Here is a 287388-nt window from a genome sequence, read left to right on the forward strand (position 1 = left end):
CTAAGCCGCCGAGAAACACCTCCCGTCCCCACGGCTCTCTTGCGCTGTAATAAAGGGTAAAGGCAAATGCTGACCTGCTGCCCCGAGGGGGGCAGCGTGAGGCAGCTCAGCTCCCGTGGGCCTAACTCCCGGGTGTCTGTGTGGGACCCTTCTCCTCATGCTGTTTCTCGAGGGTTCAAGAGGCCCATCTGGATTTAAAAGCCCCGTTTAAAAGCTTGAAACCAAGAGTCAGGTTTATTTAGGCTCTGGTGTTTCAGAGCTTTTAGGATGCATGCTTCCAAGCTCCTCTTTGTATCACAGTCCATTTGCGTGGAGTGTGAATCCAAGGTCCGACGCTTCGGGTAGAAGACGGCTATTATGTGAACAGCTGGCAGCTGCGCTGGTGCCTATCGACCCCCTAGCAGATTGCTAGTCAGAGGTTGCATCAAAGGGCTTCTCAGCCTGCAGCTTAACATAGCCCTAATGGCAAGATAAAACAGGATCTCGCAAAATAAATCATCGTCTGGAGGATTTGCGGGGCTGTTTCAATGAGTTCCATGTTCTGTCTAGTTTTCGTGGACAAACACAAAAGAACAAATGTCATAGGACAAACCCAATGAAACCACAGTGACTTGTGATGTGTACATACTGGAGACAAAAGTCTGTGGTGGCGACTCAAGCAGATTAGCATTCAGTTTGATCTAGTGAGGTTCCGCAGTTCCAACAAACAGAAAATGTTTATTAAATGTCGCGGTCTGGAAAAATAAGCCGCCTTCTCTACAAAACAGTCAGCAGTGTTGCTATGCCAATCTCTATTTCTAGGCACAGTTCCTGTCTGCTATGCCAGTGATGACGGCCAACAATTTCTTCAAGTTTATTTTGATGACAATCGCTCTTAGGTTGCCAGAAACATGCACAACTTTTACTCGGGACATTCCTGACACAGGCCAGCGCTCTTGTATATCACATCAGATACATCTGAGCACCCTTAAACACAGCATCCCTGCAAGGTGAATGAACTGGCACGCCGACTGATTTTTTTTTTGGTGACTGAAGCCAGTATTTCAAGGGATGAAAGAAGTTTTAGGCTCTGAAGTAAGCGTTGTGGATCTGCTCCAGTTTGAACAATGACTACTGTTAACGGGGTTGACTTCCAACTGACTCCTTGCAGTGGCATCATCTAGGTGATGTTTACAGGATGAGGCTCTGAGCTCCCGTCTCCGTTATCTAAATGCTCTTGGCAGTCGCTGCTTTTTTTCCCCCCCCCAGCATTCTGAAGTGTATCTTGCCATCACAGAGATGGAGTATGGATGTTCTTCCTCCTCCGACTGCTCTATTAAGCCACATAGTGGAACATACGTTTCAGTTTACCTAAACGGCAAAAAAAGTTCATTTTGTAAACACATAGCATGACACTTCTAAAAATGCTAATTCAGACATCTACCTGAACACATACGTTCCTTTCCCCTTACTAATTTAAACCTAATAGAACACTCTGCAAAATTATCATTCCTATATCACGTAATTTGAGGGGGGCGGAATCTGTTACAAGAGCATGGCTCAACAGCGCTTTCTCTTCAGCCTTGCAGCAGAAGGGCTCATTTTCTACATTGGGAGAGAAGGATCCCTGCCCCATCTTTGTTCCTCTGTAATTAACTGATCTGTGGCAAAGAGCTGAGCAGGACTGAGAAAAAGAAAACCCAAACCCCAAGGATCCTTACTGTAAGTGATGCACTATCAGCTTTGGGATTATAAACAGGGAAAATTAGTCTGCTCCCTGTGCTGTCTGGACCTGGCAGAACAATCAAGTGTGGTGGGCAAAGAAGTCGTCCATGGTAAGGTCTAGAAATCAGAAAATCTGGAGTTTTTTTTCCCTTATGCAAGGAATAATTTTCTTTCCATGTGGCATTTATTTGTGATTAAGGGAAGCGTGTATGTGGGGGGAGAAATGAGAAGGGTTTCCAGTATTAGGAGAAAACACAATTTATCTATTCCGTAACATGCTGTGCTTTACAGAATAACCATTCCTTCCTGACATTCTTTGGGAACCTAAAGATGCAGTGAGTGAAAATTATAAATTCCTTTGCTACAGATGCTTGTAGCACTCATTATTTAGAAACAGTGACAATAGCCTTTGAGAGGGGAATTCTTGAGTTACACTGAACCGGAAGGCTGGTGTGAAATCAACAAAAAATTGAATTAAAACTGGAGGAAAAGCCATCTGAAATCTTTTGGGATCCTCATAAAAGCGAAGATTTATACTGAAGCCTTAACCTCTGCAAGACAAATTTTAAACTAAATAAAAATATGTGTTGTGATGTGAGACTTTCCAATGCCGTCAAATTAAATAGGTGTTATTTTAACTAGCCTTGCTAAACTATCTTCCAATATGGCTTGGCAAAACTTGTCCTGTCACGTCTGCACAGCAATTCACCGGGAATAGTTATGGATGGCTAATAGCTGTGTATTGACTAGCAGGTGATGATATCGGAGACGTTAACTGGGCCTTGTGGCATGTGGATTTCCAAACTGAAATAGGATTACAAACCTTCACGATTAAGCGACACGTGGTAATTAACACTCTAGACACAAGCAGTCTGCCCACTCGGCAATTGGACACCCAGGTAAGAACAACAGGGGTCACTTAGAACAATAGTTTTCTTTGAACCACTTAACCAAAGAGCTCCACAGGCTTTACAGCCACTAATTAATCTAAGTGCCCCACTGCTATCCCATTATACTGGTATGGAGGACAGCGGCACCGGGACAGCAGCAGGGCTACAAACTGGAAGGCAGAAGTCACACAGTTGTGACTACTTCTCTTCCCGTAAGACCAAACTACTGCTATATGATGATTAGGGACTTAGCACCTAATTCCGGGGGAAAAAAATGTGTCTAGTTTAGCCAACATCCTTGTTTTCTGCAGTGATGGAAAAGACAACAGCTCATGCGTGAATTAGCATTTTCTTCAAACATAATTCAAGCTCATTTGAGAATATGGGTGAAGTATCAAACACCAAGGAGCCTGCATCAAATGACATTAGCCCTGGAATCCTTTCCCCCCTTGAGAGCTGCTTACTCTTTCAGAACTCCTTAAGAGGCATCATAGGAAGAAAAAAAAAATATCTCTGTTTTAATTAAATGGGATGATTTGACAGTCGAGTGTTTTCTGTTTAACTGAGGGGAGTAAAAGTAGCGTTAAAGTAAAAACGTAGAGGTAGCATTATTAAGCAAACAAAATAACCTCAGTGTGTACATTTTCTTTTTATACAGAAATAGACGTATTAGAAAACATATACAGGCTACATACATACGTATATGTACACACATATATATAGGTATCTGAGATATTTTGCAGATTCTGTTGCTTTTAGAAGCAGTGGGACCGGTGCCTGGTGATCAAAGCTATCAAAACTGAAGCCTTTGCACAGGCTTCCCCTCACCAGGCCCTTTGTGCGGGAACAAGTCTAGGAGATGAAATGATTTGTAAATCTGCCAGAAACTTGTTCCCCTGACAGAAGCCCCTAAGGGAGACTGGCATTTGATCCTCCAGTAGCCATAGGAGTAAGTGTCCCCGCTGGTACAGCTCCTGTCTCCAGCACAGAGGAGTGTAATTTCACACTTTTCACCTTGTGCTCATGGAAGTTGGTCAACTTCAGAATTCATAAATAAATGAATTTATTCAGATTTATCACGTGCCTCCTAAAAGACGGAGCAAGCAAGGCTTGCTGATCAAGGATTAACGTAAATATGAGGTTGGTGTTGGGGAGAAGGGTCACTGGCAACACGAACAAATCTAGAGACAAGCAATGACAGTGCATGACTGTCTGCCTCAGCGACCACACCCCGAGTTCAAAATAGCTGTTGAAATTAGGACGGGAGGGTGCAGAAAAAAGAAACCCATCTTGTTTGCTCAGGAGAAGGGAGCTATACTTAGCAGAAAATATTTTGAGCCAACAAGACCCAAACACAAATCAATGGAAACTTAATAAGTTTAGGACAGACTGTAAGCTGTTAGAGATTGTGATTTTTGTCTTGCTGCTGCAACTTATAGCAAACCAGTGCAGAAACAGCATCCAACAGTGTTAGTGGCTAGGTGAGAGGACTTTCCATTACAAGAGGAAGCTCACCACAAAGGGAAACGCCAGTTAGCCTACACAAGAAAATTTATAACAGCACAGCTGTCGTGTTTAGGGGTATTGCTTTGTTTCGCAAAGGCAAAGTTTACATGTTTTTTTGATGGGCATCCAGAAACGCTTTTCAGACGCATCCAGAGAGCGAGCCCGGAAGCGCCGTTTGTTCGTTGGGATCTTTATTAAGCTGCGAGGCCTGCCACACACGGCTGACTGCAGGGCACCTTCAGCCAAGCAGCTGGCATTTTTGGGACAGGCCAGATGCAAAGAACCCCGGTTGTATAGAGAGCTGGTTATATATACCCTAGAACTCCACTGTGTATTTAGAGGAAGCATCTATCATTCTTGTACATATTATAGATATTTAGGTACACATAAAATTATGTATGCATTTAAGCTGGTATAAAGCTGCCGTGCACTGATACCACATACTTTGTTTACTGGAAAAAAAAGCTACCATATTTATACCATTATGTCGGTGTAAGTACCCCTGTACCAGCACAGCTGCATCGAAGTCCTGGGACAAGAGGAAGTGCATCTGTGTAACTTCAATCGCAAAACTTCCTAGTATAAAGAAGGCCAAACTACAGCTAACCACCAAGGGAGCAGCATCAAACTCCTACAGGAGATGAGACGTTGATGCGAAGCGTTGAAGGGGACTACTTCAGACCTCCATTTTCACTGCCTCGATTAACATTTGGCCTGTTTTCATCCAATTTATGCTGTTTTAATGCAGTGTTCTCCTCTCCACCCATTTGATCTGGTTTCATCAGAGGTACTTTTGACGCTAAACTGTCTCAGGAGGCATTTCTGAATCCCCTCTGACAACAGAGAAACCTAACTTCTGACTCCCAAGATGAGGTTACTAGAAGAGAGAGATCAAAAAGTCTACTGGAAAACAAATCTCTCCTAGAAAATGTTCTTATTCCCTGTACAGTAGCTGGCATAAAACTTGCAAAACACAGCTAAAAATTGAATTGCTTGTAGTGCTAAAATCTTGATTCATGAAGGAAATTCCAAGTCTTCATTAAGACTTTTCACTGATGCAAAAGGATTTTGTTCCAGGAATAACACCGTGGATAGGCCCCTGCCTATTATTTGATGGCTCTGAGCAAGCCCATGTAACGGTATGCTGGTAACCACAGAAATCCATGATCCCCGATACTGACAGGGCGGGAGGAAATGGCCGGAGAGCGAACAGCATTCTTCGGCGAGCCTGATTCTCTGCCTGGGTTTTCATGAAGACCTCTCTCTACACAGAGCTGAAAAGATCTAGAGCGGTGTTAAGGAGCTAACTGCCAAGCTTGCAAGCACAGTGCCCAATGCAACCTACTTTTGTAACATCATCACACTGCACTTTGGAGGCCTCGAAAATAGCTCCAGCATGAGAAGAGGAAGGGGGAACTAGAACCCAACACCCATGCAAACCCGCACGTAAAGAGGGAAGGGGAAGGCACTCGTGGATGACTTCACCAGCACCACGTCAAGAATATTTGCAGTTTTGTTGCTCACGGCTTGTTGTTGCCCCGCCTTGTTCAAATTCCACTCTCCGTGTGCTGAGAAAAAGGAAAGAACCAGGAAAGACTATAAATCTGTGACACATTTCATAACTTACCCAGTGAATACAATTATTATTCATGACTTCTGCACTGGGTGGGTTTAGGCGCCTTTTGTATTAGTCCCCTTGCAGGTCCTTTGTGAGCCGGCTCAGTCTCACCAATTTCCATTACAGCTACTGTCAGAAATCTACATTGCATCTTCAAGTCTATTAAAATATCGCTTCCTGTCTGTTTTAGTTAATAATACCAGATGCATGTATCAATTTTCTGCAGGAAGACATTGCAGGCAGTATTTGTAATGGCAGCTGAAGATGCAGACCCAATTCTGATCCCACTGACATTGTTGTGCAGCGAGGGTAATCTTTTAGAAGCCAATAGAATTACACCAAATACCTGAGCAACGTGCTTCAGTGCTTTTATGGCAATCATTTGCCTTCAGTGCAAGTTAAATTGTCTGAAAGGAAGCTGTATGTTTCAATAACCTTGTGCTTGTCTAAGCATGACCACGTAACTAGCAGTTTGCTTAAAGGTCTCTTTTAATAACGATTTGTTACTGGAAGGTGCGTTTCATTCACTGTGTGTTTTTGTCACTTATTTCAAGTGGGTTCTTTTATTTAATTGACAAGATAATTCTAGGCAATGTTGTACTTAATGCTTTTTAAAGTATTTTTTTAGAAAGGTAGTTGTGCATAATTTCAGAAAGCATTTTCAAAATCATAGGGATTCTGCATAAATGGAATTTAAATTAGTCATTAGAAGTTAAACCAAGAAAAACAGAGCAGTCACCTTTCTGACTGTAGAACCAGGCAGCTGTTGAGTAAAAAGATTTGCCAGGAGGCATTCAGCTGCGAGGACTGGGAATGGATATTTTAAATTTATTTTCAGATTTAACATGGTGCAAGTCCATTTTATATAATTTGGATTAAACACTAAGAGGCCGAAAGACCCTTTGCACAAAGCATCCACGAAACAATAGGAAGATACTTCCATCTTGATTTCTGTTTTTCATTCATGCAATGCAGGTATCATGAGAGAAAATAGGTAAAATAGCAAAGTATCGATGTTCTGTACCACAGAGCTCATATATGGCTATCGGGAGATGACATGATGGGTCACACATCGCAACTTACGCCTCATCGGCTCTTAGCAGACACCCTGCCTCAGTAGCAGTCAGTGACAAATTTCTGGCCGCCAGTCAGATATCCCCCCTCATTTCTCATCGTGCCGCTCTCTGCTGTGTTACCAAAGACATTCTCAATTCCTTACACACTCGCTTTTCAGATTATCCAGTCCAAGTTCTTGAACACAACAGGCCATTACATTTCAGTAAGCACACCTTCCAATGACCCAGGCTTAATTTGAAAGCCTCAAGAAATGAAAAATCCCTTAATTATCTAATGTGCTGTGAACAAAATACATCTCATTGTCCTTTCCCAGGGTTTCTTAACCTTTTTAAGTTTACGTTCTTGTATGTCATTTGCTAAAATTGAGTTCTTCAGGGCAACGTCTTTTATACTTTGCATAGGGATAACCATTAACCGTAAATAAGAAATCATGTCAACCTGTATATTCTTCCCTTTATCAGACTATACAAACACAGACTGTCACAAATTATCACAGATGAAAGGTTTTTTGCAACTGTAAGTGTAAAAAATTTCACCCCTCAAGTCTAGTGGATTGGTTATTCTTACTCAAATAACTAGCAGTTGGAGTTCTAGAAGTCTCGCCGAGCCTGCCGATCTTACTCTATTTCCTGTGCCAGAAATGGAATACTCAATTTTTTTTCCTTTCTTTCCAAACGATAACTACCTTTAGTCATTTCATGTCCGTTGGTGCATAATGTCCTTCTCATATTTCCCAATAATAATGTATACTTTGTTTCCCAAGATTAATTGCTCTGCGCTAGTGTGAACAGAGATGTACAAATTTCCGTGCACAGTACCACAGATGTTTTCCAAGTAGCAGCTGCAGGAACATTTCCAGCATAGTTCTATCTTAAGCTACCATATCCAGGCACATTTCACTAACATACTCTTGATACTTGCCAGAAGAAATAATTCAGATGTACTTTCTCAAATGTACAGTCAGTAGGTAGCTCTGCCTGTCTGGAAATATCTGGGTTTAACTCAAGAGTTCAAACTGCCTAACCTTGTCTTTAGGATCACGTATCACACGGTTCCCTAAATACTTACAGAGCATGCAGAAAATCCTCCAACACCTTGCCTAATCTGTGTCTGCTCTCCTCCTGCTGCCACTGCAGTCCATGGCAAAGCTCCCATCTCCTTCAGTGGAAGAAAAGCCAGGCCCTAGCAGCAAGGATTCCGGAGCGAGGACAGGAAACGGAGACTGCTGTATCCAGTTGAGCTGCCAGGTGATTTTTAGCAAACGGGAGTGCATGTCACTTTTGTAAAATCTGCAACCTTTCTTTTATCCAAAAGAGCGTCGGCGAACGTGATCCTGACCCACACGGAAAAGTGCAAGTCACTATGTTACTGGGCAGCAAATTATCCATTTAAAAAGGCATACAAGTGTCACAGAAATACTATATATTTTGCAAGATTATAAACTCCTACAATGCTGATACGAACTCTCCGGGACATAAAATATCCAGATACAGATGATGATGTCTACGTTGAAGTATAACCATCTACGTTGAAGTATAACCACAGTCAGGTAATTAACGTGAACTGCCTTTAAGCAGTCACATGGAGAAAAGAAAGGAATTTTTATGTTCTGGAAGGGAAAAATGTAAAAAAACCTGTATTAAATGAGCCACAGAGAATGAATTTTTAAGGTACTGTTACTCGCATTTTCTCCCTTCCTGAAGACCATGGTAAAGTTGCTTTAGCTGAAGGCTTGTTTGGAGTAGGTATGCTCAAGAGTACACAGCTGTCGTTGCCTTGATTTACCTTGAAGTCCGTTCCCATGCATCTTTGTTACATGCAATGTGGAAAACTATTCAACCTCATTTAACTTTGAAATTAGCCCTGCTCTGAGCAGTTTGGCCTAGAAAACCTCCAGAGGTCCCTTCCAACCTCAGTCATTCTTCGATTTTATGACTATTTATTGCAGTTAACACCTTTGCGTTTATAATGCCCATTTACTTATTGATCTTGGATTGTGAAAGTAGGTCATTTTCTGCTTCTCCTGTACTGCCGTATTACCACTCTGTTTTGCTTCTAGCACTATTAAGAAAGGCCATAAGAAATTATACTGTAGTTTAGAAAGCGATTCAAGAAAACACATCTCTTCAAACCAGCTTATACAAGAATTAAACTTAATGGCAGATGATGACTATTTGAAAAGAGTTTTTCAAAAATTGGGCACCGTTTTATCCTTTAGAAGGGCAGGTCAAAAAGGTTTGGATACGGACAGTAAAACTAAGAAGGACTTTTTTCCCTATAGTAATTTGGATTCAGGCACGTAGATCATATATATGAAACAAAATTAAGGAGAAATGTGCATGAAATACTACTGTCAGCTAGCTGTTCCACTGTATCATTCACGCTGCCAATACTAAAAGGGTAAAATTGGAAATGCGGTAGAGGAGGAGATACGGTCCTATCTGCTGTTGGCATTCTTGCATGTTGCAACATGCGTTTCTCACTAGTCATCTATTTTCTAGGAAGAACGCTTGATTTACAGGTGCGATCCCTAGAGTGAGGGACAGTCTGAAGGTTTGACTATTACCAAGTTAAATGGAATAGATTAGAGCATTTTCCAAATAGTAAAGCAAACCGCAGAAAATCTCTCTTCTGGTTGAGAAAATTACATTATGGGGCCGTTTATTTAGTAAAAATCAGGTAAAAAGGTTAATTTAGTGCCTGCAGTTCTCCTCTCCAAATTAATTACTGAATGTGAAAGAGTGATTAATGTAAATCACTAAATGTAAGCCTGTATTTCACTGTTCTGGAGGAAAGCAGAAGTGTGTCTTGGTGTTTCAAGAAGCTCTGTGGTAGGAACAGATAGTAAGGGAATCTTCTTCAGCTCAAATGGCAGGGTTTGTTTTCCTAGTAAATAATTTATATTCCTGTTCTTAGGAAGAAGTTGTGAGAGACTGTAGGAAAGCCGCGTAATAACAGCTATGAAGTCCTAAGAGGCCGTGGAGATGGTACACTCGATCTGGCACCCCTGTGATTCAGCTTACGATGATTTCCAATGTCAAGAGTCTTTCAACACACGATTCTGCGGGCTTACAATCAAAACCAAGTGGCTACATAGCTGAGAGACTGCCTCTCCCTGCATGACGGGTGATAGCTTCTGATAAGGGAGAGCAGTAAAACTGACAATTGATTTAAAAGAGACAGAACGGGTTGCACAATTGCACAATTTGTTGATTCTGCATGCTACACGCAGCCATGGCTGCTCTTTCTGTTATCTTTATTAAAAGAATGGATTTAGGTATCTGAGAGGCTTAGTGTGCAAGCTATTTTATTTGTTAAACTTTTTTTTTCTAAAAAATGGACAGCGAATTTATGTTGCTTTTTTTCTCATCTGTTTTGGAAAAAGTAAAACAACGTAGAGTACTTTGGAAAGGGGGCTTGCTTGCTGCTAGTCTCTCTTACTGGCCAGATGCTTCTTCCTGTTCCATGCCAGGACAACAATTTAGCTTCAGTTTCATGCATGGAACAGCTGAATTCTGCTTGTGAAACTGAAGCCAGGGTTTGTCTGTCCAGCTGCAGTGGAAATCTGCATTTTAAGCTGAAAGAAATGAAGGAGCCTGCATCTAGTTTCTTTTTTTTCCTTTGCCACATACTTCAGGAATACTAGATTATTTTTTTTTCAAAGGGCAATTCATTATTGCCTGCAAAAACAAGCACAGCTAATGTACTTGTAAGGTAGAACAGTCTTATAATTTGTATGTACTGACTTCCACACTACTTACTTGGAAAATTAGCATTCCATTGATTGATTCATTGCACAGAAAGGGGGAGATTTGCAAAAATAACCAGCGATTTGGGATAGTTCAGTTTTCACAGAGGTCAAAGACAGTTCAGTGCTCAAATCCATTTCATTCCTCTTTGAGAGTTCCTATGCGCTGATGATTTTTATTTGATGAGCACTTACTCCCAGGAAGCTGAACAAAGTCTTGTCAGGTAATTTCACCATAAACTATTCTTTAGGATTCTCCTCGTATCCTTCTGTTGCTTTTCCCAATGTTCCACAAGGTTGTTTTGCAAACTGTGCCTCTAGGCAAAGAAAACGGAGTGTAACTTTCTTTACAGCTTTGGAAAAATCGCTTCCTGAGAGTCTGTTTCATTCCAGCTTTTGAAAAAAAGAGTTCCCTCCAAGAAGAGAAGTCTTTCTGAGCCCCGAGTAAGCCTCAGTATGATATTTCTTCAGCGCTGTGAGCATACATCTCCCTACTGATTGCTTTGATCAGCACTCAAAGATGCCTCTGTGAGGGTTTCCTCTACCAATGGCCCAAGCTCAGCCTGCCTACGGGCAGGCAGCGGAGATGCTCCAGGCCCTTCCTCTTTCGTGATGAGCGTGACTTCTGACGAGAGCTCTGCTGCTCACCACATTTTATGTCCGAGATCGTTTTGGAAAAGAACAAGAGGACTTTTTCATTAATTTTTTTTTTTTAAGGTTTTGTGTATTTTGTTCTTTAAACCAACATCAATATTGCCTTCTCTGGGCTGATCAAAACTTGCTTGCTATTTTAAAGATATCAGGTTAGCAATAAATATAGGTAAGTTATATAATGGTTGGAGCCAAAGCACAAACACAGGAATAACTAGACTTATTCTGCCACGCTACACTGAACTCAACCAGCTAAATCCAAACAGCAACTATTATTAAAAGTTTGCATGTCTCTAGCCCCTCAGGATATTCAAATGCTTTACAAAGTATTTTAATTTAGCCTCACAACCAGCCTGACATGAGGGTAAATTTATCCTTGTTCTGAAGTTGCTGACTGTATACATATTTGAACTCATCAAGCTTGCTTGCCCGTGCTGGACTTTGTGTGCACGTAAGTTGGGTGGATATGAAAATTAGTATTAACCTTTGCATTTGTGGGTTTAACTGACTGGTCAAAAGTCATGCAGTGAATAGCGCTTGGGTCTCCAAAGCAGAACACAGAGTCAAACCACAAGACCATCTGTTTCTCCCTCTGAAGGGTGTTTAAGCAGCGTAGATAGAAATGTCTGCCGCAAAGCTACACGTCCTTCCCTTTTCCACATACTGGGATTTGGCTGTGAATCCTGTAGCGACTCTTCTTTCCCTCCACTCAGCAGCAGAAAAATTAGGCATTGCGTAAGCTGAAAGGCAGGTACTACAAGTGCCTTATATGTGGGATTTTCTTGTTTCCACTAACGTGGATCTCTCACTGGTCTAATATTTACTGGTTTGTCGCCTCCCTAGAGGCCAGTCTGCGTTAAGGCAGCGGCCACCTGTGTAGTTACACTTGCATGCCGTCACACTGTCTTGGGAGCCAGGCTGGGACACAATCCATTTTGCTATGACCAGAGCGACCCGTATTGCTGTAAGCCCCCCGCACGCCTGGGCAGCGTACCTGCTGCCTGGGACAACGCAGTTGCCCTGTCAAGTCTCTTGAAAATGGACGCGCTTCATTTTCCCCCACAGGGATGAATGGGCCTTCTCCCTGCTACCGAAGCGTACTTCTTCCTTGGCTGACATGGCACTTGGAGTCTTTATACTGTTCCAAGGCATCAGATTTTTGCACAGTGCGTCAAGTCCCTGCATGCGGAACACCTGCTTGTAATGGTATAATGGCCTTCCTCCAGGTGCGCTTCATTACATTCACCAGGTAAATTTTTTCCTAGGTTTAATATTGCCTCTTTCGCTTTTTCCCCGGGCCACAGGCCCAAACACAGAGTTCTTGCTGGTTGTGTCCATCTCTTTCTCAGCAGTCTCTCTAAATCCCTTGGCCTTGGCAGCCACTTGCTTATGGCAGCCTGCCCACCATAAGCCTCAGCTGCTCTGGGCACATGCTGCGTCTTTCTTCTCAGAGCGTGTACAACTGTGCTGCTATTTTGACCCCTGGGTGGTTGTGCCCAGACCTAGACCACCTCCTGCAGAGGCTGGAAGTGGTCCTGGGAGACCTTGCCTTCAACTGACCACCCTGCTAGGACGACCTGCTCTGAGGTCCCTCCTGCGCCAGGTGACTCACTCCTCAGGCTCCAGGATTTCCTTCAGAAGGAGTATCCATCCAGTAGCTGACTAGTTTATTGCGCTACTTTCAACTTAGTTGGGTGCCGCCTCAACTGTCCCTTCCTACTGTTACTGAGGACAAAGGACTGTAATCAGAGGTATCCAGCTGAGGGCATATTCAGCACAAGACGAATAAAAGGAACTCTGTTGCGCTATGTTAGCACTAGAGGTTCCTGCCAAACCATCAATTCCACAGTCTGCTGGTCTGAGGATATGCTGCACCGCCTCGGGCTCCCAGCACTGACATGCAAAGTGTTCTGGGAAGGGCCCTGATGGAAATTCCTTGAGCAAACAGTCAGAATATGCAAGAACTGCTGTAACTGCGAGAGTGGAACAATCTCGGGACAGTGTCAGTCAGACCTCCAGCAAGAATTTCCCAGCTAGGAGCTCCATTATCTTCACTTGGTCACTGCCACAAACTACCAACTGATTTTGGAAAACCGTAACAGCTTTACAGACTTCTTAAACACTGATCCTTAAACAATGAGACCCAGAAGAATTAGAATGAAATTGGGAAAGCTAGATAAAATTCCAGTGGGACTTGCCTTTCTCCGCACCTTCTTAGTTCTAAAAGGCATATCCTATTTCAAGATAAAAAGTAAGAAAAACGGAAGGAAGCAGCACACAGCAAGCTTGGATTCGAAGAGCAGTTCACCCTATGCATAGAGGAGTTTGGTTGCTGCAGCAAAAATAGCCTTTCATTTCAGTCTTGTAAGCGTGGCCCGAGAGTTACTAGAGAAAGGGTTAAAAGAGCTTATGACAGATGAATTTTTAGCAAACTAATTCAGAGTTAATTTGTCAGGAAATAAATAGAAAAAAATTCTATGCTCTCTCTATGCTTGATTTATGTCACTGTGCTTATTATCTTTAGAGGAAATCCTCCTTTGTGTGCTATCTGAACAGCTAATAACTACAGATACTGGAACGAGTTTAAAGAAAATGAGTTGTCTTTGCTCTGAACTTCTTGCTTTTATCTGTTAATTTCAACCTCTAGTGGTATAGCAAGGTTTTGCCACTCATCTTCACCGTGCCAGGATTTCCATGCAAAGTATTTATTCTGTTCCCAGTCTCTACTGTACAGTATTATAACACACCCCCAACCCCTTCCGAAAACAAAAAAAGAAGAAAAAAAAAAAGACTTAAGTCACAAAAAATTTGAACGCTCACAAGTTTAGTCGTCTAGTTCTTAAGTGGAGCAGACAAAAGGAATAAATGGAGCTGTGAGAAAACATCTCAGCTTCCCTGGCGATTCAGGCGTCTCTCTCTTCTGCTACGTCAGTGGGACTGCCAGACAGAGCCTGCCCTCTGGAAACGAGAAGAAAAAGGACAGTGAATCCCTCCTGCAGGCTTTTGTGCTGGGGAAAGGCCTCAGTAAGTGAATAAAGCAAGTAAAGGGTAAATTCCTGTTTACATCTTGCACGGCAGTAAATGAGGCAACTCCGGCGGTGACAGGGAGCTCTGTCCCAGCAAACAGGGGCCGGGAGACACGGTACGGGCAGCGAGAGCTTGGCGCTTTTGCTGAGCGTCCGCACAAGGCGGTGTTTGTAAATAAACGCCTTTGCTTATTGTTTCGCGAGTGTTTTAAATAAAACTTTAGAGCTTTAACCTGCCTGCTGCCGCGGTGTCACAGAGGGGGGCGAACTTAAACCTCCTTTGATGTTGGGGCTGCTGGAAGGCGCAGACAGACGCCGTGGGCGCCCACACCCCCGCTCGCAGGGGAAAGGTGTGCGGAGGGCGGCGGTGACAGCTGACCGCCCCCGCGGCCCTGTCCGGCGGGCCCTTCCCCGCTGCCTCGTCCGCGCGGGGGCCGCCTCCACTGCCGGCGGGGGGCCGATTCACCCTCCGCGGCCACCGGCCGGGCAGGGGCCCACGGCTCCGTCACGCCCAAAGTCGGGGGACGGCGGGGGGAGGGGGGGAGCCGTCCACCGGAGCCCCCTCAGCACCGGCACGGAGCCGACGCCAGCCCGTCCCCACAGCCGCGCAGGCGCCGTGGAAGGACGTCGGGGAAGCCGATTATACTCGCGCTACCTCCGCGCGATCCTTCCGCCGGGCGGCCCGAGGAAAGAGAGTCCCCCCTCACAGCCGCCCGCCGGCGGACCCCGCGCCGCCTCCCGCACCGGGGCCCTCGCCGCCGCCGCGGCGTGGGCGGCGAGCGGCGAAGCGTGTGCCCGCGGGCGGCGGAGGGCGGTGTGTGTGTGGGGGGGGTCGAACAGAGAGGCGGCGCCGCGGCAGCGAGCCCCGCCGCCTCCAACGGCCGCCGGCGCCCCCCGCGCGGCGTTGTCCCCCCCCCCGGTGGTGCTGAACGCCAACTGCCGCCGCGCGCGCCGCGCCGCGCCGCCCCGCCCCGCCCGCGCGGGAGGCGGGGACGGGCTGAGGGAGGCCGCCCGGCCGGCCCTTCTTTCCCTCCCCTGCTCCCCCCGGGAAGCGGCTGGCTGCGGGCTGCCTCTCGCTCCCCCCCTCCCCCTTTAATTTTTATTTTATTTTATTTTAATCCCCCCCCCGCGCGGCGGCGGCGGCGGCCCGCCTTCCCCCCCCCCCCCCCCCCCGCCCCCGTCGCCGCGGCCCCGCGCCGGCCCCGCCATGGCGACATGAGCCCGCCGGCCGCCGCCGCCGCCGCCGCCCCGGACATGGGGCCCGCACGGTGCTGAAGCGCCGCGGAGGAGCCCAGCCGCCGTCGCCCCGCCATGGGGTGCTGATGGCCGGGCCCCGCCGGGCACCCCGCCGCCGCGCAGGGGAGGTAAGCCGTGGGGCGGGAACGGGGGGGTGAGGGCGGGGGTCCCCGCCGCGGGATCGGGTGTGCCAGGCACCGGGGGGTGTGTGGGGAGGTGTGGGCGTGTGTGTGCGGTGCGCTCCCGTGCAGTGCAGCGCGCGAGTGTGAAGTCCGTGTGTGCGCAGCGCACCGTTGCCTGTACGGCGCGCGCACAGCATCAGCGTGTAACGCATGTGCGGGCGCGCGTGCATTGCGCGAGTGCGTGCAGAGTGCGTGTGCATTGCACGAGTGTGTGCGAAGCGCGCGCGCCCGCGCGCAGCGCATCCTGCGGGCGGTGCATTGTGTGCGTGCGTGTGTGTGTGTGTGTGTGTGTGTGTGTCTCTGCGTGCCCAGCGCGCCGGGCGTGCAAAGCGTTGTGTGTGCAACGCTCCCGGGCGACGCGCAGCGCTTCTCTGTGTGTGTGTGTGTGTGTGTGCGTGCAACGCCTGTGCGCGGGCGTTGCGCGTGGGTGTGCAATGCACGCCGTGCCCTCCTCTACCCCCCTGTCCCGTCCTGTCCCCCGCTCCCCGGCCAGGGGCCGGCGGGGGCAAAGCGGCGCATCTGTGCCCCAGGTGGGACTTCTTGTCACAGCGCCGGGCCCGCCGGCTCTTCGTGGCGCCCGTGATTTGTTTTTGTTCTCTTGTCTTCGTGTACTTCCTTTGCAGAGATGGGCTCCGCTCTCCTTCTTTGCCCCCCCATCTGCGACGGAAGAAGTTTCCTTGTGAGAAGCGTGGCGTTGCGTTCTATAAACCTATCTCCGAAGGGGTGGACTAAAGGAGTGGGCTTACCGGCGGTTATTTCACACCGGTGGTAGAAAGCAGACTTGCAAAAAAATCCTCCTGAGAACTTGTCTGCTGAACACAGAAAAACCTGTTCCCTTGTCCTCCCCTTTTGACCCTGTGAAGGAGGGAAAAAGGAACAATCCCGCATTTTCCCGCTCTTAAAAGTAAGGGTGTTAGAAGGCAGGCTGTTTCGAGCCTGATTTTTAAAAAGTGCTTTTCAGCGTCAGCCTTTGTGCGCTCCCAAAACATCCTTTCCGTGGTGTGCTGCGACAGCCTGTACATGGCACAGCCCCTTTAAAAGACAGAAGGGTGAGATTTTTTTTTATTAACTAAATATTTAAATTGAGCTAAATGCCTGTGGTTGCGAAGCTCCCCTTTCTGGAGCGTATCTCGCCTTTTCCCTGCAGGGATGGCAGATGCGGCTGTGCCCCGCGCCTCCCCTGGGGCTACCCCCCGGGCTGGGGCTGACTGCTGCCTCTGCCCCGATTTAAAGCTGGGGGATGCGTGTGTGTATGGAGCCCAGGTTTTGCAAGGTGAGGCTGGGTAGGAGTTTGTCTCTCAGAAAGCAAATCACAGCATCTTTTCCTTGTCTTGAGGGTTTGATTTTAGATCCCTGCAAAATGATTTGGTTTTGTTTTTAAAGTAGTTTGGCTGGCTCGTAAAGCTGGGGGACGGCTCGCTCTCATCTGTGCCTGCACAGACCTTGGCATGGGATGCGGGAAGCTGATCTTTTGGCTTCTCCCCAGCAGGAGCTGAACTTTCACATGGTGTGTGTGTATATATATATATACACTTCTAATTATCCTCCACCCCTGTTTAGAGCTTGTGTATTCTTTGATATGGCAGAACTGATCTTAGACGCTCCTTTTACTGTGTTCGTTCTGTAATCTTACTGAGTCCTGTGCTTTGTTTGCTTCGGGTCCTTATTTAAAAATACTCTGAGATTGCTTCTGTCGTTGCATGATAAGAGCCTTGCTCTGTCAGGACCCTCTCCACAAAAGGTCCTGCTCGGTGGACGCCTGCTGGGGCCGGGCTTTCCCACTGTTTCATGTTTGGGGTGTCACGAGGCTGCAGCCGGTGTTAATGAGAGCCGGTGGTGAGCAGAGCAGCGCTCCTCCGGGGTGTTTCTGCTCCGGTCTTGCCGTCGGCAGCCGTTCCTGGATGCAGCTGAAGGCGTTGACATGCCTCAGCGCAGCCTGAGGTTTGCTGGGTGCGGGCCACTCGGAGAGAGCAGCCTCGGCCCCACAGGGCGAAGAGACCCCATCGTCGGCCCTGCCACGTGCCCTGGGGCCAGCTGTGTGGGTCTTATGCACAACCAGGTGGTAAAGGGGAGTTTGGGTTGATTCAGGTATAGTTTTAGGGAAACAGTCGTAGCTCAGTGGTCCATATCGCTACATCCTAGAGGCCTTGGGATGAGTTTGTCTGAGGGAATGGACAAGTCAGGTGTTGGGACCTATGTTTTTCAGGGCAGTGCAGTATCCAGAGCTGTCTGTCTGCTATCTAATATATATTAACACTTTGATGCAATCAACATTTACTTTCTAAAAGGTGTTTTTTTTGCTATTTTCAGATGATTGGTCATAGTAATATTTACAGACATTTATCAATTTAATTAGACTTCAGTCCAAGTGTGAGGCTGTTCAATGCCACTACCTTTGCTTGTGTCATTGCCCTGGGATAAACTTTTCAAGTCAGCAGGTGGACCCAAGTGTTTAGCTTTTTATAGCTTTGAGCATCTCCCCTGTAATGACAATCATCTTTTACATTTTCCCTTCTCAACTTTTCTGTGCTCATCTGCTTCTTAGCGTACCTCACGCAGGCAACAGAAATGAGAACGTGAGCGGTGTTCGTGTGGTGGAGCGTGCCTTCCCCCAGGTCTGCGTGAAAGATGCCTTCCTCTGCACACCCGCAGCAATGCGCTGGTTAAAGCGGTGATTAATCTTGACCTCACACTGAACTGGCTTTTTGGGAGCACGTATATTCACGGGTTTAATCTTTGTGTTTTTACGTGGCACTTGTTAGGAAATAAGATTTGGTGCAGCTATCATGCTGATGCAAATTACCCATCTAAACTGTGTGATAGAACAGATAGATACACAATCTGCAGTTTATTTCACGCTGCTCCGTAGCCTGCCAGAGACAGATTTTAAAAAGGCTGCGCAAGACCAGCGGCTTGAGGAAAACTAGACATTGTATTTTGACTGCCAAATGATAACCCTTAGGCCTCTGTTGCCTAAGCAGGGAGCAAAACGTGAGTGAAGGAGAAGACGTATCTCCAGATACACACACAACACAGTTGTGGGATCTGAAGGTCCTCCCCTGCAGGATGTAAAATGGGTGTCTACAGCTAAGCTGCCCAGGAACAAATTGTGGCTGTTTTCCTTTGCTCCCATGACTTTGTGGGGCTAAAGAAGGTACAAACCCAGGTACTTGTCACCAGGACACTCCGGTGAAGCAGCAGGAAATCCAGGCTGGCCATCGAGGAGGTGGATTTCAAGGGGGATTGTGGTTCACTGAGAACAGAGAGCAGTTTCTCTGAGAATTCAGCACAAGAATAGCTATTTTCAAATGCCAGAAAAGCAAGGTGAAGTCATTCAGATGGAAGGAAAATCTCGGGTGTCTCCCATCTCAGTATGAAGCAGATGTGGTCTGAAATTTTCCCTTCCTGTGTGTTTGCTAGCTGCAAATACTAACAACAGTGATTTATTAACCATAATGGGTATTTGCACTTGCTATGCAATAAACTCATCTAAAAGCTCACTCATGAATAACATGTTACTGCAGATACTCCATTTTGCTCATCAGCCCAGACATCAAACATTTTCTTTACCGGGATGATGGGAGGTGCTGGATAAACCCATTTGCCAGAGGCTTTTGCGCCTTTTTGGTGGTATTTTGCTGTATACAGTGAAATCCTGTTTCCTGGCTGGGGTAGCTTTTGACTGCAGTGGTCTGCTAGGCAAGAACTTGGCTCCGAAAAAACTTCAACCTTCACCTTCCTAACAATTTTGACTGTAAATCTTGGGGTTTAACCGCTCCTAACTGCTGCCATGCAGCTGAACAGCCTGCTTCCTTTAAGGATGCAACTGCTGTAATAATAACACGACCATCAAATGCAGCTTAGTCTCCATTTAGGAAAGCACTGCAAATGTGCCTGTACTTGCATCGATATGAGCAAAGGGGGACTTTGCACAACATGCTTTGTGGAAGCAGCAGCAGGAGAACTCTGCCATTACATACTGCCTCACACATAGCGTTTTCTCTTTACCAGTATCCCCACCTCTCAAAGTTTCCTTCCCTGGATTTATTTTATTTTAGGCTGAGGACTGTTGTTTTTAGGTTGTCCAGAACTGGGGATATCAAGGCTGTTACATTTGTACTGGTTGGGCAGGAGAGATGAGTATGTAGGGAAGAGCCAGGACTGTGCCTGTGCCACCCTATTTTTGCGGACAATTGGAGTTCGGTCCCTTTCCGTATTGTCTCAACAAGAGGCTAATTAGTCAGCAAGCTCGAGCTCCTGGAGGATAATTAAGCTTTATAACTGTGGGTTCTCTTTGGTTGATGAGAAAGAGGAGACAGTACCCTCAGAGCCTAAGAATGCTGTTCTGCAGCTACTGTGCTGTACCTCATAGTTGATCTATTGTTTCAACAGCAGATAATTCCTCATTTCCTCATAATTATCTCTTTTTAGTGCCTCACACTGTATCCTTATATTAGCCATAATCACTGATAATTTACCCGGAAGCCAATCAGAATCTGCAAAGCGAAATATTGGCCTCGGTGAGCATTTATGCTTTCAGATAAAACTCTCTTTTGTTGTTGTCAAGAGGAATCAAGCCATTGTAGTTACACGTTTTTTGGATGTGGGTGTTGAACTGGGTATAAACTTGTTTGGTTTTGTTGCAGTTCATTTATGTTAATGACTGACTACTGCCGAAAGACAAAAAGAACTACTGCTGAAGCCTGTTTCTGTGTTTTTGCCCATAGAGGCATTGTATTTATTTGGTTTCAGGGGATTATATTACTCAAAAGGTGGTGCGTGATGCTTTAGATTCTGAATGCCTGTTGGCCCTTGCCTGTAGAGAGTTAGCTTTTATGAGCTTGAAAGCCTCTGGCCCTATTTTATCAAATTGCTGCTCACTCTCATACTTTGTGAGCTTGATTTTCCTCAGAGTGATTTCCTTCAAGTTACTGTTGATTTATACCAAGTTATCTTGGTGGCGGGAGAAGTGAATCATGCTCTGCATGTGTTGCTTTTAGGAGACTAGCAGTGAGACATTACATAATGCCAGGTTTGGTTTGCCTTTTTTTTTTTAAAAGCCTTTCTGCTCTCCTTTCAGCATTTGCTGCCTGAAGAACTGATGAGCTGCTCTGGGCATACAGCTGAGCCCTCACAGCTGTGCTGCTTTGAGCCTAAAGCCCTTAAGATCACAGACTGGTTGGGGCTGGAAGGGACCTCTGAAGGTCATCTTGTCCAGCCCCCACTGCTCAAGCAGGGCCACCTAAAACCAGTTGCCCTGTACCATGTCCAGATGCCTTTTCAGTATCTCCAAGGATGGAGACTCCACAGCCTCTCTGGGCAACCTCTGCCAATGCTCTGCCATCACAGTAAAGAAGTGTTCCTGGTGTTCAGAGGGAACCTCCTGTGTTTCATTTTGTGCCCCTTGCCTCTGGGCACCTGTCACTGGGTGCCACTGAAAAGAGCCTGGCTCCATCTTCTTTGCACCCTCCCTTCCAGTATTTATATCTATTATTAAGATTCCCTCACCCCCCAGACCTTCTCTTTCCAGGCTGAACGGTCCCAGCTCTCTCAGCCTTTCCTCATAGGAGAGATGCTCCGGTCCCTTCATCATATTAGTCATTCTTTACTGGACTCTCTCCAGTATGTCCATGTCTCTCTTGTTCTGGGGAGCCCTGAACTGGACACAGCACTGAGGTGTGGTCTCACCAGTGCTGAGTAGAGGGGAAGGATCACCTCCCGCAATCTGCTGGCAACACCTCTCCTAATGCAGCCCAGGATACCATTGGTTTTCTGTGCTGCAAGGGCACATGGCTGGCTCATGGTCGACTTGGTGTCCACTGGGACCCCCAGGGCCTTTTCAGCAAAGCTGCTTTCCAGCCAGACACACACACACACCCCCCAGCACAGGACTTAGCACTTACCCTTCATGAGGTTCCTGTCAGCCTGTTTCTCCAGCATGTCAAGGTTCTTCTGGATGGCAGCACAACCCTCTGGTCTATCAGCCACTCCTCCTCATTTGGTGTCACCTGCAAACTTGCTGAGAGTATTTTCTGGCCCATCATCCAGATCATTAATGAATATGTTAAACAGGACTGGACCCAGTATGGACCCCTGGGGTACATCACTAGTCACCACCTCCAACTAGACGTTGTGCCACTGATCACCACCCTCTGGACACAGTCATCCAGCCAGTTTTCAATCCACCTCACTGTCTGCTCATGCAGCCCCTGCAAGAGATTTGCCTGGGGATGGATGAAGAGCCCTAATAGTGTGCCCAGATTTTCCCTGGCCTTCCTTTTGTTACCTATGCGCTTACTCAAGCCCCTCTTGTCTTTGACATCCCTTGCCAGATACAATTCCAGCTGAGCTTTGGCTTTCCTGACCTCATCCCTAGCTGCTCATTGTTTCTGTATTCCTCCCAGGTTACCCATCTTTGCTTCCACCCTCTATAATGCTTACTTTTTGTGTTTGAACTTTGCCAAGAGCTCCTTATTATCCACACAGGCCTCCTGGCATTTTTGCCTGCCTTGGTATTTGCTGGGATGAAACTCTTGAGCTTTGAAGAAGTGATCCTTGAATACTAACGAGCCTTTTTTAGCCCCTCTTCCCTTCAGGGCCTCGCCCCGTGGAACGCTTCCAAGTAGATCTTTGAAGAGTCCAAAATCTGCTCACCTGCAGTCCATGGCTGTGAGCTTGCTTCTTACTTCCTCCTTGCCCTTAGGATCCTCAACTCCTGTCCCATGGTCACTGCAGCCAAGGCAGCCTTTGACCTTCACATCCCAACAAGCCCCTCCTTGTAGGAGACTGTGAGGTCCAGCTGAACACCTCTCTTTGGCTTCTCTACTACTTGGGTCAGGAAGGTGTCAAAGCACTCCACGAACATCCTGGATTGCTTATGCTCTGCTGTGTTGTCCCTCCTGCATATGTCAGGGTGGTTGGAGTCCCCCCATGAGGACCAGGGTCTGCAAACACGAGCCTGCTTCCAGCTGTCTGTAGAAGGCCTCATCCACTTGTTTTTCCACCCGCTACAGCGTCACCCTTACCTGTTTTCTCTAATCCTCACCCATAAACTCTCAGTTGGTCCTCATCCATCCCCAGGCAAATCTCCATGAATTCCAGCTGTTCTCTCACATCAAGGGAAACTCCACCATCCTCCTCTTTCCAGCATGTCTTTCTTATAGAGCCTGTATCCCGCCACTGCAACGCTCCCAAGTGTTGCAAGTCGTGGGAGCCATCCCACCATATCTCTGTGATCCCAACAAGACTGTAGCCTTTCGACTGCACACAGGTCTCTCACCATGTTTATTCCCCACACTATGTTCATTGCTTACAGGCACTTCATAGAAGCACCGCAACATTCTTATTTCCCAGAAAGGGTTTGGGGGGGTTTCTCCATAATGGTACCTCATAGGCGTGTCCTTGCTTACATGCAAATACTGGAAGTGACCCCGCTTAAGCCTCATTTTTTGTTGATTTTGTGATCCTTTCCTGTCATATCACCCCCAGGCCCTTTGCTCATCAACCCTACCTGTCACTCTCACAGGGCTCCTGGTAACTCTGTCCCTGCCCTATCATACCTAGTTCGAAGCCCTCTTTATAAGGTCAGCCATCCTACTGGCAGAGATACACCAAGCCCAGCTTGGTGAGGTGGATCCCATCCCTCCCAAGCAGATGCTGCTCTACAAGCAGGATCCTGTACTTGGACCCAAACCCCTGTCGCCGACACCAGTTCTGCAGCCAACTATTGATCTACACTGAGGAGAACATCACCAGGGCCCCCAAGCCTTTGACTGCCACCCCCAGATCTCCGTATTCACTTGACACTCTCCATGTTGCCCCTGATGGTATCGCTGATGGCCACGTGGAAGAACAGCAGGGGCAGCAGTCAGAAGGTTGAACAAGCCCAGGCAATCCCTCCACAACATCCCAGATCTGGGCCCCCAGCAGGCAGCAAGCCTCTCTAGATGGTAAGTCAGGTTGGCAGGTGGGTGCCTCTGTCCCCTGCAGAAAGGAATCACTCATTACAATCACTCACACCTTCTTCTTAGAGGTCTTGCATGATTTAGGGTCAGGTGCCAGTATCTTTTGCTTAAACGAACATCTGGCTCCTCTTTAACAAGTGTGGTGAACCTGTTTTGTAGTTATAAGCCCTGAGGTGGGGCAGGAGCTTTCCTTCTAGTGCCAGAAGTCACCCGCTTCCATCCTTCCCCTTCTCCAGAGGTTTCACTTACCTTGATGGGGTGGATGGACACTGCCTGCCTCTCTATTGCTGATGGGGGCTAAGGCTCTTCAAGCTGCTGAGTCCCAGAAAAGATCCTGTCTGTCTCCCATGAAACTTCTCTGATACTGCACAGCCTGCTTGCTTCCTCCTATAACTCCTTCACTTGGCACCACAGCTCCTCCAAGACAACACACCTCCTGCAAGACAGAGAGCCATCTCTCCCAGCCTCAGAGAGAGGCCCTAGGCACTCCCTGCAGCCTGGGGCTTGGAGGGCTGTGCCCATCATCCAAAGCTCTGCCTGCATCAAAACCTCTACCCTAGCAGGGGCAGCTGCTCCGACATCTGCTGGGGGAATTGCCTCATGGTGTGCCGCCACCGTATCTGAGACTGTTTACATTGGAACAGGTCAAGCTGAGTTCCCCTTCACAGCAGCCTTTTACATAAACTTCTCCATTTGTTGATGGTGCCTTGGGCCTGGCTCTTATATAGACCTCGCCCAAGGACTGGCTAAAAGGGTGCTTGACCTTCCCTAATTAGGGGGCAGCTGCACCCTGGGTCAAGGGCAGCTGATCATGCTCGTTAGAAGCTGCTAGAGCTTCCTCAGGCCCATGGCCTTGTGGCTCCCTTTACCTTGTCCGTACCTAGCAACAGCAGCACCCTCAAGTTTCTCAGAGGGTTCCCAGGTGTTGCCCAATGATCCTGGACCTTGTCCCCAGAAGATTCAGAAGGTCCCAAAGCAGAACCCAGAGGCTGCTGCGCAAACCTTGGTTGGTTGCCTCTGGGAGCTCTGCTCGTTCCTTTGCTGACAGGCGTACAGACAATTTGGTACAGGGCTCAGCCGTTGCTTTCTTGGATTTACTCGTCACTTAGGTTGGAAACAGCATAAAAATAATGGGCGTCATTTCAGCAAACACTCGTTTGTAGTTGCTTTATACCTGTCTTGTGCTTCAATTTTGAACACGGTACAAGATGGTAGCACCATCTTGTCGGCATATGACTGCAAATTGTCCCATACGAGGGCTGTCCGCCCTTGATGTGATACCCCAGTGCACACAATAAAAGCTCACATTCCTGACCTGGCAGCACGGCTGTTTCTGAGCACTGAGATCTGCGTGCCGAACAATAGCAGGGCCCATTCCTACCGAAATGTTAGCCCGAGTCCCTTGGCTGATTTTAATAAACGTTGTGAGGAGTTTACATCTTCAAGAGGCATCTTGCATGCATGTCAGCAGCCAGATGATGAGCCCCCAGTGTTGAAAGAGTATAAAATGTAAGCATTTCTTTTGCAAGTGTTCATAAAATGGCATAGAGGGGTTTTGCTTTGCAAGGGTTTTGTTTTTGCTTAATTTAATCCATGCAAGCAAACAGCCTCCATCAGTTAATAACTTTTCCTTTGATTTTTAGGTTCAAATAAACCAAAATCTCAAAGCAGAACTCATTAAACTATATTGAGTTTCATCTCCTCTTTGCATCAAACGCATACGTTATGCAGCTGGAGCTGGTCTCCTAGGGCTGGATTTTGAGTTTACCTTTTATCCACAGTTTACTTGGTATGTTGCCACACACTGCCTCAAAAGGGAAGGGAGCGGTGATTGAAACAGCTTCTTTGCATCACTCGTGAGCTGTGGCACAGAAAATCTAAGCCGTTGCTGACCAAAGGCCTTTCTGGGCAAATACTGCTGGACGGACTCATCTTGGCAGTTGCCGAGACAAAAAGGAAATGCAGACCTCCTCCGGCATTTCCAAGCGGAGCCATTAGAAAAGGGGGTAGGGCAGGCATGGGTCTGGAAGCGTGTCTGTCTCGCCAGGAGGGAGGAATGGTGACATTGCCTGAAAGTTCAGTCAGGAGTTCATTTTCTACCTTGTTTTTTAAAAGTTCCCTACTTTGGAAAATATCATTTAAGCTTCCCTTAAATAGCAAAACCCTGGTGTCAGTCATGAGGCTTGGGGAATGAAGTACAGCAGAGATTTCTTAGAACTAGACTGGTTTATGGTCCCCGGGTGTAGGAGAGAAAAGGCTGGGCAGCAGGCATAGGTTTTACAAAGCGGTGGCTGCTGTAAAAAAAAAGGAAGAACATCTCAGGCTTGTAGCTGCAGAAACCCCCAAGTGACAGCCATCAGACAGCAGCTTTATACCACCGCCGTCACCAGTGGCTCTGTGGCACCCTCCCTCCTATTTAAAAGCGCCCTCATCCAGGCATTGTTTTTTGCCCTGAATTATTCCCCCTGTTTTCTTGATGATTTTTTTGCTACCCTTAGGGAATACTGTGAAGAACCGAAGATGTTTGTGTTTTCTACCACATTGCTCTATGAATCTAAAAGTGTTTATGGTGCTGTGACAAATTCCATCTGAGCTTTCCTTTTTGAACAGAAAAGAAACAGAAGATGGTGGTGAGAAGAGTGCACTGCTGTGGTCATGATGCAGCCCTCTCCAGAGGGCTCCTGCTCCTCCTCTGTAGCTGCTAAATAGGCCCTGGGATTTCTCTGTTTCAAAACAGACTTTAAAACGCCTCCCTTCCCTCCCATCAAAACACTGCTCTGCATTCTCTTTTTGCAGTTGCAGACCTGTGTTTTTAACTGACAGGTTTCTTTAAAATGTTTGGGAAAATTCTTTGGTTTGGAAAACCGGCACTAAAATGAGGTCAACTTTATTTGCACTCCCAGGAAAAATCTGGTTGGAGGAAAAGAAGTGGCGAGTGTGTGATGTACATGAGCCTGCCTGAACGATGCTGCCAGAATATCTCACAGACTTGCTTTTGTAGCAGGTTGTGGGAGTTAGCTCTGGGTGAGTCATACAGACAAATGGCAAGGGCTCTCTTCATTTCCCAGCCTGAATAAAATTACCTCTTTCCGAATTTAGGTCTGTTGGCTGGCTTATACGCCACTCAAATACGCTGCTTGTTCAGGGTGCAATATCGTATGCGTACCTGTGGTATATTTGTGTTTGATACTAACGCATTTCTTATGGGGGAACGCATTCCTTATGGGGGAACGCATTCTTCTTTTAATGCGTATTAGGATTCATTCCACAGAAGTCGTCAGTTCGTTGCTTCAAATACACTCGCTTATTTAGATGTTGAAATTTGAAACTATATTCCCAAACATCTTTTTCCCAGTCCTTAAGTTGAAAAAGAGCATATATTGTCTCACAACTCTGTCAAGCTATTTCCACTAACCAGGCTGTAACACGATTTACTTTCTACAAATCAAAACAGTGGATCGTAACCCACGCCGGTCCTCTGCTTATCACTATCACATCAGATTGTGCTTCGGCAAGTTGAAAAGACAGAAAGCTAGGCATTGATTTCCAGTAGTGAGGCATGCGTGGGAAATTTTACTCTCTAAACCACAGAAACGCTGTCCTCTTAGAACTGTTACGTGGCACAGAAATGATGTAAAATTCTGAAGGAAGTTTACGCCTGCTGCTTTTTTCTTCTCGGATGTAAGCAACGCTGTAGGCATTTACCTCTGTCTGGCGTAAGTTTCCAGACTGCTTTACTGACATGGGGTGAGGAAAGAGTTAAGCCAAGAGAAAGCCCCAGATACTAAAATTAACATCCATCCCACCCCCCCGCCCACAGCTTTGAAATTTCTAATCACAACTTGCAGTTAGACAATTTCTTCTAGCAGTGCAAACTACGTTTTGATCATTTGAAATCACAGATGGCTGGCTGGAGCTCGGAGGAATTCAGTCTCCTTCCTCTCTTCCTTCTGCTTCGCCTTCCTCCCCCGCCCAGAAAAGTCTGTTTTCAGGTCATCTGTAAGATTCTATTATTGCTTGCTAAAGCTGAAGCAGATTTGGCTGCCGGTCGCTGAAAATACTTACAAGGTCTGCAGAAATGCATGTGGTGGTTAAGCTCTGTTGGAGTTACCCCTCTTGTCCGGAATACCCCCCTGGGTTTATGCGCAAAATAAAGATAGCGGGTTTTAGGCTGTCTCTAGTCCTAGAAATCTTGTTAATTGTTTACGAAATTATCTATATTTAAAAAAAAAAACCAACAAAACCCCAAAAAACTCAACCCACAACCAAAACAAAAGAGGTTTTTATTACTGCCCTGAATGATTTCAGTGATCCTATTTACAGTGCAGTTGTATTGGCACAGCTGAATTGCAACTGGAGGCAGGGGAAAATCGGGAACTGTGTTATGAGCTTGTTCTGCCAGTGGATAATACGTTCCTGTATCTTTTGTCTGCAGGAGGCACTTCTTACTGTCAGTGTAAGTGATTACAAAACCTAAAAAAAAAAAAAAAAAATCAACTATTTTGCATCCTACACAAATGCACCCCCCAACCAAAAAGTGTTTCTGGCTCGGTAGCTGTCTGCCCCAATTACTGCAAACACGAAACTGCTTTTGAAAACCATAGCCTGCAGCACTTAACAGCGTAAAACTTCTCTAGGGAAACTGAAAGTACCTCTTTAAGTAAAGTTAGCTAAAAACTTGGATCAAAAAGAGAGATCTTTATGAGATGGGTTACATTTGATGGACCAAGTTGGGGTATTTTTAGTGGATAAACAGGTGATTTTTAATGCCTCTCAGAAGTGAAAACCTCACACCGAAGTTTTGACTCTCTAATTTCAGAGCAAGATTCAACCTGCAGCTTGTGACCTTGCTCACAGGAGACGTCAAAACAAAGGCAATGCGTTGACTTGGCTCACTTCTCCTTTACTAACTTTCCAACTGTTCTTTAAGAAGTTTCAGTGTAGCCAGTTGGCCTTCCAGTGAAGTTTAAGAAACTTTAAGAACTGTTTGAACAGTGGTTTAAAAACTCCCAAAGTGACCACAGGGGAAGAAAAAAACCCACCACCACCCTGGAGCTAAAGTTTAATTTTAAATCAGGGAAACAGAAGCAGAAAGCTAGGGTGAGTTAGTTTATGGTGACTGCCACAGCTTCGGCAGTTCCTCCAGCCGTGGTTCTCTTGGGCTCAGTCGCAGAAAAACGCGTACAAGTTTTTGGCTGGAGCAAGTCTTTGCTGTCGGGGCAGGCTCAGCCCTCCTGTTGGTACTGCTGTTCTCTGCGGAGATGCCTGAGTATCTTTACTGTATTGACAAGTATCTTTACTGCTGATGGGAGCCTTGACATTGCTTTTCTGCCATGCTCAGGTTTTATCGCCTTGATCTGAGCAGAGAGAAGGGAGTCCGGTCCCTCCGCGATCTTCACCCGACTTCCATGCGCTGGATTTCGGGAAACTGTGCCGGCCGTCCCGTTTCTCATCCTCTCGGAGCAGTGCTCGCTCTGCAGTGGCTCCCTTGTGTTTTGTGAAGCACCGCATACATGTAGAGCATGCTGGCATTTTTTTAAGATGGCGTGCATTTATCTGATGAAGAGCTATGTAAATTTAGATGCAAACTCGTTTCAGCCCTCAGGGTGCTTGGCGAGTTGCCTGGTGTGCTCTCGGTGCTGGAAAAGTCTGCGCACCACTGTTGCTCCAAGGGAAACTTTCAAGCGCGTCATTCCTCTTCTTTTTTTCCTTATAAAGGTTATTGTGCCTCAGCCCTCACTGAATTACCTCCCTAGTTCAGAAAGGAAAGGTTATTTTTCCCCTCTCTTTTCCCCTTGGCAACTCAAGAAGAGTTGCCATCACTGCTCGATAAAATGTCCCTTGCAGGGCCATTGGTATTTAAGGGTGCTCCTGGGATGCCCCTGAGCTCTCTGCCTGGGCCACTGACCGCGGAGGCAGGACAGGGACAGCCTAAAAAGGGATCGGAGTAACTAAAAGATCTTTCCTGGGCCCAGAGGCCTGTGAAACCCATTTGTGTTGTAAATATGGTGGGAATGTTTGTCAGTCACAACAGAAAAAAAAGGTGCCTGAGGATGCTCACTTTGGCCTGAAATTTTTCATGTGTTTTCTCCAGTGATTTGAGGGATGGCTAATTACTCTCTCTTTCCTGCAAAACCAAGAAAGGACCATCCATATTTCATATTAGGAGACATGGTCGGCATAAATATAGCTACTGCTTTTTTTCTGACACGCGTGCAGTGAGGAGCTCGCTGTCTCCCAGCTCTCGGTGCTGGTCCCCGGCTTTGGCCTCGCCGCTGGGTCGGCCCAGCTTTGGGTCTGGTCCTAACCTCGCCGTTTTTTTCTGTGCATGTATTTCACCTTGTGCAACACCGAGCGCACGCCTTTAATCGCCGTCTTCTCCAGGTGTGGTCTGAGGCTGTAGCTGATACCCCGTTGGATGTTACCCGGTTAGCATTACCTGGTACGTAGCAACTGACGGATCTGCAGGCTCAGTTAAATAAATTAAAAAAAAAAGTCATCCATCTTTTGCTCTGCACAGGCCTGGAGAAACCCCTTTTCTGGGGCTCTTGAGTTGCGAGGTGGGAAGGCTACAGGATGCGGGGGTCCCCCAGGCTCAACCCCCGTCTGCTGGATGCTCCCCACGCACGCCGGAGGGGACAAAATATTTCACCTGCGCCTGCAATTTGAACTGCTTTTTTCCATCAGTGCGGGGGTGCGGCCCTCATCACTGCTGTCCTCGTTTCCCAGGGCTTTACACCTCCTTTGGAAGCGCTGATGGCTCTGGAAATGGTGGGTGTTCCGGCCTTTGGGAACCAGCCCAGCCCACACGGAAACCTGTAGTGTATGATGGCAGGATAATGAGATGCTAATGAAGGCCCCGGGGGAATGAGCTGGAGGGGGGGAGGCTGTGAACGTGCATCCCTGTTTCCCCTTCAGCTTCACCGGCAGCCCCATTTACAGTGGTATGAGTGTCGCCAGGGTTATCCCGAGGTTTAAAAAAAGACATGCAAAAATGAGTAAATGCGCATAAATAAGCTGCGGTTCAAGCCACGGTTCTGTTTAGAGGAACGTAGTGTCACCTCCCAGGCAGAGTCTTCCTCTTGTCAAGTGGGGAACTTTTAATAGGGATTTTTCAGTCCACAGTGATACTGGATTAGCCATTTGGGGGCTGATGGGGAGTGATTTTGAGACGCGGTGCAGGGCATTTTGAGCCCTTTCAGGAATCATGGATCTGAGGTGTTCCCTGCAGCCAGAAAATCTGTGTATGGCCCAAATCGCCTTCGGTCATTACACCGACAGGCTGGAAACCTTGTGCAGGGGTATGCCAAGCCAGTACAGCCTCTCCTTTGTTCATGGAGAAGCATTTGTTTTATAAAAATCTAATATAAAAGGGGTTTCTGTTCAGGACTGAGAGGCTTGACGTTTATTTGCCACTTAAAACCTGCTTGGCTGTAAGTGGGACTTGAGTGCGATTTTATGCCTCGTGCAGGTTCTGTGTGAATCGTGCCCATTAAAAACTCCTGTAAATTGATAAAGAAAAATATTTGTTCTACAGTTTCCCTCAACTCTGTGAAAGCACTCTGAATCTTCGTTTGTTCAGAGCTGCTGTTGTTATTATTTATAATAAACTGATTGTTTTCACCATGAATTTTGTTTATTTTCTCTGATTCAACATGTTGCCTTATTTCCTGTAAATACAGCATAAACTGTTGTATTAACAAGCTAGTCTTTATAAAATAGCCTGGTTAGTGTTTGGCCGATATCCACCTGTTGCAGATTTCACAAGAGCTCACAGAAGGAGTTGAAACTTTAAATAACTTTCCCATGGATTTACCCTTCAGGGCTGCATTGTTTTGCCTAAGTGATTTAATACTGTCAAGAAATTTGCAGCCAGAGTAGCGGTAGGCAGTATTAGAACAATTTGAATAACCTTTTCAATCAGACCATCTTCTCCATTTGAAAGCAGGTGGTGGAATCTGTTGTCTTTAAAAAAAAAAAAAAAATCCTGCCTCTGCTTTGTTTTCCATCTCAAATTTACAAGTTTCTTGACACATTGTTACTGCCGAGTGAGGCTGTACTAGGGCCAGGAGAACCCCCTTTTTTCTGTTTCGTGTATAGCAAGGTGTTCTGTTTAGATTGCATGCTTTTTTATCATGGCTTCTGCCAGTGGAAGCAGGTGTTTCTGAATACTGTAGGCCGTGCAGAAATTTTGTCCGTCACTTACCCGGCTTCTAGTCATTTCATGCTCTGCAAATGCTGTCACTGGGTTTGCTGCTTTTTTCCTCCTTTAAGACCCATTTCCTATCTAAAATTAGAGATGTGCCCTAAAGTTTTGTGAATCTAACGTATTTTCAGAGTGATTAGATGCGAGAGGAACCTTCCTGAACCCCCTGGTACATTTACATTGCACATGAAACAGGTCAAGCTTCTTTGAGAAGCTACAAGCCATACTGTGCAGAGGGAAAACATTGATCTTTTTGTCGGGCTTCAGCTTGTAAATCATCTAAATTTTCAAACAAGCGTTCCTCTGTTTTGCACAAAACTTCCTGTTGCTGCTGAGAGTACTGGGGTAAGGCTGGCACCAACCAGGATCCACGGCTGGGATTTTTGAAAGACGTTTGAATGTCAGTCTTAACTTCACAGGTAGACTGGTTTTAACTTCAGCGAGATTTGGGCCAGGGCAACCAACTTACTGAAATCCCCTTTATATTTGCCATACAGCTCCTCCCTCTTCTCAAGTATTTTTTGTAAAAAACACCCCTACTTTTTAGTGCTGCTGAAGCGGGAGAGGTCTTGCCTGATTGCCTACGTAACAGAGAAGCAGAAAACCTTGAAGCGGCAGGCCTTTCCAGCCCACTTAGGTGTTGGAGACCTGTGTACAATTTTGGCCCAGCTTCATCTGAATCTGAGCCGACTGGTTTGGGTTTCCTTGGGTAGGTGTGCCAAGTACCCGATCCCTGTCTGTGTTACAGATGAGCCTGTGCCATTTCTTGCAGCTTTCGTCACCTTTGTGCTTTCTTTTGCTCAGTTTACCGGACAGGCATGGCTCAGTATTTCACCAGGCTGTCTTTGGTTTTGCAGGTAGCTGTATCCAGCTGGGTGGCAGGTGGATCCAAGGGTTACCATGAAGTTTTCAGGACCCCTGGAGAGCCAGAGGTTGTCTCTCCTTCTGGAGACGGCAATCTCTAGGGAAGCTCAAATGTGGAAAGCACATGTGCCGAAAATTCAGCCCAATCAGGTAACGTCTCTTCTTCACATCATTCATCTTGGTAAAGGCATGAGTCTATCCTCTGGTGTATTTTTATGTGAACAGCTGCAGGTATCGCATGAGAAGTTACCTTCTGCCTGAGACCTGGGAAATTAGCCTGTGAAGTAAGCGATTACTTTTTTATTTGAGGGACGTACCTGCAATCAGGGGTACAGAACACACTGTACAGCATACAATGTTGGATCTCTGCTGTTGCTTGTGAAAGCACGTACATATATTGTCTTAATTAAATTCATTTTACAAATTGTGTGGTTAATTAACGTGCATTTCTAGTGGGCACCAACTCTGCAACAGTTCTTAAAAGCAGCTTCATTTTCTTGGGCTAAGTTCACTGATAACAGCGTTGAAATGCTGGTTGCTGTCCACGTGAAGTGACGTCTTCTCACATGAACCGTTACCGCTAGCTTAGCTGGGGCCTCCCCCTGAAACAGCGTATTCACAGCGAAAGCCTGACTCTGCCGCATTTTCCCATTCTGGGCCAGATTCTTCCCTAGTGTAAATCAGCCTAGTTCTGCAGGGTAGGCTGTAGCTGTATCAGCTGAAGCCAGATGAGGGTCTGACTTGGTAAGGCACTGTCTACTTCAGGAAGGACCCCGCTGACTGTAATATTAATATTAATGGAGCAGGGTGCAATCTCGTGTTGAGGGAAGCAGAGCCAGGCGCTGGCCTGTTCCAGTGAGGAACGTTCTCATAGGACTGGAGGAAAATTCAGGGTGGAAGGGACTGCAGGGGGTCCGTAGTCCAACCTCCTGCTCAAGTTTTGCAGCAGGGCCAGCTGGGAGGTTGGACCAGGTCGCACACGGCCTTACCCAGCCTGAAGTGCGTTTGTGCTCCTTGCGGAGGAGGCGTCTGTCTAGCATGCGCACTGAAAAACGCCTGTGAACTCCACAAAGTTTTGTTTAAAACAAAATGTGAAACGTGAGGACGGTTGTCACAGAGTTTCTGGTACTTTGTCGCTGGGCAGCAATATTATTTTGGGGCAGAAATAACCACACTAATGGGCTCAGACCCAGTCTTGCTGTTCTTGATTCATACAAAATGTTGATGCAAATATGTCAGCTGTTGTCAAAGCTAATCAGTGTGGTGTTTGTTTTTTCTGTCTGGCGAACAAGAAACTGCTGTTGTTGTGTAGGAACAAATATGTTTTTAAGGGGCTCGGTATTAGTTTTGTTAATCCACATTTAAATTTCCAAATCAGTGAGCTGGTTGTCAGAGGTGTTGAGCGTATTGTAGCTGTGGCTGTCTTCGGGCACGTACAATTTAAGACCCTGGTTTATGGTAAACCAGCCTGTTATTCCATGCTGGCAGTATTCCTGGGGTTAGTGATTATAATGTAGGGAGATAAGATTACAGTAGAACAAGATAGGTTAGGGACTCGGAGAGTGTAACCAAACCAGATTCTTGTGTGAAGATTTCACAGGGACAAAGCGTTTGCATTTTTGCCTTGGTGAAGTTGATTCTGGTGGCTCAGAAACCCCCACCTGCATTAGACAGTCTTCCTAGCAATCCCTCCCTTGCAGGATTGCATTGTCGCCCTTTGGAGATGAGGTTCCCCACCTGTGCCACGTTCGAGTTGTCGCTGCAGCAGAAGGACTAACCTCAGCCCTGTCTATGGTGAAGAGCAGTTGTCCTGCTGCCGGGGACCTTGAGGGGGTCTTAACGTCACTGCGGTTGAGGTTTGCAGCACCTCGCAAAGTGGTGTCCTCAGCGGTAAATACTCTTAAGTTAACGGGACTTTGGGCCCTCTGCCGAATATGAGACCGGGGAGGCAGCTCTGTTGCCTGCTGCGAGAAGTCAGAGTAGGATCAAATATAGTATGGATATTCCAGATAGTACGGAAACAGCCTGATGGCTAAAGCCAGGGTAAAGTTTGTGCTCGACAGCAGAGTCTCAGGTCTGGCCTGGACAAATACCAGGTTTGTCCTTTTAGTGTGCAATTGTGTCATGATGATGAAAGGTCTCTTGCCCCGCTCCTCCCCAGCTCTTCGACAGTATCACTGAGGTCCGTGCTTGGGAGTGTTTCCTGGCCCGCTGTGCTTGTCACCCTAGGGTTTCTACTCCTGGAATTTCCACCCCTGAAACCGTGTTGTCTTAACGTAACCTTTTCTTGATGTTTTCCTACATGTCAGTTCAGACGTTGACTTTATCAGCTAGAATGCCATAGTGTTAAATGTTTTCTAGCAGTAAATAATCATTAAATTGGACTGAAATCTCTGTGTGCGTATGTGTAAAATGTACCAAAGTCAGATTTAAAAGAGAACATAAACGCAGCTGTCTGCTCTGGGGAAATCCTGACTTGCAATGCCACGGAGCAGCTGAAACCCCTGTACCTGTAGTCAGGTATTTCTCTCTGTTCCTACAGTTGGTGACACCCGACTTTTCAAACTGTCACGTGTTCCTCCACTTCTGCAGCGTTCATTTTGGTGATGTTGCAGTCACGGACGTTCAGCGTGAATTACCCTGTTTTCTGTAATATCTGGAAGAAGGTCATATTCCTTAACATCTACTGCCTTCTTTTGAAAACAGCTGCAGTAGCCTAAAACCTCACTTGTATGAAACTGTTGTTTATTTCCCATGACAGTCAGGAAATCTGCATCCTTCTGTGTATCAGATCTGGCAACCTGAAGCGTGCGTAACTTTCCATTCCTTGCTACAAAGGTAGACTGACTACAGAAGGGGTTTTAATGAAGTCATCTGGTTTGCAAATGAGAAAATGTGAGTACGTTTACAAAAAAATATAATGATCAGATTGGAGGTACACCGTAACTATTTTTCAGGAGTAAACTTTCAGTTTTGACTCTTTAGGAGACATTTTTGGTTCTAATGTTTAAAACCAGAACAAATTCAGTTCCTAAGTATGTGTCAGAGTTGAGATCTTTGAAAGGAAGAAAGAAACTCATAGTTACAGAAACAGGAAGACTTTACATTTTTAGTACAGGATGCAGAATCTGTTGGGGACTTCAGTCCTGACAATGTATGTGATTCTTCTGTTTCATTTTTACTTTTTGTCTGAAATTCCCATTTCCTACTGGCACGTATATTTCTTTTAGTTTCCTTCCTTTAAATGCAGGCCACCAGCTCCGGGTATTTGCAATATAGCAAAGCCAGGTGTCACAGAGGCTTTTCAGCCTGAAAAAATAGGTGGGCTGAGTCTGGAACCCTCCTAGTGCTTCTGAATGTATTGGGTTTTTTCCTCTCTTGGGTTATACAATATGCAGGTGACATTCAGAAGTTTTCATGTGATTAAGGCTTGAGAAATCAAGCAGTAAAGACCGGTCAAAGGTTGATTTTTGCATGTTACCAAGTAACTTTGCAGCAGAGAGGTGTGTGAGCCAAGATTTTATTTTATTTTTTTTTAATAGAAACACAGTGTCACTTCTGTCATTTCTCCTTTCTTGCCTGTTCTAGCTCTTTCTTTCTTTCTGTCTTCTTTTTTGCTCTCTGTACCTCTTGAGGAATCAGGAGACCTCAGTTTATTTCCAGTTTTTCCACTGTCTCAGCACATGACCTTGGGTCGGTCTTTTAACCTTCTGGTGCCTGTTTTATCCTGTGGGCAAATCGGAGACTGACTTACCATTTTTGTAAAGCATTGTGAGGTTCGTGCATCCAGCTCTTCTGCTTTGCCGAGCAGGAATCTCTCTCCCCAGTGTTGGAGCACGTTACCGTGCAGATGGCAGAGGCTGTGCTTGCTTGAGCTCTCTGCTGTGCCACTAAACCGCAGGCAAACCCTGCAAAACGCCACTTCTGAAAGGTATCGGGAGAGCACTTCCAATTCCCAACTGGTGCAAGTGAGAAGCAACCCAGTGGGCGTCAGCTGGGGGTTGCTCTGGCATAAAACAAGCGCTCCTGAGACCCAAGAAAAGACCGATTTGGCTGCGATGTTTACAGCTGCCCTTTTCAGAAGCCTCCCAGTGCTGATAAAGGTCACCTGCTTGCTCGCCGAGGAGCCCGCAGCGGGACTAGGCAGAAAAAAATAGGGGAAAGAGCAAAACATCTCTGTTTGGGACAGCAGACACTAAAGAAAAAAAATTATCAGTAAGGTGTTTTTCCTAGATTAGGCAGCAATAAAATTGAGTCATGTTTGAGTTCACAGATAATTTTTTTTTTAGACTGCATTTCCCAAAAGTCTCAAGGTATTCTTAGAGATGATTTGTACTGTGCTCGCACTCTGGAGCCTGAGTCACAGCCTCTGGCCCTCCTGTCTCATGCAGCGAGTGTGCAGTGGGCCCCGTGGCAGGGTTGCCGGGTCAGGGATGGCAACAAGGCGATTCGGCTGTCGGTAAATGGGAAGCAGAACAACAGCTCTGAGTGCCTCTCACCATCGCCAGGGCCTCACAGGCAGCTTTCTGACAGAATGCCTAAGAAATGGGGCTTGGGGCACCGATTTGGGGATCGGACAAATAAGATATTAACCATCACAGATGCTGGAGGCCTCGGGTCTGTGTGTTTTGTGTGGGGCGCTGTATTCCCTCCCTTGGGCAGAACTACTGATCTCTGCGGTTGCTCACGTTGGAGTGGTAAGATGACAGACAGAGTGAGTGCAGCGCTGCCATTTCATTATTTGGTATAGTCACCTGCGGTCCCGGCATGTTGACCGGCCTCGTGTCGTGTTATGTAAAATACCTGTCAGGACTCCTTCACAGAAGCTTCCTGCTCGCTGACAGCATTTAAAGGCATGTTCATCGATAGAGTGACAGACAGGCTATTTCTTGATAAGCAATGAAGCTAATGATGGCAGGAAGCAGGTGTGATGTAGCCCTGCTTTACGCAAGGAAGAGAGAGAAGTTGACATCCCTCCGCTTCCCCATTTGTGTCCCAAACACATTCTGTTAGCTCCGTAGTTTTGCAAGGTGGCTTATTTGTGTTCGTGCTGAAACAAAACCGATGGGTTTATGCACGCTGTTGTGCTCCGCAAAGGTGGGAATTAGCATCACGTCTTCAGCTTGGAAAAGAAGATACAGGTCTGTCACCCACACATGGGTTTGGAATAGCTTTGATAGGTTTGCACATCTGACGGGCCTGTTGCGCTCCTCGGGTGTCACATTTTGCGCTGATAGCGGCAGGGCTGGTTGTGTGCAGCGTTCTGTCCGTTGCTCCCACCAGCCTCCCGATGGATGGAGGTGTTTGTGTGCTCCGCAGGTGGAAGACGGGAAAAGAGCTGCGGAAACCTCTTCTGTTATTTTATGGAGGGGCCAAGCAGGACTAAGCAGGATGGAGAGGGAGGAAAGGAGTACTGTTAAAGAGCAGTGGTTGATCTTGCGCTCTGCAGGAGCGTTCAGCCTGTCACATTACACGTCACTGTCGGTCCCAAGGACAGGGTAGATGAAGAGATAGCTGTGAGCAGACGGCTGTAACTGGGCAGGGCAGTTTGTAGAAGTTACTCTAAGGCAGTGCGGCAGCAGCACCGTGTCTCTCCGCTCTCAGTAAAACTCTGTCAGGCACTTTTGCAAGAGTCCTGCCTGTGCTCCATGGGCTGTTTCCTGCATAGCCAAAGAGTTCTGAAATCCCTCACGCTTCATGCAGCTGCCTGCTGGCTTCCTGCTGCGGGCGAGCCAAGCGGCGCCTCCTGCAAATATCTGCAGGGCGCCAGTCCAGGGAAAAGCACTCCGGCACCTGCACGGGCTCGGTCTGCGGTGGCTGGTGTGTGTGTGTATGTGGGTGGCGTGGTGCCCCCGCAGCAGCTGGGGGTCCTGGGCACCCGCAGTCGCACACAGTGAGTAGGGCTGCGGCTCAGTCAGGCGCCTGATCCTGGTCGTGACTGAGCTGGGAGTGCGGTCACTTTTTTGACGGCGGGAGTCATGCGCACGTCTGCTAACCTTTGGCGCTGGGATGGGCAACCAGATCTGTAGGTCAGGCCTCGCTCTGCTCTGGCCTCCTCTCCAAACAAAGAAGATGGGGGGGAAGCACCAGCCAGAGGAGACGGATTGTCCTTCAGTCCCGAGGGTGGTTGTTCGGTCTGTCTCGGAGCAACCTGCTGCTGCTGTGTGAAAACCGAGTCTGCCGTTGCTGGGCTTGGGTTACTTTTCCCTACTGAAATCCGTCACACTAGGCTATCGTGCTCTTCCACCCTGGGAGTTAAATTCTGCAGCGGTGGATTTGTGGCGACAAAACGAAGAGCTGGCCACACACAGACGGGGTGAGTGGCAGAAGGCGACGTCTATGGCGGAAGTACCTCCACACCAAAGAGGAACTTTTGCTTTCCAGCCCAAAGGGACTTTTTTACTTGCAGCCACAGTAGTGTCTCGTTTTCGCTTTTAATTTTACATAACTAAGGAACAGTGACCTCGCTGCTTAATTAACTTTACAGTGCTGCATTTCTTATTTGTGTTACTGGGATGACATGGGTACACCTTCGAGGGAGAGGGATAAAGGCCGATACACTTGCGTGGGAAGCTCCTTGCCCTGCTTGGAAGTAGCAGCAGGGTTTGTGGGTGTGGTGGGACCAGTTCTTACTCCTTCTGCCCGCCTCTTAAAATGGTCCATAACGAACTTTCCTAGCGCTGATGGGAAAAGGTTTAAATTCACCTGGTCTTTCTGTGTGAGGGGATTCTCCCCCCACCCTTGTGCTCCTTTATTTGCAGTTAGAGACTGGAGCAAATTTTTTGTAGGGTTGACGTTATTGGAGAAAAGAGCTGAAGATTCACCTCCTTTCCTTTGCTTCCCCAGATAGTTCTTAAGAAGCCAGATTTTATTTTGAAGCCTTACTTCTGCTGTGCATATACTTAGATGCGAGTTCACTTTGCAGTTGTTTCTTCATATTAAAGGAACATGGCGCTCTGTGTGGGGGCTGGTTTTTGTTTGTGTTAATGTTGTATCTTTGCATAGACACACTGTTGCTTTTCAGTGGTTTAGATTCAACACCGTTTCTTTTTCACACGGAAAGGACAGCTGTTACCAGGGACTGAGGGTACAGTTGCTATTCTTTATGTTACGGCCTTGCCATTTAAAGCTAACTCCTCAGTCTGAAATTTTGCCTTTCGGCCTCACGCTGCCCATGAAGGGCAAGAAGATACGAGGACAGATCTTGGGAGGACTGGAGACTGAGAGGCAGCATGGAAAGACGATCTTACCCTTCCCACCCATGGTGTTTTTAGGAGAAGACCTAACCTTTTGCTTTGGCAGGTACAGGGAAAACAGCGCTGAACCAGGACAGACACCGCCAGGAGCTGTTGAAGCTGATGCCCACTTCTGCCAGGATCTAGCAGGAATGGGATGTGCCAGGAACAGAAGGGGATGGGAAAAATGCCCCCGTGCTGCTGAGGCATTGCCCTGCCGCCCCAGAAAGGAGCGCAACAGATGCCATTGTCGCCCCCTCCTCTAGAGCAGATATTGTATCGCAGGAGGGAACGCGGGGGAGACAGCGGCTACCGCCCCGTTGACACTGCACTGATGATCCAGCTCTCCCCTTGCCAGCCAAGGGCCCAAGCCTGTTTCTGTTGGCTTCATCGGTAAAGCCGCTGCGGCAGGACCAGGGCAGTGATTTGAGAGTCAGAGGCAGGTTTTTGAAGTCGAGTTTATTTTGTTTGATGGGGTGGTTTCAGGTTGGCTTTTAGCGGGCGAGTTTACCTGATGGATTCACCCAGATACTGCATTTCCAAAATAATCCTTTAAGCTGCTTGAAACCTTTTAAGTCCACAATATTGTCCAAACCTGGCCGTGGCTATAAGCCCTTCTGTGTGGCTTTGCCTCCTTCCATTTAAAAATAGGTGTAATGAATAAAGCAATAAGGAACTTCCTCTTAACTATCACTCCTCCCTTTTCTGCCTGTTTTAGGTTCAGCTGTGCAGGCCTCGCTTTGCTACGGGAGAAGTATGCTCTGTAAGGACAGCCAGTAAATAACATGGTGTTGCCCATTTTTCTCCCCAGATACATTCTAGGTCCCTATCCTGCTGTCCAAAAGATGTTTTTAGCAGAGCATTTAATAAACTCCTTACTGCTGTGTGGTGTATTCATTATACTCCCAGTGCATGTCGGACTAGCATTTCTGGAACGAGTGCGAAGTGTTGCAGAGAGCCGGTGTCCTGCCCCTGGTGGGGCTCGGATTTCACCCTTAAATTGCAATAACAATTTTAGAAAGAGTCATTATTTCTTGGAGTTGAGAAAACTAATTTTCTCTTCTCTCCTGAAAAATGGTAGGTGCTTTTTAAAAAGCCATGCTATAGTCAGGTAGCATCCAGAGGTCCCAGCTGAGGCCAGAGACCCATCTGGATCAGACACACAGTCCTGCTGACGCCATCGCACCGTCGGGGCTTCAGGAGAGAAAACAAGGCAGGACTTTGTTCTGCTCAGGGAAGCACCTGGTATGGCACTGAAGGCACAGTTTTGCAGGCAGAGGTAGTATTGCTTTATTGGCCTAGCTAGTACAGCTGGAAGAAACAGCTTTGGATTGCACAATCCTGCGTCTTTAGGCTAGATCCCTGCTACAGTAGCACTGTTACTGTTGTACTTTTTCTAAGGGAATTGGGTGGCTGCGTTTTGGCCAGACGTGTGTCCGTGAGCAGCAGTAACCGGCTGCGCACCCACTATCCGACAGCGCAGAATTCAGCCCTGGGGGCTCGAGCCCTGCCACCTTCCCTGCCCCTTCTGTCCCACTCGGTGGCAGCGGTGGAGCTCAGCACCAGTAAGGACGTTAAGCACAGAGTAAAGATGTCATACTGCAAGTAACAATGAAAGGTGCGTAGCTGGTGTCCTCGCGGAGGCCCTCGTGTAATTACAGTTCTGCCTACAACGCTCTGCTTTCACACACGTTCTTGACTCCAAGGCAGGAGAGTCAGTACACCTGTAACAAAGCGCGTTACTGTTGCTGTAAGGCACGCGGTAGGTACTTTGGTGATAGATGTAGCCTGAAGTATTTATTTTGCATCAACACTGGGGGTTTTTGTTTTCTAAAATTCTGCTACTTCCCCCCCCCATGGTGTTGCTGGGAGGACAGCTACAACCCAGCACAGCAGTGACGTTTGTTTGCGCAAGCCTTTCACTTTCTTTTTCACAGTAACTGGCCAGCCAGCAGATCATGGGGTTTCTCTCTCTTAAACCATCGCAGCAGTAGCCAAAAGAGCACAAGGAGCCTGAGTATAGCAGAAGTTGTTTGGTTTCACATCTGAACACATCCTTGCTAATCACCCCAAATAATCCCTGTTGAAGTGAGACCCGACATGTACTTCATTGAATTGAAAGGCTCTGGAAAAGCTGAAAAATATTTCTGAAGAAAGTCAGAGAGAAAGCGTTTATGTCAATGACCGATCTGTACGTGTGGCTGAAATTCAGCTGTTGTCCAAACACATCAATGGTGATGACTTGAGCCAAAAAGTTAAAAAAAAACCCAACCAAACCCAAACTGTTTTAGGTGAAATTGTAACTGCTTCACCCCCGTTCACAGTTAACAGTACTGCTAAAAGTCTTTTGTAAGCTATTCAGAATTTTCTTTTTTTAACATATACTGAGCTAAAAATATCCCCATAATTTGAAGGAAAAATAAACCTTTCCTCTCAAAACACCAACTCAGTCCCTCCCCTCTCCTGTTTGTCTGGAGCTGTGCCCCAGCCAGGCTGCCATAGCACGTCTGGTTTTGTTCAAGCTGGGCATTTCTGTGTAGGTACATGGTTCGAAGAAGGTCAAAAAAAAAAAAAAAAAAAAACCCTCTTAAGAGCTAAGCCAGAGAACACCCTGTCAGTACTTGAGAAAGTACAAGACATCCTTCCTCTTTTCCCCAACGTACAGTGAGTGATGTTTGAGGTGGCTGTAAGGAAAGTTGTTTCTTGAGATGGGGTAAGTAACTGCAAGAACAAAGTGGTGATTGAGGCTGGCTGGAGGGCCTCCCCCTTTCCAAAGGAGGCTTTGTTTCCGTGCTGACTATCTCCTGCGGAGGTAAAATGTTTGGTCTTTTCTGACTTGCTCAGCCTGTGTATAAGAACAGTTTGTTTTTCTCTCCAACAGGATGTAGCCATTTCTCCAAAGCAGAGGGATGAGGTCATTCAGTGGCTGGCCAAGCTCAAATACCAGTTCCACCTTTATCCAGAAACGCTCGCCCTGGCCATCAGCCTTTTGGACAGGTTTTTAGCTGCAGTAAAGGTAAATATTCACACATACATAAACTGAAATAGATTTATACCACCCACTCCACTATTTTTGTGTACAGTCCTAGTGGTGGGGCTGTACGGAAGCGCTTACTTCCCCCTCTGCTCTCACACATGTATAGGATGGTACCTGCACTACTCCAGGAGCTTAATTTCGGGTTGTGGACCTGGCAGCACACACTGCCGCCAGGAACTTTTGGAGGTAGATTCTTTCCGTAGTCGTTTTTCGCCCAGTGAAAGTAACCATGGCTTTAACGAGAACACACAGTTCTCGGGAAACTGACCCAGTCCTTATACCTGCCAAGAATATTTTCCCTCTCTCCTCTGTTCTGCCCATTTCCTTCAGGTAATGCAGCTCATTAGTTTAAATGTATATTAACCTAAGAGAAAAGAAGCACCTTCCTCTTCAATTACGCACTCGCTCTTAACCTGGTTTGAATATTGGATTTGCCTCGGCACAGTACCTGTTCCTTTAAGTAACCAGAAAAAGAGGCTGCATAGACCTTATGCTTTATATCTAAAGAGAACAGTCTCTACCTTAACCTAAACGAAATGCCTACTAGCCCGCAGTTAGAAATCGAGGCCCAGTGCCCTCTGACAGAAAAGTCAGGAAAAGCCCCTGCTCACCTTTTAATTTCTTTGGTGTTTTAACTGCATTTAATCTCATTTCTACCACCTAGAATTGCTGGGAGCACCTGCTAGCAGTGAACTAGCTGGAGGAAACAAATAAATGTTTGAGGACAAGTTTGGGCCTGACAAGCGTGCTAATGAAACAAAAAAGGTGGGGGAAGAAGATACAGCCAGAAGGGATTGCTTTCTGGGGGAGTAGTTCACTACTAACCTGCTGTATAGCCAGTCTGACAGACTAAGAGCTTAAGACTGATGTCAGGTCAGACAGACGTGAAGGAGAAAGGTAAGCAAGCATGGGTGCAGGCCATCAGAATGACAGGCTGTCCACTCCTGCTGTGCTGAACAGAACGGAGAATATATATATATATGCCCGTTTGGTTTTAAGGCTGTTATGCCCTAGAAACTGCTTAAAAAAGACAAGTTAAAAATCAGCATTTGGGCTACCTGCAACTGGGATCCACTGCTCTTCTGTCTCTGCAAGTCTGCCACGGAAGCATGTTAGATGTGCTGTGCTTGGGCCATGTTTTGGCCCCGCGCAAGTGACTGAACAAACTGTGGGTCAACCCGAAATCCCTGGCCTTGAGTTGTGAAGTCAGGCTGTGGGTAGCCTTATCTCTTGCCATATTTGCTCAGTTACATTCCGTGCTCAGCAAATCCCCAGTCTCATCTGCCTGTGTGTCTAATCTCATCACCAACACTGTTAGGTAAGCAATATAGCTTCGGAGATCTAAGCAGAATAATGTATTCTCAGCCTGTGCACTTACATTTCAATGTGACTTAGTTTGGTAGAATGCAAGTGACATCATCCATTAACCTACCCTTCGAGTATTAATAAATATTGATATTTTAATTACAAGCCATGGAAGTTCTTATTTTTAAGGAGAGCTCAAAGTAGCTGATTTCCTGAAACACGGAGATGGGAAATAGGTTTAACTCCCTCGACAGCTAATGCCCTCGAGTACGGTTTTTCTTTCAGTAATTTGCAGCAGCCAAGGAGTCTGCAAAGAAAGTACGAGAATATGACTAAGGAGTCCACTGCGTGCTTCAGGCAGCGAGCGGCAATGTGGAAAGGTGTTTTGTCTGGGTTCAAACAGCTCAGGGCTTCGTGCTCCCTCCCCCAGTTTTCCGCTCCCATAAAGCCGTCATTCCTTTGACGCAGCTTAACTCCTGTTTTTTTTACCAGGCGCTACTGTGTGGGACTTGATTATTAAGACAACTAGTCCCTTCCTTTCACCGTGAACACGCTTTGAAATTGCTCGGACTGGCTGCCCCTAAGGCTGTTACCCAGTCATGCTTTGGAGGCCCAGCCAGCAGCTTCTGGTGTAACTCACTACACAGCACTCGTTAACCCTCAGCGGAGCCGTGTTTACAGCCAATCTCAGCGGCACTTGCCCACGTATGAGGAGCAGGCAAGACAGGTAGAAGCTCCCGTAGGAGACCAGGATGGGCGACTGGGTTTTAACATGCTTTGGCAAAAGACACAGTTGTTCCTTCCAGGTCAGTCTCTAGAGGGGATGCACTTGGGGAAAAAAAGGAGACAAAATTATTGTTAAAAATAATGGGGAGAAAATAGGGGAGAAAAAGTTTCCCTGATGGTAGGAACCTGCTCTAGAGACCCGCTTTTCCCTGAATACGACACAGAAGGTGTCCTTCTTTGCTGTACGTTATTTTGTGCTGACTGGACAGTTTTCTTTGAACCTGCCTGCATGGTCAAGAACAAGTTCCAGTCTTGCCCTAAGGGAGTTTATTCTCTTTGCTTTCAGTGACACCTGAATGCGCAAGCAGACGTGTGCACGCACACCCCCGCCCCCAAGCGTGGATTTTCTACACATATTTAAGTTGAAGTTTAAATGGCCAAACTAGAACGCCAAAGCTCTAGGCATAGTATAGCCCTTTGTAAGTAACTGAGGCTGAACGTTGGTGAAGCTCTTCAATTTGGACACGATCCTGTGTTCTTCTCTTGCTGCTTTCTGGAAGCAGTGTTCTGGATTTCCTGACAGCTCACTGCATGAGCGTAACGTGCAGCATCTCACCCTTCAGCCACCCCATAGCTCTGTTGCATCTGCTAAAATTTACCTAGCAAGAATAAAATCATGGCAACAGTTCCGGCTGTAAGTAGCCTTTCGCATTCAGTGCAGGATTTTCACTTACCTTTGCTTTCAGCATCTCCTAACGTGGACAGGAGAGGACCAGTTGCCAGCAGGCTATTGGAGGGCTGGGGGCATGGCTCTGCAGCTGTCTATTCACTCGGCTGCGACAAGGTTTAGAAACAGTGCCTCTGCACTTCCGAACCCCCAGCCACTAAGGAGCAGGTGGACACATCCTGTGGTTTTTACGCTCATGCTGGAAGTGCAGTCCTTTGTCAGACGGTCAGATGGACAAAGATCGCTGCTAAGCAAAAACTCCAGCAGATGCGCCGTATTTGGAGCGTGTGCTTAGTCTGGGTCCACCACAGGGACTATCTGAATATTTACAGCCCATGCATCCTGCTTCTCCCCTCACCCCCCCACCTGAGGCCCATAAAAGGAGTTTTTGATACACATGAAAAAAAAAAAATCACCCTTTCCCCTCCAAATTTCACTTACCTTGCCTAAACAACTCACTGTAGAAGGGACCAGCTCTCCCTCGATGATCCCTGGGCCACAGTTCTGAGAACCGCAGTGCAAGATTACGTGAGTGGTGATTTTTATGGGTGTTTTACACTTCCCTAGGCAAGGACAGCATTTTTAGATTCTCTTCTTTTCCTTCCTATTCTGTGTCTGGCCCCCAGCAGCACTAACAGCAGAGCTCTGCTGAAGCAGGTGGAGTGGCAATGTTTTTTTGCCAGGTGACAATCTGGCCCTTCTGATTTTCTCCTTCTTGTTTCTACTGCACTGCCTAAAAACAAGCTCTTTCCACTCCAGCGCCGCACATCAGTGGGTGCCAATTACGATCATGGGGCTGGCAGATTGCTGTTCTGCCTTATGTCATGGACTACGGATTTTTGCTTGGCACGGCTTGCCACCGCCGTGGCGTAGCTGGAGGTCAGCCTGCTGATCCAGAACGCGTCGCACAGGCAGCTGAGACCCTGGGGCTTAGGATGTCCAGCCAGAAAGGATTAGGCATCGTTTTTGCATCACATTCACACAGAGACTTCTCTGCTCTTCTGTACCATAGGCCCGTCCAAAGTACTTGAACTGTATTGCAATCAGCTGCTTCTTCCTTGCTGCAAAGACCATTGAGGAAGATGAGGTAATTTTTTGTTCTTACTACCTTAGCATTGTCTGAATAGATACTCTTCCAGTCCTGCCTTTCCTTGCACATGGCGGCTAACGCTTGCCAGGACAGGAATGAAGCGTTTTGTGTAATTTCTATAGTGATTGGTTCTCTCGTGTCTTTTTTGCGTTGGCTTTTGCAGAGGATTCCAGTACTGAAGGTGTTGGCTCGGGATAGCTTTTGTGGTTGTTCTCCAGCTGAAATTCGCAGAATGGAGAAGATTATCCTGGATAAACTGAACTGGGATCTTCACATGGCAACGCCACTGGATTTCCTTCATATTGTAAGTAAGGGGCTATTTACATTCTTTCCAGTGTCTGTCGGTGTAAATAAGGTACCTAGACAAAAACTCTACCTGTAGGGGAGTGAAGACCTCAGGATGTGTTCGCAACTCCTCCATACAAGTAGTTGCTGAAAGAAAAAGCCTTGCCAGAGAATTTCAGAGCAGACTTGTGACACTTTGGGTGCCATTTCCAAAACGTGGGCCTGCCATCTGACCTGTTTTGAGGCATGTTAAACCACACGCTAACACTCACAGCTCCCAAAAACCTGCCCCTTAAGTCTTAATTTCTAGTGGTTTTGCTCAAAGCTGAATGCCAGGCAGCATGAAAACAGTAAGTACAACCATGGAGAAAGCACCTCTGCTGGGCAATGGGTGTGCTCTGTGCCGGCTACAGAGAGGCATGGCCAGAGAACCAGACTCGTGGATGAGTTAAGACAAAGGGAAGGAAAGCGTTCTGAGGTTCTCTGTTGGATTTCATCCTCTCTGCTTGCTCGAGGAGGTTTTGTCTAGGACACCTGAACTGCCAAACCTGTGTTGTTGAGAGAGAAGGGTGGAAGGGGATAGCCTTTTGCAGAGCCCTGAGAAGCCTGGTCCCCAGGCAGATGACGTGTATGATGGCAGGTCCCACCAGAAAGGCTGCACCAAGCTGTTGATGGGTTCAACGCATTGTTTTTTTTCCATGGTGTGGAAATTGCCTTGAAGGTTAAGCTGGAGGATCCTTGTGCGTCAAAGACATGTCGCATGCCATTCTTGAGGTCTGACCTGGCTTTGCCTGTGGGGGTTGCCTTGTCGGTGACACCAGCTGCCTCATGTGCTTGTTTCCCCCCCCAGTTCCACGCAGTTGCGGTGTCCAGCAGGCCTCAGCTACTGACCATCCTGCCCAAGCTGAGTCCCTCTCAGCACGTGGCGGCGCTCACCAAGCAGCTGCTGCACTGCATGGCCTGTTACCAGCTGCTGCAGTTCAAGGGCTCCATGCTGGCGCTGGCCATTGTCAGCCTGGAGCTGGAGAAGCTGCTCCCCGACTGGCTGGCTCTCATCATCGAGCTGCTCCAGAAGGCACAGGTGAGGGAGTGCTGGCACCGCGCCTTGCGGCAGGGAGGGACCAGGGGCCACAGAAGGCTGCATCTTGCTCAGTACTCCAGTGATCCAAGTCAACCGGGGCTTTCAGCTCCCTAGCTGCCGATCTCTGCCTGCAGTTACGCTTTTGCGAGGACGGTCGTGCTTCAGCCTGAAGGGACAGTTCTGCAGAGTCTTGATCTTGACTGCATGCAGCAGGTGACAAAGCACCTGATGTATACGGGCTCTCTCTGCACCAGGGAGAAAAATAACACACTGGGGAGAAAACTCTAGTTTGCCACTCCGCCATTCACTGTAAGCATACGGGCTGGTCTGACAAGTACCGGAAAGACAAACACTCGAGCTGCTAAAAACATGCAGTGAAACCTTTTAATATCTGACAGGTTTCCCCCCCCGCTATTCCCATGAGGTGTAAGAAGGAGCAGGGGTCCGTATCTTACAAGGTCGTCATGTTGGGGGTCTTTCCGATCCTTTATCACTTATTTTCTCCTGCATCCAGCATGTCATTAAGAAGTGAGGTGCGCGGGTGGCCGGTGTGTTCAGAGCCCTAGCCCTGCCCTGGCTGACAGCCTCTCCTCTCCACGGCAGTGATCCCGCGAATGCCGGTATCTTTGCTTGTCTTCCCACTCCAGATGGATAGCTCACAACTGATCCACTGCCGGGAGCTTGTGGCACATCACCTTTCCACTCTGCAGTCTTCTCTGCTGCCCAATTCTGTATATGTCTACAGTCCCCTCCAGCATACCCTGGTGACCTGTAACAGAGGAGTGTTCAAATGCCAGCCCTCCTCTGTCCCAGGGCCAGGTTTCTCCAAGGACAACGGCAGGCCAGAAGTGCCAGTCACAGGTACAGCCGCGCTCTACCAGCGTCTGCCAGCTCCCAGCGGTTGCAAGCAAGCCTCTGCCAAGCGTAAAGTGGAAGAGATGGAAGTGGATGACTTCTACGACGGTATCAAGCGTCTCTACAACGAAGACATCGCTCCAGAGGTAGTGGCTCTTGAAAACGTGGGCTCTGTTTGTGGCGCTGATGTCTCGAGGCAGGAGGGCAACGTTTCCCCTTGTCCACCTTTACAGCCCGTGTCTGTTATGTAGCTGTGAGTGCACACCACCTGCTCCACCATAGCTACTCTAGAAACCACGCAGAACCTGGCATCCTGCGTTCTCAGTGGGGGGGAGAAGGGGCCATACCTTGTCAGGCTGAACTGAAGGGAGCCAAAAAACAGAAAAAAAAAAATCCCAACCCTTCTTTCAATTTTTTTCTCGTGCGGCTAATTATAGTTCCACTATTTAAGCACTTAAAAACACAAAAAAGTATAAAAAATCTAAAAAAAGACCCAAAAACCAAACAAAAAAAGTAGCAAAAAATTGTTTCTTCCTAGTGTTGTCAGTTCCACTGTTTTTCTGCTCCTGTGTATTGTAACCCATTCTCCACGTCCAAGAGCTCACATCAGTCGTGCAGAGTTGTTCCAGGTTTGCCAGCCAACTAACACCTCTCTGATCCGATTTCCATCTGCTCCTCGCTCTCTTTCTGCTTGCTCCTCTTTTAATTCTCAGCAAGTCTTGTGCATGATGTTCTGTACTACCTGACCTTCACGACAACTTTCTTTTTCCTTTCTAAACAAAAAGACCTTTTTTGTTTTGTTAGCACTTTGGTGTTTAAATGTGATAATATTTAAAAACTGGATTTAAATAAAAGGTTAGTCAGGAAAAAACCAAAAACAACTCTGGCAAGCTGCTCCACACTTAAGTATAACCACAGGAGTGTGAAGGTACTCTAGAAGAACACTAGGGCGGCCAGCCGCTGTGCTCTGTACCTTACTTACACGGAGACTTCTCCAAGTTAAACAGTTTGTGTTTTCCAACCCCGAAAGCAGTTCATGGATTTTGTATCACTTGAACAAAAACGGTTTTTCTTTTTTTTGTTTGCACCAAGAAACGTTGCACTCAGTGTGGATTTTCACCAACGCTTGACTCTCTACGTCAAGCGTAAACCTTAAATTCTGCAGTCTGTGTTTTTCCCAGATGTTTATAAGCATAGCATGTGACCAGCACACGCTCGGTGAGGTGCTGGGGCAGCTACATACGCCTGAGGTTTGAAAGGCGTGTAATTATCAGCCACAAAACCAAAACAAAAGACCCTAACCCTAAAGTTTTGTGTTCATGTAACTTCTAACCAAGAGTAAAACCTTTAAAAACTTGTCTCTTAAATGTTATACCTCTGTTTCTCAGAATGACCTGTCCCAATTGTAAGCTCTCTCCACAGCCCTGAGAAAGGTATCGTATTTGGAGCCATTGTACTGATGAAAGCCTTCTGGTAGCAATAAAGAAAGTTGTCCTGGATTCCGAGTCTTGTTTTGTGCTTTTCACCTGAGTTCAGGATCGGTTTTACCCGGAGGCTGCAAGGGAGCTGCTCTGTGCCAGACCTGTGAGAAAATGGCTTTAAGGGTGGCTGGGCAGCCGGGGTGCCAGGGGAGCTGCGCAACAAACTCATTGCCTCTACAGCGGTTCCAGCTTTAGCCCCAGCTCTGGTGCTCCTCACTCCCTCCTCAGTCACCAGGCTGGTCCCCTTCGAGGCTGAGTACGGGCCACTCGGTGCACGGCCAAGACACCGCTCCACCTCACCTGTCTTGTAACCGTCTCCTTTTTGATATTCTGAACGCCCCATTGAAGAGTCAAGTTTCCCACACCCAGGCTGGCTGTCGATTCCTGCTTGCCTGACATCCCTTCCACTGAAAATCACATTTGATAATAAAAAGGTTAGCACAGACTTCATTTCCGCTCTTTCCTCTAAGCTCATAGATTACACTATAGATTCTGCTCTGTAATCTCACCTTTTTCCCGGCTGGCTTTGATCTTGTGGACTTCAGGAGGAGCCGGCCCCTCCTGCCTCCTGTCCTCTGAGGTGCCATCCTTTTTGTTGTGCACAGTCCACTGCGACAAACTTTTCTTGGGTTTCTGCTCTCTTCCTACCAGTGTCCTGGAAACCGCCTCCCGAGGCCACATTTCTCAAAGGGGTGTGCGCCTTCCTTCCCTTCCTGTCATCCTTACGGTATTACTAGTCCCTGTCTTTACTCTCTTCCCACTGCTTAGTTTTCTCCAGCCAGGAGAAGTCTCAGGGCTTCACCTAGCACACCCCTAGCAAAATACCCCGTCGCTGCAGGATTTCCATGATACTGGTGCTCACTACTTCAAACCCACTTCAAGGCACACATCTTTTTCAGTTAAATTACACAGCATAACAGCTCTAAATAAAAATAACTGCCCCGATTTCCAACACCAGATATAACAACATTAGCACGGGAAAGACTAGAGCCAGGTAATTTTCACACCCCTTGACAGCCAAGCCAGGCACCCGCGGTTTCTGCACAGAAGGGAGTCTTTGTGTGCACTTGTGCTCGCTGCATGTGAGCAGCAGTTAGAATCGTCCAGCTTGTCCTGAAGGGAGCAGCTGCTAAGAGCTCCGGCTGTGTATGCAGTCGGAGAGAGGTGAGCCAGGGCACTCGTAACCCTTCTGACGATACTGGCCTGCACGGTACAAAACCGTGGGGAGAATTCTGTGGTGGGACTACAGCTTATTTTAGTTGGCATCCAGCGGTATGAGACACGCTTCAGGGAAGAAGAGAAGATGGGGACCGAAGTGCCACGGCATTGTCATCCCACAGCAATAAATCTAAGCCTCACCGTCCACTGGCTTCTCCCCCTCCACACGCTCCTTCCCTCCCAGTTTAAAGGGCACATTCCCCCCTACCCCATTCGGCAGCATCGGCACACAGGCACTCGTGACGATTACAGCCCCAACCCGTTTGCAGACGCGCACAAGGAGAGGAGTTAGCACAGGGCTGGGAAAAGGAAGGTGTTTGCTTGTGCCAGCTGGCAGGGGCCTGGCTGGAACAGAAGGGAGGGAAGCTTGGCGTAAGGAGAGATTTAGGTGCTGCTGGAGCAGGTCTCCTCTAACATATGTGCTACAGGCGTGGTTGCGAGTCACTTTGTGAGAAGGTAGGAGCTTTCCTTCTCACCGTTTTCCCCTCCCGAAAAGCAACAGGACAAGAGCAGGTCCTGTGCTGCCCCCACACCAGGCACATCCCCAGCTCGCGCCAGCCCTGCCAGAAGAGCTCTGCGGTGACTGAGCTAACTGCTGAGCTTGCCTCGGCCCCAGGCGCACCAGAGGAGAGGAGCTTCTTTTTTTGTTGCTTTGGGGAAAAGCAACAGCTTTGCTCTCTGCAGCAAAGGGGTAGGGGGGTAGCTCTCTAGCAAGAAGCAGCATATGAGTCACAAAATTAATTTTACAGTATCATCAACTGCCTTCAGAACTGTGCTCAATAAACACAGCGCTGCTTCTGGCTCTCCCTGTATTAAGCGCAACACTGGGAAGGGTCACTGCCCAGAAACATTCCCAGCCTTCCTGTGCTGCACAAATCTGGCCAAGCCACAGCCCTGACTCAGCACACACCTGCGAGGCAAATACCGAAAGAGGCAGGACTCAAAACCTCCCTGGCTGCCAAGGGAGCTTTCGTGCTCCTGAGTCCCAAACACACAGGCGCTACCCCAGCCCCAGTTTGAGCAGATTGCCTTTTTATTTTGTTGGCACTATGCACAAATCCACACCGGTTGTCTTTTGCCCGGATACCAGCAACTCCTCCAACAAAAAACAAGGTTCAGACAGACAAAACCAGGCCCCCATTTGGGACACCTACCTCTGCAGGGTCCTGCTGACAGGCTGCTGCCCGGCTGTCCTCACACAGGCCCTAGGACACTTGTGGGCCAGCTCTCTGGCTGTGTTGCCCAGCAGCATCCTGTTGCCTTTTGCTCTTCCCGATGCAACAGGAAAAACCCAGTCTCTGCAACTGCAAACGCGCCCCTTGAACTTGTCTCTTTTCTTCCTCTCTACCTCTGCTGTGAACACACTAGTTTTCAACACACCCTTTCAACCCACCGCCACGTATGGAAGGCATCCACAAAGGAAATGCCCAGTTGTGCCTGTGGTATCTTGACACACCCGAGAGCCTGGTTGCACCATCGAGGTGTACGGATGCAGCAGGGTACAGAGGATTAACTTGCAAACCACCCATGCCCCAAGCGCAGGTGCCCAGCTCTGCTGCGAGCCGTGGGCAACATAACCAGACTTAGTGCACCAGCTTACCCCTCCCGCCCTGGTGTCAACTTGGCCGTGGGAGAGTTGTGCTTTGGGGACTGGCCAGCCTGGGTCTCGGAGGCCAGGGCTGGCACGCAGGCCTCCACAGGGGGCCGCAGCAACGTCACGAGGTGCTCTTCAGCTTTGCAGCTCTCCTCCTGCTGCTGGTGCTGCGGCCACCTGTGTCCCAGGCCAGCTGGGGCCAGTAAGGAGCCCAGGGAACACAGATCTGCATTGCTGGCTGCACTGGTGTACAGATTTATGGTGTTTTGTGGCTAAAAAGGTGATGCTCAAAGACAGACTTGCCTTTGAAAATGAGGCCCATCCCAGCAAGATCAGCTCCCCCGTGTAGCAAGGTCCAGCTGATTTGGAAATAACCTGCATTGCCAGAGCGAAAAAACATTTCTCACTTCCCACATTTCCTCCCCACAAAAACAACCCAGGCGATGACACAGTCCAAACGTGGCCCCTACCCATAGCATTGCCTTGCTACTATGGTAGCGGGCTGACTTGTACGCTGTTCCCACCATCAGAACACCGGGCTGTCCTGGAGCGCTGCCAGGGCTCCCTGCTACCCACAGGAGAATGACTCCTCACGTTCACGTGGCTTTCCCACAAGCTTCATAGCACCCTGATACTTCAATGCCACGGATGTGCCAAAGATGCTGAGCCCAGGGTCGGCCCGCTCCAGCGGGGGCCCAGAGCAGTGAAGGTAGGAGTCCAGCAGAGTACACGGGTCAGGTGAATGGCTGGCCGGAAGGGAAACCAGTTTCAAATTGCAGGCTCAGTTCCCTGCCGCCTCATCTCCCTCGCGAGCGCTGGGATAAAACCATTGCATTCATACAACTATGCATGTTATTACTCAAGCACAGTCCCCCCCCAAAACCCAGGGAGCACCCGAGTGCACGGCAGCCGTGTTTTAGCAGAGCACTGCTACTTGTTTCAAATGCCTTCTAGCAATAATCCCAGCTCACCTTTACACGCTGCGCAGCCGTTACTCTCTGCAGCACCCCATCTTCCCTTAATGTCCCAGAAGGGTTTGCTTTAAAGACATGATAGCAGTAACCCCTCTGCAATTTCCTCCACAACACTGCCTGAGAGATGCTGGTACACCTCCTTCACTCTACTTGGCCTGGGGGACCATTCGTGAAGTATTTATCTCTTACACAAGACCTGCAGGTACTGAACACGGGGGAGATGCTCATGCCTCAAGTAGGTGGTAGGTCAACACCTCTGGCTGACACGCTGCGACCCAGCCCCAGCCCACAGCGGCCGACAGCAGCACGGCACTGCACCCCCCCAGCTTGTGCCACGGGGCACGTCCAACCTGGAAGCTGTTCCTAGCTCTGGGTTTTGGGAGTTTCTTAAAGTTCATTTTTACCCTCCAGCAGCGACAGGAGGGTTAAGCCCACAAGCACTATTTTAAACTTGGGCACCCGCTCACTTTTGTGGATGAAGCGGTTTTCCCAGCTCTGCTGGGGACATTTGGTGACACTGAATACAAATAACCTCTCTGGGCTGTCTAACAACAGGTTTCACACTGCTGTCCCCTCCCCATGCTGACACCTCTTCCCGTAACAGCCGCACACGATGGAGGAAGCGAGCCAAAGGGCCCGTCGCCATCCCTTCCCCCCAGCACCGAGGTGTGAGAAAGCCTCAGCAACACGCCCTCAGCTCCCGTCCCCTTGTCCAACAGGCGTCTCGCTACAACCACCACTTGCAGTGCCCGTACGTGCTTTCTGCTCTCTGATCCCCTCCCTCTGCCCCAGTATCCACCACGAGGAGATTATGGGAGTCAGATGCTTCATTCTGTTCCCCCCCCCCTTAAAATTCCTTATGGCTCTGTTCCCCATGAATTTACCTTTAAAAAAAAAAACAAACAACAAACCCCAAAACCTTCTGCTGATACCATCTGCCTCAACAACCTGGGGCAAGAAATTCCAGAAGTTTACTACCTGCTCTGTAAGGAAGTTACTCCATGTTTTGAGCTGATTTCCTTCTAGCCGAGTGCCCCTCTGGTTCCAGTCGTGCCCATTAGGTAACTAGCAGGTCGGCATCCACTGCCATCACAATTTAGCAGACTTTGTAACACAGAATCACAAATAAATTTAGGCTGGAAGGGACCTCTAGAGGACACCTGCTGCAACCTCCAGCTCACAGCGGGGCTGATCCTCCCTCTCATCTCAGCCTTTTCTTCTCCAAACTGAGGCCTCCAAGCCTTTGCGGTCTCACCTGGCAGGCTGCTGCTCCATGCCATTTATCATTAGTGCCCTTCTCTAACTCCACTATGTCCTTCTGGAGACATGAAGTCCAGAGCTGCATGGAGGACTCAAGGCACCAGCACAGCAAAACTCTAGAGCTGCAAAATAAAGGCAGTTCATTTAAGTGTTGGCATTTAGCTTCTCCTTATATCAAGCTTTAAATAAATTTCTGTTTAGAGTTTAGAAGTCAACCAACAAAAGGTTTTTGCCCCTCTTCAAACCTTCCTGACGCAGCAGCACTACTGGTGGGTCATCTAGCCTCAAGTCCCTCCAGCTGACGAAGAACAACCTCCTCCGGTACAGCCCAGCACTTGCCAAGGCCAGAAAGAAATGCCCTAAAAGCAGAGGTCTCAAGAGCTCCTTGAAAAGCCCAGGGCTGACCCAGCAGATGGGGGTCCATCGGGATACTTCTTCAGTGTTGCCAACCTGCAGATTTGGTCATGACTTCCTACTGCCAGACACAAGATTTCAGAGAGTCACAGGGCACAGCTACACGGGTAAGGTGATGGGGTTAGTAGCACTCGATAGCCTCTCTTCAGGTACAGGATAAAAAAACCCAAACAACCCATCACCACCTAGTTTCTTTCCTTCTTACTTGCAGTAAAATGATGCCCAGCCACCCATGACTGAGCCGGGGTCCTAAACCACTGTCATCAGCACAACATGGGTGACCTGACACGAGGTAGAGCTCAGCAGAATAGCTCTGTGCCCATGCATGATAGTGAAGTAAATAATAACAAGTGACCGACTCTTTCAAGAGAGAGGCTATGGCACAGTGATGGGATTTTACAGCCTAAACTCCCACTACCACCAGATAAACTCATACTGCAATTTTTAAATCAAAAAAAAAAAAGTCTAGGGAACGAGAGAAGCATAAGGAGAGGATTCCCACCCCGAAACAGGGGCACTGGGGAAGGTCTCACCGCACAGGATGCTGCGGGAGCCGTCCGGCAGGTGGGCTGGCCTCTGAGCGAGTAACCAGTAGGGTATTTTGGCAAGCTGGAGGCTACCACAAAGACGATTGCACAGATGAGCCACAGCAAGGCCCCCGGGGCCCAAGGCGGTGGTCCCTGATGCTGCAGACTGGCCTAGGCACCAACACCGAAAAAAAGACACAGCACTCGCAAATGGGGCATTTTAATGGACAAGTCATTTTCTCAGTAAACAGCGACGGCCTTCACGTGCGGAGAACCCCGGGCCGGAGATCACACTTGCCCTGCACGAGGCACAGGGGTGGCTCAAGGACCAGCATGCCCCAATCCCGTAGCAGCCCTTGGCTGCAAAGTTAATGACTGATTCCAGAAAATACGTGGCTCAACCCATCGCTTTTTGCTAGGTATGGGTGGCCCGGTGCACATCGAGCACCGCTGCCTAAGCCCTATCAGAACAAAAAGGATTCCCTCCTGCAAGTGGTGCAACCTCTTCCCAGTTAGCAAAGCATCCACAGCGTTTTGCAGAATAAGAGAAGAATTAACACAGGCGGGGTTTAATCCAGCAATACCCCCTCAAGGCCTCAACCCATGAGGCATTAGCTACTCTGTTTTGTCCTCAGAAGGCTGAACGTGAAAAGTTTTCTAGATCTGGCTATCTCACGGTAAGCACTGGTGGCTGGAGAGCAGACCCTCAGCAGGTATCTCCTGAGCCCACCGGAGCCTAGAGAGCAGACTCCATTTTTGGTATTAATGCAAATTCTGTCCTAAGCTACATTTGTGCAAATACCCATATCCCTTCGGTTTGGGCAACGGTCAGAAACTCCATCTACATACCAGGTAAATCGTTACAGCATATGCACAAGGCCATATTTATAGATACAATCGGAAAGATTATTAAAGTCACTTAGTTGGTTGCAAATGTTTCTGGGATAAACAGTTTTTCTGCCGCTTTAGAAAAATAGCCACCCGGCTGGAGGGAGCTTCTACTGATCTAACCCTGTCACCGAGAAGTGCTGAAAAATATTGTGCTTCTGAAAAACCCCCAGCAGATTTCAGCAGAGACCCTTGGCAGCTTGCGCTTCACACACAGATTGGAAGAGGCAAAACCTAGACTATTTAATAGTACCTTTTCCATAGCAGGTTAAAGGAGGCCAATTCCTTGATTAAAGTTCACAGATGAGAAGAATAAATCACTAGTATTCGGTTAAAAAAAAAAAATTAGTGCATCACCCCACATGAAAAACATCCCAAGAGGATCAGGCTGTCTCCTTCCATCCATCCCAAAGCAGCTAGAGGTCACTACACACCAAGTTTACAAGCTTTGCTTTTTTACCTTCAAACAATATTTTGGTACTTTTCAAGCTTTTTGACTGAATTTCCAAAGTAAACAAGTTACGAAGATAAACAACTACCCCACATTCAACATTGTTAAAAAAATAATCACTAATCGGGCTTCTTGAAAATAAAATGAAGCCCTTAATCTAAGTACAAGTCAGTGCAGCTCACTTGTACAAGAGATACCCACTTTGCTCATACAGAGGCAGATCAGCCAGAAAATAATAAGGCCTTGACCGTCCAGAACAGGCTCCATCAGTGCAACAATATGCAACACCAGCCACCTCCGCCTCGTGCAACTGCATACTGAAGACCAAAAGTCACCTAGATCTAAGGACTTATTTTCAGCACATGTCAGAGGAGCACAGGACGTACTTGTGATGAAGCGGTGGTGTCCAAAGCAGCCAGCCTCGATCTTCAGAGGCAGAAATGAAGTCCTCCAGCTGTGCACCCTCACCCTCATCCACAGTCTGTCATTGTATTTCTCATCAGCAACGCGTGCATATTACGGCAAAAGGCAAGAAAATGGGGAGGGAGGAAAAACAACAACTAACCCAGTGCAGTATCTCACATTATGGCCAAGCTCTCTCCTCCAGCCGTTACCTCTGTCACTTTTGGTAGCCTCAATTCTGTCGGAGACGCGCTGGGAGCAGACAGATCCCGCATAGAGACACACAGCACAGTGCACCCTCAGACGCACAGGTGGAAAACAAAAAGGGAAGGAGAGAAGGGCGGACGTGATGGAAGAATGAGATGGCTCTTCTCCTGGCGGGGGTGCCCGTAGCCGCAGGCTCTTCCAGTGCCCTACTGTCCACTGGGAGAGAGGGTGTGGGGGCTTTTGGCAAGATGACCGTTACATAAAGAAGAAGCTACAGAAAAAGAGAAAAACAGAAAAGAAAAGAAACAGAGGTTCAGAATTGAAATGAAAAAGTGACAGAGGGGAAAAAAAAAAGAAGGAATAACATTTTAAAGAAAGTAAGCCACAAAGGGAAGAGTGCACTGGGGAGGTGTCATATAAACCAGCTACACTAGAGAGGCCTGGACCTCTTCAAGACACCGACTGATCTGGAGAACAAGCTCGTGACTGGCACAAAAAGTGACTGACAAACACCAGCACAAACCTACAGAGGCATCTCAAAGGCACAAAACAACCTGCCGGGAAACCTCACATTTCCTCATCCCCTTCTGTCACACCGGTACAAAATGGCAACAGCAAAACAAAGTCACAAAGGGCACGCGAAGACCGAAGCGTTTGCGTAAAAATATATTTCCTCTCCCCACTTCAAGTGTTGGCGCTATTTGTATATGTGACCTAAAGCGCGGACAAGAAATAACTGAGCTTATGCTATAAGGTTATTATTCAATTTGTAATTTGAAAACTGAAATATTTTAACATCAAATAAAGTGACAATATCTAACAGATGCATACATATAATTTGCATTAACACTGTATGGAGGTTACACAATTATTTAGTTACAAACATGGGTTATTTTCAAATAGCAAGGTAATAAAGTTCTACATCTATAGTTTAAGGCAAACAGGATATTAAAAATGTATACAAATACAATATTTCTACCGCTGTTCACAGCTTTATTTTCCGTTAATTGAAAAAAACCCTTCATATTTGTACAGTTCCATGCTGATACACGCCGATGAGAGCATCATGGATATCATATACTGCAAATGCAACCAGGGTCCTCGGAGAAGAGACAAATACGTACTCTTCTAACATCTTAGAAGGGCAAATGGTAACTGGATTCAAATGAGCATATCTGATATGATCACACACAAGAAGACATTTCCATTCTCACTTGGACGTTTTATGAGAAGCAGAATGAGAGCTACCTGGAGAAACACTGGTCATGTTAAATAAAGACACGCTTAAAGAGAGACACAAAGATACAGATCTCCTTGGCGGGATTTCAAGCCGTCAAAAGCACACAGAGGGGGTGACACGAGTTGCAGTTTTCAGGCTGCAGAGGAGCCCGGGGTGGGTGCCCATCACTGCTTCCCCCCCTCCCCGGCAGCACCACACACCACAGGAGATGCAAGGCAATACATTTAATGACATGAGCTCAAAGGGCGCCTTCCTACTCACTGCCCTCCTGGAAAGTAACTGTGCAACCCCAGTGAGGTTTTGGGGGAGCAAACCCTTATTCATCTCCGCCTCTTCGGCTGACTGCCGGACGCACGCGTGCCCACCTCTACAGAGCAATCACGGCCCCTTCTCAGCAACCTGGATTTTGTTTGTTTTCCCATTCTGGGGGTTCGTTCCATGCCCTGGGAACACCATCATCTCCGAAACACACGTTTCAGTGTGCCTTCTTGCTCCTTTATATTATTCCAAGGTTTGAAATCCACCTTGTCAGGAACATGGAGCGTTATCAGCTAGTTATCATTGCTGTCTAACGCACATTAAAGGCTGCAGTGCCTCTCAAGCAAGGCTTTTGCCCATGCAACCGTCTGTTCACAGTTTCACCAGCTGGCTTGCTAGCTTCAGGCATGCAGAGAAGCTGTGCAGGGTTGCTTTAGGCGTTCAACAGGAGCTGGATGTCATGTTCCCTATGGCTTCTCTTCAACATCTCAGCAAAAGCAGATTATTGCAGAAAGTTTTAAAGTAGTTTTAACAATGCCACTTGTAAGTAAGCGGACTTAAAGAACCCCCCTCCCAAAAAAACACAACTGATTTCATATCAGTAGTGAGGCAGAAAGGGTGACTCTCTTACTACTGTACTTACATGCAAAGGTGAAAGCACATCCAACTAGATTTGAGTGTATCATTTAATCCATGCAGAATCAGGGGCTACTGTGAAAAAAGGCATAAGTAAAGGAAAGAAAGAAGTGCAGCAGTAACAAGCTAAACATGGCCCAGGGGTTTAAGGAGGAAAAAAAAAAAGTCATTAATATCTCCTTTGGCAAAAAAACAAAACAGTACCTTTAACTTTTGCAAGTTTACGGTTTATTCCCGGTTTCTCCAAAACAGCTTGCTTTTTGCTGGAGAAAGAAACCCAACTGAAAATACATTAATGCACTTGGCCACAGCCTTCTGTCAAAAAAAAAAAAAGCTAGACTCAGCTGATTTCCCCTGCCAAATGTCCCTTGAAGGGCTGTTAAATGAAGCAGGACAAATAAATGTTAAAATTAAGTTTTCTACTTGGCACAAAACGCTGCTAATTAAAAAGAGGACATGCACCAGGACAGCTGAAGCAAAGCATACCGCCACAAGCATTCAATGACGTGCATATGATGCGACTGTAAAAAACCCATGCCAAAAACTAAACTTCTTCCTTGATAACTCGAGATTTTAAAGCTGGGTTTGCCAGAAGCCACAAGAACCATAGTTTCCTTTTTCCAAATCCCGCCCTAGGAAACCTATTTAACCTGACAAAAAGTGCATCGTGGTTGATAAGACCAGGAGGTATGATTTAAAACAAAGAAAAAAACAAAAACAAAACCAGACAAAAAAAAAGGAGAAAAGGCTCAACTATTTTATTTCCAGCTTATTTATCTCCAATTTTTGCTGTTTGTCCAAGACATCGTATTTAAATATCTGCTTCCCAAAGCCATGTTTAAGCAGTGAGGGTTAAAAAGCAAGACGACCCAAAAGCTAACCCCCAAACACATTTCCCACTCCAACACTTCAGAAAAGGTGATAATTCTGCCTCTTCCCCTCCCCCCCGCCCAGAGGCAAGAAATTCCATCCCAGATACAAGCAAAGAACTGCAGTGCGTGAGACTTAAGTGGAGCGAGTTATTTTTAAGAGTGCTTTAAAGAAACAGGAGACTACCTAGCTAGGAGCAGTGGAACTGCTGGCTGTGCATCAACAGAAGAGAAAGAAATCCAGAAGTCATAGGGTAAACATGGCTCGCCACTTCTTGGGAAGGAAGGGAAAGACTCTGTCCGAAAAGCAATAGCATAGAAAATACACATTAAACAGACCAATTTCCACACCGCGCTGGCCACAGAGCGAGGCCTGGCTTATGCTAAGTCTCCTTTGCATGTTCAAGGGACAGCTGAACAGGACATTGTGCCTGGGGCAGGAGGGCCGGTGGGGAATGCGGGGAATATGTGTCCAGGCGCCCTCTCCCCCTTGACGTGAAATTCTGGATCCCACAGCTTTGCAAGTCTGTATTTAAGTGCATGCAGGAATCCTCCTGGAGGCTCCAAGAGTATGTTGAAGGCTATGTCTTTCCCCCCTGCCCAGGCATTTGGTTCCCTAAGGGCTGCTAACTCTTGCTAAGATCATGCACGTTGGAAACCAGGCACTATTTTAAGAGAGGTTTCAGAGATTATGGTCAGGCAAGTAATACACGGAAAGCAGTAAGGAGAAATGGTCCTTCTCCCAGGCACCTGCAGCGCCGTTTGGTTCCCACCGCAGCATTCAGCAGGTAGCTACTACACTGAACTGGAAGGGTGGCTGTAAAAATATGCCAGCACATGACAGTAAATCCAAGCCAACCAGTATGATCAAGTCAGACAACAAAACCAGGAATTAATAAAAAACATCATGCAAATGTAATGGCATGCAAGGTCAGTTAAACTTTTGTTATCTACACACACATACCCCTTTCCCTCTCCCCCAACAGCAGGACTCATATTGCTCTAACACCTTAGCTATTGAAGGAATGTGGGTCGGACTAAACTCCAGGGTTTAGCCACACCGGGGACTGGGCTGTGACTCTCGTACAGCAATAATTCCCTGAGGCTGCTTTCTGCAGACCCAGGGACCCCTTCAGCGCAGGGCTATCGCAGCCAGCCCTCCGAGAGCTGGGTAAGCCAGCAGCACTGAGGACCTGATCCAGTCAATGACGCTCACCCGTGCTGCTGACCTCCAGCCCTGACTCTCAGTTCAAATTTGGGGCCAAGAATGATTTACTGCTGCTGGTTTTGACAAGGGAAATACGTGGTATCGTTACCTTGCCCCTCCACCCACCCCTGGACTTCCAGTTGCATACAGCCCTGTACCCAATCCTTCTTCCTTCTTGTTCCCACTATGTTATTAGATGAGTTAATAGTTATTCATGTTAAAAAAAAATGGAAAAAAAAAAAGAAAAAAAAGAAAGAACACAGATGGCAGAGGCACATTACTGCAAAAGCAGGTGAATGCAGGAACATCCTTGGCTTGACAGGCTTTATGTGAAGCTTGCACTGCAAGTTAAAAAAAGAACAAAAAACAAAAAAGTTAGCAATAATTGAACTCAAAATGGGGAAAAAAAAAAAACCAAAATCAAAGAAAGCTGGGAGAGCCGACACCAGCAACCAGCTCTGGTGTGTGGGCATGCAGATGGATTATGGAATTATAAAGAAATTACACTTCGAGGCTGGGCTCTACTCCAGCCTACGACAAGCAAAAGCAAAAAGGAAAACTGAGGGGGCAGAACTACTGAACAACCAACCACATAAGTTAGTCAAGGTTACAGTCTGTAACCGCACAGCGGCTGGTGTCTTTAAGCTTCATTTTTTTGGAATGTGCATGGCTGGGTGGTATGGTTGCAGGTGTCCAGTTTGGGTTACTTTACACAGGCACTCTTGCAGAAGGCTCTGTGCTTAGCCCTTACCCAAACTCGGGTATCTCAGACCTGGGCACCACAATGTCTCCCAGTACTTCAGCACATCAGCTTTCAGAACCAAGTCAAATCCTTCAGACATCAACAAAACCCTCTTTTTACAGGGCGCTGGGCCAGGCCCTGACATATGTGTTACAGCTCAGGGTATAGCTGTGTGTTATAGCTCAGGGATTGCTTTGGGACTAAGCGTGGTCCTTGATGGCCAGACATTGGACTGGAAACTATTACGTAGAGAGGAAACGGGGAAAAAAGTTTTTCATCTGGTTTTCAGAAGTAGCTTGAAAGAAACAGAAACAGAGCCCAAACAGATTGTCCCGGCTCCTGGGGGCGTTGGGGATGAGCAAGTATCACAACGGCATGTGTTGAGGCATGCATGTGGCCGTCTACCAAACAACAGGCAAGCACCAGAAGGCTATTTGCTGCTCCTATTTGGTTTTGCCAATTCCATTGCCAGGAACCATCTCCAGATTGTTCAGGTTTGAAGCGCAGTCCCATCCCAAAATTACAGCAGGGGCCTGATAAGTATGCTCAGCCCCACGTTCAGGAAAGTACTTGAGTACCTGCCTATACTACAGTCACACAAGTATCTGCGGTACAGAGATGAGCTGTCCTGAAAACAGCACACTTCTGTCATCAGGCCAGAGCGGCAACAATTTTAGATGAAAAACACATAAGCTACAGGAATCTGAGAAATAGATTATGAAAAAAAGGTATAAAAAACCAAGTTGTTCCTATAGGAATAGGGCCAAGTTGTCCCTCATGGAGTTAGGCCAGCGGCAGATTTCACCCTGAGCCCTTCCCTCGGGCTTGGACAGCACAGTGGGAAGTCTCCGTTGTCCAAGTTGGAGAAATCTGATCCCACCTTGCGAAAGCAGCATTCCCATGAATTACTTTCTGGGGAGGCTACAAGGATCATGCATGGCAAGGATTTCCTCTGGCAACTGCACAAGAACCACCACAGTCCATGTCAGCACAGAGAAAGGTTGAAAGCCTTACCTAAATAAACTGCAGCTTTTCATTAGAGTGCAAGGAGCCTTTCTAAAGCCTTTAAAAAAACCAAGGTGTGCTACAAGGCAGAAGCATCAGCATTTCCCTTTAAAGCTTCCGTTAGTAATTCAGACACTAAAGAACAATTGAAGCAGTTACAGCACCTGGTGTGGAGCGACACTGAAAGGACACACTAAAACACGTGCGTGTTCCTCACAACTGGATTTCTGTGAATGTGTCAGCAAAAGCAGAAACTGTGTTTGTCATGGTCGCTAGAAACATCCATGTATCACACCCACAACACTGTGCATGTGCCAGCCAACTTCACAGAAGCAAATAGTAGCTAACGCTGACCACCAAAAGTTACAAAACTCCCCAGACCATGATATACTGCACTAGTCTCATATCTAAGAGGTGAAAAAACTGACCGTAGAGTTCTTAAAAATATTGAGCTACTAACTCTGTTTAAGAGATAAGAAAAAGGGTCTTCGAAATTTTCTATTCTTTTTAAGTAAACAGGTCACCACGTCCGAATTCTCACGTGAGAGAAGACCGGTGTTTCAGCCTATCCTATTTACAGGCATCGTCACAGAATGGTATTTCAGCATGCTTGGACATTAGCTGCCAACACTTATTGTTTCTACGGTTCAGCACGACGTTGATCAGTCTGTAATGATTTCTTTACCCAAGCAGAGCATGCAGCACACAAGCACTCTGTATTTCAGCGGGAGCCAAAGACCAGGTTCTCAGTTAGCATAAAGCAGCACGGCTCCACAGGAGCTACATCAATTGACATCAGCTGAGGAACTAGCCCAAGGCCCTCCCCACCTTCCCCGGGGAAGCCAGGGGCAGAAGCAACAAATGATGGGCACCGAATCAGCAGTAGAGACAGGGGACATGCAGCGAGTGTCAGCTTAACTTCCCAAGGTATAAAAATATACTAGTATATATGCAATACAACAGAATTTCACAGGCTCGCTCTGCAAGACAGTTCAGACCTGGCTTAAGTTCACAGGTTAGCAAGGGAGACACACACATCTACACCACATCCCTACTAGCATTTTGGTTCTTCCAACGGTGACAGCTTAGTGTTAGTCGAGTAGGTTACTCTGCCAGAGTCTGTTAAGGAATGCACCCCTTCACTATCGGCTATTAAGAGAAGCGTGGAACTGTCATTTTTGTGTGCGGGTTAAAGAAGCCTTTTCCAGTGAGATTTGCTGCATTACCATCTTTACAGCTTTCCCGATTGCAGTTATCAACTAGCGCCATTATCACAGATGACCCAGAAAGGACTTGCATGAGTATCCCCTTACTAGGTATGGAAAAAGTGAATGGAAATTATGACAGGAGGCCTCAGAACAGCCTCTGTTACAGTAACCTGTCTTGCTGTGCTATACAAACAAGCCACGCGCAGTCTACTTAACCTCTGCAAGGCTTGTCTGGCTTCTGTGTACATATCACATCTAAGCGGACCTTGTCTTCTGGTTTTTAAAGCACAGTGAAGTAGCCAGTATCACGTAATAAATAGGGGTTCTCTTGCACTAATAAGCAAGCTAAACAGAGCCATCTCCAAGTACAGACTGCAAGAAGGAGGTTATGTCAATTTGGATCAATCTGGAGCTCAAGGTTTTCAGCAGAGCTCTGCAGTGACTTAACTCTGAGCCCAAGTCAATGGCAATGTTCCTCCAGTTTCAACAGAAGCAGAGTTAGGTCCAAACTGAGCACACCTGAAAACCCCACCTCCAAATACTGACCATGGGACAGACTCTGTCCACAAATACACTTGGTGCCTACTAAGTTGCTGGAATCTCAGAGTACTGGAGAGTATAGGATTATACTTCTAGCATACGAATATAAAATAGTAGAAAACAATGCCATTATCTTTACTAAAAGGTATGGGTTTCTTAGCTTATTATGTCAACTCGATACAACCACAAATGCCGTTTACCTGCAATTACGGTACCATAGTAGTTTGGTTTTTTAGAAAAAAGAAACCCAAAACTTCTCGTCTTTAAAGCGAGCTTCCAAGTACTCACATTTGGCACTAGCATTTCCCATGTAAAAATAACATGGTGGTTTTGGTTTCTAACCTACTTCTACTTACAACTATAACCTTAAGGAATGGGAACTGGAGACTACTCTCGGGTGAAAGAAAGGACAGGTAGAGACCCCCGTAATAGTTTTGGCTCAGGCAGATAAATCCGAGTCCAGAACATGCCAGAGCTGGTCCAGAAGATGCTGGACAGATCACAGGTCAAGCCTCCGCCATCCAATTGCTCTCCCGTACCAGTCAGACTTCGACATAAGATTTGAAGGTACTCTTCTAGAGAAAAATTAAGATCATGTCCCTGGCCCACCCTTTAGAAAAAAATATTTTATTTGATCAGGCTGATAAAAGCCCAGTTTCCAGTCTGGTAATGGGGAAAAGCAAATACAGACATGCAGCAAGAAAGAAAAAACAACCTCCCAAACTGTAATAAACCCTACAAAAGGGCGTGGGTGACAATCCGCTTACTTTTTCTTGTCCTTGTCTTTCTTGGTTTGTTGAGAACCTGCCTGCTGAGCCTGTGACTGTAATAGCTGAGCTGCTGCCTTCTTCTTTTGAAAGTTGTTCAGCTCTTCCTCAAGTTCCTTCTTTTTGTCTTCCACTTTTTTCTTCTCTTCTTGGTGAGTCCTCTTTAGATGGTCAAACTTTTCGTGAAGCTGCGGGAAAGAGACAATGAGAATTGGACGGGAAGAGAAGTATGTTTCACCCTGATTACTGGTAACAATGCCTGAAGCGGTTCTGCTGGCACTGAGGCCTCACTTCACTAGTAACAAGTCATTAGCCTGTCCCAAGCACGCCTGACTTCGTGAGAAGAGCCCTGCAATTAACACACACGCACCCAACACAGATGGCAGGAATTTAAGTTGCTGTAGGAATATGACAGGTCTCTGGACACTTCCAAACCCCCATGATCCATCCCTCATTGCTTTGTACCTAGGGGACACTCTCAAGCTCGTGCAAAGAAAGAAAACGTGGCCATTCAGGGCGATACTCTTCTCTGGACCTCTGTAGAAGTACACGCTCCTCTGTGAGGCCCAAGAAACAGCTCCTTCCCCAAGCAGGACATCTATGTTTTCTCCGTCCCACAGTAATCAGCGCTGACCTACGCACACCAAGCAAATCACGGTAGGGCAGCTCTCCAAGAGCTCTGTCATGTCCCTCTACAGCTAGGCTGAGTGGGACTTGCCGCCCTCTGGGAAGTCCTTATCGACTTACTGAGAGTCTCCAGAAAGGTGTGATTGCTAAAGGGCAGCACTGGCTGTACCATGGCTGAAGATCCACTGCAAATCAACATTACTTTGAGTAGCAAACATACTCTCCCCTTTGGGTGGGACTGAAGAGGTGAGAGAGCAGAGAGGACTCCCACAGCACAGCAAGGCTGGCATTTCTGTGGGGTACGCAGCCGCAGCTGCTGTTACTGTCACGCTGCAGCACCTCCCACTGGCACCACAGTACATACCCTCCTCCAGCTGCCTAAAACCAGGGAATACTCCTGCTCCATTTTACAGGCACAGAAAAGTGGCAGAGGACTTGTGTGATGGGGTCACACCACAAGCCCATGGCAGGACTGGGAACCGAGTTCATATCCGCTGCTTGAGACTGCTTATGCACAGCAAACACCTTTGCAGGCTTGATGTTGGAATCTGGATGCTCACTTTCTCAGGGCTCTCTTAGAAAAGCCCCAGCCTAAACCCTCATACAGAGTCTTCTGGGTTACAATACACTCACATCTTTCTCTGCTTCCTTCAACTCTGCTTCCTTCTCCTTCACTCGCATGACAAACATCTGCCTCATTTCATCCTCCTTCTTCTGGAGCTCGCCGAGGAATTCGTTCCTCTTGGCTTCATAAGTCTCTTGGAGACTGTTAAAAAACACAGAAAAAACAATGTCAGAGCTGTGTTTCATGCACAGTCATGAGTTTCCAGCCTTTGGTGATCTTACCACATTGTCTTGTCACAAAACACCGTCAGAGGTCCCCGACTACAACAGAGGCATGAACACCTCCACCAAAACCAGCCCTAGCTTGCTAGGTGGTAGCAGTGGGAGACAAATTGGCAACACAAAAACAAGCACACTGTTCCGGATCCTGTAAATCACTTAGCAGGCAGGATGACTGTCCTCAAAAATAAACAGCCACTACGTAAGCATCTACAGCAATCCCTGATGCTCACATAGCTTGTGACCTGTTTGAGTCACACTTTTTCACTTCTCCCACTGTTTGGCCTGAATCGCTTCATTGGAAGTGCAAGATTTGTGGAACAGACACGGGCATATCAGAGTGCGAAATCTGGCTTTATGTAGTTCATTAAGCATGACACTGACACAGAGCAAAACTAATTTTCACTGCTCATCGCTAATGGATTCAGATCAGGGGCTTTATTTAGATAAAGCCACCTTGGGAGATCTCTCTTTCTCCTTTAGCTGTCAAGGAAGGCTAAGCCTCTGCAAACGAGCGGCAGCGTTCCTCCTCCAAATAACCACGTTACTAGATTCCTTCATTCCTTTATTCCCCCTCTACTTCTTGGCATTCCTTTATTTCCCCAGCACTGAGATACCGCAGCAAAGATTTGGGACACAAAATATGTTGTCCACGCACCTCTGAGATTTTCAGATCCTCTTAGGAACTCTGGACGCCAAATTCCTCTTCATTTTATTCCTTAAATGGATTTGGATATTTCAGCCATAATGATAGTGTGGGAATGATAACTATTTCCCCCAAGATGCTTTTTTGAAAAAGCATTTTTAAAATGATAACTCCACTGATATCAAACAGATAGATTGCATCCCTCCACCTAAGGAGCACATTAACCACTAGGCTAGTGGAACATCTTAATCCCGTTAAAGCCAAGCTTTTGCCTTTCCTGGCACGTGGTGGGGTTTTTGATGGCTTTTTTGTTGCCTGGTTTTGTTGTTTGGGTTTTTTTTTTTTGCGGGTGGGTGGGGTTGTTGAGCTGGGGAACAAAAACTTGACAGATAAACCCAAGACTTGGGTTTAACACTGCTAATCGACAGGCACTTCTAGGGCACTTTTGCCTCCTAAAATACTCCACAGACAGGATGCCCAGAGCTGCTCTTGCACAGCACTGGCCACCCTGGAGGAATCACATGATTCCAGCTAACCACACCAGTTTCCCCACACATTGAAGCAAAAATGCTGACTCCAAAAATGACAAAAATCTTTTAATGGGAAAACAGGGCAAGAGGCATCTTTGGATTCTTAACTCAGTCAAGAACCAGACCACTCACAGCAGATAGAGATCAGGAGACTCGAATCAAAACATCCCTAAAATTGAGTCTTGGATTTAATCCTCTGACAGTGGACACCGAAACTTAAATTCTTAAATCCTTCTGAAGGGTCTGGCTAGAGCCTAGGAAAACCCTGAGGGCAGATCAGCCTTCACTGCTCAGTGAGCAAAAATTGAATCTGCAATTAGTGACACACTATACTAGGGAGCAGCAGAGCCTTACGGACCGGAACAGAAAACTCTGCACGCTGCTAATCGTATCCTGTATTGCAAACGATTTCTTGCAAAGCTCATTTCCAAAAACACAGTGCTGGGTGACGGGCAAGCAGGAAGAGGCTGGCAGGGGCTTGCTGTTACATTGTCCCAGGTTCAGTGCTAATCCCAGCTTCAAGCTTAAAAACTTACCACTAACCTGAAAGCCAGCAAGCTTAATTCTCTACTGAAGTGACTCCGACTTTCAGAGAAGCAAAGTTCTCAGAGAAACTGGCCCGGCAACTCCAGACTGCATATGAAAACAAACACACTTACAGCCCTAAGGAATAACAGCCCAAACCAACTGGGATCCCTGCAGCTTCTCACAGACAAAGATGACAAGGGAATTTGCTTTTTAAGTATACAAACATATGAACCTAGATTACAAGTGTAACTTGATTCCCCAACACACACACACTGAACGATGCCCCTGCAAATAATGTTCTTTTTAAAAAAGCATTTTGAGAAAATTAACCAGAGCAGCAGTGAAACCAGTCCACAACAGACGCAGGACAGCAGAAGGGTCTCTGTGCAACAGAGGACCCCATTTCACAGAGCAGATGCTTACGGGGGCACTGGTGCTCCCTCCTCACCTCCTGCAGCTTGGACAAGCGGTGGGGATTCTACCAGCAAGATGGGTCTCACAATCATCGCCAGCCTCCCTTTTTCACACCTCGCACAAGCACCTACACAGCACCAATGGTTTGCTGGGGTCTTTCGCCCTGCTCACCCTGAGATTTACAAAAGGCTCCCTGCTCCTGGCTGATGCAAACTGGCGGAAGACCAGTGGTCCCCGTGGCTCCCGGGGCCCAGACCCGGGGGAAAGGCATGCTTTTGATCCCTGGTCTCAGAAGGAAGAACAGAAAGAACCAAACCTACTGTTTTCCTCATTTCACATATACATCAGCCTCGGCCAAACAGCTTGGGATCACGGGTTTTGTTTGTTTATTGGAGGGAGGAGGCACCCAGAGCAAACTGTTCTGAACTAGCACGTACCAGATGCAGAAATTCTGTACATTTTCATTTCCTTTCTACTTATAGCTTGGTCAAAAGAGGCCTCGTGTACAGGAAGCAATGGAAATTCCTCAGATTCCTCAAAGGGAAGGGCTAAGCCCATCTTAAGCCATTGCTCTCCAGAAAGGAAATCTAATAAAGCTTCACACTTGGGCTTCGTAAAAGGACAGGGCTCGACTGATTCCAGCAGAGTTTCTGTGCTGCAAAAGAAATGCAGCTGCTCAAACTCAGCAAGTCACAAATAAAACCCTGAACTGACGCAAACGCCGTGTCGTAGCGCAGACCTTGCTCGGCTCACCATGGAGTGCTGTTTTCCAGAAACATGAACACAAGGCCCCCATTCTGCCTCCTGCTCTGGAGCCCGCCTGACTTTCCCCTGTTGAGGATGAGAGATGAACCATGTCCATGGTTATCTGCACAAGCCAGCCGCATGGCTGCCGTCACGGGGATTGGCATGCCAATTCCTGCCACGAGTGTGTGTTACGGGGGTAAACCCACATCGATGCACATTTAATTCTGACTGCCTTCCCCTGGAGCAGAGAGGAGCGTGGGATCCTGCTAAGGCAGCGGGTGCAACTATTGGGGAAAAGTTGGGGAGGAATGGGAAACAGGAAACGAAAGGAGAAAACAAACACTCCCTCCCAAATTCCCACACAGCTGTTGTCCCTAGCTAATGACTTGGGCTTCAGACCAATAAAGCTGTCTGACAGCATAAACTCTGTATTTAGTAATAAGCCAAACCTCAAGCATCAGACCATGGCACCCTCTTCACAGCGCACCTTGGACCAGCTGTGAAAAGCTCTAGGAGGGTCAACAAGAACATTTATCCCAGGATCTCCCTTTTGGTAACCAGTTATACCTCAACACGAGTCACCTTCATCTCAGCATGGACACAGCTGCACTTTTCAAGCCCAGAAATTGTACACGGCCCTGACTTGCAGCAGAGCAAGCTAGCTGCAAAACACAGTTGAGTCTGCAGTGGAAGAAAGGGGGCACTAATGCATCACCTGACCATCTCAAAACCTGCCCTCCTCAAGGGCAAAAAGCGTCAGGAGGAATTTCTGAAGTGATTAACAAACTCGCTATTCGACAGATTCACTCAAGTCTCCACGAAGCTCATAGTACTGCCAGTAGAAAGGTGAGCATAAACTTGACTTAAGACTGGACAGTTCACAGGCTTTAGGAAAGCAAGAACAAGGGTGGAGGAAAAAAAAAAAAGTAAATCAACTTCCCAACCCCAAAATGAGATTCTCCCAGCTTGAAAAAATGACAAGTCAACAATATGAACAGTTAACTGATGTTAACTGTTCCCAATCAGACATGCCTACAAGCCCTGATTGCATACTACCACCAACTCTCTCACTGCGTCTTACAAAAACATGCCCCCTTCCACGATGCCAAGGACACAAAAAAACCAGGAAACAGTAGCGGTCTTCACGGCAGGCTCTGCATTACAGCAGCCTCTGGGCGATGTGAAGCAATGGACAGTTTCATACATGGACAGCAAAATCAGTTTTAAGAGTCCAGTGAGGAATTGCTCTCCACACTGAGTGACAGGAGGAGCATTTAGAAATCCATCCTTTCGACACTTTTTAGTACTGGCTGACAGATAACAGGAGATAGACTGAAAGGCACGCACTTGTGACTGAGGGCCAGCAGCTTATATTTGAGCAAGGGATGCTCAGAGAAGGGCACAAAGAAAACTGATACGACTTCAGCAACAGGGTGCAGATAGATCCGCGGACATGTGCTTCTTCCTCCTAAACTTTCCAGGTTGATCTCAAATGGGTCATATTCTGCCCTCAAAACACATCACCTTCAAGCGCCCCGGTGACATTTTGCAGGCTCTAGAAAGCCTGCACAGCCCCGCTGCAGGGTTGCAGACATTTTCAAAATGTTAAGGCAAGAATTGGCTTTCTCAGCCACCCAAGCTTTTCCTGTGCTTCTCCTGCCCAAATCCTAGGCCCTGAGGGCAAGATTGCATTGCAAAAGGTTTTCCATCCCAACCACACTTTAAATCTCAGCTGCTCTAAGTGACCACGGCTATTCCCTCCCTGGTTCTTGCAAACATCGGCAACCCCAAAACCTCCAATCGCTCTGGCTGTACAAGGCCTGAGTTACGCTTTCCTACCTGAAAGGCTTGCTGTCCGGATCCGTGTCCTTGAATCCCATCTCTTCAAGTTTGCAACGCCTGTACAGCTCGTAGTGTCGGGTGTGTGTCTGCTCTCTCAAGTCCTCCATGTTCACTCGGATCAGCATCTCCCGCAGCTTCACAAAGTCGCAGTGATTTTCATTTTCAACTGCAAAACAGAGACCATCCACAGAGAGAATGTTAAACCCAGGAGCCAGGGCCCCCTTTTTCCCTGGACCCGGGCCCCAGTTTAGCAAGCCTGAGAGTTCTTCAGGCACACAAGCAGAACTCCAAGTCAGCCTGCACCAAAATGCCTTGCTGAACTGGGGGTGAAACCATTCCACGCCAACACAAGGGCACCAGTTCAAGGCCTTTCTCTGGATTTGCAAGATCTCTGTGTTGCCCATATGTCACAGAGCTCCTGTCTCTCCGTGCATTTCTGCACGAGCGTGGTGATGATCCATTCGCGCACAGGATTTCACTTCCCACTCAAATCCACTCTAAATCCAAGTCACCGACAGAGGCCCAGGCGGGCAACAAAGTCTCAGTTTGTAGCAGTGGTGAAAGGAATGGTTATGAGAAGACCCCACCAGAGATGCTGTACCCTTTCCATGCCAGCTAAGCTTACGAAGGAGCCCTAAACCCCTGCTCCTGGCACCGAAGGGAGGCAGCACACAAGAGTATAACATGGCTTCCCATAAGAACAACTATTCAGAGCAGGGTCTGGTGCGCCACCATCAGCCCCCGGGTGAGCAAGCTGTTCAGCCTGCGAAGGGCCCGCGGCCAGAAGGCTGCACGCTTCAGTGCAGGCCAACAGTCTGGGTGTGCTTAAAGACAAAGAGTGGAAGTTCTCTCTTTAGGATGCAACGGCAAGCAGCAGGCATCTCTGCTGCTAACAGACAACTCTGCAGCATGCCTCCGGGGACACAGCGAAGCACTCCAGCTGCTCCCCCTCAGACCAGACCAGCTGTCTCTGCAAAGGGGCAGTTCAGGGCCAGATCTTCAAAGTCTCTCTGGTACCCAACTAAATCTCTTTGACTATCTGGTCCTAGTTTCCTGGGAACAGCAAGAACGCAGCAGGATACGTGTCAAGTCCAAGACTTCCCAAACATAGCAACTTCTTCCCTATTTGTGAGTTATTCCCAGTATTATTCTCTGGTGTACACAGCTGAAGACAGTAAGTCTGAAGCTGTTACAGGGGTAGTTTGTATTATTGAGAAAAACTTGGTGAGTTTTGCAGAACTGTCCTGCGAACGTTCCCCTGCAGCTTGCTGGGCCATTCTCCAACTGGATACACAGCTGCAGCCACAAGCAGACCACCACCGTCTCAACCCTGTACTTCTCAGCACTGGTTGGGAAAGCAAGGACCAGCCCTATCTTCGGCAGCTTCAGTACAGCCTGGGTTGCAAACACAGCCCTATCCAAACTCTGCTCTCCAACAAGAAAGGAGCTTTTGGCTGACTTTATGGGGGACTGCATACTTAAGCTTCATGTCCACAGTTTACGATACCAGGACAAAACATACCAAGCAGTCAGTGTTGAATTAGTGCTGCTCCCACTTCAAGTTGAGAGGGCAGAACACCTGCTGACCTCCCCGGAAAATCCCCCAGCTACATGTTTGCATTCAGGCTTGTGTGCAAGGTCCAAACCGAACTACTCAGCTGTCCAAGCCTTCCCCGTTGCTCACGCTTTTTTGCTGGCAGAAAAGCATAAGGAACAGAGAACGGAGATTCAATTTTTCATTTTTCAAGCTAATTATTCAGCATCTCCTAGTAACATTACCCTGCTCTTCACCAAAGCCAATGGCTAGGTTGACACCACCACCCCTCCTGCCAAACCCCCTCCATGTCTAGATCTAGGTTGCAAAGCCCTGATTTTAAGGAGAAGTCTTAGAGCTGTGATCTTGCTTTCTCGAGACAGATTTTGATAAGGACCACCCAGAGATCAATGCACCTTCCATCAAAATGAGACAGGATGACAAGGTCTTATTTGTGCTTTCGGTAACATACCCTGCACAACACCCCAGGGGTACTGCCTGGCTTTTGCCATCTTATTGCCGATCTTCACTTCTTCGGTGCTGCCAACTACAGCAAAAGGAAGGTGGACCTACAAAAGGAAAGGGACAATAAGGTTAGGGATTTCCTTTGTTGCCTTGCCAGGGATTGTTTCTGAAGAAAGCTGTTTACTGTGGCAGCTGTGCTGGATTTAAGTTGCTTAAACGCCTTTGCAATTCATCTGCTGTTTTAGAAAGAGCAACAGGACGGTCTGGATGAGAAACCGGCTTGGACTTAAAGTCCAAAATTCTGAAGTCCTAAAAATACAAGAGACATACATACTTTTCACGTAATTACCAAGCATGACTATCTTAAGCACAGAAGTAGTCTTACAAACTGGAATTGAGTTTGTACACTGAGGAAAAATAACTGTCACAATAAAAAAAAGAAAATAAAGTACATCCTCCCAAGGAGGGTAGACTAAAAATTCAGGGGGTTTCTGCTGCTAGAAATAACTGCTAATGCTTCCTCTTAAAACGGGCAAAGCTGTGAGCAAGGGGAAGAGCGGAGTCGACCCAGCCCCAGGCTGACACATCTGAGTCACCAAGCTCTGCTACGTCCCAGTCTCTCCGTGGGTGTGGTGGCGACAATCTGGGATCTACTCCCAGAAGCGTGGCTGCTGCCAGGAGGGAGTTGGCCTCTGCCGCCAGCCCACCCCAACAGTGCTCTCCCTGCCTTAAGAACATCCAAAGGGCTGGGCGCAAGCTCCGGGGGCGGGTGCCGTGTGGGCCAAGCCATGGTCACAGGCAGGGTGGGAGGGGAAGAAGCCAAGTGGCAGAGGAGATGTGATTATCTGGCAAAGGACTTTCCCAGCAGCCAGGCTGCACGAGAGGAAGGCAAAACACACACTGCACACAGTGCACCCTGGCAGAGCCATGTCCCTTCTCTGTGCCAGCTTCTCCCTGCCGAGAACACAACACAGACGGGGAAAAGAGAGAGGCAATACAGAGGTTTGGAGAGCGTCTGAGATGCAGCTGGACATGACAATAGCCCATCTACAAACAGTTGCGCAGGGAAGCTCACAAAAGCCTTCAAGTTGCAAGGAAATGGCTTAATCTTGATGCCTCCATTCCCTGTAAAAATGCAGATAACTCAACCTCATCCTTCCACTTACTTTTGAGTGCACGTGCTTTGGGGTTGGCACGTCCTCTTGGGTGTTACGTGCCCTGCTAAAGCCACCCAAGTGCCCTGCCAGCACCGCTGCAGTGCACGTCACTGCCAAAAACCCTGAGCTCAGGTTCTTCACCTTGCGCTCCAAGTCAGGCCCATGGGAAACGGTTGTTTCCCTCTGTAAACCCCACTAAAACGTTTCGTCTACCCCAGCCCTGTTTGCCCTCAAATCCCACCCCTATCACTAGAGAAAAGAGAAAGGAGGTGAAAGCCAGAGCCCTTGCCACTGATGGCCACTGGCCCTGCCGAGAGCTGGAACATCATCGACGGCACCCCCGCTCTCACCGGAAAGCAAAACAAAGGCAGAAGTGAATCACCCCCTACTAAGCAACAAGTGGTCGTTTGGGACAGGAAACCCCAACCCCAGCCCTTTGCCCTGACCGCGTCAGGGCCCTGCCTCCCATCCTCTTCCTTTCCCGAGATGAGAATACTGCAATAGGGGAAGGATATGAAAAAATGTTTAGAGGAGAATCACTTGTCGGGCAATGAAGCGTATCAGGCCAGGCAGCCCGCGCGTGACAAGTATCTCCAGCTCCAAAAGCCTTCTGGCCAGCCGTATTATCTGTGCTTAGACTGCAGTTTTAAAGCCAAAAGAAACATGGTACAATGTGCCCTACCATCAAGGATGGGCCCACGCAAACCAAGGCAAACAAACCTCCCCTCCCCCAAAAACAAACATACGCTCATCGTGGCGTTTATCTCCGCCACTGTCTCTTCATCCGTCGGGAACTGGTAGATCTGGACGCCGTTGCTGACCAGCTCGCTCATGATTTTACTCTTAAACTTGTGCAACTCGTTTTTTGCAATGGTGTCAGCCTTGGCAATGATGGGGATGATGTTCACCTGCAAGACAAAGACAGCACCTCCACATACAGGACTGCACGTGTCGCATCACTGGGAGAGGATGGAGAGCAGCACGCATCCTGCAGCAACTGCCCTATAAGTGCCACCAGCCACCGCCCCCCCAGAGGAAGACCTTCCCTGGGGCTGCTGCTGACAGCACCACTGCCTTAGACAGGATTTTCAGGCAGCAGCGATGATGGCCTTAAAAAGAAGTCAAATGCAATTTGGCAACATGCTATTTCCTGCCCTGTCGTATTCCCCTCCTCATCCGAATTGGCTGGACAGGAAATGCTGTCATAGATTATTACAAGCTGTTCCAAAAAAAAAAAAAAAGGAAATTACCATCTAGGCACTTCTCCTCCTCCACACCGCAGCAGGCTGGATTACTGCAAGCGACACGCTCAGACAATAGCCTCTCGTGGGCATTTGCTTGGGTGCTGTAATCAAGGACACCCAGGTGGGCAGCAGTGCTGCTGTTACCCCACTGGAGGTGGAAGCAGACGGTCCGTATCCACCCACGCTACGCACAGGGTGGGGGCTGGCAGTAACACAGGCAAGCTTCCTCCACCTGCATGCCCTCACGTGCTCCCATACACCGCTGTACTGCAGGACTAGGGTTGATTTATCCCTGCACAGCTCTAAGACAATCATCCAAAGGAACCGCATGATAGGGTTAACACAGAAATGAAAAGGTAAGTTACCGACTCTCTTCCCTAGACAGGCTGTTTGCAACACTGGCAGCAGGATGGCAAACAGCAACACCATCTAGGAGCCGAGGGGAGAAAGCACCGTACCCTCAGCGTAGCTGAACGGATCGATGCACAGCAAGCACCACACAAGTATCTGGTTTGCTGGGAGAGGGTAAGAATACGTTAGGACCAGGAATCCTGCTTTCTTTCTCTTTCTACGCCCTCCAGACGGACAATTTCTGCTTTTGATCTTGCAGGATTTGCTTTTCCTTGCAACAGCAGACAGAAGGTCTAGTGCGGAAGGTGTTGATATTGACCTATATGAGGGGATTTTAACTACAGTACTTGAAAATCCTCTTATATTACATCGCTTAATTCTGTTTGGAGGATGGCCTGGAGTTATTAAATCCCCCTTTGCCAAAAGGCAGAACATGAATGCCAATTAGCTCACTTTGGGTAAATCTCCATAACCCTATTTTAAGTTGAATAGGGCAGGGATCCTTCTCCATCCCTGCATAAAACCCAATCGATAGGCCACTCCAGGAAATAAAGAACCATTGTCACCACTTATCTTCTGCAGAATCAGGATCCAATGAGCCAAAGGTGCAATGTGGACTGATATAAGTTGCTTAATCATGATGTTAAGAAGCACAGAGAAAGCTCAGTGTAAATAACGAGGTTTTACATTTGTACCTCGGTTATTTTCCCTAGAAGAAAAGAGATGAAATCTTCTTGCAAGTATCTAGTAAAACACCATGGTTTAAACCAAGCTCGGTTCCCATTCTTGCTAGTCACGAGGGTAACCGAAAAAGCACATGCCGAGTAACACATTTATTCAGATTCTTCTTGTTTATCGGATTATGGTTAGAACAACACTACATTTGCCATAGAAGATCAAATCACTGTTTGTGTCTAGCTGGATGCAGTCAGAGCACGCAAACATTTTGATTTGTTTTTCATTGATTAGTAGGATGACCTGAAGTGTTCTAGATTTACTTCTCATCTCATACACACTCACCAAATCAGCTTTTGTACAAGAACCGAATTAATCTGTTGGACAAAGTGAAACAGAGATGGCAACCATGTCTTTGAGTGCTAGAATTAGCAGAGTTCAACTTCAGGCTCTCATTTTTATTCATGCATTTATTCAGGAAAACACACTTTTCTCCCTTTTTCAACAGCCAACTGATCTTTCAGTTGTGAACAAACCTGTCACTGAACTTGGCTGAGTTAACCCACAGGAAAGCAAAAAGAACTGTGGTCTCCTAATGCATCCTCATAAATACAGTTTCCTGCTCTCAGATTGCTAACTTTATAGCATAACTGTGAAGCAAGCGGCCAAGTTTCCTACCCCGAGATGGGACTGGAAGAGGGTAGGAGCCCAAACTCTTAATAAATCTCTGCAGCATATGAATCCGTGAGTAATGACCCATTCTAGCAGCTAGCCCAAGGTACAGTTTTCACATGGCACCTCTGCAATTCCCCGCTGGTCAAAACAGACAGTATTTTTCTAAGCAGGTTTAACTAAGCCTGTGGCAAGATCATAAAAGCACTAGCAGGGTCACGCAAGGGTCGTAACATGAGCAGCAAGTACCTTACTGTCGAGCTTCTTCATGGTGACCAAGTCTAGGGACTTCAGCGAGTGTCCGGTTGGTGCAATGAAATATAGGCAGGCGTGAATTCTGGTGTCGTGGTAATTGAACAGGGATCGTTTGATCTTCAGCTCTTCTTGCAAGTAGGCTTCAAACTGCGCATCGATATATTCTACTATAGGCTTGTAGCTGAAGAGAGAAAACACGGCACAGAGAAAACCAGGGCATTCACTGATCAACACAGGTCACTGATCAACACTCAGGAAGCTTCATGGGTGCTCTGTACATCACGGGACAAGCGCTGCTCTTAGAACGCTCCCTGCCCAACCTACAGTCCCTCCTTAGCAAGGGTGTTTCCACTTGGTGCACAGGGAGAGTATTATGGACCTATTAGCAAGATAAAACGGCAGAGACCCTGGATTTTAGGTGCATGGAAACCACACAAGGCTGCTACCCTGAAAAAGAATGTATTTTGCAGTCTCTCCAATTAAAGTCTGAGCTGCTGCTCTTCCAATGTCACCAAGAATCATCCGATACAAGAAAATTTAAACACGAAACCGCCACCTACCCTAGCTTGTCCAAAAGCTTGTTTGTGATCTTAAGAAGGAAGGGAGATTCACAAGGGGATAAAAGGAACTTTTCATGAATTGAAGCCTGTGAGTAAAGCTCAGGAGAACTACACTGTTTGTGTACTTTAGGGGGACTATTTTGTTGAAGGAAAAAAGTTGGTGCCACGTAACATGCCCTGACTAACTGATTGTGCTTCTGGAAGGGGAACTTTTGAGTTTGTTCCTCCCTCCATCAAGGGCAGCCTCAGGACCTCCAGCCCAAGGAAGGTCTCGAAGGAAGACACTGAAACCAAGGCACCTAGACCGCACTGCCACTGCCTTCAGCACTGGATTCACAGCAGTGTTAATGCCCTCCCTCAAAAACAGTTGTGAGGAGGAAATAGGCCATCAGGAGTTCTCAGGTCCTCCAGAAACACCCTCTGACAGTCAGCCAGCAAGGCTCTGGTCTGGCCCCTCTGCTCCAGATGCCAGTGCAGCTATTTGAGCAGTCGCTCAAAACCCTTGGTGAAGCAGAGCAGACTCTTGCTTGATTTACCAAGCGAGAGCTATAGCAAAAGACATCCAGTGCTGCGTGAGGGCCACCGACACAAGAGACCCATAAGACAGTATTGAGCACTGCTTGTGAATTTGCAGACACGGAAGGCATCATGAATATCACTAGATGGATTTATAACATGACTGCTGCTCCAATTTCTTTGCTTTTGGAAATTCTGTCTCTGACCACGAGACCTCAAAAACCTCAGACAGAGGCACGCTGCAAAGAAAGCAGTAAGGCCTTACACTGGGAGATCATATTAGAGAAAGCACCATAAAAAAAGCAGAGCGAAGAAGGACTGGGAGGACTCAAACCAGGAGCACAGAGAAAATGCCGCCCACTGCAGCCATATGTGTCGGGACACAGCAGTAGGACAAAAGCTCTCCCTAAGCCCTGCTGCCCTGTGACTGCCCCTCTCTCCAACTGCCCGACAGGGAAGTTGGAGGGGCTTCACCATCAATACCGCTAGCTCTTCTTGTCTGCCGAATGAAGCAGATGCAAAGTGACCCGGCAGTAACAAGCTGCAGAGCATCCCCGCTCTGAGCACCTGCTCCTCCTCTCAGCAGCTTTTGTTCTTGCCCGAGAGCATATGGCAGCGTCTGACATGCGGAGTTCTCCCTCCAGCCAGCACGCGCCTCTCACCATTTTGGCTCTGTAGCATTAGTTAGGAGCAGGGGCTGCAAAGCGGGGGCAACAGTTGCGTCTTAGCGTCAGGTCAAGCAGTGAGGAAGCGTTACAGAAAAAAAAGCATTGTAAAATCTTTTTTAAACATCTAGAATTTTCTGTATGGAACAGGAAGCAGAACCTGCTCCATCTCCATGCTAACGAGGATCTTGGTGGAAACTTTGATGTTAAGCTTGCGTTTTCAAAGAGCTTACGCTGTCTATCTACCTAGTGCCCTAACAGCTTGTGGTCAGTGCACACATTGCTGGCCAGCGTGCCCTCGCTTGGCAAGGTGCAGAGAAGAGGACTGCAAACAACCCTCCAGAGGCAGCTGGGATTACTGCAACCAGCTCTAAGATATATGAACTGCGTTAATTAGCTTATTAGCCATGATCACAGAATGACTAGTTTTAACACTACAGCAAAAGTCCATATGGATGGACACAAGGGATTGCGTAGGCTGCCCAGAATATTTACTTCATGCATACAACGTGAAAATCAGCACCTAGGTACGTTAAAGTAAAACCCACTTGGACCTGAACATTGCGGGATGGTGTGAACAGGAACTATGAGCCGAGTTCCAGCTCTGTAAAAGATGCAAAGTAATCGCAATTTGAACTCATGCTTTCAAATATTTACACGTTTCAACTCAAGCACAGACTTCAACTAAGCTGCACAGAGACAAGGAGGGCAGAAACACAGTTTCGGTTCTGTAGCCTAGTTGACCTGTTTGTGCTTCACTTCTGCCTGTCTCACGGGGCGAGTGATGCTAGCTGCCACACCCGGATCAGGAAACACTCCCAGGAACAGCGAGGGACCTACTCCCCACACAGGGTCAGGCCCATCTGATCTAAGAGCACATCAGCGCAAGGATTCCTTCTCCTGACAGAAATAAATTTACCTGTCATCTTTGTTAATTTGATCGCCAAATCCAACCGTGTCGACAATAGTCAGCTTCAGACGGACATTACTCTCCTGGAGCTCGTAGCTCCTGGCTTTCAATCTCACGCCAGGCTCGTTGTGCGTCGCAGGTTCACTTTCAAACTTCGTATTGAACAGAGTGTCCATCAACGTTGACTTGCCGATGCCAGTTTCACCTGAGCCCACAAAGGCAACATTAGTATGGTCCGATCCCTTTTCCTCATCTCATTGCCGGGCACATTTGCCAGGCTAAGGAGTTATTCCACTTGGGTAGCAGTGGAATTAGGCTACGTGCACACAGCTAAGGAAAATAATCCCTGCAGGAACAGACGTCTTTAGGGACAGTCCCCATCTTTACCAGTCCCCCAGGGCTGAACCAGGGACTTTGCAGACGCTGGGAGGTGACAGCAGCTCTGGCTTCTGCTGCTGGGCTCCAAGTAATTTCCTCCGCAAGTCACACCGCCTGGGTCTCTGCAGCACACCTTGCAGACATACCCAATCAAAGCACCACACACTGGGGTTGTGAATCTGAAATGAGCCCCTGCGACCCAAAAGCTGCTACACTGACAGACACCAAGATAAACCAAATGCCTTCAGAGCTAGAACTCATCACCTGCAGGTGAAGAGCTAGGCTGCTGTGCTGGGAATGGCAAGAGAAATTCAGGTCTTTGTGGGCTGGGCTTTCAAGGGAGGTGTACCACAATCACAGGCAAGGACACAGAAAGGGGCATCACCAGAGATACTAAGCACCACTGACCTCAGGGATTTTTCATTATTTGGGGGAAGGGGCTTATTTCACACACACAGAGGGGCACACAGTCTTTTCTAGTAATACTATTGTTAACGTTTCCCATGGGAAAAGGAAGAATTGGAGAGGATGGGCTGAAGCTTATGAGACCCCCTGAAGAGAAGGTACTAAACTGGAAGGGGTGGGGGGGTGGGGGAGATTAAAGAAATAAACCCACAAGTTTTAAGAACAGTTACTTAGACATGTGCCGAGCGAGGCCCCCTCCTCAGGGAAGGGAAAGGTCTCCTTCCATGATGAACCAGCAAATGCCTGCTGCTGCTAGAGCCCTGTTACTGGACTTGCTACACTGGCAGTGTGAGAGAGACAAATAATAATTCCTTTCCCATAAAAGCATTTGCTTCCAGTGGTCTTCAGCTGTTGCCCGTGGTTTTATACATTGGTATGACCTGACCGGTGATGCAGGCTCCCTCCTGCTTGATGGCATGAAAAGCCCCAACCTCCCCACCTTGCAAGCGACATCTGTCTTCAGCACAGCAAGAAGCTGTTCTTACTCAAGAAATACATAATTCTCTTTTTAATAGCGTAGGCTAAGTCCTAGTTCTGATATGACTTTCTTTACAGAAGCAAGTTGTAAATTCTCTCAACTCTGAGTTTGATTCCCAAGGAGATACCTGATTCTCTACATGGTTTTATGCTTTTTTTTTCCCCAGCTCAGTTTCCATTCCTTTTTCAAGAGAAGCACAAAAAACCCATAGTGAAACTGGACAGTGAAAATTTCAGACACAAAAATACATAAAAAGTTTATAAAATAGCTACATAAAAATGTAGTGCTACATAAAATAGCACACTGCTTAAATACCAACTTTTAAAACTATTACAGGTTCACTAATCAGTGCAATTAGTAACATGGATAAAAGCATTAGCCTAAACCCCATTTTTAAGTCAGAAGTGTTTGCTTAGCAATTACACACTCAAACTGCTACTCGTGCTGTGAGCAGGAGGTGGGCTGAGGTAACATCCTAAAGTAGCTCCAACCGACAAGATGCTGGGATTTGGGACAAACCTCCTGGACTGTAGTGTGCAGCTCTGGCATTTGCAGGTCAGGCTTGTGATGGGGTCCCATCCCAACAACTCAACACGCCCCCCCCCCCAAAATCTTAAATAGAAGTGAATAATTGAAAAGCAATGCAAAATATCAGGAGGGAGAGGGGAGCCTGCATCCGGGATTGCCCTCAAGCATCTCTCTAGGGTGTATGCAGCTCTCATAGCATGAAAACCTCTCCCTCAAAATATGCAAAGCCCCCACTTGGAAGACCTCAGAGAACCATACAGTATTTGTGTCCACAGAAACAAATAGCACTACTCAGCAACTGCCTGTTGCTCTGTGATACTCAACAGTTCATTTTCCTGGCTTTGACTTTGACCATTTTCATGCTAGGCTCAGGAAGGTAAGTGATTACTTACAGCCCAGTAAAATAATTAAGCAGAGACATGTTTGTCACAGCATTCCTACCCTGGGAAGCTGCAGGACACAAAGCAAGCTTTTAAAAAAGAGTGAACAAACGAAGGTGGGGGAAGACAGAAAGACAATATGACAGCTCAAAATCTAGGCCCACAGAGCGCAACCCACATGAAACTATCAGTCCTAAACCGATGGCACAGACTGTTAATCTCTGAAGCTACATATTTTAGTGACCTCCTGATGATGCTGCTGCATGCTGTGCTAGATGGGCTTTGCAGCATTTTATCCATGCACATCACAATTAAAAGCCCCACATTACAATGCCAAAGTTAATTGTGTCCTTTCTCAAAACATAATTTCAAAAGCCTGGGTTTGTTTTTTTTTTGTTTTTTTTTTTTTTTTAAATTTCTATTCCTCCGACAACTGTGGCAATTAGTGTGAAATTTTAATTTAGGGTGAAAAATGGTTGATCAGCACATTTTACAAGAGGAAAGAGCTGGACCAAATTGCTATGTTTATGGAGACACACTAAGTCATGCTAAGAGAGGAATATTTTCTGCAAGAGAAAAAGGCAATTAATTTATGCCATTTTGATCAAAGAACTGCCTGCTAATCGCCATGTTCCCTGCTGAATTTTAAATGGTTTCATGCTGCTAGGAGAGTCACGTGAGGGTTGGTAGCTTGAGCGTGCAGAAGTACAACTATTCTCTTACCTTGTTCTTCGACAAGCAAAGCTACAGAAAGGAGTCTAGTTTGTTTGCCAGATTTCTTTTCAGATGGCTCACCCTGCACTGCAGACAGAAATTCTCAACTTGCTGTAGAAAATCACAGTCAGAGGGTTGTGGGTTTTTTCCAGCTAATTAGTGTAACTAATTAGAAGGGACAATATTCCCTTCTTACAGGCTTAAATGAACAATGAACTGAAAGATGATGTTTGTAGACTGCTCTGCCAAAATAAGAGTAAAACCCACCATTTTTGCCAATTTACAGAACCACATTCTGGGGGCATCTTGAAGAGGTCCGCCACTAGGTCAAAGCCGGTTTGGCACACAGCTCCCTAGGGCCGAGCAACGGATTTCCAATTGTACAGTATCCATAGAGTGCCAAGACCACAGGTATCTCTCTATAGCCAAGAGAAGAAGGAGTTGCCTCCTCATATTTCACCCTCTGAACCATTTGGGAAAAGTAACACAGTAACTCAGGCTATAAAACCAACTTGCAGCACCCAGATTGAATACAGCAGAGAACAGGTGACAGGCTTTGTTCTCAAGTACATCATTTGGAGACTAAAAATGGCATCGTTTCCAACTGGAGAAACTAAGAATATAACGAGACAGGCAGGCAAAGCCTGGAAGGGAAGGAATGCAATTTATTGAGAAACAGTCTCTGCGCCCAACCCAGAGAAAGACAGATTCAAGTTCACCATTCTTTTAAAAATACATTCAGTTCCCAAGTTAGCTCACTTTTCTTATGGCAGCCCTTGGGGAAAGCAGAACTGCAAGACCATCAAAAGGGTAGATTTTTAACACCTAGAAATTTTCGTGTTTTGACTCAGGGGACAGGATGGAGAAAAGGAAAAGTGGGATACTAGATTTTACCCTGGAGCAGCTCTGGGAAGAAACTGTCAATTCCCTGCCACCACGGTCCCCACTGCCTCAGATCATATACTTTGCAGGAGGGTGAAGGTGCTAATTTGTGGATACGCGTGCACCCCTTGGTGTGAGCTGACCGCCCAGCGGCACAGGATGACTTACCCACGCAGAGGATGTTGAAGCAGAAGCCCTGCGATGTTGACTTGTTGACCAGCTGATCAGGGAGGCTGTCGAAGCCCACGTGGCCAGAGAGGGACAGGTTCCTAAGGTCATCACTCTGGAAGACCAACAAGAAAGGTGTTTAACAGAGTTGCAACACCCCTGCCAGGAAAGAAGGCTGTGACTAGTCCTGTCAGAACTGTGTAACAACACAAGAGTTTTTAGGACACAGGATCTTTCTGTCTTAGGTTTGCCTCCCGAACGTGCTCTCCTTTTACTTCTATCCAACTCTCTGCTGTGGGGCTCAGGAGCTAAAACGTCCCCAACCCCAATGCAGGCAAACACCACCAGACTGTTTCTCCATGCCTGTGACTAATAAACCATGATTCTGTACCAATTTGCAACACCCAAATATTGTTTCTGAAGCCTCGGTATCACATCTCCCTAGGGTTACCCAAAGATTATTTAGGCAGACACCTGGAAGAGAGACACTGAAACACGGTCATAGCTGCAAGCAGACCAATTCCTGGTTAATGGGTGAAGCAGCTGAGCCTGCCTTCTCCGTGTCCGCTGCACAGCTCTATGGCAGAGACCAGCCAACTTCCCCTTTCAAGACTCCCCCAGCAGTGTGGGAGCTTCTCCAAACCACTCAGTGAGGCCAGCTCTCCCAAACAGCACACGAAAGAGTGACACAGGTTGTGATGTAGTCCTGGTTGCAACTTCAAAGTCTACTCCTGATAGAAACCTGTGTTGGCAAGCAGAGAGCCAAGCTCGTGCTCTCCTCGGCTCAGTTTGCCAAAGGGAAGGAGCAGCTCTCTCAGACTTGCTCTATCCTCCCAGCAGCACAAGGGAAATGTGACGCTCTTGCACTTTTGCGGCAACCCTTTGGCACGGCCACAGCAAGACATAGCTTAGATGGCACCACCACCTCTAAAGCCAGCTAAATCTCTTTCCAGCTTTTACAGGCCTTGACCGGAAGGGAAAAGAGCGTGCGTGCTGCTCTGTGGATGCCTTGGTTTACAAATAACCTCATCCGACACAAGGTGAGAAAGCAGGGCACCGTTCCTGGTGTTTCCTGCATGACCTACAAAGCCCACCGTGCTGCCCCTCCATGTCTTCAGTAGGAAAAAAGCCAGGCCCGGCACTCCAGAGGTGCAAGTCACCCCTCCTGACCCGCTGTCTTCCTCCAGGCTGCCTGGGGGGCCTGAGCTGGTAACAGCAAACACCCCCAGGCCATTTTGTGGAAGGTAACGGGGCAGCGCAGACCTCGCGGAAGGCAGCTTTGAAACGACTCCAAGATTATATTTAGGACTTTTCCACAACAGCTGTACAGTAATTCACAGAGAGGCTTGGAAAAAGAAGCCAGCCTGGTTATCTCTTCCCTGGCAAATTACAGTTGTGCCAACAGCCTGAGCACAGATAAAAAAAAAAAAAAAAAAAAGAAAAAACTCCTCAGCAGGCCTAGAGCAGCTCTGCTGTTATTTCACACAATGTTTTTCTCCAAAAGTTTGTTGTCCTTAACTTAAGATACTAACCTTTCTCTAAACCCAAACATTTCCAGTAGAGTCACTCCACCTAGGCCACACTATCGAGCCAAATTACAGCCATGGGCAGCCTCAGCCTGGTTTAAAGATGCTGGAAGCACCAGCTGGTTTTCCACAAAATCAGTGGGCTTTGGACCAGACATGGAAAAAGACACTCTTTAGTTGTTAAAATAAGAATCAAAAGCGGAGGAGGCCTTCCCACTCTGCACAATTGCTGAGCATCCCCACGTCCCTCCTCAAAACATACAGATCAGCCACTGATTGCAGGAAGAAATAAGTTACATCTGGGCTGAGTGTTGAGGAAAATACCACTGAGGCTTAAAGGAAAAAAAAAATACAGAAATTCTCTGAAAAGGCAACATCTCAAAGTAAAAATGTCTAAGTCTGTGCCATCACCATATCTAAGAGGGATGGAGCAGGGGCAAACGGCTCCTTTTTGCCATGCTGGCACACGCAGCTCGACACCTGTACTAGATACCTGAGCCTTCTCTAAACACCCGAACCAGGCTCGTCTGAGGGCGTAATGCCAATACGCCACACTTCTCACCTCCATCTCTCCACATATTGGACGGCTATTCACCAGCACCGTACCACAGAAGCTTAAGGTGATTAAGAGATGCCACCTCCTTCACTCAGGCTGGGTAAAAAAAAAAAAAAAAAAAAAACACACAACAAAACCAACCAAAAAACCCAAACAACACAAAAGAGACCATCACCTCATTCATCCACAACAGTGATTTTCCTGGAAAAGCCCCAGGCAATGGAAGGAGATCCTGGGATTTATGCATGATGAGAATGGGTTAAACTAAGTATTTGTAACATTAGTATTTTTAAGATGCCAGTGGGCTTGGGTTTATGATTAAGTGAAGGCAGCTCGGAGCAGATCCCAGAAAGCAATAGGTGCCCATGACTCACAGGCTTCACAGAAAGTGGTGGGTGTTGAACATCTCTCAGCACAGCACCTTATCTCTTTCCCTGATATATTTTGGGAAAGCAAGTACTGCCTCATCATTAGTTACTCAGCAGGAACAGGAGTTAGACTCATGTCTTGCATCTGTGTCAGTTATTTTTTGCTGCATATCTTCTTTGGTTTAGTTCCCTCCCCTTTCTTTTTTTTTTTCCTGCAAGTGGCAAGCATCAACAGTGGAAAAAACAAAAACTATCTCTACACTTTTCAATGCCAAGTACTTTTCACAAGCTGTGCTGCATAACAGGAGGCAGAAGTGTAGTCTGATACCTGCCCAAAACACTCATGAAAAGCTCAGAGGCCCGAAGCATAGGCAGAGATGAAATGCAAACCCAAGTCTCCACCTCCCCAGACTGCAGCAGATGCAACTGAGTAGAGTGGATACAGAAAATATGTGCATTTCTGCAGAAGTATCACAGATAAGCTTTTTGGACAAGGCAGGAGAGCCAAAGGGACTAGAGTTTCTAAATATCTCCCTCCACACACAAATGAAAGCATTGTGCGACATAACAGCCAGTTCCAGTGCCTGCAGATGGACTTGGAGAGCCAGCACTTTCTGGGGGGAGACGCAGGCTGCTCCTCTCTGAGCAGAAGGATTAAAGGGAGGTGCACACACTGCATAACCTCTTACCACTGCAGCCAGGCCTCTGCTCCTGCTCTGACCCTCTTCAAGGGGATAGCTTACTCCTGCTCAGTAACTACAGGGACGCTGACACAAGGAGAAAAACCCGGCTCCCTTTCTCTGCTCTTCCCCACAGCAGAGGTTTGGACAGCAGGCTGGAAGCTGCAGGACCCCCCACGAGACTCTGTGGCCCCTTTAGCCAAGCCACAGGTCTGCCAAGGATGCCAATCAGCAAAACCACAACGGGCAATTTTACCAATTAGCCCGATGGCATTGGACTGGACAGTTCTGGCTTTATTAGCTCAACAGTGCTACAGTCTTCAGCCATTGGGCTGCCTGGGGAGGGGGCAAGGACCAAAACCACTGCAAACTCAAGAGGAGCTCATAAGCTCAGGTTTTATCAACATGGAAAGGAAGCCTCTGCTGGAGAGCAACAAGCACGATTGCTCAGCGTATAATTAGCAGAACAGGCAAGTGATTCACGCCTTCAGTCTGGCAAAACAGAAGTGTTTTAAAAACAACGGGATGCTAAGTCAGATGGCCACGCTGCTCTGGCTATGAATCGCTGTGACAAGCTCCTGAGAAGAGTCAGTGGGCTGGGTTCTGATCTCAAGTGAGTCGTCCCGCTGTGAACCAGGTGCCTCCAGCTGAAGAGCGGTCAAAGGCTGACATAGGCAAAGGCTCCTGCCCCACAGAGACAAGCCCAGAGCCCCCGTGTGCACCCAACAAGCCAGGGGAGCAATGCTACAAGTGTTGATTTATTCCTCCTGCCACGGGGCTCTTCTTCCAGAGGAAGGCTGCAGCGCTGCCCAGACACTTCACCCCCAGTGGAAAGGAGTATCATCACCCTGCCTCACCGACTTCTTCCCAAGGGTATTCCTCATTTTCCCTCAAAAGATGAACAGAGCTCAGCATGCCTTTGAATTCAGCACAACTCCTCTCTTTCCCCAATACTGCGCCTAAATACACTCATGGACTAAAACAACTCCTCGGCTGTCACTCACAGTAACACAATCCTAAGAGGTGCCTTATTAACGCACAGACAAGCCGCTGTATCTGGAAGTGCTGACCTCTTACAAACATGCTAAAAGAATAACTGTGAAGCACCTCTCCTTGCTTGCAGCTTCAAGAGCGACGGACAAGATCAGCACGGGTAAAACTGCAGCTCCACAGACTTGTATAGAGAATTTGCACCAGGTACGCTGCTATACTTGGGTGTCTGGATTTTCTCAGATGTCAGAGAGCTTAAGAGAGCCCAAGAGCAGTCTTGAGACACAGTCATGTCTCCTTTACTGAACCCAGCATAATAGGGCAAACCTTCCCTCCCTCTTCACATACCATCCGCATGAGCGGGAAGCGATTCTGAACCTCCAGAGCTGTATGCTAACCCCAACAAAAACTGCAGAGTAACATGAACAAATAAATGCTTGTTTATTCGGAAAGATGCTGATCGCTTTACTTTTCTTTGCAGTGACCTACAAGGCATTCCACAGTTGATATTTCTTGGGTCAACAACAATCTTTCAGATGCTGTTATTGCAGCTGCTGGTTTTAACACTAGCAGGGTAAGGGAAGGGGCAAGTAAAGCAGCGACAGGCCTCCAGAGGCACAGCTATGTGCCAACACTATAAAGAGATTAATTGCCAGGACCCCATGTCCTAGTGCTCTTAATTTTAGGGGGAAAAAAAAAAAGAGCCTTGCAAAAGACAAGAAAGAGTTTGCAATCTCAGAGCCCTGTCAGGTCTACTTCGGATCTGGTTTTCTTCATGCATAGCTCCTGGTGGCAAAGGTTTTATAGGTCAAGCAACGCTGTAATGGATGCTCTTTGGCAAACTGGGTTTGCCTGGATGTAATTCAGTGAAGCTTTATAAAACAATTTGGCTGACAAGGCACGTGCAAGGAGAGAATCAGCTCATTCCTCCTAAGCCACAGTGGCTTGGCAGAGTTGCAGGAACAAGGGGAAACTTATTTTCCTCATTGGAGTCAGCAACGGTATGCCTGTATGCAGAAGAGGAGGTGGATATAAAGGTGGGTCCCATGATCAGAAATGCATCGCTTCTCCAGAAGCGGCACAAAACAGAGCCATGTCCTTACACTTCAGAAGCTGTCTGGTAGCTGACCTGAGATAAAGCAAAGTTGCTCTTCTCCTGAGTAGAGAAAAAAAAGCGTCACTCCCAAAAGGCTGAAGAGAGAGAGTCCACAAGGACACCTTCATTTATTGCCCCAGTCTGCTCTCCTCGCTCAGGACTTAACCAAGATGACGGCTGTTTCCTCAACCCAGGCAAGCTCCCAGCTGAGCCCCTTCTGCTTTAAGGCTGCCGGCAAAATATTCCCGTTCAGCCCCTCCTGGCAGCTGGGGGTCAGTTTCACACAGCCTCCGAAGAGTTAAAGAAAACAAAAACGAGCCTCAAATTCAAGAGGGGAAAAATGCTGGTATGCAAAATATTGAGCTCAACCACAAATATGAAGCAAGTGTTTAGTTATTTGAGGCCACGCAACTTAAGAGGCACCTTTAAGAAATTCTGAAAGCTTTTATTGTTGTTAGCAGCTCAGGCCAGTTACATTTTTGCACCATTACTAGGCACGCGTTCCCGCGTTTCTGAAGTCATCTTAGATGCTGCATCCAAAGCCAGGAACCTCAGAGATACTTTAGTCTGGTCAGACAAAAAGGTGGCTCAGGAAAGAGCAGTGAGCACAGAAGTAAAAGGTAGTCAGCAAGAGACGGATCTATCGGATCCTCTCCCTGTGTTAAACCTGAGAGCCGGGGTCCCTGCTGGCAGGGCACGAAGTATTCCCAGCACCTACGCCAGAGCCGAGCTCACTGTTTAAGTTCCTTGAAACAGCACCCACGACCCCCATCCCTTTCCTTACACAGACTTAAGTGATGGTTAAACCCTTAATTCTTGGACAAGGGAACTCAAGTAGAATAGTATGGGGGGAACACAAAAAGAAAGAACAATTCCTTTCCCCTCCTTGCCATAGCTAGTACAGTCATGCCACAAGAAAACAGCCCATAGCAATCAATCAGTTAATCAAGAAAGGAAGGACTTCTTTGTTGTTGTTTTAGGCTAGGATAACCATCAGTGTCACCAGCAGAGGAGGGGGAGTTCCTGTCTCCATGCTTCTGCTGCTGGCTGTCTGCAGACTCGGGCAGATGTCTCCGCAAACTACTGAAATCTGGGAGGTCTTCCCCCCTGCCTTTCTTTTTTTCCCTTCTCTCTCGACAGGGAGAGCAGCCTCCTTTGGAAGACACATCCTCATTCTGTAGATTAATGTGTCAAGCGAGCCATGAAGATTCATCAGATACGTAGGCAAGCTGGATGGCTAATGCCTCCCACCCTGCCATCAACCAACCAGTGACTCACTGCTGCAGCTATTGCCCCCAAGGGCCGGACCTCAATAAACTATCTTGTTCTTCCTGGATAAAAGCTGGCACCAGTTGTAGCTGCTTAGGGGCACACAGCTTCTCAACAGAGTGTGCTTCATTCAGTAAGTCCCCTGCCCCAGCCCTCCAGCCATGTCTAAAACAATAGCAAGGAGCCAGGTCTCGCTACTCCCAGTAACAAGAACTACAGTTAACAAAGCATTATGCCACAGTTGGCTCCCTCGCTCAGTAAGCATGGAGGTCACAGAGACCGCAAAAAGGCTCTTCTTGAATGTGCTGGTTTTTCCTTTTAATCCCGGAGAATTGGGATAGCAGAAAATGTTATTTTGTAGGAGGAAGGCTGGAAACAATTTGGCCAACAAAGCACCTGGCAGCAGCAGACGGGGAAGGGTAGGTGCGGGTCTCGTGCTGCCCCTCCAAACAATAAGTTGCTCTACAGATACGTGAGACTTGATCTGGGGAATCACCAACCAAAAGCGGCTGCCAGTGAGACAAAGCAAGCGGTTCCCCTGAGGAGACACCCTCAGCAACTGGGTGATGCTGGACACGCTTACATTAGCGCAGGCAATAACACACAGCCGCGATAGGGAAGGAAACGTCCTCTCTCCAAGACTGGCTCTCTAAATGAATCGCGGGAGTACACCAGGGACAGCGAGCAGGCATCACAAGCCAACCCCTGGCCTGCCAGAGGAAAAATCCACCTGAGCGGTGGTGCCCCAATCCCCCGGCACGGATGCAGCGTGGGGTGGGAATCACAAGGCCCATCTCCCTGACATCTAGCACCAAATATCCTGGTTGCCAGCGGCTTGCAATTGCGAGCTGCAGCCCCTGCCACGCGGCAAGGAAATGCTCCCTGCAGCAGATAGAGCCGCCGCTGTTCCCGCGCCTCCAAGGCACGCTGGCGGGGAGGCAAGGGGAATTGCTTACATTGGCAAGCTGCAGCAACTCAGCAGGAGGATGGAGAAAAAGGATACAGTCGCATTCTTCTGGGAAGAGGGAAATCAGCAAAATCTGACAATTCAGAAGTGGCTGTAGAGAGTGGGAATGAACGTTTGTCTTCCAGGCAAAAAGTCTGGCTAAAGGTCAGCACAAGCTCAGAGCACTAACAGTTCCATTTATGCCAAGAACTGACATAAAAGACATTTTCCGCCATAGGTTTCCAAAAACCACGGACCTTTCTATTTGGAGTAAAACTGACTAATGCCTCTAACAGCCCCTTATGTCACAAACTGCTAACCAGCAAAAAAAAAAAAAAAAAAAGCTGGACTTTGGGGATGATAAGGAACATATGTGCATTCCAGCAAGGCTTGTAAACTCACTGAAGGGGAAAAAAAAAAGAAAAAAAAAAGGCGAGAGGAAGGAGGAAGGGAGGAGGGGGGAAAAAAAAAAAGAAAAAAGAGACATAATGTGACATACAAGAATGAAGACCATCCAAAGGCAGAGCCCAATGCGAACCAGATGCTCTTTGCTTCTGGTCAATCTCTCTCCTGACAGGAGGACAACGTGCAACTAACTGCCTTTTTGACCGCTTGTATGAAGTTGATGAAATAAAATGGGAGTTATTATTCAGTGCCAGGCTCCCCAGATTGAAATGTTCCACTCCTCCCGTTTCAAAAAAAAAACAGCGCGCGATTTATTGCAATTTCCCCGCCTTGTGTCTTCTGAGGTGCCACATGCAGAGAAAGGCAAATATATCCCTTTTGGCATTGCCAGCCATCCTCTCTCAGCCAGGCAGAACTGAGAAAGGTAAAGGATCCTCCACACCAGCCCTGAACGAAGTATTTTTGGTGGGGACCGCGGCCCAGCAGACCCCCAGCTGCTGCACAGCAATATGGCATGCGAGTCAGTCTGTGACACCAGGCCAGTTTACACCAGCAAGTATTGGAGAAGATCGAGTTTTTGTTAGACTTGAGAACGTATAATCTTAAGAGTTAAAAGCAACTCAGATCAGTAGGGCAGAAGCTAACTGGGAGATGGCAGGAAGGCATGTCACTATATGGACATTAGAAATTTTTTTTTTCCATTTGTTTTGCACTTTTCCAGCCCTTCTGGCTACACAGTCCCACACCACCACAGACAGATATAGTCCAGCAAGACAGCAGAGAGGAAAAAACCAACAACAGCCATTTCCTTCTGTATTCCACTGTCATGCACTTAAAATAGCCCTCAAACAGCTGCATCACAGGCCATTAAATAAGTGGATTTATACTTTTCTAAAAGCCTTTAGCTGGAGGCACAGTGCAATATGGGACTCGACACAGAGGAAAGTGTGATATACGAACTCGGCGAGACTCCCAGTTACATTAACACAGAGGCCGTCTGCAGGGAGCTCTCTGGGACACTGATCCCAGGCACAAGAAGGTAGAATTAACACAAACCCGGGAACAGAGCATCTGATCCCATTGCCAAGTTCTCCTCAAACCTTCCCCAGGCTTCCACCAGCTCCAGTCCAGTTAAGGGTGTGAACACAACCAGAGCAAAATACAGAGATTTTTTCAAAAGGAAAGCAGCCCAGAGGGCTTGCTTATAAAACTGCAACAAGGCAGCACTGTTCCAATACCTGAATCAAATTAAGGGCCCACTCCAAACACAAAAAGCAGCAGCTTTCCTTGCAAGGTGGTGCAGGCACAGCCAAGCAGAGCTGGCTTGCAGTTCCTTAACCCCGTGTTTTGTTTCCTGAAAAACTGTAGCTGCACATCAAGGGCACATTTTGTCAGCTCCTATTCAGCAAGCTCCAGGACTCAAAGGTGCCCCATATCGTGCTCTGGATAATTAATTAGCCTGGGACTTACTAGCAGGACCTGCATTAATACTGTGCCCTGCTGGTTTGCTCAGCAGGCAGGTGGGGACACCATGGCATGGTGCTGCCCTGCACACGGACATACTACAGCTGTCTGCACAGACCCAATTTCCAAGTAGAGCACGCAGAGCTGTGTATATAAAGGCGTATAGCTTCAGATCATTTATTTATTAGTTCTCTTGAGTCTGGACTAGAGAGTTCAGATTAATCACAGCAATTGTCTTCATATCAAAATCCTAAGACAACACTGATATACATACATGGTTTCTTCAATGCCCAGGTACCACAGCAGTGAGTATGAACAGGTCTTGACTTAAAAAAATCATCATTCAGCTATGTGATTGCACACGGTCAGTGCACTGGCAATTAGTCTTGGGCTTGGAGTTACTGGAGGACCTAAATGAAGCAGGTCAATGTACTCCTTAGAAAATCCCTACCAGGACTTTTAGGGACCCAACAAGTGCTAGATACACACTGGAATTCCTCAGCGAAACTTTACTGGTCCAGCACCACCAAGGAAGTGCCGATCCAGTATCAACTGGATTGAAAGAGCTGGCTCACACCAGCTCTTCTTAAATTCATATGTGACATGCACATGCATATATGACACTAAGGATATTAAATAAAAGGCCAGAGAAAACATTTCAGATTCAGACAAGTCCAGTGTTTTTACTCTCACTAGCAATGCGTACACTTGAGTGAGGTTCTGACAAAGTAATGCAGACAACAACAACAACAAAGCGGGAAAACCAGATTTTAATGCCTCATGGTATGGTCTAATTTTCTGAGGGTTAAGTCATAGCCCTCGCATCTGCTTAGAAAAGGAAAAGGGAATGTGCATAGTCCCTTACGGTACATGAAGCTCTTCTAGGGCGCCACAGAAGTCATTCATCATTAAGAAAAAGTCAGCAATCAAAAAATAGAGGGGATTACAAATAACGTTGTTTGCCTTAGCATGCAGTTTTCTGTCTTCAGCAGGAGCGAAAGTGGAATTCAGTTGAACTGAATCTGCGTGCAGAGGAAAAGGTCAAGGTTTATTGAATTATTTAGCTGACAGTTTTGAAACATTAGTCTGTAGACTTAAAGCTCTCAACTGACTCAACAGCAACCGTGTTCCCCGCTTGCCTTCAGCAAGTCTTTGTTTTCCTGCCTTTAACAGGGAAAGTCTATACAAAAATTTTCATAAATAGGACATAGCTTCAAGGAGCAATTCCCCATTTTAGCTGAAGTACTTCCTTCCCTCCACCTCATTAATTCCAAATTTTTGTGGTTGTCTTGAAACACTGTGTTTTGTCTTTCCAAAAATATTAATTGGCAGGAGTTCTTCCAGAGGAAAGCCCATCTGATCTAGGTCCACGGCACAGTCATAACACTGGTATCATTAGGAGGCGATGGGACTAGAAGGCCACTCTATACCCAGCTTCCTACCCCCCTCGTGTTTTGCTGCACTGATAGACTGCTACAGAGACTTAACATTTCTGGACTCGATAGGCAGCGCAAGACAAAACTTTTTTTTTGCATGCAGCCCACAGACAGGAATGTTCCCACAGTCCTCTCCACATACATCACTTGCAAAGGGCCAGGATCACAAAGGCATTTTATGAACACTACAATCCTGGTGATGCTCCAAGTCATAAAGAATCCCTGGACATGACACCGGCAATTGCCCAACATACACTCAAAAATGTCTGAAGTCCATAAATGCATAAGAGACAGCTAAATAAACATTTACAGCACCAGAAGGAAGGATTAACACTCTAGTCACAAGGAATCCATAGATGAGCTTTACAGCTCCAGTTTTTGGGTTGTGGCAGAGATAAGCGTTTTATTCCAGAGATCTAAACCAACTCCCATAAACATGAAGAGTCCCACTCTGCCTCATACCTGTTTTCTGCACTGGAGTTTATGTTGAGCTATTCCTCCACACACACCAAAAAGGGAAAAGGCTTTCCTTGCACTCTAGCTGCTCGTGACTAACTGCAATTAACACAACGTGAAAGACATTACAGAACTGCAAGTCCCCACCACTGCATAGGCCACCAAGGCCTCTTACACAGCACAGCCAAACCCCCTCCTGAGGCTGAACATTTCTGTCCTCTCCAATATACATCCTCAGCCTCCACTGCAAACGGACCAGCAAGGAAATCCAACTCCCATGACTATTTTTTTGCCTGGGCCAGAGGAGCTAGCTACAAACTCACAGAGATGTTCCACCAAGCAGATGTCTCCAAGAGGGAAGTGAAAGACTTGAAGTCACATCTGCCACTGGAGTCAGCCTGGGCAGCCCCAGCTAGCACCGCAGTAGAGAAAACATCCCTTTTTCTCCCTGTCCCACCCCAACCCCCATACATCAGACCTCCATGACTGCAGACAGCAAAGCATGGGTACCATCAACTTCATCTGCTAATTAACTCAGGAGGAGCCCGTGTCAGCAAGCAAGTGAAGACAGCCCAAATTAAGCCTGCTACCTACCATCTGGAACAAGTCAGCCAGAATGAGGCTTTGCAGACACTACAGCCAAGGCAGAGAAACCTCGTGCTGCCTCACTGCCCTGTGCCGTGCTACAACACAGTAATTCAAGGGGATCTTGATGGTGTTGCCAACCAGCATCAGCAAGAGACCCCTGCAGCCCCGACTGTTCTCATCTCATGCTTCACCAGCTGCAGGTCATCCACAGGCAGGGATAAAAAGGAGCGGGTCGCTAGCAAAGCTGAATGCCTCTGAAGGCGCTAGCAAAGTGGAGGCTTTTTCATAGAAACATCTTTACACCATTCACGAAGCAGACAGCCAGCAATACTGTCTCCTCCCTCCTCCGGACCATCCGAGTGCTCTCGCCTCCAAAGGTGGCTCAGGCAGATACCATCACCCTAAAACAAGAGCGGGGTTTTCCTGCAGGAGACGAGCCTGGGAGCTTGGCACAGCAGGGAAGGATCTTTCCCCCAATTACAGGCAACACCACCTAACATTAGGCTTGTCCAACAAGTTTCTTTTGCAGGGACCTATTTTTCAAACACCTCTATTACTGAGGTAGGAATTCCTGGGGAATAAAATAAATAGTTTCATCGGTGCAATTGGGAATATATTATAAAGACAATGAGGCCACACCACAGCTCATTGGATGCACCAGGCTCCCGAGCTGTTTGAGCGCAGCTTCCACCCCGGGGCTGGAGCCTGGCAAGAGGCAGCGGGTCTGTCCCAGCACAGAGGGTAGGGGGTTCACGTGCAACACCCAGCTTGCTAAGACACACACCAGGAAGGCAGGGTCAGTACCAGACCCCCAATTCCTGCTGTGTGGCCAGCCCCAGCACACGGCATGTTCCTGGCATAGCCTCTGAGCCCCCCCTGGGTGCCCCCTTCACAAGCACACGCAGCACTTGCATGGCTCCTAGCTGTATTTTAGCTCGCAGCTCTCAGCCTCTGAAAGGCTGGGCAAGCTTTCCCAACAGATCAACCTCAGATCACACCAGGAACTTCAATTCCTGTAGTCATCTCAGCTTTCCTTACTCTTTTTATACAAGCCGTGATGATTTCCTTAATGCAGCTTACTTCACAGTGAGGTGCTCCTTAGCAGGAAAAGACATGTTTTAGGCCAGCCACAGAACTTAATTTCTGAAGGCTACAATTTTATCACCTAGAGTAAAAGCAGCAACTCTGTCTGTGTGAGAGATGTCTGGGAGGGAAAAGCTGCAAAGGAGAAAGGACCTGGAAAAGCAGATAACTCCATGGCATTCAGGATAAGAAACAGCCACACAATTTGCCTTTATTTTCTTGCGCCTTTACCTGTAGTCAGGCAGGAACAGCTACTGAGGCAACTGAAATAACAAAGCCTACCTGAACTGGGGGAAATCCAGGCCTTAACTTCTCAGCAGAACACCTGAGCACAGACAAACCTGTCATTTTGAAATTGCTGTGGCTACACACCCACCTGACACGAGTGCTATAAGCAGGCCTGGCAATGACTAAGAGGTTTGGTATCATGAACTAATACTAGTTGCAGCCCCAGCTAAAGCTCCGAGATTACTTTTACCCTTCTCCCTGCCTCTATCTCCTCTCCTCCTTTGCCAGGGCTCATACTCACTACCAGGCTTTCCACCAAGACGCTAACAATTTCTAAGCAGCCAGGCTCAAAACAGAGCCCACTGCGTGTCCTCTACTTCAGTGTCCAGTATATCTCTGTGGTCTCCAAGCAAACACATGCACGGTTTTGGACATCTAAAAATTGCCTGCCAGCTGCCACTTAAAAAAAAAGCCATGTAACAGCACATCTCTGAAAGCTGGACAGATGGGTAGTGTTCTTCAGTGGTGGTACTTAGCTAGGAAACCCCTGCTCTCTTCTGCAACAGCACTCAGTCCCTTGCCCACTGACCGTACAGTATTTGGAGAGAAGACAATAGAGCACACTGCCTCGGCCTCTGTGAGGAAGACACAACTCAGAGTGAGAGTGTGTGTGTGTGTGTGTGGAGGGGTGTTCACCCAGCCAGGGTCCCAAGCACTGGCAAGAGCCAAGCGATCACGTAGTCATGTATAGTTCAAGGGCAGCTTCAAGACTAGCACTTCCCTTGTCCCCCCTGGAAATCCAGAGAACGAGACACTGCCTTTGCTGTGAGGTTAAGCTCAACGCTGTAAATAAAATTGTCTGTACACAAATGCAAGCCAATAGAACAACTTTTTACCGAAACCTACGCAAAGTCCCCAACAACTACCCATTTTATACCAGGCACCGTACTAAAGAAATCTCTAAAGCCTGTAATAAAGGCAAACATCAGGCTTAATATATAAAAAGCTAAGTCACAGATGATAACCCACTAGGAAAAGAACGACAGAGCATGTGTGTGCGGTACAAGCTTTATAATCTGTCGTGCAGACCAGACACCCAGCCTGGAGAAAGCCTTTCCTCTGCAACACAGCGCTGGCAAACAGCAATTTCCGATCATCAAGGATTTCAAGCAGATTTCCCATCATCAAGGATTTCAAGCAGATTTATTAGTTTAATCCTAATAATGCAAATAAAGCCAGATGCAGAACTTGCATATGTCGCTACATGTGGAAAAACCTGCCCATAACCCCCCTTCCTGAATCTCTCGTAATAAAGCACAAGCCTGTACAGTTACCCTTTTCCTTCTTCCCCATCCTCTGGAAACTGAGCCAGCTCGGTGCTACCAGGCTGGGTACGCGAGGGGGACAAGGCTGGCACAGGTGCCATTTCAGTAATTTATTTCTCTCCCAATAAAGGTGCTTCTGCACTTGTATCTAGCTGGATGTCCTAGCACTTGGGACCAAACTCAAAGCTTGCATGCAGTGATATACCTTCAGGGGTTGCAGTTTCTTCTCTCTTAAAATCCAATCCCTAGCAGAGAGGCTGCAAATTCCCCTGTTAACAACAAGGGCTTTGGAGGCTCAAGTGATACCCCCCCAAGTCACACTCCACTTCTCCTCATCCCACTCTCTGGGGTCAGACTACCACCGGTTAGGATCCTGCTCACAAAGTCACATGCAAGGATACCGATCGCTGTCAGCTAAGGGATTCAGAGGGGGGCTGGCATAAGCAAGGAGTGAGCAAAGCCTCTCACGGCCCCAGCAGCTGCTTGCTCAAGGCCAAACGTAACTCCCTGCCACTGCAGCGCACCCAGGAGGCGCAGGTGCTCTGGGCATGAAGCGCAGCACGGTGGCATTGCTAAGGCCAGACTTGGTAGGCACCAGCCATCATTAGAGGTTGCACTTGCTCCAGGCAGTTTCATGTTTTACAGCCTGCAATCTGCTTGCACATATCTCAAGCTCAGCACTGTTAGAAACTTGCTGGGGGTATTCACTAAGAAGCATATCTAGATTTTGGGGGAGGAAGCTCATTCGTTAAGGGATGAGACTAATCCCACGTTCAATTTCCCACAAACACCGGTTATGCATCAGCAGTCATGAAAAGACTAAGCGCCACATTAAATTCCTGGGGCTGGGAAGGCAGAAATCTCTTCAAGACCGTCCAACATAAAATGAAAAATAAGTAAATAAAACATCAAGGTCTCACACTTCCTCTTCATGCAAGTAGGTTCAGATGCTACCAGCCCCTGAACCTTCAGCCAGCTGGTATGTTTTCATAAGCTTAGCTTTTCTTGGCCAACAATTTTAATTTTTGCTCTAGAAAAAGTGACATATGTACCCCAAAAGATAAAAGCCCAATGGGAACAGTGTATAAATGCACAACATAAGGAAATAAGCGAGAGAAAAATGCTTTTCCTTTTACTGTTGCTAAGTTTTATTAACACTAAGTGTTATTTTGAACAGCTACGTGTAGAAAACAAAAACTCCTAAAGGAAAATACTAACAGTATTCCTATAAACAAACTCACATTGGTGGCTAAACTCCAGACACTAATTAAATGCATCCTGTAACCATAAAATCCTTTTCTTACTTATAAATAATTCTGAGACCTTGATCCAAAACCCACTATCAACTTTAGAGGGCCCAATGCTCCAGCCATACAAAGTTTATTCCATCAGGAAAACAAAAAAACCCCCAAACAAACAAAAAGACCCCCAAACAAACAAAAAGGCAAAAAATCCCCTATAAACTCAGGAAGCATATTGCACACTGACCCGACAAAAACCACACAGGTTCTCCAGTACTAAGAGTGCCATGGTCAGCAAGTCTGCTCTCGGAAAACAGTCCCAGGGTGCACTGGCAGGAAAGGAAACGGCTCTGTCTTCTGTGGACTTATTCTTGAATTTCCCCTCATATCAGCAAGGGAAAAATCGGCCCCTGCTGTGCACTCCAAGAATACGTCCAGCGCCACCCGTGCAGTAAGCTGATGAAAGACGTTGCAGTCACATATTTAGTAGGACAGAAAAGCAAAACTGATTTATAAACTTGGGGGGGAAGCAGCCGTGTATTAACACCACCATATACACTTAATCAAATTAATTCACTTAATGATGAATAACTAATAGACACAGCTATGCTCTGCATGGTTTCCCATGACTATGCTAAGATCCCTCTGATAAAACAACGCGCATCCATAACTTGGCAGCAGGTTCATCATCAAGACCTGTAATCCTATGGGCTGTACCCGTGATCTGCCATTTTCCAGGTGCTTAAGAGAAAGGGGGTCCGATGGCCTTTTGCCAGCACTCAGGAGCAACGTAAGTGAGCAGGCACATTTCTCATTTGATAACTCTCTGAGCTCTGGACATCAGATAGAAGTCCCCTTAGAATCTCTTACAAAATATAACATACAGCTTTACACCTTTTGACCTGATCAAAGTATGGAGACTTGCATCTCTAAAATGAAGGAAACTTACTTTCTAGTCATCGGACCTTTTCCCCCACACCTATTACCATCAGTAAGGGGGTTGTGTGTTTGGTTCCCACCCCCCAACCGTTCCATAATCAGCCTTCCTATAGCTCTTTTTTCAAAAGCTCTCCATCCCAACACTGTCCCTGGCAGAGCTGCGTGTTCAATGATCTCATGGTATATGTCAAAGCTCCAGAACATTTGAGGATTTCAACCTGTCCGCTAGAAAGACCAACATTTGTAACGAGAGGCAGTAAGCAGTCATTTACACACATAGTAGGAGCAACACTTGGTCTGGAAATGAGAGGGGAGATGCTTTCATGGGAGGCAAAGGGATAAGCTCCATGAGGACAGCAAACAAGTTGTCCGAGGCTTCTGAAAGCAGCAGCTGCCAGCGTAGCCAGGTCTGCGCGGCCCCCAGTATCCCGCAGCTGGGAAGAGCGGTGCTCCTCGCTGAGCACGCCAACTGTGGACCCAGCTTATTTTGCCAAAACTACGGGGGTAGCTGCAAATGTCATTTTTCTTCCTATGAAACGGGACATTTACTGGCAATGCTCCGCTGGCCATAAACACTTCATCGTGCTTCCCAGCGCCGTGGCTCTGCCAGGAAAAGGTCTGCAGTAAAAACGTGGTTTGGTTATCAGTTGCTTTCAAAAGAAAGAGAAGACCCTGTGCATTACAGCCAACGCTTATTTAAAAGATTACATGCTTTATGGGAACACGCTGTGTTTAACCAGAGGACAGTGAACTTGCACTTGAGCTGGTCACTGACCCCCCACAGCGGCAACGCAGAGGTTCCCACTGCTTCAGCAGTGAGCTGGCGCCACCAGCACGGCCTTCGCAAAGCTCCAGCAGCCCCAGGGTAAGGTGGGCAGCACTCTGCCTGGCCGTTTCCCTACGGGTGACAACTACAGGCTGAGCTACGAAATTGTCAAGTGCCCCCTCCCAAGGAATAAGACCCTGCCAGCCCCTGTGGGTCTTTGAGGAGTTTCTGCTCGGCGTGTTTCCATCTGATGCCACAGCCCAACCTCCACGAACAAACCTGACACAGGAGTTTCACCCTCCTGTCTGAAGGCCTTGCCTCCTCCATCCAGTAGCTCAGGCGATGAACCACAAAACGTTCCTGGGCTCTAACACCAACAAAATAGCCTTGCAGAAGGCAACCGCTCCAGCTGCTCACATGCAAGCACTGCTCTATCGTGTGACCACAATAGGTTTCACTCTATCGTGTGAAACCTCCAATTCTGGAGGCATAAGGTGCAAAGACACACCAGGTAACACAGATAAACTACAGCAAGTCTCCTTGTAGCCTTCTGTAATTATTCTCAAAGCAACAAAAATTCTCACAGCTAAATGGCGCACATGAACTTTTGCAAAGAAAAAGAGACAGACACTCTAAGGGCTTGCAAAGGGGCAGCTATCATCTAAAGTGCTCCTCAGGTGTGAGGATCACTTTGTTATTACAACCAACATGAGGGGAAAATGCCAGACTTCAATGGTGTTTTCAGCCCTGCCACAGAGCCTCTGGACAGCAGAGAGCAAACAAACCACAATTAGTGGGAGGCAGGCACTGACCCTGCCCTACGTGCTGTCAAAGGCTTCCCATCCGCATACCAAGGCTCCCAAATGCCTTTGTGAGCTGGACCTTTGGCTTCTAGTATCTTGGTCCTGCTTTGCCCGCAGCATCACGACAGTTTAATTAAAAGCAGGAGGCTGAAAAGCTAGAAACAGGCAGGGGAGTGCTGCTGGGTTCACATCTGGCTCTCGAGTTCAGTGCTGAAGCAAGGCTTCCATTTCCCCAGCTGCAGAAAAAGCACCCAACACCAAGCTCCCAAGCCAGATAACAGGTCTGTAACGGTACCGAGCTGCCTTGGAGCCGAGAGATCAAGAGACCTGGCATTTTTCCACACATATCCAAGTACTTGAAACAAGGGAATTGTCTTCCCATATGACAGAGTTATTGCAAAGGCTGCTTGGGAAAAGCCGGCAGCTAAGAATGTCTCCCTGTGTTGCTTCCCACTTCTTGTTTGACGCATGAAGAACACTCATATTTAATACATTTCTGCTTACTTCAGAATATCCTGCCTAGAGCCCAGTGCTGCTCTGCAGAAGAGCCCGTCTTTAGGAACCAAGTGCGACACTTCCAAACATTACCCTGAGCTAATCCAATGTTATTTTTCCTGCAGCAGGCCGCTGCTCACAAGACCATTGGCAGAGATTTGCTAACCGCTGGTATTCACCCACGTGCTCGCTGGAATCATATTCTTGCAGATTCATAAATTATTCCATACACAGGCTGATGCAACGTCCACTAGCTGTCGATGGAGCCCTGCTAAAAGGTTAAACTGGAACCAGTATCCACCCTTACAGATGAATTCATGTCAGCCACCACGTTCTGCTTTGACTGTCCACCCCAGTCATGTTTGTGATTTAAAGAAAGCAAAAGCAGTCAGACCCAGACTTACCTTTAATTTCTGCCCTCCTGTCAAGACTTGTGCTGTAGCAATCCATGCCACTGCTTGTAACAGACTAGTGTTAAATTAAACCCACACTTCCAATGTTATTCCTCGATACACCCCAAAAGCGAACAGAACAAGTTCTCTAGAGTAGTACCCATTTAAACAGTTCAGCTGCTCAGAGCTCTCCCAGAGAGTCAAGCTAAACACATACCTGCTACAATTCAAAGTCTTGCAGCGTTACGAGTACAGACAATACGTATTGCACTCCACTGTTGAAATACATAGCTGAAGGACAACTCTTGGAAGGGAAGACTTGAACATTTTGCAAGGCTGTTTCTCCAAACAACAATAATAAGCAAGAGGATTTGCCATTAGCTTGCATCTCCTGCAGTTACTTTATGTTGTAGTTTTGTATACTCACGTTACTCAGATTTCTCATCTTTTTCCACTAAGAGGTGTCACTCCAAAGAAGTGTGAGCTAGTTGCCAGGTGCACCAGACACCACTCATCCCACTGCCTTGGGCAGGAGAGCACAGAGGCAGCTCACGACAGGCTGCTCTCCTGCAGCCAGATTTGCAAAGGCAGACTGCCGGGCCAGCGCGCAGGCCCATTAGCTAGGGTCCCACACAGGTCACAGGCTGCCCATACTTAGATGCCCATTTTCTAGGCTTGATCTCAAATCCTTTTTTTTCCTGGAAGCACCAGGATAGGCAGCAGGGCACGTCAGGTATCCCTCTGTAAGCAGAACGCTGAACTGTTTAGCTTGACCGACTAACTATGCCAGCACATACCACACAACAGTTGAGCACGAGTCAACCGCGGAGCAAGAACGACTGTGACAGATGAGCGGGGGTGCTGCCGAGCGAGCAGGCTCCACTGCACTGTGCTTCATCTCTCTGCAACAGCAAGGCTTTAAAGACCTGACAGAGCAGGTAAATCCCGTCACAACTTTACGGAGCCAAACCTAAGGATTCGGGAAGACAAATATACCCAAAGGCAAATTCAGCCTGCTCTGAGCAAGCGTCTCCTACAGAGGACAAAGCAAGATTAGTTCACATGAAGGAGCTTCCTGCTCTGACGTGCTCTACAACTCCAAGTGCTGCAGACTGCCTATCCCAAAACTGGGGCACAAATCCCATGCGCAGTGCATGTTTTTGCCTTTGGCTGGAGTTATTTAGTGAGAGAAACCAAAGCAAGCGATCTGCTGCTACACATTCCTTATTAACACTGCAAAGGAGATGCAGCAGTCTCCACCTTTGCATTGCTTAAAGTGGTATGTAATGCATGAAGCCACAAGCAGCACTGCATGGGTTGCTTATACGCCAGAGCAGCCGGGGTGTGACAGGTAAATAACTGCTCCGGGAACTCGGTAAGCCTTCAAAGAGGAAGGCTAATGCCCAGCTCTTCCTCCCTTCCTCTCACAACTGTCCAGGAGAAAGAGCTGGGTTTGTACACGCAGCATCAAGGCTCCCACTCTGCGCATGCCACGGTACCAACACAGCACAAGAGCCTGGTCCTGCGGCAGGCCAGCGCATATTGACCCCAAGGAGAGTCAGTGCAGGCAGGAGAACAGCCCTTCCTCGGGTGCATGATGTTTTTACTCACATCTCCTTGGGACACTCAGTAGCCCCCAAGGGAGCTCACTGGAGCGTAAACCTCAAAAGCAGACTTGCACAGTCTTCCTACTTGTATACGAGCCAGGAGGGTGGCACCCATCCAGCCATCTCCATCCTCCCTCCTACCACTCAGCGCCACTGAACCCAAGATGCTGGGCCATGATGCTCCTCTGCAAGGCACCGCATCAAACCAGAAATACCAAGTCCCCTGCCCTGAGCAGCTTTCAATTGCCAAGATATTTCAGCACACAGAGTCCAGAAAGAGACCCATTTACCACAATTAGTGTGGATGGGGACAGCATCCGCATGCTCTTCTCTGGGGACTTCTTACTGTGTATTTTACATAGGGACCAACCACCTATTTCATGCCAGAAACATCGACCATTTTTTAGCCTGTGGGAACTTTATACTTCCCTTCATTGCACGTAAGCTGTATCACAGCTAGCCTGCCTGGATTTGTACTTCTAGCTTCCTGGCTCATCCCACTACAAGAAATCATCAGGTCGCTTCGTTAGGCTATAAAAAAAGTAATGCTTTCCTTAGGTTATATCAAAACCAAGTAATGCACATCCTGTGGAAAAACTGCTTTTCTGAGCTCCGTTCCTGGAGAGGCCAAACCCGGGGGGAAATGTGGCTGTGTTCAGTAAGAGACAGTAGTCACACATCAGACTACAATTTCAAATAATATTTTTGCTTAAATAACAAAACCAAAACACCTCTGGCTTTGGTGTTTAAGTGGTTCTGGCCTACAACAGAGAAACTCGCCACGTCTTAGGAATGCTCTACATGAAAATTGCCCTCAATTGCATTTACGTAAACCCAGAGAAACAAGGTCAGTAGAGTTATTCACGCTGCTCACTTTTAAACCCTTCTTCCTTATTGAAATTACTTCTTAAATTTCCTTGAAAACATAACCTGCATATTACCCTATTTAAGTAGTTATTTTCTTGAAAGCATTTTTAGTTAAAACCATTAGTCTGGTAATGCTTCTTTGCCACAAGATCTCACTAGATTTGGTGCAACAGGGCTAGGTTTGTAAAAGTGGCTATGGCCATGCTACTAATTCATTGATCACAGCTGCGTACCTTACAAAACAAGGGAATTATCTGCTTTACAGATGGATAAAACAAAGGCATACCAAAATGAAGAGGTATTTGCCTAAGACAGCCTAAATTTACAGCGCTGGCCTTAGCCTAAATTTCCAGCAAACCAGGCGCTGAAACACTTGCAGCGTGCCAACCACACAAGCCCTAATCCCACACAGCTCTTTTAACTAATGATCTAATAATGAATAATTGCATAACTCCAACCGCTGAATAGCAGAAGTGCTTTTCAGCAGGATAAATATTCAGCTACCTGGAAACACAAAACCCAAGGTCCCTGACACTACTACTTTTCGGCAATTATATATCAGAAACCAGACTAAATCGTTCAGTGACCATCAACCGCGCATCCCAGAAAGTAAGGCACTTCAAGGAGTTGTTTAGTTTCAACTCTCAGCCCGGCTTCTTTGTAATTCATCAGAGCATCAGGAAGGGTTTACCACTGCTTTGCTGAAGTGGCAAAGCAGTGGCCCACAGCCAAAGCAGAAGCTTTACAGTCAAGTCTTCCCCAGTGTGAAGCAGCTCCCAGATCTGATGCGACTTTCCACCTCCACTGGACACCAGGGACTTGTGCTGCAGTCACCAAAACCCCCCACTCCCCGCAAGACGTGAATATTTATTAGGCCTACGAGAAAGACAGGAGCGCTCTGCAGGAGCTTACTCAAAGTCGGAAAGGAGGGCTGCCTCCGGACTCTGGCCAGGGACTCATTTCTTGACTTCCAAAATGGGTCCAGCACAGTCAAATAGCATCGTGCAGGGACTGGTGCAGAGGCAGCACACTCTGACCTTTCCCGTGCCCAGTCCCTACAGGAACCCCTCACACATCAGCCTTGACACCAGCCAGGGGAGCACCCTCAGGCCCCCGACAACCTGCTCCCCAAAGATGCTTAGCACCTCTCACCCCCACGGGTGCTCAGAGAGCTGGCTGGCATGAAGCACCTTCTCAAAAGCGAGCTGAAGGCTCAGAAATCCTGGTGACTAACCAACCTCTGAAGACAGATTTGAGGGGGCAAGGGGAGAAAAAAAAACCCATAAATTAGGTCAAATGCTCCTGGAAAATGCCAATTACTTTATATATAGCAGATTGCACTCAGATGTCATTTAATCTCAGCTTGCCGTTGTCAGATATTAGCTGAAATTCCCTGCTTTGCTTCGGCTGCCATATTAAAGTGCCATGTATTCAATATTAATGAGACAGATGAAACAGAATGAGACTAGGTTGGCGTTTTCTGTGATAAGAGCTACTTTGTGACAGAAAAGCATTCATTTAAAAGCATTAAGGATTTTTCTTGGCTTGGAAACTACATACAATACACAGGAAACGAACGAAGCCATTTTCAAATGTAATTAAAAATCTTAAGATTAAGATTCTATAAGCTAATAAAGGCTTAGTCGTTGATTCATTGTTTCTTCTGTTAAAAACAACAACAGCAGAAGTTGAGTTACCTGGCCATAACTAGGGAAAGCTTTACAGATAAAATTGCTGACGTGGATTTGAGAAATTAGCTTTCCACCCCCCCACCCCCCCCCCGCAGCGTCTACACCCTTGTGCTTACACGCAGGCAAAACAATTTCAGAGCGCAGAACTCTGACTGGCCAAGAAAGAAAAAGCACAATTAGATCTACCATAGCTCAACCCGGACATGAAACAGATTTGGGGGAGGAAAAAGAAGCAGCCAACAGACACGGCAGTTAAGTGGTGTAATTTACCACTAGAGCAAGTCACCAGACGGTCTCGCAAAATCCCTGCTCCTCTTGGGATCTTGACATGAAGATTTGAGGACTGTGCATATGTTCCATCCCAGACGGCTGTGTTAAGCCTTATAATCACTGCTAGCATTTACAGCTAGCAATATACCTGCTCACAGTATGATGACCTAATCTTTCAGCCATAAAAGCTGAGAATAAATGAGAACGATTTCCAGTTACTTAATTCAGCAATTTCTGAAAATATCAGTCTTGACATCTCAAACTAGGAACAAAACAAAACCAAAGGGTATTGAGATATCATTAGCCATGCTGTTTCTAAGTTCATTCTGCAGATATCCCAAGAAATTTAATCCTGCCGATTAAAACAAAAGGAGACAGAGAAAAGTCTTTAATCATATGAAGAAGTAAGAACAGGAAAATCCAACTACATTTACGCACAACCTCTTTATTGGCAGCCCTGTACATTTCCTACACACATCTGGAGGATGTGGGGTAATCCACATTATTGCAGAGAGATGCCAAGAACGAGTGTCAGTGATAACCAGATACCTTCACCTTTCCAGGATGCAAATTTCTTATTTCCAAGCTAGGCTGTTGCCTGCCAAATTTTGTCCCAGAAAAATAAAGCCAGGACCGTCACCCTCCTATTCTTCATTCATCTGAAAGCTGCCGAAAGCTCCTAAACTGACTCAGACTGGAGGAGATGGGTTTTCACAGGGCCTGAAAGGAGAAGATTTGTGTGCTCTGAAACGCAAAGATCTGGCTGTGGCTACAAGTGGGAACCTCTCTCTGAAAGAATGAAAGCAGACTTGCAATTCTCTCTCTACTGCAGTTTGCGCTCTTGTACTTCACTGCGAATCAGTCACCGTACTGTCCTCAGAAAGAGGGAAATACAAGCTCACGCTGCCACCGAGCAAGCCAAGCAAGCCGTCTACCAAACTCGCTCCTCTCCCTCCTTAATTTTGTTTACAGACAAAAACAGAGGCTGCCACCACCAGACTGCCAGAAACTTAATTCAAGCCACAGTAACGTGCTTAAGTAAAGCATTTGGCACACTTGGTGCATTCAACATACGTCTGGCAAATAGATTCTGTCGAGTCTCTTGCTTACATGGGACATCGTACTTGACATTGCACCCAGTTAACCCCCCAGCAAAACACCCACAGACTTTGCAGAACACCTTCAGATCCACAGACAGCCCCAAACAGTCCTGCAAATCATTTACAAAGATCCCCCTCAGGATTCAAAACACTATTTCTCCCCTTCCGCTCCCATCATGTGAGAGGGGTTAATATAATTTCTGAATTAAGTACATGAGATGCATGCAAATTTCCAGAAACAATTCCTATTAGAACTACGGCTGTGCACAGGAATTGGTTCTCGGGAGCCGCTGGCAAAGCGGGCAACATCTGTGGCAAAACCAAAATGTTTCTAAAACAAGCCTTTTTCTATTAGCTTGTGCCAAGTATTCATGACCAGATCTAGTAAGAAATAACCCGCGGTTACAGTACTTCACTAAAACATTTCCAGCAGCTAAATCCCATCTGAAAATAAATCTGGGATACAGAAACGGTAACAGAAAATCCAAGTAGATAATAGAAAGATCTAAAGAAGCTATAAACTGAGATGGAAAAACAAACAAAAAACCCCCAAAAACCAGTACTTGTCTGCTCTTTGCCATCACCTTATGTGGGATGTTACTAAAGAAAACAGAATGCCTAAGCCTGCAAGAAAAAGATTCAGCTTCTCCATCTTTCCAGCAATTTCAAAAGCTCTAATTGCAAATTCAGATCCTAAGGCCACTTTTCTAAACACAGACACAGTCTGTATTTTTAAATAAGGAGTCCCAATGATAGCTCAAGACTTATCAATTGCAGAGCTCAGCAAAATTATTGCACTACTAGTGAAACGTCAATAACAGCCTTTGGACTACGTATTTCATGCCAGCAGTGGGCATCACTTCTGTTGGACAAGCAGAGAGCTCAACCACAGGGAGAAAGCTTGCAGAAGGGCTGGGTATTGCTAATGGAAAACCACAGGGAGCGTTTCCTCCTTCTCGCGGCTCTCTTTCTCCACTGCCTCATGCAATGCCTACACCCGCATTAATCACACCTGCCCAAGCTGTGGATGAAAACAGCTCTGGCTACTCCTGCAAGTCCTAGCCCACATACGTCTAAACCAGGCACCGTGGCTTAGAGGAGGGGGAAAGGCATCCAGATGTAATGAAGCAGCCAAGAAAAAACATCTCTTATTCCCATCTCACTGAACGCGTCGCATAGCGGCATGCAAACTAGCACTTATAATACAGGGAGAAAGAAGAAGATTTGAGGTAATTTTTTGTTACCACTGCTCTTAGCTAAGACAGCAAGACCCTGAACTTGGGTTTCTGCCCCTCATCTGGAGCATTCTCCACCAGTATAAATGCTGAATGCTAACAGCATCGCGGTGTGTTTGTCTGAACCATTATTACGCATCACTTATTACAGTAGGCTGGAGAGCTGTTCACAGAGCTGGAAGTGAAGGCAGCTAGATAGCGTACCTAAAAAAAAATTGAAGTACTACTGTGGGGCCTCTTGTTTCTTTTTAAATCACCTGGTTGCACCCAACTGTTCCGAGCTGAAGCTGCTTCAGTATCTTTTCCTGCAAGAGCCACTGTAGCTTATAGGACTGAAGCCTAGAGCCAAACCAAGCCAACAAAGTGGTCAGACAAGGCAGAAGCATTTGCCAAGACAACAGAAGACCCCATCCCCCTTAGCGTCTCTCCTGAAAAGCAAGCCACAAGCTACTGAGCAACCTCGCACCCATGCTCTCGGCATTACCTCTAAAGGAAAAGGCATACCAAAGGCACAAAGGAATGACAACCCTCAAATATCTCCAGAGTGGGCAGCCAGCCAGTAAAGCCATCTCTCTCAGGGGCTGCAGGGTTGGGAAGGGGACATACAAAACATGCCTCAGCTCTGAGTAAATATTTTACTTCTCAGATTCATGCTGCTTACTTAATCAATCCCCATCATTATTTCAGAGGCCCTACTCAGACACTAAAATTGATTCCCCATGATCTCATCTACACAAAATAAGGATTTTTCAAGTATCTCCATCAGATCCTGACTCCAGGTCAGCTCGCTTCATGCTGGAAAAGCTAGAGGCCCTGAGCTTGTGGTGGGCTGGACACATAACCTGCCCCACGACTGAGGCCGTGCTGAAAACAAGGCAAGGAGGAGGCAGGTTCCCACCATTGTTAACATCAACGGGAGCAACAAGAATTGCCTGAAAGAATTTCCTACTGCAGACAAGGCACCGAGGTGAATAAAGGAAATGCAGGGTTCACAAGCTAAAATACATTTCTGTATGCACCGCCCAGGTTTGCTTCCCTGGCGCAGGCAGTTGAGCCAGGCCAGGCCCAAAAAGCCACACTTCACAGCTGAAAGCAGGCAAGGAAGCCGAAACCCATGCCCCTGGCCATCTCAGCGGCCCCAGCAGTGCCACCCAAGCCCACAACATCGCCACGTTCACTGGGAGAAGAGTCCGCAGCCCTGCGATGCTCCCTGGAGGAGACCTGACAGCAGGGACAGCTCAGCCTTGCGGTTAACTTGGAAAGCAACAAGCTGCAGAGTAGCCAGGGCACTACTGACGTGCGCCTGGAGCATGACAATCCACTCCCTGCCCTAGGGTCCATCCCTGACCCGCCTTGTCCCCCAACCTCTCTCAGTCTGAGCTCTCCACCTGCTATAGCTCTTCTCCCACCGAGTCGCACCTTTTGTCAGTGAAAGCGACCAGACACTCAGCTACCAAGAGCACAGAAACACTCAGAGACAAAGGTGTATCCCCTTTCTTAGTGGTCATCTCATTGTCTAAAATCAGTGGCCATGGTGGCCCTGCTCCACCCACCAACACACATGGACGTGACTTTCCAAAGGCGCTGCCCCGCAGCTTTTGCTGACCCCGGTGGGTGTTGGTAGATCTGCTGCTCGGACAAGGACAAAGCACGTAGATTCTTCAGCTCCATTAGCCCCGCTCTACCTTCTTGTCTCTCTCTTTCATTCCCTCCCCTCCACAGAAACTGGCAGTCTCTCATTATCAAGTATTTTTAAAACAGATGGAAGAATACACCGTGTTGTTTTAATCTCTCAGATAATGTTTTCCATGGCACCCATGTAAAACTTGTATTCCAGCTTCATTTTCCATCAATTTTTGTTTGACTTGGAGAGGAGTATGTTAGCATATACGTATGGGTAAACATTAGTTTTGCTCCTTTAACTAGACCAAGCTATGATTCTGTAAACATTTAGGATAAACGAATAAAGAGAAGGGTAGGGAGGCCAGAGCCCTCCTCCATGCTCTGAACTACTGAGAACCATACAGAACTGCTTAAGATGCTGGGAATTAACCCGGGAGGAGGAAGGGGGTTCCCCTCTCTAGCACATCTCAACAGTTTCCAGACTGCAAGTGGCTTATCTCACACCAACCTCAGATAGAGCCAGCACAGATGATGATACGCATCCTTCCACCCCGATGTATGTTTAAGCATATGCATAGCTTTCATCAGCTGAGAGGTCCCATGGCAGCTCCTGGCACCAATCCTGCCAAAGCTTTGCTTATGCATGTCTTCACATTTACATACCGAGATTAGTCTCTATTAAGTCAAAGGAAATTACAGGTAGTGCATTACACATGCGCCTTCACATCTGTGGGATTGGGGCCTTCAAATCAAAGCCACCCATCCTACCAAAACATGCCCTGCTCAGCTACAATTAAACACAGACACAAACTTCAGAGCAGTTTGCTGAAGTTATTTTTTATGCATGCTTTTACAATTAACATAATGTCATATCCTGCCAGGACGTAAAAGGTGGTGACTCAGGAATGTTATCTTAGTTTTAAGTCAAACTGACTCGCTTTTCGTTTCATTCCTTCTCATTTCTTTACCCCTTCCTTTAATTCTACCGCCATGCTCCCTCCAACAAGACGCATACCACCCAGAGCCCTTATAAAATATGATTATGTTGAAAGCTTGATAGGCAAACGTTCATCAGCCTTGCCTTGCTCTACCGTATAATTAACTATCTCTTCAAACTCCCTACCACCCTCCCCAGCAACACAACAGCGGCATGCAAAGCGGTAGCAGAGAGGATTAGATAAGAAGGTATATGAGATAAAACGCCCCAAACACCTACTGAACACCAGCCCACCGTCCTTTCTTCTCTTATCACCCCAAGATAAAACAACTCTCTTCTCCAAAGAGCACCGATTCTGGAGGATGAATGCTCTGCCCGCCAGCTGCTTACAAGGAAGCCGAGGGCCCTCATCCTTCCCTCTCCCACACACATATGCTTCTCACCCTGAAGGATGCTTTATTCTGCAGTCAGTCCCACTGGACCGGACTCAGTGGCACACAGATGTGAATTTAGTTTAACTGGTGCGAAACCCTCTGTGGATGCTGTTTCGGGATTGCTAGTGGACTTTAATTAACCAAAAACGTGAGAGGCGAGTAGTGGCATGAGTTTAATATAATGACAGAAAAATAAAGCAGAACACATACACAAGAACAAACGGCAATCAGGTCTTGCAATAAGCCACGTTCCTGAGTCTATTCATGTTGCAAGGTTGCCACTCCACACAAAGCAAAACAGCTCCGCTTGACAATACCTTTCAGCCTGCCCTAAAAACCAGCTGAAGTAGTGATTTCAACGCATCTTCTCACACTGAAAGACAAACTTCAACTTCCAAGTACGCTTTAGGCCTTAAGATCAAGGAATCATTTCAGAAGAAGCTTTACAAGCAGCTGGTATAATTTCTAAGTATTCTGTTAACAAACATCAGCTCTTATTTTGCTTAGTAGCATAACCGCCCCACCTCCCGTAACACCGTTAACCCGATCTTCATACATTTGCTTTGCCACATCAGAGGAACCATATAGCCCCGCAGATCCATAAGTGGATAATAAATGCCAAAAGAAACTGTCTCATCCTGGTCACATCTTGAACACAGACCATTTTCTTATTATGAGGAGGAGCCACATTCAAGTCCTCCGCTCATGGGCAACATCTGTTTTACTTGCAAGCACTGAAAAAGTTACTGGGAAGTCGGTCAAGTCTCTCTCCCTCCCCCGGCCGATGCACAAAAGTGCATTCAGTCTGGTCATGGTGGAGTTTCATTCACGTTTCTGCAAGCTAGATGCAAGAGAGGCTTTTTTTTTTTTCGGGAACAGCATCTGTTAGTTTTTGTGGGTTTGGGTTTTGGGTTTTTTTAGGGTTTTTTTCTTCCTTTCTCTCTGTAAAGGGGAAATCCTTTGTCTTTCTCAACACGGGTGTAAAAAACTCCCGACCACCCCATCCCCAGAAAAAAGGTCACGCTGGAAGATGCAAAACACGCGTGCCCCTCGGAAGACTTTCACGCTGGGATTTCCATGACATGAGCGCCCAAAGCCTTTCCCCAGGGGCTGCGGGCACCTCGCCGCACACCCGGCTGCCCACCCTGTACAAGGCACAGCGCTCCCCACTCCCAAGTTTTCCATCCCTGGGAATCGGCGGGGCAGAAACACCCGCGGCAAGCCACCAAACGCGGCCCCAGCCCCGGCCGGAACAGCCCGGGGACCACCCCCGCTATCTCCCCGCTGCCCCGTGCGGCTCAACGCGAAGGGCTCCGGGAGGAGCTGCCCGCCGCCGGGCCCGGCCCCGCTGCAACAAAGAGCCACGGCCCCAAACCGGGGCGAAAAAGTTTTGCGCGCCCCCCACCCCGGCCCCGGGAACGGGCGGCGGCGCCCCGGCGAGCCCGCCGTCCCCCCCCGGCATCGCACCCCCGCAACCCTCCGCATTACACGCCGAGCACTGCACCCCTACGATCCCGGGCACGGCATCCCCGGCACTGCACCTCTACAACCCCCGGCACCGCACGCCGCCGTACTCGGGCAATCCACCCCCAGCACCGCGCCCCCGGCATCGCGTTGCACCCCTCCGTCCCCCGGCACCGCGGTCCCCGGCATCGCTCCCCGCCGCCGCACCCACCGCCGGTCTCCCCACGGCCACGGCCATCGCGGTGCAGTGCGCTGCGCTCCCCGGCCCGCCGCCGCCGCCTCTGCGCTGGCTGCTAGGGCTGCAACATGGCCACCCGGCGGGGAGGGCCCATGCGCAATGCAAAGGGGCCGGGCGGCGAGGCGGGACCCCCCCGGCCCTCCCCCGGGCCGCCGGGGAGCGCGGGCGGGCGGCGCCGCCCTGGCCGGCTGGAGCCCCGCGGCCGCTCGGGGTGCCCCGAAAGTAGGCTGGAGCCCGGGGGGCAGCACTCAATCCCCAGCAGTAATTGCAAGTAATCCCTCTCTTAGCGAGCCGCCCGGGGAGGGGCCGCGCTGCTCTGCCCCACAGCCCGGCTGGCCTGCTCCCCGCCCGCTCTCCCCCAGCCCGGCCGCTGGTACCCATCCCCTTCACCTCAAAGCGTCACTCTGTCCGACTCTGGCAGCCCCACAGCGACGGGGGGACAGCTGAAAGCAGAGACCCGTCTGCTCCAGGGGCCCTTGCGAAGAGATGGCCGAGCAAGCGGCTGGCAAGGTCCTCCTACTACCACTTTGGTTAAGAAAGGATGGGGATTTGGCAAACAGATATTTATCACAGGGGGTCAGACAGGAGCTCCCGCAGCTGGGGCTGTTTGCCAGCATAAGCCCCTAATGCCCTCCTATAACAACACAGAGGGCAAAACCAGGCACCTCGTTCCTCTTGTTTCTCTTTCAGCCCTCCCCCTCTGCCAAACACACCCATACTGCGGTTTTAAACAGACTGGGTATACCAAACTACAGCCATGCCCGGGCAGCCAGTTGCTCTCCCACTCCAGTAAGTGATTTCCAGGGATGAAGTGAGGCACAGCTGGCTCTTTGCTGCTCCAACTGGCAAAATGCTTAATATCCTGATGTTAAACATGATATCCCTTTACCTGCAAAGGCGGGAGCCTTAGGGCGAAATTCAACTCTGCCCACAAGTCTTCAACCAAGGGAGCAATGAAGGAAAGGCCCTCCTGGGTCAGGTCCTGCAGTGTCTTGCCAGGCAGAAAAGCCCAAAAGACAGAGACCTGATTCTGCCACACACGCGAAGGACGTGTTGAATCACAGACATATCAGAGCTACCCCCTTATGCAAACACCCCCAGAAACAAAACAAAAAAGCCAAAAGGATAAAAGCTGAAAGCACCTCCTACAAGTAAATGACCCAGGGTAGTAAGTAAATAGACCTCAGGGGTACACTTACCATTTGAACACGTTTCAACCTAAAGCTTTTACCTTTTCAGTCCAAAAGCCATTTTTGTACGGCTATGAAGAAACACGTGGCTGTTTGTAGAGGACAACGAAACTCCAGGCATTTCCTTCCTGCAGCTCTTTTTATTGTGTTTTGAAGGACTCATGAGCTGGTATTTGAGATGGGTCACTCAAACCTGCTCCCACCACCCCCAGAGTGAACAGGAACCCAAGGAAGAGGGCGAGCACTACCTGGCACTACTTCTCCCCCCGGGCTGAGGATCTACACCTGGGGCAGCGGCCCTTAACTGGGCCCAGGTGCAGCCATCATTAGCATCATTTGCTACACCAAAAAGCCCTAATGGGGTTTCTACCAGAAAAATTTTGCAAGCATAATTGATGCGGTGCTTTTATTACACTAACGTGTTAGGCGTTGCTGCTAATATCCTAGGGAGGCTGCTATATTAGACTCGTGTTCTTGCTCTTGTAGCAAATTCCTCCTGCATGCACGGCTCCAGGTGAGGAGGTGCTGAGCGTGCCTGTACTGGGAAATGTGCTCAGACCAGTGCAGCCTCTAGTGGAAACCTGATGATCTTATCTAAAGACTTGCCCTCGTTGCACCTGTGGGTGAGGCAGACAGAGCTTCCCCTTGTCTGAATTAGAGGCATGCATGATACTCCTGCATCAGCGTAACTTAACTAATGCAAAGATCTTCTGCATTCGCAAAACCCTCATGTGACTCACTGTGTCCTTCCTTGGCCCGAAGCTGGGACCGTCACGGCCGAGTTTTCTCCACGATACTCATGCATACAGACCTTCCTGGGTACGGCTGCTCATGCTGAAAGAGTAGGGGGAAAAAAACCCCATCAAGACGAAGAAATGTTCTGCAATCTTTCTAGATCTCAGCTAGCATAGTTCCTTGCATTCCTCGTGTTCAGCGGGAAGAAGTAGACCCCTCGCTCCTGAAAGTTTCATAACTGCTGCTAACAAATTGGTACCCGTGCAAAGGGAATTGCCAGTCCCTCATTCTAGAGACCCTGCGGGAACTGTTTCTATTTTTCCAAAGCTGTTTTGCATCATTTTGCAGATAGGGTATGTCAATGCTTTAACAACCTTTTGTGTCAGCTGCGGGGCAATTTGTCAGATTACATGGGATGAGAAAACACGCAAGTAGGCACAGAGCTTGGGTTAACTTACCTCCTGTTTAAAAACAAACACAGGTATATAGCTTCCTAAAGGCAACATCTTCTCGCACAGCAATAGGAAGTTACAAGAGTAAGTGGTGGGCCCTTTTTTTTTTTTTTTTTTTACTGTTGAAGTAATGCTTGATCCTGCCTCTATTTTGTGATTAGCGCTACTCACAACTTACTCAAATTTCACCCAAAGAATCGAGAGACCTGCTGTGCCCAGAACTCCCAAAGAGAGTGAGACCGGGCTAAATTCAGCCATTCTGAGGACTCCTACCCACAACCAAAAAAGTGACCAATTTGCAGACAGGGTAAACCATTAGAGCATAAGGGGAAACAGGAATCTCTTTAAACCTCTTAGCGTGAAGCAGGCAATGAAGCAACTCCAGGTAGCAGGGCTGCCCTTCTCCTCGGCTGCATGCAGCATTATACCCCCTTAATCCTAAAATGTGATTTACAGCTCAAGCTGTAAGGGGAGAGACGCGTGCCAGCATTTGGTCTGCCTCTGAATCAACGTGAGCTACTCTTTCAGCAGATTTTGCATGTGCTAACAAAGGGTATCAACAGACAGTCATAAACAAACAGGTTACAGCCAACTGCTGTATTATTGTCCATCATCTGAGCTATCCAGTAAGCAACACGCTCCCAGCCAGTAGTGACTGTCAAGTGAGACGCGTTAGTTTAACCCATTTCACTCGAACAAGCTCAGTGAGGCTTTTCCAACCTCAGCAATGCAAAAGCATCAGCATCCAGGGCCGGTCTCAGTCCTGCAGGTACTTCAGCAGTCACTCAATGTTACCTGAGTGTGCTTCGCTAACTTCAAGAAATAAGTTTACAGGGTGAGAGCTGACATTTCTCAGGAGAAAAACCTCTATTTTTCTAGTCAAAGCTATGCTTATAGTAAGCAAGAGAATACCTCCAAGGGTGTTTAAATGAAAATATGGTGTCACGGAAAGCCTCCTGCTCACGCCTTAGTCCATCAAACCAAAACAACACTTTCATAGTAGTGTTGTCATTTGCCACTGTTACTTACTTGGATTTTTTATCTTTACAATCTACCCTCCTCTTTTATTTGTGATCACAATTATATCATTATGCTCCATTGATTTCATCTCAACCGCTTCCACTGAGAGCGTGCTGCTATCAAACACAGTTGTGACTGCAATTCAGGGCTCATCAGAAGAAGAGGGACAAAGGTATTTATGCCCTGACGAACGGTACCAAAAGCATGTACAAAATGGTAAAATATTGACATGAGCCTTACCCTCTTCCCAGCGCCTGCACCCTACTCAGATGAACACCACTGACGGGATGTAGCCACACAATATACATCACAGGGAAAACCAAAAGCAGGATGTGGCCGAGCATGTGGTGCAGTTCCTCTTGCTGTGCCATCCAAGCAACCCAAATCTTGGCACACTGGAAGACTTTTCTGATACATTGCCTAAACTGTAACTTCTAACCTAGAAACTTGAAAGTTTCTTTTAGGGCTGCTCCCACTCTCCAGAGGTTACAGTTTAGCAGTCCTGCAGCTCCACAGGGCAATTTGTCCTGCAAACCGGCATGATAATGTACTGCGGCAGAAACTAACGGTTCAGAGTCAGCGATGTGACCTGTGTAGCTTGCTTACTCGAGAGCAACACTGCCGCACGCATCCCCTCTTGCATGCGTCTGCAGGGTCTGGACCTTAAAAGTTATCCCAAGGTTTTGTGTTACCGAAACAGAAATCAGAAGCCTGTACACACCATATATTGCAATCTCTGCCTGGGGTTTGTGAAGGTTGCATACACTTCTGGGTTTGCAGCGGGCTGGAGGATATTCCAGCTGCCTAGATGACAGGCAGCTGAAAATATTTATGGATACCCGTGAGCCTGCAGTAGAGATGATTTCTGGAGCGTGACTTAGGGCCTGATCCAGACCTCTTTAAAGCCAGTGAGCCTATATTGAGCTCAGTCCCTCCACTCCTCTGTTCCCTGACTGTAAGACATAAAAAACAGCACACCCTCTCTCCCACACTTTCCACCCACTATTCACTCCCTAAACTCCTTGCGGCAGGGGCTGTCATTTGTTTGGTGTTCAGAGGGCACGTTGCCCACTGGGGCACTGATCTTATCCATCCCTCTCAGCTGTCATGTACACACCCGTGGTAATAGCATTAGCAATACAGAACAACATTAGATCCCCGCTCTAGTACAACGTGTGTCCAGCCTACCTCAGCCACACAGCGAATACAGAGATGATACGAGATATAATTTGACTTCAGGCGCTCTTGGTATCTGTGTGTAGTTGTCAGACATGGGTACAATCCCGCACACTTGTAATAACAGCTACCCCGAACCACATCACATTCATTTATCTTTACTGCCAGTTTTCCTAAGTCACAGAATCACAGGACGGTTCCTGTTGGAAGGCACCTCTGGAGATGGTCTGGTCCAGCCCCTGCTCAGGCGGGGTCACACAGAGCAGGATTGCGTCCAGGGGAGCTTTGAATGTCCCTGAGGATGGAGACCGCAACCTCTCCAGGCAACCTGCTCCACTATCTGACCACCCTCACTGTAAAAAAGTTTTTCCTCACACACAAACGGAGTTTCTTGCATTTCAATTTGTGCCCATCGCCTCCTGTCCGTTCACTGATAAAATGACTGATAAAGTGCTCTTTCTCCTCACCGCACGCCAGCAAATTAGCCTCACGCTTCTCAGAGCGCTAGTAAGGCTGCACACACAGCCCCTCTACCCTGCTTCCCTCCTTCACCGCCGCCGTTTGTCACCGCTGTCACCCCAGCCGTGCAGCCCCACGGGCCGCCACCCCAGGCAAAGGCAACCGGGGGGTGGCGGCCCGACTGCGAAAGGGGAGGAGGAGGCGGAGAGGCCCGGCGCGGCAGGAGGCGGGTTTCCCCGGCGCGGCAGCGCCGTGCACCTGGATGCAGCGCCGAGCACCGACGTGCAGCACCGAGACGGCGTACCGAGAGCCGGCAGGCCCGGAGCATGGCGCGAGAGCTGAGTCAGGAGGCCGTGCTGGACTTCCTCTGGGGGGCCGGGGGCCGAGCCCCCAACACGGCGCTGCTCCGCCACTTCCAGCGCTTCCTCCGCGACCCGGCGCTGACGGAGCAGCAGCGGCGGGAGCGCCGCGAACACTTCAAGAGCCTCGTCAATTCCCTGGCCACCGTCCACCCCGCCGCCGCCCCCGGCGCCTCCAAGGACATCGTCCTCCGCCGCAGGTACCGCGACCTCCTCGATGAGGAGCTGCCGCCGCCGCCGCCGCCGGAACAGCAGAAGGAGGAGGAGGAGGAGGAGGAAAAGAAGGAGCCGCCGCCGCCCCGACGCGACCCTGCCGGGCGGCGCGACTCCCCGCGGGAGGCGGCGGAGAAAGGGCGGCCCGGCGGGGGGCAGCCCCCGGGGGCCGCCGTCGCGTGGGGCTGCGCCGCCCGGGGCCGCGGCGGTCCCTGCTGCGAGTGCCGCCGGGCGCGCCGCGCTGCCGCCGCCCCCCCACCGGGCTCCGGGGCGCCGCCGTCCCCCGCCGGGCCGCCCCGCTCGCGCTCCCCGCCGCCGCCCACCGCGCAGCCGCCCCCCGCGCAGCCGCCCCCGTACCGCACACGGCCGCTGTCTTCGGGCCCCTGGGCGCTGCACCCCGCCGGGCCACCCCGCTCCCGCCCCCCGGCACTGCCGTCGGGTCCTGGGGCGCTGACCCCCGCTGGGCCGCCACGGTCCCGCTCGCCGCCGCTGCCTCCCGTCGGGCCGCCTCCACGCCAGACCCTGCAGCCACCCTCTGCCAGACCGTCCCCGTCCCGGTCCCCACCGCTGCCGGCGGAGCCCGGGATGCTGCCTCCCACTGCGTCAGACCCGTTCGGGTCCCTGCCACCACAACGCCCTAGAGGGCCGCCCCCAACCCAGCCCCTGCCCCTGCCCCCGGGCCCCGCGGTGCTGCCCCCTGACAGGCTGCCTCAGCCCCAGTCTCCGCCGCAGCACCCTACCGGCATGCCCCCGCCGAAGGCCCCATCACCCTCAGCAGGCCCAGGGCGGCGGCCCCCCACCGCACCATCCCAGTCCCCACTGCTGTCATCGGGCCCCAAGTTGCTGTCCCCTACCGAGCTGCCCCTATCCCGGTCCCAACAGCCACCCCTCGCCGAGCCACCCCCATCCCGGTCCCTGCCGTTGCTGTCCGCCCCACGGGTGCTGTCCCTGTCCCGGTCCCTGCAGGCACTCCCCGCCAGCCCCTCCGCATCCCCACCGCTTTTATCAGGCCCAGATGTGCTACCCTCCACCAGGCTGCCCCCGTCACAGTCCAGGTCCCTGCAGCAACTCCCCACCAGGCCATCCCCATCCCCGCCGAGGGGATCCAGGGTGCTGACCCCAAACGGACCAACCCAATCTCAATCCCTGCTGCTGCACTCATACCAAAGCCTGCCACAGCTATCAGGTCCTAGGGTGCTACCCCCCGCCAGGCCACCCCCATCCCAATCCCCACCACAGTCCCTCACCCAGCCACTCCCATCCCAGACCCTGCAGCCACCCCCTGCCAGGCCACCCCCATCCCAGTCCTTGCTGCCAGCACAGGGTCCTGCAGGGCCCCAGGCCCCAGAGAGCAGCCCCCCGGCACCACTGCCTGTCTTCAGGAGCATCAGGTGCCAGCTAGCTTTGTTGGAGGTGCAGGGCATCCCCCCATCGCTGCCAAATGACCGCAGGCGGCAGCCCCTCACCATGCTCTCCAAGAGCTCCCCTAGAAATGTCCTAAGCCGGGGGCTGTCGGTGCCTCTGGGGCAGCGGGAGCACGCCTGGCTAGTGGCAGTGTCAGCAGGGTGCTGGGCTCGGGTGCGGGGGCTCTTCCTGGAAGAGCCGGAGCTGGCCCTGCAGCGGGACTTCATGTCAGGCTTCACAGTCCTTCACTGGCTAGCCAAGCACGGTGACGGGCCAGGCCTGCAGGAGCTGGCAGCAGTGGCGCAGCAGGCTGGGCTGGCCCTGGACGTGGATGCCCGCTCGGGCTGTGGGTACACTCCTTTGCACCTGGCTGCCATACACGGCCACCAGCTCGTCATCAAGGTGCTGGTGCTGCAGCTGGGGTGCCAGGTGCAGGTGCGGGACAGCAGCGGACGCCGGCCCTGGGAGTATCTGGGCAGCTCCACCTCAGGGGAGATCTGGCAGCTCCTGGAGGCGCCCCGAGGCACGATTATGTTCCCCACGCAGCCCCTGGCCCGCAGCGTGTCCTCCGTCAGCAAGGTCTCGCTGTCCGCTGGCAGGGCAGCACTGCCTGCCTGCCTCAGGCCGCAGCACGGCCATGGGGCAGCATCCCACCGAACCAGCAGCGAGAGTGACTGAGACACAGCTCCCTGGCATGGCCCTGCCAGTGGAGATGGGACCTTGGTGGCCATCCCGCAAGAGGAAGCCAGGCAGGCAGAAAAAAAAAGCTGTGAAACAGATTGAACCTATTGAAGAATGTACTTTTAAATTAATCCAATGAACCGTTGTCTGAGCCTCTCTGCCTGCCCGCCCGCCCTCCCATTTCTCCCTTTTCTACCAGTGAGAGGATGCAATGACTCTGCTGGAAGCACATCTGAACCCTCGGTAGGCAAGTCCTATGCACCCCACAGGACAGACACCAGCTGCTGGGTGCAGCCACAACCACCAGGGTTAGTGGAACCATGGGTTTGGAGTCTCAAACTCCAGTGTGAAGCTCACAGCCTGGACCCAACCGGGGCAGAGTGCTTGCTTTTGCTTACAGCAACAGATTGTTGTTGGTCCTGGGGTTTTCAAAATACTTGTTTACACCACCTAAATTCTGTGGAGTAACTAAGACAGCATCCCTTTTTAATCCCAGCAGATAAAGGACGAGTCCTGCTTTTAAAAATGCAGCTGATCAAGGTCCAGCCTTGCAGCAAGAGTCCTCAGAGCGTGACTGGCTGTGGCACAGGGCAGCAGCTGGAGAGCCCGGAGTAGAGGAGGGTGTAACACACCCACTCCATTTCTCAGCCCGTCTTGCCCACCAGCCCATACAGAAAGGAATGCAGGGCAGCACCGCAGACCTGCTCCTCCCCACGACTGCCCCAGGCTGCCCGGCAGCACCGATACCACCCCGTCCCCTTCCTGCACCTCCAGTCCCTTTCCTCACAACGCAGGACTAGGAAGTGGTACCCACATTGTGGCTAGAGCCCCGTTCCCATGCCTGGGGACAGAAAGCGTTGCCACAGGAATCTGAGTTGGGCAGAAAAGGAGCTGTGCCATGGTACGGGTCCCAAGCTTGCAGGGGGAATGCAGTTTCATAACCACAGCTGCATTTCCCCAGAGACCCCAGTCATAAATTGCCTCATAGGTGTTTATGTGATAGGAGTGGGGGTCCAGGCGCAGAGAAGAGATGTCCAGTGCAGTCATTCCTGAGAGCTTATAAATAACAAGCTGGCTTTAGCAATCTCACTGGATTATGAGGGTCCTGTAATGTACTCTGCTCTCTGATTTAGCATAAATGAGCTTCTAAACAGTCAAAAAATGCGATAGGTTAATCTTGCACCTGATCTGTCTCTCCTATAGATCCTTTATCAAGGCAGGAAAAGAGCTAAAGATACACGAGACAGGGGTACATCACTGCCTGATTGACGCTCCTGCTGCTGGTTGACCCCAGATATAGGACCAGTGGGTGTCAGTGCTTGTGAAACTAGGGCTGCTGGCTCTGTTTCAGTGGGACGCTTTGGGGCAGACCAGTGCAGTAGGTGGGACTGCTCATGTATTTGAGGCATGTGCCCAAATGCCTGCAGTTTCAGGGAGGAACGGGAATCAGGGCAGCAGAACCTGACTCTTGCGTAACATGCATGCTGGGGAATGCCTTGAGTCCTTGCTCAAGCACTAATTGAGGTCTCCGCTTCGCTTGGGGTTTATTTGAGGGAGGAACTCTTTACCGCAGAAGAGAAGCTACTCTGCCTGCCTCTGTGGCCACAAAAGATTGGGGCCTTTTCCCAGTCTGGTTTTCTCCTTTTATAGGGGAAAGAGCTCAGTAAACCAAGGCAGTGTCCTGTGAATGATCATTCCTCTCTGAAAGGACAACACAAGCTTGAACTCCCAAGAAATTCAACTCTGATGTGGCCTCTGAGCCACTGGCATGGACACCTGGAGGGCCCTCCAGGACTCGCCCACAGCAGGAAGAATCCTACATACCTCCCTTCCTCGTAGCTCCAGCTAGGGGTTATAGCCTAGATCAGCACAAACATGCAAGGTGGCTCTTGCCTGGTAAAATGCACAAGTCTTTTCCGCCACATTCAGAGCCATTGCCACAATTCACATCGTGCACCAGGCTCCCTCAGGAAACGGCTCACTAAAGCCTTCCATGAGCCTCGGCTAGAAGCTCTTATTAAAAGCAACCTGTTGACAGGGGGTATCAGGGATGCCACCAGAGCCTTCGCGTACAGCCAGCTTCAGGGAAGAAACCCCAAAAGAAAGAAGTTTGTGAGCTGTCTAAAGCTGTCTGGTGGGGAGCACACTTTTGCTCCGCAGCCATCTACAGCTTCCAAAGAATAAGGTTTTCCCCTTACTGTCTCCAGTGTTGCTAAGACAAAGACTGAGAAGGACAGTGCTACCTTGGGATCCTCATTTTACAGCCTTTCTGTGACCTTTCTCCGTGACGCAAATCTAAGTAGTGCTTTTTTTTCCTGCACGCTGTTGCAGACCTTGTCTGTTATCTTTTCCAGAGCAATTTTCTCTCCCTAGCAGTATTTAGTTCAGCAGTCTAACAACAAGCTGTGAAATCATTTTGTGACCACTGTTTGCTCACCTGTTGAGATGACACAGACAAGCTGCTTTCTCCAGTTTTTAAATTATAAAGCAATCAGTACGAAGTCTGAAACTGCAAAAACCCTTTCCCTACTGGATCCATTCACTCTGATTTATCACCCTAGGATTACTTAGGAGTTCTTGGACTGCTAACATTGGTAATACTGCACAGCTCCTACACCACACTTTTTAAAAGCAGTCAGTCACTGCTTGTGGGAATAACCACTCTTTTAACACAGAAAGCCTCATCGTCCAAGTTTTCTGCTGGTGAAACAAGCAACGGACAGGGTGAAATCCATCTCCAGCCCACTGTGGAAGGCAGGGCCAGATCTTTCATCAGCCGTGCCTGGAAGAATCACACTGCCGCCCTGGAGCATCAGGCAGGCAGGGCGATGCAGGCATCGTAGGTCCAGTCCCCCAGGAATAATCCATGCCTGCATACACACACATGCGGCCTGAGCATCTCCGTTTCAAAGCACTCCGGACCTCCTTGCTACTTACTCATCAGCCTGCCTGGCCCCTTCCACACCCGTGCACGCTGCTGTTTCCTCATTGCAGGTGGACGTGGCTCCTTGCCTCACACCCAATCCAGGCATCTGATTTTGCACCACCCTGAAACACAAGACATGTCATGAATTAATGCACAGCAGGACTCTGCCCTCTCCACTCATTGCTTTTGAAAACACACCTCCCACTTGACGACTGATGATGATAAAGTCCACCCCTCTGCTCTCCAATGCTTATCTCTAACCAACTGCTTTGTACTCCGAAAGCCACGTCCTTCAGAGGAGGGGGGTGTTTTTTCACGCAGTAGCCTTTGCCCATCACATACTGTCAAGCCTGTGAACACCAAGCCTTACAAAGTTATAGTAAAGGTAACCCTGAAAGCACAGTTACCCCCTTCTCTCCACCTCCCTGCTCCTGGGGCACATGCTTTGGCACCCACTCACTAGATTGCTAAAAGCTGACAGCACAGCAGAGCTGGATGTTGATCTTGATTCATGCAGCTTCTGCTAAGGTCTCAATTATGTTCCCAAACTGTGGCTCTGATTAGATTCATGCTGCAGCCTTTACTAACTGAAGTCGCACAGGTGAGCTGGCAGTCTGATGCGATTGCTCAGCTATTAATGAAGTCCCTTTGTTAGTCACCAACTGTCCTTTGCCTATAGGGTCTTTGTCACTTAAGCCTAATAGAATGGCTTCTTAAACCACAGGACTTTGCAAGACTAGTGCTTAAACTAGCAATCGTTTATGCTGAATGGGGTAAACCCAGCACAGAAGGGGCAGTGTGTCAATCTGAGTCCCATTTTGTGGCAGAGCTATTCTTTGAAGATAGGAAGCTCCTCCCACTCAGCAAATCAAAGCTTTCCCTCTGAGAGGAGCTTCCCATCTTCAAACACACCAAACATACACTAAGCTTCCCAATCAGAGAGCAGCAAACTGGTAATAAATTGCCAGCTTCAGTTTTGGTTTTTTAAAGCCTCTGGACAAGGACCCAATCCTAGAGCAAGGGTGGCATCCCAGCTCAAACAACCCAAGAGGCTTTCATGCAATTAAAAAAGTGTTCTTGGGCAAAGTAAATGAACAATACAGCAGAACATTGCTAACTTAAGCTAATGGCCAGGACATCCTTTTTATCACAGCACTTTCTGAAGCAGTGAGAAAGAAAACTTCTATAATTGAAAAAAACCCCACATCGAAGAGTTCATGACACAAAATGCACTTTTTTTCTACTGTGACAAGTGCCATTTGACTTAAATAGTTTATATACAACTCCACAGTGAGAAGAATGTCTTGCACGCTTTTAACAAGTAATGAGACAACCCCAATTGCTACTAAATCTTGTTAAAGCTAGAATTTCTCATGACTACATTTACTGCCAGTAGTACCAGATGGCAGGTTAGCAGGGTGCGTTTTACAAGAAAAAACCCAAATTAACTGTACAATTTTCTTCAGCTTAAGTTTCCCCATTAAAATGAGAATCGTTAGTCCTTCAGGGAAAAAAAATATTGACTTTGGAAACTGAGTCACACTAAAAAACACTAAAAGTTGAATTCTCAGTTTAGCTAAATTAATATCCCTCATCCCCAACGTGAGACTATTTAAGCAAACAAAGCTTGTTTTTTTATTAATAAAAAAAAGCAAAATATATTAAGATATCAACTTAAACTATTCTAGCAAAAATATTTAGTGGTAATATATCAAAGCAAGCTACCAAACCACTTTTTTTTTTTCAGCATACGTGAAAACACGTTTATTAAATTAAATTGCTTTCAAAAATAAAAACCATTGAAACAAAAAATAATAGTCTCACCTCAAAAACTTCTAGGATTACCTAAGAATGTTGTTCCCTGGTCTACACATCCCCAGTCAGAGGCATAACCCCCACACCTGAAAAAAATAATGGCACCTAGCCCCTTATATAGCCTCAGTGCTGGGCAAGACCTGCTTAAAAGGAGGCTGGGAAAGGCTTTGTTCTTATCACATGTAGTGGTTTTCTTTTGAGGTTAGAGTTTTACTGGGGCTTATTTCAAGAGCAGCAGGATGGTAAAGTAAGAAGAAAAAAAAAAGCTAGGTAGTTTTCTAGGGATTGTTTTGTGGTTAAGAGAATATAGTCATGTATTAGCTGTGTTAACTTTGGGGAAAAAAAAAAACCAACTAATTTTTATCTTACTTTTAGGGGAAGCTTAAAAAGGATAAATGTGGGGGTAGGAAACTTCTAGTACAAAACACTTAACTGTTGGCTTAAAAAAAAAACCCGACAGTGAAAAGGAGAAGAAGACTTCAAAAGCTAGAAGTGGAACAAGTAAAGGAAGGTATTACAAAGGACAGAAAATCAGATAAAAACCGAGTTTTACTTAAGAGGTGATGAGTGGGGGAAGAAGTGGTGCAGTTCCTTGTATGACCTAAGGGTTGGTTTTGGCTGACTCTGGGAGAAGTGGTGCAGTCTTATGTATGCTAGCGGTTTGGTGCTCTAAGTGCTAAGGATAGGAGGCTTGGTGCTGAGGCACCACGGTGTTAAATACCTACCCAAACACAGAAGCTTCTGGTGCAACAGCTTGTCTACAAAGACACAGGTGGGTGATCTTGTGTAGGTTATGCTTTTTTCATTAGAGCAGTTAATTTGACTGGGTAAACTTTCTGGGTGGTTTAAATAAGCCTAAGGCTCGTGGTACTTTAAATTTGTATTGGATTTTGGCAAAGTCAAGACACTTAAGCGCCTAGCATCTATCAGGACTTCCCCACTGTACAGCCTGTTCATAAAACATAAGCAAAACAAAATCTGTATTTGTGGAACAGACCTTTACCCTGCTGTTAGTTTTCTTAGCTCTGATGGCACCGAAGGAAAGAGCAAAACTGCTCATGGCAGATTGGTCTGATAAAGATTTCCGATGCTTTTGTCTCTGTGTTCAAAGGCCACAAGCTATTTAAAATGAATTTTTTTAACAAGTCATAGTTTCTGTTGTGAAGGAAACACCCATCAAAACTATTCACAAGTTCCTCCACACAAGCATGTTAGTTTGTGGGGACTGGCCTCAGTTTGCATTTCTAATGCTGCCATGGGAAGCAATGACCAAAATCCTTCAAGATGTGTCACAGCAGCTTCCCCCCTGCTGCTGGGCCTCTGTCAAAATAGTTATTGGTTTAAGTCTTTTCTTTCAGTTTTCCTGAGACACAGCTCTAGACTTGAGGAATGTTCTGATGAATCTGATACCAGAAGAGGTGTTATATGGTCTTTAATGTAGCCCAGAATATTCTAGTGAAAGTGGGAACTGCAAGAATTTGCATTACTGTGTGTCTTGGGCCTGGAGTCCCATAATAACTCAGCAGGGACCAAATAGCTTTGCACAGCCAAGCACAGAGCAGGCGTTACCGCAGGTTGTCCAAAGTCCGCGTGGGAGTTGCATGCCACTGGTAAATAGAAGAGATTGCTTACGGGAAATAGGAAGGTCTTGAGTCCTGCTTACAGAGAGGACAAGAAATACCTCTCGGGCCTTGATGGGGGGGGTGTTGTTGCCACAGGGATGCAGAGCTGTGCTCCCTCCGATAACAAGCACTTCACCCTCCTTATCTCCCTTGTGTTTCTCGCGCTGCCTGGTGACGGTATCTGAAGTGCAAGGATTTGGGGTGCTCTCTTATCAGAGGTAAATGAGTGCGTAGGGCTGCAGCCTTTGTCTAAAGGGATGACAGCAGCCTTGCTGTTTTGGCACCCTGTCCTTGGCCACCAGGAGTCAGCACTTAGTCCTGTGGTTTGTTTCTTCTCCTGGCCCTAGAACAAAAAGGGGAGCTGATGAGGATGAGGGCAGGCTTTGTCCTCAGAGCCGGGTGGTTTGCAAGCCTGCTAGTGGCTAGGGAAGGCAGCGGGGCTTCAGAGCAAAAGCCCAAGGGAAAAGCAAATGCTGCTGCTCACTTGCAGCCTGCAGGGTTTTGGTAGAGGCTATGCAGAGCTTGGGGACAGCAATGGTCCCTCCCCTGTACCGCCACTGGTTTCCTCTCTTGTAGCTTCAGTCTCCCTGTGACTTTGCCCAAGGGAAAGCCTGCCTGTCACTGTGGGTTGCTTCCTATCCCTGCCTGGCTATGCCAGCCCCTCTGGTTCAGCACACACATGCATCGATGTACACAGGCTGGGCAACCAAGGTGGGACCAGGGACCGGGACCCTGACCTGACCCCCAAAATTGCACTACATCCTGTGTCTGAGTGAGGCTGTGTCCCTTACCCAGTGTCTGCTCATGCCAAGTGGCATCAAGTCACCTCAAAGGCAGGAAGAACTTTGCTAGGCACGTGCCGAATGTTATTGAAGAGTGTAAAATGCAAATCCATGCAAACACTGGAAAGGGATTAAGTCTTATATAAGAAAACATATATAAACCAGACCAACTGCATTAGGAAATAATCTTGCTCTTTTCCTTCCGAGATAGCTTCTTGTATTAAAATACTTCATCAGCCGAGTTTCTAGCTCTGTTGGTGAGTCATAACATCAGTGCCAAAGAAGGTAAAGCCTGAATCTTTTTTTAGCGTATTTTTTTTTTGCTGGAGGTTTATAAGCCACAAACCTGTTAACTTGTATTTGTTCTCCTCATCTGAGTCCTGGTCACTACAATCCATAGGCAAAGAATGTACCACAGCAGTAGAAGACACTAGTTCACAGCAAGCACAAGAAGCTGACAAAAACCATCAGAAATGCCTATATATAAAGCCTCTTTTCTGGTGAGGGGGGATGAGCAATGTTGTTTCATAACACATAGTATTTATATGTCAAAACACATCTGTTTCCAGAAAAAGATGAGCCGCTGCATGGCACTGTACAAAGTTATACATCTCTTTGACTAGGTGCGGCTTAAGTGTTTTAGAGGGGGGAAAAAAACAAACAAACAATGAAATGCTCTTTCCAAGGCAGGGCAGCTTCCAGGCAAGTGGCTTTAACAAATACCGTCTACAGGAAGTCAGTAAGCCGGGCAGTCTTGCCTCCAGGTTAAGATGCACAGATGGGCATAGGCAAGGGAAGTTGCACATTTTTTCTTTGCATAAAGAATAGAACTGGTTTACTCATCTGCTGAATGGCATGATCAAGGGAAATGCAGATCTTTCAGTTCAGGAGTTATTTGCATCTGTTTTGGAATCTTTGTCTCTTTGCTTTGTAAATACAGAATAGATGATTTAAGCAAACACCTCGCAAGTCTCCCCTCTCCTTGGTTTCTCGTTGCTGCCTTACAACAAGCCCAAGGTTGCTGTTCCTCATAGTGCTTGCCTATTGATTTAATGTTGGATGGCTTTTTAGCTGCTGGATGGTCTATGCTGGAGATGAGCAGCAGTCAATCATGGATCTGTATGTCCGTGCATACAGAGATAGCATCTGGAAAGTCCTATTCTTCCTGCTTCTGGCCAAAGGGGAGGGCAGACGTAGCGGTGCTTCCCTGCACTTGGATATCTTGCAGACTTTAGCAGGTGTGCTGCTTGTCTGTCCTTGGGCTGAGATTTCCAAAGGTGCTGTGGGATTATGTGCAGTCAAGCTCTGGCAGACAGCTGACTGTTTCCTCTCTGGTGCTGAGCACACCTTGCTGCAGACTCTCATTTACCATGGGAGGGCAGTGCCTTAGAGTATGCCTCAGTGGAGTCTGCCACCTTTTGCTGACTAATGTGGTGGCAGCTGCATTAAGGTAGCCAGTTGCATTTGTGCTCTTCTGTGGGAATTGAGGGCATGCTACAGCCCATGTCATGAGTCATGGCTGAGGCCTTTGGCATGAGTCACGCTCTCCCAAATTGCTGCTTCCTGTCAGTGTGAGAAATCCCGTCTTCCCTCCTTTTTCCTTGCATCCTGCAGTGCCCAGGGCTCCCCACCACTGCCTCATTTCATCATGCTGTGGCCAGAATCTTTTTACGGACCCACCCAAGAGCTGCAAGAGAGAGCACCACAGCCTTCAGGGGATTTAGGAGCAGGATTTCTGACCTGCCCACAGTGCTTGGTAATGATGCTCTTGCTTCCAAGCAGAACTTACTGAACTGCCACTTGCAAGTGTGTCTCTCAATGTGTGTGCATGTGCGTATTTCTAACTGGCTCTTTCTTCATTAGCTGTCAGCTGAGATGTCACCTTCCAGCCATCTGAGAAATGGCCTGTCGTCAATAATGGGAGACAATCAAATGATCTGCCTGCACTTGATACTGATTTACAGCTGCTATATTAATGGGATCCAATAATGTTAGTCTTAAACCTGAGTGTATCTTTGCTTACTGCACTTCAACTCCCAGAGAAGAGCAGAGCTTGTTTCGGACGCAAGGGAACCCTCATGACTCATTTCAGGTAAATGAAACCCTAAATCTGGCTGATAAAACACTGAAGGAGAAGGTGGCAGGAAAGGGAAGGAACTTCACCCAAGTAGCATCATTTTGAAGGCCCTTCAGTATCTTGGAGTTCAGAATGGACGGTGTTAATGTTTCTTCAAAGTTTGTTGTTACATTTTTAATCAGCGTGTTACATTTTTAATTCAAGGCATTTTCCAAATACTTATTGACAATTTTCTTTTGCCTAAAACTGAATTTGAGAAACTTGAGCCAGCTTTAATACAATCCCTTCTCACTGTGGGTGGTTCAAAGGAGACAAATTCTGGCGCACACATGTTTTTGTGGGAAAGAACTCCAGATGGCTTGAGTTTCTAAACCATCCTGGCACGTTGTATGTGCTGGATGTCAGGCTAGAGGAGAGCTCTTCTAAATCAGTCCAGCTTAAGGTTGCTGGAGTGCTTTTGTGGATACTGGGCCGGTGCAGAAGGCTTGGTCCCACCCTATTGAATGTCATTGTGGTGTATTTTCCACCAATGATTTGAGCAAAGCTCCAAAACAAGAAACTGCTTTACGGCCCTTCAGTACAAGGGAGACCCCTGCCTTGCAGGTTTTGCATAATTAGAGTGACATAAGGAAAATGAAGCTTTAAAAATGTCATAAGGAGAAAATATAAAAGAACCAACAGATGTTGTTCCTGTCAGCTGCTGGGGGGGCAGGAACCCAGAGCGCCAGTGTCCTCTGCATCTCTGATATATGAAGAAGGTGGAAAGGGTGACTTGACTACTTCTGTTCTTATCAGCAATCCAGGTTATGCTTGCCTAAGTTTCCCTGCAGCTCTCATGACAACTTGAGGATGTGCAGTCCTGGCAGTGTCACTGTACCACGAATGGGCCTGTGGTTAGCCACACCTGCAGAGCAGACAGCTCTTCAGCTCTGAGCACAGTGCATCTTGCTACTGCAGAGCAGGTAAGTGATGCCGGCCTCTCCTGCAGATGACCGTGCATCAGGGAAGCAGTTTGGGGAATGCACTCCTTCCAAAGATGCCTTTTTCATTTGCAGATGCCTTGGGAGGTACCAGATCTGCTCCAGGGACCTCCAGCTCCTGCACTCCCTTCTTCTGACTTCAGCAGGACTAAGTAAGGCATTTCAACCTGAGCAGTGCAGCCTTCCAGCCCTTCTGAAGCCACTCCTGTGTCTGACAATAATGGACGAAGTAATGCTTCCTGATCTGTCTACTGTGACAACACAGATCCAGTCCTTTGGCCTGGAATGGGCCAAATGTGCAGTTATCTTTCAGAAGAGCATCCCAGGTTTCTTGGCAAAACCCAGGAGCTTTAACTTTATGGATGACACTAAGTGGTGAAAGCGGATTTGTGAATAGGAAACAAAACAAAGGCTAGACCCCCAACCTGTGTGCAGTCACCATAGTTCAAGACGAAAGCTACCTAGAAGGCATGCTCCAGTGATGATCCTTCTTCATAGACACCCCCCCTCCTATTTTTAACCAGAACAGGCTATGCTACTTACAATCTTTCTCCTCTTGCTCCCCTCACATAGGGTCCAGACCCAGCTAACCAGCTCTACTGGCTGAGTACTTTGGGGAGGGCCATGCAGATGCTCTCCCTTCCAGCTTTCCCTCACCTCTTGCACACCATGTAAACAACTTAAAGGCCTGTACAGATTTTATTCAGCTGGTTAAGGATAGGGAAAGGCACAGTTCCTCACCCCCCAAGTCCCCTTGCAGCTGATCAAGAGTTAAAAATCAAACCCAGCTTGTCTGGAGCTAGACCACAGAAATATATAAGGCTTGGGAAGTGTTGCTATCCTACTGTGATATCCCTGTGAAAAGTGTTCCAGGGCCTGTTCCCTGTTGCAGAAGTTTGCAATGTGGTCATAGATGTAAAGTAAACAATGTTGTTAAGAAAAATAAATAACTAAAACTGCCGGAGTTGACAGACCTCTAGAAAGCAGGCACTTGAACGGTCAGTAACCTGTGGTCTCTGGTATGAATTTGTACTGCAGTAGCTGCTATAGCCTCCAGCTCCAGGGCAAGATCTCACTGTCTGGGACATGGTGTCACAGGGGAACAAGGGCAGGTCTGTTCCAGGTAACCTGGGTCTCACACTCTTGTATTGTAAGAAATGGGAAAAGGATTGGCCTGGCAGGTGGAGGTGCAGCCTGGCAGTGTACAGCAGCAGGGCAACACACTGCTTTTTACTGCTTTCTTGCAAATGTGATGACTTTGGAGGAGAGATTAATCTTCCTGCTGCCTGGTGAGCTGCAAAGAGGAGGAAAAGATGCACCTGGATTCACATATTTAGAGTAGTGGGGACCTCTGATGAGGAACAAATGCAAACAGCTCCTTTGAGATGAGGCAATAAACTCTGAGGAGAGGCGTTTGCCACCTGCTAACTTAAAAGGTATGGGGAGAGGTGCCGAGGTGAAATGAGTCCAAAATAACAAAGCCCCAGTTCTCCTGGGCAGTTAACAATTTGCTCTAGTTAAATCTAATCCACTGAGAGATGAGAGAAATACAGGGATTGTCAGCTTGGGTCAGTGTTAATGAGGGAAATAAAATGATGAGACATACTTTAAATCCCACTGAAGGGATCAGCAAACTCCTTTCATCACTTTGAGATAGACAGCGCAAGAAGTTCTTTATAATTAACTTAATTCATAATTAACCTGGAATAGAGGTGCTTCCCTCTTAATGCAGGGAAAACTGAAATCGGGAAACCCTCTGGGATAAAACTGCTGTAGTGACATGTGGCCATGCAACCCCAGCTGGCATCCCGGGTGGACTGGACCTTCAGTCCTTCTTCCTGGCACAAATTTCCCTCTGAAGCAGTGCTTTGGGAGGCTCCGTGCCTGCAGGCTTTGGGAGAGCCTCTCAACATCCTGCCAAGTTGGACTGTGGCTCCAGAGTCATCCTTTGTCTTTCAGGAGCAGGCTAAGGATTTTTTTGGGGCGTCTGATTCTATTCCCCTGTGCTCTCCAGACCAGCCCTGAAGTTCCCCCCCATGGATAACATAGGGCTGGAAGATACCGTGGTGGTGAGAGCATTGTATTAGGCAGCCATGCAAAGGACCTTTGGTGCACAATGGTCCAGAGAAACCGTGTGCGACAAAACTCTTTGGGGGGGTTATGACTACTCAAGCAAAAAGGCAGAAACTTCTCGGATGAGACAAACTAACATGTTACAAGAGAAACAGGAAGAATCAGACACATGAACAGAGGTAGCAGAGGATTGCTTAAGGTAAAGTCCCCAGATACTCTAAGAGGTAGAAAACAGCTCTGTGTGTGTATATATAATGTGTATATCTATTAGGCTATAACAGCATAATATTTAGGTCGCAAGAGTAACCAGGGACTATTGCTGAGACCAAGATCCCATCCAGACAGTATTGACACAAATATTCCCTAAAGACAGTGCAGGAGAAAGATGCTGTCTTTGCCTGATGAACTGAGAATGAATTTACAGAGACAAGAACAAATCTTCCCTAAAGAAAGCACAACCCCCCCCCTAACTTACAGCAAACTGTAAGCTTGAGCTCACACTAGAAAAGGGTGAGAAGTGTTTCTTGTCATTATTTTACCAGTATAATCCCTGCACTAGTGAAAATGAATTGGAGCTGTTTTTCTCCCTCCCTGGCCAGCCTAAGTGATTCGGGTGTGTGTTCCCACTGGTGTGATGGTTGAAGCAGTTGTGCCCCCCCAGGGAAGCACATGTACAGCACTGCTGTGCTGGAGCTGCGGCCAGATGTCATCTCCAAAGGAGGAGAAAGTTACTATTTGCTCTTTCAGCGAGAAGTGGGGCCTCTTTCTCAGCAACAGGATATGTAACATCAACAACTACCAGTCTGTGTGGGTTCAGTGCAAGACCAACCAGGCACAGATACTGAAGAGCCAGCAGTGCTGGCCTCTGCACCCTGTGTCACGCAGGCTAGAGAATATACCGTATTCCTTGAGTTAGCCAGCAGCAGAGATGTGTTCTCAGACCTTCCAAAAACAAGGGTGAGCCATTTCTAATGACAGGAGTGATTAGCCAGGGATATGACTTGCCAGGGGCTAGGGTGTATTTTCTCTCGTGGAAGATTAAAAAGAGTAACAATCAGCATGCTACATCCTTTTGGTATTTACTTTTTTCTAAAGCAAATGTGGGGCATTTCTAGGGAGTTACAAGAAAATCAGACTGGCCAGTTGTCTGGCTTCAGCCTGTGCAAATCAAGAGATGAATTAAGAGTTTGGGCTGGGGACCTGGTGCTGGGCAGGGCCCCAGGTCCTCAAGCAAGCCTGCAAGGCCAGGTGCTGGGAGGGCACCCTTGATTTTCCCCACAGGGGAAAATTCCTCTGGGCATCACCCTGTGGATGAGCAGATGACTCCTCTCCCTGCCTCTGCCAGAGCTGCCTGGTGGGTGCAACGCTCTTCCCCAAAAGCATGTGAGAGAGCAGTAACTCCTGGAAATGGGAACAATAATGCTCTATGCACCCCAACTACTCCCTCTCAGGGCCTGTACATATTGCAAACCCTTGCTACAAGCCAGGTAAAGCTAACTTGGGCTTTTCTCTGCATTCTGTCTCCTGCCCAGGGTTTCTTCTCAGAACATCACCTGCTGGTCCTGGGGTGCAAGAGCGGCTTGCACAGGGCAGCATCTCTCTCTGCACCACACCACCCCCCCAGGCCTTTGAAGCGCACCCTAATCCTCTGCCTGCCTGCTGTGAGCTTTGCGTTTTTCCTTAGGCACAAAGCTCCCATCCCAGGAAGCAGTGTGTCGGGGCCGAGTCCCTTCTCTGCAGGCAGTGCAAGGTGTCCCCTCCCTCATGTTGTGCAGAGGGGCTGGGGTCACCCTCGATGGAGTGGGGCTGGGAAGCGTGGCCTTTCTTTGCAGCTTGTCTCCCTCTACAAACTCTCTGAAAGGCAAGGAGACCCACTGGGGAATTTTCTCCCACTTCTTCCCACCGGAGGTTGCAAAAGGGAAGAGGTTCTTTCTTCTGCCTCCCCACCATTGGCTTTAATCCCTAGGAAAAAGGGAGGGCAGTAGGGTATCTCAGCATTGTAGTCTGAGAATAAACGCTTTACTGATTTCACAGGGTGCAAGACCATGAGTGTTTTAAATCAGGGGCAAGACCAAAGGGTTTGTTGTTAAACCAATGAGGCTGCCAGTGCAGAGCACTCAAGGAAAACAAATAGTGCAGTCTCCACGTATTATTAGAAAGGTATTTCTCTGTCTGAACAAAAGGGTCAGAGGAGGAGACTTCAGGCCAGAAAAGCAGCTCACGACAAATGTGCATTTCAGAAGGGGAGTTGGAGTGGCCAATGCTATGGCACTGCATGGCCCCAGCACCAGAACTCCCCTCACCAGCAGCTCTGTCTCCAGAAATGCTGCAGCACTGAAAGGAGGAGAAAAGTCTCCAGGGATTTCAGAGCTGAATGGAAAACAAATACAAAAACCCAACCGACCAAACAGAATTTGCTCAACCCCTCACACGTGGCAGTGAACAGGGGAACAACTGCACAGTAACTAAGGCACACAGAAAACAGGCGCCTAAAGCCTATCTATAACACGTGATCCCAGCTAACATCATGCTAGAGACTGGGGCAAACTTAAGGTGGAATTACTTGGGCTTTCTCCGAACTGTCCGTGGAGGGGCCTGTTCTCGGTAGCATTTGCTGACTGCACCAACTCTGCTCCTGCAGTTAACTCCCGATTTCAGCGTGGCTCTTGCTTATGCGTAGCATAGCCAGGGAGTGAGTTGGAGGCCAGAGCATGTGCGGGATTTTCCCTGTAGCACTTTCAGTCAGCATTTTGCCCTATTTATACACCCTAGTCACAGGGCTCCAATTCAGGCTTGTGACTTTCTAGTTCAAACGCAGCTTGGCTTTGATTCATCCAGAGTCATATGGGATGCTGAAATGCCACGTGAATGTTCAGAAATGGGTCTGGGGGAGATCTGGGGCAAAGGATGGTGTCAGGAGTCAGGATGCTGTTCATATAACAGCGAGCACACTCTAATGAAAAGTTCCAGCAGCCTCCTGCAAGGCAGCATGTTTCCTCCCGCTACCCAGCCATAAATTCCTGCGCTGTTTCATAAGCTGCCCTGTGCAGCCCCTCCTGAAGTTATCTGCAGATAGGTATCTCACAGGCTAGTCATGGCTTAACCAACAAGTAGCGCACTGCATTTATTTAGCAGTTCTGACTGAAGTTTTACAAGTGGTATTGTGAAGCTGCATATCATTAATGTCACTTCGTGTATGAGGGAAACTGAGGCACGGAGGCCTGAGGACCCTGCTAAAGCCAATCCAAAGCTATAAGCGGCACCCAGCTGATCCAGTCACACAGACTCACAAAGCACCACAGCGGCTCCCACCTTCACCTCCCTGCAAAGACCCTCGGGGCAGTGATGCTGTGCACTTTTAAGGGATGTAGTAAAGGGGAAAAGCAGGCGTTAAGGACTAGCTGGGAAGGCAGCCTCCTTTCTTGCCGGCTGCACTCAGCCCTGTCCGGCCTCTTCCTCCGCTAACAAAGCATTTCTCTTTTCCCTCTGGAGTCTTTTGCAACTGGAATGGAACCAGCGAGATCACGCTACTTTTCAAAAGCTGCAGCCTGAATTCTCACATCTAGTAGTGCCCCACACAAACAACCTTAACTTTCAGGCACTTTTTAAATGCTGGCATAGAATACAACAAACCCTTCGGTTTCATTTAACTGCACGTAGTGATGATTTGTACCCAGGGGCTCCCCTCAGTCCAGGCTCCTTGCAGGCACGAGGCTGGGCTGGGAGGATGCGTATACACGTATTCTCAGAGGTAGTCACTTTGCAGCAGTAACATGAGGACTCCAACTCTGCTTTTAGACAGGGATCACTTAACAAAAAGCAGCCACCTAGCTGCAGGCACAGAGCCACACTCGAGCTCCCGGGATAAGAGCCAACATACACTGCGTAGCAGCTAGAAGAGCTTACAGTAAGGATTTCTAGGATCACACAGAAGCAAACAATCACTAGCTTTTAAAATCACACACATCCTGCCTGCAAAGAGCAATATCAATAGAGATCTCCCACTGACCACTTTAAATGGCTGGGAAAGCTCCAGCCCCAAACAGCTGCAATTGATCCCCTTCTTCAACCCCCTCCATCATGTGATGGTCCTGCCCAAGTGATTTAAGCTGCGGGAGCCAAGAGCTGCGTCACGCTGGGCTGTGGAGCAAGGTGCTCGGGGGTGTCCTGTCTGGTGGGGCTGGTGTCTGCAGCATGGAGCAAGTGAGTGCCGCCTTCAAGCTGGACCGCTGTGCTAACCAGGACTAGGGTTTGCTTGTGTGTGGGTTTTGGGCTTGATGCCAGAGGTAGGAGGAGAAAAGGATTAGCTGAGAGGAAATGCTGGGCTGATCTATGGCTGTGGGAGGAATAGGTAGGGCTGACCAGCCGTTTTTCTTCTCCTCCTCTTATCTACCGTGTTATTTAAGTGGGGAAGCTGTTCTAAGGCATGTTTATATCTTTGAGTACTCTAAAGGTTTGGGACCATTTGCAACTCTAGAATTTGCATATCCTTTATACTTTTTTTTTCCTTAAACTTTGTATTTTCCTTCTGGAAAATTTGGGTACAGGACTGGGCTAACTCTTAATGCAACAGCAGAGGAAAGCAGGATGGCAGTGTGTTCTGACCTACCCCTGCCCCCCTAACTTTCCTTTCCTTGAAAGACCCCCAGGCACTGAGGCTGTGTTTCAGGCTGCTCTCCAGTGCTGTACTAGAAACAAAGCCAGAAAGCAGCATTAGTGCCATGACTATAAGCAGCTTAGTGACTGGGGGGAAATCTGACCTTAGCAGTCTGCTGTGGGCAGAGGAGGGAGTAGGCATGAGGACAAGCACCGTTGGGGCTGGGTGGCAGTCCTAAAGTCCCCAGGAGCAGCTGGCGTCGGCGTGGGCCTGCACAAGCCAGGCAAGGAGAACTAGCCCAAGTAAACAATACACCTAATTTTAAATTAGTCTCCCTGCCTTATCTGGGATGTGGTTAAGTGGAGTTCAGCATCGTTGCACCTGGGCCTGGAGCACAGGCAGCAAAGCATGATCTGAGTTATGCCTGACCTCACCAAACAGCATCTTCCTCTTAGCTGAGGGATGCTGGTGATGTTAACTGCTATTTTGGGGTATGTGGCTGGGGGAGTGAATAACCTGGCTCCAAGAAAAGGATCAAGCCCTCGTCTCTGCAGCAGGAGCTTCCCAGGGGGGTGTTTGTTCTGCTTTACTGGCCTGCAACCAGAAGTAGGCTCCACTGACCCCTCTCTCTGTATGTAGGCTGCTTTAAGTGAAGACAAGAAACTTTTCTGGTGGCTCCTGTTGCTTGGAGACCCACCTAGGGAAGGGGGACAGACCTAGTGTTAGAAAAGCTCCCTAACTAATGTTAATCCTATGCTAATGGCTCTGGCCACTACTGACTTGAAAGTGCAAGCTTGCTTCCGAGGATGTCTTCTGCAGCAGCTGGTAAATCAGTGTCTCTATCCTACTCTTGTTACACTGGCTTGAATCGCCTCCTTGTCAGCTTATGTTGCTTAGTGGGGTGGTAGACCCCAATGGGGTGGTGGCTGTGAACTAGGATTCCCTGGCAGAGGGCTGACACAGGCAGCTGGCCTGACTCAATGCTTCCTCTAGCACAAAAACCACAAATGCGTTTGGGTCTGCCAGAGCTGGTTTGTGCCTTGGCCCAAGTACTGTTGGTAGGCTTGCCTTGGGACAGACTAACTCCTGTGGTTTGGCCCTGCAGGGACTGGTGGTTACTCAGCTGGACATCCAGCCTGGTGAGTGCATCAAGGTCAAAGGCAAGATCCTGTCTGATGCCAAAGGGTGAGTGAGAAGATGGTGAATGGATTGGTGTGGCACTGGGGAAAGCCTGAGCTCCTGCTTTGTGCTGACAAGCTGAACTGGGTATCTGGAGCTGCTGAGCAGGCTCCTCCTTTGCACTGCCTCTCTGTTTCCCCAGGTTTGCTGTGAATGTGGGGAAGGACAGCAGCACCCTCATGCTGCATTTCAACCCTCGCTTTGACTGCCATGGGGATGTCAACACCATTGTGTGCAACTCGAAGGAGGATGGCACGTGGGGTGAGGAGGACAGGAAGGCTAACTTTCCCTTCCAGCACGGTGACAAGATCGAGGTGAGGCCCTAGGGGTGTGTGCAAGGCCCTGGCACGGACCACTAACGGGCCAAGGGCACAGCTTTTTAATGCTGCCTTGCACTTCTGTGGTGGAGAAGGAGCAGGCATGGCAAGGGGACTAAGCAACAGGGGAAGCGTCTCGCAGCTAAAGCCAACCCGCTGTGTAGACCTGCTCTGCTCAAGTCAATGCCCAACAGCTCAGATGTGTTAAGTGCTCCACTCTGGCCTTCCTTTACAAGCCACACAAGTAAGAGCAATTAAAACACTGACCTGAGATTCAGGCTGTGTCTGTCTCATCCCTTCGTTGCAGAAGCTTGGAGCTGCCCTTGGGCAGAGCAAATGAGCTTCCTTCCCTCCATGCCTCTGCTGGGCAGGGAGGAGGCTGAGCTAGTGAGCGTGGCCTTGACACCCGCAGCCACCTCATCTGTCCTGCCCGCAGACTAGAGGTAGTGGGGAGTGAGGCTTGTGAGCTGTGATGTGTTAGCCTTCCTTCTTGTGGCTCTCTACAGATTTGCATCTCCTTCAATGAAACAGAAGCAACGGTGAAGGTGCCTGAGGCGGAGTTCCAGTTCCCTAATCGGCTGGGTATGGAGAAGATTGAATACCTGGCTGTGGAGGGTGACTTTAAAGTCAAAGCCATTAAGTTCAGTGAATAGCTATAGCTTGGTTTGTTTTGTTCTCTCTCCCCTGCATAGTGAAATAAACCCAAACTTGCAATGGCTGCTTCCTCTGCTGTTTTCTGCTCTAATCTGCTTGCTCCTGTGTGTGCTACAGGGCTGGGCAGTGGGAAAGGGTATGTGTTTCTCTATGTGCCTACTTATACTGTGGCCTTGCAGCTGGTACTTACTTAGACCACATGCCAGGCAAAGCATGATTTACTGTGAATAAAGCTACCTTAGCAGTAGTTGCTCCCTTGACCCTGTTTGCTGCAGTGGGTGGTCCCTGGCTGTTTGGTTTTTCAACTCTGGGACTAGTCCCAGCCAGGGAAGCTCAAACAAGTGTATGTTGGGCATGCATTGTGCTATCTCTGACCAAGAAGTGCTGCTCATGTGTCCTTGCTGGGGATGGGGGACTGACAGGGAACAGGGCATGGCTTGTGCTCTTGCAAGTAGCTTTGCTTTCCAAGAACACGCTCAGCAGTTGGGTGCGTTGCAGGCTGGTGCAAATCTACTTAAGGAGTAGAGAAGAACAGGCAAGTCAGGCTATAACTGCACTTGTGAGGGGAAAAGACATGGAGTGTAAGGTGAAGCCTGACAGAAAGCTCAGGAGTGAGGTCTTGAGAGGATTCTGGCTGTCTGTGCTCCTTCATGAACTGTGGTCTTGACGCTGTCAGAGACCCAGTATCATGTTGTACCATGAAGTCAGTGGCTTAGCAATATGGCGGGTATGGGTAACAAGCCATGTAGCAGCCTGTGGGTCAGTGTCTGTAACACTTGATGCTAAGCTCCAGATGCACCCTGAGGGCTGTATCAGACGGGGTTACTAGAGGTACTAAATCCTGAGTGCACCAAGCACAACTAGCTGCAGTTAGGCAGATGGAAAAGAAAAAGCTTAGTAAACAGTCTGTTCTGCTTACAACCTCTTTGCTCGTGCAATGCCTTGGAGTGTTTCTGCTACTGCTATTCCCCAGCTGCCTGCTAGCCATGCTTACCCAAGACAGGGCTCGAGTTGGGACTGCTGCGGCATTTGAGGACCTGATGAAAGGTAAAGAAGTCCTGCCTGCTGTGGAGAGTTGGGAGCCTGGGCAGGCTGCCCAGGTTTGGGGGCTGGCTCTGTGGTTACTGAAACTAGAAGAGCGCTGCTCAGCTGGTAACTGACTGTGCCGGTGAGGTCTTACTTAGCCAAATGCTGCTGAAGTGGTGGAATTTGACTCTTGTTGGCTAATCTCTCTCAGCAGGGCTGTTCTAGACCAGGTCTGCATTTGCTGCTCCTTTGAATAGCTAAGCAGTTGGTCCAGCTGCTTGGGCAGGGGCAAGACGGCTCTGCAGAGTATTTCAGCTGTTTGAAGGCTTTTTATGGAGTGGCTGACAGGCTGCAAGCCTGTTGCCTTCATGTCAGCACAATTGCTGCGTGGCAGTAACACTGTCCAGATCTGTACTGCAGCACCTGCCCCAGAGCTGGGCATCCCATGAGTAATGGGGGGATTTGCTTTGGGGGGTGGGCCCTCCTGCTTTACTGGTGTCCTTTTCTCTCTGCTGTCTGATAACCCTTGTTACGGAGGCCTTCTTGCAGCTCTGGCAGAAGGCCATGACTTGTAGCTGTCTCTTGCCAGTCACCCTGTGGGCACAGACATGGCGATTGACAGGGCGCTTCCTTCTTCCTCTTTGCTCTCCAGAGCTGATGCAGTTAATGATAGCAAGGGACTTGGTGTGCAAACAAGCAGGAGGCTTTCTGGGCACCTGTCCCTCTGGTGAGGCAGGGGTGCCTGGGGAACACCAAAGGGCTCTGCTGCAGTGTCAAAGTTCAGCAAAAGTTTCCACTATGCACCTGCTGGGAGGGTGGGGAAGGAGTTGCTGTAATCTATCTCCTGTGTGGGAGTAGGACAGAGATAGCACGCACCCTGCATGGCAGGAGCCTGGCCGTACTGCAGGACTAACTCATTTGACACTGACAGGGGCGCAGATAATGGTGCTTGTAATTCCTGTCCTGCGTATACTGGATTATTTACAGGATAGGATGTTAGTTTTTAGAGGATAGGATGTGTTTACTAGGCAAAGGATGAGACAAGTCTTGCTGATGCTTTGCCTTGTGAAGTAAGTCTTGATTTTTTTTTTTTTTTTTTGGAAGGCTATTTGTACTTGGTGTCGGGGTTGGGGAGAAGAGGATGGCTTTTGTCTTGTTTCCCCCCTCTATCCCTATGTTATCTATCTGACTGAAGGTGACCTAAATGATGAAGTATACAAGCACTTAAAAAGTACAAGGCCCTTAAGTTGCAGAGGCACAGGGGAGCTTACAGCTGGTCCCTCTGCTGTCTCTGTTCCTGGCTGCCCTGATTAGCTGAGGTTTATGTCTGTCAGCACTGACGAGTAAAGCTGATCTCATTTTTGCCTGTTAGGCTGGCAGTCCTGATTTCTAGGTAGGTTAGCCAAAAGTGTTCCTGACCGCTATGCTCAGGGTACAAATAGTGCCTTCACAGGGGCCGCCCCCCTCTTGCACTTTCCACAACTGTTAATTAGGCTTGTCCTGCTTCCTAACACTGGCAGCTACCACTAAGGAGACCACAAAACAGGAGAAAGGGTAGGAAGGAAGCATGCCTTTGCCAGCACTTCCTGCCTCTTCAGTTTTGTTCTCCCATGTCCCAGAGCTATAAATACTCCTGTTCCTCTAAGCGACACTGGTAAACAGGCAGAGTAAATGCAGAGTGCCCTGGCTGGCTCCTAGAGTGATGATAAGACTTCTCTTCCGCTAGAGCGATCAGGAAAGCAAGAATGCTATGCCCTGCTGCAGGCAGAGGGTCACAGTGAATGTAAAAGCAGGGCTTGTCCCTGCCAAGTATGCTCTCCTGGAAGTGCACGGTGAACTCAGCTTGGCAGTATCTCCGGGAGGACCCTGAGCCCTGCTTACTTTGGGGAGGAGCAGAAAGCACCACAGCATGGTCTAACGGTGTGGGTTTCTTTTTTATTTCAATCCTGCAGTGTGTGTAGTCAGTCTTGCAGTCCAGCAACACGTCCTGACAGGAGCCAAGAGCCTACAGGAAGAATCTGCCCCTTGGTTGCCTGAACACTGAGGCTGAGGTGGGGGGGAAACAACACTGATCCCTGTTGAGAGGGATGCATCTGCTGAATCCTGTAAGTTTGCTAATCTGTACTCAGCCTCCATCCCTGGCTATTCACCAGGAAATCAGAGCTGCACCACTTTATTTCATTACAGCATCATGGCGAGGGAAAATGGGACCTTGAAAATCTTGCAAAACAGCCGTGAGGCTTTGTGTTGTAACATGGAGATTTAGAGTGGATATTAGGAAAATTTCTTCAGGGTTGTCAAGCATTGGAACAGGCTGCCCAGGGAAGTGGTTGAGTCACCACCCCTGGAGGTATTTAAAAGATGTGCAGATGTGGTGCTTAGGGACATGGTTTAGTGGTGGGCTAAGTAGAGTTAGGTTAACGGTTCGACTCGATGATCTTAAGGCTTTTTTCCAACCTAAATGATTCTATGAACACAAATTAAGTGATATATGTTACCTCCTCATGTCTAGGAAGAGGAGAACAAACACCCAGTTCCACAAGAGACTAGTTTGGAAACAGTAGATGTGGCAGGAATTAAAACCTCATGTAGGACCTAAAAGAGGAGTGATGGGTAAGACAGACCAGCAGCTTTGTCTTCACGAAAAATGACTTCTCCCTGAGCAGTTCACATTAACTTCACTTGACAGAAATAGGCTATCATCCAAGTGACTCTGCAGCTACGTAAGTATGCATGTGACACTGTTCGTCACAGCCTCAAAAGATACTTGCAGGACACTGTGCATCCAGAAACTGTGCATGGTGTAAGTATGCGCTGTGTGTGGAAGGAGAGTGCTGGGGTAAGCAGATGGGTGACCCAGGCTGCTGTCGGAAGCCAGCTGGGTAGCTTCCCACTGGAACTTACAAGCAAAAAAGGTGCAAGACAATTTCTTCCAAACAATAGACATAAGAAATTAACCGACATCTGTTGTCCAAAATGAAAAGGTGACCACCAGCTAGCCTTGCAGTGTGCTGACAGTCACATTCTTTGTCTCCTCACCTCCTGCTCCCTTGGCCCTAGTTTCAACATTTACAAACCAAAGGGAACTTCTGTCACATACTTTCAGAAAGCCAGCCTCAAACTGTAAGCTGCATTACCTGATAACTGCCCCCCCCCCTTCTGGTGCAGAGCATAGGAAACCTTAACCACACAATTCCCCTTTCCTGTAGCGTGATGGAGGTCTGAGTACAAGGCTAGATGCTGCTGGTGTGGGATACCAGGCCCTTGGGGTCAGACCGGTACAGACCACGGTGAGCTGTCTGTAGACAGGAGCCAAGGGATGAGGGCAAGTCCTGCTACGTGACTGGGGGACACCACTGGGTTTGCACGCCATGCTGAGACCCCCTGGATACGTGCACCGTCGCATCCCTGCATGCTGGGGCCCTCCCTCTGAGGACACCCCTGTGGAAACCAAACCCCCAACACGCCTGTTTTCCAACAAACCGGGATATTTTTCCCCCTCAACCCCAAGCTGGTTGCTCCACAGCGGGTGCAAGCAGGGAAGCACAGGCTGCAAAGCCTTCCCACGTGAGGGAAGAAATGTATAAAAATATATATGTATGTACTCACCTTTTCTCAGCAGGCTTCAGGCTGAGGTGCGCATCCTCCTGCAGTGCCTTGTGTGGGGCTCCTGGCCGGCTGCCCCTGAGCCCTGCTGTCCCTCGTTAGCCTTGACTATGCCACAGGTGCTAACTGTAAAAACACACCTGGAGGGGTGGGCAGCAAGCCCTGCTATCATTTTTGGAGATTTTGGTGAGGGATGGGTTCTGGGGGGTGTCTTGCCATCCCCCCTGCTGCGCACTGCTCCCTTCGGCAGCGTGTGGCAGCAACAGATGGTGAGGCGGTTGGGGCGGCCCCGCCCAGCCCCTTCGTGAGGTAAAATGGCACCCGCCGCAAAACCAGTTTGGAGAGCCAAGAGAAACTTCTTCAGAAAGCTACTTTCTCCTCCTAAACCTCCCGTGATGGCTTCTCATTTTCAAATGCCATCCTTTCTAAGCTTGCCTGAATCCTTTTTTTAATCACAATCTTATTTTAGCTCGGCAAAACACTTGTGGCACAACAAGCTGTGCAAAAGCAGGTCCCTCGTAAGCCGTTTCCTCAGGATTTGGTCACACTTTCACCAGCTCTTATTCTCCCCAGCTGAATTATATGTTTTGTTTTGGTTTTTTTTGCATTTCACTCCTAAAAATTCATTTAGTGCTAAAATGAACATCCACGAAAGAAGTACTGCTGGCTTATCTCATTTCATTAGGCGGCTATCCACTCACAGAGCAACCCTAGCAGAAAGACATGGTCTCAAGCTGCAAATCACAGAGGAAAAAGCTGCCTGGCTCACATGTACCATGTTTTCTTTACGGTGTAGTGGAAAATGAACCCTTTTTCCTAATCCCAAATCCTAATCCAGGCAAAGATGCGCTAACACCCCCTACAAGCCCAGCAGAGGGTGCTGAGCCATGCCAGCTCTAGCTCCCCGCCATCTTGCAATGGGCAATGAGAAAGAAGATTTGTTGCAAAGATTTTTAGCGCTAACATGCAGCAAGCTGCACAAAAGTCAGAGCTCCTGCTGGAGAGGTTGTGTTACTGTATGCACGTAAGCAACAGCATAAACTGCATGCGTATAAGCATCTGGCAAGCACCCTCCGGACTACTTGACACTCTGAGTTCAGCCTATTTCTGCAGTTTGTATTGAAGAGGGACAGCAGAGTCTGGCCAAACCAGGCAGGAAAGGATCGTCTCCTAGACTGAGACCACTCTGGCCACATAAATACGTTCAGTTGCACAACACAAATGATGTTTGTTCAGTAAGGCATTGCTAGAAAAACCCTGTAATACACAAGAGGTGTATGACACTTAGTTTACATGCAGAGGCATGAGCAACAGTCCTGTAGGAACATAGCCAAACCATAACACCATACCACGGTCAGCGTACATCCCCTCTGGAGGGGGTATAAAGGAAGAAACAGCTCTTACATGAATCAAGCCCAGATGTAAACACTGGCTTGGTGGATGGTTGAATAATGCACGGAGAAACCTGGGGATCGGGTCTCTAGATATGCCCCTAGTTTGCTCATACCAATTTAAAGCATGGGCTCTCCTATGAAAAGGTCTCTCTGTTTCCCATTTTGCAAATGACAAGTCACTGCTCATGTTAATATTCAGGATTTGTGTGGAGTGAGTATGAAATGCCATCCAGTTTGGTTTGCATGCTTAATTACCAGTCTAAACGATCACGACAGCAGCTGAGTTGTAGAGATGATGGATCAGGCCTGACACATAAACTGTTTTGGTGCTCTGTTTGACCGATTTTATAGGTAACCTTCACAAAAGATCTTGTGTATAAACTTACAACCAACAGACCCTAGCATGTAAACACTCTTTACTAGAGTTAGTCTTGAGGAAAGCATCTGATGTGAATTCCTTGTGACCATCAATTGCCGAAGGGCTCTGATAAAAAAAAGCAAATTCTAAGTCGGATGACTAGATTTTCACGGCGCTTATATCATGTGGCATGGCATGGCAGAGCAGGCTGTAGGCGCAGCATGTTGCTAAAAGCATGTGAGGACTTACTGAGAGCTAAGTTTAAAAGACCTGCTTCAATACCCTGTGCAATAGACAGCATCACGGTGCAAGTGCATGCCTCCATCTTTTTCTGTTCCCCCGTGCTAGGTCTGGGTGCTATGACAGCAATGCAGTTTGATTACTTTCAAAGCCCAGGAAAAGTGCACCCCAGCTCCCTAGTGCCAAGGCTACAGCCTGAGCAGGAGGCTGTGGAACGATGATTTATATCTGCCTTTTCCCTGAGAGGTCCCTCAGAAACTGGCTGAAAATTGAAGAGAACAATTTAAGGAATGCTGACTCAGGAAAAAATACGGTCCCACTCTCTTCCCTATGCCTTTTCTGACTGGCCTCAAAGGCAAAAGCCAGTAGCACTGGGTAAACTGGAAGTTTTCTCTGCAAGTGAGATGTTAACTAAGAGTGAGAATAGACAATGTGGGGAAGGCAGACTGGGGAAGGCTATTATACAGTAATAGCCTTTAGTTGCAGAGGGCTGCATCCTAAGCCAGAAAGGCACAGAAAAGAAATAAGCAGAATAGAGATCCAGATTCCAAAGCGACAGATAGTACTGGGAAAATGCTATGTTCCTAACTGTAATGTGCAAACACAACGTAACGTAACGGGCAATGAGGCACCCCGTTGCTTTTGTACAACTAGCTTTTACGTTGAACTGGCAATGTATGTCAAAAGTGTAACTGCTTTGTTTTTTCCTCAAGCTAGTGAAGTGAGACTGTGCCCTTCACTGTGTGCTAGGCATCAACTGTAGCCAGCTGAATGGGCCAGGTAGCTGTCACAGGATCCTTCAACAGTCAACGGACTTCTCTGGAGACCGCTTGGGAGAAGGTGCTTGACTCAGGTACTCTGAATTGACTCGGGGAGGAGTCTCATCCACTGTCACCTACAGAGGGAGGCCACACAGGCTGGCCGGTGAACTCAGCCGGCGCTGCTGTCCCCGCAGCAGGGTGGGAGGTAGGGTATTCCACTCCAGTATCCCAAATAGATGTTTCAGTTCTAAAAATAATGCTCATTTTTAGCAAAAATGCTCACCAGTTGAGAACCACTGTTTGTTGCAAGACGTGTTTTGAATCATTTGTTTTTAACATGCTGTAATGTTTAGCCCCTGCTGCAGCTGCAAGGGGAAATACCCCAGCTCTGGAATGCACAAGACTGCATTTTGGGGAAGGGGTAGCAATGCAAATCATGCTTGCTGTATCTAGCTTACTGGTTTTCTCCACAGCAGCCACATAACTACAGATTCAGATCTAAAAATCTCATGTAGGCAGACCCAAAATTCAGATTTGTTTCAGTAAGTTTACAAGGACTAGACAGTAAGTGTAAAATTCTGCCCATGGTATTCCTGTCCCATGAAATCATGTCATCACTCTGGGAAATGAGTTTCCATTATACTCTAGTTTTAAAAACACAAGAGAAAAGCAAGGTGGGATAAGGAGCAATGAATAGATTCCCCTTTTTGGCAAAGGCACTGAGAAGTAAATCTACTGGCTTGGCCAATGTTTAATTACCTTTAAGTACATGTCAAGATGTGCTTCTACCAAACTTAGCAAAACTTGCAGTTAGGGAAGCAATTGTACGAAGACCGTTTCCCTAATGATAAACTTACCAGTGCTTACAACAGAAATATGGGCTTTAACTCATTTTTCACCTGAAGATCTAAGCTGTTATAAAAATGTCAGTAACTTATCACTTGCCTCATTAGCTGACGCTTGTGTGGCCAGCGGGAGCACATGTAGGACTTTCATCATCAGCACCCAAGCTGGCTGGACCACAGAGCCATGCCAAACATCTGAATTTCCTGTAAACCACCATGAACCCTTAACCTCAAAATTTTTAGCTGGCAACCCGACAAAAGAAACTGTTTTACACGCTATTTAGTAAAGCCTTATATACCACCACCACAAGGCTGGCCGACTGCCCACCACTTGGAAACACTTGACTTGCAGTGTAATGCCAGCACGCAGAGTGACGATTGCCGTCAATCATGCATCCTGTGTGGGCGAAGGTGGCTGGACCTCGCAGCGTGCGCAGCCCAAGGTGCTCCCCCTGAAGACAGTGCCGGTTCCCGGAGCAAACAGGCAGACCCCGCTTGGATGGGAGGCTCTTCCTGGCCTGAGGGTAGACTGCAGGACTTTCTTTCTCTGCAAAGAACTTATTAAATGAAAAATGCACTGTTGGCCGGTCTCAAGCTGTTCACAAAAGCCTGCCAGATTTGCCAAGTCTTTCTGATTTGTTTTGGTAAGCGGAGGATGGAAGGGTGGCTATAACAAAAAAATCTAAATGAAAACAACTTTTAAATATGATAAACTAAACTGAAGTACTGTGTAGGATTTTTTTTTAGGACAAATTAAATGTTTTGATTGGCTTGAAACAGCTCCCCCCACTCTTTTCCTGAAACTCCACTCAAACAAATAACTATTCTTGAGTGACTCCAACAATACTTTTCCCTCCAATTTTGTTTTTGATTCAGCTATTAAAGCATAAAAATCAGTTCCCCTGCTCAGGGTTCTCATGAAATGCTGTACGAGCCTGAACCGCATTCAAGCTCAGAAGTAATGAAAAGGATATGTTTGCTGTGATCACAAGTAATTGGCTTGCTGCTTCAAACAGCATTACAAAACCAGGCAGATTTTCTTTTGGGTATCGGAGAATTGATGCTTAGTATGACAGAAGGGCACTGGCATTTTCTTTAGTCTGCCAAGCTGCCCGTGGAACAGCTATGATGTGAGCTATTAAAAAAAAGGGGCTTTAAAACCAGCACTGAAAGCAGTGAATGTTGTAGTTTTCAGTCACATGCTAGAGTTGAAATTCAAAACGGATGGCCTTAAAGACTACATGACTAAAATCTCTGCTCTGGTCCTCGTGGCAAGATAGGATGGGATGAACAATGCAACACCCTGGAGAAAGCAGAAGCTTGAATCGCTGCTGCAGCAGGAAATCTCTGCAAGGTTAGAAGAGAGATGACCCGAATCTGGCTCATCAGCCACAGTGGTTATCTGTTCATGCAGCTTCTAGCCATTTAGTTTAAACGGCGATGCAGCTCGTTAGAGAAGAAAGCACGTTCCATACAGAAAAAGGGAGTCTGCCCCAATCTGCTTTACTGACTGCAAACTGGCAGCAATCCTCTGGCACTTGTTAAGTTGATACGGTAAAGTTCAGTCAGGCAAATTTAGTTACTCCAGGTTGCCCTGACTAGGAAATAATCCAATAGCCTTTATGGTAGGCTCTTGTCTATCTATCTAACCAGGGTGCACAACGTTATCACTACATGTGCATGATTTCTGTGGGTAGGAAGAGAATATCGCATTTCAAGTTAATGCCTCTTCTAGCTTGTAAAATAATTTCTGATTAAGTGGGTTCAGACAAATGAGGTATTGCTGTATGAAAAAAGTCCTAGTGTATGTCATCCCTTCACAAAAACAGGCCTATAAATAATGTCATTAGAGATCCATCTCACATCTCACAGAAACGCATTCAGGCTGCAACGGTAACACAGATCATGACTTAGATTATTCAAAACAAAGACAGACTTCCCCCACACTCCCGCAGTGAGTCCAGACCTGAGTTCGTTACTTCATGCTAACTTGGAGTCCTGAGATGCAGGTTCTCATAAAAGTGCGTTTAAACTCCAGAATCAGTGGATCACAAGATTCAAAAAAGGAAAGATTGTATTTTCCTGGTCAAAAACTCCTTCACAAGGCCACTTAATGGTATATTTAGCATGCGTTGAAACAGGTTGAAGCTTCTTCTGGTAGCCCTTTATTATATTAAAAAACAACAAGAACAACAGCAACAAAACCATGAAGAGATGTTCCAAGCTAATGCATGACTATCTTTGGGGTTCCCTCTTTCTGTTAAGGTTTTCACAAAATACAAAATTAAATGTCTTTTCTACATACAGAACAAAGTAGAATCAAGTAACTGATCAGAGTATGTACAAAAACTTACACATTCTGTCTTGTTCTTTAAAAAAATATAAATATCAATAGTGTTCAGAAGAATGGGTTGGTTTTATTTTTAAGGCTTCATTCTTTTAGATCCTTCATTATTTAATGAGGTGCCAGGTAGGCAGGAAAGGGAGGGAAGAGAGGAGGTCATGTTTTTTATTAAAGATAATGTGATTAATTCTCGTGAGACTCTTCCTCATCTCTGGCAGGAGGAGATTTCCCTCCACATTGATTTAAGTTTCCAGGAAGCAAAGGTGGAAGGAAAGGAAAATAAAACCTTTATTATTGCTATTTTTTTCCTTCATTAAAATCTTGTTTTAAACCTATCTCTGTTCATTGTCTTTGTAGAGAACCATCTGCCAAGTACTTGGATTAAATAGACTCGAGCAGGAGGACTATATCCCAGGTCCACCTGGGAAAGGTTAGAGTGAGGAAGAGACCGCTGGAGGGGTTTTACCATTGACCCCGGCAGAGGTAGCAAGTGCTGCAGCTAGGGCAGCTGCTGCTGTTGCATCCCTGGGCATGAAGTCTGTGGGGAGGCTTTCCATCAGGCACTTGAGCTGTTCCTGACCCAGTTTGATTTTATCGTCTAGCTCTCGCTGCTCTATGAGGAGCGCGGACTTCATCCTTACAAAGTGCTGGTAGTCCTGGAGCTGCTCCTCGGAGAGGTAGTTGCCCAGGATCTCCAAGACCACCCGTTCTCGACGGTCAAGGTTTTCCTTCAGTTCCCGGGCATCTTCATGCTGGCCAGCCAGCAGTTTCCTCTTCTCGTTCAGCGAACTCTGCAGACACCAGAGAGAGTGCTTCAGTATCAGCAGCACCAAACTCACTGATCCCCCCTCTCCTTCCCCCCGACACCGTGTTTGCCACTTCTGGGGGAGGCGGGATGGCTGCTAAGCTCCCAGACACACAGTCAAAAGCCTGGGGGAGGATGAACTCCTCATTGTGGATTGAGTGTGAATCCCACTGAATCAGACTCCGAATGTTCTAGTCAATGTGGGGCAGAAAGCGCTCCAAGAAAGTCAGTAAAACTGGCTTGAAAGCAAAAACTACCAGGAATATCTGGCTTTGTTTCTCATAACCACCCAAAGAAGGTTAAAAAGTGGCTTCAACTGAGGCAAAAGGCGGTGGGTTGTTCCATGACGCACAACACCATACAGCCTTTCCTCCTGCCGTAGGTCACAGACATGCTGTACCGAAGACGGCCATTCTGTTTCGAGACAAAAGCTGCAGGATCTGAGGCATTCATACAAACCGGGACCAAGATTCCCAGGGAAAGAACCACGTTTGCTACTGCTTATATGTAAGCGCTAAGACACCTGCCTTCCTGTGAGCCTTTGGAGGTCCTAGCTTATACAAGCACGTTCTTGTGCCTGCTGCTGTCCCGCGTCCCAAAAACGGCCAAGATGCTATGCTTGTGCAGATACGTACCCGCTCTTCACTGTTGGCATTTTCCCCTAGACTACTCAGAACGTTCTCTACGCGGGCCAGGCGTCCCGAGAGGGAGAGCAAGAGGTTCACCACCTTATCCAAATCGCCAATGAACATCTTGTACTTCTCAAACTCATTAGGTTTGCATAGCTTGCTGATCAACAGCTCCACCTCCTCTCCAAGAGCATTATTCATCTTAATGTCTGCAAGCAGGCCTTCCTTGGCTTCCTTCAGGATTTCCAGTTTGTGGGTCAAGCTCCCGATGAGCTCAGCCTGTCAGAAGGGAAACATATTGCCACATTGATCATTACCATGATCACCCTGGTCATATGGATGACGACAACAAGAGGATATGGCTACGGTTCCTGAGGAGCAGGGTCAAGTCAGCAACAGCTGACAAAGGAGACATTAAGGAGGAAACAGAGAAAACTCTGAAATTCCACATCTAGGTGACAATCTGAATACCCGATGAGACTGCATGAAGATATATTTGTTCTACCATCAATGAACATTTACAGAAGAGACATCTGATTCGGTGTACCATATTCTGATACCCAGCTACCTACATCTGAAAGATGCAGGTTCTTTGAAGTCTCCAGGTGAAAACAGCTACAGCCACATTTCCTGCATATTTCCCACTCCCTGCCCCAGCCTGAAATTTCTTGTTTGATGTTATATTTTTTACGACCCAGAACTGTACAAAACAACTGGCAGAAAAATGAATTTAAGCTGTATTAATGGCATGACAGCAGGCTGAGCTGACACTTGCTAGTTACATATGGCTTAGCAAGAAAGAAGGAATTGCTACGTATTTCCCCCTCCTATAGTACTCTGAAGCTACTGACTGCTCCTTACTCAGCCGCCTCTGTGTTGAGGTGCAAGCCTCAAATTCAACCGTGACCAAAAATCCCTGCCTGTGCAGGCACTGCCTCACACAGAGAGGCATCAAGCAAGCATTTACACCAAAGATGCTCTAAATTTGCTTAGTGACTGAGCAAAGACATGGAGAGCACACACCCATTTTGTGAAAATGCTGGCAACTGTTTCACTGCTGAAGAAAAGGAGGCCCCCAGCGTTCAGTTACTCCAGAAACAGCAGTGCTGCACGTGTGCTGGAGATCCTAATTTCTGTTAGGATTTAGGGGAAAGACATATACAAAAGCAGAAGTCTATGGCCTGGGGCTTGCAATTCTTGCTTCCATTTAGTCAGAACTGAGAGCATGGAGAGCAGGAAAAGGTCTTCATGCAAGCGTCGGGTATTTTCAGTCTCTTCGGTTTGTGCACTGCTGAGGCACCATTAGACGTATGGTAATCTGCTCTGCATACAAACACTGCACGATGAAATACAAGTAAATCACAAGGTTGCCTGAAAATATTCTCTCAAGTTTACTAACACAGTCTTCTTTCCATCAAAACTGACAGTAATTTCAAGTAGGAAGGCGGTCTACTTCAAAGGAGAAAGGATCTTCAAATCCAGGTCAGACTGGGGGTTGCTCTGAATTGGCCCTTGTCCCCAGGGGTGGCCTGTCAGAGTGGGGTTTAATAGGCTGGTTTCGCAGCCGGGAAGTTAACAGCACTGTTTAGGCAGACACCACTAGATGGTACACTTTGCGTGCATCCTCTGGAGCATGTGGTTTTGTGGCTGCACTACAGTCCACTGCCAGCTTCCACATATATGCAAAGGCTGAATAAAATGCGAGTAATATTCTCTTAAAACAAATGTCAGCTACCAGGCTTATGCTGGAATGACTGCTAAGTCACGCCGTTTGTTAGCAGCATAGTTCAGGGGGACAGGAGAGCAAAGGTGGTACTAAATCCCACCTGCTAGGATAAGGGACAACCAAAACTCCTTTACTTGGATTCTCCCCTCAGTAGGACAGGTAGCATCCAGAGACAAGAACCAACACTTGCCCTTCCCTGTGCCTATGATGCTAATGCCACCTTCAAAAGAAAGATCCGAGGTCCTTATCAGTTGATTGTTGGACCAAATCCTGAGGAGCAAAAGAAGGGATCCATTTTCAATGATTATGATGCCGGTGGGAAAACTCTATAGCAGGACTCTACAGGCTGGACACAAAGTCCGGCATTAACCTCAACAGGTTTTCAGGAGGACCGAGCTGCTCAGAACTGGCTGTTCTTCTTCCCTGCTCCGGGAGCTTTGCTCAAGGTGCAGACCTGCCCTCCAACCACAGCAGGAGGCTACGGGACTGCTGGGAGTGACGAACCTTTGTTCTGAAGGCATGGGAGCTGGATGGGGACTGTGAAATACTTGCTTTGTGTTCATTAATCAGTGACTCTCCGGCAATCCCAAATGCCAACCGATATAGCTCCTTTGCATACTTACAATGGAAATGAGCTTGGTTTATCCAAATGACCTCTCAGAGTAGCTGCCTTCTCAGATAATGCCTATGCAAATGTTATTTCACCCAGACCATGAACAAACATGCCAGGCAGATCTTGCTGTCTGGGCCTAATCACTCCCATCTATTTTCTGTTTTCCATGCAAATGTAACCTTTGAGGCCTGGGACTTGTCCTCCACGGCAGGACATCCACTTGCAAGCCTGTCAGATGTTTGCAGCATGTCCACCGACTCCTTGGAGCAGGACCCTCGCCTTGTTTAATCACGCCCTACCTTTCACATTGGTATAAGCAGGCAGCCGGTTTTGAAGTGAACAGCACCCCAAGAATCGAGTGCTACAGACATGGCAGGGGCTACTTTTGAAGCTGGGTGCTCTACAACCAATGGCTTGGGCCGGATAATTAAAGCAGCAGACAAAGGCCTTAGGCAAATGCTTTTGATTAGCAACACATGCATGATCTATCTGTCTAGACTTGCTACCCAGAATCTGTGTAGGACCACAGAAATAAGAGATGGCAGGTATGGCGAGTGTCTCTAACCCATTCCAGTGGCACGGTATGACAGCTCCTAAAGACTTGACAGGGTCCTACCTGCACCTCAAATGCTCCACAAAATAGGGCTAATCTACTCACTTAGTACTCATAATTTGTGTTACAGAGCACTTTTTGATGGAGGTCCCATTCTAGCTGTCATTGTATTAAAGCCTGGGGTAGGGAGCAGATTTTGCTTAGCAGAGAAAAGCTGAGAACAGAAACAGTAAGGCAATATGAAAAAGAGAGGTGAGCTCTCCAAGTCAGGGCTGCAGGACAAATTGCATACTCGCAAACACCACTCAGCCTCACATCTTCTCTCTGCTTTTTTACACTTGGCATGGGGATGAGGACCCAGAGAGAAAATGTGAAGTTGTGCTAGAGAGAGACACGTGAATTCTCTGCACTTTGACAGAGAGGCTGATCTTGGGAGCCTTTCTTTCAATCCATGCCTGATTTCAGTGCAGGAAGAATTAAGTACTGTATTTACAGCATAAGGGACTTGCACAAATATTTGTATCCTTCAGTATGTTTAAACTCTGCTGTTGTACAAACAACATGAGATACGGGCTGTGCTACTCTGTCCAGTGCAATGTAGGATGTTTTAAATTTGCAGGCAGGCAGGCACATCTGCTTTTGACACGAAGGTAGTAAGTGTGTGAAGGGAGGCACAGACAGGCAAGTACCTGTTTGTGGCTCCTTGGGATGTGTGAGCTTCGCAGCATGTCTGTAATTAGCAGGTAACCAATGTGAGACAACCACAGGGACAAATTAGAAGGCCCTGCAAAAGCCCTGAAAGACAGAGCACCCAAGCCTACAGCAAGAACTGCAGAGGCCATTCCTCAGTGAAATGTAGCTGCAATAAGAGAGGAAAGTGTTTCCTCCTCTCCTGCCCTGCTCTCCTCCCACCCAAATTATCACATCGAGGTTGCGCTGACTGAGCGGCTGAGGTGCACAGGGCTTTCAGCAGGTCAGTGAAACAATGAAGTGTGGGGCAAAAACAGTAACCAATGTTTCTTTGCAGGCAGGGAGTGCAGACAGCAGGTAAAATGGGTAAATTGGCCTCACCGAAGAGAAAAATCCTAGGGCGAAACCTCATGCACTCAGACAGTGCAGACACTAGCTGGATTCTGTTCCTGTTTCTAACCCGAGCTGTCCTTGCTCAAGTCACTTCACCTCCCCCTTTTCCTTCCTTGCTACAGGACAGGGACTGCCTCTTACAATCTGTACGCTCAGCATTTGGCGTAATACAGGCCCGCCTCAGGGTTGTGCAAGATTTGTACTCACATTTGCAGTGAGTACTCAGATTAGCTCTCTTCGTTCAATCTGGGTCACCCTAATGAAGCTTCACAGGTGGCCTAAATGCACCCAGCCCCCACGCAACTTGGGACTGCCAAAAGCTGACATCAAACAGAAATGCACTTTACTTCAGGGCTTATTATTATTTCAGGAATGTAACCGGCAAATGGTGGTGTGTGCTGAATTTACCTTCTTCTCATTGATGTCCAGCAGCTCCTCTTCCTCACCTACTTCTGGCAAGTCCTTGATTTTATTCAGCAGTTCTGCTTTGGGTGCTGAAACATTGTAATAAGCAGGACAGGTGACCAGGGTTACAGGAGCTTCCTTTTCTTCTCTCCTACACCACAGTGAAGAAAAAGGAGGAGTTCAGTCTGAGCCTGACTTTTTCCCATGCCTAGATCCATGGTTTTCCAGCACTCCCTCTTTGGTACCTTCCTAGTGTTATTAACCACAAAGGAAATGGCCGATTCCTGCCATCAGAGGGTGCCTGTCAGCTGCTTTCATCTCTCTCCCCTGCACAGAACAGCGCAGCTGCTCTGTTTAAATGTTGACCGGTTAACAACTCTATACGGGATCAGATCCTTGCTGAAGGTAAATCGGCACAGCTCAGCTAGTGATGGCTAGACTGACGATCTTATCTGGCATGATGCATTACAACTTATTTCTATATGGTTCTCCAGCTGTCACTTGGGAGTCTCCATCTTAAAAAAACACACTGGAGGACTTGGGCTGATCTTTGCATCCCCCTGTAATAAGTAGGCGCCCACATCCCTCCTTCCACAATTTGGCCTCCATTATCTTTCTGCCCGTCACTGTTTTGGTCCTGATTTTACTCTCGTATCTCCGTTACTGTGCTTTGGACTGAATTTGGACAAAGGTTAAGATGGCAAAATCAAATAACATCTCCAGAGATGGTTCATTTCCTGTCCAAGCTCAGCTTTGTTTTCTACACAGCCCAGAGAGGTGAGCTCAAAGGCCACACATACAGCCGAGCTCCTGAGAAAGGGCATTCAGAAATGCCCTGCCAGTCCTCTCGCCTGGGAACTGAGAAACTCACTCTCCGCCAGCGTCCACCTATACAGATGCAGAAAAATTCAGCACAGGCTTGTCCTTAAAAGCAAGCAAGCAGCGAGTTCTGCTGCGACATTAGCCTACAACCCCAAAAAGAAGTGCTTACGTGTCATCTTCGACTACTGTCCTGCTAGCTGTCTTCTGCGTCATCTTCCTTTTCATGTTGTTCTCCTTCAGCAAGCTGGTTCCACTGGGAAAAAGCCCTTCCATTAAGTCCATGGTTGTCTTCATTTTGGAATCTGGATCCAAGATATCAGCCAGCGACTTGTCTTTATGGACAATTTCTTTTGCTAGAGCCTCTGACTTAATATCCTCTGGAGTCTTTTTCTTTGTCTTTACTGGAGGTGCTGCGCTGAATGTCCCGGAGTCCAGGTTGCCATTTTCTGACTCTCCGGTGATGACTGTTGGCTCTCTGTGGTTGCCTTCAGGTTGAGTTATGGGCTGTCTATCAGCGCTTTGAGACCCTTCAGAAGACGCAGGCCCTTCAGAAGAAGCAGGTAACTGGTGCTGCTTATCCACAGCAGGTGGAGAGCTAGTCCTCTTTGATGCAGATGGCGAGAGGGGCCAATTATTTTCACTGATACTGGTGCCCAACCCTGTTATCTCTCTCTCGGCCAGGGCTTTGGGAAAGCTTTTGAAGCTGCTATGGACAGAAAAATTCTGTGAGATGAAGATAAACTTACCACACAGGACCATTGTGAACACACGGTGAAGGCCTAAGACAAGTAAGTTTTCCTTCTCTCTCGCTTATTTTTGTCTCTTACTTCTCACTTCAACACGGAAGGACCCACAGTATGAAGCTACTGGCACCAGAAGCATATTGTCCCCTCAACTTGGACACTGCTGTTTTGTCATTCCAACACAGAAGGAACTAGTGAGTCACAAGCCAGTTTGTTTTCTGCTCACAGGCTGGGGACGTTGAGTCTCACCACCTGGGAGTACCATCCTGAGCAGCCTATACTCATTTGTTCTTTTCATGTTGGAAAAACCAATCACTACCGCAGTGCCAGCCAGATTCTTCCCGGATGGAAATCAGAGCAGCTCCTTGGGAGCGAGGGAAGCTGTGCCGAGTTAAACCAGCTGGGCACCTAGCCCAAAGTCCTATCCTTCAGGAAAAATTCACTATGGAGTGTTACTGTGACATATTTGTGTTGTCACTTCTTGGCAGATGGTCACTGTTTCATAACAGCACTATTTTGTGCCAGGTCTAAAATGTATTCTGGGAAGCTCTAACTGTTTGGAAAAACTGTCATGGATTTTCATAGTTCTCTCTCAAAAACCAGTAACTGGAAGGAGTCAGCAGCCATTTTAACTCTTCATGCTGGAGTGAGTAAGAAGCAACTCCACTGAAATCCATACGGTAACTGCAGGGAGAATGAGACCGGGATAGTTTCTCACCCATAACCCCCTTTGCCTTGCTTACTAAGCATCTGTCAGTGCATCTGCTGATGGGCTGCAAAGCTTTTTGCCTTCTTGCTTTGTGCCCTGCCCTGGCCACATCATTTGACAACGCTCTTGGCAGCCAGCAAAGCCTACCGGCAGCGAGGCTGTTTGTCTGTCCGTCTCCCCTTATAACGTGTGCGCTTCTCTGCAAGCTTCCCGCTCAGCTAGCAGCTGTGGGTGGGTCGTCACAGCACGCGGAGCTGTGGAGGTCAGTCACATTTGTCTGGAGCCCCGCATATCTTACTGTATATGGCCCTACAATGCCCGAGACGCTGCATTACAGCCCTCCCTTACCTCACTTTGGCCTCCTCTGTGAGCCTGGTGGATTTGTCTCCAGCTGCCCCATTCCCCTCAAGCACCGCCGGTGGGGGAGGAGGTGGGAATTCCTCCGTGCCGTTTGCAGAAGTGCAAGAGCTCAGCTCAGGAAGAGGACGGGATGGCAGTGAGGGTGAGAAGGGTGGAGCAACACCACCGGGCTGGGAAGGCATGACAAACACCTCGTCGTCTTCATCGTCCTGCAGCAATGGTGGGGGCGTGAGCTGCAGGCCCGACTCCGAGATCCGGAGATGGGTTGTCCCCGGGGGAGAAGGAGTCTCTGGGTCAGAAGAAGTGCTGCTCTGTGTCGGCAGGGACTGCCACCTCTGGGAGAACTTTGGCCCAGCCGCTGGAGGAGACACCATAGCCCTCGGGTAGCTGTTGTCTTTGAATGAATGAGCCCACACCACTTTGGGTGGGAGGGACCTGTGAAGCAGCCCGGCTTTCCTTCTCCACATCATTTCTTCCGTGAGAGTCTCGGGGGATCTATCCTGGACAGCATCCAAAGACTGTGCCTCAATATTACCGTTGCCCTCAGGGGGAACAGCATCTCGTTTGGCATGGTGCTGTCTCAGAGCCTGGCCATCACCTGCACTCTGGAAGTCTGAGGGAGCCTGGGTGGGCGTATTAGGGGAGGACTGGCCAGATCCAGAAGGAGTAAGGTTAAGGAACAAGGGTTTAAAGCCTTGCTTTTGCTCAGGATAGTGACTCCTTGCCTCTGTTGGGGGTGGGGCAAATGCGGAAGTCCTGCTATCTGGCCTGGAAAGCTCTGAGAGCTTGTGGTTCTCGGTCAGTGTGGCGGACCCAGTGACAACCTCGCTGCTGTGGTGACGATGGGGATAATAACCTGTGAATGCCATTTTTTCTGAGTGGCTTCTTTCTTTCTTGCTGAAAGACCTAAAAACCAAGAGACAGACCATGATAAGATTAGTAATTAATCAATGAGCAAGAAAAGCTATTGTGCACCTCCTTAATGAGCAAATTACGCAACCATACCAGAGGCCCGGGTCAGTGCCTGCTGATCTAGGTGAGGTGCAGTTGTGCTTTGAAACTGGTAGTAAAATCGAGTCTACTAATGCTAGGGACACAGAGCCAGATCCATTCCCACTCACCATCTCCCATTGTTTTCAGCGTGTGCTAGATCACACGCACATGTGCACACATGTAGCAAGCATCACAGCAATAACTTAATAGAAACAATTTTAGGAAAACATAAGTGCCTGGCTTCCTTTCCAGCTTCGCTTTGAATTTTGTTTGTTACAGATCGGGCTAGTAGCAACTGCTGTAAGAAAGACTACTTGATATTACCGACCATCAAACTCCATTCTCAAATGCTGATAATTTTAAGAATTTCAAACAAAGCGAGGCCAAAAAATGCACTATTTTGAATGTGGAGAAAAATAAAAAAAACCTCTTACAACCTTGGAATCCTGTTAGAAAAAAGAGCTCCGCTCACATAGGCAGGTGTTACAAAAAGCAAAGCCAATACACTTCAACTGCAAACGGATGTTAAGGCTGCAAAGCCAGCAGATTAAATTATTCCTTCCAGGTCTTTTAAGATGTTCTCATGTGAGTCTGAGAAACAGTGTCGGGCATTTGAAGTGAGGATCCTGCTCAGAATACATAGCCAAACCTACTTGCCCCTACGGCTATTTAGCTGGAAAACAAAATGAGCAGTAATAATAGCGCTAGCAGATGCAAGAGAAGATGGCCTAAAAACATGAGGCCATACCATAAAACAATAAAATACAATAAAGCTCTACTGCCAATATATTTTCTGTTCTTGAGATGCATTGTTCAAATAATCCAACACTGCCAATCTGTGCTGTTTGAGACTTGGGCCCCAAATTTGCTCTCAGATGTACTGGTACAAATTATGAATAACTCTGTCAAAGACATGGGTCGTTCCGGCTTTATTCTGGTGTAACTGAGAATAGAATTTGGCAGCCTTTGCCTGGGGGTGGGGAAACTTTCCAGACAGACTGCTCTTGGTATTGTCTCTGGTTCCTGGACAGTAGCAATGTGTATTCTTTTCAGATGCTCAGTGTTTGTCAGAAACACCAGATGGTAATTCTCTAATCGAAAGATCTCTCCTACTGTGGAAGCAATTGTGGATTCTAAAACTGGTGGAGCAACAACCGTTCCCAACAGTGCTTATGAGAAAGCTATTGTATGACAACTGGGGAGTAGCCTAAGAGCACGGAGCCTAAGTCACGGAGCACGTGTGACCGGACCAAGTGATTGCTGACCAGGGTTTCCATAACTTCACTATCTGACAGTTTTCCTCCTTCAGCAAAAGAGGTGGTCGGGATGGTCCCATCTCCTCTCCAGCACATTAAGCAGCTGTGTCCTGAAGAAACCTGGAAGCATAATTACTACTGCCTGCTATTGCCTTCCCTGAAGGGCCCGTGAATGGAGTACGCTGCAGACAGCGACAGGATGGTGATGGTTAGAACTGAGAGGACTGTCTAGAAAACCAGCTATTTTGGGCTGACAATCACAGGGCGGACAAAGACTGCATCTCTTAAGGGATGGATTAAAGATGCTACAATAATCCCATATGACCCAGACTGTGAAATACTCACTCACACTCAGGCAGGGGAATGTTCAACAGTATCCTAATAGTGGAACTCCTTCTGTGAATCATTGGCACATGGGTAAGGTCCTGGTCTACCTGTCCCTTTCAGTCTGCAGAGGATTTGGATCTCGTTCACACTGAGAGTTAAATGTAAAACTTCTACCGGCTTCAGCAGTGCACGATCAGAGCCCTCTGGCTTCCGAAACTCATGCCCGTTCTCCTTCAGGTCATTTCAGGTGCAGTAACATAAGAAAAAATCACTCGGCAGCTGAGGCTCGCAGGGAGTGATTTGCAGCCTGTGTAGTGGGACCCTGTGTCCTCAGAGCTAAGGGCTTTTTCCTGTCTTCTCCCATCCTTTCGTTCTATCTTTTGGGAAATCCAATTCTGATCAAGAAGGGAAAGCAACCTCACATCTCCCAGAAGAAATGTGCTTGCAGAGCATGCAGGATGCCTACGCAGCGGAAACATCATAAAACTGTTAAGTTAATACCAATAATCTTTGTGCAGTGAAGCATGAAAATGAGAAACCTACATTTCGTGCCCCAATAAACTTGTTTTCAGTCTGGGTGTTCAATCCCGTTACTTGGAAAATAGGTTGGGGATAAAAAAAAAAAGGAAGCAGCAAGTAGTTATTGAGAGGAATGATGAAATGCCATCTCTAGAAGAAACAGGGAGGCAGGATGAACTTAAACAGCTGTATTGTTCTCTTAGGAAGGAAAATGGAAAAAGTTATTCCAAATCAAAGTGAACAGGTTTGTTTTAAATAATCATAAAAGGATGTGCCTGAAGGCAGACTGAATCCCTCTAAAACAACATTTATGTCTTCTTAGGGGCAAAAATGGCCAGCCAGTCAGAAGTAAGATCCAGCTAGACTAGGAGCCTTCCTCTCCTTCTAGCTGTCGCTCCCTGACCCAGAGCTGCATGGTGAAGCCTTTGGAGAAAGCAGTGTTAACTCCCACCGTGACAACAGAGTGGGATGACATTTACTGCGAGTTTGTAAGAAACAGAGCTCCTTTGTGAATAATTTAGTCCCTTTTGATGGTTTTTACTGTAAGATGAGTTAGCTGTTTGGACACTCAGAGCTTAGGGCAAGCATCTATTTAGTATTTAAATGTAAATACAGCAAGATCAACTTAAGTTCTAGTTAAGTGCAAAACAATCCACTGCTAAGTGGATAGTTACATAAGTCCTAATATTATGAGTTTTATGATTACACTTTTCTATTTTTAAAAACATTTCTTTCTCCCCTGTTGCTGAGCAAAATATCCTGCCTGCACAAAGGAAAGCAGCCTAAATGCAAGCTCCCAATTCAGCAAGATAAATGAAATCTCCCGGTTTCAGTCCATGCAAATGTTCACTTGCTTTTGGGGAGGCAGCACCCTGGACTGGAGAAAACCAGACAGAGTGGGACATCAAGGTATTTTTTCCTTTAGAATCCTTCAGTTATGATAGCATCTGGACGTGAGTTCTAACAGCAGATCAAACACATTTTGGAAGGTACGTAATTGGAAATTTGCTGCAGAAACATGCTCCAAGATGACATGAGGAAGACTGGATAGTGAATTAATGTCTATAGTGAAAAAAAAGCTCACAGCAACTTACTCCTCCTAACTCTGCTGGGCACAGCACACCCAGAACTGTGTCCGTGCAGATGTTTTCTCTAGTTTGTCACAACCCATCTGTTTACATAGACAACACAGGACAACTGCTGCTGGCAGCAGGATGGCAAGAGCTGATCCTGCAGTGACAAAGGGGACATTAACATATACCTACCTGGCTCCTGCGCTGACCACATAGAAAGGATCTCTCACCATGGGGCCAAATTCACTGCTTTCCCTTCTCAGCAGGTCCTGGAGTGCAAAGAGAGTATTAGCAGCGAGCAGAAAGCAAAACATAATAACAAAACACTGATGCTTCCTAGTAAGAAGAGAGCACAGCATGTGCCATATACAGATGGGAGGAAAACTCTAGCGTGGCGTACCACCCTCCAGCACCCTACTCCTGCTTAGAGGACCTGTCTGCCTTTTTCGGGGTAGATTGTGGACAAACAGGCAGACTTATTCAGAGAAATGTTTTTTTAAAACCTCTCAGCAAGTTCTTCCCTCTTCTAAAAACATGCTCAACAGTACCAGTGGGACCAGGGTGTTCACCTCTGTTTTACATGCAAGCCAGAAGCTGAGACATCACTGAAGCACTCTTAACCGGGGAAGCTAAACAGTGAACAATCCGTGCCCAAGCCCAGTGCCAAAACAGGACTGAAAGGCTGCGGAGATGCCGAATGCCACAAAGGTTGGAAACTCCAGCCACAGGCAGAGGTGCTGCAAAACATCACAAAACCTAGCACCTGGTTCTTCTGAAAACCAAAGCGCAGGAACTACCTCCTCTTTAGGTATTTATGTCATCTAAAACCAGAGAAATTTTGCAGCTGAAATACAGTGACTCTCTCTGCCCTAGAGCTCCCACCATATGACACCAGACTATTATGAGACATGAAAGCAAATGCTAAGCCTGCTTTTGAAGAGGTTGGTATTTTCTCCCGTACGATCTTTTCAGCAGAGAGCATTTCAGTGCCCCCCTTCCCCACACCCTTAGTAATTTGCTTTTTTGGTCAGTGTTGCTGCAGAGGGAGGGTAAGTGCAGATCTTGATTTAGGAGTCCAGGAGCTGGGAGATATGCAGGCTGAGACAGACTAAAAAAGCAGAGAGGAAGGAAGGCTGAGAATGCGTTCTGAAGACCGAGAGCTAATAATTCCACATGGCTATCAATTTCTTTATATCTTTAAACAAATTCCTACAGTGACATTGCAATGTGATTTATACGCAGTCTGAAAGGAACGTTAGACACTGTACACAAGGCCCTGAAAAACATACAGCGAGGCAGGGAAGTCTGCTGCTAAACGGGAATAAACATTTCCCACACAAAATCTGAAAAGGCCAAAAAAATTAAAAAAAAAAATCACCCTGTTGCTTTGGCTTTGTCCCCCACTTTTATAGCTGTGGTTTTGTATTGGAGGCAGATCAGAAACAAACCTAATTAAGAGAGCACTTAAACATATCTTCCCTTTCAAACAGACACTTATGGATTGGTGTATATATTTGAAGTCAAACATGCTTGCTTGAATTAGAATTTAAGAACAGGATTTTCACAAGTGCCTTGCTGCGTACGGGACTAAATTTTCATTCCAGAAATGGATACAGCTAAATCACTCTGGGTTACAGCAGTAAGGGCTCTCCCCTCTTCTACACTTGAACTAAGACCTTGTGAGCAGGTCTGCATGGCTGTTCATCGTCTTCCTCGAGTCAGCCTCCAACAGGCAGAAACTCTGGTTTGGCTGCTGAACGTATGCAAGATGAAAAATGAGCCAACAAGGGGGAAATAAAGATCTTAAGAACTACCCTGTATGTCCCCTGCCCAAGAGAGGGGGCTGGGTAAAAATGAACTAGGGCTGCTCGTCGTCCAACCTGTCATTTAAAAGTACATTTTAGTGATTTTTCTCTTTCTCGATGCCTATTCTTGTTGCTGCTCTGACTGTTCCGGGAGGCAGAGAAAGAGTCGCAGCTTGGCCTTCACCCTAACTTTCTTAAGGACTGTCCTCTTACTGAACGCAAGACTTCATGATTGGCAAATGTGACAAAATTGCACAGGTGAGCCTGATGCCTGGCTGGTGTGGAAAAATACTGATGATGGGATGAGACAGCACCGGTTATGGAAATGCATTCCAGTCACTTGATATTCACAAGCTGCTCTTTTAATTCTATTTAAAAATGCAGCGTGGGATCTGAGGTCTGTCGAGGGAGGACATTTAGAATGAAGCACACAATGAGTTTGGGAGGACGGCTCCTTCCCCCGCACCCCGGTTTGGCCTGTTTCTGAGACGCTGCCCAGAGACTCCTTTACGTTACTTGACTCGGTACCACTTCATTGCACCTAGATAATCTGTTCTGGGCCAGTAGCAAGTGCAAGAGTATAAGATGTCCTGGATCTCAGCTGCCCCGTAAATATGCGAGACTGTCCAAACACTCAGACTATTTGGAGCGAGGAGCCTGTCCACGCATTTTGGTTGTTTCCTCCCTTTCCCCGTGATGAATGGAGCCTGGCGTGGAAACGAGGATGGGGCAGCAGACCTACCACCACTGTAAATCCGTGCAGCTTAACCAGTTGCAGTTACCCTAAATAGATCTGAAGAGATTTCAGCCAGCTGAAGAGCTGGCCTGGGCAGTTGTTCTTTAAGAAGTTAGCCTGTTTCTACTATTTACCATCATCAGAGTCAGTCGGATTCCCCATTTGTGACATCAGTGCAAAGCTCCCAACCGCCAAGCAGGGGACGTGGAAAAAGCGGCCGGGGTCTCCGCTAAGTTTTCTCTGCAATGTTTCCCTCCAAGGCTGGAGGCAAAACATAATGGCTACTTGGCAGTGCCTCCACCAAGCATTTCCCAGCACTGTCAGGCACAGTGGGAGCCAGGACAATTTCAAGCAGCCTTTAACCTTCTCTACTTTGCACCAGGAAAGTGGGCTAAGGCAGAACAGCAGCAACAGCATATCACCACCTTAACGGTAGACCCCACCAGAAAGTGCTTCTCTGGTGATGCTGGCAGGTAAGAACAGGACACCTCAGACGGGATGTCAGGAGCAGCAAGAACACACGCACGCTACCAGCATATGCACTGAAATCCCAGCATCTCTGAAATCCCTGAAATCCCTGAAATAGCCCCCCGCAGTAAGAAAGCTGAACAGAAGCAATACCCCACCAGCAAGCATTTAAAACAGCATCCTGGTAATTTAAACACAATAAACTGTCTCTGTTATCTCAACGTGCATTTAACCTCTCTCTAACCAATGGATGAATTGCCATGACATCAGCCTGTCTTCTGACATCCTCCCTCTTTCCCTGGTTCACAGAGCCGCGCTTGCCTGCATGCATGATCCAGTTTCCACATACCTGGTGTTTCTTATCCGCCGTGGGAGACGATCTGGAACGTATATGCACAGGGACTCTCTGATTGTCGTACCTATCGAGCAAGTCTTCCACAGACACCGATTTCCCAGATTTCCTGGCAGTGGAGGTTGTTTCAAAGACCTGCTCCTGCTTCACGTAGCGAGGCTGGCCCTGCATGCTCAGAGGGTCTGTCTGCGTGCCTTTGGTGAGCTCTGTTTTGGCTCTGTAATCCCGGCACCTCTCTGTTTTCGGTTGGCTTGTGACCGAGCTGTCCTGGTGCCCTTTCTTCTCATCTCCACTCATGTCAAAGCAGCCCATCAGCCCAGGAGGAAGGGTAGAAGATATCCGCCCTGTCCTGGATATCCGCTCTATGGACTCTCTCCGGCGGTAAAGGTTCTGGTCTTGGAGGGAATTCATGCTGGAGGCGGAGGAAAGGCTCTGGCTGTCTGGGCCACCTGCCTGTAGGTAGGAGCTGTGGGAGCGCTCCCTCAGCAGTCCGACATCTTGCGAGGATGGCCGTCTCCCTGTTTTGCGCTCGATGTAGTCGGCGAGGGCATTCTGCTGGAGTTGCTTGAGCTCTGGCTTGGAGAGGCTCGCTGTGGAAGAAGCTTTGCCATCCCTTTCGAAGATCTTACGCCGGTCAGCCACCGTATTCTCCGGGAAGACAAAATGGATGCCTTTCTTCTGGAAGGAGAATGGTGATTGCTCCCCATCAGAGATGCCCACCTCGTTGATCTTCTCCGGCTCCGAGTAAGACCGCTTCTTCTGCTCTGCTGTCAGCCGCTTTCGGCCGCCAACGCGCAAGATGTGCTGTGTCTTGGCGTAGTCCAGGGCGGAGAGGCTGCCTTCTGTCGGTGTGACGCTGTGCCTCTCCTTCGGGGTGTGGGGAGACGCTGCCGTGCTCCTCATGCCCACGTGGGCCGAGGCAGGCCTCTGGGACGTCCTCTTGGGTGCACTCCCGAATGGGGGGCTGATGCGACGGAAGGAGGTGGCCCTCAGCACCCTGGACTGAGCATCTTTAATGCTGTTCCTGTAGGCCCTGTTAAATGGTGTATCCAGCTGCGACCCGTGGGCATCCTGGACGTTATCCTTCCAGAGGATCTCCTTCTCGGGCTCACCTCCCAGCTGGAACGTGCTTTTACTCCTCAGTAGCTGAGCCGCCCTTATTTGCACCTCATTTTCAGGACACAGGCTGTAGTATTCACTGGGTCTTGCCTGCTTCGCCGAAGCCGCCATCTGCAGCTCTATGGGGCGCCAGTCAGCCTCTTCCAGCTTCCCATTCCTGATGGAGGGGCTGGAGACCCTGCCCGGCTCACTGGGCAGCTGGCTGGGCTCGCGGAGCTTGCTCCGCATGTCCTCCAGGCTGTGCGGATAGCACCTTGCGCTGGAGGGCTGGCTCGTCCTGCTTGGCCCGTAGTGCTGGCCAAAGCTGGTAATGCCAGCACTCTGGGGCTGGTGAGTGCTGTGCTCTTGCCGCTCAAACTTGCTGACCTTCTCCAGCACTGAGCAGCGGGGCTTGCCAGCATCTGGTTTGCCATACGGAAAGCTTTGGGTGCTGCTAGAGCTGAGCCGGCTCCTCCCGAAGTCAGAGGTCTTTGGGTGCTGCGGAGAAGGGGGCTCTTCGCACTTTGGCTCGGCAGCATGGAGCGGAGTCACGCTTGTGCCCTCCTCCTGCCTTGCAAAGGCCTGTGGGTCCACATCACTCCACTGTTTGTGCCCCTGTCCCTTGTGATCCTTCTCCTCTTTACTGCTGCTGTTCAAGGACAGTTTGGTGTTGGCATAACCCTCGCGTGGTTGCATCTCTTTTAGCTCGGAGCTGCTTTGCCTTCTGGAGCTCTCTGAGATGTTCTGCAAGGAGGAGAAGCCGTACTGCTTGGCCTTGCTGTGACCCCACTGGTGGTGAGCAGCAGCGTTTCTCTCGTTTATCTGTGCGTTGCCATTTTTGTCCTCCTGAGATTCAGCCGTGCAGTTCTCTTTGGGCTGGTAATGTTTTTTTCTCTCACTGGCATCCCTCGGCTGGGGCTGTGGGGCTTGAAAACTGTGTTTGGAGGCCTGTGCAGTATTTGCGGTCTCTTGGTTGCCGTGTGTTACCTTGTAAGGGGGTAACAATTCCTCCTTTCTTGACGTGGTCAGGCAGACTTCTGGGCCTGCCGTGCTAGGAGGTTTTTGCTGGAGAAGTTTTGCTGCAACATCGTGCTTTCTCTCAGCTGCTGGGGGCTGGTAGAAGATGGTTGATCTGTTTGTAGTGCTTTGGTTTCCATTCTCATCAAAGCCCAGGGTGCTGCTGACTACAGCCCTGTCGTAAGAGACTGGAAGAGGTGGAGAGTACCCACTTTCTTTGGCCAGAGCTGGATAAAGCATCCCATTATTGCTTGCAGAAGGCTGGGGCACCTGGGCGTAGTGTGGCTCTGGGGAAGGTACTGGGTAGACACCAGTAGGCAGCAGGGGTTGCCCCGGCTGGGCTGGCTGAGCATAGCTCTGCTTGGGCTTCACAGTGGGGCTGCTCTCTGGGCTCTTCTCCACCACGGTGTGCAGATGCCCTTCTCCAAAGGGGGTTTTCAGCAGTGGTCCCTGGGATAGGGTGCTGACAAGCGGAGGCCAGGCCCCTTTCAGCTGGGTTCGACCATGCTTGTTCAGATCAAGGCCAGTGCATGAGCTGGGCCTCTCATGATGCCTGATGGCTGCGTAGCTGTCGCTGCGAGTGGGAGGCAAGGGAGGTCCCTTGAGGGGCTGGCTTTTGCCGTCTGAGGAGCCCTGGCCCGGCTGGGCCCAGGAGGGAGCTGCATTGTGCTGGTTGAAGCCATGGAGCCTGCCATGGACGCGACCGTCCAGCGAGGCCCGGGCCTCGCAGCTTGGAAGCAAGGCGGAGGACTTCACCTCATACTCCTCGGAGATCCCTCGCTGGGCATCGTAGACTGTCTTGACGTACCTGATGTCAGCTTGTTTCATCCCCTCTTGCAGGCCGCCTCGGGACTGCATGCTGTCCGTGGAGCAGGAGTGCTCCTTGCTGAATGGAGGAGCAGGATACTCAGGGATGCTAGAGTTGGTGGAGAAGGAGCTGTAGGCAGAGTCTCTCTTGCTGTGGAGGTGGGAAAGCTGGTCGATGCTGTTGGTGGATTTGGCCGGGGACAGATGACAAGGGTGGTAGCCAGGGGAAGAGTGGTCCAAGCTCTCCATGCTGCCCCGGGAACTGTACTGGTCAGGACTTCTCCTCAGATAGCCATGCTCATAGCCAGAGAGATCGCTGGTTGAGGAGCTGGGGAAGAGCGAGAGAAGAGTAAAAACCCACTGTCAGCAGAGGAGAGGCACAACTTGTAAGTGAGCTCAGAAGCAAGATGTTTAGTTTTGAGAAGTGCAGATGAAAACCCATATTTGGGCCTTACTCCATCCCCTGTTTGCAGTCATCCCAGTTCACAAAGAAGAACTGCTTGACATTGCAACACATGGCTCTTATTTACCACAGAAGGGTGGGAGGGAAGTGCAGACAGACAGTGCATCTCTGGAGCCAGGGAGGATCAACCCCACCCATCAAACCTATCCAAAGCACTTCGAAAGCTGAATGAGTGCCGACGCCACCGAGGAGGAGGAGAGGAGCACGAGAGGCATTCTGGGGGGAATCTAATCTCTTTCTTTTTTTCCCATTTCATTTCTTTTTATGGAGATGAAGGCTATGCCCTGGCAGGCTTCCTGGAAATTCAGCTGTCACAAGGATAGTGTTTGTTTGCCGCGAGAAAACTAAACTGACAAGACAGAGAAGAGATGCATGTGTTTGTGCAGGGAGGCAAGTGGGGGTGCAACAACAGAAACAGTTTGAGGATGCCCCAGGAAGTCTTCACAGCCGCCTCCTCATGTAGCTCAGCAGGTGCAGGTACACCTTGGCACCTGCTCTGAGATACACGTGTGTCAAAAGAGGACTTGTGGCCACCAGAGATGTGTTCAAAAAGAAGGCTATTCAGAGATCTTTCTGTCAGTGGGAAGGAAGCTCCTTGTGCCGGCCACAGTTCTTTTTACACCTCACATGGGGATATCACAAATTTATGTGGAGCTTCCCCCAGCTAATCTCTCCTCCCAGACTCAAGCAAATGCACTGAGGATTGGGGAGTGTAGCCCTAGGATTTCACTTTCCTTCCCTCTGTTCCCAGTTCCCCTCCCTTAGATATCGCTTTCTCTAGTTCCCTGTGCAGCTACATGCGCTGTCCTGGCAGAGCCACAGGAAAGCACCAGGAAAGGAAAGACTGCTGTCCCACATGAAGGGCGGCAAGGCAAGGCTCAGAGCTGGAAGCAGGAACGGAGAGGAGCCCGGGTTTGCCAGGGTGCAAGCTGCAGCCTCGACTGGCACAGGGAAAGGCAAGTTCCATTTCTGCGTGCTTTGCTCCACTGGGATAACAAAACCAAACTTGCTCCACGCAGCAGGGGAGCTGGGGATGCACAGCAACCCTGGGAATCAAGGAGGCAGCAGGTGCCAGCCCTCTCCCTAACAAGGGTCTGCTGAAGAGCCTTGCTCCAGATCATATCCCAGCCGCAGTCACTTCCACCCTGCTGGATTAACACCCACAAGCCCAAAGGACAGATAGGGGGAGAAGGCTGCTAAGGATGAGGAAAGGCAGAAGGAAGCCTGCCTGCGAGGGGAAAAAGCAGCAGCTCTGCAGAGAGATGCAGAGGAACACAGAGACAGGCAGAAAGAGATATGGTAAATCTCAGGATAAAGCTGGTTTACTCATTTAAATGCACCACTCTGTTTTAGTTTAAAATAAATATCTCCCTGGCAATACCCAGGGCAGCCCTGACCAGCTGGCCACTAGATGTTCCCCGTGCTCCTCTTCAAGCGCTCAGGAGACAGAGCTGTGCTGCCAAAGGCTCTGCCAGGAGCTGTGGCTGGGAAGCAAAGCCCCTCGGTGGGAAATGAATATGCTACAACATCATCTGTGCTGAAGGCCAGAGACGAACATACATGTTTTCTGCAACCATCTCCTCACTTTTTTTAATGTTGTTTTTTTTCCTCTCCTCTGCCAAGGCTCAGTCTCGCCTGTAGAAGAAATGATGTTTAAATCCCAGTGGCTATAAGGAGAGTTTCCTGCTCCTGAAACCCTTCTGCCTTTCCAGGGAAAATCCTCCAAGGGCAGAATTTAAACTTGTCCCCCCTCAAGCTGCCCCAGGGCTTACCACCAAGAACCTTTTGGGGATGCTCAGGGTAGCTGAAGGGTATGTCTGCCCTAGCAGCTCTCCTCCCCCTATTCACCACACTGCATGGCCTCACAGAAACAGCCCCAACTTGCTGGGACCGCATCACTGCTTCCAATCTGCCTTGGCCACGGTCCACAGCCAAAACCAGAGGCGCCTCATACCACCTTCTTTTAACAGCACTAAGGTTACTAGTTTAGTCTTTTGGGGACTGATAAACCACTGCACTAACTTCTTAGAGAAACAGCCATACGCATACAGTTAAGACAAAACTGACCCCTGCAGAAAGCGATTGCCAAAACCAGGAAATCCCTTGCTGAACTTCTCACCCTGGGAATATCATCGGTGATGCACTGCTGTCAGCTACTCCTGAGAGCGGCTCAGTTATGCTGATGGGCACAGTTGCCCTGCTACCTGTAACCCTTTTCTTCCGTTTTTTTAATAGGCTAATTTTGACTTTGGGTTTCTTTTCCTTTGCTGGGGAAACAACCATGCTGCGTTTCTACATGGGGGCAGACGGCACGACGCAGAGCAGGACTCCAGCTCCTGCATCCAGATCCACAGAAAGCTGCATTAACATCCTGACAGTGGGCTCCCATCTTGGTAGGAAGGGGAATTTTTAAAGCCATTAATTTCCTAGCTGTTAATCACCTCACAGAGCACTTAAAGGAGGAAAACACAGCCACTTTATCTGGGTAACCAAACGGGAACCGAAGCCTTCCTAACTCTAATCCTAACCCTGGCTGTTTATAAACCTGTTCAGCTGTAGGGAGGTGACTGGTAACATTTTTCCACCACATCTTTTGCCCCTTTCCTTCACTCATACGCTCTAGATTTAGGCCCTGATCTTGTAGTCAGTACCATCAAGACACATCCTTGGGCGTGAGGCAGAGCCTCCCTGAAGCCAGCATGACACTGGAAACAAGGAAGGACATAGGACTGGGCGACTAGTTTAGAGGCATGCTAGCTTGGGAGCCTGATTTCTACACCCGTGGGAGATATGTCAAAACAGGGCAAATGATACTAAATCAAAAATGCACACCGCTTTATACCTCTGCCTACGCAGCACAGGACCGTAGCTGTGTAGTGCTTACCTGGAGTGGTAGGACTGATGCCAAGGGGTGCCAAGCGTACCCTGAGATATTTGCATCATGCTGGGATCGGGGTGGTTCTCCGCAAGTTTGGTTGAATGCCAGGAGTGAGGCCGGCCCGGAGTTTCACTACGCCTAGGTAAAATCAGAGGGATTTTGCACATCAGCAACAGGCCAGCCCTTCCAAGGAAGATGAATGTGAAGTAACACCAACGGCCACACTTAAAATTGCTCGTGCTCACTTCTGTTTCACTGCTATGTTCTTGTCTATTCCAAGCAAATCAAGCAGTAATCACGCACCGTTCCTGACATTCACACACACGCTCCCCCTCATATTTGCAAGGCAACAGGCATGGGCAGACCCCCGCCAATGAATGCAGGGGGTCTCCCCCTCTACCTCCCAGCCAGAAGCATTACCCATCAGGGACGAGCTTGGGGGCCCATTCACAGGGATCAGTTTACAGGCTGAGCTGCGTATGGACTCCCACACGATGCACCAAGCAGGGCAGCCGCATGGGATTCTTACGGATGCTGAAGGACCGATTTTCTCAAAAGGTTCCCTTCATTTTAAAGTGACGGCTGGCAAAGTCATCTAAAGAATCAAATACCACGAGGGGGTGGAAGCCCGCACAACGCTGTTTTGATCTCTTCTCAGTGCTGATAAAAATGCAGGAAGAGACGTGACAACCAAGTGCCAGCAATGTGCATCCTTCGCATCCCCCAGGGCCTTGCAGCCAGCCAGCTGTCCCCCTGCAGCATGTGAGCCTGGGTGCGTCCCCAGGCACGGCACGGCTGGCCTTCAGTCGCTTCAGTCACCAACACTAAGGAAGGCCTCCATCAGCTCTCAGGAGAAAAAAACCACCGACAACCTTATTTAAAGCACATAATGGTGCAATGGAAAATCAAAGCAGGGGATTAGCGATCAAGTACCCTGAACACGCCGCACAGACTCTCCTTCGCCCCAGCCTTTGGGCTTGTCCTTAATCCTCCCTCTGCTTTCCATGGGGGATCTCTCCCCCTGCTCTAGCACTCATCTCCGCAGTTTCTAACACTTCCTGTGAGAACGAGGAGCAGCGCTGGACCTGCGTACCACTGAAGTCCCAAATGTGAGAGCCTGCAGTACAACCTTGACTACCTATAAAGCATAAATGCAAGAGGAGGATATGACTCATCTTTAAAGTCTTTGTCTCACTGAAAATTTCACAGTACAGCACGTCCTGAATAAGTCAGTAAATAGATTAAAATGCCCTCTGCAGATGTAAAACAGACAGGGAAAGATGACTCTCCTAGTACTGCCTAAGATTGTGAAAAGAAACAATACAGGAAAATGTACAAAGTAAAAAATGATTGTTAGGGTCAGATCCTTTACTAGCACAAGTTAACACTGGCACCGGCTCATGTTCTACGACATGGAAAAGCATTGGCAGGAAGTGAGAGGTAGAACCATTTCACCAGTAGGTTTTCCATACAGAATTCAGAAGCACAGGTCATTCTCTCATCATCAGCTAAAAGAAAAAAGAAGAGGGGACATTCTTTTCCTTAACATTTGTTGTGACAGGATTATCTTAAGGTAAGCTGAGCTGGAGGTTTACAGAGGGCGAGCTGAACTGAGCACCGTTTTACCATTACATGTGTAGGTGTGTTTAAAACAGAGCTCTTTTGTTAAGCTCCTTGCCCAGAAAAACAAGGAAGCTGAACGCTGCCGGATGGAAGTTGACAAAACTGTTTATTAAGAATAACCCGCATTCTTGCCTTTTCCATTGCAGAGATTTAAAGACTCTCTTTGTACTTCCAAGTAGTACGAGTCCCCAGCATTATATTTTTGCTTGGGAAAGCACACTGAATGATCACAAGCAAAACACTTTATCCCTTGATTTGATCAGTAAAAAGCTGCAAGGGAGCTGTGTAGCTGATCTTCTGAGCCACAGGTATTTTAAACCCTTTTGGTCGATATCCTTGTAATAATACAACACGTGGACAGCGAAGCTGTGAATTTAAGTCAGAAGACATGCCAAACCAGCTCAGTGCAGCATAACCTTGCATTGTTTCCACACCTACCTGATCCTGGAAATGTGGATTAAAGGTAACCGAATCTTAGCTGAGCTTAAGCCAAGAGAGGAAGCGCTGCGGTACACACGATCTCCAGCTCATGTTGCAGACTCACGCAGGTGATCTCGAAGGAGGCGGCAGGATGGAAGCATGGAGGGTCTCTGCGCACACACGTGCACCGAAAGGTAGAGAACAGGGGGCCTGATCCAGTCTCCACTGAATCAAACGAAAGGCTCTCCTTGAGACAGAGCTCTCAGGTTGTAAAAGAAAGGCACAGCTGATGCTGCCACTGCCTGTGTGTGGGCGTTCAGGGAACGCCAAGAAGTTCCTAGCTTCAGCCTTCTGTAACACCTGAAAATAGCACCTTGCTTCACCCTACTTCCTTAAGCTTAGTTTATAATTATTATTGCCTAATTACGGAAAAGGACTGGAACTGGAGTGCAATACAACAGTGAGCACCACAGCGTCTAAAGGAGAACAGCCATGTCCCCTTACAGATGGAAGGGGAGCTGAACACGGTTATCTGCCAATTTTGCAACAGCTTTTGGTTACACTTGCTTTACTGCAGAGCACAACTTTCAGGAAGCAATAAAAACCAGTGAAAGATTAAACTCTTTTTGGCAAGTGGGGCAGAGCTGTTTTTGTAAAGCCCACAACATCAGATCCTGATTCATCCCAGACAAACTGGCTGAGTGATAAAACTTGCAAATGCAGCTAATTCCTGACTTGAGTGAAGACAAAGAAATCATTAGATCTTTAACTGGTATAAATTTGGTGTAGCTCAGTTGCCTTCAACAAAACCAGGAGCAACAGCTGACACTTTGTTCCAGGGGGTTGCAGGATTTCAAAATGCAGAACTGTAATAATAATAATAACAACAACAACAATAATAAAACTACCTCATCCCCTTATCCCTTATACTAGTTCCTCAAGGGCTGCACCTGTACTGTACTTGCGAAAGCGTCTGGACAATCTTACTACTAAAAAATTCTCCACTTCAGATAATGGAGAAAGTGATCCCTCTGTTGTAAATGCCAAGGCTGGAAAAGAGACTCCCGGTTCCTCATGGACACCTCCAGTGATCAGGTAACCTGGGCATCCAGGTCAGGTTGGCATCACGACAAATGCCTCATAGCGAAGATACCCGGAGAAGTCAGTGGACCTTGATGCAATGCTGGCATCTAAATAGGCTCCACAGCAGCTGTAACACTGATTACATACCAGATACTGCCAAATTCACACTGTAAACTGGAAAACCAATGGGAAAAGAATAGTCTTTAATCTTGTCCAGCTGCTGTTATCTGGGTGCTCCTTGTTGCTATACTAGTCACGGCATTTTCAGACAGAAACGTGACCAGCACATTAGCAGTCTCCTCTAATGCAGCCTGGCAAAGGCTTGATGCAGTCTGGGCTGCAAGGACCATACTGACATTTCTGAGGCCCTTTACCATTAACAGCTCCTATCTTCTTAGGAAGAGCTGAGTGTGTTCTTCTCTGTTATCTCTGTAGATTATTTTTATGCTTTGTGTGCAAAGCAGAAATGGAACTTTATAAAGATACATCGGCACTAACTCTACAAATGAATCAGCATATAAAGAATAGCCATCTGAAGCTTTCTTCACTGTATAACTGAAAGGTTGATTTATCTTTTTCCCAAGGTTACGAACTAAAACCATACAGAACAATGTATTCAGTCTAATTTCCATTCTTTACATACTGTTCCTCACCGATGCCAGAGTACACGCACAACCTGAGCGCTTTGCAATTCAAATGTACTCCAGCCCAGTGTCCTCCAAGAGCGCACAGATACTTCTGTGTAAAAAGGCCCATCTTTAACCAAAGAAAACAACCGAGCTTCTTCAAATTGCCATTTTCATTTTTTCTACATTTGCCTAGAAAAGTTTCCCTTTTCCTAAACCTCCAAGTGGAGCAGTTTTAGGGAAAAAAAAAAAGAAAAAGAGAAAAAGATGTTCAAATAACCCCTGCAGACTCCTCTGTTCTGGGTTTCTGATAGCAGCCTCCAGGTTTCCAGCAGCCAGTGCCACACTTTGGCTGAGGCCGAGGAGCACAGCAATACAGCAATACTGACCACTGCTGCCACGACAAAAAGAACTGCAGGTGGATGACTGTCGTTACGCCCAATTTATGGGACCGGTTCCTACGTTGGGATGAGAAGCAGGAAGGAAGCAGTTCTCTCCCCTCACATGCCATATCCTGGTCTTTCACAGAGCAGGATCCTGGGGCACATCATGGGATGTACTTGCTGTGCAGATTAGACACAGCGTGACAGTATCGAAGCGAGCTGCTGAAGCTAGAAGGATTTCACAAGGAAAGCACCTTCTCTTAGGAAACACAGACTGAATTTTATCCTTGCAGACAATAACAGGATGTAACTCAGCCTTTTAGAAAGCTAATGAGTGAAAGCTAGGGAGGAGATGTTGTGACTGATCAATTAGCGACTCAGAGTCATCAATGCCCCAGTAAACTGATCTATTTCTACTGCAACACACCCACAGAGCTTGCGGGGAGTTAAATTTTCATCAGTCTCATGTGTGTCAAACACATCATCCAAGATGGCTGAATAGAAACCATTTGTGAACAATTCTTCTTCTATCACTGAGCTTGTGCTCATTTTTTTCTCTGTCCTAGCAAGCTTGAAAATCCTCCTCAGTAGAGACGGGGAACGCTGAAGATAAAGACAGCAAACCTTTTCAAGAAAAGCATCTCTCCCCAAGGAGCAGAATCCACCTGTGGATCCAGGCAGGAGCAGTGGTCACCGGGACACATTCTCCATGATCTGCATGGATGGTTTTGACTAGCTGCTGGTGTTCATGTGCCCAAGAAAGATGGGAAGACATAGAGAAGAGACCTAAGGCCAAGAGGGTCACTCTGTGCCATCGTAGACAACTGCAATCCCTGTGGATGTGCTTTCCCCCGGCAGCTGTGTGGCCCAGGTGGCTGTGTGGGAGGTTGCTGGAGCTGGAAGGGACAGCCATGGCCTGGCCCATTCATCTGGGGAGGTGGGAAGGGATGGGGGCCCTGCAGTAAAGACCCTCCTCTTGTAGAAGAGAAGAAAGATTTGGACGCAAGTGCAAAGCTTGTGCCTCTCGGCTCCGATCCCAGGCACTGAGTCACAAGAGAGAAAGCCAAGAAGGCAGCTGCCCACCCTTACCACGTCGTCCTCGCAGTGGTTAAGATTTCAAGCTAGTGATACTTCTAAAAGAACAGAAAGTATGTGGCAGAGGCAGTACGTCCTGAGCCATACCCTGCTGCATGGTGCAGTAGGTTCTTTCTATATGGAGAGATCCTGATCATAGCAATTCATGGGTACCCTCCCAGGGCGACTGTGTACCTGCACCAACAGAAAGCATAAACAACGATCTGAATTTTCACCAGTGCGGACCTGTCTCCAAGATGGCCACATCTAAAAGGAGCGCTAGCGTAACAAGGATACGTTCTACAGACGTCCTAACGCGCTGCTGCAGTCCCTATGCCTAGCTATTAAGCAGGAGATGAAGGAAAAACTAAAGCACTCAGAAGCCTATTAGGATTTTGACAGAGCGAGGCCACAATCTACTCAAAGCAACGTCGCTCTTAATTAAGGTTGAGTCATGGTTCTAAAAATAAGCATAACAGACGAGGCCAATTAGAAAGAAGTTGGACCATAATGGAGTCAGCTTGATGTGTCTTTCACTGAATCTGTCCTTTTAGGCTCACAGAGCCCTTCTGGTAAATTCTGGGGCAGGAGAGATCTGGAGTGAGCTCTGTCCCTTCACAATTTTGACTAAAAAGAAGGAGGACTCATTAGAAAGACTGAAGTATATGAAATGATATTTCATGTCATGGATCTTGGGAAGAGTGTCTCCTCAACTATAAAGGAAAGGGAGAGTCGCACCCCGCACCCCTTTTTATGCTCAGATTAAAACTTTCCCTAAGTAAAAAACACACTGAAAAACGCTTCACTTCAGAACACTTAGGTGAAATGTGTGAATATTCTCATACCAGGACACAACCTTCTTTTCCACAATATGTTAATCTCTGCAACTTCTAGAAGACAACTCCCCACCCAGGGAATCCCTTCAGAGTATCTCACAGTTTTTAGCAGTCTCAGTCTTAAACCAAAAAAAAGAAAAAACCTTGAGAAAAACACCCCAGCCAAGTTCAGGGCTCTACCCCAGACCAGTCCAGCCTCATTTCTCTCTCCGGCCCCTTGCCCAGTGGCATAGGCAGATGTCGTGCCTGCGTGTTGTTTCCAGTTGACATGTCAGACGCTATTTGTTTTTTCCCTTTGACGAGCATCGCTTGGGATGTCTGGGTTGCATCAGACAAGGCCCTGAGTGCCACGTCAGAACTGGGAGACAAGTACCGAGCTCCCTGAAGTCTGTCTGGGGCGAGGAAGCAGAGAATCAGAGGTTTCTGCTCAGATTTCCTACTGTTACCATTGCCAACTCTTTGGGAAAAACTCCCCGCCATACCACTGGAAAGAAAAGCCCTGTGTGAAAGCAGAGATGACAACCACATATGTGGATGTACATACAGATTTTTCCTACCGTTCTTCTCAACTCCACATGCAGGAAACAGCCTGTCTCTCTTCCTCCTCTTCTCTCCCTGACACCAAAAGCAGGTAGAGAAAAATGGTGCAGAAAGATTATTTTGTGGATGGGAATGACCAAGGGCACAGCAATGTTCATCACGCTGCGTCTGGTAAGGGACAAGGTGTGGATGGCTGAGGATACACGAAAGTGTCAAGTGCTGCAGCAAAATTTGCCAGAGTTTGCAGGAGACCAAAGATGGCTTTTCTTGAAAGAAATGCTCTCCGCCCCAGGCTGCAGAAGGAAGTGCTGGGATCGCTCAGAGGTGATGGCAGCTGTGAGGAACGGTCGCTCCTTAGTTGAACTCAGGAACAGTCAAACATTGTAATTAATGATTATTGGTCTTGCACGTCACACCTCTGTGTTATCACATTTCTTTGGTAACCCCCAGGCTGTCTTATCCAAGAAAGGGGCATTTATCCATTTCCGGAAAAGGAAACAAAGGCCTCAAGAGGTGAAGTGACTTACATAAAATCACCCAACGGGCCTACCGCAGAGTGCAGTGCTAGGAACTGGGCCGTGTGCTGCTGCTTCATTTTCCCTTTGCCCAAGCATATGTCTGACAGGCAATATTTAGATTGAGGACTTTGCCCTACACAAAGAAAGAGTCCCACTGACATTCCCTGACACTAACCAGACAACAGGCTTGAATAGGAACAGTGGGACTTTGGTTATTAGTGTGAGAGGTGATGTATACAAGCTTCATTCTTATTGATTACTGGATTCAAGGACTTTGTCCTACTGGGATCTTCTGACAGCTTTCTTTTTTAAAGAAAGCATTAGCAAGCAACACGATAAGTATGATTTAAATTGCAAAATAAAGAGTATTTCAGATCTCTATTTTGAGAAAGTACTTGCCGCCAGGATAGTTCATCTGTGCCGTTCACTTGCAGCTTAGACATGTGGAAGCCAAGACAGCCTCCTGCCTGGTACTTAGAGCATGTGTAGGCTAGAATGAGGAGCTGGTGAGCACTGGATTAAAGACCCTCTGCAACTTTCCTCTTCTTGCTACAATTTTACTCTGTTTCCTTCGCTGGAAAAGAACCCTATTATTTCCTGTCTTCTCCAGGTGTTCACATCATCTCTCAGAGCACGGGCAGAAAATCTCAGCAGCCAGACCCTACAGTAGCGTCCCCTGCCCGTGGCTTTGCAAGAAGTCACAGAGCTGCATTGATTTATTCGTATTGATGAATTGGCCCAATGGGCTTAATTCAAATAATTTTTCCTCATTCTTCTCCAGTCAGTAAATTAGTTAAAAAGACAGAAAAACAAGCATAGCTTAGATTCTTTCGCACCCTGATATCAAACACACAGCAACTTGCAACAGGAGAGACTTAGAAACAATGGAAGGAATGTGTTTTCCTAGTCTTGTTCAGTGCTTAGGAGGAACTCGGTGGCTGGCAGCAGAAACGCTGCCCTGTGAGCCTGATTATCCAAACGTAACGTGGACAATGAGTCACGGCAGGTAACCAAGGGGATTTTCAGGGCAAGCGTTTCAGACATAGCTGGGTTCTCCTCTGAGTTACAGGGCTACAAATCACAGGCAACGCTAATAAACTCAACGCCAAAGTGCTAATGTAGAAATAATAAACGGGAGAGAAGAAGCAGCTCCTTTAGGTGCGTGCGCTGAATGCACGTATGTGTATATACATACATTTTTTTTGGGGGGGGGGAATCTGTTCACAAACAGACTGCTTGCTGAGGTACTGCAAGGAAAAAAAAAAGGCAAAGGGTACCAAGGAGAGTTTAAACTTCTAGCTAGTCAGGCAAACTCGTGATTTACTCCTAGTTGGGAATTCACCTTCCCACTGTTCCTGCAGGGAGCAGGTGGGATAGGTGGCCGTCCTTGAGTATATCACTGGGACTTACACCAGTGGGGTGAGTGAAATAGCAAATCTGCAGTGATCTAAGACAATTCAAGCCACAGAACGGCTAACGAACCTGACCTCTCCCTCAGGGAAGCTTTTAATCACTTCGGTAATAAACATTATTTTGGTGAAAGACACCCCTGCATCTGGATTTCTAGACCTAATTCTTCCCTCCTCATCATCTCAGATTGCCCTTTACCAATGGGTAGAGCTGTAGTAACGTGGCTGCGCTGGCTAGCAATACTACCCTGGCCTTGTTTATTTTGTGCAGCAGAGGAAATGAGGCAAGCTTCAGTGAGCAATTGTTGAGTGTACGCTCGGGAGGGTGAACTGCAGACTGGTGCTGTGCTGCTCCTTTCCATAGATGCTCAACTGCAACACCTGAGAAACCGATCCTGAGCTCTGGATTTCCCCTTTGACTAAGGACATTCATTCATCATCCCAAATTTCAGAAACCGATCGGGACTGCTGACAGCCCGTCGCCTTCATCGCCTAGGGTGAGTCTGCAGAAAGTAAACAAGCAGGGGAATTGCACCCGGTGCTATGGCCAAAGCAAAGGCTGCTGAGTCTGAAATACCCTCCCACACTCAAATTCTTATACATTAAAGCAACTTCCTGTTTGTCACCAAAGCTTCAGCCCGAGTTAAACTGAGATATGCAGACACAGCCTCCGACACTGCCGGAAAAGTAAAGCAAAACATTGGCTCTGCATCCAAAGATAAATTAATCCAAGTGAAACACTAAACTTTGGAGCTTCAGTGAAGATCTGCTACTAGATCGGCAGGCAAGCGGGATTTACAGAGGGCATATGCTGAATAACTCATTGCTATAGGAAGGTGGCGGATGTATGGGAGCTCCTTTCCCAAATTCACTGCGGGTCACATACCTCAGGAACTGCGGAGTCCCACACCCCAGTCAGAGATAAATCTCTCCCTGATAAAACTAGCTTGAGGCAAGATTTCAGCCTCTAAAACCTGCTCTATCTGAGAGAGATATAATTTACGGTGCAAATCCTCATCTGGAGGAAAGCAATACAAATTTAGTGAGGTTACACACATAAACACTGGTGGAAGAGCTGAGTCCCTTCTCCTCCTTTTGCAGTCACCCAGGCTGTGCAGGGTCAGCATCTGTAACTGTTTGCAGTGGCTAAAAGCTGGAGCAACTCCACTAAGGTCAGTGAATTTGCTCCAGAAGTGCATCCTTGCTGATAAGATCAGAACGTGACTTCACATGTTGCATTCCCTTCTCAGCTGCTCACTAACAGGTGCTGGGCCACATTTCCTCCAGCTATAGGAACTGTGTGTAGCTTCTGGACTTCAAATAAGTCAAGGTCTGGCCTGAATGCAACGTTGCCAATAAAAGTCACTGCTTTGACTTCATGGTGCAAATCTCAGAAGACAGACACAGAAATCTATGAGGTCATCCGGATTACCATCTGACTGATGTAAGAGGCTCTTTTGATGCCAGCAAAAGCTTTGCCTGAGTAAATGCTGTAGGATTTGGTCCTAAATTGCATGGACAAAGGAAAGAAATCAGGCTCTGCCACAACACTGGCTGATCCAGAGCAATTCAGGAAACTGACTTCTGAAGACATTTAATCGTTTAAAAATGCAGATAGGCACTCAGCAGGGTTGTCATGAATGCCAAACTCCCACTGAAACTCACAGACTCAGAAGAAGCCAGGTGATTTTGGAAAGCCAGGCACCTAAAGCTGGGGAGCCACAGCAGGCTTACACCACTTCTGTGGAGATATTTTGGTCCAGCATCTCTGATGACCTTTACCACCACTGACAAAAGTTTTTGAGGAGAAAGGACACATCTTCCAGGACTAATTCTCAGCGAGTCACCCTCAGGCATATTGGCAGCCAAAGCAGTAACTATTTTACACCCAGCCCTATGTAGATGTTACTGACATCCAGCAACGTTGATGCTTGACTCAAGGGCTAAAAGGTGAATTCATCTCCCTGGCACCGTGCTGAGGGCAAGGAAGCCTTGGGAAAAGATGGGCATGAGGTTAAGAAACTGTCCTGGACCTCTTCCACTGCCTAACGCTGCAGATGCTGGGGATTCACGCTGCTCCACTCCAGCATTACTGCTGCCCTCACTCCCGCAAGAGGGAAGTGGAGTTTGCCAGCCGCTCTCCAAGAACAGCGGCCACAAAACACACAGAGCAGACAGGGACACAGATACACGCATTCTCACCTGGTCTTCAGCCGTAACTTAACTCCTCCTGACCACGTGGATTTGCTGGGCTGAAAGTCAGTGGTCACGCTGTCCGGACTGAGTGGGTTAGGAGACAGGTCAGTGCATCCCTTTGCTGCGTATGTGTCCCTGTCAAAAGAAACCAAGGCCATGTAAACATCGACACACAAAAAACTCAGCCTTTGTATCCTACATTTAATAAGGATTTTAGGAAAGAACGCAATAGACAGACCCAGACGGCAAGGCGGGACATCAGTCTAGTTTTTCAAAAGTGCAAAGACAATGTCACAGAAAGCCACGTGTATCCCTTTTCTTCTCTATGTCGTTGCCCAGGCAGGCTATAACAGTGAGATTTTGCTCTCCTTTATACCTATGCAGTGCTCAGCCCCTGCAAGTGCCCCTCACAACTGTTTTGGAGGAGCTGCACAATACCGCAGCACTGCTTCTCGGCACACAGGAGTGAGATCAGCTGCAGCATCCATGGCACAAACCTCATTATCCTACATCTGCATTTTGGGACTCTAAATCCCTAAGTGTGGAGTTCAGGGATTCCACTGTGGGATATGCCCTTTCCACACGTAACCACCTTACAAGAGTTCAGAGAACGCTCTGAACACACAAAAGAAAAGCTAAGAGAAAGGTCCACACAGTGAGAGCAAGAACGAGAAGGTTATCCCCTCCTTTACTGATATTTCCACAAAGTTAGCAAACAAATATTTACCCCGTTTCATCACATGCATGCAGAAGTCACACAAACATCATGTAACATCACTTCAGCTCCTTCCTTCCCCCAGGCACAGGAGAGCCTGAAACGATCCAGTATTCCCACTTGCTCCCATTTTTAGCACTGAAACGCAGGAGAGATTTGAAATTTCTGCTTGCTCAAGGAACCCCCACGCTGAATAAAAGCGTGTCTGAAAGGACTCCCTCCGCGCCTCCCTCGGCCTGCAGCAGGCTGTGGCCCGAGGTGCGCTGTAATTGCTTCTTGTTGTGTGCTTAGCGGGCTGCAGGCTGAGCGCACATGCCGGCATCTGGGGCTTTGGATAGCTGAGATGGCTTGGATGCCATTCCGGTGAGAGGCCAGCCGTCTTTGTGTCCGGCTCGGTCCTCCCCCACGCTCCCTCCCCAAGCCCCCACGTGCCAGGCAGGAATGTTAAGCCTCACATTGCGGATGAGATATACCAGGGAAGCGCAGCAGCACTTTCACCTAGATTAGAGAAAGCGACCAGTCCGGAATGGCCTTTTTCCTCGCCCTGCTTATCTTCATCAAAATTTTACCCCAGATCCTGCCTTAGCTGCCTTTTCTTTCCATGTGCCAAATCCCGTTCTGCTTTGTCTCTGCCACCCCTCTCCTCTGAGATGATGTCAAGCCTCTCATCAACCTAGAAAGATCCCCCTCCCTGCTCCTGTACCAGCCTTGCTAAATACTAGGAGCACAACCTCCTTCACTGCAGTCCTGTGAAGTACCAATACCGTTAACTGTTCCAATTCTCCTTGCTTACCAAGTTTACCGTGAAAAATTACTAATTTTTAGAGATTTCACTGCAAGATAGAGAATGGACAGAAGGCCTGCTACAGATGAGGATTTAAAAGATTGTACATAAACAATTTATATATACAAATAGGCATACAATTTTGTAAGCAAAATATATTTACGGCTGTAGTGTTTAGAGGACAAAGTCCCTCATTTAAGGCTTTGTATGGAAACACTGGAGAGATGGTCCCAGCCACAAAGAACTGCACTTCTGCTCCTACAACACCGCCCCTGAGAGATTTCTGTGACAAAGGCCCCCACAAAGCCCTTGGGAGCATTTAAGCACAGCTCAAATTCGTGGCGAGGCTACTGCATACCGTGCTGAAGCCTAATGAGGTGTCTCGCTGACAGTGTCGTGGCAGGATCCCATTAGAGGGGGAAGGATCTCAGCAGAGGCACTTGTCTTAACTCCAGGGTAAATCCTGACCTCTCTACTCAGGCCTCATTTCCCACACAAGGAACTACCATCCCTTACACCTCCCCGGTTTGCTAACGGGGCCATGAAGAGAAGATACAGTTTACCTGAAGATCATTCACAGACAGTACGATGTTGGGGTGACAAGACCTTAGTTTAAAGGGGAGAACAGGCACTTGGCTGTGACCATACCTGCCTCATTGATTTGGGGTAACCCTTGCATGAGTCAGAACTGGTGGGTCAATACTGGGGGCTGGCCCAGCAGCCTTATTTGCAGAAATGCCAATGCCGGTGGCTCCTGCTGATTTTGAGGGGCAATGCAGGTGCTGAGCCCTTTTGGAAAAGGCATCTGGATGTCCCAAAGTGCCACCAGCTGCCACGGCACTATAACCCTCACCACAACACCGAAACACTTACAAAGTCAAGGCGATTTCTTTGAGACAATTCTCAGAGTGCTGTTTCAACCTGCTTGAAAGCAGATACTGACACAGTAGAAGATCTTTGCCATATTCATAGGAGATGCCTCGGATCAGCAATGAACTTTCCTAACACACCTCCAGCAGTGCTCAGTCGTAACCTCCCTATTTGTTTCCTAAATAGCACACTTTGGCTCTCCCAGGCTACACAACAGCTGTGCTGCAGTGAGTAAACCTGCTCATGTCTCCTCTCCGGTCAGCTATCTCCGAAGTAGCCAATAACAATATTTAGGACTGGGAAATTGCCCCTGTGCCAAATACATAAAAAAGAGTAAGCAGCTTGAGAAACTGATATAAAGGAGTAAGTGCCTACAGCTTCCCCGTCACCAGAGCCTAGTGATCTTTCAGCACTTAGGGTCATCTTTTTTTTTTAAAAACAGCTTTCGAAACACGTGAAGAAAGCAAGAGACAACACAGACTCTGAACTCTGCTGCGAGCAGAGCTTTCTAAGTAAGTCACTTCCAAGCATTCCTGTATGGATCCACACAGATCCAACCCTCACAATCAGTGGCTACAAGCAGCGGGAGGGTAAGCAGCTTGGGTGTTCCCCGTCGCACAGTGAGAAACCCATGCTTGCCAGCATGCATAACTTGGGGGTTTACCTCACAGAGACAAAGAAACGTTAATTAGTGTCTGCATGGGCTCTGGGGTTGTTGTTCGGGGGTAAGAAGGAAATGCAACGGAGTTTTTCCCGAGCCTCTTAAAAAACGATAATTACTGAGCTCTGTGTGGAACGGCGGGCTCAATAAGACATTGAAAACTAATCAGCCAGTCTATAAATAACACCATTAATCAAGCCCAGTGGGGAACACAAGACATGAGGATCCTTCCACCAGTGAAGCACACACACATCAGGGATAGAGCACAGCAGCCCTTCAGCAGCAGCCACCGCCAGGTGCTTTGCCAGAGAGGACGATACCCGTGCAGGGGTGCCTCCAGCGAGAGCACAGCTGGCTGAGCAGGGAACATACCTGAGGCCAGCATCAGGGCTGCAGCTGCAGGGATGGAGACCTCCCCCAAACAGGACCCACAAACCCAGCACCTTTCCTCCCTTGCAGCTTTCTGCCTCACACTCAGTCAAGCAACCTGACTGCTTATCCCAGAAGATTTTCTAAGACATTTCTAAATCATTTTCTAAGGCAGCTCAGTCTAACGATCAGGAGTGTGCTAATCTCTATAAAGATACTTCTTCAACCATAACATGGAAACAGCCACCCTAGCACAAAGACATTGAGGGCCTACCTTACATCTTGACTGTCGCCACTCACACCTTCTCCTTAGAATGACCGTTCTCCTAAAGCCCAAGCTGCCCCCAGGATGGCATGGCGTGCCGGCTCTCTGCAACAGCACCCAGCCTGCTGGGATGCTCTTTAAGGTCGGGGCTGCATTTTATTTCGGGATGTTGCAAAGTGCCTCCTCACAATTGCATAGCTAAAAAGTATCCCTGGCAAGGAGTGGCCTGCAGTTGTTCTTTTTGTTATCATGTTGTTTCTAAAGCTCGCAAGCGGGAGACAGGAAACCTAGCGCAGTCTATTTAAAACTCCTTTACCTCCCACCTGAGGCTGGCAGCTGCCTCTGAGATCTTTCCTTTTCTGCAAAGTTCATGCTTAATTATGAATTGTTATTTATACTTGCTGCTTCCATGGTGCCTTTGGTATTTAATACCACACATGTTAATGAGTAGCTGTACAAAGACACTCTGCTCAGCTTTTCCCTCATCTAAAAATATGGCCTGTTAGGATTTTTTTCTTGATGCTTGCTTGACAGCGAAAGAATACAGTACTACAGATTTAAGCCTTTTTAAAGAAAAGCCTGCTCCTCAGAAGTTTCATTGCCCCACAGCTTGGTTGCCTCTGCCTTGTGCAGTGGGCACCAGCCACCAGAAGAAAAAGGCCGTGTCTCTTGACCCACACGGCAGTATCTCCTCTGCACATCCAGCACTGCCTTTTCTGAAGCAGACATCTGCGAAACGTTTCCCTATTTTTTACCACCCTCAAGAAAGCATGTGTGGCCTTATTTTACATTAATCAACTCCCTACAAGACTGGTTTGCCTGTTGCTGCCATCCAATGTCTCATGTCCTTCCCAGGCCGCCACAATCCCTGCAGAACTCATTCGCTGTTTTAGGGAGATCCTTTGCTTCTGACCATAGACAACTCTGACCTCCTCCGGCCGCCTTATCTGCCTCCTGCGCTGACCTCCCATTACCTGCATACTTGAAACGTTGCATACCATTTATCTTAACCTTTTGGGCTCTTGGCTCTTCTTTCTTACTTTCGTCAGTCTTCGTTATCCTTATTTATAATCTCCACATTCCAGTACAGATTGTTTTCCTAAACCAAGCCTAGACAGTAAGTGGGGATGCACGCCCCTGCCCAGCAGATCCCCCAACAATTATGTCTGAACCAGCTGACCAATTTCAGCCAGGGTCTGCAGAGATATTATTCTCAATGAATTAAACTCCGCGTTTCATAAAAATAGGTCCCTGAGTAATGGAAGCAGCATAAATCATTGCTCTCATTGAGGAAATGCTGCGGTGTGAGCTCAGCTGCCTGGCTACAATTCCCAAAGAAGAGAGAGATTTTACACAGGGAAGCCGTACAAAACCAAACTTCTGAAGTTCTGTCTGCTCATATCATTTGTTTTGCAGCACATCAGCCTTACTCTTCTTCTGTCTGCACTACCATCCTGTACTCTGCTTTTCTGCTTAGCTGTCTGTAGTTCCAGGTATGAGTCTAGGATACGGCTGAGATCATCCATAAACAGCACCTGGAACTATATTTAAAAATGATTAAAGTTTTTCTTTTAATTTTTCAAAATGGGTATTTTTCTAATTGTTCCACTTCTTGGAGTCATGATTACTTATTTTAAACTAATGCCAGGTTTGCTGCCACAGTAATAGAAGACCTAAGTCCCAGAGGATCAAATCCCCAAATGTTAATAGGTTTAGTAATTTTTAATGTCTCATTACTTCTAAGCCCAGTGTTATTCCTAGAAGAGAGGATGGAGCTTAAATTCTGATTTTTACATCATTCGGGATCGACCAGAGTGTTTATAACCACTGTCAGAATTAAAAGCTTTCCTAGAAAAATAACTGCTCACACGCTGACGCTTCTGAAATTGACATTAAAGCAAGGAACTCCTCTTCCAAGTTCTACAGCCATTTGTAGGCATTTCCTGTTATTTTTTCACTTTGTCTTAAATCAGAATGTAAGAGGCAACCCTCCTCCACTACAGAAACAGCCAACAGCACAGCAGAGACTCAAAAATAAGGAGAAGCAGCAACAAAGCAGAACTCGGCTCCAACAACCCTGCAAGGAGGGAGACGAAGGAGTTAGGCCTGCTGTTTTATCCTTATAGCACCCCGTGTTACACAATGTCACAGGGCATCCTGAGATCCCCAGCTCAGCCAAGTGACATAAGGACAGTTTGGCAGCTTCACCTCTGGCTATCCTCATCCTGCAGGCTACAGGCAAGCTCTCAGCAGCTGATGAGCTGGAATTACATCTCCTTCTGAATGAAAATGCTGCCTCCATGACAGTCCCCCATCTCTTGGAAAACAGCAAGCCTTCCTGCCTCCTCCATGCTGTTAAGGAGAGGGCTCCCCCAGGCAGGGCTGCAGAAGGGGAGAGAGACCATGCTCATCCCGGGCACTGACCTTGCACTCACCAGTGGGCATGCTGCTTTGCAGATCCTCCTGCTCCGCCTGAAGTGAAAAGACCGGATTGCTTACGTATTTCTTATTTTGTTACCTCCTGTGGCTGGTCCAGAAATAGCCTGTAATCCACATATCTGTCACGCTCACAGAATCTCCTTTAGCTGAAGTGGAAGTGCCCTGTGTGTCAGAGCACAAAGGTCCAAGTCCTCTCCTGGACAGAGCACATGTCTTAGCCGGTAGTGGCAACATCTGCACAGGTTTGTTAGTCTGTGCTCATGGGACACCCAAGCCAGACAAAGAGCCAGGACCAACTGGAAATACGTGGACAAAACATTTTTTTTCATCAGAAAAATTCTTGTAAATTGAACTGAGACTTCTCCTTGGAAGGCATGCAGTTTGGACTAAAGCTTTTGCTGGGAAAAGTCTCAGTTCCTGGGTAAAATCTCCAACCTGCCACTTAGGACACTCACCTGAGATGGGGAAGAGCCAGGTTCAAGCCCACAGTCTAATCAGGCAGATAAGGAATTCAAGGCCGTTTCATAGACACCTCAAAACACAACAGGATATACCTGCGAAAACCCCTGGAAGGACTTTTTCATCCTAACACAGAGCAAGACAAGTTTTGAAATCTCAATAAGGCTCATTGAGCACACGAATCTTGGGACCAAATTAGGTACTCTTCCCAGAGTTCTGCAGCAAGATCTAAGTCTCGAGTAGAAACAATAATATCTACGTCTTGGATTCAGATGGGTCAGTAAAGCTTAGGGAGAAAAACCACACAACCCAAAACCATTCAAGAGTGCTGCTGGCTGCTGCTTCTAAGAGACAGGACTAATACAAATTTTTTTGTATGCATCACAGGCACATCCATGCTGGTATCTGTTAAGACAGGATTACTAGAGCTGATCTTCGTGCCATAAGCCAATCACCAAAAGGGAAAAGAAGACATTTTCCAGGAACAGTGCAGAGGCGGCTTGTGCTTTTCTAAATGCACAGGCCATTGCTTGAAGGCAAATTAAAGGGCTAAGAAATCACGGAGCTGTCTTGGGATGGCAAATTTTAGATGGATACATCTCACATTCGAGCACCCATCACTTTCAATCTAATGGCTCCTGAGCGGTCATGCCGAGCACGCGGTATTTCAGGGCAAAGAAACACAGAGGCTGAGAAGTCACTTGGAATTAATTCAGACTCACAGCTTTCCTTCTAGGAGGGCTCTTCACTCACGCAACTCCAGCTTAAACAACTTCAATGAGCACTGACCTTCAGGTCCACTGAGAAAAAATCTGGAGAAAGGAGACCACATTTTGACTGTGCAATACCGTCTAGTCCCACTTGTCCAGTGTTCTTCTGGCTTTCTCTTTTCTCTGAGATTGGATGGGTTTTATTTGACCTGACCTCAACCCCACAATCTGGCTGCGCTATGTTTGCACAGACCCACACAAATGCACAAACAAGCTGCTTCGGTGCTGTACCTGTTTGCAAGCAAAGATCTGAAAGGAGTATTCGCATTCATTTGGGTTCCTCACTTCATTTGGTATTGGCCAAGGGATCTTTGAGAAAATGAACTCCCTCTTTGTCTGTGAGAGAGACCTAATCCTCCTTTTGCCCTGGAGGATTACTGGGTACTTAGAAAGGCACTCACATGCACATTTTTGGTTCGTGCCAGCTGCATTTGGGTCCACAATATGTAGCGTTCGCTTTGGTCTTTAGGTTTGACAATAGACATTCCACTGCACCCAGACCTCGACCCCAGAGACTGCCACCCTTTTAAAGACACCCTAAATCAACGCTCTCTGAAATGTGGGCCTTTCCCTGCTTTGCATGAGTAGTTTGCCCTCAGACAGCGTGTGTGAACTCAGCGTGCAGGCAGGCAGCTGGGCATGCAGCCCTGAAGACCAGAGTCTTTTCTTGTGCTGCCGAGCCAGTGGTCGGAGTGCATGGTTCCCTGCGTGGCCCTGCCAAAAAGACCTGGACCCCAGCTGGAAGGAAGAACCTGTAGGGCTGAGAAATTAGCTTTTATCCCAAGTGAATTCCTGGCTTTTTGTAATAGAAGTTTACGGTTATACTCAATTATAGCTTACTGTTTGTGCCGCAGTACCACCCAGAGAGCCTGCCTGTTCAGGCACTGGAGCCCACCATTCCTGGGTTGTACACCTGGTTGTACATTATTCCTATAATAAAAGGTCATTCCTTTTATTATAGGAATAATAATTCCTATAATAATTCCAAATGCCCAGTGCTGCAGCACCAACTCTGTGCATAGCTGGGCTTTTACCGCTGTGGTTGTCTGTGCACAAGGTGGGTTTGTTGCTGGCCATGATTTTGCTTTACCCACCAAGCTCAGGAGCCTTTACAGCCTACTGGTGTTCCCACACGGGTGAAGCGTGTTCTGTGCAGGTCTGGTCCAAATATTTCTAGGATTGTGGCTTAATTCTGTAAAGTAGTAATTCTGGATATAGTTCAATGGAAGTAAGGGACTCTCATCTTCAGCTGGTGTAAATTAGTACCAACTTGAGCAGCACTCTGCCACATCAGGGCAGATCTCACCTTCTCCAGAGGTGAGAATTGAGAGGTTACAACTGTCTTGGTCTGTCAAACGGTACCACCACAAAAAAGTGGAGTGCAATCCGCCCTGCACCTCGACTCTACTTGTAAGCGAAATGCTTTCCTGCACCTTGCACTCACAGAGTTTTAACCCCCTTAGAAAACAGGTCTACCTACTTACTGTGTCAAAACAAAAGTAAAAATACAGAGAAATGACATTTTCATTTTATTCTACCCCAGGACTAAAAGGACTATCTATAGACTTGCTCTTGAGTTTTTCAGAAACATCAAGTCACACCGGCCTTTGGGGATGCTGTGGGATTTGCTTGGGGAATCAGAGCGTCGCCCCTCTTCACGGGCTGTTCAGGACCAGGAGGCCATTAGCAACAATCTTTCAGACCTGGCCATAAAAGATTAGGATCAACTCTCTCTGAGGTGCGGAAGTGCTCAGATCTGTTAGTCAGAGGTGCCCAAAATGAAGACGATGTACTGCAGGGCTCACGCAAGCAGAAGGATCATTAACACATCTGTGCCTTTAAGGACCATGACTACTGCACACAGGTAGAACAATAACGCTACCTTTACTGGTTCTGGGGTATCCCAGCGCTGAATCATGCTGATCAAAAGTAATTCTGTATAAACTACAACACTTAACTTTTCTTACATAACACAAAACAAAGCACAGGCCGGCTCTAAAGGACAAGTGTAAATGAAAAAAAATAATTGCAGCTCCTATAAAGAAAGGCAGCCATAGGAAGGAAGCAAAAGTCATACTCATATAAAATAAGGGCTGGTTTCCATCTCAGGATTAGAGAATTCAAACGATTCCATGGGAAAAGACTACAAGCCCTCCATGCTGGAAAAATAGTTATGTTCACAGAGAGAGATTCAATAAGCAGAAGATATTTTCCCAGAATTACTCTTTTTACACTCACCCTTCAGAACAGTGACATTTTCCCCGATACAAAAGGGCCGTCCTAGGAAGGGGTTGGAATGTCAGGCAAGACATGTCCCATCTGGGACCTGGCCACAGGGTGCAGACCCGAGACCTGAAAGGCAAGACTAGCCCTCACCGGACCTTTTCCAACAGCACATAGGAGCTGGGGCCAGACTCGATCTGCTGGTGCAGTGGTTTGCGTGAGCACTTCCTAATATGTTAAAGGCAAAACAAACTAGGTCAGTTCAGACCAACAATTTAAATGGTTTAAAGCTAAAGATTAAGGGAGTGCTTACACGAACTGTTCCAGTGGCAGATGGATGACATCTCTGGCACTGATGAGCAAACGAGGGCATTAATCTCTTCTGCCAGCACAGCTGGATCTCTCTTCCTGGCTCGCATACACATTGCACTTTAAGGAACATGTCCTGAAATTTTACCCTAGCAGCTCCCCTTTGAAAATGTGGATGTAACTGAAGTGCTGGAACAGTAGCTCAGCTGTGTTTTGAAAAACTGGTCTCAGTGATTGGTACTGAGCGAGTGACAATCTGGACATCTATTCAGAGGGGGCAGAAGAAAGCCTCATATTCACATTTGTCACAGGCATGGTGGACATTCAGCATCAAGAACCGACTCAAGTCTGCAGCTGAGTTGTCTCTCTGCTCTCTAACCTCATTATTTTGCAATGTTTCTTGGTATGCTAGATTTTAATTGCAGTAACTTGAGGGGTGGAGTGCATTTTACAGGCCTAAATCACCTTCACGGGTGTAGCAATGCCTAATCCCCAGAATATGGGCTACTTCTTACGAGCTGCTTCTCCATCCCACTCACCCACCTCTTCCTGGACAAATTCCTGAATCCCTTACTCAACGCAGCATGCATTTACTTCCTCAGGACTTCAGCAGGAGATTTGCTCAAGTGAGAAATGAGTATAGATTGAGTAAGGAGATAAAGATTTGTCCAGCTGCTTTACAAAACACAATCTCTGCAGCACCTGCAGCATCATTTTGCACAGAGTTCAGAGACCTGTAGCTCTCAGGGACTGTAGTATAGAAAAGCAAAGAGAAAAATGCGGTTACTACAGAACCCAGCTATGCCTATTAGTTGTCCATCCATCCCTGAGGCAAGAAATGCTATCGTTGGTTCATCACACCTCCTCTGCACCACATTAACTGGACAGGTCCACTGGAAAACCTATGTACTGGTCCAGGGAGGGCACAAAAATAGCCTGGCAACAGCAGAAAGACTTGAGCTTTTCAGGTATACAGAGTCCACAGAACGTGGTATACGCACCAAGCAAAGAAAAGCCTGCTGAATACAGCAGAGTTGCAATCCGGCTGATCACTTCCTTGCATTTTTATTTTTGAAGAGTACAATGAGTTTGCTGTGGTTACTGTCCCCCTGCAGCAGTGATATCACAGCTTTTTTAGAACTTCAGCCATAAATGCAGCTATAAACCAATGCGGGCAGCAAAGCCCATGGAAGTGAAGCCATTCGAGTTGCAACAGTGTGCCCAAGCTAAGGCTCTACCCTCTGAGCATTTTGTGATTCTTTGACTTTTGATGAGAGTGACCAAGGCAAGATACAGAAATGCTGGCTGCTAAGCTAAAAAATAAATAAATATGTGTTTGTCACTGAAATTATTTTTACCATCTGCCAGTCTGGCAGAGGTGAGAGCTATCTGACAAGAGTTTGGAAAGGATGAGGACTGCAGCCATGACAAGACACATCAGATGAGAGAGGAACCCTTGGCCTCTCTCGCCTGGTGCTATGCCTCAGTGCATCCCCACTGTGCTCACACAAACCACCTCAAAGGAGGAACCAGCCTTCCCGACTCCACTCCCTCCCGGCAGCGACAGAGGCCCCTGGCACCTGCAGCTCCTCCAACAAAGGCAAGGGCCGGCCACCTACCCCTGCCCTGTGAAGCCAGCTGGAGTGCGGGGCGGTGGGGGGCCGGCCACCCTGAGCCCGGTGCCGGCGGTGCAGGAAAGGCAGCCCCGCCGCCCCACCGCACATTCCTGCTGCCAGCGGTGAGGGGCACGCTCGGGGGACGTGCACAAAGCAGCTAATTTTAAAAAAGAAGCAGGAGGGAGGTGAAGAATAGGGAGGACTGTAAGAGACAATAAAGCAATTATTCCAGTTTCAGCGGGCTGGGGAAGCATTGTAAGGGTGGAAAAGACAAGTGGGCTCGAGTCTCATGATTAGCACCGAACGGAGATGGATGAGAAACTAACACCAGAGCCACAAAAACCTTCGCAGTTGCCAGCAGCCAGGTCTCAGCCCCTGGTGGGACACTGCCTGTCTTTGCACGGCACTGCTAAGTAAAGAGTTACTTGTCTCTGTCTACATAATGAAGTCTTATACAGCCTACATTAGAAACAGGATTAGTAACATCATCACTGATACGTGAACAACTGCTAAGAGTAAAGAAGTTGTGAATATTTTTCTTTCAATCACAGGACTTGAAATTTCAGGCCATTTAGGACTAAGCTCTATTGTTATGCAGCATAAATAGACCTCTGCCTTCCTCCTGCTGAAAAGATACTACAAGCATCTTTCCTGTACACAGCCCTATGTGTGGGAGCTCTTCTATGCACCCTGCCAACAGGAAAACTCTTCCCCATCACCTTGTCTACTGTGTTTTGGTCCGACGATCCTGAGCCTAGACCCAAATCATTCCTTGGGCTCAAAGCAAGATCTGAAGCTGGGACTTTGGATGTTTTCCTGCGTGCACTGCAGGGCTGGATTAGCACCCGCAGAGGCTGGGGGAAGCTCACACACTCACCTGGATGAGCTCAGGCTCTTTCCCGATGATGCTGCCCTTGAGTACCAATGGGGCAAAGCACCTCCAGGAACAGTTAAGACAAATTACACTACAGATCAGCATACGGCTTTGATTTCCAGGGAAATGCCTCAAATCCTGATGGGTTCCTGGGAACATGAAGGTGCTACTCTGTAGATAAAGAACCTTTGACAGCTCTTGCGAAACCCAGAAAACCCCACTTTGTCTAAATGCCTATCAGCTTTTAATGGGACTTTCCTCACAAGTCACTTAAGACACATCTTAAAAATCCACCCAAACCCACGCTGTTTCAAACAGTATGAATTGCTTTTCCTTAGAGTAGCTCCAAGGACATTAAGAAAGCACGGAGGAGATGACCACCCACTGCAGTGCCAACTGGCAGTCTGACTTGAGGTCTTCCACAGCTAAGTAGAAGGCAGCCATTTACAAGTTAATGAAAGACAGCTCACATGAAAAATTATTATTCCCCAGTGTGAACACCAGCACCCTCTCAAATGAAGCCGCGTCTTTGCTAGGGACATGCAGTGATCTGTAGCCACAGTCTGGAAATCTCTGCTCTGCATATCAATAGGAAAAAGGGGAGCAAAACATAGCCCCAATCTCAGCCTCTCCTCATACACAGAACATGCTGTGACCATCCTCATTAAAAAAAAAACCTCCAAAACTAAGTCTTGGTGGAGCCAGTCCCAAATACAAATTGTCACTTGAGTCAGAAGTGCCAAAATCTTTCACAGAGTGAACAGCAAACCTAAATCCTATTAAGCAGCCATCACCGTCAATATTTATTCCTCACAAATCAGGGACAAGTAGCCTAATAAATGGTGTCAGACTGAGCCTTGTGAGATGGAAGAGGAAGGGGATAGCCTTGGGGAAAGGACATGACATTAATCAGTATCACCCCTGCAAAACCCTTGACAGAAACAAGGTAGTAAACTCATTAGCCACTTAGAAACTAAGCTCCTTTTTTGCTTCGCACAGTGATAGCCCACAGTTTCCAGCCTGAAGGTTTGGCATCCTTCACAACAAAGCCACCGGGCCCCATAAAATCTTTTCCTTTCAATCTACCTCTCAACACACACCTCTCTCTGGTCCAGCGAGGCTTTGCTGGCTTAACTGCTCTCTTCCCCGACACAGAGCAGCACCGTCCTAAGGTCTGGACTGCAGCGCATTAAGCACTCAAATTAGAACGGAGTAAGTGAGCTCCCGGGCCAAAGATGTCTGCACAGGAAGACAAACAAATAAAATTATGATTTCACAAGGCAAACTCCTTGGCCGCAAAAGCCACTTCAAATATTGCAGCTTCTCCTTCTCCCTGTGGATCATTCCTGCCCCTGGGTGGTGGTATACGCTGTCTTGTCAGGTGTGCAGCCGCACCGCAAACCAGGGAAGGAAACAAGCCCAGCTTAACTTCTGCCAGATGACTCTGCTGAAGATCTCTGTGCCAGAGCCCGGAAACAGACCCAGCTTTCCTCTGCATCTCATCACAAAAAGGAGTTCACGGTGGGTGAAACACAGTGATGGCACCAGGTCTTTCAACCGATGTAGCTCAGTGAAGCTATTTGGATTTATATTTGCCCCTCGCTTGAGACACAGGCAAAATTTTGGTTTTGTTTATATGCTGTTGCTAGGCCTTCTTTGACCCCTGCATTTTCTTGTTTCTCTTTAATGCTTGCTACCCTATTCTTCGTCCTCTGCACCTGGGATCTAATAATCTGCCTGGAACAGCCAGGACCAATACATACTCTTAACAGACAAAATGTTGGGAAATCCGCTTAAAAAGAACTTGTGAGCTGCGTAACAATATGGTTTGCTTCTCCCTGCCTACATGGGAAAATACAATATTAAGACAAACACGCTCCAGGCTTGACCTTTCCATCAGGGCTGTAGCTTAGTTTTAGAGCTATGCCTTTACAGCACAGATTCGCTCCCATCTACCCGGGGAAACTTAAGCTGCCATAGCACGATTAGGATGCAGCCATCTTGCACGGGGGGCCCTGTCCCCACTATAACTGTACTGTGCACTGGCCATCAGTTATCATCACGTACTTTACTTAAATTAGTCTGAAATGGAGTCTGTCTCCAGCCTGGAGCCTGTTTGTAACTGCAAAGGAATCTGTGCCGTCCGTAACACACGAGACGGGATCAGGTCACTGCTGGAGAGCACTTGGCCTGGCTATTTTTATTGTCTACCCGAATACTTTTCTTCAACGCCATTTTAAGTTGCTGAAAGAATAGTAAAGATGAGATTTTTTTAAAAAACAGATACACTGATAATCCATAGGAACTGTGCCCTTTTAACTTTGGGACGTTTCTCAAATCTTTGCTCTTGTTGCCAGGATGCTGAAGGCATTTTGAAGTCACAACATGATGAAATCTAATCAGGGTGAAGTGGGCTGGTTTCATTTTCATCAGATTCCTCTTTCAAAGGCACAAATATACCCTTCTGATCCTTCTCCTTCTCCCTACCACTAGAACCGAGCTGTTACAGCAGTTACTGCTACATTAAAAAAACCACCCAACCCTCCTCCATCAAGAACAACTGATGATTGAAATTCTTCATGTTGCTTTAAACCCAAAGGACGGTGCCACTAACTCAAGCACTGGTGCAACTAGAATGTAAAGGATTAGAGAAGTGGCTCGCATCTGAATACAGGCAAGCATGCAACACATCACGATTCACCAAGCTTTTCACTCAAGTCAAACTTGGTAACAACCTCCCTAAATTATCGCTTTCAAACATACACAGTCTTTTCTTATGTGTCTCTTCTTTCCACTTGGGTATCACAAAGTTTTAGATATTTATATCCTCTTGCAACTTTGGGTTCTTTGGAGCGCATCATCTATTTTCAACACAGCACTTGCCAAGAAAAGGGAAATGGTTGCGAAGACGAGCATGCAAATCAACAGTTTGCATCTTTCTCGGTCTCCTCCGCAGGACAGATGACCCTCAGGGAACATCCCTGTTGCATCCACAAGAGAGAGGCAGCCACAGTGACAGGAGAAGGGTGACCCACTCTCTGCTTGATTGCCACTGTCAAAATGAAGGACGGTGCCATCCTGGAGGCTGTCAGACAGGATGGCTGAGACAGCGGGAGGCTGTGAAATCCTACTTTTGGAGTGGAGTCAGGGCTTGTCTAAAACTGGTACAAGAATTAGGGAAACACTGTCATTGTCTCTCCCCTGGTTTACAGGAGTTTAGCTGAGCTCTAGGTATTGTTCATTCAGGGCAATACACTTTATCCCCACTGTGCAGCTTGCTTGTATGCCCGGTGATATAAAGGTAGTCTTTGTGTGGCGAGACTCAAGACTCCCAACTGCACTCTTATAGGAATCCAGAGCACAAATAAGCTTCCACTTGGGGACGTTCATGAATAAGCATTTGTAACGGGCAATTAGTACTTAATTTCAAATGTCTGACCTGTCACAGGTTTGGGGCTAGGTCTGCAGCTAGCAAAAATTGGCTTCATTCCATTTCCACATCGATAACAGGTTTCCCGCCCAGAGACTCGAGCATCTCATACGCTGTGAATAGTGTGGCTACAGCGGGCCTGATCCTGCTGACCATAAGACATTCTCTACTCCCACATCCATTAAAGTCAGCCAGTTTGCCACTGCGAGCACCAAGAACTCATCACATTAGTTCTGCTGAAACCCATGCTAAGGGTCAAGTCAGCCCACCACAGGTTTAAAATTGAGTGTGTGTTGTTGAATCAGGGCCCTCAAAACAGGGGTTCAGCCCTCACCCCTTCTCCTACACTCGTAATGCCATTCCGTAAGCAGAGGTACTACAGTCTTCACCTGGATGTCCAAAGGCCAGACACTGAGCTGTGGTTACCAAACACCCGGTGCCGGCCACGATAACTCTTTGTCTAAACAAATGTTAGCCAAGCTAGAAATTCTGGTGGGAATCATGCAGGGCTAGGGAAGAGTGGCATTATAAAATACCCTGTTTGATGTCATATCCTGCTAATTTATTTACTTATACCGCCACTGAGGTGAGGAAGCCCAGGAACGGACCAGGCCCTACTGTGCCAGATGCTCTGCAAACACCACGGTGAAGGACGATGCTCGCCTAGAGGGCTTACCATTAAAGTAGGGTCCACCCTAACTAAACAAATGCAGGAAGGATGTTTTCCCCGTCACTGCTGTTCCCTCAGCACCCTTCTTGAGTCCATCTGCTTACCGATGCCGACTGCATCCTACTGCAAGAAGCACAGCTTTTCTCCTGTTGCTGCCAAGAGCTAGGCCACTCCGCAGAGGGAGAAAGGCTCTACATCCCACCGCTTTTCTTCTCATAAAAAATCTGGGATCTGCTTGTTTGCCATCTACTGAACACAGGGACATTTGACGAAGCTCTTGGCTGCTGCAGAATCACAGCTTGCCTGTCTCCCAGAGGCAGGACTCCCACCTGCTGCGGTAGCAGCCCTCTCTGCAGAGCGATGCCAAGGAGGCTGGAGCTGACTGTGTATGTAGTCGTTGGCTTCTTAGCAATGTTTTATACCTAAACTTCTGGCCTGCTGATCTCTGGAAGAAAAGCCTCTGTGATTATTAAATGACAGCCTGAACTTTCCCATAAAAATTACAGTAATCCTTATTTCAGTCAAATTGAACTTCCCTCTTCAATTTAGGAACCATAGGTGCCAAGCAACATTCAATATGGGCCAACAAGCTCTCTATCTTCTAAATCCCCATATTATAGGCCTGCAGGAACACCCCTCTCTCTCCCAGGTGTAGGCTGGCCTGGACTTCACCTCTCCTAGTCAAAGGAGCTTTAGGGTATTGATTTTTCCCTAACATTGTTCCTGCTGGAGCTGAGGAAAATCTCGACAAGCACCTAGCAGGACCTGAGTCAGGCCTCCACTGCTAAGAAAATACACCGGGCTGCTGAGATTCACCCCACTGCTTGCTGGGCAAAAGAAGGCAAAACATGACTGAGGTTTGGGATGAAAAATGCACATGCTTCAACGGATGCTGCTAGTGTCACCTAATGGGCAGGGAGCACTGAACAGACAGGAAATTTAAGGCTGGGTATAGGCAGAAGAACATGCAGACATCAGTCTTTAAAAGGCATTATAGCCTTTTAAAGATATATATAAATACATATAAATATATTATTTATATATATAAATATATATAAATATATACATCTGGACCTTCTGGGCAGAACAAGCTGAGGAGAAAATTGGAGTGAAGGCAAATGGGCAAATGAGGTCTGTGGGTCACATTACTCCCAAATTTACAAAGAAAGATGCTGGCTGATAATGTTATGTTTGAATATAAATCTGTACTTGCCATTTTAAAGAGTCTGTGGGTCATTCCAACCAGGTGATAAAATTTCCAGCTTCTGTCCCAGTATCTCATTGCAAGATGCCTGCCAGCAGAACTACCTCCAAGAACACTACACTACTTACCAAAACATGCAAGAGCCACGCGGTGCGCGCAAACAAGAAACCTCCTGCTGTTAAGACGCCCAGCAATTTCCTCCAGAGAAAGTGCTCTAAAGGGACCCTTCAAAGTCTGCAGCTCTCGCCAGCTGCAGCATGGACAGACAGGACAGTTGAATGATGTGGTCCTAGAGGTGTGCGTGCAATCAGAGCAAAAAGATGGGTTTTAAATCACACGTTCAGAATCCTTCCGAGTAATGAGCTTTCACATGTGGACAGAGGGAAGCACAGCCCGGCAGGGTCTGATCCTACATCCCTTCCCTCCCCGACCGCTCCCTCCCCGCATCCAGAGGCTCCAAAAACACCAAACAAGAAGATAGCACCTGGAACGGGAGGGGGCGACCGCCCCCAACCGCCCTCCCCCGGGAGGCTCCGCCGGTGCCAGCCGGGCTCCGGGGCCGCCGCCCTTTGTTAGCCCGCCCTGCCCTGCCCTGCCCTGCCCGCCCCCGGCGCCTCTGCCCTGGCAGCGGGAGACCGGCCCCACATGCACCCCGGGCACCCCCTGCACGCCGGCTGCCGTGCAGCCCGGTCTCCGTCCACCACGCCGCCCCCAGCACCCCGCTCTCCGCGCACCCCGGCTGCCCTGCAGCCCGGCCGCCGTGCCCGCCCTGCACCCCGGTCCCCGCGCATCCCCGGCCGCCGTGCACCGCCCGTACCCCGCTCCGCATGCACCCCAGCTGCCGTGCGCCGCGCCGCCCTCGCCCCTGTGCATCCCCCGCCGCCAGCCCGGTGCCCCCCGGCCCCCGCAGCCCGGTTCCCCGCCGGCAGCGGCCGTACTCACCGTGCCCCGCGGCGCCGGCAGCTCCCGGCGGCGGCGGCGCCGCGCTCACAGCCCCGGGCGAGGGCGCCGGAGCCCGGCGGCGGCGCCCGCGGCCGCCCCCGGCAGGTGCCGCGGCGGGCAGCCCGCCCCCAGCACCGCCCCGCCGGCCCGGCCCGGCCCGGCCCGGGAGAGCCCGGCCGGCCCCAGGGCTGCCTCGGGAGAAGCGGCCTTGCAAGGGGGGGCCGCAGGAAGGCTGCAGCCCGAAGCCCCCTGCAAGCTGTTGGTGCGGGGACCCCCCACCGCTTCCCGCCTCCCCTCAGCACCCAACGCGGGGTGCTGGGGCGAGGAACCAAGGCCGAGGGGCAGCCCGCAGCTCTGCCCACCGCATCTTGCCACTGCACCCTACCACAGCCGCACAGCCCGGCCACCGGTCACCACAGCCTGCGCCAGATGCAGCCGAAACCTGCATCGGCCCTCAGTGAAGCGGTACCGACCCACGCTGCCTTGCGCTTTTTATGGCCACGATGGCTGGGCAGAAAATCAGCAGTTGCATGCCGCAAAACTGGGCTGGGTACTCAGCTCTCCATCCCCGCACAGCTCCACTGGGGCTGCGCCACAGCATGAACTCAGCCTGAGCTCCCGTCCGGTCGCGGTGCACAGACCTCAGAGAACTGGGCTCCCTCCAAAGCACTGCCATCCTTTCCCTGACCTGTCCCGGTAAAAGTCCAGTCCCACCATCCCATAAATCAGAGGCTGTCGGGCTGCATTGCGGGTGCTTCTGATGGCACGCTGATCCCACACTATCGCAACCCTGCGGTCCTTGAGAGCAAGTCTCACCAGCCACAGCAAGCCATGTTAAGGCAGGGGTGGCTTTAACAGCATCTGCTGTCACCTACTAGGTTTGTTTCATACAGGACATTTAATCAGCAAATGAGCTATAGTAAATTAATTTAAAAGCTACATGAAGCTGAACTGTTGTATCTCATAAAGGAAGATGACAGGCAGAGACCGGGTAAATAAACCCTTCTCATTTCTCATATTTGTCGTGAATAACTAAAAAAAAACCCTTTCAAGCCGTGGAATGATTTGTGTTATACACAGGGGAAGGAGCTAAAGTTTAAAGCGGGAATTTGTACTTCTAATGCCCTGTTCTTGGCTGGTGTAAAACAAGCACAGTGCTACTACTGAGCCGGGCTGGTTTATGTCTAGCAATTAAAGTGGCCAGACTTCGTGTCGTGGAAGTCTTCCTGGCTGCAGACTGCAGGATTTCACTTTCCCGTTCCCAGCGATGACAGATTTTGCAGGTGAAATCGGTTTCTGCTTTCCCTCCCTGCCACTTGCCATCCACCCTCGTGCCCTTTTGATGCCTAACACCTTCCTTTCCCTTTCTGCCCTGTATCCTCCTTTAGGACTCCTGTTTTTTTGTCCGGTAGCTGTTTCCTCCCGAGAGGTTGCTCCACGTTCACCCTTGTTCTTTGGTTTTGCACGTGGATGCGAATACGGCACCTGCTCCTGCGGCTACGGCCTTTAACACCAGAGAGCCGTGCAGAAGGAAGATGGCAAGTCTGTGGGGGAACGTGATGCATATTCACTGAAGGAAAGAAAATACCTTTTGACCCCAAAGAGGTGACTGAAGGAGATGCTGGAAAAGCTGCTCTTCACAACATGAGTATCTGGCCCATAATGGATCTTTTATCCAGGAATGTCCAAGGCCCATCCAAAAGCATCCCTATTTTATAGAGGGAGAAATTAATATTTTGTAGAGGGAGGAAAAGGGATGTGGCCTTAATTCGAGTGGGAAAGGATCCCACTCCCCACTGTGCTCTTCACAAGAAAGAGGCACTGGCTTCCCTGAAGCCATTTATTCACCCACCGTTAAGCTATCATAAAAGGTTACATGGATAGTTTTATATCAGTTCATAAGTAACTTATTCTGTCTTAGCTTAAAATGGTTCCTGTTAGTCTTATGTGAACTAAAATATTCTACTCCCCAAAAATAATAAAAGTGGCTTAATGGCCTTTTGCACAGGTGCATCTGTACCAGGTTAAATTATGCTCAGCCAGTGCTACTTTTCATGCTGGCATCTCTTTCTCTACCGGCTAACTCATAATCACCAGCTTAAAATGCTTAACGTTTAACAAGATGCATAAGTCATAGAGCCTGTGATAAACCAGAATGTGAGATGCGAAAGGAACACTTCAGGTGATGTTATAAAGGCAGTAAGCATTAGCTATGAGTCTTAATTGTGAAACCCATCATGAAGCGGCACCTCTCACAGCAGACTAAGTACCATTTCCCATATTTTTTCCACTTGTGCTTCCTAGTGAAAAATACTTATCTCTATAAAATCTGGCGTGCTATCACACACGTGATGACTTTGTGACGACTTTGAGCATGCTACAGTTAGCATGGCCATCACGGTCAGATTTCCATTGGGGGACAACATAATCATCCCGTCCACATGCCTAAGAGGATGCGCCATCAAAATGGGTTAATAATTTCAACAGCTCTAAATCGCTATCTTATGACATGAAAGGTCAGGTTTTGGAAACAGGATTAAACAGCCTGGTAATAATGGTGAGGAAAGATTACTCAGGTGGGGCCTGCCCTCTGGCTTGCTTTCCGGGCAAGGGTCCTTTTCTGATCTGAACCAAACACACCCATCACCCAGCTAAAAACCTGATTGCTTTCTCCAGAAGCAAGTGAGACTACTCGCTGCCAGCAGAGCTCCTGCTTGCAAACATCATTCAGTTAAAGGCGTGACTTTTGCTATCACCTCTCCCCAGCATGACTTCTCTCTCTGACTGGAAAGCTACGTGGAACGCTGTATTTTCCCACACCAGCATATGCAGTGTATGTCACCTGTTCAGGATCATTCCATTAGGAGCCAGATGGACTCGCAACAATTTGCTTCATGAAATTATTCCAGACGGTTTTATTGAGGTTTTAAAGACTTTAAGTGTACTTTGCATCTTGGCCAGCAACTCTGAGAGATACCGAGTGGTAAACAGTTTCACAGAAGTTACCAGGCAATGAAACAAAGTCCTTTTTTGGGATGTAATCATAAAAGCTCATGAACATTTGTCCTTCTGTGATAAAAACAACAACAAAAAAATTACCACCCGTAGCATAAAGCTGAGGCTCCCCATAACCTTGGAGTATTTATTTAAGCATTATGTACTTATGATAGCACAGGTACTCACCCTGAGGCAGATGACAGGCAGCTAGTCCAAGTAGGAATTAGCTATGAGCGATCATAACAAGCACATACTGCTGACAAAAGGAAACCTTCAACACAACTTGCAGCCATACCACCCTGGAGCGATGACCACAGCTTCCCTTCTAGACTAAACAGGCGTGGGTCAGGCAAACATCCACGCTAGGGAGCTGAGGTGCTGCAGGTAGCTCTGGCTGATGGACAGCCACATCTAGGAGGTGCTCAGTGTCCACAGCTCAGCTTGTGTCTCTCCTGCATCAGCAACACTACTTCTATTTTGGGTTAGACGGCAGTATCTTTCTGAAATGCACGGACCATTCTCCTGCAGGATACCGCCAGGCTGTTGGGAATGTGCTGACGCCCTGTACCATCACTGGACCAGTGCCCTGCTGAGTGGTGGTGGCAGTGTCCTAGCTAGGATGTCTCACTGGCCTTACACAGCTAAACCCATTCTTCTCACATCTAAAGCCACGTTCACATCTTGCTGGGTGACGCCTGGTCGTCCTGCGAAGTGCCAGCTTGGAAAATTGCACTTTGCACAGAATCACAGAATCATAGAATGGTTTGGGTTGGAAGAGACCTTAAAGATCATCTAGTTCCAACCCCCCTGCCATGGGCAGGGACACCTTCCACTAGACGAAGTTGCTCAAAGCCCCATCCAACCTGGCCTTGAACACTTCCAGGGATGGAGCATCCACCACCTCTCTGGGCAACCTGTTCCAGTGCCTCACCACCCTCATAGTGAAGAATTTCTTCCTCATATCTAATCTAAATCTACCCTCTTTCAGTTTAAAGCCATTACCCCTTGTCCTATCACTACATGCCCTCGTAAAAAGTCCCTCTCCAGCTTTCTTGTAGGCCCCCTTCAGGTACTGGAAGACTGCTATAAGGTCTCCCTGAAGCCTTCTCTTCTCCAGGCTGAACGACCCCAACTCCCTCAGCCTGTCCTCATAGGAGAGGTGCTCCAGCCCTCTGATCATCTTCTGGCACTCCTCTGGACTCGCTCCAACAGGTCCATGTCCTTCTTATGTTGGGGACCCCAGAGCTGGATGCAGTATTCCAGGTGGGGTCTCACCAGAGTGGAGTAGAGGGGGAGAATCACCTCCCTCGACCTGCTGGTCACGCTTCTTTTGCTGCAGCCCAGGATACGGTTGGCTTTCTGGGCTGCAAGCGCACATTGCCTTTGTGCAATTCTCCCCTGATCCTGCTTCAACAGAAAAGCGATTTTTCACCGTTTGGTTGGAGCAGCCCTGGATGGCGTGCTGTCCTGTACGTGCTTAAGCAGCTGCTGTGTCACAGGGCAGCCTGTGTGCAGGTCAGCACGCAGAGCAGGGCCACTTCTCTGGCACAGCTCAGCTCCTATTGAACTATCTCCATAACTTTCTCCAGCAGGGACCAGGCTAAACGCCGAGCCCTTCAGTGCTTATTCTGGAAAGAAAAGCCCTTCCATGCAAACAAATGAAAGAATATACATAACAAAGCATGATTTCTCCACCAGGTCACTCTTGTGACACCAGTATCAAATGGTACATCCTGCAAAGAGTAAGGATCAGGGGGAGGACTCAGAGGGTTATTTTTAACATTTTTTGCAGGATTTTGGTTTCTTGCTTGGTGTTAGCTTCCAATGGCAGTTTAATCCTATTTAAGCACAAGAGTAGAGTTCATACAGTCTCCCTCAACAAACCGCAATCATCGATATAGAGGATTTTCCTCAGTCCTGCTGGGGTTTTCACTGCCTTTGAAAACCTATGTCCTTTGACTTAAAAGAAAAACTGAAGAAACTAGAGCCGGACTCTCCAGTGCCCAGATGGCTTTCCAATGTGTTTTTCCCAACTGTTGCAAGTTGCATGAGAAGCTGAGTGAAATATGGCAGAGACGGATATGAATAAGTGTTCAACGGGTGCGGTGAAGACCTTGCCCATCTCACTGCCCCTTCCCACCTGGCAATGGTGGGAGTCAGATCGAAAGCAGGCAGGCAATTTCATTTTAGCTCCCACGTCACAGCGAACAGCTAGCGTGTACACTGCTGTTGTCAGCCCTGGAGCCTGCCAGCTGGATCTGGAGCAGGGGGAGATAGCCTAAGAAAAACTTGTGTACACACCACCTTGACGTCCATTTGCTATGTTTGCCTTTGGGAGTAGATGAAGACGCCCTAGGGCTATGTTCGCACCATTCTTGCAAATAATTGTTGGAAACCAGTTGCAGGAGCCACCACAACTAGAGCTCTGGATGGTAAGGGGAGAGTCGACCCATGGCCGTGATGTTTTGAGGGTCAGGTTACAGCAGCCCACTTTGCGTGCCATAAATTTGTTCACTGTCAGTGGCCACTTTGAAATAAAATCTAGCATTCTGGTCAGCGGACCACACAACACGAGCTGCACACCTTGTCAAATGCAGACTAGGGGCATTTCTGAGGGTCATGGAGGCTTTCAAGCTATTACCTGCTTCAGTTCATGCCACTGATGGACTTGGTAATGGAGACGGAAGAATAAACACAGCATGTTTGCTCGAGCTGAGGCCATTGCGTATTAGCAGGATCAATGCATGTACATGGTAAGTGGGTACAACTGCCCTAGACCTGCAAAGCACTCAAGCACATTTTTCAGTCTGGTGCCATGAACAACTCCACATACCTCGCCTTCCCCATGTATTTCACCAGAGATGACAGGAATAACTGTGCTGTGGGGAAACAAAGGACTCAGACATTCATCTGGGAGTTTTTTCTTTCACTTTTTTCTAGTCGCCACAAAAAAACCCTCCAAACCTCCAAATGAATGGCAAAAAATCCAAAGGGAAATAACTATTAAGAGACTTGTCAGAAGACCAACAGCAAATTAAAGAAAGATATAGGCTAACTGGCAGAATGAGGAAGCCCAGGTATCACAGAGAACGTGAATGCCAAGTGCATTTTTAGGAGATTGTATTCACCCTGATGCACCTGGGCCCTGCATCACAGCAACGCTCAACAGTGCTGGAGCCAGCGGGAGCCAGTGCTCCTGTTCTCCACCTCCCTGGCCCCAGGCTCCCTGGCGCCTGGATGCCAGGTACTGCCTTGCTCAATGAACAGCGTGCTCAGGGCACTGGATAACCGAGAAAACTTCCTTCTTCCTGTTTAAATAAAGCCATCATGTCTCCTGCGAGGCGGGGGAGCGCCACATGCTCGCATGCCCCAGCGATGGCACTGGAAGAGTGGCGTGGCATCAGAACGGCACAGAGCCCCGGATCCCTGTGCTCCCCCTCATCCCGTGCTCCCCTGCCTCCCCGTCCTCTTGTTTCTCGCAACACAAGCTGCTGGACACAGAGCTGGGCTACAGCTGGTTCACAGAAATGGAAAAAAGATCTTATTTGAAGGATGAAAGGACAACGTCAAACGCTCCAAAAGGAAACTGTCTTGTGCTTGTAATTTATGTCACTGGCTTGCTGGACAATGCAGATGCCAGGCTACAGTAAATTTGGACCAGTTTGTGCATTTGCTCAGGCAGCTGGTGTGAAATGCGAGACCTGTGTCACGTTTGCTGGTGGAGGAAGGGAAGGCGTGGGATGGACAGAGGAAATTAGTTTTTGAAATAAGACATGGGCTGCACTGAAGAAGGATTTTTTCCTTTGAGGAGTTGTTTGCAACGCTGACCTACCCACAGACCATGAAGAGCGAGAGCAAGGAGGGGCTGGAGCCGGGGCTATCAATCAGAGAAGAGCAAAACTCCAGGGGAGGTTCAAGTTTTGCAAAACGTGCCCAGTCGCCTTTCCATTTTGCAAACCTGAACCACAAGTTCTTCAGAGCCAGGACCGTTTGAATCCAAGCCCATAAAGCTCGGGGAAGTTTAGAGAAACTCCCCATTTTGGCTCATCTCCAATTCAAATTAACTCCTGGACGGCGAGGAGGTGTTCAGATAAATATCAGAAACTGCTCTCTAATGGGTCAAGGCCATTTTTTCCAGTGAACAAAAGTGATTTTTCTTGCATCTCACCTACACTGCATACCTCAGACTGAACTTAAAATAGCTGTGAAAAAAAAAAAGAAGCGAGGAACTCCAAACCCTGCAGCAATGAACAAAATCCATTATTAAATTTTCTCATGGAGACTTCTCCCAAATAAAACCAGTGAAAAATTGGTTTAAGATTGAAATGAAATTCAATGCGAGAGGTTTGTAAGGAAGTTCACTGTTATGTCAAGGGGAATTTGGAAAGAAATTACATATTCACATGTGCCGGCTCAGGAAAGTTAATTCTTAATGTTTTATCCAACTATCCCGTCCTCTGCACTGAAACTTTCTAGATTATGTCCCTAAGCTTTTCCCCAGTTCTTGGCACTGCAGCCACTGTGAGCACCATTCTGTGAGTAGAGATATCCCTAAGATATAAATGAGGATCATGATGATAGCATAAAGAGGAAATAGAGGAAGGCTTCTTAAACATATCATGGAGAGGAAAAGGGCAGAAAATAGATGTGCATCTACTTTTCCTCTAGCATCCTGGAGAGGTGAAAGGCAGACAGAATGGCAGCTTTCTCTTGCTGTGAAAAACCTCCTCTTTCCTTCTGAGCTACTGACAAGCAGATTTAGGGAAAAGAAAAGGAAAAAAGGACATTTGTACAGTGAAGAAAAAAGGAGGAGGCTTTGAAGACCTAATTAACAGACTCTGTCCCAAGTCACTTCAGTTCAGCTGCATCGCAAAAGTCTGACAGAGATCCATGGGACCACAGCAATCTGCCTAAGAGAGTAAGACACTGTAAACAAAACCAGTCACTCTGAAAACCCACCCCCCTCCAAATTCAGGGGGCTGGGAAGGGGAGGAAGCCGCAGCTGAAGGATTGTTTTCCTGCTCACTAATAAATTTAGTTTACAGAACCTTTTGTGGGTCCCTTTTAAGGTTGTTTGTTGATTAAAGCGGCAAACAACAAACTTAGCCTTAATTTATGCTTCTTTTAACATTTCAAGCTTGGGGGGGATGCTTTTTATAGGAGTTAATGAGGCAGAATAGGTTCTTTATGGGGAAGATATTTTCTCACCAAATTAAAACCTGTATTGAAAATAAAATAATGAGATGAAGGTAGCTTTTCTTTCAGAAGTAAATAAATCTCGGAGTAGGAAACTTCTCACGCACTTGGAACTGTCCTTATCGGAGAGATCTGAGAACAGCAGGTTCATAACATGTTCTCTCTCTCTTTTTTTTTTTAATTTTGCCTTCCTCCTTTCACCAAGATGGTAATAAAGCATTATTTGCTGAAAACATGCAAACAGCTCCCGCGCGTGAGAGCACGGAAGCACTGGGAGCTCAGCAAAAGAGAAAACATCTAGTCCCCTTTTGCTACAGCAGAGCCATGAAAGCCCACAGCAGGGACTCGTCCCTACCATAACCACGGGGATATCCCAGGCAGGGCAGAGAAATGGGCCACATCATGCCATCTTAGACACCCGTGCAAGTCCTAAAGTAGCTCCTAGCAGAATCCCATGTAAGAGATAATCTTCTAAATTAAAGCTTCCTTGCTGCCTCAAATCTACTGCATTTTGCCGGTTTGGTGTAGCAGCACAAGCAAAATAAAGTACCTGAGTGGGCAGTACTGGAAGCTACTGTGTGACACCAGTAATCAGCACAGGATGTTATTAATTAGGGATAAACAGACAGAACAAGGTCCCTATGGGATAGGAGAGCATCAACCCTGGTTCCTCTTAGCAATGGGGAAGAAAGCCTTCCTTTCATTGCAGGCTACAAGCACACTCAAGAATGATAACCCTGTTTGTCTTCGCCGGAAAGGCTGAATAAATGCAGCTCTCACAGGTGTTAACAACTGGTTGGTGCGGTCTTTGCTATGTGTGGTGCTGTATATGCAATTGCACTTTTGGGGTATTCTGTTTTTCAATGAAATGTCAGTATTTTCTCAGGAAAGAAATGAGAAATGGCTTATTCAGTACCAAAAGGCATTTGGATTTTTTGTTTGCTAAATCATTTTCCCTTCCATCTTTTGAAGTCTGCAGACGAGGCACCCGTAAGCAGTCTGTAGTCTCCCCCGGGATGCTGGGAGCTTTGCAGCAGTGGCAGGAATGCTGTCCTTATCCTGCTGTTGGCAGGCTGACCCAGGACACATAAGTCCAGTGCACCTGCAGCCTGTGGAAAGCTGTGGCAATGCCGGTTGCCTTACGCAATCGAGCAACAACCCACCTCAAATTTCAAAGCAGTTGTAAGACCCAGCACTGTCGCAGAAGGGTATGAATGGGGCTGTTTTCATATCTCTTATGCAAATGTCTGTTAGCACAACAATGTTATCCATTGTTATCCGCAAACAGCAGGATTTTATCCGGTGCTCGTCTTGGTCCCTGATCATGGAAAATGTATACAAAGTATAGTCAAAGAAACTTGAGCCAACAGACAGCCACTCCCTGTGAAACCACATACTGCAGGAATGAGAGAAGGAACTCAACAGGCATCAAAAAGTCAACACCCAGGGAAATTCCAGCATTTGGTAATGGCTCAGGAAGATCAGTCCCTGCAAACCCATGTATGTAGCTGACCTGCAAAGCAGCTGTGTGTGTGAGAGAGAGAGAAATCAGCCAGAGAATGAGTAAGAGAGCTGAAAAAAGAAATTATGTGCTCTGCCTTCGGTCCATGAAAGCATAGCAATAGTGCAGTGGCATTAGCTACAGACATGCATCCACGGAGAGGCATGAAAGCACTTTGGAGGGAGGTGGGAAAGCCAGGAAAGCATCAGCGAATTTCCGCAGATGGATGAAGATAGGGTATCAAAAGGGAACAGACTGTCTGGATTGAGCTGTATAAGATGGCAGTATCTAAAATATCCAGCAGAAAGATTTGCAAGCTGTGAGACCATAAAAAGTGCAATGCAAGAGACATGCAGGGAAGGAAAGATACTCTAAGGGCTAAAATCACATAAGCTGGACAAAAGCATTTCCAGCACGTTGCAGTTTGGAGGGACAGGAGGCAAAGCTTCTTCATGAGTTTCCCTCCTGCTCGCTGTGCACACATCCACAAAGCACAGTCTGAAATTCTCCAATACACTGAGCATCACCTGGAAATGTATCCTGGGCTCTCCCGCTGGAAATGATCGTCTAAATAAAGGGAGGATCCCTATTCTCAGGTGCTGTGGACATGATGCCTGATCCAAAGCTGCTGAAATGAATGGAAGACCTTATGCTGAGCACATCTAGCTCCTCTCAGTTATGATTGCTCCAAAGAAGGATCCACAGCACTTACAATTTCCTTTCTAATTAAGAGCTATGAACTGGACTCCAAATCAGACCTCATGAATCGGCATAACTTCTTTTTTCCTCTCTCTCTGGTGATGCTGGAAGGGAAAGGCCCTGTGCTAACCTTGCTGGGTAAAGTTCCAGTCGCCCCAGTCATGAGGGAGAGGCTGCATCTCATTGCAGATACAAACCGCAATAGCTGCACTGTGCTATGGGGCAACGAAAATGGGCCCGCAGGCTTATGAGTTCGATCCTACTTGTCAAATAGACTCCCTTTCAGACAGTGCTTGTTTGACCTTGAAATGAGATTGTAACTATAGCTGGTCAAAAATTTACAACAGACACTGGTTCTGTTCAATGAAATGTCTGCAGGAAATGTCTACTGATTTACTTACAAGGTTAAAAATAAATTGAACTGTTTTCACATTTTTTGGAATGAAATCAGAATCCTTCAGATCTCCCTCTCAGATTAATAATTTGGTTTGTTTTGTTTTTTTGTCACCGAATCCTCTATTTATTTCACACTTCGAGTCTTTCATTCACTGTGTTTTTTACAACCCTCCGGCTGTCAGTTCCTCCACCACATGTCCTAGTCTCTCCCAATTCTCTCTTCTGTGGTCCTTTCAAAACCTCGTCTTCAAGAAAGGATGCAGCTTTTAAAATAAAACAGATTTTTATTTCTGGAATTGAAATTTAACATATTATCACCAGCAAATAAGCTGAATCAAAATTGCTTTAATTTTTTCCTACCTGGGTTGGTTCTGCAGTGCTGAAAATTATTCAAAGAATTCAGCATTTTATAACCTCTCACGCGCAAGGCACATGCAGAAAGGTCACTGCACCAGCTCTGCGCTGCCACAATTCTGCTTCGAGGATAACTGCAGCTTTGCCTCTATGTGCCCTGGTATCTCTGGTGAAAAGGGAATCCCAGCTTTAAGCTACATCTTAAAAAGTATGTTTTAAGCATCCTAGCGGAAATGAAGAGTCAGTATCTGAAATGAGGATGCAAACAGGTTGCTACAAAAGGAGAGAGGCTGTTGTTTTGGAGAGCAAGTAGCTGCTATTGAAATGAGAAACTGTAGCACTGGAGGCCTCCAGTACAGCCCTCCACCTTGAGTAAACACATGTTGTATGTACAGTACTTTTGATTAGCTTAATAGGCTGATGGATGTCACTGTTGTTCTACATAAACCAAAATGGCAAAGCAAAAAAGATAATTAAAACAAAATAAGCTTATAGGAGAGAGTTCCCAAGGGCACACACTCTAACCTGGTGTGTGCCAGTTAGGTTGGACAGCTTCTTCAGGGGCTTCGTAAGTGCATGTCTAACGTATCAAATTGTTAACTACAGAGATAAGGTCAGGCTAATAGCTATATGTAAAAAAGGAAGGCTATTACCAAGGCTAACAAAGATGCAGAATGGAAATCAGAGACATCCGTGTACAGACAGACAGGGCTTGCATAGCAGGCAGGCTATCAACTTCTGCTCTACTCCACACTCCATCACTTCTGCAAACTGCAGCCTAAGTGGGAGGAAACACTGAGAAATTGCCCCAACAGCTGAAAATCAGGGTAGTTTTTAATTTGGATTTTGCATCTTGAAAGCCTACAGTACACACTCCCTTGTAATATTTCTGTGGTTGGAAGAGCAAACTGCACAGCAGCTCTGGGATTAAACAACAGATACAAGGTCACATTTCCCAAAACATCCAGCAACTTGGGTGTTCACAATTTTGAGAGGTCCTATGTAATTTGGGCTGTGTCTGATGACTGGGACTTGGCCACTCAAATCTGAAGCAGCTGTTCAGACACTTTGAAAAATTTCACTCACGACTGAATGGTTCTTGCCATTGAGGCTTATCTAAAGTCAGATTTTTCCAAGCAGTTATAAGCCTCACAGTTCTTCGCATTTTACCACGTCATTTGCAACCGCTCCAAAACCTCAGGGGCAAGAAGCATTTGTTGATTAGTTTACTAGGAAGGATTCACGCTTGTGCAGCATGATGCTCACTGCTAGGAGAAACTAGGTCACCAAGAGGCTATTTTAGTGATTGCCAGAGATGCAGCTGCCGTATTTCTAGGTCAGTGGTCACTTCTACTTTAATAGCTTTATAAAGGTTTAAGAAGCAAATGGAGTTTTTGCTTGCATTCTTATGTGCAAGTCAGTAGCCTAACATTTAATGAGAGGCGGCTTTCAGTTGATTCTCACTGTTTCAATGAGGGATAATTTACACTGAATTACTGACAAAGCTCCGGAAAACCAGTAGAGAGAGGCAGAGCCACCAGAGCACAGAAAATATGTCCCATCCTTGTGCATTTGCCCTTATAACGTCTTCAAGGTAAGGAAAGATACAGGCTTGCAAACAGCCCCATCAAACACAGTACCCGGCCTCCAACTGTTTTAAGTCGCAGCTGCTTGTTTGGGGCAGTCACAGGGCGAGCTGCCCACAAGCAAAGCTGCCTCTTAAAAACCCTCTGTGAGCCCACGGCCTGTGTCCTGCTGATGAAAACTTCTGAACCTTTAACCTATCTAATATAGCCATCTTTTCAACTGTATCACAACCTCTGTGGGCTCAGTTTCATATTTATTATACACACCGTGTCATGTTCCACATGTAACCTGCCCTCTTGGTTTGCTCTGCCTAAGAGTTGTTCTACTTTATAAGCATGTTTTTGCTGCTGCTGTCTCTTCCGCCCTCTCCATCAAACTCACTAAGAGGCGTGTAATCAAACTTAAGAGCAAGTAAGGCGCACTGACTCTTATCACCTAGTAATTTGCAATTAAATACAGCTTGCACAACTCTGATGTAAGCTCATGATGATGAGGTCCCTGCCCCTTCTGTAGCTTTTGGCAGGATCCCAGCACCCTGACCACCAAGTCTGTGGGGTCACCATGAAGTCACCCAAAAACAGAGACAAAGGTTTTGAATGGTGTGAGAGAAAACAAAGAAGAAGGCTTCAAAATGTATCAGGAGTGTGAAGCTTCTGATCCAGATCTAATTCTGTCAAAATGTGGGAGCTGTGATCTCAGTTGCCCCACGTATACATGGACCCTGCCTCTGTGACAAGGGCTCAAGTCAAGTGGAATTTGTTTCCTGAAAGGAAGACTACTATTTAATCAATAAGGAAAGACAAGTGCCTGAGGCTTGCCCAAATTTAATAGGTCTGGATGCCAAAATACACTTGGGATGCCTCAAAGTCTTGGTAAGAAGAATAATTCAACTTCTTTCACATGCTGTTTCACAAGTATCCACTATGCAAACCAATAAAACCAAAAAGGGAACCTCAACTGCAAATAATTTAGCAATGGGAGCGCCGCGCAGCTATGAGCCACAGAAGTGAAACCCTCTAAGCTAGCAAAGGTAGATTCAGACCTGCAAATTATCATCACCAGGTTTGTAGGCCAAATATGTTCTTAAAAGAGAATTGATGTGCCACTGGTCAACTGCACAGAATCACTGAAACACATTACTCCAGTCTGCTCTCCAGCAGTGAACTTGGTCTGAGACATTTTCAAGATGCTGATGAAATTAATTCATTTGTTATCCCATGAGATCCCTTAGGAAAGTCTTTTTGCTCTGTCTCAGAATGGGCTGAGCTCATTTAAGTCTCTCCCAAGAACAGGAATCCTGTGGGTTGCCTATTTATAATAAACAGGAAGCCTGTGGTAAAGTCTGTGTCATGCACTGCTGGTACTTACTGTTTATGCCCGCTCTGAGGACACAGAGCTATTTCGCAGAACGATGACTCTGTCTGCTCTACCCTGTTATTAGTCCTCTATGAGACATCTTACCAATCACTTCCTGAAATGAGAACTACAGTTACCATATGTGTAAAGGCACACTTAAATTAACCTTTAGTTTTTTAACTTTCAAAACCTCCAGACTAAAATTTTAAGTCCCTACATTCCTTTTTACAGTTGGATAAAGTTTTGCTTCCCCTGTATGGATCAAGTCACTATCTGCAAGTCAACAGGTCTAAAAAACTTTTCCCTGTGCTTATGAATACAATATCATGTATAAATCTTGTGGTTACACATTATTGCTGAAACTACGGAGAACAGAATTTGTTCAGCTATTTCTCCAGACTGAGGGATAGAGAATTTGGCAGGTGCCAAATGTCACTTGCAACATGTATATACAAGGGTTTATTTCTGCTCCTAATTAGGTCAGCATTACTTGGTGAAGCCTGCTTGGAGGCTTTCTTCCCACCAATGCTGCCCCAGGTGGTACAACAAGCCATGGCTGGAAACAATTTCCTTCTGTTCTTCCCAGGCATCCCGTGGAAGAGCTGGCCCCATGCTCTGAGCAGCGTGCAGGTGTTCAGCATTACATGGTTGCCACTGAGCAACTATCCTTCCTGGGCTGTTTCATCTCCAGGTGGGAGGTGTGAGCTCAAAACTGCCAAAGGAAAATAATAAGGATGTGGCTAACACCCTGCAACAAAAAAAAGGCCAAGGCTCAGTTCAGCAGAAGGAAACTGTTTCCTTTAGCATCAATCTCTAAGGAGCATTTACAGGTCTTGCCGCTTTGTGCTGATGGATTTTTTCAGATGTTTTGTCACAGCACTTTCAGAACCGCCCCTGTCATTTCCCATCTCTGTTATTCAGCCTTGTGTCTGACAGCTTTGACAGAGCGAAAACCCCTCTGCTACGGCTGCTCAGGGGGTCACTCCGCATCGCAACACTGATGCCATGATAGCATGATGTCAGTTGCCCTGTGCTGTCATACAATTAAACTCTTGTTAGCTTCCATCACTAAAAGAAATTGTGGTTTATTTACATTGGAAGAGGCCAAGCAGAGGAATTCACGCTTAAAGTAAATAACAAAAAAGAAACACTTGAATCTAAGTGGTAGAGAATGACTTAATCTGGAGTTGGGTAAAACACCTAAAATCTTAGACAACTAAATAAAAATGCCTGGATTTAAGTATGTCTAAGCTGCAACTCATGTTGATTTCCTTGGGATTGTCATAGATATTAAGTATTTCTGAAAAGCCAAGCCAGTTCTATTTTAATTCCCAAACACTTGGACCCCAAGAAAAGTAATCACTTGAACAGTGATGTCTTCAGGAATCACACAGTGATTCAAGACTATGTGACAACAGACCACTGAAAGATTGACCGTTTAATAGCTGATCAGCAGCCACTGAAAATGAGCCCGTGCCCTCAATCCACTCTCAAGAAAAGAGAGTCCACCCTACAAAATACCTCAGTGCAATTTGCACTAAGTATGGTGACACTGGCAGGCAGAGTGTCCTGTCATTTTATAAGGTCAAGATTAAATTATAAGCTACATTGTCGCTACAAAGCAAGGCTGCTCCACACCTGGTATAGTTAGGGCCTATCTCCTGTTGGGAGAAAATACTCAGTGCCACCAGAGTCATTTCTGCACCTGTGCAAAGGCAAAGCAGATTGTTTTCTAGAATCGAATCCGGAAGATTGCAGATCCAGTGTTGGGTCTGGAAAACAGATCTCTCTGCAGTCTCTAGTACTTCAGCTAACTATTGAATCTCATACCCAGCCCCTGAATAAACAAACCAACAGAAAAGGAGCAAATATTATGCACTTCACATGACTGCTGATCAAACATGCAAACCAAGTGAACACAGGATTTGTCTGAATGACACAATGCCCACCTGCGATTAAGCTCCCAGTGTGATATGATGCTATTCTGATAAACTTGTCGTCATCTATAACAATACATTCAAGAACAGACACATACATTGTCACAATATGGAGACCGTATAGAGTCTTTGCAGGGACTGAGCACGAGATAAATGAAGAAAGCAAATGAGGCCGTTGGCAGCACCATTTACAAGTTGCTGCTAGTGGGCCTGGGGTAGGCTGGAACTGCTTCACAGAAAAATGCCATTTCCTATGCACAGCGGGTTGTATCAGCATAACAAATTCAACTGTGTTGACCTATACAGGTTCATGCTTAAAAGAAGAAAAAAACTACACGAAACAGAATGAGAGGTGACAACAAAACTCAGCATCCCAGCTCACCATGTCTCTGAGTGTCCAATCCCTCACAAAACAAGACAGACAAAATAAATAGCAGTGAATTGCCTTCAACAGTCACCAAAGGGAGCAAATGTTTTCATGACAGATGAGGAAGCCACAGCAAAAGGCCTGCCAGGGAATGCTTCGCAAAAGATCCGGTGTGCCCAAGTGGGGTGTAAAATGCCAAATCAACTGTAAAAATTGCACAAGCTCATCAAACCCGCGGAGCTGGGGTACGCACCGTCGTGATGCGGTCCAGAAGGCCAGGATCTTCTTGAGTGCATGCAGATTTGACTGCATCGTGAGCTCTGCCAGGATGCTGTTCTCAGTGAGGAGGGTAAAGTACCTTCACCATCAGCGCTGCAGGTTGTGATGGGGAAGGTGAGGCAGCGCATGGGAAGGCAGGCCAGGGGCAGGAAGGGAGAAGGAGCCAGCCTCGCTCACCCTTTTAACAGACAGGCAGTAATAATGACAGAGCTCTACTCGCCAGCAGTCAGACAGCCATAGCTTGCTGTACGCTCACATTGCAGTAATTGCCATTGCTGCAGGCACTGAGCTGATGAGACAAGAGTAAAGGAGAGCAAGGGGACTAAAACAGGGAAGGAAAAGCAGAAGGGATGCAAAACGCAGAAGTTGACTTTTTTGTTACCCCTTAGAAAAGCACTGCCATCCGCTATGAAGCTAATGGCAGGTCCCTGTGTTTTAGTCATCCTGAACTGCAAAGCTCAAACAGATCAGCGCTGCCTCATAGCCTTGCGCAAAGGAGTGATGATTTACCCCAGCCCCATACTGACACTTTCTTCAGAGCCTAAAGTGTTCTTATAAATAACTATAAAAGCTCCTATTTCAGTTTCACAGTGGAGTCACGGCTCCTTGGGAAATGATAATAAAATGAAACAGAGGCAATACCAGCAGTTCTCACATCTTTTCTGGTTTTGATCAGTGACCCTGTGTGATCTCTAATACTCATGAAGAGAGATTGAAAACAAATTTTACCTCCAGTTTCACAACCACACCTACAGGTGCTCTCAACCCAGTCCTTATGTTGGGAACTAAAGGCTGTGGTTGGGTAATAGGCTGGTCTTTCTTGGCTCAGACACTGCCTCTTCAGATACTGCCTTTTCTCCTCCAGCAATGAGAACCGGTCCTGGGAAAGTCCTTTGCTTCCCTATACAGAATGATACTGCAGGGCTGACAACGGGGGAAAAGCTGTTGTCACACGGGTCCCTCTCCTCCTTCTCTGCTGCTGCTTCTCACCTGCACTGGAGGGGAAGGGAAAGAGATGAAAAAGGCAGGCAGCAGTATGATGAAATTAATAAGGGAACCCAAAAAGAAATGACAGAGAAACCACACAGAAAAAGAAACCCAGAGAAAGGCAGACAAGGGAATCCTAATGAGAACAGGTCACCTTACTGAATCACACATGATAACGTTTCTGTGCATGTTTTGTGCCATCCTATCAAATTAAATCATTAATTTTCTCATAGAGGGTTCTATAAAACAGCTATGAAAAGGATTTAATTCCTTATTATATTCTGAAAGATAGTGGCCTAGTTAGGTCCATCATGTACCCATCCACATTAAGTTAAATAAGATTTTCCTGTAAGGTAAGGACATTTTTGCCACAGTCCCCTGTTTCAGATCCTGAAGAAAGCAGGAATTATTTGACCTGTCATATACATAGGGAAGCTGAAGCACTGCTAAATTTATAGCTAAAGATCTTCAAAAAGCAGGTGCCTAAATTCATGGCCTGAGTTTCAAAAGCACAGAGCGGTTTGCAGACCCCACTGACTTCAAAGAGTCCTGCTCAGCCATTCACACAGTTTTGGAAAAGAAGGAAAAAGATAGGGATCTCTTTTGATTGAAAGCTTGGCCTGTAGGTCAGGGTTGGGATGGGAAACAGGGCTGAGCAAAATGAAGGCACAAGCACATTACAGGCTGGGTGCGGGAGCTCGCTGTAATCCACCAGTTTACCGTAATCCGCTGTGCTTGCTCTGGGTGTAATGTGCTAATTTTCCCAAGTGAGCTCTGCCCTGCCCTCTTGCTGTCCTGGTACAGTGTGTATTTGCTAAATTTATGGTTATTTTCCCCTCCCCATGCAAGGGGTCTATGTCTTCTCACTATATCAGTAACAGGAGATCAGTCTACCTGACTGCATTAATTAACAATGTGCTGAAATTCAAAATGTTTTCTTTAAAGAGTACACAAGCAGCAGGGCAGTGCTCTCCTTTGATCTTCAACCTGCTCACACCGCTTCCTGCTCTGCTCCTTCCCTGATCACTTCTGATACTGAACTCTTCCGGATGTTCCAAAGAACATGCCACTATAAAACACGAGGACCAGAAGCAAGGAAAGTACCAATAATCTCACTCCAAAAACAATATATCCACTCAACATCTCTAATTACAGACAGCCAGGACAGATTCACAAGCCTTGTGCTGGAGACAGGAATGTTTTCAATTACCTTTGGTCACTAGACTGCCAGGTAGCCAATTGCTCTGTCAAGTTATCCAAGCAAGGTTCCTCCCTCCTCATCGTATACATCTCTGAAGCTGCTAACGCTGAAAGCAGCTACACCCTGGATTAAAGATCACTGTGGATACCAACCATGGCCTTGCTAATACTTCACAGCAAGATGGTTTGCTGGATGGGGTCTCGTCAAACACTGCGGACGTTAAAAGATTTTGCCTTACAATTTGTCTTGATTGGATTAACACCATCCGTCCACGCACTCGTGAGACCCCACAGGGGCTCTGTGTAACACTGTAATTAAACAGTAAGACACAACAGGGCAGAAATGGAGGGGTATTCATTCACATCTCATATCTCCAATATAAACCCTTGTCAACGGTACTCCCGACAGGGAAGTGAAATGTCTTCTAATTCTTCGTCCATGGTCAGAATTTACAAACTCCCATAAAATGTGGGAGGAAAAGCAGGATCCATCTCTGCCACTGGCTTCAGTTCAGGTAAGTGGGCAGGGTGATGCTAATATACGGCATTTCTGAGCACATGCCGTTCTTCAAAGTTCATCAAGCCATCATTTCTATTATAGTAGAGAAACCCTTATGACGTCAAGAAGCAGTTGCAAAGGTAACCGTGATGCTGAAAATAAAGTGTGGATCTCGATACACATGACATGACAAGGAAATGCATCGTGTGACTCCAAGGAATTAAATAAAGCCAGTTAACAATGATTGAAGCAAAAGCACTCCAACCACAGGGAAGGTGGCAGAACATTTTAAGGCAATGTAAACTTCCTTTTATTGCAACATAAAAGCTGCATTTAGCTTCTTAATCTGAATTATTCCACCTGCAGAAAACATGGTCAGGCTCTGATTCAGACACTTCTCACGGTAAGAAAAAGAGCCCATGATCTCTTACAAACGCTGTGACATCTCTTTTTCAGAAGCATATCCTACTTAGGTAAGTATATCAGTGAGCACCTTTATCAGTATTTTACACCCAGCTGAAACCTTTCTATTGCTTAACGGATAAAGCATGGGTTATTATAAATACTGAGAGCATTTGAGTTACCTGACCAAACAGAAGACACAAATTGTCCACAAACTCTGGCTAGCTATGAAAGAAAGCTGCGTTAATTAAAAAACTTTCAGCCACCCCCTTACTTTTAATTCTAAAGCAAAAGGATTCTGAATACAGGGCAGATCACTGCCTGCAGACTGACAGCCAGCAGGTCTTGGGTGACCAGCTTCTTCCAGCTGGGCATAAGTCCCTCAGAAACGCCCTTCACCTTGGTCACTGGGTTTTCACATACATAAGATGCACTGCAGAAACAGCTCCTCTTGGAGGATTTCACCAAAGATACTGACTCAATGGCTTGATAAACAGAGAATTTTGAGGGAAACTCAAATTATGCTATTTGTGATAGTGGAGAACCTCCATATTTCTAAAGAAAAAAGGACATACTTATAACATAACTTTTCACTCAGTTATCCTACATGCAAAGTAGTTTACTCTCATCTAGCACTCAGGATCCTTGTGTAGATAAGTCCCATTTCTAATTTTGATGCAGCGCAGAACAGGAGCATGATCTTACTTATCAACCTCCTCCGACACCCTGTCACCCTGAACATGGAAAGAACTATCATCAGCTTCTACTTTTGAACCCTAATTTGGGAGGGTGCTTGAAGCTGGCACTGGCTGTTGAGCACGTCCCTACATTCTGTGCACATGCTTCATTTGCAGCATGATCTGAAGTCCACTATAATAAGACTTACACACAGGCTTGACGTGACAGAGATGCTTACGTGCTTTCCTGAAGGCAGGTGGCTGAGGTGTCTGTCTGACTGAAAAGGACCGCAACCCAACTTTCTTTGTACAGGCATCCACTCAGCAAACTGGGTTCGGCAGCCTCACAAATCATAACCAGATGGAAAATCATATTTTTCCTTCTAAAAGAAAATCAAATGTTTGCTGAGGGGGCACAAAGGTTCCCATCTAACATTCTACCTCCTTCCATCAGTGGCACAGTAAAATTCTGATTCTTTGGAGGCAAAATGACTTCTGAAAAGAGGGCATCTCAGTGGCAAGCAACTTGTTACTTCCAAAGATCAAACCCAGTTTTCTTTAGTCACTAGATCTCATATAAATCTTTCTACTGCAGAACTGTCTACCTGGATGATGTATTTTGTTTAAAACAGCGATACTGATAGATCTCTGTAAGCTCCTTCACCTCTTGGAGAGGTTTATTAATGAAATGTGAAGTTTCACAATGTCACATCAAGTAAGTTCTTCACAAGTTCATTGGATATCACAGTGTAAAACTCCTGCTAAGATTTCTTTGGTGGCTTTCTTCAGTCTGCCTTACTGCCATTGTGACAAAATTTATGCAGGAAAAGGTTCTAAGTTACCTGTCACAGCCAAGTTTTTTTATGTTTAAAGCAAGTTTGGGGAAAAATGAAGGCAACTTGGCATTCATCACTTCCAAGACACAACACAAGAAAGCACTTGTACTTATGTTAACCTGAAGTGCATGCCCAAGAGCTTTGCTTAAAGCAGGACTGTGATTCCTTCTGCAAGTATTCATACATAACTGATGTTGCATTAAAACCCTGTCTGTTAATTTGGCATAATATTAGCTATGAACCTTCTTGTTTCCTGATGGCAGAGATGCTGCAGAATGACCTTTGGCCATGCTGGCAGGAGCTGCCAATGCGCTGGTAAGGTTCACGAAAGGCAAAGCCAATGTGCATGACGGGGGCCTGGCTGCTAAATGATCCTGTTCCAAAATTTTCATGCGTTTCTAAGAGGAAATGAAGTTTCAAGCTAAAAAGTAAATGCTTTGTTTTGAGCAGAAAATTATGATTGTTTTTGTGAAGCAAGCCAGTGCCATCCAACCACTGTCATGGGACTGGGAAATGACACCACACTGTCCTGTGAAGATTGCTATTCAGTTACCAGGTTTGGTCAGGCAACATCTCTCATGATGGCCTACCTCTTCTTTCCAGGCAGATAAACTGTGGTGAAATGTGTGACATAACATCAGTGGAAAGGCGCGTCACCTAGAATGAAAATATTTTGGGTTTTAGTTTTCAAAATTCCACATCTTTTTTTTTTTCTTTTTCCTTCCAAAAGGGTTGAGGGGACAGTTTTCACTAGGTCTGTCACAGAGATCCAGATAAGGTGTCTTGTTTTGCTGGCTCGGTTCTGGACCGCCAGACCCACCAATCAGTGGGTTAACCCTATCAGTTACTACTGATGTACTGTTGATTATAGGTAAATAATGCTTACAAGAATAAAAATGTGAAAATGCAAGTTCTCAGAGCCTCATCAAGGAAAAGAGCCCACCTCCAAGTCTGAGGGTTTTCAGAACTAGGGCTTTGGTTCATTCCAGTATTTTATTTAAGCCATTAAGGAAATGGTTTTTTTTTGGAAAAGTTTGGACGTGTGACTGAATATTTCCAAAGTTCAAAACTGCAGCTTTTTCATTCCTACCAGAAGTGACGATGGTCTTGTGAGCTGGGGCTGGGAGCAGAAATGCAGCATGTCATCACTGAAGCCAACACATCGATGCTAGCAGAAGATCCTTCTACACAAGAAATGTAGTAAAAACTAGATAAAATGACCGGAGAGCATTTGAGTGGCCTGGATCTCTCTTTGCAAAGGCTAGACATTCAAGGTCTTATTATTCCCTAGCATATACTATATCAAGGGAAATAGACACGTGGTGCACACAATTATTTCCCATATACTCCGGAATAAATGAGAACAGAATCAGGCTCCAAAGTAACTGCTTGAGAACTGTTAGTGAACTTACTCTGTAAGTCTCTGCAAAGCCCTGAGCCACCCATCATGCATACATGATATTAATTTTAAGGGGACAAATAATGCAGAGCAAAGAAAAAAAAAACCCATGCAGTCAACCTACAACATTCCAGAGCTATTTACTGGGTGGGTTTTTTTGTCATTTTATAGGTTTTTTAACAGTTTTAAACACTGTCCTGCTTGATTCATTAGTTTGGTCTCCAGTGAATAACTGGAGGTTTTTACAAGTCTAGCAAACACTCCACTGTTATATTATTCTAACCCAAGCTATAATAGTAGTGATCTGTGACAGTTTGATAGCTGCTATACATACAGAGCTGAAGCTTGGATTTTTTTCCTTTCCTCCTTTTTATTTTTTTCCTTTTGGTGAGAGCTGGGGGAAGGCAGCGACAGCCAATCGTGTAACGTGCTGATTTGTTCTGCTGGTGTCTCTCACCCTCCAGCTTGTCAGATGTATTTTTCAGCATATACTAAAAAACTAATCAGAACAATCCTGCAGCGTAAAAGGTGCAGGCAGCGACTTTCTGACGCTTTTCAGGAATTGCCATCACTGGGAATTCTCATGCCCCACCACCTACCCTGAGTAACCTTCATGACAAAACAGGGCTGAATGCCTTCAGAAATGATTCAGGTCAGAGCAAATGTTGCTCATGTTTTATCACCCGGGAAACTCAGAAACTTTCCAAGAATGAAGTTATGGGAGCCGGGCAAGCCAGGGAGCTCTAATGTACTGTCTCTTGCAGACAACAAGGCCTCAGTGTCAAAGCAACAAGACCAAGGGCAGAGAGAGCGGAGAAGAAAGCAGCCCTGAGAACCTGCAGGACACTGGTTACAAACAGGTGGCTGAATGCTAAAGAAAGAGACACAGAGAGAACAAGCAGCAAGACACAGGCATGAATGGAATATATTTTACAGCCTGGCATGAGGAATTTAAGGAATTAAGACAGTTCTTTTTTGTTTCCCAGCTTAGCAGAAATATTCAGGTTTTAATTATCACTCGTCTTGTTGATGGAACATAAATCCCCAAGAATCCCCTTCTGGGGCTCTCTGCAGTCTTTGACTTACCTGACACCCAGAAAGAATTTGATTTTGTGCCTGATGTTGCTGTCAGCAAATAAGAGAAACTGGTGTTAGAGGTTTTAGCCTCCTTTGTTGATCTCAGCTTGCACAGTATGAGGACTTCAAGCAGACTGGCATTAAACAAAAAAGTCCAATGTTCTTTTGCCCTAAATTCCAGGGCGCTACTCTGTGACAGGAGTGCCGGCAGTCACCTCTGTCCCTTCCTCCAGCACATGGCCTCTCTATCCAAGGGCTTGATCCTGCAAGGCTGGGCATGCTGTCCCCACACCAGCACGGGGGTAATCCAGATCATTTCAGTGGAACTACTCACATTCTTAAAGCTGGTCATGATCTTAAAAGCTTTGCTGGATCAAACCAGAATATTTGGCAGTGCACGGGACTGAGTCACTCGGGAACCACTTATTTTGGTGAGCCTTCCTATCAGGTCTGCTGATCACCTTCACAGTAGCACTGCATGCAAACGGCATTTCTGAGGTGATTTGCCTGCACTTTGCATTGCACTATAAACTCCTGATTGTAGGCAACATGCCCTTTTGCTTGAGCAGCTCAAGAAACATCCCCAGTAAGTGACAAAGGCAATGAAATTATGAGTGGAGCAATTTCCAAACTCTGGGGCAGGTCAGAGCCAGACTGAAGTGTAAATCATACATTTTTGGCTTGCCTTTAACTATGTCAGTACTTGTGAGTAAAGCGAGTAAAGAAAACCTCATGACCTCCGGGCCTGGAGCAGCTCACTGAACTTATGGGGACTCACCATGAAAGGCATCTTGCAGGTCTGAGCCCAAGGTGAGTATTAACATCTTCAAGACTCTTTAGCTCAGGTTTCAAGGAAAATCTCCTGCTAATTCACCTTCGTTTCTGTTCGAGCCCAAATGGGTTTAAAGACAATGTCAGGTGAAAGATCTGCAGGGAGTTAAAGCCCCTATTGTCTGTCAGCCTGACTTTAATCCCCCAGCAGTGCAGAATGTGTTTTGGTCTTTGCTCTGCAGCTCTCGCTATTCTAACCACATTGCATGAGCTGTATTCTGCCCCATTTGCTCAGCCTGTTTCCTCCACCCGGGTCACAGGAATGTGACTGAGAATAAATCTATCAGCTAGAGAGAAACTTCCTCTTTACATCTCTAAGGCCTGATGTAGTTTATGCACAGGATTTAAAGCAACTCACTCTGTTGTTCCCGTGCCCTCTGGCAATCCACATTCAATGCAGGAGCCAGGTTTTATAGCATAAACAAAGCAGGTTGCTAAATAATTGAGCTGACAAACTGGTTGGAATGGTTGTGCTTCCAATCTGACAAAGAGGCAAGCTGGTCCCTTGACCTCAGGAACAAATCCTGCCCCTGCTTTTAGGGAACAGACATCACTGCCGCCCTCTGGTCCTACCAATGTGTCAGGTGATAAAGGTAGGTGATCAGTATGTATGGCTCTTAGAGATTAGGCCCTGAGACATCAGGAATCCTGCTTGGCTTAACCTTAAAACACGCAGGCTAGCAGTCAAGTAATTGCTTTTTGTTTTTTGAGGCATGGGTGTAAGATGTGGGGACAATTCCCAAGGATCTTTTTTCCAGCCTCTACCCCATTCCTCTCTATTTCTCCAAAAGAAGGAACTAGCAAGACATTGGGTATCTGCCTAAGGGAGAAGGAGTCACTAGAGCCAGTGGCAGAGCTCAGGAACCGGGAAGGGCACCGCGGCTGCGCACCATCACAGTGAAATCTTCCTAAAGGTAATCAGTGAATGCTTTTCCTGGAGTACTCTTATAAACTTCACTATTCCTGCCTTACAGAAACACAGCGATGTACCATCTCCCTGCAGCATGAACTATGATTGCTTTGTTCAGCCAGCAAGCAATCACAGCAGCTGTTATACTGTACTCTTCATTTCCCTGGAGGGAAGCTGAAATGGCAGCGACACTGAAAAATAAAAATCTTCTCATCAAGCAAATTTTATCCTTGGCGAATCCATCTTTGAATGCTAGCACCTAAGAGCAAACATGGGCAAGGAACCTGAAATGTGACAACATGAACTCAGAGCTGGCATAAGATTTACACTAGAGTCATTTTCATTAAAAAGATAAGATCCTTCAGAATTCTTAGGCAGCTTATGGTAACTACAAACCCTTATTCATTCTTTAAAAAAGCCATTTGTTACAAACTCTCATAAGCCCTCCCCACACAGGTGTAAGTCAGATGAAAGATGTCTGCCCGATAAGTTCCATGACAAAATATTTTAATGACATTGAAATTAAAGTGAGATCCTCTTACGTACACCTTAACTATGAAAACCATAATGCTTAGCTCTTAGGTCTTTTCTTTAGGAAAAGGTAAAGCACAAATCCAGTGCCACCCTGGAGATGACTGGCAGAGCTGGGAGTGGAATGGGGTCTCACATGTCTGAACCTAATGGAAAGACGAATAATCACTGTAGAGCAGAGGAAGGCTGCAAGGATCAGTTACACCACCTCTGACAAGTACAGAACTGTAGTTACTGATGTTTGTGACCAAACAGCACGCTTTGCAAAATTTCAATTTTCAGAACTGTTCTCAGTAACAGCTAGTGCTGCTTCATGTCCTGCTGCTGGGAATGATTTCTCAAAAGAAATTACTGTTTTTCCACAACATGAATCGGTTGATGCAGATGGGATTAAGAGAATGCAGCTCAGTGCATAAATGCATAAGAAAGAAACCACATGACTTCCTGTTACTGAGTGTTGCTTTGAGAACTAACCTCACACACCTAATAGCCACAAGTGATAACGATACATTCAAAAAGAGCTGCATTCCTACTATTAAAATGGCATCTCTTCATTTATTTGTGAATGAGTTCTTTGGAAATGACATGAAAAGTCCAATAATCACAAAAACATTTAAACATCACATTTGCTTCTTATCACGAAAGAGAAACAAGAAGAGTCTTACAGAGGATGGAAAGCATTTGGTAAAGCTCATCTGTTTCACAAGACAAATCTCTTGAACAGTTCAAGACTGCAATGGCCTCTTTCAAAGCAGCTCTCAGACCAGCCACACTGCTATGCCACTCAGTGCTTTTCAAACATAAAAACTTCACACCAAATGTCACTAATAAAATAAATGTATTTGGGCCAAATGACTCCACGCTGTAACTTCACAGGCAATACACTTCTGTCACAAATAAACGTGACCTGCTCAATCAGCCCTGAAGGTTGCAGTGCCGCAACGATGTCCGTAATGCCCTTTGGGCTGATGAGGACTACCTGATACCACAGGGCATACTTGGAGATTTCTGCTGCCTGAGGGCCTGACTCTGTCTTTTGCTCTGCTTTTATGGCAGCAAGCACTGTTGGTTCCTAACCCACGAACAGGGCTCGTACAAGATACAACCATGTAGATAACAACTAGCAATAATTAGAAGCCAGTGTCCTGATTCCAAGGCCAGTGTTGTATCCAGCACATCTTACTGCCTTCAGCTCACATGCAGGGGATTGTTCAGTTATTTGAAAAATGTTTTGTCTTAATCCCCTCATTTCAGCTACCTCTTTTCAAGAAAGCATTGGAGGACTAGACCTGATCCAAAGCATCCACCGGATAGGAACCAAGTCATGAAGTTGACCAAGCCATTTATAAAAAAAAGATATAGCACATTTCAAAGGAGTTGCCCCACCCTACCATCTGCTAAAACAGAAATTCAGGATCAGTCGTTAATGCCAAGTAAAGCTGACATTGCTGGACCTTTCTCCATTATCTAGACAGCACATTAGCTCCTCAGACTGCCCGTTCCTCAGAGGCTCCGGCAAAACTGGGACAGGGAACAAAGCACCTTTCACCCCAGAGCATGTTGTGGGTCAGAAGGTCGTAAGACAGCTCAAATTAACCTTGCGACTGCTGCTAAAAAGTTCAGGGCCCTGAAAAATACTCCCCTGCCCATCTCCCAGGGTGTGGTCAATGCTGGGAAGAACAAACGTGAGTGTGGGCAACACTTGGCAGTTCAGGCCTGCAAACTTTTACTCACATGAGTAATCCTTATTGTTTGACTAAGTCCCACTGCAGTCATGAGGGGAGGGGGTGCCCATGTAAACCTGCAGGAGGAGGAGAAGAGGCCTTAGCAATGGAAACTGTGCTGAGACATACGTGGCAGTATTTTTGCAGCCCCGTCGTCTGTTTTCCACATTTCCCAGTCCATCCCTTTGTTTTTCATCTTTCTTTTCCTCTAGTATTTGTCCTTGTCAGTGAGGCAAAAGCCCTTGGAAAGAACTGCTGGCCGTTTCCTGGTGGCCCACACACATCGCAGGCTGGATGTGTTGTGTAGCAATGTCATCGTGTGGCATTGCATCACATAGGTGCGCACAGGGGATGTAAAGACATAGAAACACCCTTAGGAGAGGCTGGGAGTAAGAAATATATTACAGGAAAATCTGTTTACAAGAGCTGTTCCAACTCAGTGTTACAGATCCATCAGCTGCTCAGGCTGTTCCGTTCTGTTCAGTCTGCACAACAACTCACAGGGTCAGTCCAGCACTTACTGCTGCCTCCTTGAACAGCATGTGTAGGAGAAGAGGCTCTTGCTTCACTACTTCCATCGAAGGAGAAGTCTTACCTGCAACCTGCTTTTAGTGACTAGCTGCACTTAGGTATGTAAACCACGTAACGAACAAAATACCCCAAAGGACATATGGACAATTTGCAGAGCAAAACCAAACTCCCTGTTGTTCCTCACCGTTTCTTTCCCAGCACAGTTCTCTTAAACAAGCATGCAAAACAAATATGGCTTACTTTTGGTTTACTCTGAAGCAATGCAGGCGCCCACACCCACACACACCCATTCCCACAGCATGAGCTGTAAAATGGCTTCCAGCCCTGTGGCTTATGATTTACGTTCAGCTTCAAACAAACAAAGATATACGTAAGGGAAGATACAACGCTGCGTCTTCCTGGGTTCTCCTCTGTGGCAGAACTGCTTTATGGTACCTCCTGTGCCTTGTCATATGTTCTTCATTTCTGGTGAACCCTGTGAGAGCTGAAGCACTGCAGAATCCTCAGGATTAGGGAAATGCCAGAATTATAAGCATAAAAGTGATTTTCAGCAGACGTCCTGAGTTAAGAGGCAAGACTTTCAGCCAATATCATGACCTACTGGGATAGCAGGGAGCAGACCACAGACAGTGTCAGCTTTACGTGTGACATCCTATAGATTCTAACAATGTTGGAGAGCTACAGGTACCTGGAGTGCTCTGTTTATTATGCATACTTTCAGAGGTACTGGAAGTACAAGCCAAGTTTGTAGTGCTCACGGTGCCAGCCCCTCCGCAAAGACAGAACGACTAGTTAGGCAATGGGGAAGAGGGGAAGCAGAAAGGCAAAGGTCATACACTGGCCCTGTGACCAGAGCCCCCATCTTCCAAGTGCTGGAGAGACATCACAGCTACCGGCCTGGCACTGCAAGCGTGGCATCCTTCCAGCTACATGAAGTTCGAACACTACTTATCACCACCACCAGCAATGTCCTGCATGCCCTTCACTGTAACTGGTGGATTCCTGCTCCTGAGCATGTGGGGCTGAATAGACCTGCGGCCTCCCACAGGCTGGATGGGAGGGAGAACGATGAAGAATCTGTTTCTCTTTTTAGCTTCAAAAGGCTCATTCTTGGGTGACTGAGACTGAGACTGAGACTGAGGAAGACGATATTTTTCTTTTGCTGGGAAGCAGTTCTCACCATCTACTTAGCAGGAAAATCTCCTGGGCTGAGGTCACAGCAACCAAGTCAAAGTACAAAGACATTCCTCTGAAAATTAGAGAGAAAGACCTTATTCTTTTCCTTTTAATTGCCATTTCATACCTTCAGTGGTGCAATGTATTTTGCAAAGTGCTTTGCACATGGTAATTAAGCCTCATAACATCCCTCACCTTAGGAAGGACTGTCACACACTGCCCAGACAGAGAAATGCAAATACACAAAAGTAAACATCTTACCTCTCATCTCACAGTGAACACGTGGCACAACCAGAAATGAAACCCCTAATAACTGAGCTCATCTCTCCCTAACACCTCCAAATAAATGAGAAAACTCTTTTTTGCTCAGCAGTGACAATCTAGTTCCCATTCCTACTAGCCAGCCCTGCAAGCACAGAGGCTGAGCGCAGAGGGCACAGAGACCAGACTGTCCCTTCAGCTCTGCAGGTGCTCCAGCCTAAATGGAGAGGAGTCAGTAACACATTGCTAAAAAATTCAGGCTGATATAAGACCTGTTCCGCGGGGAGAAAGAGGCTGTCAGTTTGCAGGCCAGCCAGCTTGCTGGGTAAGATATAGATTTCTCTGCAACTCTAGGGCCCGTTTATCATCAAAGGCCTGTTTATGTACCAAGCAATTGCTTTTCTGAGCAGTGGGTTCCTTTTCAGAGTAATGGAAGTCGACTGGGGACTGATGGGACTTTTTACAGATCTCCCTCTTTCCTGAGGAGCCACCATTTATATTTCTCCATTGGCAGTTTCACACAACCTGACAAAGACCAACGAGCTAGTGCTTTCCCTGAGTGCTAAGCTCCTACGTTATTTTGATGAAAAATGTGGGACAAAAGGAAGAATGCTGACCAGCATTTTACTCTAGGTTAAATGGACATCGCTTCACCAAAGTCACAAGATTTCTATCCCATTTGCTATAGGAGGACCAGCCCAGTGGCCTATCTTTGCATCGCTAAGCTGCCTGTGCACCGTCTCTTTGCTTCTAGCCAATACCTGCACAAAGCAAAACACCAAGTTGCACAAAATTGCCCCAAGAGGAAACAGTTACCCATCATTATAGCAATCCAACAAGAATCTGAAATTGCACCTAGTAATCAGAATTTATACAATGTAACTACAGGCCTTTATTTTAATGTTTTCTGTGAGGAAACATGTATACTGCTGATTTTTTAGAAGTAGATACTGGTTAATTACTCTTTCCTTAAGCTTCCAAGGGGATTAGAGCTGGAAAAACAGTGAAGAATAATACTAGCTGCCTCACTGCCAAATTTAAATGATGTTAAGTGCTGACAGTTTGTATTTTTCTTTGCCCCTAAACATTCACATGAAGGCTTGCTGTCTCTTTGCAGAACATCAGATCATGCATGTGTACTAAGACTGCACACAGGCCTCATTGAAGGGCTCAATTTCAGACACACCAAAATGCCTCCTGTCCTCCACGGTGCAGAATTGAACTGCAAAAAGATGATAGACACTTCCCCCTCAGCCACTCACTCTGGCTAGGCTTAACCTTCAGAGTCTGTAATAAAAGGCAGCATGGAGCTCCTGGCCGCACAAGTAGCACTAGGGTGAGCTGGGTCACAGAGAGACCCTCTTCAAAGAGATTGGCAGAGGGGGGACATTTCCTGACATCTCCGTATGCACCTTGCTAGTAATCCACGAAGCAAAACAGGACAAAGTGATGGTCCCCATGTCTCTCCAAGAACCTGAAGCAGCAGTACGCAAAGATCTAAGGGGCTGTGTCCTACACCACAACAAAAGCTAAGCTCCTGGGACACACACCGCAGCCAACACCTCTGGCTACTTACGCTGCACACTGCTACCTCCACTAGTTGTTCCTGGAAAACAGTGATGGTCTGAAAAAGGTTAGCCAAAAGTATCAATCAAGATCCATTAAAAAAGAGATAATTTTATGAAGTATCAGTGCCTGCTTTGATGCTTTTAAAGGGAGGGGAGGAAAGGCCACATTAATTCAATGCATTTGTTTGTTCTGAAATCACTTATTCAGCTCTGAGAGGGTCTGATTCCTTCAGTGTACCTTCTTAATATAATTCAGGGAATTCTAGCTCTTCCACGCAGACACGACCATCTCTCCTTCCTGATGAACTGGTACCTCACTTCAATTTGTGCTTATGTATAATAAATATGCAGAGCTGAAGTTGCTGGTATTTGTTTCTAGAGGGGTAAGGTCACTCACTGCCTTGACTCCAGGCCTGGAGCAACATCACTTGCTCTTGTCCTTAATGATATTATGAAGCTTGTGCCCTTAAAAGACTTCTTATCAGCAGCAGAAAAAAGAAACGCCTAGGAGGTTCCAAAACCTCGTGTCTGAAGGCTTAATAGGTTGATTTATGAGTCTGGGTCTCTCCCACTGTGGCTCAGAGTAAATGTTCAGTTATGATTTTGTCAAGAACTGGCTGATCATTTCCTGCTTTGTCAGCTTTACTAAAAGGAGCAGCCTCTGTTCCTCCTCCAGAAGCACAGCCTCTCTGATAAGAATAACTTGAAAAAACAAGAGCATTCAAATTCCAATAGCACCAATTCATCATTAGGCCCAAACTCTTTTTCATTAGATCATTTTAAAAAGCCTATGCTAGACAAGGGAGATAGAGCTAAACAACATGGAATAAAAGCACCTGGATCCCGAATGAAACATGAAAAGTGCTGTGCTTGCATTCGGTCGGGGAAAAGGTCAGTTCTTACCTGACTTTAGCAGCCAACCTGGCAGTCTCCAGGAAGGACAGGGCAGGGGGACTTCTCAGGCATGCTAGCAGTCGAGGATAAACATCAGGCACTTTGGAGGTTTTAGCACATGAAAGTGGCAAAATGCCTTGTGCTCTCTATACATTTCACAGCTCTATTTCCAGAGAGTGGGCACGCATGACCTGTGAATAAATTTTTCCTACTCTCAGTTGGACACAAAATATGGGAGGCATGTCCTGGGATGGGACATTCATAGTAAACCAAAGGACAACTGGGCCACAAGCTCTAAAAGGTTAAAGGGAGGTGTGGGAAGTGTCACAATGGCTGAGCCAGCATATATTTTGTGCAAGATCTTCTAGCACAAAATCTGTTTTTTAAAGTGTGACGGGGAACGTCAAGTGTCCATGAATTTACCGGCATCATCCAAGAGGCACTTAGATGTGTAAATAAAGCAGCTGTGCACTTAGTCCTGGCTCCCAGCATGTAACCCCTATGCAGGAACAAACTTTGTCAGCTCTGATAAGGATATAGGCTGGTTACACAAAGGTGAGTGGCCCCACAGGTGGCATGTTATGAATGAAAGAAACGCTTTGAATGGTTTAAGGGCACTAACCTGTTGTACTAGACGGCAGATCTGAGGTGGGTAATCCAAGCCTAAAGCAATCCAAATGTACCATAATCCAAGGAGTTTTGGTTTGGATATGCTGGATGCACACATGGGTCTTTGGGGGACACCTCATGTTGACTTTTAAGAATTCCTGCTAGTCAGTACAGAAACGTCCTTGGAAATTGTTATGTACAATAAGGCCAACATGTAGCCTCCGAAAAATAGAAGCAAAATTAAGCAGGTATTCCTTTATGAATTACTGAAGAAGCTGCATATTCCAACGAATTTAGGAACAAAAAACACATCTGAAGTGATGCCAGTAGAGCATATGGAATACAAAAAGATGAATAAACTGAAGTAAAAATGACCACAGATAGAAGAGATGTGACAAAGGTGTGGAAAAAGGTACAGAGCAAGCTGGTATATCTGTTGCTAACCTTTCCAAAGAGAAATCACTATAACTAAAATAAAAAAAAACACCCGTCTGATCCCCAAGTATCCGAGAAACAGAACTTGCTGCTGCAGGATGATATTGGGAGAAAAATCCTAAAAAAATGCAAGACTGAAATAAGACTCAAAGAATCAGTCTCCGGGGTGTACTGTTTGCCAGGTACATTACTGAAAGGAGCCAATTCTATGTACTCTGAAGCTCCCTTTGTTCAGTCACACTAGAGACAAAACACTAGGTTAAAAGGAACACTGATCTTCTTAGAAAGGGTCATTCATATGTTGCTAAAATACTATTAACCTTCAAAATGGTTTGTATTTTAGAAGGTGTCTGTTATGCAAATTCAGTGAAGACATTTTTCAGGACCAGGCCCAGCCCCAGGTTGTTTAAGATTAACTACTTGCTATGTCAGGAAGAAACAAAGCCAGTGAGGGACTTGGGAAAGGAGGTACTAAGTGTTATCTGAAGGTGCCCCATGATAACATCCAAGGTATCACAAAACCTGCTATTCATCACCTGGGCTCTCCTATGAAGATAGGAGAAGTTCGGTGCAAATGGAGAACGTGCCTTAGGGTGCCACTGCCTGCGGTGAGCACACCAAGGGGATGCCTGTGACAAGCGTTAGTGCTCTGCAGAGCTGGGGTCGTACATTGGACGGCTTCAGTGGCAAAGTTTATGTTGTTCCAGGTGGTTCAAGTTATTAAGGTGAAAAAATCTCTAATCAATGTCATTGTATTCCCATCAACAGCCACTGCAGTATCTGACACAGACTGACAGCTTGAGGAGCAAGGACACATTCCTTCAGCTCCCCTCCGGACAAAGAAGAGATGGCACCTAGGATCATGCTTTATATTTTTGCTAAATAACACACCACAAACTGTGTAATTTCCTGAGGCTAGGCTCACCTCTATAATGAAGTAATTCCACAAACAAATTTGTCCCCACATAGAAATGTGGCACAATGAAAAGGGACCATTTACTCTTAGCCTACACCAACCTTAAATGATTCCTTAGAGTTGTGAGAGTAACTTCCTCTGCTAATATCTTCCTCGGTGTATTGGAAAGATGAGGCTTCCAGAGTAGCAGTTTATGTGAGCTACCTGTGGCTTGCACTCTCTCTCAGGCTGCTCTCACTCACATGTTTGCATGTATGCACCATGTTATTTTCTCTCTGGCCCAAACACCCCTCCTTTGGGGGAGACACGCTGCTAAGGCAGAACCCGCTGTGTTCCTTACCCCCCACGGTCCTATTGACCCTTACAGAAAAAAAACATACAGAGTGCAATCACGCTAAGAAGGAGGCTAAAAGACACTACTGTGCCACTCCTGTGTCTCTGAAATTTGAACGGACATTTCTGCGAGCAGGTTTTGCCGGCCAGAACTGTTCACTCAGCCTACAGAAATCTGCAGAATCATATGATCAAAGGGGCTGTCCCCCCAGAAGAATTTGGACTGCCAGAGCTGTCCTATAAAGGAAATACCATAAAAAGCAGAAAGTTGGGTGTGTCTGTGCAATCTGCCTCTTTTAATGCTGTCATGCCTGCATGTAGGTGAGAGACAAAGAGGAAATCTGCAAGTCCACAATGCAAGGATTATACACTTTCTTTGCTAAATCCAGAGCAGAAAAAATGGGTGGAGAGACCCACTGCTGCTGAGCGCTCAGAGTGCTGTACTGCCTCAGGATGCACATGATCCACCTGTGTGGAGTGAAATGCCAGCAGTGAGTAGAAAAGACGGGCAGAGAGGGAAAGAAGACGTGTCGCTTGTTAGCCTACAAGCTCTCCCCCTTCTAAGTGATAACCATGAACAAAATACACCTCTCTTTCCAAAACAGGTTAAAAATGAGATTTCTGCTGAAACATCAACATTTTTCCACATGGATAGCAGCTGGTTTTGCAGCACGTTTTCTCTAAATGCTTCCTGCTCCTATGGCATGTGGGTAACTTCAAGTGTGACAGAGTTTGTATCGCTAACACACCTTCAGACAATGGCATTTATTTAACAGTGTGTTATCTGGATCCTGCCTAGGAGATGCCTAGATGCATGGATAAAGTCACTGGAGACTACTCCATGCCACTAAGCTTATGGCAGGTAAGCATTAGTTTTTTTGGAAAGGCTTGAGAAGAGTCCAGGCTAGCATATGTTACAGTGACGGCTGTGAGCCCACAGCAACTTCACCCTGTTGTTTTTTATGCTCTCAAGGGACAGCTACAAAGATGAGAAAAGCACTTATGAGCTCCAAGGCACACACCTATACACCACTCACTCCAGGATACAAAGAAACCAGAGTACGGTGCTCTCTCCCACTTCATCCTATGGGACATGGAATCGCAGTCAATCTTCAAAAGCAGGCATTTGAGAAAACATTTTCAATTAAAGAGCACAAATGAATGGGCTCCCACAAAGATCAAGTTCCAGCATTACTTGTCTGCTGTGTGTCAAGGCTTGTGCTGTACTCTGGAACTCTTTGTAATGCACGGAGCTGTTAAAAGGGCATAATAAAACTGCAAGCAAGATTATAATGCCAGTTCCCAACTTTTATTAAAGCAGCAGTCACCTACATTGATACTATGGGACGTAAGTTAGGCCAAAGAACTAGACCAATAGTGAGACAGAGTGAGCTAATAGGTTTGGAGACTGAAGTTCACTCGGGGCTCACAGCAGGTCTCTAATATTCTTAGAGTTCCCCCCACCCCGCCAAATCTCAAAGCATCCATCATGCTTTGGAAAAGCCAAGTTCTCACTCGGGCTTTCCTGGCTGCAACTAAAAGGGCCACATCACACAGCTCTCCTCAAGGTGCTCCAGGGGAACTGGAAAAGCAGCAAAGAAATGGCAACATGAAATCAAAAGATGAGAATTATTCACACTAAATCGTCTCCCTTCAGTTGTCACCCCCAACCTCCTGCTCCAGCAAAGCAGAGTCAAAAACTGCACTGGAAACAAAGCCCTCCTTTTGTTCTCTAAAGACTAGAAGTCTTTTTATATTTAAATGAAAATCTGTCAAACTAATTAAGTGAATATGTAACGGTCTCATTTTGTACTCATTAGAGAACATCATAATGGCCATAAATTCCTCTGACGGAGCGTGTATGTGTGAACATGAATGTCTGGTAATGTCTCATAAACTTCAGGCGGGACTACGTCTTTTGTCTTTAGGTTAGACCTTGTAAGACAAACAAAAGCTGCAGTATTGCATAAATTAGATGCAAAGTGCTACGTTACAGCAATATTATAAACATGATTCTTGTGCACACAAACAAACCAGGGGACTCAAGTGATGGTTCCCACCGTGACTGCAATGTGGCCCTTGTGTAGGTCTGTAATGCGATGCATTGTCCGAGATGATGTACAATTTTCTGCTTGAAGATATATGGGCAATACAGCTGTTGCCGTGGATTGCTCTGAATATACTGTCAGTATAACTTCAATGGGATGTGACATTCTTGGCATTTTTTTGCTTTTTGATATCCATAGATAAAAGGAAGAAAAAGAAATAAAGACATATGGACAAGCAGCACTGAAATAAACGTGTATATATTTTATCTCATTTATAATTCACATTCTTTTTCACTTGTTTGCCTTTAGCAAAGAAACTTTCCTCATGTACTGATGATGGATAACTTTTGAAATAAAACTGGGTTGGAATTACAACAGATCCCAGTATGAATTAAACAAATGCAGGGAAAAAAAATCAGCATGAAAGACCAGCTAATGCTACATGTTGGGGCTGAGGTGGAAAATATTCAAGAACATTAAGGATTCCGGAGACCTGCTGCGGTGCAGGAACACCAATAACAGCAGCTACACATTATATAGAGAAATGGACTCCTGGGCAACATGAGACAGAGGATACAGACAGCTCGTCTTCTCATCTCAAGCTAGAGGCACAGTGTCTGAGTTTAAATACAGATGGTGGGTAAACTCTTGGATGGGACTAGGCTGCTAGAGGAAGACTAACACAGACCTGGTGATCGTCATGGTCCCCGGCATCTCCAGCTGCACCAGCTAGGAAAGACTTGGAAGTTTGGACCAGCAGTTCCCCTACCGTGGAGCCAGCCTCCACGTGGAATCACCATGACATTTCCTGTCACAAGCGTTTTGTCCAAGTAGGTGTGTTAAGGGGCTGTTTTCTGAACCTTCTCTACCGGCCACTGGCTGAAGCAAGATCTCAAATTGGGTGAATCAGTAGGATAGTCCAGTATTACGTGCCGCCTTACGAAGCTATGAATTGGTAAACATTTCTGGGGAGGTCAGACGCAAGGAACAGACGAAGTTGCCTCTTCCTGGAACCAATCAGTAGCTGTTCCTAGAACTGAGCAGATTGGAGGCTTTAAATTTTCTCAAAATTTAACAACTTTTGTGGCTAGCTCCTTATGGGGTGAAGAAAGACAGACTGACAATGAGGGAGAACTCCCCCTTCAGCAGGCGGCTTCATTAGACAGTTATTTATTCTTCTGCAGACATTTCTCCTCTCCACTCTCAAAACTTTGATGCTTTTCAGGGTGGAAGAGTGTAATGAAATGATGCCAAAGGAAACGATTCATTTTCCTTCCTCCCCCATCCCCAAAGAAGATTATAATGCAATGACAAATGTTGCTGTACTATTGCAAAAAGACAGATTCCTGCTGGAGCAGCCTCACACAAAACTGTGAGATGAATGGATGCTCTCTTGATGCCATGGGCTGGATTTTCAGGGGTAACGTGGCCCCAGGAGCCGTGATGGGAGCGAGTGATCTTTACAGGAATGAGAAACCTGAATATCACAAAAAGTCTCCACCCCTTGCATTATGCTGAGGCATTATGCTCCAACTGTGTAAAAGCATGAATAGGCCCACAAAATCACATGAGCAGGTTAAAAGTCATCTACTTGTCACAATTAGTATATGCAGAATTTTGACTTGCCTTCTAGGCTTTGAATCATGAGAGCTAGAAACTTGAAAAGCAGATAACTACACAAACCTCCTGGGTCAGGAGCTGGAGCTTTAAAGCAAGTATTGCATGTCACATAAACTGGCAATAGCACTCTGTCTCAGTAAAGAATCAAGCCGCCATTTCTGGTTTCATTTTAAAACGTTCTTCAGAATGGTGCAAAGTACAAAACTGTAATAAACACTTAAGAGAAAGAATGAGATTGAACCTTATTAGCGCTCAGTCACCTACAACCTTCCTTTACTGATCCCACTGTCCAAAAATAAAACAACCCAACTTCGCTTATTTCCTTACAGCTGAGGGATTGTGGGAGCATACATGCATGGACGAAGGATCTTATTTGACTTTACAACAGCTTTCAAGTAGAGAATACAGAAAACCAAAGAAACAAAAGGTATAACTTGACGCGAAGGTATAGTTAAATTGAGTCAGATTTTGTGTCTACTCAGTGCAGCTCCTAACATCCATTCGCAGCTTGCTCTTGTTCTTTGCTTTTTCCAGCTAGGCCAGAAATACTAACAGCCTCATGCCTGTAGTTCACGCTGGCAACTAACAGACCATGGTCCCCCGCTGTTAAAAAAATGTTTCTGAGGAGGAAGAAGAGACTAAAGTTGAAGGGAGCATTGCACAACCCATAAAAATACCCATACTGGCTCACTGAAGAAATAAGCACGACTGAAGACACCAAGTGCTTGATTTCAAGTATTGTTTTCTATGCCTTACTCCCCTGTTCTTCTGCAGGTCATTTACTGGAAAGGAAAGGCTGTAAGAGCATGGTTATGACTGAGTAAACTCCTGATTAAAGCTAAAGCCCAAATATCTTGTTGCAGAAGCATTGCCGTTTTCCCTGAGATCAAAAGTAGAGGAAAAGACATATGAGGAGGTGAAAGGCTAATGGCTCCTGAAAATAGTTCGGTGGTGATAGGGCTGAGATTATTTCTTTGAACAACGTTTCTCTCATTAAAAGCAGGTAGGTATCAGATTTTAATGACTTGTTTTTTCCCATCTTTGTAGGACCAGAAAGACTTTACTTCCCTGTTCTCCACAGCCGTCTTGCAGAAGAAATGCTTTACCTGCTTTCTTATCATGGTTAAATGATACCTGCACTTGAAAGCAGGATTTTTACCCTTCTCTACAACCTTAGGCAAATATACCTAGTTCTCAGAGAGCTGACAGGAAAGCAAATCACCTACTGCAAACTGACAGCTGTCAAGTGATAATAAATACCTGTAATAGGGAGAGTTTCATCCCCCTCCATGTACCTACCTGCTTTCACTGAAATTATACCCTCCTGCCTGTGATCAAGCCCCTATAGCTGTGTGCCCAGCTTCAAACACAGCCTTGAGCACTGGGGGGGGGGGGGGTGTCTGCTGTTTTTCCTTCCCTCTCCTCTTGCATGACATCTCTTCGCGAATGGCATGAAACATCTGAGATCTGTTTCGGTTTGCCAGTTCCCTGACTCCCTCTTGTCTATGGGGGCTTCTCTGCAAATTTCTGTATTTATTGCAGGCTGTTAGGCATAGAAAAACTAAAGAAATCAATATACTGTTTGGAAAAGTTAAATAGCCCTAACTTCTGAATGTCTCACCTCAAACCTCTTGAAACTCTCATGTAAAATTACAACATATAATTCTTTGTCTTAAAGGAATTAAAACACTTGCTTAAAAACAATCCACTTTTCCAAGTCACAGCAAGAGGTTGAGCAATTTGCAGGAATGAGGCCACAGTTACTTGACAGCAGGAAAAAAAGTTAAGGTGTGGGGAGAAAAGAAGTCTGCATTTCAGAAGTGAATTTCCAGGGGAAAGGAAGGAGTAAAACCATTCACTCAGACAGACAGTTCCTACCCCTGCTGCCTGAATAAAGGCTCTTTCAGCATTAACCCTTCCCGGTGGCATGCTGTCTCAACACTGTTGTCTTTAGGAGACAGAGTTCTTGTGTGGCAAAATCTTCCCTGGCATAAAAGTTGGTATCTCTCAGTAACACCAGTGATGCTGAGCTATCTATAACCTCCGAGAATCCGGTCCCACCACTTCACTATGCAGCAAAGCCCCTTAGCTAGAACAGAAGTGCTCTGGGGCCTGAGGAAAATGATAGGCACAACAATGCAATACATTGGGGTTATTTACACCAGTTATATATAACCTTGGCATCTGTAATAATAAGGCAGAAGTGGTCTCTGTTTTAACAAGAAGGATAACCAGGTGGCTACACATCCACTGGAGACTTTACTGAATACACCTCATGGCAAATACAGATCCACTATTGATTTGAATAGAATGAGATTTTGGCAATTAACAATAAATTACACACATCGGCTCATGCTCCTAGAATGTCACAGCTCAGAAAGGAAAACGCCTCCCCAAACCAAATACAAGCTGAGCTCTAAAAGACCCTTTTCTCCTTTAGCACACATCACTCCGTAGCAGGAATCCCAGCCCCGTTCCTGCTTATTCATGAGTATGCGTATGCAGGAGCGGGAAAGAGGGCAAGGAAGAATTTCTTTATGAAAAAAAAAAAAGCAGCCCCATTCCTGAGACGCTGTTGCTATGGGCCTGCGGGGTTCACAACAGATGGCAGTGAGAGCCATCCCCGCGCCTCGCTCTGAAGCTGTCCACTCAAGCATACCATTCGCATTCCCCACATACCTCCGGCCCCGCGGCTTCGGCACAGGGCGGCCTGTCCCCCTCGACGCCCCGCCGACCTCTCTCTTCGAGGTGCCTGGGCCAAGCCGTGGGGCCAGGATGCAAGCAGTAGGCCAACATTCAGTCCTCCTGCCGCCTCTGCCTTTCGCCATCCCTCTTCATCCCTGGATTTTCCCACAACTGAGTTGTGATATACAATTTCAATACTTTATCTTCTGAGAGTTTGAATCACTGGGAGAAAGCAGTTTGTTAACCAGAGGCTCAGTCCTGGACACTGCCGATTTTTGCATCCTCGCACTGGCCTGAATCAGGGTGAAAGAGAAAACAGCCCCTTAGGGCCTGATCCAGACCAGGGCTGGGCATCTTCCTGCTCCCTTGGACGGAGGAGGCAGCAGCCTTCAGGATAACGGCTTGAGGTGAAGAAGGCTGGATCAAGGCAAAGACATCCTCTTTGCTGTGGAGGACATCATCACATCCAAAACACTTTAGAGGAGCACAGTTCAGAGCCAAGGTCACTGCCTAACGGGTGTTATTAACAGCTAAAAAGGGTGAGAGAAAGTGTGCAGAGGGAAAACAATGTAAAGATGGAGTGAGAGAAGTACCAGGTGGGGAAAAGCATGATTTAAGCAGCAGAGATGTCTAGGTGTAGAGAAGAGAGACACCAGAAACAGCATCAATGAACTCCAGGTACAGCATTCTGTCTTGCTGCTCCATCTAGTCTAGTGTAGGGCAAGATTATCTGCAAGAGCCCCTAAAATATGCAAAACCCTGTTGAGAAGTCCCCGCTGCTGGGGAGTTCATGGTCTCAGCCTTCCTCTCTGCGCCCTGCAAAATCCTGCCTGAGAACCAAAGCGTGCCTCCGACCGCACAGCAAAGCTTTCTCAGCTCCCAGGGCACAACCAGGCTAAAGAAAAATCAATCCACCTTCACTTCTGTACACACGTTTGACACAATCATACGGTTCTGGTCTCCTAAACCCAAACAACAGACGTGTTGGCTCTGCAGTAAGGAACTGGAATGTGATTTGCCTGTTGCTTGCTGATCACACATAAGAGGGCTCTTTGGGGCTTATTTGCATTTGGCTGCTGGAGTCACTGTTTTTTTCTTCTTTTTTTTTGGGGGGGGGGGGGGTGTTACAACAATGATGGAGACAAAGCAGCAGATGCTGTAGGCTAACCACGAAGAGCGGCGCTGGACATGTGCAGCTGGCCATTTGCATTGTGCTGAGCTGCAGGGCTGCTCCAAGGCAGCCTGGGAAATGTGCTCACTGCTCGTCAGCAGGTTCAACCAAATCCTTCGCCACTCTCCTTTATGGCTGTGACTTGCCTGACCCTCCTAAATGTTGCCCTTCCAAAGCACCGGAGGATAAAGTTATTTTCTGGTTCATTTTTCTTCTGATGCAGACAAGGAGCAAGCATTAAGTTTGAGAGAAGAGTATGACTTTTGCTAAAAGTCAGTTTGTGTGACTGCATGTGCAGTCTTTTCTGTGCAGGCATGCAGGAAATTTTCCCTCCCTCACACACACAATGGTTTAGATTTGGTATTTATGAGCTTAAGTTAGAAATAAAGGAGGAATGAAGTTTCCAGGTGGCTCTTTCTTTCTTTAATCTTTTCTATGTTTCTCCCTCTCTCTCCCTCTCTTTTCTATCAGTCTTTAATCAAATTCCTGCTGTTACTTTTATTGAACAAAGGAGATGCTGGCACAGCCCTGAAGTGCCTATGCACATGGGTTGCCCTATAACAGCCAAGTTGCTACAATTTATTGTTAAATGGTCCCTGCAGGCTGTAATTTCTAAAAAGCAGAAAGAAATGTCCAGGCTTTGGCAACTGAGGTAAATGTTAATATCTGGTATTTCTTCAGTCACTTGGGTTTCTATGAGGTATTGACTTTAACCCTTTGAAGGCTTCAGAAAGACTTACCTTTAAGACACTATAAAACAGACCAGAGAAAACAGTAACATCACCCCTAGATTATTTTTTCAATTCACTTGAAGGAGGCGACCACCAAATCTCTTTAATTCAGGCATCTCTTCAAATTTCAGATACTACGTACATCACCTTTCTTCACATTATATACCACAGAGCACTGAATCACTCTGCTCAAATTGTTCCCAGGAACAGAGAAGAAATATATGTCTGGCTCATCTACAACCTGATATGAAGACCACAGGAGATGTCAAACCACTCAAGCAGGTAGTGGATTAGGACCCAAGCTAATCCCTTGCCCATACATGATTGTCCACACTAATTTATAGCTGAACAATTCATTTGCAATACTGCCTGCCTGCAGTCCCCCTCAGGAAAGAGTCACAGCACGCGAGAGATGCACGCGAAGTAGAGAAGAGCTGACGCCGTCCTTTGCAGAGCTCCCTGCAGCCTCGTGGTGTACATACATGGGTCCTCCAGTGAAGGACAGGAGGTTCCTCACATCACTGCGGCTTGGGAACATGCCCACCCGTGCAAGCATCAGGCCATGCCTCAGAGTGATGGGATCTGTGCTGTAAAACAGCCTCTTCCTACATGCTGTGGATCTCTGTCAGCTCCACTGCCTCAGGAATCTCTAGGGCCGACTAGTTGTGCCCTTGATGGCATGTACTTAAGCAAAAGTGTGCTCCTGAGAGCAGGGAAACATATGCAGGCAGGAACATACACGTGCCCACCGTGCACGTCTTCCTCAGATGGGACAGCTGGCTTGTGAGAAGCCAGTGGGGTGCTCCAAGGACTGAAGCTGACAGCACATGGACAGTCTTTCCCCAGCCAGATGCTCCTTTGAATTTGGTTTTAAAGAGCTGGCTCAGGCAAGGCGAGGCAAAACAGGGGCAATCTAAAGTGACTGGGAATTGGCTACTGTAACCAGTTCTAGTTTTATTGTCAAAATCTCCCTGCTCTTTAAATATTGGACTAACGAGTGCATATTAGGCAAGGCAGTGTGCTGCACTCACAAGTTGTGGCTGCATCTGTACTTCAGAACAGGCTGTTTGAAGTTGATTTCCTTAAGCAGATAATCTACAGCCAAAAAATACTCCATTTTACACAAACACAGACACAGACCCCAGTATTCCACTAGCACCACTTCAATGGACTGGATCACCACATTGTAGAAAAAACACACAGTTACAACAATTTCAGCCGAAGCGCACAGCTAAAGGTTTGGTCCACATTCACAAAAAAACCAAACAAAAAACCCTAAAGTTAAAGATATCCTAATAGCAATGAAGCAGGTAATGAGTTTAAAGATTAGTTAATGGGTTTACTAAGGAGTTAATGTCTCAGGAAATAATGAAAATCAAAGTTCAATGAACTTAGTTTTATGATTCACAACCAATCTAAAAGGGCGTATAGGTGTGTATAATACATAACAGGTCCTCAGCGAATGTAAATTTGTGCAGGCCCATACTGGAGCTATGCTGATTGTCATCTCTTCAGAATCAGACTCTTTCACGTTCTCTTTCTGCTATCTGCAATGTTGCCATATTAATCAAACAAGAATATATCCCAGACTGTACGGCTAGCCCATCTGTATTAAACCTTGACGACAAGTGTTGGCCTGGTTTGACACCCACTTTAAACAACTCTCAATTTATAAAAGGCAAAGGCCAAAAAGAGTGCCACTTACTTGAGCAGAGACTTTTCCAGACTATAAAACTGTAAAATGCGCCTGACATATCATGGTGTGTATGTGAGTCAGATCCTCCGCTCATGAGACTCAGCATCCCAAGTGCATGGCATTATTATTAGCACCCTTTGACACCAAGGGAGGGAATGGCCTTAAACATGCTGTACAACTCTGGAGGCTCTCAGAAGTTCACCTCTCCTGCGAGCTTCTGGCACTTTTCTAGCCTAAAGCCCAATAGATCTGCTTACACCGCTCAACAGCTTCACCAGTGACAGAACCTGAGCAGTGGCGCGGCACTGCCTCCCCGTTTGCTGCGAGATAGCTTACAATAGCAGCTGAAAAATGTCCCATGCCACTGCCTGGACACTCATTTACTCTGAAGTTTATGATGCTCATGACGTTTAGGACCAACAGTGTCCCTAAGACTCCTGTTCTCCCTCTCCCAAAGCCCTGCCGTGAGGTCTGACTGCCTCCACAGGCACAAAGGCGTGCCCAGATTGTTTTGCTGTAGCTGTTGAGAGGCTGCTTACCTTTTGAGACACAAGACCAAGTCTCAGGTATTTCCATCCTTGCGGCGGAGGCAGCCTGCCATTTGGCGAGCGCAGTCCTCGGAGGAGGGAATGGCACTACTGCCTCAGAAAGTGGAGAAACAGGAGCATAGCGAATAAGATAACAAGTTGCAGATACAGGTGCTGTGCACAGAGGCACCTCAGGACTAATCCCGCAGTGAAAAGCAGGAGGTTTGCTCAGCAGAGGCAGCTCAGATTACTGCCCTCCTACCAAGCAGTCGTCAGCAGGCCTGACAGACAGGAGCAGAGACCATGAGGAAAGGGGAAATTTGCTGAGTGAAAGTGCCAGTCAGCTCTGTCCCGACGCCCAGCAGATTGGTGGTTGGCGCCCTCTTATAATTAACACTGGGATTTTGGGGGAGAGAGGAGAAAAGAAACTAAATTCAATAAAGAAGTGTTTTCAGCCAGCCAGGAATTATTTCTTGTTTCTCTTGAAATTCACTATTCAAAGTTCATTTCAAAAAAGTAATTGGAAGTGAGAGTGGGGTATAAAAACCCACGGTGGAGGAGAGGTGTAGCAGGGACGTCAGTCTCTGTTGCTCACTGGCCCACAAGTTAGGACACAGTAATTTGACTGCAGGTTCAGCGTTGAAAAAGGTGCCCACAATGGTTCCCTTCTGCCAACCGTCAGCTCTGTGGGTCCCACTGCCTCTTCTCCTGCGCCAAAGCATCAGGCCTGAGCCCCGGCAGAGGAGAAGGCTGTGGGCACATGGCTCTGTATGAAGTCCATGGAAATATCACCGAAAAGTACGTGGCCCTCAACACACTGGACCCATCCTGATACAGAGGTTGTCAGCCTGATGCAGCCAGGGAGGTTCAGTTACCCTCTACCCAGCCAAGCTGCCTTAACATCCAGGAGAATGCTGAAAACATACATTAAATATATGTTACATATATTAAATTAACATGCTTCTCCTATGGGGAGGAAAATGTTTCATTTCAGGCTAAACAGAACACACAATTTCACTTCCATTTCACCCTAAATATTTTTTTTTCCCAGTCAGGCTGCTAGATCAAAACATACGTTATTCACAAACTCACCCACACTTTTTACCATACTTTCTCCAACTTCAATGTCCCCTTCACTTCAAGAGTCTGAATACATCATCCCCTTCAATGCAGTTAACTTCCTGACACCCTACAGGCAGGAGAGCTGCATCTCCCTTTTATAAGGGAGGCGAGTATAAGGAGTAATGCCACATGAAAATATCTATCAGCAGGAGGAACCAAACCCAGTGCCCCAGGCCCAACACCAACATACTGGAGGAGTTTCCCGTCTCCCCAAGACAGAGGATGGCACTTACTGCCTCCACTCTCTTCTTGCAAATTCACCTCATGACAGCAATAATTTTTAAAAGCCTGGTAAACGCAGAAGACTAAGACGTAACTCTGAGCTAACTGGCTCTTTTCAGTGTTTGAAAGATTTATTTTTTAACCAATATTTCTGATTTTAATTAGCTTAGGCATTCTTTAATAGAAAAAAAAAAGTTATGGTGTACTTATGAAGGTATAACCTCCACGAAATTGTTTTACATACACGTACTGAAGACCAACCTTGTCTCCCTTCTATTGCCAAAGTCAAAGCAGTCAGAAAGCTGAAGAAAGGGGTATTGGGAAAAAAAAAGTTCTATATTCTAGAGCTATTGGCGTAGCCAGTGTTTTGGCCAGGTGCATACACATGAATACTCTTTGTCCACCTGCATTTGTGCGAGTGAGTTAGGCTGCCTTTCGCTACAAACAGGAAGATTCGTGCATATAGAAGACCATTTGATACTGTCTGTGCAGTTTCTGCTCTTCATTATTCTTTTGACTGAGATATTCCATTTATCCAGCCACAAGGGAGAAACAATACCATGGGATCTGGATGACCCATACAAGCCTATTCATGAAAAAATGTAAAGTAGTTACAGTGACCACTACACCCTAACATCTGTTTTACTGAAGTAAATCCAGGCAAACTCAATTTATATCAGTAGGATTACGTGAGTGTTCATTAGCCTTTCCTGACCCCACCTCCCTTTCAGAGGAAACCTTGGATCAAGCAGGAAAAGCATGCAAAAGTTTTTGAGAAATTGTTTTATATTCCAGGGTAACTAGTGTAGCTGAGGAAAATAAATATTTAACCCGGCCTAGGATATGTATACATCAGCACATATCAATGCCAGGCAACTAACAAACCCCTTATAAATCAATATTTATAGTCAGCTCTTGAAATTAAAGCCATGCAACTGGACCTTCTTACAATAAAGATGATGAAATTCAGTTATTCTCCGTTCTCCCCCTGCAGCTGCCCTGTGAAGCTGTCATCCTGCAGTCCATTGCACCTGTACAGGTAACCAGAACCTCGCGCAAGTCCAGGTATTTGCCCTATTGACTAAAGGTCAGCCTAGACACAATCACAGATAGAGAAGCGAGGCACATATCAGTCAGAGAACACATGCTTGCTTGTTTGAGTTTTCATACTATTGTGATCTGATCCAGCTCCAACTTAATCCTCAGGAAATTCCAAAAGAAGGAGATTCACATTCTAAAAAGCACTTTGTACGGCGCTGGCAGAAATTTCCCAGCTTTTCCAGTGTCACTTTCTGACAAATCAAACCCCCGTTTGATTATTGCCTGAAGAAGGCAAACTAATCTAAATGCACTCGGTGAAAGAAGCAGCTAATACAGAGTGGCAGTGGCTAGAAATCGCTGTGTTTCTAATGCAGTTTCAGGTGAGAGGTCAGTCTTTAATGTCCCATATAGGATAACACATTATGGTGGCTGGCATTTTTTTTTTCCAAGGCATTTTCCCACTGTCCCCATCAGTGGCCTATATCTTTATTTCAAAAATCGTATCTAGATCTTCTTCACATTTACTACTCGCTGTGGGAAATTTCCTAAAAGCCTGGCAGTCCTAAGCTGTAGCTAATTAAATCCTAGACAGTAAGCCTGTTGCCAGTGATTTCAAAATTAAATTCCGTTCACCTCTTAGCTGTCTGCCCCGTGTTTCGCATTAACCCTTCTTAATGAGATAGGAACTGCAAACATTTTGATGAATGCACAGAAAACTCCTCTAATGAAAATACTGATGTTTGAGATAGTTAAAGACTTACCAGTTTGATCCAACACACAAGAAAATTTTGAAGTCTTTACTTACCAGGGAACAGGCTGTACAGACCTCGGAAATACTGTACAAACAATGGGTCAGGACCCTGATGGGCTTTGGCTGGTTGCACCCATTTGCATCACCTGAGGAGCTGTCTCTTCATGTAAGACTCCAACTGAAGGCTCATTTTTTTGAGAGTGTTAAAAAGATGCATTGTAAAAGACCCCCCTCCCTGTCCCAAGATCTCACGCAACAGAGCATCAGTGACACCTGGTAGACAGGGAGCTGAGAAACAAGGAGACATGACCAAGGGCACACTGGAAAGCTGTGGAGGAGTGCACAACCAAACGTACAACAGCGCTAGTCACAAGACCACCCTGCCAGCCCTCTACCAGTGTTAATGCCAGCTTTGGCCTCTCAAGCTGTCAGTCTTAAAACTTCCATGTGCATGAAACCTTCCTTTCTCCCGTTTCCCCAGTCATCGTCACCGAACAAAAAATAACTGCACCGCATAGCAGCTCTTTGGAAACAGAAACACGGTCCTGTGTTGCTACGGAGTGGGGTGTAAGCCAATGACTATTCTAATTAATTTCATTCACAAAACTTGGATTTATTCGATGCAATTTTTTGGCACGCTGTCAAATACGACACAAAATTACATTAGTGTCATAAGAGGAAAGGATTAGTCCACAGAGTTCTTTGAAGAATTGTGTTGGCACTTGGCTTTTTGTAAAAATGCCAGCAGCTTCCCCTCTCTCTAGGGGAAATCACTGCTCAGTGAGGGTCTGAGCCAAAGCCTTTTTGAGTCTGTGGGAATCTTTCCACCAATTTCCATGGCCTCGAATCGGCTCTGAGCCTCAGATGTCAGCTGTACTGACATCTTCCTCCCACACTTTGACACTTCGATAGGGTCATTTATCAGGTAGAGTGGAAGACTTTTTTTTCCTTTTTTTTTTAAAGCCTCAGTTATAGCAATTTGCTGCCAAAAGAAGAACAACTTTGTAGCTATGGCATGGGTGTAAGTATTCGGGATGTCTGGGTTTAATTCCTGATCTTGTCACAAAGGTCTTCAAATGAGTTGATTAGAACCAGATTTGTCTGAAAACATAACACTGGCCATGCTGTGGCAGAGCGGAGGCCCATGTAGCCCAGCATCTTCTCCCTGACAGCACCTGAAAGCAGACATGTCAAGAAGAGGATAAGAGCAGAACTAATATACCCGCATGTCCAACATCCTCCCAGCCCCAGCAGTTTGCAGTGCAGCAACTGCATAAGCGTGAGACAGCCCCTGGCACTTAGCAGCAGGTTTTCATCCGCCATGGGACTGGTGTTTCCAGGGGTTGTATCCCTGGGTGAATTCTCAGTCAGCTCAGCGCCTGAATTAGCCAGCTTCCCTCTGACACTCCCGGCCTCAGGACTGTAGCATACTTCTCCTCTCAGCATCTCCCCCAGGTCTCATTGTTCAGACAAGGGGGCCCGGGGACAGGGATGTGCCAAGAGAATAAGCCGAATAACCCAAGTGACGCAGGGAATCTGTAGGGAAGCATGAAAACAAACACGCAGATTACGGTTATAGTCAAGGATAAGCTTAATCCTTTCTTTTTGTACAGTTTTTAGCACAACAGGAAAATGAGGATAATGTTTTCTATCCCCACTCCTCCTTTATTTGACTTGTATTTTTAACCTAAGGCTCTTTGAGATGGAAGAGAATTGCAGGCACTGCTAAGCTTGAGGCAGACACAAACCACCAACCACTAACACTGAAAATAGAAAATCAACTGCCTTGAATACTGATCTTTGCTATGTTTGTATCTCTTTCTTTGTTTACTTACGCCTCACTACAGAGCTGCCCCAGAAAGTGAGAGATGATACAGTCAAATGTCCTTCACTCTACATAAAACCTACCATGAGAACTGGGCAAACGCACACCCTTGGGCCAGGTAAAGCTGTTAGTAAAGCTGTTAGTAGGTATCAGGAGCAGCGGCAGCCACGTACTTTAATTGCAGTATCTCTCTCAACAGCGATGGCTAGCACCAGGCCCAAAACATCAGATCCCCATTCAAGCTACTGCTGATTTGTATGAGCAGAGGATTCGCTCATGGGTGGCTTTGGAGAAGAGCAAGGATGAGGGGTGGCTTTTATTGTGGTGGTCTCAGAAGCACTAAGCTTGTGTGCCTTGAGCCTCAAGAGTGCAACAAGATGTTAGGGCAACTATATGCTATAGGAACTGAATGTACTTCATCTTTGATGTAATATTGTATATGCCACATAAATAATACTTGAACAGGCTTCCTATGGTTGCTCGTATCTGTATGATCGGATATATGGTAAGAACACACACGTTGCACGTCTTGGAGGTATGCAGTTCTGTTGTAAATGACGGCTCTTTTGAGATTCATACTTCATGCAATCTCACTGGCTCTGCAAATGCAAGTGTCACCATCAAAGCCGCTCACATCCCAAGTCAGAACCTATGTGCTGGCCCGAACACTAAAAACAACACCCCAGAAGAGCTCTGCAGGACTCCTGCATGTCAGCGTGTACAGAGTAAGGGCCTAAAACATTGGTAATTCCCTGCAGAAAATTTTTACTTGCTGTTCCACTAGCAAATTTTAATAGAGCTTTGCATTCATTAACCAAGACTGACTCTGGATCGAAGAGTTTAAAGAATCAAAGGACCAAGTCCTGACCTGAGGTAACTCATCTGAACTCCATTCAAGTCAATGGAGCTGCTTTACACCCACCAAGAACATGGACCAAACCGCCCGTGGCAAGCTCACTTCACAACATACTGTCGTCTCAACAAGAATGACTTCATGTTTTCACCTCTGCCCTCCCTGCACCAGGCGACAGTGAATGCCACAGCAACTCTAAGGAATGGCTTGTAGGAGGCCTTAGTTCAAACGGTGTTTGTGTTAGAAAGGGTGTCTGAGAATTGTTGTCCTTGTGACTGTGGTTCCCTTCAGCATGATATTCGCAGAACAGCTACATTTGCCATCATGCCTCAGTGATCTAATTGCTGCTGTTACGAACATGTTGAACGTAAAACTATGTAAACAGTGTAACGCTCTGACAGCCATTCTTGCTTACTGACCTGTGGAAAAGTCTATTTTTGGTAACTGCTGTAGGCCACGGTGGTTGCTGTAAAGCAGACAAGGCAATGCCCACATTTTGAGCCTTATCTTCAGCTGATACAAGCATGCACAACACAATTAGATCGAACTATGACACCACTGAAAAGGTCTGGGTCTTTTTTTAATTGCACCCGACTCTGCTTAGATACTGAAGTTGGAGACGAAGTGACAGAAAAAAACAAGTTGGAAAAAATAACCCGTCTTTCACAATTAAACAACTAAGCCTTATTTCTGTGGCTTGTAGCTTTAGCTTTCAAACACTCAGTATCCTCCAGCTGGTTAAAGATCAACTGAGTATCAAAAAGTATCTAAGGTAGTTCCCCGAGGACAGTAGGCAAGCCTCCCGCTACAATATTAAACAAACTGTCTCTCCAGTTTCTCATAGTGATTCACACCTACTGTTCCCAAATTGGCAATCCATGAACAAAAAGATCTCCCCAGCATCAGCCTGTGGATTCCTCAGGCTTGATGGAACCGCTTCTGCTCATACCTACAGAGACATACTGAAGACTATCATGGGAAATACTTGTGGAGACCTCTCTTCTGAGGACATAGCTTCTTGGCTCACTCCCATAGTCTGTCACCAGTGGAGCAGTACTTGTTTGCTCTTCCCTGTAGCACAATGCTATCTTGTCTTTTTGCCCAGTGATAATTTTAAAGGCTATTCCCCTCACTCACTCTGTTTACCTGTGGCAGTTTGATCTGGCTAGCAGGACTGAACACTCAAGCAGCGGTATGCTTTTTGCCTCATTGCTCAGGTATGAAATATATCAGAATGAAATGAATGTGCTTTCTTCTGGGCCAGCAGAGGAAAGTGTCCTAAAAAGGCCTATATTAAAAAGCAGGGAAGGAGAAAACAGCTAATTTCGTTGTGCAATTCTAAACGTCTTGAGAATCAGATGGCAGAAAAAGGACTAGAACGGACCACCAAGCTAAATCCACCTTGCCAGTGGCAAGCACACAAAAGATACTAGCAGCAGGGTATGTGAGGCAGGAAACTGTAACTCAACTTAGCAGGGACTGGAAAGTGCACCTAAGGTACACTCAATAAGGCTTTGTATTTCCCTGAGATGCAGAGTAGCTCTTACTCTGGCTTATTCTGGCTTCAGCACAATGAAGTGTGAAGTATCAGCAAGCTTCCTCATAGCACACCAGTTGCAGACCTGAGGTCTACAGGAATGATCAAATACATACATGTCTGAGTCTATTGTCCTGGAAATGAATGGGCAAAACAAGTACAGGGAGGTAGCAAGGAATGGGCAGAAAGAAAGGAACTGGCTTTAGGAACAGCCTTTTAAACAAGTTAGATATGAGCAGCCCTGTTAAAGAAGGAGAGAAAGCTGGACATTTGAAAACTGCCATGGAGGGCTCCTGAGCTGAGGATGAGACAAACAAAATGCAGCTAGAGAGCAACCATGAAAAATCATTTAACAGTTATCTCCCAGATAAGGATCATCCTAGGGAATGGACACAGTATTTACTTAACACTAGGGTTCGTTTGGTCATTCTCTGCCTCTGCCCTACTGTAAGTCCACGAGCAAGGAAGCAGAAAGCATGTAAGTTTACAACTTTACATGTCTCTCCTACTGCAAGTTCCTCCCTGATGTCAGCAGGACGTTTGCACAGGAGTGAAAGGCAGACTATGGTCCTCATGTACTAACTACTCTGGTACTGGTTATTTATTTATAACCATTCATATTTATTAAGTACCCTTGTGAGATGATAGGTAGTTTTTATCATCTCTATTTATTTTAGTCTTTCCTTTCACACTGAATTTTCTCTGATTTTCCCTTTACAGTCCCTTCATTGAAACTATTCCCACTCTTTTCCTTCATTAAACTGATCAATGACAAACAGATGAAGACTGACAATGATGCATCAGTACTGAGCTTTGCAGATGGCATTCCAAGGGAAATAACACATCATTGCACCAGCCTGTCTACAGACCTAGCAAGGTGTTCTAACATCAATTTTTGCTTAGTAACACAAGTAGAGGCTCACTCTGCTGCTACTGGTACTAAAAGCTTACCTTTGTCCTAAAATAAAAAACAAGATTAAATAGCAATCTAGTATGCTACGTGGGCTACACAAGTGTATGGGGTGAGTCAAATGTATTCTGTTGGTCCTCTGTTTGATGGTCTCACTACAATACATCTGAATAAAAAAACCTGTGCTTTCTGTCCATTGTGATGTCTGGTGTCACCATCACACTGCTATAGAGAGCTCCTGAGTTTTTAATTTGAAAAACAAACCATCAAACCTTCAAAAACATGCTGACCTTGAATATGCTTTGGAAAGAACCAAAACCACATACACCAAGCAGACTTTGCTATTGTTTGCATATGACTTTTAAGGAGTAAAGTCCATGTCAGTGTGAGTTTGTGTCACCCCTAAGCAAGAGCCCTCATGAATACTGAAATCACCGAGTAAAAATTCAGGTCACAAATGACTGGTCAGTGAGTTTTCAGACTGCTGGTATTTGCAGGAAGCAACCTTAATCCACTTCAATTAAATCATCATGGCCAATTTACAAAAATCAACATCTCAAGCACTCCAAAAATAATTTATTTTCAGATGATGTAGTACTGCAAAACATCATCTTCTTGTCCACGCAACAAAAAACAATCCCAAGTGGGAAGCACACTAGTGCTTCCTTTACCAGTCTTAATGGCTAAACTCGTTATGTCTGGGGTAAAGATAATCTGCACATCCTTGGTGCTGTAGCTTTACCTCAAGTCTGGCTTGCAAACCTTTGTTTGTTCACATTTCATCACACAGATATGCTGCCTGCCCAGCAGCATGCCCCTAACTGAGATGAAGGCTCCACGTGGCTCAGGTTCTGTACTGAGCTGCTTTCCTTAATTTGTTTCTTTTGCATCTTGCCTCATTTCATTTCATACTGTCGGAAGCTTTTATTTAATGCAGAAACTCACTTTCCCCTCGCTGCTTTCCTCTTTCTCACCATTCTCCTCTGGGATCCTTCTTTTATCCCTTCTCATCCACTTTCCCTCTAGCACTGGAGGCAAAATCTCTGTCTTCTACCTTGCCGTCAGCTGGCCAGAGTCCTGAGTCTGGCCACCTTTGGTGACAGAGAGAATTCAGAAAAACTTGTGACCCACTGCCCACAAAGCAGTCAGGACCTCACATTTTTGTTCTTTTGCTGCTTTCATGCCAGCACTGCAGGGTCAGCTGGGACTGTGTCAAATTACCTGAACTGAAGGCTGGGCTCTTAGCTCTTAATTGCAATTTTTCAGTTCTAAGTTTATGGTTTGTCACTGAGCTTTAAATGTGCACGAAGCACTTAAAGTACCTTGGCAAGGGAATAGTATGTGAATGTAATACCTCTTAAAGTTAACATGCTTGTTCTTTCTAGTGGTGATGAAATGAAACCATGAAAGGCTCCGAACGAAATTTTCTTCAAGTTCACAATAGTGTTCCAAACCAGGAAAACATCAAATACCCTTGCATACTCATTAAAAAGGAGAAGAAAAGGTGAAAAGGTCTTGGGAACTTAAAAATAATGGAGAGAGAAACTATTACATTACACTGTGAAGTGTAATTTCGGAACATAAAACACTGCTGTCCGACTTTCGATTTTTTCAGAGGTGGATCACCTCCTCTTTCAATAGCTCATCAACCATAATGAGAACCATGTGATTGATGCCCACTGGGATTGCTCTGCCTCTCATGATTCCTACTGTATGTAAAAAACTAGTCAAGGAAATTAAAAAGTTGCTCATTTTCTCTTTTAGCTTGAAGAAAGAGGCCTCAAAGCTTTCTAAGAGATGTGGTCCCGTGATTCAGGCATCTCCCAAGAAAATATTAGGAGCTGCTGATTTTTGGCCTGGCTATGACACTGATGACCTTGAGTACATCACTTCTCTGTGTATAAAGATATATATGTATGCATACTTACATACATATATGTGCATGTGTGCACATATGTGTGTGTGCATACGTATCCAGGCAAAGAGTGCTTATTCACTCCTGGTGTCCAGTTTGAGACACGCAGGAACCGATCTTCCCAATGTACTTTTTCCATTTTGTAGGCTGCAAAAGGGCTTTTCATAACATGGGCAGGTTTTAGTCTCCACCAGAGCAATGCTGCTAATGAAAATATCTAAGTGGAGAGGAAGACACCTGGGATGAAACAACTGCAATGGGACTCCAGGCTTTGCTTGTCTATCCTTTTCTCTTTCCTTTTCTTTTTACCTCTCAGGTGGACAGATCAAACGCCAGAAACAATTCTCAATTTACACCAAACAGAACCAGTTATTTTACTAGTTCATCTTGGCAAAATTAAATTAAACTGTGACAAAAGGGTTCTATTTTCACAATTTTGCTAAGTTAGTTTGAATTAAACATTTTGCTCAGTCAATACAGTTGGACTACAATCTACGTGGGCCTTAAATAAAAAACATTTATTTTTGGAAAACACTCAAATTGCAATGAACTACTTTTGCAAATATCCTCCCAATGGCTACACAAACCATCTAACAGTTCTGTATATAAATATGCAGAATTTGTCACGAGGTCATTGTCAGTACCTAAAGGTGCTTTAGGTAAATAATAGAATATAACCAGCAAAAGCACGAAATATACTCCAGAGAGCGGGAGGGTGTCTGCGCTCTTCATACCTGCCCTACTCGGACATCACCACTTAGATGTTAGATGAAGCTGACACGTTTTGTTTGGCTAATGACAGCTCCTCAGCTATGCTGATCTTGACCCAGATTCCTTTCTGGCTAAGTGGACAGAGAAATCTGTCCACAGAAATCCAGGACAGAGCACTCCATAAAGTGATACCGGCTATCACCTAACTGGCACAGAAAAAGCTGTTTGGACATGCCCACAGTAAAAAACATACAGGAAGCATCTTAATTCAAGTCTTAACCCCGCCCCCCCTGCAAATTCCAGACCCAAACATCTCTGATTCAAAATGCGCTTCAAGATTCAAGTTCTGTGTCCTGACCCTAAGACAAACATATTTATTATTCATGTCACCACAATTTGCTTAGCTGAGTTACACTCAGCACACCATCAAACCCAGCACGCTGGCATCACTACTCATTACCATTTACAAGGCCTTTGACAGCCAGGGAACCGGCGACATAGAACATGTGAGAGATCACTCATTCAGTGATAGCACAGAGGCTGTTGCTCAAAAGATGCAGGTGAAGTGGCTGCTCTTCCCCCTAGATCACATCCAGAGTACAATATTGGTCAGACTGCTCTCGGTCATCACTCACCTGCAGAACATGAAACAGCTCCAAATCTTGCTGAGGCCAGTGGAAATCTTTCTGCTGTCACAGCAACAGTGGTAACATGCAGCAAATGAGGCAAGAGCTATGTACAGAACTGCCACCCTTTCACAGGAAGCCCCAAGCACTTTGAAGGAAGACAAGACTGCTTGTAAATCACTGAACAGGAATCCTGGATTGTCATGTGGCAGGGGAGCAGTGCAAGAGATTTGGATAAGTATTTCACGTGCTTGGTCGTATCAGTGACAAAGGAGTCATAGAAATGTCGGCTGAAAAAAACAAACATTCGCCCTTGGGCTCATGCCTGTGTGCTTAAAAACAAGGCTTTTGCCAAGATCAGGCCAAGTCACAGGCTTTCAGCTGGAGATGTCGGGGGAATGGCTGTAACACCCTGCAGGGCAGGAAAGAGGGAGAGAAGGAGTGTTGGATCTTGCCTACCTGCGGACGACTAGCTTCAGTTTCTTGTAGGACCCTTTAACCAGGGAGATGGCCTCTCTCCTGGAGCTGCTCAGTTCCACCTCATTGATGTTCACCACTTCGTCACCAGCCTGCAGCTTGGAAGGCAGGGAGTCCGCTTTACCTCCCTCTTCGATCTGCACAGGAGAGAGAGGAGAAAGAAACGATGAGACATGCCTGCCACAGTTTGGCTATCACATGCAGAGCTGAGCATGCATTTTTGTTGAAGCAATTAGGTCTACCGGCCCCAAACTCAGCTCTCTGACTAAGAAACGTTGTCTCCCTTTGCCAGCCAGCTTCCTCAAAGGTCTGTGCTTGCCCTCCCTACATTTCATATAGATAGAAGCTGGGGATCGGCAGCCAAATTAATTCTGCCAAGAAGCATTGTTTTGAATAAGCCTGAAAAGTCTTCGGTATTTGGAAGCAGCGAACGCCAGTGAAACGGCCATGGAATACCTCCTGATAAGAGCACCCAGGCACAAGCCCAAGGGCAAAGCTGGGATTAGAAGTGCTTGGATATGATTTTTTTGTTCAAGCTCCTCTTCGTGATCTAGCTGGCTGATTAACAACAGCTTCTTGCTTACTGGCCAGCAACAAAGCAGGTGCACATAGGTGTAGGTAGTTAATGACATGCAGCACCTCTGTAGGGTTTTTCAGCTAGGGATTTAAAGAAAGTAGACAATTATCTTAATTTTATGAGAAAGTAAGCAGCCTGCTCAAGGCTATGTAGTGGCAAAGCTAGAAGGAGAATCCTAGGGCACTTTCCTTTGTTTTGTATGGTTCATCACGTACATCGTGTAGTCCTTCATGCACATTGATTCTCCATCAGTGTGCCAGCAGAAATATGCCAAGTCTGCAAAAAAGTAAGTGACAAGGCAGAGGACAAGAAAATTTGGCCCAGAATCTCTGAATCTCAACCTCGTGCACTAATGCACTACCTCTCTGCAAAGGCATACTAGCATAGCAGAGGGCAAGGTTATATATGGGTTAATGCACTGCAAATCCCGAGTTTCTGGAGACTCAGGAGTGCTGCCGGTTCAGAGTGCAACTGATATAGCTTTTATTACAAAACTTGCCACCACAAAATTTGATATTCAAAGCACCTGGCAGTCCCTGTTCAACAGAAGCTGTGACCTGTGTTAGCAATTGTCTTGCGACCCACACTTCAGTATAACATCTCATGGCACACTAGAAGTATAATCTCTTCCTTCAGACCTTCACCTTCTGAGACATCATATTGAGACAAAGAGGTGTATCTGAATTGGATTAAGACTCTGATCCAGCCAGGGCAAGGGCTGCTGTTTGCAGGGGTACCATTTTCTGAGCAGTGAAATTGCACGCACGCTTCTGGGATTTACTTTTATTTCAAGTCATGCCAGGCAAAGTGTAATTGAGCCATAACCCAGACATGTAACTCAGCACATGTAGACGTATTACCCAGACTTTCATCAGAACATTAGTTTCAGTGTTGAACGGTTATTTCTCACAGGCGCAACCAGTCTGTTCTTCTGAACAATTGTATTCCAGCTCATGTACCTTCTAAAACTTAAAAGTCTGACTTCCACAAACGCTAGCTAATAAATTCTCTGAACCCTGTAAAAAGGTAGGTAAAAATCATTGTCATTCATCCTACCAGGAAGTCATTCCACTGATGAATGAGTTTTTTCTTTTCTTCTTAAGAATGGATAAAACCACAGGAATGAGACTTCATATAAAGAGCCTTGTATCACAATTACCAGGAAGGGTGAGAGATGAAACATTAGACCTTATTGCCAGCATAAATAAATAACAAACTAAAAATGCAGTATTGCTCCAGTTTGTTGCTACTGTAAAGGAAAACAGGTGGGTATCATTTCAATGACATACAATAGAGTGGGATACTATGGGTTAGATGAACTTGTGATATAGTCAACAGAAGGGATTTTTTTGTTTCTTTTTGTTCTGTTACGTTAGATCACATATAATGGAGAAAAGGTGTTCTTGGAAAAATATCTCCTGTAACAAATACCAGCTACTTCAAAAGCTGAGATACTTATCAGAAGCATTTGTATTAACTTCTGCCTTGATGAACCCTAACCTTAAAAAATCAACAAAATCATGATCTGTGCTTTATCCTCTAATAATCCAAATTGTTTTTATATAATCTAGTTTTTTTCACACCACAGGATCACTGTTTTAAGGTTCTCTTTGCAACCACGTGGGCTAGACATTTCTTTTTCTCCTCTTTTTTAGTGAAAATGGAAATTTGGATTCTTCCATAATCACCTTTATAAAGAATGTGAAATCAAAGACTTTAAGGAAAGACTAAACCCCGCAATACTTCTGATAAGGTTGCTAACATTATGAACAGCTCTGAAAGAAATCTTTCTTCAAATCTTGATGTATTCCATCTTATGCCTATGCCAAGGGCTCTTAAACTGCAGCTTGCAAGGCCATGTAGCCAGCCACAGTACCATAGTAAAGAATGTCCTTAAGGAAAGTTTGCTAGCACGAGTACAGAGACATCTGCAAGTAATTCTGGAGGCTGAGGATGATCTGCGTTGCTCCTGTGTACTTAAACTATCCATGAACAAGACCTAAAACAAGACCCACTTTTTGTGATTAGAAGCTTTTGATGGCAGCATCAAAACCGTATTACTTACATACCTAGAGAGAATATAAATGGACATATGGATTGATCTTTTGTTGTTTACATAGTTATCTCATCTATTAATAATCTGTTAGCCTTCTCATCTGTCTATTGCTTAGGTACAGTTGTGTCATCTATTTGGCTGGAGTTCCCTGGATGCAAATTCCTTAAAGTTCCTGGAGGAAAACATTCGCAACAGGCCTGTGACCTGGCACTACCACTCAGAGAGTCAAAAGAGGCAAAAAGTCTCCCAAGCTTCCACCAAAAGTCCAGAAACAAGGCACTGTCTCCCAAAGCAAGGCTCAGATGCTCCACATTCATTTCTTCTCTCTGAATGCCTCTGAAAATATTTGTGTTTAAGGAGTGGTGATATTTCAAGGAAGGGACTGAATGATTCAAACAAAACAAGCTGCACTATAAACACAAAGCTCTATCTCTACCCAGTGTAACAATTATCAACAAAGCAAACAAACTTCAGCGTACGTGTAACCCATTTAAATGAGCACCTGCTTCACTGGCCAAGGCTGAACAAAGTCAAGGATAGGGCTCTGCTGGGTCTGCGATGCACTGAGCAGTTAAGGATGGAAGACGCTTGCAAAGCTATGCAAGCCACAGCAGACAAATAATATGCAGGCAGGCCACTTCTGCATGTAGTTACCTTCTATGAACAACCTGTCTCACCCTGTGGACCAGGTACCAAGTGAGAGTAAATGAGAAGGCAAGTCTTCAACTGTTCCCTAAATCTCAAGTGGTTCTAAGTGCCGTCAGTCAGCAAAGGCAGAGCCAGCAATACACTCTGTTGTTTTAAGTGTGTAAGTTGTGTTGGACTAGTTTGAGCAGCCACAGCATTGTCAAAATCATCCTCAACAGTCACTTATGCCAAAAATGTAATCAGCATTACATTTTGTGAGCTACAGGACCTAGCGTAAGAGGTCAATCAATAGCCAGTAAGACATCTTATGGTTTATTTAAGCTGAGAAAAACAAGGTGATATGCAGCCAGCAAACCTGCTGGGTGTAGGATTGTCACTCATCCATCAGGAGCAGGAGGAGCCAGCGGGAGCCAGCCGGAGACTGATGGTTTTTTCCTTTTGGCTGGATTGAGACAACTGCTCTGCCAAGTCGAGTTATAACACGTGACTCTGACGAGCACAGGGTGGAGGAATACCTAAAAACAGGCTGGTTTTGAACTTCATGTGCTGGGCTAAACCTTAGGGGGCTGGATTCAATGGCTGGTCTTACTGCAGGTACTGTGAGTACAGCCAGCTGCCCAGGCACTGCCACGTGGGAAGAAGAAATCAGCAGGAGCATCCGTACAGCAAAACATTCATCAATAGCATAAAGGCTCTTGGTTTCCGTGCCTCAGTTTCTCAGCTGTAAAATGGACACAATCGTTACTACTTTTGTCTGTCCTCTTTAATGTGTGAGCTCTCTGTGGCTGGTGATAATCCAAATCTTGGCTCTCATTCCAGGGGCTGTCTCTGCGAATCCCTAGCTCACAGGCCCTGACCCTGGGGAGAGTCCGTGCCGATTAGAACCATGCAACAGGAAAGTATCCCCTTCCAGAGGGTGTTCCACCAACCATCTACAAGATGGTTCCTACTTCCTGTGAAATCCCGTCAAACTTCTGTGATTTCAGCATCTGCCCCACACCTCTTTCTTTCTTCTGTTTTCCCCAAACATATTTAGCTGATTCTTTCAGGTTCTTTCAGAAGGAGAGAACAAGACCTTCCCTGCCAAGCTGGCCTCTCCTGAAACACACACTTCAAAATGCCTCAATAGTCTCCTCGGGCTGACGCAAACTCAAGTCCCTTCAGTTGTCTTTCCTGCAATAAAGCCTTCCATGCCCACTGCCCTTTCCTGAAAATCCCAAAGGCCACCCCTGGTCCTGCTTTGCATTAACACTCCAGTCCATTTTCTTGCATTAGAGGAGGCTTCTTGTCATTCAATAGATCCTGCAGCAGACTTTGAACCCATCTGTTCTCCCTTTTTCTGGCTTACTGTAAAAGCAAGAAGTTGCTTAAGCAGATCACCAAGGATACATAAGACTTATTACTACTGTCTTTTGTTTGGTTCGCTATGGTTACTGTAGGTTCAGAGAATGCTGTCTAACTGAGATCCTTTCTTGATTATTTTAAAGAAGTTTTCTTTATTTATTCCTCTTTTCTCTTCCCTTTCTTTGAGGAGCTTTAGTAACAACAAATTCTCTGTAGCTTTTAAGATGGATTATTCCATCTTTGTGTCCTTTAAATTATGAATGGTGCATGTGATTCCTAAACTGTAAACTTACTTGCTGAAGTTTCTCAATAAAAAAAAGAAGCAAGCAAGCAAATATGTATGCACACTGTATGCAGTTACACAAGTGAGAGCTGTGCCACACAGCAGGTTAGTACAACTGCTGAGTGAGACCGGGAGACACTCTGGAAAAAACAGTAGGCCAGCATAGCTGGATGTTGACATAAGCAGCAGCAATTGCAATGACAAACTACTGCCCTTTTCGTGTCAGATATTATAATGATGGGAAGGGAAGCATCACAAATGAACTGCTGGAGATGGCTGTCCAGAATTCCTGAGCTGCCAAAAAAGATTTTATAGGAACTGACAGGGTGAGAGAGGAAGAAATTTTGCTCCATGAAGGAACTGAAAGAGGTAGCTTCCTCTGCTGCAAGGAGTCCATGACTCACCCAGGAGGAGCATTACAGAAGAATGTTCTCTGCTTTGGACCCCTTGTTTTCAAATATTTTACTGGAACCATTTTCATTCTTTCCAGTGGAACAATGCATTTCCAGTGAATCTGGGGTTCATCTCTTCTTTGTCCTTCACGAGGTCATTAGCGCTGGTGCAACTTGGGGGAAAGGGTTAAACCAGCTGTGTGTTTGACAGAAAACACAGGAAAACCGACTTTATCTGTTTCCACATTCAACAGTCAAGGTTTTAATCACTTCTCAGTGCCCAGACTGGAACACCAAACAGATTAGACTGGGGTCTTTCATTTACCTGTCCGCTATTAGGCATAATACAGCCATACCAAAACAGTGGCGTATTGCACCCAGTACAGAGCAGTGCACACAGAGGCCCACTGGGCCAAATTTGGCTTGCTCAGTAAACTCGTTGAGCAGCTGATTGATTTAGGCTTTATGTTGGAGATGGAAATTTTTAAGCCCCTGTGGAGTTCAGAGGTGGTTCTCAAACCTAAAAACAAAGTTGCAGAGCTGTTGAATGACTCCAGAGAATATGCTGCTCCCCTCATTCAGACTTAATGCCATGTCACAACTTGGGGGCAGCGAGTGATTCCCATGCAGCAGACAGAAATTCTTCCTCATTGTCCCCAACCTCTGTGTCAGCATGACAGAGCAGTTAAGACAATTCAATCAAAAAATAGTTAAGTCAAAGGTCTCCCCCTGGAGCCATGTCTCTGCTGGATATCCCCATCCCTGATGCAGACAAGCATCTCGAGAGAATTTAGCTACTGACATTTACTCCAAGCCAAAGAAAGTGTTGCCAAATTAGTTATTGTTTTATTCAGCAGGGAAGCAAGGAAGGGATTTTTTCTCATAGTGCTCTGGATTGTTCTACAGTAACATTTCTGCTCCCAAGTACAAAGCATAGTAGTGGAGAGACTAATTTATTCCAGGTAGTCATACAAGGTTCACATAGAATGAATTCACCTTGAGAGGCTGAACTTAATATTCAGTAGAAGAACAAGTTAAACTACACGGTTTTGAAGGGTTAGCAGTGCTATGAAATCTTTCTGGCACTTCCCCCCAAAAAATCTGTTATTTAACCCAAGCAAAACAACATATTTTCTCCCACACTCAGCCTGAACCATGTTAATGAATATACTTACTTGGCTTGGAGCAAGACGCCTAGCAAGGAAAACTCCAGCCCTTACCATTCACAACTCTAACACTTCTGGCATTCCCAGGCTTATTTTCCAGATACTACATCAGAGAGGCATCACTGTAAATCTAGAGGGACATCTACTCACCATGTTGGCAGTGACAGTCACCAGCTCTGATGTTAGCATTGTGGCCGACATCAGAGAAACTCAGCAGTATTTGACCCGATATAGAGAAGAGTCACGAGCTCAGGACTGCACCAGACAGTCACAGACAGCTCACGGCTTCTTTGCAGCAAGTGTGTGTGTGTGTATGTGTCTCTGGGGACAGACAGATTCATTTATTTCCTACCTGTCAGCTCCCCTGCCCCTCCACTGAATTCATCAGCTCATGCTCTGAGGATATATATCAGATGCTGCCTCGATTCTCAGGAGTGGCAAAATTCAATGTCAAGGCTGTGGCAGAGAGCTTCCCCCAGTGCTGTGCCCTCCCCAGGTAGTTGAGGAGACCAACACAGCAGGAGCCGATCGGCATCCTCTCTCAGCTCTTTTGCCAGCACCAGGCGCACTTGGCTTCAGATAAAGCGGTGCAGCTAGCCCTGAGGAAAGTGGGGTACCAAGGAGCACAGCCAGCTCCCAGTCCCTTTCCTCTCCCCTCCCCACTGCTGGGGTGCACTTCTGCTGTCAAAGCTGCTTTTCCCACTTCCAGGTGGCCAAAGGTAGGTGATGCTCAGAGAGAAAGGCCATCCATCCCTCACTGGGGCAGAGGAGCTTCCTTCAAGACGTGTCTGGAGAAATCACTCCTGGTCTCTGTGGTTTTACTCCTCTCCTGTTCCCCTGCTCTGCTGTCTGAGGCAATCCTTATTTTGTCTGTACCTAAGGCTGGACCTGATGAAAGCTGAAATGAGCAGGAACTACTCATGTTTTTTTCAGAGGAGGGATTTCAGGCAAGCAAGTTGTATTTACCCAAACTGGAGTCTGTCCAGGATGCTGAGCGAAAATGGTACAGAGCCTCTGATACAAAGGGAACCAGGACCTCACCTTTTACAGGTATTCCCAAGAGCCAAAATGAAGCACATGCAGCAGCAGCAAAGTGTTGCCTGTTCCCCACCAAGTGCTACAGATCCAGATGGAAACCTGCTACCCCTTGATGGCTGAGCACCACCCCTTCTCTACAGCCCCTTCTCTCCCCACCTGCGCCTGCACTACCCCAGGACAGCAGGAAGCATCACTGACCCTGTGCCATTTACGGCACCTGGCTGCACACCCAGCTGTCCCCACTTCAGGGGAAAACCCAGCCCAGGAGCAAAGGAGTAACCAGACGGCTTTCCCATAGTCTCCGAACTTGGATGATCTGGAAACCAGGAGTGCAGGCAATATACTGGAGTGCCCTTGCGCCAGTGCAGGCAGAGGCTCCCTGAAGGACCAAGACCTTTTCCAGTATAATCTACTGAGGGCAGGCACCAAAGCAAAGTGGCTGTGGGCACCAAAGCAGCAATCCAGCTGCAGAAATGCCACTGTGATCCATGCAGGGTAGATGCAAGTTACTGACAAGTGGCGAGGATTCAAGGTCATTCCTAGGACTACCCTGCAGGCTCCAACACTTCCACACCTTTCCATTTCCTGGGTGATTGTTTCCTGTCCTGGGAGCAAGGTTAATCTCAGCAGTCAGCCCCTCAGCAAAAAGTGGCAAGAAGTGAATGGAAAACAGATTGCTGGCTTCAGCTACAAGAGATAAGAAGACATGCTTGGATGAGTTTGCGTCTGACTCCTCTTCGTGACTCTAAATTCCTAAGCCAGCAGAGGAAAGAAGGCTTAGCTCTTAAGATAATTTTCCACCTTCTTAAGCACAGAACTGTTAGGCTCCCACAGAGATTTTTACATTTAAAAGTGGAAGGGGCAGGGAAAACCAAGTCTTCTTTCAGCTAATGCACAAAGAAAGATGGACCTACGCTACAGCTTGGATTCAGGCCTTCAAGAAGCCTCCAGGATCTTTTCTGTAACAAGAGGCAAAACTAACAATAAATTTTCTCCACCCCTCTCCATGTATACAAGACAAGGAACTAATCTGTGTTTGCTCTACGGTAATGCCTAGAGCCATATCAGGTCCTCTTTTAGAGGCATGGTACAAACACATTATCATGCACAGTTCCTGCCCCAAGCCTTACAGTATAAATGGACAGGTTAGACAAACAGAAGGACAGGAAACAGAGGTGTGGAAAAGCTGTGACAACAGCAAGCAGAAGGACAGTGGCAAAGCCTGCTCTCAGCTACACAGTGACATTTGCAACATATGGACTGAACCTAGAGGCAAGGAGAAGCAAGAGCACCTGCAGGACAGGGGAAAAATCAGCTTGTTTTCAGCCAGCGTAAAGCTAGCTGTGACGTGCCCAGGCACTGACCGCAAAACTACATTCTGACATGCTTTACAGTGGCATCAAACAGTCCTTCTCCTGCTAACCCAGAGAGACAGGAAAAAGGTGGCCTTCTTTCGTGGCTCTCCCAGCACTCGGCTGCCTGCTGCTCTGTGTCAGGGTGTCCGGGGAGCCAATATCTCAAACACCATTGATGGTTCTTCCTACATTTCCCTCCTGTTGTTCACAGCACACAGCAACTGGGCAAGGCAAGGAAAAAAAGCACCGATGTGCACCTGAGTCACAGAGCAACTACAGAAAAGCGATGCCTGTACAGGTGCAGAGTAATGCTCGTCCTTTTGCAGCATTAAAACTTGAGGGATCGCTTTCTCCTGCTCTTTCTCTGTTTCCTGCATGAGGCCAGCTTTTATCCCAGCAGAGTCTTGCCTGCAGAACACACCCTGCCAGTGCACGTGGGAATCAGAGAGCCTTACTTCTTTGTTCGCTGTTTGGTTTTTGCAAACAAACCATTCCATGCATGCCACAGAGGGTATATTACCAGGTGATACAAATACTGGGGCCTGGAGCACGTTAACTTGATCCTGTTTGGTCTGCACTGATTATCAGGGCAGTATCAGCTCAAGGGGCTACAAGAACTCATTCCCTGTTACTCTGTTGTTTCTGATACAGCTCGCCCCTCTCCAGAGCACACAAAGCCAGTGACTGCACATGTCTGAGAGTTAATATTTGCTTTGCAATGTGAGAGTTAAAAATAGCTGTTTGTCAGAGAGTCTGCTGGAAAGGTCTTCTGCTCTGTCCCAAACACACCCAAGGTTTCTACACTCGGGACTCCTTTTTTCACCCTGCTTTGCCATCCTGCCCCCAACTTCACAGTCCCTTCTCACATTTCTCACAAGGTTTCAATAATTAAAAACCCAGTTCCTATGACATTTAGACAGTGAGCCCATTACAGTCTAGGCGGGGGGCTATCAAACATGTGGCCACCCAACATATGAGAGAGCACTGCCTTAAAGCTGCTGCACGGCTACTAAGTCCCTCACAGCGGTGCAGCTTGGAAGAGCGCGGCAGCTAAGGATCACTGGCAAACCCACATCTCCTCACACACTCCCATACCCCAGCCACTCCTCTTCCTATTGTGTTCCCGGTGTGCAGGGTGCCACTCATCATCCTCATCACCGTCTCTATCCTGATCATTGTGGCAGGAGCCAATGCAGCATGCACCAGCTTTACCCACAGAGACGAACTGAGCCTAGCGCTTAATGTTTCTCACCCAGTGCCATGCCCCAGAAAAAGCTGGAGATGGGCCTGTGGAACAGTTGTGATGATTAGAACTGAGGTGAGGTACCATTAAGAGACCGCCTGAACATTACATACCCTAGGATTTTGAGTCAATGACATCAAGTGTTCCCTAATCCTTTCCATAGGGACCTGTACAGACCCCCCATACCATCTCCAAACAGCCCTTCTTGGTGGTTGCAGTGTATCCCTCAAACGGTGGGAATGTCACGGACCAACATTCGCTCACAAACCAAAATGTAAAATGTACAGGGACCGGCCCACCTCAAGAAATGTCACCTTTTGCACTGAGTGCAAATGGATAGGCATACGAACATGTTATTATTTTTTTGCTGCTGGCAGTTTCTTGTGCTTTGTACACTCCCTTCTCACAGCATGACCTTATGTACCCTCCCTCCTCCTGTCCTTGCCATCTAGGAAAACAAACCACCTGGAGATGCGTCTGCAAAATTGTATTTGTTATCTACTCCAAGGACAATTTTTCAAGTATGGGGAAAGCCAAACCTAGCATCACAGGAACTGCCATAGTAGGAAATGTAGTTATTTCTTTAATCTCTCTCCTGTCTGTTCTAAAAACAAGGAGCAAATGGCAACATTTGGAACTTGCCTTTCAATCCTTGTTACATTGCACTGCCTTGTGCCCTTTTTTACAGGATACTTTACACGTCTTCCCAGACTTTTGTATTACTTTTTGATACTTGCTGTTATGACCTATATTGCCATAACCCCTAGAGGTTGTAGCTTGACAGGGTGACCAACTGTCATGCGACTTTCTTTGGATTGTGTCTTTTTGGGGTAACTGGAAAATATTTTCATGTAAGAAAATATGGCTGAGATGTACGCACCTGTGATCGGTTTGGAGAAGAAAGAAGACAACCAGCAGGCTCTCAAAGTACAGTTCTTGAGGGTTTTTTTTCACCACGTGATTAGACAGCGAACTTCGTGCCTTGGCATATTGCTCACATGAATTCAAAACAGAAATGCCAAGAAAACCTGCCCTGCAATCAGGTAATTCCATAAATTAGGTAAACCTAAAACTACGGGATTTTCTGGCTACTGGAACAGGTAGTACGTATCTCTCCTGGAGACAGATCCATGGCCCCAGTATGGCCAGTTACCGCTTTTGACGTACCCATTTCTCTTTCCCTTGTTTCCCTTCCCCAATATTAACATTTCCATTATACCTGTTACTATAAATAGCATTAATAATAGTAATGACAACAGTAATAATGAACCTCAAGAACTTTTCTTCCATTAGCTAATTTACCTTTCAGCACCATGGGAAGACAGCAGGAAGTATTGTTCCTAAATGAGAGAGGAATAAAACCAGAAGCAATGTTTATGTAACTTTGCCAGGGTCACAGAAAGAATCACACATTACCGCTGGAGTTGCACTCTCTACTCTGACTGCCGGGTCATGCTGTACTGATGCCAAATGAGACTCCCCCCGTTTAATATTTCTACCCTGTCCCCAGCATTGAGCCATTTTCTCTCACGGCAATTTTCCCTTTTCTACAACCAAGAGGAACCGCTCTTGGATGTCCTTCCACCTATATTTCTGGTTCCCCACTTGTCTCCATAGTTTTCTTTCTTCTCTCTTTGCTGTGGTTGTCCTCTCCCTCATCGTGCTACCATTTCCCTTCCTTTCTTTTGCCCTATATTCCCTTCTTCATCATGCTTCTCCTTCCTCCCTGAGCCTACTAATACAAACTAATAACCACTAAATGGTCTATATCTGAGAGGAAAAAAAACAGATGATGCAGCAGAGCCATGCTTGATGAGCCGACTGGAGCTCTTGCCAGGCATTTAATAGCTGCCTAAGGGATTCAGGTATTCACTTCTTGCTCATTTTAATGAGAATCAGACATCAAAATTTTTAGGGACTCTTTAAAGATCGAAGCTTAGAGCAGCCAACAGCAATTAAAACACAGCTCAACATCAAGAGACGTGTCCTTTAGGGCAAGAGTGTACTGCTGGCATCCCTAGGTAATGAGAAGGAAATGCTAACGGACCATCCAGAAGTAGCTGGACTGGTTCACCACAGCACGGCAGCTCAATGCTTTTTGACTCACTGCCAGGTCACACACACTCCACAATAACGCAGCGAGAACTCCCCTCGGACCAGATAATGGCAACAGCGCACAGCTTAGAGTGACGGTGCCAGTACAAAAGAGGAATTTTACGGTCCAAGCCATTGTCATCACATCACACTTGGCAAACTCTTTCTTTATTCCCCCAGCCTTCTATAATTATTAAAAAGCCTTCTCAAGTGAATTTAGTGCCCATGAAAGATGCCAGGCTCACAGCCCTGGAGATTCATTTTCCTTGCCTACAGATCAGCTTGTCACCCTTCCTCCCTGCCCCCTTCTCTCCACTGCACCTCCAGTGTGTTTTAGTGCTTTCTTGAAGGAAGAATGTCTTGGAGACAAAAGGGAGACAATTTCTCTGAGATCCTCAGTGAGATGGCCAGCTCCACAGATCCAAGTGCAGCAGCTATTTTTAAAAAATGGGCATCTGTGCAGCAGAATGTATTGCTTCTGGTCCCCCACGCACTGAAGCATGGGACCAGATCATACACAGGCATGGCTATCTGCAGGACTGGTGTTCATGTGAAGAACTGTTCATGTCACCATCTATGAGAGTCTTCTCGCCCCAAATCAACCCATGAAAAGAATTCCCCGGCAGCATTTTCTGTGATGCTACTGTAACCCCCAAATAGTAAAGAATCATAATCAAATCCTCGGAAATGATCAAAAGCACAGGAGGGAGCGGAGCAATAGGTTTCAATTTCATACAGGAAGAATGAATATCTTCAAGATCAAAGTGTCCATGTACTTCTGACCACCATCCACCTACTGCTGTGCACACCTACTTGCACATGCACGTGATCGTGCCACTTTGTGCCAGGACAGGCTAGCTGAGCATTTGAGAACCTACCCCCCACGAACCCACGTGAAGCATGCAGACTTAGCTGTGCACGAGCGTTTTCCTAAACAGGGTCCTACCAGGCTATCCAAATGGAAAAGAGCATGGGAACTGAAAAGCCTGTTCTTGCTCAGGCCTTGTGGATGTCTTTGCAGGGCATCGTGGTCTTCCTGGGAGCAGCAGGGAGATGGAGGAATAAACTCTGCGAGGGAGATACACAGCTTTGGTCGGTTTGTTCAAATCCCTCACCCTGCAGCGACTATCCTTGTCCCCTGCTGCCACCCTGTGGCAGTTCGAAATTCAAGGGACAACTGCTTTTCTCTGCGCTACTATCTCGGTTGTAGCTGGTGGGACTCGGTGGTGAGGGATGCTTTTCTAATGATCGGCTAAAAGAGCAGCTCATGTAGTGTTAGTGAGAAGAGGAATGAAACCCTGTCAGCTCAATCCTAAGTCTGAATTTCACCCTTCAAACCTGTGGGTAGTGTTTTCAGTAACAGGAGTTATGCACGAGCAGCAAATTAATCTGAAATGCCATTCAATTATTACTGTTGTCGTGAAAATAGAGCAGTTGCTGCACTTAAACCAGAGTGAGCATCTCAAAGGTTCAAAGGCAGGTGCATGAATAAATTTTATGGTGTGGAAAAGCAAGAATAAACAGCCAAACAGTGGCATTTACCTTATTTCTTAATGTAGATATTGAAAACGCAGTCAGACTCACCAGGGAATGCTGCAGTCCTCTGTCTAATTACAAAATGAGAGGAAAGGGGTCCTGACCTCTTCAGCCTGTCTGGCTGATATCTTTCAATCCTTCCCACTCCTCCAGCCATGATCTCTGTCGTCTCTTTGTTCTGCAGCTCTCTAACATTTTTGCTGATCGTACCCTTAACCTTGTGGTTCAGAGCATGTTCCCTATCAGTTTGTCCTGAAAGCACCTTGGGCTGCTAAATGTTGGATAACATTCATGTTAATAAGCACTGAATTAATTTTGTTTGGGCTCCATGTCAATTCTTTAACTAGTGCCCAAGAGGCCAAGTGCACCCTTGAATCCCCTGCTCACATGTCAGCCTAAATGTCTTCAACCTGCACATGGAGGGTTTTTTGCCAGCTCAAGAAAATGCTGGAGCAATTTTGAAAGTGGGACAATAAGGGCAGGCTTAGCTAGAAATTAGCAAGACATTTCTAGCAATCCAGGAACTTTCTTGTTAATTTTACACTGCAGATGTGGACACTAATAATGCAAAAGCTGCTAGGGTATGCAAGGATGCATATCCCTTCAGATATGGGTGACAGGGAAAGGTATTCCCTAAAGCCACTCTCACAGTAGACAAGCAAAGCTACTAGTGCCTGTTCTCTGCGTTTCTTTTACAGGTATCCTGACAGATGATGCATGGGAAGAGCTCCTAGTCCTTATAAAGTACAATGTCTGTTTTCCTAAGGTCCAGCCTTTACCCCCTCAAGAGGACAGCAGTTTTTCCCCCACCTCAACAGTTCTCTCAGCAGACACAAGCTTCCCAAACCGCTGCAGCTCATACAGATGTGCAGGGATGACTTTGAACTTAGCTAGTTCAGGATTGCCAGCAGCAGAGCTGAGTATGGAGCTGAGATTCCAGGATATGCACCAGAAAATCAAGTTAACAGCTCAGGTAGTAAGGTTCTGCTCTATTTTGTCCTGTCCCAGCTGTACTAGCAGCACTGAAGTTCATTAAGATATGTGCACAGCGCCTATCCCTCTCCCTGCTTGAGTAGGCACATCTTTCTTGGAACTGTCTTATTAAGCCCTTCTTTTAGGGAAGGGGTTTTATACCTGCATTTCCAAGCTTATTCATTTATCAAGCCAAACACTTTTTGGCAAAACTATTTTTAGCTGCAGTAGACACATTAACATATTTACCTGCAGTTCAGGTTGAGGCAGGTCCAAATTTTCAGAGCCAGTGCTGCTGTCAGGTGCCATGGACATGGATGAGATAAACATACCTGTAAAAACACCAGGCACATTGCCCACTGTTCTCCTTCCTGCGCACCAGAGAGCTCTTGCTCTTAAACTTGTCTTTTGAAACTGTTTTCTGTGTGAAGACAAACCTCAATATTCAGTCCAGATGGCTGCTAGCTTTGTGGAAGCTTATATTTACACCTTGCCCTGCATATAAAATGCAGGGCTTACACCCACCAGTATGACATGTAAATGCCTTTCTAGAGTAAGGGTTTCAAATTCTTATTCTGCTGTATGTGCCAGGGAAAAGTCCACGGCAAGCATCTCAAATACAAACTGAAAACGTGCATTCCCTTCATGCCTTCTCCTCCACTTGGTATCATTTCCTGGTTTCTCACAGTTCTCTCAATTTTTTTGCTGCTCTTCTGTTTCCAAAAATGTCACTGAAAATAAACTGATAAGAGAAACAACTACGACATTCCCACTAACAAGGGCAATGTGAAATGACCTGTTTGACTGTTGGCAGTGGAAGGCCCTTGATCTCAGGAAAGAATTGGATTACAAAAGCACAATTTCCATGAGTGCTGCTAGGCTTACTCCAGTTTTATACCTAAACTAGGGCAGCACCCAAAAAGTGACCTAACTCCTGCACCGTGAGAAAGCCCCTTTGACTTGCTGGTCTCCTCTCTTCTTGCATGTAGTGTTGGGTCCCAGAGATATCAGCATTAAAGACACAAGGTGATGTATGAATGCGTAGGGGCTTAGCTGGACCAGGTACAGGGAGCACTTTACATCTGAATATCGCACAACCTTTTCCATTTTCTTGACTTCAGTCTTAAGCACTGAAGAACCGTATTTCTGCTTCATGCACGATGGGAGCAGTCAAGAACATCCATCATGCCCTCGTTCCCTGGCAGAAGGTAATTCAGTCTGACAGCCAGGATCAGACCTTCTCAGAGATGGTTCCCCTCCAAAATCCATCCAATTGATTTTACAGAGCACACTTTTGTGACCGTGCAGCTACGTGAAGACTGTACACTCAGAACGCTACCTGAATGCGGCACAGGGGCTCACTGCGTGTGCTGTTTACACAATGCACTGGAAACTTTACTCTTGCATCTTGGGGATGGGGAGGAGAAAAAAGGGGAGGGGAGCAGAAATAACTAGAATGGAAGGGAATGTGCCTGCTAAAGCCAGTCGTTACACATTGGCTAAATCGCATTTCTTTAATTGCCATAGCTCCAGGGGCTAAGGCAGCAGGCACATGTTTTTATAAGCTGAATTATACATTAATGAAAATCCCAGGACATTCTTGTAAGAGCAGAGGCATTAATGGTAGCTGGGACGCTGGCCAAATTCCAGTGAAGGTAACTACATTCTGTTTCCCTATGGTCTCCCCACCGCTTCAATGAATATAGTCAATTGTTTCAGCTCCAAGTTGCTCCGCAGCGTCCCTGAGATCAGCTGCCATACCCACAGCATCCTGTACAGTTCTCTGGGATATCATTCTCACTTAAGGAATCTTTGTGGAATTTAAAAATAGGTCCCGTGAATGATGAAAATGTCCCTTCTGGCAAACAAGTTTGCAACAACAGCTTTGAGTCAAACAAGCTGCAGAAAACTTTAAGATTGCGTAAAAGTTATAAGAGGAAAGAACAAAAAGTACACTCGAAACCTCAAGGCAGAAATATTGTGGCAGACACTGCTCAGGCTGTTTGGAATTAGTTTAACTAATATCCTTCTGGGGACTTGACCAAGCATTGCTAAATTCAGTATATGTCTTTTCCATTTAATGGGGTTTGGATGAAGCCTATACAGAAGTATTTTTCAGAGAAAAAGTTCTCCCACTGTAAGAGGGCTTGGAACGGGTATTTCACTCTGCTATGACTAAAGATCTCCAGTAGCAACCCTTGCTCAAGGCTTCCAAATCCAAAGCAAAGCCACACTTTGAACCCTGAAATTTGCAGCCTCCTCTCTATGACAGCCTGATCCACTGCCTCAGAAAGCAACCCCAGTCCGTGCTAGGCCTGGCTTAATCCAAGAAGCAATGAGCAGTGATTCACAAGACTGACTCTATTGTTGTCAGCTGTGCCACTGACTCTATGCATTAAAAAACCCCAGAACCTAAATTATGATCTAAATTTTGGGCAAGATTTTTCCCAGCTTTCTTCACACCAAGCACCACCACAGCTCTTCAACGGTTCCTCCACCAGCACTACCCAGAGAGCAAGGTACCGCGTAGAGTGAGAGCAGCAAGGCCTGTGACGTGACCCTGGACTCACATCCACTAAGTCGATGGCAGGGTATCTCATGGAGGGGATAATTTTTAAAGAGATCCTCTCTCAGAGGGAGTGTCTTTAACCTAGTAAGTTAAAAACAGGCACTGTCTAGTCTGTATTGAAGCAGACTGTGTTGAACATGTGAAAAGCTGGGGTGAGCTTTAAAGACTTCAGATCACGTTCAAAGGGCCTGGCAGGAGAAGAGCAAAATCACAGGGAAATGGGACAACAAACTTAGGACTGCCAGTCTGACTGTCCAGCTGTTCCAGCAGAGACTTTTGTGAACGCTAATATTGAACCACTGCTGTTTACTCTCACCCTTGCCAACATAATAATTAAAAATGTACAGTGCTGGCTCTTTGAAAAGCTGCACAGGGCAACAGTTTCAGTAAAAATCCCAGCATCTGTTCCTCAAGCTGAATTAGGACCAGAGCCAGGTGACCTTCTTTTTGTCGAATCTCCCTTTTGCTGACAGGACAGACCCCCAGATTTGAACAGAGGCTTAGCAGTTTGATTGTCTCCTGCATTTTGGCCCTTACTGGGGCAAGGATTAATGCCTTAATCACACAGATAGCCAAAATACAGAGTTTCTCACTATGTATGAAAACTGCACAGTGACAGTGGTGGCCTCTTGACCGTTACTGTTGGCACAACAGTGGATCCTAGAGACCCCTACCAAAATTACAGCTGCAACAGTACGCTTGTGTATGTCTTCACAGAGCTAAAAAACATGCAAAGCATAGATAGGGATGGAGTGCTACGCTATCCATTTCTCAGGTGAAAGCGTAGGCAGATTGAGGGATTTGCTGACTGCATAAAACAACCTGCAACTGACCCCAAAACTGAACCAAGGTATTCGTCAGTCCCAGCCCGATGTTTAGCTTCCAGGTTGCCCTTTTGCTTATCTTTCCTTTGCCTTAGAAATTCACCCAGGAATCCCAGTCTTGGTGAATCAGAAGCTTGACATAATAAACTTGACCTCCTTGCTTCCTTACTAGAATCAGTAAGGAAAAAAATCGGTAAGACAAAGAGATGCATTTTAATAGGCCTTGTTGCACCAGTCAGGCTTGCTTAACTAGCAGCTCTGGGGACAAGGTATTAAGATTCTTATAGTGCTCGTGCTTTCCACTGCCACCAGCTCACGATTGCTGCAATGGGATAGCTGGCACAGCTGCACAGCGACGTTTACATGCATGCCTAACAGAGGCATGTGACTATGTGTGCCACAGCGCTCAGCTTGGTGCTATCTACCTAAGTACCGAGGGAGTCCACATTTTTGAGCGCTTTTGCTGCACCCTGAAGGACCAAATCTGTTCCCAGTAGCTCACTCCAACTTATCTTTTAGGAAACACTTCCTTTTTCCCCACTTCTTTTACAAGGGTCCTTTTAAGTGACTACATTTCAGCCATCAGTCCCCCGCAGGCAGCACCTCAGCTGGCATAAACCACTGAGACACCCCTCACTTCACAGGACTTCCGCTGGCTACAGAGCTCTTGCAAAACCGGTCCTCTATACTTGCCACTTGTATTGTCACCATTTGTCACGAGAACTGCCTTCGTTTTGGATGTCCATCTATTGGGAAGTTGGTTTCAGTTATTGATAAAATATATGCATATAAGCACCAAAACGCAGATGTGGCTTTCAGAGGAGCCCAGGTGATTCTGGCCAGTGTATGATCTCAGCCTGCCTACCAGAGGAAGAGAAGTTTTTCACTCAGCCGTCCGCCTGAAATACGTATTGTCACTCAGTGTCTCAATTGATTAACCAAGTGGGGCTGAAGGAACAGCATGTAGTACTTAGCTAATTACACTGGCCAAGATCTTTTTTTCTGCTACCGATAGATCGCCTCAACTGATTCTTTCAGTCCCTAAACAGCTTTGTGGGCTGTATGTCTGGGCAGAAAAAGGTCTTTTGTCACACTTTAACAGACAAAAATGTTTTAAATCCTCTCCTCCTCCCTCCACTCCAAGTAGCAGCAAGGGTAACCCTGGTACAAGGACAGCTGTATGTGGCTGACCAGTATCTGTCAACTGCTTTCTTGGATGTGATTGCAAATGCACTCCTCTCCCCACATGAACGTACTCCTCCTACTAGGCTGTGGGAGTTTACATGCTTCACAGCATCGGCTCTCCAGTCCATCAGTCTATCGAAGATATGTATTGCCACCTCCATCTCCATGGGCTACAGTGGATTTAAGTCTTGAAGACTTCTTCTAGAACTCAGATAGGCTCCGACAGCTAAAAACATGTTAAAAGCAATCATAGCTATTTCTATCGACCCTCAAACAAATAAATAAGTCTCAGATATCGGCAAACCAAGAGTACAGTCCAGCTGTTAATACCTTCAGCAACTTTGTCTAGCCCAGACCCCTGAATACACATACCTTTTGCCAGAAACTGAATCGTCTAGAGGCTAACGCTATGGAATTGATATAAAATGAGCTCTATTACAAACCAAACAGCATTACTTCCTGTGTCTGCTTTTCTCTTCCATCCCTTTGGTTAAGTGATACGTTCTTTGTGATCAGGATTGTCTCTTGCTGTATGCTTTGGTTATGTCTAGAGCAAGATGCTCCTGAAAGCAAATCACGCTCCCTTCTGCTCTCCTGAGAGCAAACGCTCTCTTAGCACTAACACAGTCATAGCACTAAATACAGCCACCTTGACACTGCACTGATAGTTTTATAAATTAAATGTGTGTGCAAAAAGAATTTTTTTAAACGTTTCTGATTTCACCTCTCAAACAGATCAACAGAGTTTGATTTCTGATCTTACCTTCCCGTCTCTGCAAGATACTAAGAGCAGATGTTATCAATCCCCAGATAGCTAGAGGGATGGTAGGAAGCCAGAAAAGAATCTGATTCAGTTTCTACGAACAAATACTTTACAACAGGTTTTGTCAGAAAAAGTCCAACCGTACGCTGAATCCTGGTGCTGAGTTCTCACAACTGATCACCTTCCTGCCCAGAAGTACTAGTAAGGTGGGTGCTGAGCAACTCTTAGCAAATCTTGCAAGCACAAATCACTTGTGAGTGCACATCACTTGAAAATCTGTCCACAGAAAGTCTTTGAAGTATTGCCTTTCAAAGATTTTAAGATCTGTGACCCTGAGAAAGTAGTTACAGGCTTATCCCATTTGCTTTGTGAGCTTGTAACAACTTCTGCAAGGACGTAAATGACTCCTACAATTTTCCTGCAGTTTGTTATTCAAGTTTGTAAACCCCATAAACCCCATGAGATAAATTTCTAGATTATGCTGCCAGAAAAAGCAGTTGCAAACATTCAGCATAATAACACAGGTTCATGATTAATTAATTCCTGCATAAACCAATCTGAAACTTTTTTTTTTTAAGTAAAAATAAAAGCCCACCTTCAGTTTAAAATTTCCAAGGATTAAGAAGCTGCTGTGGTAGACGCTTGGTAAATTGTTCCACTGATAAATAGCCCTTCACAAATAAAAAGCTACCCCTTGTTTCTAATCACATCTTTTAGCTTCAGCATCCAACCACTGGTGATGTATTTTTTGTAGTTAAACTGAAAACACTTAATCTGGAATTTAAAACACAAAGTATCAGAATTGGCAGTGTCTCACTGAAGTTCTCCACAAAATGTCTCCTAGTCAGTTAATCTAATAATCTTCCACATATAATGAACATTTTTTCAGTATTGCCCAGAGTCATTAAACCTGGCATATCCTCCTAAAGTACGAGTAGTAAAATGCACATGTCAAGACCAAGCTATGACCATGTTCTGCTCTATGTGCCCATCCTCCAGAGCTGATTATTTTTCAGCTGGCTGAGTTTCAGATGTGAACTAAAGTGATTAATAAATGAAAAGACTCTTATCATCCATTCCTGTGCTCACAGCCCCTCAATAATTTTGCCCTGACACTTGCCAATAAAGTTGTAATAGCTCATAATACATGCTTCATCACTTACTGAGATTCATGATCAAAACTCTTAATTTCAGTAATAAGGGCAAGACCCATTTCTTTTCCAAAGTAATGGACTTGGGAAAGGAGAGAACACCTTGGGACTAACAAGCAGTTGTTAACCTACCGTGATCAGAAAATAAAGGCATACTGCTCTTTTGTAGCTGCTATTTACACTGAATGGTCTCCACGTCAGATTTGCTCCCTTTGAGTTAGAGTAAGTTGGTTTGAGTGCCAGCTTGGCATGTATGAAACGCTAATTGTCTTGTTTTCATTTCACACATCATCATCACAATAACATTTCTGGAACTGGAAGACAAATGCCAGTTTGACTGATAAGGCAGACTAAAATACAGCCAGATAACCTGCAGGTTTATTACAACTTCAAATATGGCTTTTCCCTGGCCCAATAAAAAATTAAGACTCTGGCAAAACTGCAATCCTAGTGCTTTGGTTTAAAAACTATTGTCTAAACAACAGCTTTTGCCCAAATACTCACAGTATGTTTAGGTGTCTGACGCCTTTTGAGATACTCTAGTATCTCATATTCTCATAGTCTCATAAATGCTTCTTTCATTCAGGAAGTACAGAGACGAAATCAGTGCAGAGCAGTATAAAGGCCCAGGTCCCCAAATGGATGCAGGTGAAATCAGTTTGGAGTTAGGCACAAAAATACTACATGTATATATATTTTCTTACAGATCTTAAAGTACTATGAGAACAGAACACACTTCCAAACTCAGAATTTGACTATCATCTGATTGACGAGGAAGAAATAAATGTATCCAGACCACCTAACGTGATAGGAAAATGCATTAAAACCAGTTAAAAACATTTTTCTTATCAATCCAAAAACATAGGCCACATTTTAAAATCTAGTGGTTCTTGCACTGTCTAGCTCCATTACCTCAGCAGAAGGTTCAGAAGTTGGCCATAGGATTCACTGTATTCAGGTGGTTCACTGGGTTCAGGGAACTAAAGCCATACAGCGTATAGAGTCGAGGTCCCCAGGTCACGTTAACTGGACTTCGAAGGCATTGGAGTTATTCTGGTTCCCTTAGGTGGGAAATGTATCTGTATATGACCACCCAGCTCCTTTTCTTGGCATGTTTGAACCTCCTACATAAAAAGAAACTGCAAGTACTTTCAGCAGATTATGTTTTCGCATGCCCACAGAGACCAAAGACTATGCCAGAACAGCAAACATCACAGCAGCATTTTACATCCTTGGTAGCTTGCGATCAGCAAAGAAGAAATCCAATACCAACCAAGTTGGTACAAAGTTAAGAAAAAGAACCAAAAGAGAACTTGCCAGTTCCAGGGATCTTAGTTACCCAGCAAACCACCTCCTTGTCTCATCAGAAAGCACAAGTTCCCACTGGCTTCATTCTCCCACTGTTATTCTCTGAGCACCATGAGATTACGAATTACAAACACCTTTTGTGGAGCCCAGATTATGCTTCTCCCAGATGATATTTACTCAATAGCCTTCACAAATGCTCGAGGACAAAGATGAAGTGCTAAGGAGCATCCCGTGACTGCCATTTCACCCCCACACTCACCCTCATCCCCGACTATCCGCTCTCTGCACGTCTCCACCAACTGCCCTTCCAGCGCTTAAAGGCCTCGGGAAAAGGCTGACGCATTTGGCAATTCCATCTTTTTTGTCTAAAGTGTCAGGCTAAGATGTATGGTAGATACGATAAATGGTAACGCTGATACTTGACGCTGCTTATTCACCTTCTCGCAAGGAGAAGAAAGAATCATAGAGGAATACTGTCTGCTAATAAAGCAGACCACGAGCAGTTATTACAATTGGGCTTCAAATACTCTATTAAGCATTCTGCAAGTTTACATATACACAAACCCTGAGAGGAATGACTTAAGACACACAAGCATACACAAATGTGAGATTTATATAGTCAAATTATCCTTTGTTAAGAATAAATCAGATGCAAGCAGAAGTGAGAGGCTGAGTCCCTATAAATTATCCAGGCATTCAGAATTAATACAGAAGAAAAGAGGATAGAGTGAAAATATATAACCTATTGTTTTCTATGCTCAATGTTAAGAATAAAAAGCGCATGAAACAGCAAGAGCTGAAAAGCACAAACATTGACTTTAGTTTAATTACCACATTTTGTTATACACACCAGAATCTCAGCCCATTTGATAGCACTGGATCTTACAAAATATTCTTGTCTAATACTATTCATTAGAGCATCTTTTTGTATTGTATAGACACCCCATCCATAGTACAGTGTAAGAAACTTTTGGGTTTGGAACCATTTTTCCAACAATGTAAGTATCCACGCTGTCGCTTAATCAAATTCTTTTGTGATCCCTTCCAATCTCACAAGCAAACATGGATGTGGCTGATCTTTAAGCAAATGTCAGCCAACAGATATTTCTTCTTTCTCACTTGGAACGATGATGAGAAGTGCTCCTTGCCAAACCTGCCTTTTCAAATGAAAGACTCCTCTCAGAAGAAAACCTGTGTGGCTCTTTATTTGGGTAGCAAAAGAACTCACTCAGCTGAATGACTTGATGCATTTATTAGTTTGTCTGCATTTTTTCCTGTCATCTCCTCTCTGAAATGCCAGTTCAGACGTTGAATGTACTGCTGAAGCAGTACATTACATTCTGTTACAAGATGGTGTCACTTCTACTCCTGCTTTCCTTCTGCTGAATTTCTATCCCAAAAGCCAGCTTTCTAAGAACAAATGTAAGAGGGCACCCTAGTCTGGTCTTGCTGGCATCCTCCCTTAAAGAGCAGGGCAAGGCAGGAAAATCCCCCTGCAACTACTGCAAGTGAATTTTCCAAAAGACCTAGTCTGAAAGACAGCTCTCAAAATTTTGCTGAACGTTGTGCCTGAGCTTTATGCCTAACACTGCCTACCTGAATTCCTGAGTCTTTCCTTTGTGAGAGAGCAATACGCCTACAGTAATTAGTTTTGTACCTTAGGGACACATTATTCACTCCAGAGAAAGAAAGGGTGAAAGAAAAACACAGGCCAATTTCTCAGCTGAGATCCTGGTGTCCTTCCAGTAGGATCAATGTGTTGATTTACATCAGCTAAAACACCGGCCCCTGGAAATCATTCCTACATGCATTATATTTGATGAATTTGATGAATCAGGTAGCTTTGGTAGGAGTGATGGAGGCGGTGAAATTGACCCAAGATCTAAGAAAAAGGTCACATGGCTATTCAGCATCTTATACATTTTTCTTCAGAACTCAGAGGAAAAGGCCATTTTATTTCTGTAGCAGTAATGAATTCTACTTTAGTCACACAATTCCTCCCTCTTTTTTATATTTTTCCCCAGACAGCATGATCCTGTGAGCATGCCCTTTCACTGGCTGTGAACCAGCCCAGCCGACAGTGTTACTCCATGATTTTCCCTGTTTCCAGCTCTAATCGCTTTGCTCAAGTTCCTATCCACCCATTCAGGGCTCAGTCATTGCCTTCACCTGGGGAAAGAGAAGTCTCAGCATGCTGAAATAAGCTCAAACCAGCTCCATTTAACTCAAAGAGGGAGTAGGGTCATTTAAATCTCATCCCAAAGTGAGTCAGACTTTTTCCCAAGGTCTGGCCCCTCTATTCTATGAAAGGTCCCCTCTTCATAGCTCAGGCACAGCTCCCACTTTTCTTTCTCCCATCATCAGCTAATTCAAAGTCCAGTTGTGGCCTGGAAAAGACAGGGGAGGCATGAAGCAAAGGTGTATCAGACAGGAAAGAGGTTATTTCCCCTGCTGCTGGGAGAGAAGCAGCTCGGATGAAAAAATGCTGTCTTTTGATGCCATAGTACAGATATGGGATATTGCCA

General features: G+C 46.9%; 5 protein-coding genes and 2 long non-coding RNA genes across 10 annotated transcripts; 4 read left to right on the forward strand and 3 right to left on the reverse strand.

The window, feature by feature from the left end:
- Positions 1-206: 206 nt before the first annotated feature.
- LOC143159895 (uncharacterized) lies at positions 207-14792 on the reverse strand. Of its 2 annotated transcripts, XR_012995269.1 has the most exons (3): positions 14458-14792; positions 14015-14152; positions 207-1350 (listed from the first exon to the last, which is right to left on the reverse strand). It is a non-coding gene; the product is annotated as an uncharacterized LOC143159895 (long non-coding RNA). The 2 variants fall into 2 exon arrangements; XR_012995268.1 differs by lacking the exon at positions 207-1350 and having other exon boundaries at positions 13884-14152.
- A 659-nt stretch (positions 14793-15451) lies between these two features.
- CCNI (cyclin I) lies at positions 15452-50512 on the forward strand. The gene is made up of 7 exons (XM_076337429.1): positions 15452-15584; positions 32666-32822; positions 42789-42923; positions 46715-46789; positions 46956-47096; positions 47928-48158; positions 48806-50512. Exons 2-7 carry the CDS (start codon positions 32709-32711, stop codon positions 49262-49264), a joined length of 1155 nt encoding a protein of 384 aa, XP_076193544.1. The 5' UTR covers positions 15452-15584; positions 32666-32708; the 3' UTR covers positions 49265-50512.
- A 6173-nt stretch (positions 50513-56685) lies between these two features.
- Positions 56686-116654, reverse strand: SEPTIN11 (septin 11). Of its 2 annotated transcripts, none has more exons than XM_076337428.1 (10): positions 116567-116654; positions 86076-86190; positions 82092-82287; positions 79426-79612; positions 76981-77142; positions 75085-75181; positions 73076-73244; positions 68162-68294; positions 66902-67089; positions 56686-58700 (listed from the first exon to the last, which is right to left on the reverse strand). In XM_076337428.1, exons 1-10 carry the CDS (start codon positions 116591-116593, stop codon positions 58685-58687), a joined length of 1290 nt encoding a protein of 429 aa, XP_076193543.1. In that variant the 5' UTR covers positions 116594-116654; the 3' UTR covers positions 56686-58684. The 2 variants fall into 2 exon arrangements, with proteins under 2 accessions (XP_076193543.1, XP_076193542.1); XM_076337427.1 differs by lacking the exon at positions 56686-58700 and adding an exon at positions 59180-62980.
- A 5297-nt stretch (positions 116655-121951) lies between these two features.
- On the forward strand, positions 121952-124420 carry SOWAHB (sosondowah ankyrin repeat domain family member B). Its single transcript, XM_076337424.1, has 2 exons — positions 121952-123391; positions 123473-124420. Exons 1-2 carry the CDS (start codon positions 121952-121954, stop codon positions 124277-124279), a joined length of 2247 nt encoding a protein of 748 aa, XP_076193539.1. The 3' UTR covers positions 124280-124420.
- A 16278-nt stretch (positions 124421-140698) lies between these two features.
- LOC143160139 (16 kDa beta-galactoside-binding lectin) lies at positions 140699-143368 on the forward strand. Its single transcript, XM_076337684.1, has 4 exons — positions 140699-140760; positions 142260-142339; positions 142476-142647; positions 143157-143368. The coding sequence occupies exons 1-4, from the start codon at positions 140752-140754 to the stop codon at positions 143301-143303; spliced, it is 408 nt and encodes a 135-aa protein (XP_076193799.1). The 5' UTR covers positions 140699-140751; the 3' UTR covers positions 143304-143368.
- A 7007-nt stretch (positions 143369-150375) lies between these two features.
- LOC143159897 (uncharacterized) lies at positions 150376-154213 on the forward strand. The gene is made up of 2 exons (XR_012995270.1): positions 150376-150781; positions 151643-154213. It is a non-coding gene; the product is annotated as an uncharacterized LOC143159897 (long non-coding RNA).
- Positions 153677-186956, reverse strand: SHROOM3 (shroom family member 3). Of its 2 annotated transcripts, XM_076337435.1 has the most exons (9): positions 186833-186956; positions 176125-176256; positions 169853-173105; positions 166687-166763; positions 162315-163232; positions 160684-161220; positions 159696-159843; positions 155319-155591; positions 153677-154669 (listed from the first exon to the last, which is right to left on the reverse strand). In XM_076337435.1, the coding sequence occupies exons 2-9, from the start codon at positions 176181-176183 to the stop codon at positions 154310-154312; spliced, it is 5625 nt and encodes a 1874-aa protein (XP_076193550.1). In that variant the 5' UTR covers positions 176184-176256; positions 186833-186956; the 3' UTR covers positions 153677-154309. The 2 variants fall into 2 exon arrangements, with proteins under 2 accessions (XP_076193550.1, XP_076193548.1); XM_076337433.1 differs by lacking the exon at positions 186833-186956 and having other exon boundaries at positions 160684-161217; positions 176125-176244.
- Positions 186957-287388: the final 100432 nt, after the last annotated feature.

The sequence above is a fragment of the Aptenodytes patagonicus genome, chromosome 4, assembly GCF_965638725.1.
Source record: "Aptenodytes patagonicus chromosome 4, bAptPat1.pri.cur, whole genome shotgun sequence".
NCBI lineage: Eukaryota > Metazoa > Chordata > Aves > Sphenisciformes > Spheniscidae > Aptenodytes > Aptenodytes patagonicus.

Bases quoted from the DNA above. Each gene is read 5' to 3' on its own strand.
- SHROOM3 (XM_076337435.1), bottom strand. From the start codon at position 176,183: ATGATGCAAATATCTCAGGGTACGCTTGGCACCCCTTGGCATCAGTCC. The intron at 163,233-166,686 runs GTAGGTATATGT...CTTGGTTTTTAG, and splicing joins GTGGTCAGCGCAGGAGCCAG to GTCTTTCAGCAAGAAAGAAA. The intron at 154,670-155,318 runs GTACGTATCTGC...TGGTGTCTGCAG, and splicing joins ATGCCAACAGTGAAGAGCGG to AGTTCGCTGAACGAGAAGAG.
- SOWAHB (XM_076337424.1), top strand. From the start codon at position 121,952: ATGGCGCGAGAGCTGAGTCAGGAGGCCGTGCTGGACTTCCTCTGGGGG. The intron at 123,392-123,472 runs GTGCTACCCCCC...CAGACCCTGCAG, and splicing joins CACAGCTATCAGGTCCTAGG to CCACCCCCTGCCAGGCCACC.
- LOC143160139 (XM_076337684.1), top strand. The intron at 142,340-142,475 runs GTGAGTGAGAAG...CTGTTTCCCCAG, and splicing joins ATCCTGTCTGATGCCAAAGG to GTTTGCTGTGAATGTGGGGA. The intron at 142,648-143,156 runs GTGAGGCCCTAG...GGCTCTCTACAG, and splicing joins AGCACGGTGACAAGATCGAG to ATTTGCATCTCCTTCAATGA.
- CCNI (XM_076337429.1), top strand. From the start codon at position 32,709: ATGAAGTTTTCAGGACCCCTGGAGAGCCAGAGGTTGTCTCTCCTTCTG. The intron at 46,790-46,955 runs GTAATTTTTTGT...TGGCTTTTGCAG, and splicing joins AGACCATTGAGGAAGATGAG to AGGATTCCAGTACTGAAGGT. The intron at 48,159-48,805 runs GTGAGGGAGTGC...TTCCCACTCCAG, and splicing joins AGCTGCTCCAGAAGGCACAG to ATGGATAGCTCACAACTGAT.
- SEPTIN11 (XM_076337428.1), bottom strand. From the start codon at position 116,593: ATGGCCGTGGCCGTGGGGAGACCGGCG. The intron at 77,143-79,425 runs GTACTTGCTGCT...TTTGTCTTGCAG, and splicing joins TGAAGAAGCTCGACAGTAAG to GTGAACATCATCCCCATCAT. The intron at 67,090-68,161 runs GTGAGTGTATTG...TCTTTCCCGCAG, and splicing joins TGAAGGAAGCAGAGAAAGAT to CTTCACGAAAAGTTTGACCA.